Raw genomic sequence first — 288,358 nt, forward strand, 5'->3', positions numbered from 1 at the left:
AGAGCCAGCTCCGGATGGGTGAGTGGATGAACACAGAGACAATTGCTCAGGCCTCATCAGCAGTGGAGACAGAGCTGAGCCGGAGCCCCTGGAACAGTGGTGCATTCTCTGCTGGTCCTTGAAGCACACATACTAGATGGCCAGAGGGTAGGTCAGTGGGGCCACCGTCACCACGACGTTAGGACCTTCTTCTCAGGGAATCCTGCTGAAGGTGCCGCACCCTTTCCCTGGTCTGGTGGGAGTTAAGTTCTCAGGCCTGGTTTTCCTCATATGATTTAACACATCCACAAGTTTATGTGATTCCAATTTTTTAAAATAAATTTGTGGGATGGCACCCATTTTACTCTTAGTGGTAACCTATCAGTCTGTGTCTTCTGGCTTGTGCAGGACAGTCAGTGCTATTTCCATGCCCCTCATGGGACAGAATCATCCTGTTTCTGTGTTTACCACACTCAAAATGGAGTCAAAGGTTTCTCACAAAGTGGAGTAGCTCAGGGCAGCCTGAAGGACACTGGTTTACCCAACATTGAGCAACTTGGAGCACAGCCTAGTCTGGTCTGTTTTGTTTTGTTTCCCTTTTCAAAACAGGGTTTCTCTATGTAGCCCTGGCTGTCCTGGGACTTGCTCTGTAGATCAAGTTGTCCTCGAACTCACAGAGATCCACCTGCCTCTGCTTGTCCACTCTTAATTATTTATTTATTGGTTTAGTTTTTTTTTCATAGTCTAGTCTCCATACAAGGACAGAGAACTGATTTTGAAGAAGAACACAGATCAGGCCTCAGGACTCCAGATCTGCAGGCCAAAGAACACACAGTCACAGAACTCTGAAGAGTCTAGGGACCTTTACCCCAACACCTACGTAACTTCAAACCTTTCCTTTGGAAAATGAGGGGAAACTTTCTTTGAGATGACAGTCTAACACATTCCCCTAAGCCTTGATGGGAATGAAGCTCCAATGGCCGTAGACTGTTGATATAGACGAGGTATAGGGATCTGATCCTCCAAGGCGACCTCACAAGCTGCTGACTGTTAGGACAAAGTCCGTCCTCATCACCTTGAGGTTCTGGTACCCCGCTAGCGACTCAGCAGTTAGGCAAATGAACCGCTTCTTCAGAACCCTGGCCTTCCTTCCTGCAGTGATGGATGCTGCCGGTTGACACAGATGAACTTTAGAAAGCATTTATCTGGTAGAGATTATCCAAGGGAGTTCACTCATATTTAACACACTTTCAGTGCCCGGGTAGTCACATGGTAGCCTCGGGTTCTTTGGAAGCACTTCATATTGACAATTCAGCCTAAAATAACATCCTATGGGCCATGTTAAAAGTCAGACATTGGCCAGAGTTCCTATATTCCCTTTGATTAAGGGGATATTTAAATTAGAATCTCCTTCTGTAGGATTATTTTCATTCATTTATCGAACGTCTTTAAAGCCAGGCAGGTTCATTGCTACAGAGGGAGTATGAGGCCCTATACATGAATAAGTAAAGAGAAACGCATGTTGGACACGCTGGCAAATGGCGCTTAGACAGCTGCTGGGGAGAATGAGGAAGGAGCTGGGGCAGCCTAGCAAGACTTTGCCCTCCACAACAGCAAGAGCAAAAAGAAACAAAGGATGCGCTTTAGTCAAGCATCCAAAGTAGCATCTATTCAACATACAATTATATAAAAATTATTAGCGGAGGACTAATATGCATGGGGAGGATGGAAGGAAAAAAGGAGGGAGAGAGGAAGAAGCAAATGGATCGGGCAAAATTGCTCAAGAAACGCTGCAATTTGCTGACAGAAGTGTGTCTCCATAAATATAATCCTCTCTGTTCTTAACGAGCACTGTTCTCATGGATAACACACACTCACTCACATGCCACAAGAGTAAATAAGAATCAAGCTTCCCCCAGGGCAGTGCTTCTCAGCCTTCCTAATGCTGTGACCTTTAACACAGTTCCTCGTGGGATGGTGACTCCCAACCATAAAATTATTTTTATTGCTAGTTCATAACTGTAATTTTGTTACTGTTAGGAATCGATGTATGTATCAATCAATATTTACAATGATGTAAATATATGATACGCAGGGTACCCATATGCATTCCCCTAAGGGGTTGAGACCCACCCCGGGTTGAGAACCACTACTCTATGGTGTCAGATGCTTTCCCCTGGCCTTGGTTATGTTCCTGACCTAGGCACGGAGCCCCACTTACTTCCTGCACCTGTATTAACTGTTCCCTACCATGGCCTGTTCTCTACTGCTGACTTTTCCAGGACCCTCTACACACTATAGACTATCTTGCCATCTTCTGGTCCCCAAACCGTAGTTTCCTCTAGTGCCATCTAGTTAACCCTCCACCCGTCTCCTAACAAACTTGTGGCAGGGGAGGAGTACACTGGAACTGTTTTCAAAGCAAGGCCTTCTTCAAACACAGCGATCATGGAGATTTCCCTTAGGGAACCTGCTCGTAGCTACATAGGGATGTCTGAGCATGCTCACTTAGACAGTCCAGGCTATACTTGCACCATCAAGTCTCAGCTGGAAATAAATGCAAGGATACTTTGAAAGTGCAGTAGTCTAAGAATCTGCCCTAAGGTGCCTGCCTCACTCAGCATTTCACATACACCAGGTCTTCCAGCTCTTTGGGAGGTTAAGGTAGAGGGGTCATTTGAGCCCAGGAGTCAGGAGACCAGCAGGGGTAAAGCTGCAAGACCTCACTATAAAAACAAATGTAAGGAAGGAGAGATAAACTGAATACTCGGGACTTCTCCTACGCCATGGTGAGAGGTATTAGGAAGGCCAAGATGGCAAAGTCCTCTACTTTTCCTCCAGCTCCCATCCCATCCACACAGCTCATCATCTCTTACATGCCCAGCTCTTCCTTCCTCCAGACAACAGCCTAGGAACCTCCCTCCCCCTCCACAAGAACCATCATCAGCCATCCGTGTCGTTTCTTCTTTCCGGACATGTCCCCATGCCACTCGCGGTGGACTAGCTCAGCACCCTACCAACTGCCTCCTCTTTTGCTTAGTTGGGGTCTCTCCAGCACACAGCAGGCCCAGGGACCCTTTCATGTCCTTCTCCTACTCAAAGACCCCAGCAAGTTTCCTAACACATCTAAGAATGAGCTTCCTAATGCACCAAGATCCTTACTGTGGCCTTTGAGACCACAGAGAAGAAGCCTTTCTCCATCACCCAGACCTGCTAGCTTTCCTGACCTCTTCTCCATCACTCTCACTAGACCTGGCCCTGTCCTTTCCCCAAACACACGCTGTTTCTCCACTCGGAATCTAGACACATCCTCCCTCTGCCTGCTGCACTCTTCCTCCAGATAGTTCTAGAAATACCTCCTTCCCATTTCTACTCAAATGCCCTGTCCTGAGAGATTTTTCTTTTCTTCTATTGTAATTTAGAGACTTTTTTTATTTCTGCAATCTTTTTACCCCTAACACACCACACCCCAGTTGTTCTCTAGGTTCATCCCGTTTTATTTTCACCATGGCCTGTGAGACCCCATAGCATTTATCCATATGTCTATCTGTCTATTGTGCGTATAATTTTATACTTAAATGGAGGCTTCAAGAGAACGAGGACAGAGACCATCATAGCTCATGGTAAGAGTTCTACGTGGAATTCCCTTCCTGATCCCTGGCTGTGGAGACTCACGGAGGTCATCCTCAGGCACCTCAGAGGTTTTCTAGCTGCTGTCTTGGTTTCTTCTCTTTCCACAGCAGGGTACCCAAGGCACAACAAATGTCTATGATCATAGGACAAGACCTGCGCTCAGACCCTCTAGGGACACCTGAAAGTGAAGACTCCTGTGCCCAGCGCTGAATCCGGCTGACATGCTCCAGAGAGCAAGCCCAAGTTCCTGGCTTTTTCCTCGCTTTCAAGAATTTCTTTTGCTGGTTCCCAGAGGTGGGCCTCCACCCCTTGTTTCTACCTATCCCCAAGGTTGGCTGATCCTGCCTCCCAAACAGCTTCTGAATCTGGGGCTCTGTAGGCATTTGCAGTCTCGTACCTGCGCCAGCTCTAAGACTTCATCTGCAGCAGCTACGGAGCTAAATCTGTGCTTTCTGCTCTGCCTGGGCAACCCCATCACAGCTACCCCACACCCTACCCCACACCATGTCTCCTTCCTACAATCATCCAGCTCTTTCTTTTCCTTCCCCTCCAGAGCAGCCTCTCATCACTTCCTAGATCTTGACTCTCTTCCTCTAGATGTAGATCATATGCCAACTTCTCTGGAATCTTCTCTTTCTCAGCTGAACCTGTATCTATCCCCCTGGATGCCCAAAGCACTCTGTCATCTCTTAAGGCATTTGTTCAATTTACATTTATTATAGTTATTTATTCTTCTGGCTTATTTCCTCAAATCCATAACTTCCATGAATGCAGAAATTGTGATTTATTCCCCATCACACCCTTCAAAGCACTTAGCCCAATGGCTGATACTCGACCAAGGTTTATTGAATAAATGATTGAGCTCACATTTCGTTCCAAATCCACCTTATCATCCTCGGTCTTTCTTCTTGTTGTAGTTAAGACAGAAACCCCAAAGATATTCATTTTAAAATGTTAGTTTATTCAATTCTACCAAAGTAAAATACTGACAGCCAAGCACCAACATCTTTTGGGGATAATGATCAATTTAGATATTATAATGAGTTTCAGAAACAGATTTATTGTAATCAGGGAACATAAAACCATCTACTAATCATGACTAAGGACAAAACAAATCCTTTGAGTCCTCAGTCATGGTCTCAAAGCATTCCAAATAAATGCAGAGACAAGTAGCTTCTTGTGAATAATCAATTTATAGCACATTTGAAACAGGGATGGGGAGAGCTGGCTTGTAGAACTCCATCTTCTAAAGTGATTCTTCCTTGTTCTTCAGTTTGATTAAACTTTGTCTCTTTATGGAGATGCAAACTTTGGTGAACAGCACGTGGCTGCAAGCCATCTGATTAGATCTCTGACCACAAACATCACCACAAGCATGTCAGCTTCTACTTCTGGTCTGAGGGAGATAGATCCACAGCCGCAAAGGGGATGGGAAATAGATTTCTATCAAGACATTATCAATTAATCTAACGTGTGTAAAGATTGAACATTTGAATGATTCTTTAATAATTAGGGTAAAATGGGCTCTTGGAATCTAGCCGGATAACCTAGCCTTGTATCCCTTGAAGGTTTAAGTAAACACATCTTTTAATTCCAGCTCACAGAGAGCCAAATCCAGGAAACTGGTTTTCTTTCTGCTGCTGTGATAGACACCATGCCCAAAATCAGCTTGTGGAGGAGAGGGTTTATTATACCAGCTTACAACTCTCAAGTCACACCCTGTCACCGAGGGAAGTCAGGGCAAGAACTCACGGCCGGAACCCAAAGGCGAGAACTGAAGCAGAGACCATGGAGGAACACAGCTTACTGGCTTGCTCTCCATGGCTTCTTATGTGACTTTCATATACAACCCAGGACCACCCACACATGGTGGGCATCATTAATCAAGAAAATGCCCTATTTGCTGATATGATGGAGGCACTTTTCTCAGCAGGCATTTCCTCTTTCCAGATAGCTCTAGCTTGCGGCAAGTTGGCAAAGAAGCTCACAGCACAACTTCCACGCTGGACACACTTAGCATCTGGAGAGGGTTTCTCCTTTCCCTGTTTGGTCCTGCTGGCCTTCCAAAGCAGCTGTCAGGACTGTGACCTCTGTCCTGAAGGATGAAAGAGACCATTTTGCTGGGCCGTTTTGAGAAAAGTGAGATGACGAACATTCTAAAACTTCAGAGATAAGCTTTGAGATTTCTCTTTAAGCTCTGTTACTATGCTGCTCTATTTATTTGTGGGGGAAAAAAACCCTCAACTTGTTTCTCCCATAATTCATCTGAAATTGTTCTCATCTTTCTAGAAACCATAAACTTTATAGAGTTGGAAAAGCCCTTGGAGAGCTTCTGGTCCAAAGCCCTGTTTCACCTACAAACAATAAAATTGCTTCAGCTTTGTCTTTGTCATACAATCTATATGTAACCGGCATCCTGAAAGTTCCCCGTGGGTTCTGAATGCTGCCTGTTGAGTTCTGTATTGAACCAGCGCCATGTATAGACAGGTTTACGGGCTGCTTAGAAATTCCTCCTAGGAGGAATTAACATCGGCACCTCTTTGGACAACATGAGGAAGAAAACAGTGTCTATAATGCGGTGATCTGGAAATCACAAACCAAGCCCTGTTGGTGTGGGGTATTTTGCTCATACTCTGTCACTCCTGAGATTGCCAATAAAGTTAAACCTTGAATCAGGAGGCAGAGCCAATGACAAGCTGACCAGAATTGGCCATAGAGAAGCTGGCAATTTGGATAGAGAAGATGCACAGGAAGAAAAGGGTAGGGGCTTGAGCTTGGCGTTTCTTTTGGTTCTTGGACAAGGGAAGAAACAAGGTCAGCTAGTTGCTGCTCAGCCTTTGTGAGCTAGCAGGTTGTCACCCCAGTCTTTGACTCCTGAGTCTTACTGATAAATACAGACTTAGTTTAAACCTCCATATCAATAGGAAGCCCCACCAGGCATGGTTTGAGTGGCTGATGGGGCCCTGACTGTCCGGCTGTGGTCGGCAGATGATGATTAGAATATCAGTCAGTTCATGTGCAGTCACTAAGCCGACAGAAAAACAGCAAACCCAATTTTTAAGTGACTCTCCATGTGGGGACAACACTCGGGGAAGAGCTGAGACAGCTGCTTCCCTCCCTCAGAACCTGGGAGGCAGACTGAGCCTTGCACGGAACGTTTTTGGAAAATAGCTTCGTAAATTCTGCATAGAGTTCTCTTTTTAAAGACTGTCCATCTCTGTGGTTAGAGATCTTTGTCCATAAACTTCTTTTTGCAGGAATAGGAATTTCTTATAACACAGGAAAGCTGAGAACAGAGGCACGTGGTCACATAGGAATGTTGTTTGGCCGGCTAGCTTGTAACAATAGAGGAGGTGGCAGGCAGTTTGAACTGGGAGAGGGGATGGGAGGCCTGACTGGAGGGCAGAGAAGATGACAGAGGAGGTGGCAGAAAAGAAAATCCCTCATTAGCATGGAACAGATGGGAAAAATGGCATGAATTAGGAAGACAAAATAGCCAGCATCGAAGGCACTTAATTTGTTTTATAACTAGGTTGGTTCCATCATTATTTGAGAATGCCCTTAGAGGCCTGCTGCTCTGTGAACCATACTGATCTCCAGGCTTAGAAAGAAGAGTGAGTCACACTTTCTGCTCCCTGTTTTCTCTTCAGTCACGTAGCAGAGACAACAGGAGCTTCAGGACTCAGACAAAGGGACAATTAGGTTAGCTGAAAGAGCCAAATAGAGAACAGGAGGCAATATCTGAACCCTGAACAGGTATGGAATTTACCAGGTAGACCCAGTTGAAGGGACAAGGGACAGATGTGACTGTCATGGCTGATGTGATGATGCTGGCTGAAGCCACAGTGTTAGTAATGTGGAGAGGAAGGTCACAACTTTGTGCCTCAAGTCAGGTCTGGCTACCCAACCTCAATAATCCAATTTAAAGAGCCAAATAAAAGGAAGAAAGCAGAAAAATGAGGTTTATTTAGTTGGGAAGAAGAACATAGTGACCAGGCTGACTCCCCAAGTCTGCCTGAAGTCAAAGGTTAAGTGGAAGGCTCAGGGCACGCACATATAAACAATCCCATCAAGGTGTGGTCCTGCCCACCCCTGACTCATCATTGTCTGTCGTTTAGACACATCCTGTAAGATGTCTGACAAGTTGTGAGAACTGTGTGAAATTGCTTTTTAGAAGATAATTCCCCTGTTTGCTGAAGCCTTTTTCTTCTCCCAACACAAAATTCTTGGGGCTTGGAAATTCCTATCTGTGGAGTCCATTGTTTCAGCAGTTTGATTGTCAGATGGAGAAAGACAAGGTGTCCCTCTAGAACATCCATTTCCGTGCAGGTTACAGAGGGTCTGCTAGCGGTGCCCTAGAAAGGCATGATGGAATCAGGCTAGGCATGAGTCAGAGAGCATCAAGTTAAGTCATCACTGTGCATGAGAGAATTCTTGTAAAAGGAAAAAAAAAGAAAGGATCAGCTCTAAGTTTTAAATGTCTAACTGTGGGGATGATATGGAGAGAAGGAAGAGGAGACTCCGGCTGTAGGATCTGGACCGAGTGTGAGGAGAGCATGATGGGAGTCTGGGCTATGCAGGTCTGAGCGGAAAACAGACGTCATGGAAGAAATGCTGGAAGTAACATTGATTGGATCAGGTTCTAAAGTGAGGGCACACAGTGAGGGCAACATGACTACCCATGATATGATTAAGGCTTTTAATGGAGATATGAGAGAAAGCAGACAGAAAAAGACATTGACTGAACATGACCTGCAGATTGGCCATGGCCAGGGCTAAGGAAGAAGAACAATGGGTGCCTTAGTTAGGGTTTCTATTGCTGTGAAGAGGCACCATAACCATGGCAACTCTTATTTAAAAAACATTTAATTGGGAGCTAGCTTACAGTTTCAGAGGTTTAGTCCATTATCATTACTGTGTCCTGCCTTTCAGGCTCATTGAAATAGTGAAAACTAGTACTCTTACAGAAAATGTCTGCTTCAATATTGTTTTCTTTTTCTTTCTTTCTTCTTCTTTATTTTATTTTATTTTTGGTTTTTCAAGACAGGGTTTCTCTATAGCTTTGGAGCCTGTCCTAGAACCAGGCTGCCCTCGAACTCACAGAGATCCACCTGCCTCCACCTCCCAAGTGCTGGGTGGGATTAAAGGCATGCGCCACCACCGCCTGTGTACCAATATTAGTTTCATCTTCCAAATTTCTTTACTTTTCCTGTGTTGGCTGCTATCTCAGTGACTTACTCAGTTTCAACTTCCCTGTTTTTTTTTTTTTAACAGATCAATAAAACAGAATAAAAAATTTAGAAGTGGACTCAAAAACCTAGAGACTCCTGGCACGGGCTACACATGCCTTCTCAAGTCAGTGGGGAAAATGATCAGGTATTCAATAAACAGTGCGGGAAGAATGGTGGGGGAAAAGAAAAAATATGGATCAATTATCAAATAGAGCCGGCATGAATCAAGAATAGGAAGGATTTCTCTAAGAATACCACAGCTATAAGGAACAAAGGAAGAGAGTGTAGGATAAAATTCCTACAATCCCTGCTTGGCAGAACCTAATCCAGCAAAGGCAAGCGAAAAGTGGCCTCAGAGTACAACTCAATTCACAGACCAAGTTAATGTCTTTAACATCTTAGGGAACTCTGCAGGTCAAGGAAGACGCCACTTTCAAGCAGCAAACTGATAAGGGGTGTTGAGTTTGCAGGGAAGGAAAGCTAAGCCGCTCTTGCGGAGGAAGAGTCAGTCATACACAAATGCAGGCTTTAGGCATCGTGCCGTTAAATTAGCAAATACGTAGCCAAAATGCATACCTGTGGCATGGAAGGGGAATGGATGCTGGCGTGGGTGGCTTTGTGCCACCTGTGTGTGGGCAATTAATGTCAGTTCGGTTATTCATTCTGTTGTATCAGGAATTCAGCAGCCACCTGAATGCCAGTCGGTGGGGAATTGTTAGCCCATGGCACATTCAAACAAGGGAATGCTGCGTGGTTGTAAGATATGATTAGAGTACTTCTTGTGGAATTGGTATGGAAAGATAGCCAAATTAGGCATGGAAGTGGGAAAAAAAGGAGATGTGGACAATAACTACAGTGAGCTGTATTTTTTTATATAGAAAGAATTCAAACTGCAGCACTTTTGTAGTTTAAATGTATGGGAAATGTTTCACAGCTACTAGCTTGAGAAGGCAAGAACTAAACACAAGGAAAACAAAGGAAAAAGCATAAAATATGTAAAGTGCATAAACATTAAATTAATTTTGCATCATAGAATATATTATTTACCTTAAATACTAAGCTCTCTATCTGCCTTATGTCATGACTGGGAAATGGTCTCCTCCGCCCAAGTGCTCCATAGGAGCAGAGTTGTTGTTTAAGTTTCTTAGATTATTTTTATTATTTTATGTTTATGAGCACTATTGCCTGCATGTATGTCTGTGCAAGTTCCACTGGAACTTGGAGAGGTAGTGAGCCTCCATGTGGGGCTGAGGAATCAAACCCAGGTCCTCTGCGACAGCAAGTGTTCTTACCCACCAAGTCAACTCTCCAGTTCCAGGAACCAGACTTTGACCTTTGCCCTGCTCTAGAATGCTTCTTCCAGAGCTCCAGGTTCCTCAGAACAGAGCTCTGAAGAGTGTAGGGGACACACAGGAGGAGAAACATTTGTTGGGTCTGGCGCTCTTAACGGCTGAGCCATCTATCCAGCCCCCCACCCCAGAATGTCATGAGGTACATTCCTTGTCTCAGTTGCTTGGTGGTCTATGCTTCCTCTGGTCACGCCATCAAGGATCATATGGCCAGCACTATCTTTAGTTTAAACACGCTTCTCTTTAAGTATGCTGTCTGCTCCATCTATCAGGCTGCTGCCTCTTCTTCCTGCAGGGTGTTTCTCCTTACCTCCCGTGGAGAGATGTTTATGTGTGGATACACTCTGAACTCATCTGTGCATGAAGAAACCAGCCCCAACTGCCAGGAAGTCACATTCAATTTACACAACAGCAGCGAGTCTATTCATTCCCCCAGCAACCACAAAAATGTAATTTAAGCACATGGACAAATTTCACATGCCTGTAAAACTAATCCTGAGGTTGTATTTTAAGATGAAGGGCAGGGGAAGGAAAGCTGCTGTGTTCTCTTCATTCCAGAGTGACAAAAGTCCTCCTTATTCTAAAGTCACGGTGCTGGCACAGGTGTGTTCAGTTCTCTGCATTGGTTTAACTATTCAAGAGTATTTGTGGTTTGTAGACCTTGCTTTAGGCCATCTAGAGGTGTGACTCGGTAGGCAGAAGGCATGCTTAGCTTGCAGGAGACTCTGGGCTCAATTCCCAGTGCAGAAAAAAAAAAAGGAAAGAAAGGAGATGGTGAAGGTGGGAAGAAGAGATGAAGAAAGGAAAAATCTATTAAGCTGACAAAAAAACCCTATCTATTACATATAAAGCTCCTACTGTGTGACACTCTATCCTGTGCCAAGGATACAGATTAGCACCTAGTTCTTCCGTTTCAGGACTTTCCTCTGTGCATAGAGTTCGTTCAGTTCTTGGGGACAGAGCTGACTGGGGCCTGCAGACATCTTGCCCATATCTCCAATTCCCATAAATCATTTCACAAGCTGCCAAGCCAGGAAAGACGTCAGTAGATGGTTGTGGCTGAACTCACCACACCCTTGTTATTGTTCCGGGTAAAAGGCAGGCAAGGGAGGAGGCAGAGAAATGGGAGATGACTCTTTTTTTAATTTGCTAGCAGTTAATTCTTCCACTTGCTTGAAATTAAAATGTTCAGCTCTTCCACATGCATGCATGTGGAAGACAGAGGTCAGTTTCAGGTGTCATTCCTCAGGAGTCATATGCCTTGTAGTTTCAGTGGGACCTGAGTCCCACTGATGTGGCTGAATTGGCTAACCAGCCAGCTCCTGAGATCCTCTTGTTTTGGGATAACAGGCATACACTACACATTCAGCATTTATCTGGATCCTGGGAAGTCCTGGTAGGTTTTTATTGTCAGCTTGATACAAGCTAGTGCTACCTAGGAAGATGATCCTTCATTGATTGCATGTCTGTAGGGTATCTTCTCGATTAATGATAGATGCAGGAGAGACAGTGCCACCCCTGGGCAAGGGTCTAGGGATGTTTAGGAAAGCAGGCTGAGCAAACTACAAGAAGCACCCAGTAAGCAGCTTCCTTCATGGCCTCTGCTTTCGGGTTGTTTGGCTTACAGGTTACAGTCTAGCATGAAGGGAAGTTAAGTTAGGAACCATGCCTTAAGTTGCTTTTGGTTATGGTGTTTCAGCAGAGCAGTGGAAATGCAAAATAAGACATGGGGATCAAATTGAGGTCTTCACGTGTGAAAGCAAGCACTCTGCTGCCCGAGTCAGCTCCCCGGGCTTTAGAATCTGCATTCTAAGATGTTATGTGTATGCATATTAAGATCTAAGACACACACTTTAGGAGACACACGCTGCCCACGAACAGTCTGGAATGTCAGGTGGCCCCAGAATAAGGCCGGGTTCTATAAAAATCAATCCAGGAAGCTCAGTCAGGTCCACTTAGCTCCCATTAAAAATAAGGTTCTCTCTTTTAATCCTTATGTGCATCCCCCAAAGCTTGGGAGGTACCAGGAAGTCATGAATGAGTTCAAGTTTTCATACAAGCAAGTGAACTATAAAGATCAATTTCCCATACTATTTTGCTAAAGCGAAAAATCAAGAGTATTCTAAGAAACCAGAATATGAACCCAGAAATGATGGCAGATTCAGGGAAATCTTGAGGCTCACGGTAGTGTAAAAGAACATACTGGAAAAATACATCATGAAGACTTTTTCTTGGACCTAGGCCTGATCTCTTGTTTTGATTTGTTTTAGATCAGTCCTATGGATAACTATTTATTTTCCTGATTGCTCTAATTGGATAAACAGGTTCATTTTTTTCTGTGGCAAGACGTCTGCTCTAGAAGATGGATGGAGAGCCTGCACAGCAATGTCATCTCTGTGGGGTTTCTGAGAGCACTGAATAATTGTGTCATTTTCCCGTCTACAGTTCCCAGAGACAGGTCTGGGCTGTGGGTTTCACTCTGACAATAAATGTTTTCAGCAGTTCCTCTTATGGCATCCAAATAAATGGCCAGGCCCTGATCTGACCCCTGGATTGATGAAAAGGAAAGTCTGGCATTCAAAGTGGCTGCAGTAATCCAAGCCAACTGCTCCATACTGGGCTGGGTCCATAACTTGCAGCTGCTGGGAACCTGAGCCTAACAGGGTTGCTTGCTTGTCTATTCCCTCTCTCTCCCATCATCCACATCTAGAAGATCCACTATTGTGAAAACTGACTTGCAAGCAATGGCATCGCAGAATCTTGGAACCAACCACAGCATCCACTTTTATCTCTCAAAGATACAGAGGGGGGGGGGGACTCAATGTGGCTCATACAGGTAGCTTGCTGCAGACCCTGAAGCAAAATCCCAGGTCTCTGGCCACTTCCCAGCACCTTTCATGCCATCCCTTTGTCCTGATATTCCCCTTATAGAAGAACTGACTTTGGAAATAGCCAAGAAGTTTCTGCAGCAATCAACAGCGTAGCCTTATGTTTTCTGCTCCGAACACCTAGCCCAGGATCCTGCTTCTCAGTCTGTTCAAGAGAGAGAACACATTCAGCACCCAAATATCACGGCTAAAGAGTCCAAACAGCCAGATTGGGCATTTGGGAGCATGAGGGGGTATGGCAGGGTGTGGACAGAAACAGACTACTATGCTGGATTCTATTGCACACGAGAGTGCAACGCTTCCGTCAGGGAAGCTGATGCCTTCAGAAGACAGGAGAATTTGAGGACTCGAGGTTGTTGGACACATCTATTTATAAAAGATGGTAGAATTTTGTATATGTATTGATATAGGAAACCCTTTATTTACTTTAAATAAACATTGCTAGGCTAAACAAAATCCAAACAGCACCTGCAGTATTGGGATAGGAGAAGGTGAACACGAAAAGCAAGCACACTAGCTTGAGCCCTAGCTTAGTCCCCCTCTCTCTCTCGACTTTTGCAAGGCAGACATGCTGTGTAGTTTTTATTGTCAATTTGACACAACCTAAAATTACCTCGGATGAGAGCCTCAATGAGGAATGATCTAGATCCGGTCAGGTTGACCTATAAGCATGTCACTGGGAGACTGCCTTGATTGTTAATTGATGTAGGAAGATGCAGCCCATGTGGGCATTGCCATTCCCTAGGGAGAAGGCCCTGGGATGTTTGAGACAAGGAAAAGCCAGGTGAGAGCCAGCAGGCAACATGCATGCATTTGTTTCTCTCTCCCCTCGATGGTGGGTGTAATGGGACTAGCTGCTTGGAGTCCCTGCCTTGACTTCACCTCGGTAAAGGACTGTGACCTGGAGTTACATGCCAAAGCACCTTCTCCTGTCCTATGTTGCTTTTTGGAAGGGTGTTTTGTCATGATCACAGAAAATCCAATAGGCTCCAAACCCTCCGCATAAAGGTTCTTATGCACAGAGTTCTTGGGAGGAAATGAGACAATGTAGGGAGTGGGATGGCTAAGCTTGGCGGTCAACTCAGCTGCATTTGGAATTAGCCTAGAATGGAGTAGCACACCTGTGAGGGATTTGCGCTTAATCTGAAATGGAAAGATCTACTTCTAATCCAGATCTTTGAAGTAGGAAGACATACCTTTAATCTGGATCTTTTGAGCTCCGAAAACTCACATAGTGGGCCACATCTTTGGCTGGAAGCCTATATGAGGACATGGAAGAAGGTCTTTTGCTCTTTTCCTGTTGTTCTTGTTTCTCTAGAAAGCCTATTTCTTCACTGGCATTAGAGCCTACTTCAGGATTCCGGTGTATACTGAAGACCAGCTAAGACAGCAAGCCTCATGGACTGAACAGCTACTGGATTCTCGAACCTTCTGTTCATAGGTAGCCATTGTTGAATTAGCTGGACCATAGCCTCCAAATCATTCTAATAAATCCCCTTTCTGTATATATAGAGATTCATTCTATAAGTTCTGTTTCTCTAGGGAACCCCAACTAATACAGGTAGTAAAGCACTTACCTTGTCCCCAACATATTAAAGCAAAACGCATCAATAAAAACAGTGCCATTAATATAACTCTGAACCACAAAGACATGTGTGACTTTCATCAGACAACCAGACAGAAAAGCTCTCTGGGGCAAAGCCAGAATCCACAGCTAGAAGTCCATCACCTTTCTCAGACAGGTGATGAACTGGGGTCCTCTATGGCTGGTCAGTCAGTGTTAAGGGAACACAGCGCAAGGAACGCAGTTAGTCCCCCGTGGTCTACCTCCAGGGGATGTATAACTGGATAGAACCAGACACAGCACAGGATGCTCAACTAGGGACCCTTGGATGATGCAAGGACACACACAGAGGCAAGCAAGAGCTCAGGCAGGAGACACTTGGGTCACTTAGTCTGAAAGACACGCGTCCTTCCAGGAGAGGCTCAAATCATTTGATATAAAAACGCAACCTCTGACCCAGGATGCTCTTTCTCAGTCAGGCAGGCAAAAGTGGCATGAGAGTGAGGTTGGGATAGGGCCTGGAGGGACTGATGGGGACTTAGGGGCTGGCTGTGGGTGAATACCTTAGAACGCTGCATACTGAGTGTCTGGGGAGTAGGACTTAGGTTCTCAGCCAGGGTGGAGAGAAGCTGAGATTCAGGAACTGCTTGGGCTTGGGCACCTCCCTGGGAATGCCCGCAAATGTGACCCCTCTCACCACAGAGTCACCGGTAGATTTCTGCAGTGGGTCCCACGGCTGCTAGGCAAGCAGAGTTTCACAAGGCAGAGCTCACAGTGGGTGTGCCAGGACACAGGAGCCTGCTCAGGGCATGATGTACGGAAGCCCTGATACCCGCCCCCCTTCTTCCCTTCATTCCCTTACCAATATCCTTTTTCTGTCTTAGGATCTTGTGTAACCCAGCCTTGAATTTCCCACACAGATGAGGATGACCTTGAACTTCTGATGGCTTTTGATCCCCCTTTTGAGCATAGGATTGGAGGTGTGCCCCCCCACCATGTCTGCTTTGTGTGTTACTGAAGACTGAACCCAGGGCTAGGCAAGCATTCTTATTCAACTGCACCCCCAGCTCCTGGGATTACCACTATTTTGACAGACTTTTAAAAGGAAGGGCGTTAGATTATCTTTCTTAACTACACCTTAAACCAAAGAGAGGGTTGATCAGATTCCCATCGCTGCGACAAAGCATCCGCGGAAAACAGCTGAAAGGAGAAATCGTTCTGTGGCTCACAGCTTCAGATGCTCTGGTCATCGGCTGCTGGCTTGGCTGCTCTTAGCTCTGGGACATAGTGGGAATTCATGCCGGAGAGTGCGGGTAAGCTGGTCCCTTCATGAGGACCGAGAAAGCAAACAGAGAAAGGAAGGCACCTCATGAGCAATCTCTTTCCTCCAGACAGGCCCCACTTCCTGATGTCTCAAGATCTTCCAGTGAAATTATGGTTCCATAATGAATGGATTAATTCATTTATGATGACAGAGCCCTCAAGATCCAATCATCACCAAACTGCCCACCTTAGAATACTGCTGCCTTGAGGATGTGAGTTCTGGGGGTGTGGCGGGGTGGGGACACTTAAGTTAAACCATAGCAGACAGCGTTGACGTTTATGAATAGTCCCTTGCATCAGACAACATAAAAGGCTTATTTTCAAGATGCACTTTTTGGGTCAGGTGTAGAGACACACATCTGTAATCCTAGCACTGGGGGGCTGGGGCGTAGAGACACACATCTGTAATCCTAGCACTGGGGAGGCTGGGGCGCTGGGATCCTGAGTTTGAGGCCAGCTGAGCTGCATAATAAGTTCAAGTCTAGCCTTGGTTACATAGAAAAACCTCAAAAATAAAAGAAATAGAACTGTTATGTTGCCTCAGCTGGAAAGGGTTCCTGCCACCAAGGCTTTTGACCGCAATTCTATCCTCTGAACCCACATGATTGAAGGAAGGAACCGGCTCCGACAATAGTCCTCTGACTTCCGCTTGCGCTCTGTCATACACACACATACACACTTGCACACACATACATACAAACATATATACATATACTTGCACACAAACACACATGCGCACTTGCATACATGTGTACACACACACGAAATTTAGCATGCACACATACACTTACTCACATACACATGCACACTCATGCACAGACACACATACATATGCTCACATTTACGCTCACAGATATACACACTCTCATACACATACACAATATCACAATACACACTCATACACATATATACAAATACATATACGCATATATACACTCACACATACACACTTGCACACACACATACATACACACATATACACATGCATATACACACATAGACACAATACACACTTGCATACACACATACATACACATATACTTGTATATACACTTATACATACATACATAAACACACATGCACATCACATTAAAAATACACACGTATACACATACACACTCATGCACACGTGTACCTACATATATATACTCACATACATATTCGCAGATACACACACTCTCACACATACATACTATCTCTCATACACACACACACACACACACACATACTATCTCATATACACACACACACACACCATCCTGGGCAGATCCGGTTCTCAGTGCTGCAGAAGATCGTTCCCTAGAAGCTAGGGAAGTGTGTGGCTGTAGCCCAGTTTCAGAGGTGCTGCCTGGTTGTTAATTAGCCTCCCTCCCCCTTGAAGTCAGGCAGAACTAGGTTTCAAATCTCACTCCACCACTTCCTAGATGGGAGTCTGGGCAAATTACTTAACCTTTCTCAGCTTAGATTCCCACAGCTATAAAATAAAGCCTATAATAGTGTCTCTCTCAGGAGGCTGTGCTGGGAGTTCAACGACACAAAGGACAGAAGCTATTAAGCAAGACCTGGCACACACTGAGTGCCAAATTAATAATAGGGGTGGTTACAGTCTCTCTTCTTTTAACTCTTCATTAAAAGTCCACTTTTCTTTTTCAGGACTGGTGTTTCCTTAAGCGATATTATCTATACTCGAGACATACAGAAATTTCTGGTGAAGGAATCGTGAAGAAACAATCTGCCCCTGTGCCCACTGCTCACATTGCTGTTGGGGTCTAGCCTCAATCACGGCTGCGCAGTCTCAATGCTGGCTTTGCTGTCAGAAGCCCGGGACTATGGCCTTCAGTTTCTAAAGTAGAGCCAACTCTCTCGTGGCAAATGAGAATTAAAAACCAGAGGTTAATTCTGCCTGTTGAAAACAAAAGGCATCAGGCAAGCGTGGTGATGCATGCTTGGAAGTCCGGTACCTGGGAGACAGAGGCGGGCAGATCTCTGTGAGGTCCAGGCCAGCCTGGTCTACAGAGTGAGCTTCAGCAAAGTCAGGGCTACACAGAAAGATCCTGTCTCAAACACCAAAAAATTAAAAAATAAAATAAGATAATGCATATGTTTACAAATGTATATACATATATATATGTGTGTGTGTGTTATTTTTCAGATGTTTTCCTACCTTTTGCAAATGCACCAAAAATTGGAAAAAGGCAAAATAAGCCATGTCCAGATCAATAATTTGAGGCTTTTAACTGGCTTACCAGAAGGTCTGAGAAAGAAGGAAGGGATACGTTACTCACAATCTAGTTTCCTTGTGAGGTGGTGACAGGGACAAAGAAAGCTGAGAAAATAACCAGTTGACTGACATCTGGTTACTTTGGGAGGATGTAGAGCAGGGGGTCCTTCATTGTCAGGCCAATGAGATCATAGGATCCGGGCGCAATCTCTCCTGCTTTCTCAGGTTTTGTAGAGTTTCATTTTGACTTGGAACACGAGTGACTCCATTCTGATTTCGGTCTATCTTGGCGCTAGTGTACGAACTTAGTCCCGGGCGATGGTTTTCTATAATCCTTATTTCTCAACCTTTTGCCAGTCCCATGACTCAGAAATATTTCCTCAGGACTCAGCTGTCTTTGAAGAGGACCCGTTCTCTGATATTGTCCCTTTTCCTATAGCCTCTGTGGAAGGATAAAAATCTGACGGCTCCAAAATTGAACTCCTGGAAACTAGACTGTTCCAGGCCCAGATACGCATCCTGATCACCCTGAGCTTGTTATTTTGAGAAGCTAAAAACTGAAAGTGTTGCTTGCTGGCAACAAAAATTCTTATCTAGAAAAGAAATTCCTAATTGTAAGTGTGGCTCCCGTCCCGTGACCAAAAGAAACTTTCCAGCAATGAAGACAGCATTGACTTCAATCTGCATGGCAAGAGACGTGAGAAGCCTCTTTCTCCCCCAGATGAGCTCCACAGATGTGGTCCCCCTAACTGCCAAGGAGACATTCGTGAAACCCAGGATGCTTCTCTCTCTCACTGGGGAACTAGATGGTTCTCATAGGTCAGGTCTGGAAACATGAGCATGGAGCTGGATTTGTTTGGCCCTGCGAGAGGTAAAATTCCTTTCTGTCTTCTGAAGCTCTTAGGTTCGGAGCTTTCCTGTGATATGCATCACATTCTGGTTTAATATTTATTCAGTTTCTCACTTTATACTTTTGGAGAGGTTTTCTAGTTTGGGTACAACTTTCTCCTCACGGGTCTCCAATGACAGCAAGTCCCTCCCAATCAGCCACAAGCGTGGGCCACCCTGACCATCTGGAAACATCCGCCAACAGCACCGCATTGAAGGGGCAGCCACGTCGGGTCACAGGCACTGCGCTTGGACCTACCACTTCGTTCTGGGTAACCGCACTGGCAGCCCAAACTGCTCCCCGTGTTAGCCGCTAAATGAGGCAGGCACCTTCCTGGGCAGACTCCTGTGTCCCTGTACTTCCAATGTATCCTTTCCTTTATTTTCAGCTAAAACTTTATGCTGGAAGTCGAGCAAGCCCCGAGGTATTCCTGTCCATCATTTTACTCTCCACGAACATAAACCGAGCCTGCGTGGGACTACTTCTTAACCGAGCATGCTTAGGAATGGGCTACCGCTATGTGAATAGGCCTGAACACGGCCCCTCGTCTCCATCGCCCTAGGATTCCAGAGCATTGCTTTGGAAATTACTCAGGTCCTAGCCTTGCCTGTTATAAGTAATAAATGTCTGCCCACTCTTTTATGGATTGGCTGTGCTGATTATTGCTTCACATTCACCAAGATGCACGCCTGCTACATTCGGTTATACGGGCATTTCACAAACCGCCAGTTTCCTCCCCCACTTGCAGAGGACTCTTGAACGGTGATGTGACCTCTGACTACCCATGCTCGTCTCTCATGTAGTCTAAAGTTAGAGGCAGGGACATAGAATCTCGTGGGTCTCCTACCACACAGCCAAGGTTATATAATGACATTGCTTTTTACTTCTCTTTTTGCTGCCTAACCAGATGCTATGATGCCAAACCCGGGCACTGCTTTGGGGCTTGGTTCATGGAGAATACTTTCTCAGGGCTCAGTGGTCCCCTTGGGAACATCATGGAGTTCTCGGGTGTTTTCCATTCCCCGGCCCCAGTGCTAGGACTAAGGTTGGGTAAGTTCTCTAGCGCTGCAACAGTTGGATATACAAAAATTCACTATATATGTTTTCTTTTTCATTTTTAAAATATTAATGAGTGTTTTGTCTGCATACATGTCTGTGCACCATATGCATGCCTGGTACCTGATGAGGCCAGAAGAGGGAGTCAAATTCCCTGGAACTAGAGTCACATGAGGTTGTGAGTCATATGTGGGCACCGGGAATCGAACCTGGGTCCTCTACAAGAACAGCCAGTGCTCTTAACTGCTAAGCCAGTATCACTCCAGCCCCCGAAAAGATCGTCTGGCTCATACAACTATGGGCCAAAGCCCAATCCACTGCCTTCAGGCTCATGGCTGAGATACACCAGGGATTTAGTTTTAGTCTAAGACCAGGAACAGAAGTTCTGCCACCTGAGAACAGAAGGTCGTTGTCCAAATTCAGATGCAGAGCAAAATCAGCCTTTCTTTCCTGCCTTGTTCTCAATCAGACCCTCCAAGCCATCATGGCAGGATGCCCATTGTTGGTTCAAGATGGCCGCTCGTTTCCTGATTCAGTCTCTCCTAGGAACATCTTCACAGACACTGCCAAGGATACATTTTTACCAGCTCTCTGTCATCCCTCAGCCCAGTCAGGCTGACATAGAAAATTAGCCTTCACAGAGGTCACAAACCACTGTCAACCACACTAAAAACGAGGAACTGGAAGTTCCTGCTAGAGTACTCGTTATGCCTTGGTCTTCACGGCTCTCCCTTAGGAACCTGGCTAGCTAAGTGGATACACAGTCAGCACTAGGGGCATCCACGAGTCAGTTCCATAGTCTACGGCGAATCATGCACACAGCCAAAATGGGGACATATCTGGTGACAGAACATTTCTCAGCGGGAGGGCAGGTGTGTGATTTCTGGCTCTAGTCAATGTCATTTCCTCGCCCCTAGAAGGGCTTCACAAACATCTTCTTTGTCCCCACTTCACGTTCAACCCATCTTTGGGGGTATATCATTTTCTCCTTTTCTACAATCAAGAAAAGGTCCTGGAACCATTAGGGCCCCGGGGCCAGCGATTCTTTGATTGTCTCTTCAAACAATTTCAGACAGATGGAATTCATGACAAGAAGCTCGACACAGGTCACGGAAAAACATTTTATACTGAACAAAGTTACAATCTATAATAAATATCTAACAGCTGGAAACATCTATGTGACAGTAATAAAGTATTTTGAAAACACAAGAAAAATGCTTAAAACACGATATTTATGGAGACTTTTAAATGCATCTCTCTCAACCTTTGACAGCTTAAATAAAATAAACAGCTAAAATAAAAATCATCAAGAAGCAGAAACCTAAATCACAGAATATTTTTTTCATTAGAAAGAGAAAATATGGCATCACTTTAAGCTCTGGCAGAACATTTACAAAAAAAAGGATTATAAATAGGACACAAAAATAAACCCAATAAGTTTCAAATCATAAAAATTTATATGAACCATTTTCTCATCTCACAAAGTAATAAAACTGGAAATTAAACAAACACATAAACCACCCACTTCAAGGTAGAGGGCAAACTCCCAAATAGTTATTATGTCAAGATAAAATAAAGGTCACAGGCATAGTCTACTTCAAAAATAATGAAAATGAGAACATTTTTCAGACACGCTATGCTATTGGCCACGTGTAGAGAAAGCAAAACAGGTGAGGAGAGGGAGAGTATGCTCCACCGACTGGGGAGACCTCACTGAGATGCCTTTCCGTGGAGCTCTGAGCACCAAGAACTCCCCTCTGAAGATCTGTATGAAAAGAGCAAGCTCCAGCAGACTGCAGCCTTCCTGGTGCATCTGAGTTAGAGCAGCAAATGCGAAACCCGACAGCTCTGCATTTCCTAACTTATGGAAGAAGAGAATTGAGTCATCAATTTAAGAAGTTAGAACGGAGATAAAGGGGTTTGTGAAAAAGAGGAAAAAATACCGAAGATAGCAAGAGGTGTGCCGATGAAAATAACAGTAACAGCCAGGACTGAGAAGCATCTCCAAGACTTAAGCTTTTTAAAAGATTTATTTCTTTTATTTTGTGTGGATGAGTGTTTTGCCTGCATGTGTGTGTATAAGTGCTAGGAGAGCCCTAATATTAATCTGGCCGAAAAGGAAAAGAATGAAAGAAGAGAAAAGGATAATGTATTTCACAGCAATTCTATTTATTCATCTGGAATCAGAAACCAATTAAACCAAATCTACATTAAATGCACCATGCTTTATAACTAAGAAATTCGTTCCCAGTATGCAAAGCAATGGAACCAGAAAAAAAGTTAATATTATATAACATGACATATCATTTCTTCCCAGTGGATAAGACTTTGCTTACAATTACTATGGATGAATAATAATCTTTTGAAAAAATTCAAAACCGCAGGCTGGGGATGTGGTTCAGTGATAGAGTGTTTGCCTGGCGTGCACAGGGGTCTCTGGGTTTAATCCCCAGCATTGCAAAACCTAACCAAAACAATACATTTTTTTTTCTGCTTGAGTTACTCTGTCAACTTGGAAGAATAAATAAATCCACTGGCACCTCTGACTACATTCACCATGGAGAAGTGGTAGATGATATATGATATAAACAATGAAAAGAATAGCTAGGTTCCAAAGGAAAAAATAGGAGCTTCTATGGCATTGAGCAAGGCTTTGGGGGAAGGAGTATCAGGCCTTATAGCATAGTAGCTCTACAGCTAAACTCAGCATTTCCTGTCCTTTAGGAGGTAAGACATACGTGGTTTGGGATCTAAAACTGGAAGGCTACAACTAATAGAATTAGGATCTTGACATGTACCCTAGTCAACTAGACACAAGAACCACACATCCCTGGCCCAGAAAGCTTATAGGAAAAATTGAAACTGCAAAATTGTCTGATCAGAAGAAAAGGTCCTCATGTAGAGATCCAACCTGAATCTACTCTACCAGAGTGTAGAAAACATAGCCAGGTGCTCTGAGTATTCTGAACCAGCAAATCAGCAGAGGAAAGTGTACAGCCTAAGAGTTGAAGCTGCCCTAGGAGGTTCAGGCCTGATTTAGTATGATTTGGGTGTTTAGTGTGGTTGTGTGTGTGCGTATGCGCATACGTGTGTGCACAAAAGAAAGAGATTGTTTACAAATGACAGTGGGGACTTAGAGAGATGACTCAGTGATTTCCAAACAATCATGAGGACCAGAACTCAGATCCCAGGAACCATGAACAAGCTGAGTGTCCTGCAAAAATATCTGTAACTGTAGTCAACACTTTCTTCTGGTTCCCACACTCATAGGCACAGGCACTCACACAAGCACACACACACACACTCGCACACAAACATACACACTCATAAATCTTTTAAAAAAATAATTTTTTATGTGCATTCTTTATGAGGGTGTTGAATTACCTGAACGGGTGTTACAAACAGTTTGTGAAATGCCTTATGGGTTCTGGGAATTGAACTCAGGACCCCTGAAAGACCAGTCAGTGCTCTTAACAGCTGAGCCATCTCTTCAGCCTCCACAACATGAATGTTTATAAGAGATTTAAGAGACAGAAACTGTACACAGGTGCAGTGCCTAACACTCGTTACCCACCTGAAGTCTCTGAATGAGAGGGGAAAGCAAGCTCAAAGAGGAAAATATCTCAATTGAAGATCAGATTGGGATGGCTGCATTTGTGCACACCTGTAATCCTGGTCCTGGGGAGCTGCTGCTGCTGCTGCTGCTGCTGCCTCAGGTCTGTTCCCTTTCTAACTTGGCGGCCCAGTTTCTGAACTTCCCTGCCAGCTCCTTCATGATAATCCCTGTTGTTTCCATTTCCTCTGGAAGCTGGCAAATGCATAAAAGTCTGAGGTAATGGTTTCTGCTGGAGATGGGCCTATTCAGAAAAGACATTTGAGCTGTGTGTGGACCACCCTGTCAAAGGACGATCTTTTCCAAGGGGAACCTCCAGCCTCAGTGTTCCTGTTTATTCCCAAATTACTTAGGGATTTCACGTGCCATCTCAGATCCTCTGCTTCCCTCTTCTGGTCAACTGAGAGGAATCTTTTATAGCTGGTGACAACATTGGGGTGGGAATTAATAGGATGAGACTTAGTCCTGACAATGACTTTCCAGTTCCTAAGAAAGTGACACCAGAAAGCGAGGTAAATAAACATAGCATCGTCATGGTTTAATATGCTCACAGCAGGACCATCAGGGCATCTATTTGGCATGCAAACCGAAGGGAAATTGTTAACCCAGCCTGCCCTTAAATGCATCATTAAAATCATTTAGTTTTCCAGAAAGGGCTATATGGTTAAATACACTTTTGTAAAACCACAGGGTGAAGAAAATCACACAAACTTCTTTACTGAAAGAAAATCCTGAGGTTCTAAATAGCATTGTGAAGTTTTTCGAGGGAGACAGAGCCTTGTAGTTCCAGATCAGTGGATTCTTCTTTTAAAGAGTAGTATCCCAAGGGCTAACATGCCACTCTGCAAAAGCACTCCAGGGAGCAATGAAACTGTAGACACCGGGGGATGAGCTCAAAAAGTAGAAGTAGAAATGCCAACAGCCTGAAGGAAGTGAGTGGCCACCCACACCTTCTCAGTTGATGACATTTAATTTTGATGACATAGTTTAGAGCTGGAAAGGATTTTGTAGGCCCTAAAGCAGCGGTTCTCAACCTGGGGGTCAAGACCCCTTGGGATCACATTATCAGATATTTACATTATAATTCATAGAAGGAGCAAGATGACCGTAATGAAGCAGCCACCACATGATTTCATGGAGTCACAGCACTTGGAAGGATAGGAACTTCCGCCCTAAAGTTTCCTAGGGTTCAGCCTCCTGTTTCGTGGTTGAGAGAACGGAGACTGAGAGCCACAAAGAAACTGCAGGCCACAGAAGCGATGGAACAGCATTCAGCTGTGAAGAAAAATGAACCCAACATGGGGGGGGGGGGGATGGATGCAACTGACATCATTATGTTTAGTAAAATAAGACATACGCAGAATGTCTCACACTCATACTTTAGAGTTATGTCAATTTGCCCACTGTACGAAGTGTGTGTGTGTGCCCGAGCAATGAAAGTTTAAAGGGGACCATTCAAGAAAAGAAGAAATGTTAAGGGTTTAAGGAGGAGAGACATGAACGCAGAAGTATTACAGGGTGTGGGGGGAGGGAGCCAGCAAGGGGGGGAGGGCAGAGGAGGGAGGGCAGGAGGTGAGTGCAAAGCGCAGTGATGTAAGGATGCGGATGCATGAAAATGCTATAGTTAAACCCGTTACTTCGGATGCTAACATAAACAGGAATGAGAAAAGCAAAAGCAACTGGGATGATATTCAGAAAGGACGACTCCTGGGGGTGCTGGAGAAGAATCTAACAGCACAGAGAGCTGCTCAGCTCAGCAAGGAGGAAGCCTGCTGTCTGCTCTTGGTGTTGAGGGCAGTGTGATTCAATCAGAACCATGTATTCTCTATTCCACAAGAAAGTGCCCCTTAAAGAGTTAAAGGCCACGTGTAGGGTTTCCTGGTACTCTGCTGGAAACTGTGGGTGGCATTTTGGAGACGTTTAGTGTAAGCATGGCCTGTGCTATTCTGTGGATTCTGTGGGTTAAATCCACTGAGGGAGAGGTGAGATAAACGTATGAGCTCCGTAGAGTTCAGCCCCTCACGTGCACATACTCACCCACAAGAGGACAGTTGAAAGGTTGCTCCTTGCATGTGACTTCCGGCTATTTTGCTAGTAATGATTTGGGGAAAAAAATTCCAAAAGAAAAAAAAGAGAATAAATTTTATGTGTATTTGTGGGAGTCAAGGATTCATGGCCAAAGCACCTGCACTTTAACATACGGGGTAAACGGGTTAAAAGACAAACAGCTTAGTTCAGAAGAGGAGGTACAGGGTGTCTCGTTCCCTCAAAGGAGGTTCCTAAGATGCTGCAGTGTTTGACAGAGGAAGATCTGAATGACGCATTTACAAGACCACCAAGGCGCTTCTATGTCAGCCATCATTCTCATTCACACACACACATCAAACACAGTCAGGAAAACGGAGTCTGTATTAAACTCCCAAGCGCCTTGATGCTTCTCATACTTGTTGGCATCTTTGGGAGACAGCACCATCTTCCATATCAGCTAAGACTATTCTGACAGGTATAAGAAGTCTGTTTAGGAGGAGAGGCGATGACTCAGTGGCAAGGCATTTTCTGGTGCATTCTGGGCCCTGGGTTCCACCCCCAGTGCAGGGGAGGGGCAACTCAGCTTGACCTGGCCTAGGCAGAATAAAAAGTGAGCGGAGACTGTTGATTGGAAAGCATATGTAAAACAAGAAATGTGGTGGCCTGGTGAAGGAGTCACCAAGATCCCTTTATTCCTGGGCTTTATCCCTGGGCTTCTTCCCATCAAGACAGGTTCTGCTGCTAACAGTTCCTCATGATGTGCCGAGGCCATTGGCTCGGGCATCCCATCTTCCTCACTAGAAAGGAACAGTCTTCCCACCAGTCCAGAAGCAGCCCTCTGATTGGCCTTACTTGTTGGGGATGTTTCTTTCTGTGATGAGGAATTTAGAGTCTGCAGAAAGGCAGAGAAGATGGTGGATAAAGTCTGGACTTTGAAGAGAAACTGCTTGAGTTCAAACACTGGCTCCCCTTCCTAGTAGCTGATCCAAATGTTTCTTAAGCTCGCCTACCTCTCCTTGGTATATTGGTCATTTTACTCTCTATGGCTTTTGTGAGAATTCCATTCTGATTAGCTTCAAAATCGTCCCCATCATCAGTTCAAGTGTCTATCGGCAGATAGATAAAGATGGATAAAGAAAATGTGGTTACTATATACAGTGAGGTATTATTTGGCCATAAAAAGAATGAAATCCTAATTTGAAAACATTGCTTTGAGGTTGGAGAAATGCCTCAGAGGTTAAGACCATGTATTGATCATTGTAAAGAATCCGAGTTTGGTTCTCAGCACCTAGATTGGGAGACCCACAACCACCTGTCAGTCTTGCTCCTGAGCAGTGACTCTCAATCTTTCTAACGCTGTGACCCTTTAATACAGTCCCTCATGTTGTGATGACCCCCAAACATAAAATTGTCTTCATTGCTACTTCCTAACTGTATTTTTGCTACTGTTACGAATTTTCATATAAATCTCTGTGTTTTCCAGTGGTCTTAGGCAACCCCCCTAAAGGGGTTGTGACCCACAGGTTGAGAACCACTGCTCCAGAGGATCCAATGTTTTCCTCTGGCCTCTGTGAGTTACCTGTGCTCATGTGCACATTCCTCCACACAGATAAATAATTTAAAAGCATAAAAATCAATCTTTGAGAAAACAGCACGAGCTCTAGCAGGAGGAACGTGACTTTGTGGAAGTAAGAGCAATGCGCAATTGTGATCGACTTTTAACAGTTCCCAGAGTCTGGGTAGAGGGCACATGCATAAAGATGTCCTACAGCAGGAAGAAAACTCTGATGGATGGCAATTCATTGCACAGTTAAAACTTACGAGCAGGGAGGATACTAAACACTCGAAACCAAAAAAGTATTTGAGATAGGATAGTGACCTTGCTGTAAGCATTCTACATTGTATACACACATTGAAAGGTCACTCGTGTGTGTGTGTGTGTGTGTGTGTGTGTGTGTGTGTCTATGTGTGTGTAGATGTAGACAGATAATGTGGCCATTAAAAACAAGCAGCAGCAAAAAAGCATTTAAAATTAGTCCCAAGACATTGTGAATGAGGAGAGAAGACAAACAGACAAGTTCCCAGCACCTAACAGAGGCAACTAGCTTTACAAAATTTAGACCAAGAAACAGACCTTAAATGCTGTTTTCAAAATGGTTATTTTAAAGAGTTTTACCCCCAGCCTCTTGTCTTCAGCTCTTCAGGATATCCTAGCAGCATATACAAGAACCGCCAGAAGACCTGGGTTCAGTTCCTGGCATCTGTCAGGTGACTCATAATCTCATCTAAGTCCAGCTCCAGGGGATCCAACATCCTCTTCTGGCCTCTTTGATGGGTACTCACACACACACACACACGGCAGACATCCACAGAGACACACATGCTCATAAGTAAAAATAAAGTAAATCTGAGTTACATGCCTTGATTCCAGCACTCAGGAGGGAGAGGCAGGTGGATCTCTGGGAGTTCCAGACTGGCCTGGTCTATGTGTAGCACATTCCAGACCAAATAGGGCTATGTACTAAGACCTTGTTTCAAACTCATCATCATCATCAACTTCCTTAAAGTGTGAGGGGAAGGGTTGGAGAGGTTGCTCCATAGTGAAAAACACTGACTGTCCTTCAGAGGATCTGGGTTCAAGCCCTAGCGACCACAAGGTGGCTTACAACTGTCTGCAACTCCAGTTCCAGATCTGATGCTGTCTTCTGGCTTCTGCAGGCACTAGGCACACATGTGGTACATAGACATACATGCAGGCAAAAACATCAGACATACAAAATAAAAATCTTTGTTAAAACAAACAAACAATACAGGATCTATTCTGTATGATCTAATTTATATACAAATTTATATATAAACAGTTTGGGAACTAACACTGAAAAGTAAGGAATTAATACTATAAAAATCAAAAGAGCATTTACTTTTCTAGGAAAAGCAAGACTAAACTCTGGAAAGGACTTTGGAAACTGCTGTAATGTTTCCTTTCTCGCCACTGCAGGCTATAGAGGGGTTTGTTTTACAAGTCCTTAGATCACATACTTACTTGCAAAAGCTTTTTGTGTGTCTGCTGTATCTCACGCACACCCCCACAAGTCATATCTTCCACCCAGAGACGGGAGCTCATGCAACTTGAGAAAGAATAGGGCTGCTTAAACTTAAAGTTACACAGCCCAGAGCTGGAGGGAAGGCTCAGTGATTAAGAACGAATATTGTGCTTGTGAAGTCCTGGAATTCAGGTCCCAACACCCGCCTAAGGCGGCTCCCAACCAGCTCCGACTCCAGGGGAATTGGTGCCTCTGGCTTCTCATACACACACCCACACAATATACACATAATTAAAATTAAATATGAAAGCTATTTTTTACAAAGTTAGAAAGCCCTGGAAAAGAGAGATAGGTATGTGGGGGGAGGGGGGGGAAGGAGAGACAGGGAGGGAAAGGGAAAGGGGGTGGGATTGAGGGCCATCTGTAGAAAGGAGATCTCCAATCTAAAACAAGACTTGGTATAACTTTTTGCTAAATGGGACAAGTGGTGTCCTGAAGAACATTATTCATTCTTGGCATAAATTGTCAAAACAGATTTCGTTAGAAAAATACTAGATTTTCTAGTCTCATACCATTGCTGTGATAAAACACTCTGACAGAAAGCAACTTGGGGAAGAAAGGGATCATTTCACCTCATGACCCCCAGGTCACAATCCATCCCTGAGGGAAGCTGGGGCAGGAACTGAAGCAGAAACCCTGGAGGAACACTGCTTGCTGCCTTGCTTACCAGGTTCCTGCTTGGCTAGCTTTCTTACATAATCCAGGCCTACCTGCTTGGGGACAGTGGCACCCACAGTGGCCTGGGGCCTCCTACACCCATCATCAATTAAGACAATCTCTTGCAGACATGGCTACAGGTAAATCGGATCTGAACAATTTCTCTATTGAGGTTCTCTCTTCCCAGGTGACTTGAGGTTGTACCAAGGTGACAATAAAAATGAACTAGCCCAGACAGCAAACATTAAGTCTATAGGTTAAGATCATCATGGCTTAACGACATCCCAGAAGCCCTCTCAAGATATGTCACTGGAGGGAAGTCCTAAAGTAATTGTGGGGAGTGCCAGCTATGGGAGCCTCCACCCCCATGGTTGCTCTCTAGTCCGCCCTTCTTTTGTGGGCAGATGACTTATTCCCAGACAGCTTGCCCTCACAGGAGCTCCCGGTCTAGGAAGGACCTGCACAGCCCACCGCTTCCAGGCCTTTTGACAATGCCATTCAGACATCTCCATCCTCCTGGCCAGGTGCTGCCAAGAGATTTGTCTCATTGCTTGGTTTGGCTCTGATAAAAGTTTCCATCTTAAGTGTGCTCCCCATACTTCTCCATAATATGATGTTAGTGTCTCTCTGTTTCACACTCATGCTGGCCTTCCCACCCTCCCCAGCGTCAGCAGCCAGGGCCCTTTTATTGCCAGGCGAACTCTGCAGCAGCATCCATGAAACTGGAGCACCATCCCAAGAGAGAAATGAAGTGATTCATGCTCAGGACAAGCACTCCTGTGTTATTGGATATCCAGACTTTCTCATTCTAGCTGACAAATATCATGGGTAATAATAGTTGTTAAAGCAAAATGGAAAAATCTCACATTTACCGTTGTTCAATTTAACTACATTCATTTCAGCTAATTACTACAACCTGTCAAGAGCTTTTCTCAAATTTTTTCTTTGCTATCTAATATGCTTGTGCGGTTCTCAGACTTGATGAGTCATTTAAGCCTTTACAATGACAGACACAAGGAGGCCCTTGCAGAGGTACCAAAAAATTATGTACTAGAATATTCAAGCCGCATCTATGATTATTTCCAAACGAGTAAGAATCTAAATGTTCATTAGTCACATTTACAGAATGGAATTCTAGGTAAAAATGGAAAGGAATGAGGTGAAGGTAGACTGGACAAAGCGCACAAACATTAAGCAAAACAATATGTGCTCTATGATGCCGTTGTTTTATAATATTGGAAAACAGACAAAACTCACATATAAAGTGAGGTTACACCTAAGAAAGGAGGGAGGGAAAAGCACACAAGGCAGGCCTTTGGAAGGCTGAGTGAAGTTCTGTTTCTAGATCGGGATGATGGCTCGATTAATTCATCGACCTGTTCAGCTATTATTTGTGACTTGTATTTTACCTTCAATAAAAATTACTTTAATAACAGTGAGGATATTGAACGTTCATAATTGTGCCAGTAATAGCAATAAAGAATTTATATACATAATCAGCATGCTAATTAATGGGTCCAATAATATGGTATATATAAAATACAAGTTATGTGTAAATCAATAAAAATGACAAAAGCAGAAGATCGGAGATCACTTAGCATGATAGCAAGTCAGTTTGCTTAGGTTAAAATGGAAGTGCTGGGGGCTGGAGAGGTGGCTTAGCGTTTAAGATACTGTTAAGCGGTTAAGGCTGTTCCTCCAAAAGACCTAGGTTCAGTTTCCAGCACCCACATGACAGCTCACAACTGTTTGTAACTCCAATTCCAGGGGACCCAATACCCATGCAAAACGCTAATGTGCATAAAATTAAAAATAAAAACTTTAAGAAAATGAAAGCAGAAATGTTCAGCAAACAGCTGAATAAAAAGGTTAGGGATTTGGAGAACTGGGCTGCAGATGAATATTTGGGACTCACCAGGGTTCTGATATGACAGTAGTTGATCACAGAAGTGAATGAGATGATCTGCAGACTAGAGAAAACCTGCAGAAGAGAGCATTGAGGGACTAACGAGATTCATAGGAAGAAAACACACGAGTAAGAAGAAAAGCAAGCATCGCAAGGGATGGAGGAAGTGAAAGACCCTACAGACCCCCTCCTCAAAACCCGCAGCTAGCATGCTCCCGGGTAGGGGTGGGGGGACGTCCTGTTTGCTTTAAAAAAATTCTCCGGATCAGCAGCCAGCCTGCTCTCGTAAGAACATCCCACGTGCTTGAGAGAGCAGGATATCTATGAGATAGGAAGACTGCAGGGCAGGATGTCAATAAGATAGGAACAGTCATGCCCCCCCCCCCGCCTCATTCCGATAACCACGCTTTTGCTTCTGTAAACTTGCTTTTTGCTCTTCCCTATAAAAAGCCCGCTCTCCAGTTGGCAGGCGCTCAAGTCCTCCGAAAGACTTGCTGCCCGCAGGTACCTATGTTTACTCAATAAACCTCTTGCTAATTGCATCCTGTGGTCTGGACTCGGAGCGTCCTGGTTCTGGGGTCTTCCTCAGAGAAGAAAGGTCCTCTCTGAGGGTCTTTCAGAAGCAATAGAGGGCAGGTGATGAGACTTTCATGGGTGGCATAGCCAACAGGGTCAAATGCCAGAGATACAGGAAGGAGGATAAAGACCGAAAAGACTCGTGGATTTAATAACTAAATTATAGGTGAGTTGGATGAGAAGAGAATCAGCGGTGTCACGGATTCTCACATGGGTGGTGCATACGAACATCACCTAAGAATATGGCAGAGTTTTACTAGAGAGAAAGAGCTTGCTATTTTGATGGGGTGGATGGGAAGAAGTGCAGCTTGAATTCAGGAATGTAGAGCAGCGATGATTTTAAAGCAGCCTGGAGCCCTAGGGGAATATTGGTCAACCACCATCCTCAGTAAACGTGACTTGAGACTTCTTAATTTCTGCTCAGGAGACTACAGGAATTCAGTGTGTGTCAAAGGGAAAAGGCCTTCCTTCAGATTGGAAGGTGGAAAAAGCTTTATGTGCGGTGACTGCCAGAGTCTTTTTAGCATAGAAGGTAATTACCCTTGAAACTCAAGAGCAGACAATAGTCCTCCCTGCTTGGCCCCACAAGCCTTTGTCCTGAAGTCTGAATGGCTGTCTTTGTTAACAAAACACTATCTTCAGTTGATACTATTCTCCTGTCCTCCTCTGCCTGATAAGCTTCCCTGACCCCAGTTATCGGTAACTCTGCAGTTTTGTTCAGTCTTAATCTTCTGAATTAACACAGCTTCTTTCTTCCACACCAACCTTCAGAGTCTTCTCAGAAATGCTACCTACCAATGGCAAAGCCAGTTCATCCTCCCAAGAGAGTCTAAGGTGTGTTCTATTGACTTGAAACATTTCAATTACACAGAAAAGCCTGAAGATCTACAAGCTGTGTTAGGCTGTAAAGAAACATTGAAGTTCATGATTGGTCCTAGACAAGTAACCTGAATGTTCAGTAGCTGATTTTAGTCCTGTCCTGCCCCACAGTGTTGTTGTGATCCACGGCTATCACGTAAGAATGAGTTAGGAAATGAGAAGGAACATGAACCATTGTTCTAGTTCATTTCCCTGAAGCTTTGCTCTCACCCTCTACCTTCTGAGTTAAAGAAAAAGAGCCCTAACTGCTGCCCAACATATCTGTTGATTAGCTACCTCATTCCCTGTCTGTTTCTCCTTTCGGGGGTTCTAGTAGTAGGTGGAGGAAGCTAGAGTGGCAATTTAGTGAGGCAGACTTTAGGAAAAGCCTCAGACATTAAACAAATGGTTGTTTTCCTACTGGTTGGGGAATCCAGCATGAGACACCTGTTTAATGAATTTACACAGCGTTACCTTTCGAAGTTCTGGAGCTCCTTCCAATAAAAGTTAGATTCAATTGAAGAAGTGTTAATACAAATCCACCTATGTGCATAGCGTTATAAGAAATGTCTGTGTAAGAGAAATGTTTTTAATAGAATGAATAGCATTCCCCGAAGAGATCAGGGCCTAATCCCTAGAACCTGGGATGTAATCTTACTTAGAATAAGATCTTTGGAGATATTAAATTGTTTATCTTAAAATGAGAAGACTGTTCTGAATTGTCTGGTTAGATCCCAGATACCATTACATGTATCTTCATGATGGGGAGGCAGAGGAAGAGTACACATACACAGGATAGACAGACTAGCATAAAGATGTATCAGGATTATTGACAATGCTCACATTTAAGCCTATAGCAACGGGGTCAAGAAGCCAAGGATTTCCAGTAGCCACCAAAAGCTTGAGGATAAAAGGGATGCTATGGTTACCTTCAGTTGTCAACTGTGGGGTATTTTCTTCAAAACAAGATATTCCATGGGAAAACCAGATTTAACCAATACCTAACCACAAACCCAACGCTACACAAAGTACTAGAATGAAAACTCTAACCCAAGAAAGTTGACTAAATCAACAAAAACACAGAGAACTGATGGTCTCACAGCAGCAAATCCAAAGAAGGAAAAAAACCCACAAAATAGCATCACCAACAATGAAAACTAAATTAACAGGAGAGAGCAATCACTGATCATTAATATCCCTTAATATAAATGGACTCAACTCACCTATAAAAAGGCACAGGCTAACAGATTGGATACAAAAACAGAATCCATCCTTCTGCTGCATACAAGAAACACATTTCAACCTCAAAGACAGACATCATCTCAGAGTAAAGGGTTGGGAAAAAAGTTTCCAATCAAATGGAGCTAAGAAACAAGCTGGTGTAGCTATTCTAGTATCTAAATAAAAAAACAGACTTCAAACTAAAATGAATCAAAAGAGAAAAAGAAGGACATTTCATATTAGTCACAGGAAAAGTATATCAAGAGGAAATCTCAATACCAAACATCTATGCCCCAAATACAAGGGCACCCTCATATGTAAAAGGAACACTTCTAAAGCTTAAATCATACATCAAACCCCACACACTAATAATGGAAGACTTCAACACTCCAATCTCACCACTGGACAGGTCAGTCAGACAAAAAAATTAACAGAGAAATAAGGGAACTAACAGATATTATGACTCAAATGGACTTAATAGACATCTATAGAACATTCCATCCAAACATAAAGAATATACCTTCTCAGACCTCAAAATTTGATCACATATTCGGTAATAAAACAAACTTCAACAAATAAAAACAAACTTGGAATAACCCCATGTATCTTGTCGGATCATCATGGCTTAAAACTAGAAGTCAACAGCAACACTAATTCCAAAAAGCCCACAAACACATGGAAATTATACAATGCTCACCCGAAGCATCAATGAATCAAGGAATAAATAAAAAGAGAGATTAAAGACTTCCTAAAATTCAATTAAAATGACCACACAACGTACCCATATTTATGGGGCACAATGAAAGCAGTTAAGAGGAAAATTAATAGCACTAAATGCCTACATAAAGAAGCTGGGAAAATCCCACACTAGTAAAATAACAAAACATTTGAAAACTTTAGAACAAAAAGAAGCAAACTCACCCAAGAGAACTACATGGCAGGAAATAATCAAACTGAGAGCTGAAATCAACGAAATAGAAAGAAAGAAAACAATACAAAGAATCAATGAAACAAAGAGTTTGTTTTTTGAGAAAATCAACAAAATAGACAAGCCTTTATCCAAACTAACCAAAAGGCAGAAAGAGAATATACAAATTAACAAAATCAGAAATGAAAATAGGGACATAACAACAGACACGGAGGAAATCCTGAGAATGATCAGGTCACATTTCGAAAACTTGTACCCCACAAAATTGGAAAGCTTAAAGGAAATGGACAACTTTCTGGATAAATATCACTTACCAAAATTAAATCAAGACCAGATAAGCAAATTAAACAGACCTATAACTGCTGAAGAAATAGAAACAGTCACCAAAAGTATCCCAACCCAAAAGCCCAGGACCAGATGGTTTCAGCTCAGGATTCTACAAGATTTTCAAAGAAGAACTAATACTAATACTACTCAATTATTCCACACAATAAAAACGAAAGGAACATTGCCAAACTCTTTATATGAGGTTACAATTACCCTGATTCCCCAAACCACATAAAGACATGACTAAGAAAGAGAATTGCAGACAAATCCTCACTCATGAACTGTGATGCAGAAACACTAAATAAAATACTGGCAAACTGAATCCAATAACACATCAGAACCATCATCTACCATGATCAAGCTGGCTTCATCCTAGAGATGCAGGCATAGTTCAACATACAAAAATCTGTCAACATAATCAGCCATATAAACAAACTGAAAAATAAAAACCACATTAGATGTTGAAAAAGCTTTTTGACAAAATACACCATCCCTTCATGATAAAGGTCTTGGAGAGAGCAGGGATACAAGGAACATATTTAAACATAATAAAGGCAATATACAGCAAGCCAACAGCCAACATCAAACTAAATGGAGAGAAACGCCCACCAATTCCACTGATATCAGGAACAAGGCAAGGTTGTCCATATCTATTCAATACAGTTCTTGAGGTCCTAGCTAGAGCAATAAGACACCAAAAGGAGGAGATCAAGGGGATACAAATTGGAAAAGAAGTCAAACTCTCACTATCTGCTGATGAGATGATAGTTTACATAAGCGACCCCAAAAATTCTACCTAGGAACTTCTACAACTTATAAACACTTTCAGTAATGTAGCAGGATGCAAGATTAACTAAAAAAAAAGTAGTTCTTCTGAACACAGATGATAAAAGGGCTGAGGAAGAAATCAGAGCGAGGGGCAGGGGCCTATGCTCCCAACTTGACACTCAACAGAGGAATCTAAAATGGTTGAAAGACACTTAAGGAAATGCTCAACATCCTTAGTCATTAGAGAAATGCAAGTCAAAACAACTCTGAGATTTCATCTTATACCTGTAAGAATGGCCAAGATCAAAAACACTGATGGCAACTTATGCTGGAGAGGTTGTGGGGAAAAGGGAAACACTCCTGTATTGCTGGTCCGAGTGCAAGCTGGTATAGCCCCTTTGGATATCAATATGGCAATTTCTCAGAAAATTAGAAAACAACCTTCCTCAAGACCCAGCAATACCACTTTTGGATATATATCCAAAGGATGCTCAATTGTATTACCAGGACATGTGTTCAACTATGTTTATAGCAGCTTTGTTTTCATAGCCAGAACCTGGAAACAACCTAAATGCTCCTCGACTGAAGAATGCCTAAGGAAAATATGATACATTTACACAATGGAGTACTACACAGCAGAAAAAAATAATGACATCTTTAAATTTGCAGGCAAATGGACGGAGCTAGGAAACATCATATTGAGTGAGAATAGACCTCACTCAATAGGCCCAGAAGACAATTATCATATGTACTCACTCATAAGTGGTTTAAGTGGTTTTTAAACACAAAGCAAAGAAAACCAGCCTTAAAAAAAAATCACAATCCCAGAGAATCTAGACAACAATGAGGACTCTAAGAGAAACATACATAGATCTAATCTACATGGGAGGCAGAAAAAGACAAGATCTCCTGAGTAAATTGGGAGCATGGAGACCATGGGAGAGGGTTGAAGAGAAGGGGAGAGGCAGGGAGGAGAGCAGATAAAAATGTATAGCTCAATAAAATCAATAAAAATAAATAAATTGCTGCTGCTTCGTGTCATCAAATATAAGGTCATCTGTTATCTCATCCATGGGGGGAAAACTGTCTTAGTCAGTGTTATATTACTGTAAAGAGACATCATGACCACAACAACTCTTAAAAGGGAAAGCAATCAATTGAGGCTGGCTTACAGTTCAGAGGTTTATTCCACTGTTACCAGGGCAGGAAGTGTGATAGCATGCAGGGGGGCATGGGAATGAGAGAGAGTTAGACACCAGATCCACAGGCAGTGAGAAGAGAGACACTGGGCCTAGCTTAAGCTCTTGAAACCTCAAAGCCTATGCCCAGTGACATACTTTCTCCAACAAGGCCACACTACTCCAACAAGACCATCCTAAGCCTTTCAAATAGTGTCACTGTATGAGTCTATGGGGCGGGGGCATTTTCATTCAAACCATCATAAAAACTTGCAGGAAAAGAGATGAAGGTGGGTATGCCAACTCTCTCTCTCTCTCTCTCTCTCTCTCTCTCTCTCTCTCTCTCTCTCTCTCTCACACACACACACACACACACACACACACACACACACAGAGAGAGAGAGAGAGAGAGAGAGAGAGAGAGAGAGAGAGAGAGAGAGAGAATGCTATGATAAATACTATGAAGTCCACATTGTCACACCACTTAATGCTGTAGGTGTCTCAGTTCATGCAGAATGGCTGGTAGTCCTTCAGTGCCTTTCAGTAAGCAGGCATGTCCATAGAGGCCCATCTTACATACGGTACCACCCATTGGACGCCCTGCCCTGGACCAAGCAGAAGCTAAGATAAAAAAAGATGAGTTGTATTGGGATTCTGGGAAGGACACTGTTCTCTGAGGTCTTGTCAGGGCTGGAGCTTTGTCAGGACTAAGCACAAAAGGAATGACATCTGCTTTGAAGATTCAAGCAGGACAAAGCGCGAGTCCTATTACCAGAGTCTCATTGGTTTGCTGGCCTTGGGTGGAACTTGAGGAATGTCAGCCAGGGAGAAGCAAAGAGGACTCCTGGGGAACAACCTGGAAACCCAGGAGTCCTACGAGACGCTGATGGGCAGGAAACTTTAGGTTGGAGCTCTTTGGTTAACATCAGAGCCCTAAAGAGTGGATGTGAGGTTTGGGTTTGTTTGTTTTTTTTGTTGTTGTTGTTGGTTTTGGTTTGGGTTTTTGGTTTTTGAGACAGAGCTTCTCTATGGCTTTGGAGCCTGTCCTGGAACTAGCTCTTGTAGACCAGGCTGGCCTCGAACTCACAGAGATCCACCTGCTTCTGCTTTCCGAGTGCTAGGATTAAAGGCGTGCACCACCACTGCCTGGCTGTTTTTTGTGGGAGTTTTTTGGCTTGTTTTGGTTTTTAGTTTTCCAAGACAAAGTAACAGTTCTGGTTGTCCTAGAAGTTGTTTTGTAGACCAGGCTGGCCTTGAACTTATAGAGATCCACCTGCCCCTGCCTTCCCAGTGTTAGGATTAAAGGTAAGCACCACCATGCCTAGTTGATGTATTTTAGTTTTAAAAGGTAAGCAGTATTTCATCTCAGATAGTAAAGACTTCATATGACTTTCCCCCACCCAGGACAGTAAGAATGTGAGGGACATCACTTTAGTCATGAGACTGCCCCCCTTCTGGCCTGCCAAATATCACCTATAGGATGACAGACACGTATGGAGGTCTGTGGGTATACATTCCCAAAAGGGCAGGGATAGGGACATTTCCCTGTGACTGCTTCCAGCTCCTCCAAAGCATGACCTGTCAATGTCATTAGTCATAAAATCTTTAGGGCAAGAACTTTGTGTAATATGTTTTCTGCTCTGATCCTAAAAAAGGCAACAAACCCATTCATAGTTTGAGTGGTCATGGTACTTACCAGGTAGTCCCAGGTGGAGGTGGCTACCAGCACAAGCCTTGTCTCAAGTGACTTATGTCCTGTTACCCTCCGCTGTTGAGAACAACATGTGAGCCTGTCCCCATGACCAGTATGCTATATATCATGCCCCTTCTGATTGTGACTGCACAGCCTGAATGAACCTCCCTGGGATTTAGAGGTGACAGCCCTGAGTTTCATTATAGATATGGGCCTCCCTGCTCTCGTCCGCTGAGGCTCCAGGATTCACTTGGAAGGGTATTATAATTATATGCAGATTGCTCTCCTATCATTTGATTGAATTTTCTGGAAGAAAGAAGGTCATTAAAGCAACTTCTTCCTCAATGTCTCATTTTAGGGAATGTGGAAACAGAGCCACACATAATTCAGCCCGGCGAGCCCCTCTCAAGAGAAAGCATACATGCATCCCAGAGGCACTGGAATGGATGATCACCACCAAGCCAGAGCGACTCTCGAAGGACCATTTCTCTTAGAAATAAGTTGGCCAAGTGGATCTGGATTTATAGCTGCCACTCTAGGTCTGTGTCTCTGAATCTGGTTTTGGTGAATTGGCTTGCTCTATCACCTGCCCAAGGCTGTAGAGTAAGCCTTTCTCCAGCTCATGGCTGGGGCTGGGGGAGGGGGCATAGCAGGGTGATGTCATACACCACTCTGGAGCTTTCTTCAGAGAGGGAGCTCCAAGCTACATATTATCCAATGCACTGTCCATGTCATTGTCCTACCCCCGACCCATTCAACGTTAGCCATTATCAACAAAGTGAAAGTATTGATGGCAAGAGGCTTGACAGGTCACAATGCCCTGGCTTCCAGTTTACGGTAAAGAGCCCAAAGTGGACACAGCATTGTGATTTTATTCATTCTTCTTGCTTAGCCGATGCACCAAGGGGTGTCTACGGAGGCTATGGAAGAGGAAAAGTAGTGTGAAACCAGAAAGAAGCTAAACATTCAGCAAGAACAACCTGAATAAGCCGGGAGGACGTCGCTGTGATTGGGTTTCTCATAATTACCTAGTAAAGAAAAGGAGCCCCTTCAGGGCCTAGAGGTTCACACCTTCCCAGCACTGGGGAGGCAGAGGCAAGTAGATCTCTGTGAGTTCAAGACCAGCCAGGTCTACATAGCGAGTGCCAGGCTAGCCAGGGCTACAAAGTGAGACTTTATCTCAACAACTGTAGTGGTATTTCATTTGTATTTTAATAAATAAAGCTTGCCTGAAGATCAGAGAGTACAACAGCCCCAGTGGTCAGTCTTACAGATCAGGCAATGGTAACAGACACCTTTAATCCCAGTAGCCACATTAGTTGCTATAGAAACCGGGCAGTACATGCCTTTAATCCCAGTGGTGTACTCCTTTAATCCCAACTCTAGACATTGGGATTATAAAATGGGAGAAGACAGCTCTCAGACTCAGTCTCATTCTGTGATTTCTGGAGGCCATTTTTCAGATTGAGGTCAAGGTAAGAGTCAGTGGCTGGCTGCTTTTCTTTTCTGGTCTTTAGGTTGACCCCCAACATCTAAGACTGTGTTTTTATTAATTGTGCTTCAAAAACAAACAAAAAAAACAAATATTTTAAAAAGTAAGCAGGATATATCATATCCATATAAGTGGATATGAAAATGAAATGCTTCAAAATTTATTAAGTAAAAGTTGGAAATGTGGCTCAGTAGTAGAGTCCTTGTCTAGCGTGCAAGAGGCCCTCTGTTCAATCACCAGCACTACAGAAACAAACACATGTTATAAGAAAAGAAAGGTGCCCAAAGTATGGTGAACCAGGGCTGGTAGAACAGATCAGTGGTAGACTGTGGAAGGCCCAGAGTTTGGGCCAAACTATTACTAAAACTGTCTTTTAAAGTATGCACAACAGAAATTTACTTGAATATATTTAGTATATAGTAAACAAATACAAAATTATTTGCTATCACTATAAATACTGTATATAAATGTTATGCTATACTTTCAGCCTGACCTATTAAACAATTGCTTGGGAGAGAAAGTTTTGTGCCAACTCAACTTGACACAGGCTGATGTCATCTCCGAGGAGGGAGTCTCTATTGGGAAAATTCCTCCCTACTGTAGGCAAGCCTGTAGAGAATTTTCTTAAATAGTAATTGATGGGAGAGAGCCCAGTCCATTGTGGGTGGGGCCATCCCTGGGCTAGTGCTCCTGGGTTCTATAAGAAAGCAGGCTGAGCAAACCATGGGGAGCAAGCCAGTAAGCAGCAGCCTTCCATGGCTTCTGCATCAGGTCCTGCCTCCAGGTTCCTGCCCTGCTTGAGGTCCTGTTCCTTCAGTGATGAATAGTGATATGGAAGTATAAGCCAAATAAACCCTCCCCTCCCCGTGTTGGTTTGTGGCTGTGGTGTTTCCTCACAGCCATGAAAACCTTAACTGAGAATATTTCTTCTTATGTGTTTTCAATACTTGTACATAATGTTCCAAATTTTGTTTTCTTAACATTTTCCTAAAGTTCTCACATGTTCTCTCAGATGATCTTCCCAGGCTCCAACCTTTGACCCCAGGCCACTTCCCAGAACTGTACAGGCTGTATCCTGAGCACCAGTAAGCAGCCCAATGACCAAGTGGGGTCAGACATCCTGCTTGAAGCACCGTTGTCTCTACCTCAGGCCCTGCCACAGAGCTGTGGCCCTCCAGAGGTGCCTCGCTGTCTAACACCCGAGAAGCAGTTGGATGGGCCAGCAGCTGGCCAGCTTGCCTGTGCCCTTTCACTGCCAACCACACCCTTGGCACCACGCTTTGGTTGAGTTCTTGCTCTGACTTTTCCAGAGAAACCCTCACGCCCCGACTCCCTAGCGTGGATCACATTCCAGGCCAGTCTACCAGGCCCTGCCTCGGCTTGAAACTCAAGCCCGCCCTTCCGAGTTTTATCAGATACGTCTGTGAAGCCAGCAGACATATTCATGTTGCCCCAACTTCTGCATATTGCCCATGCCAATATTGATCATGTGTTGTCTGTGGACAGGCAGTTCTCGATTGCCCACTCAAATGGCAGTGCGCATTGGCACGCAACATTTTAAAACAGCAGATGATCACGAAAGACGGCTTTGGGGAGCTGTCCTTGGAATGCAGTTGGCAGTTCCTGTTAATATAGATTTCTTCCACCACAGATTGACTTGAATGAAAGTTGGCTTGGAGTCTGTGTCTCCTGTCTACTGAATATAGAAAGACTGGCACATGCTGGGGAGACTCCAGCAGGGATTAAATCAACTGGAGAAGGGAGATTTGTTTTAAATAATCTGTATGGTGGAGATGGGACTGAGTTAGTTGCCTTCAGAAACATGTTTAGGTTTCTCTTTCTGTTTTAACAGAGTCATTTTCCAAAAAAAAAAAACCAAAATTCAGCCTAAGGCTTTTTTCACACTGTTTTCTTATCTATAAAAAGGGGTGTGTATGTGTGTGTGTGTGTGTGTGTGTGTGTGTGTGTGTGTGTAAGAGAGGGAGAGATAGAGACAGAGACAGTGATGGAGAGAGAAAGAGATACTTAGAGAAAGTACCCTAACTTCTTATTTCAGGAGTACCTACTGATACACTGGCCCAGTATTCAAAGGGAAACAACACCAATACTTATTAGTAGTAGTCAGTACTATCAATAAATTAGTATTGTTACAACCACAAGCATAGATGAAACTCTTAAATTTGTTCCTAAAGATTTAGTATGTTTTTCTTTGCGCATGTGTGTTTTCTCTGGGTGTGTGTAGGTGTACATCTGTAGAGAAAGATGTCTCCTCCCCATGGACCTAAAGTTACAGGCAGTTGTGAGCCACCCGACAAGGATGCTGGAAACCGAACTGCAGTCTTCTGGGAGAGCAAGCAGCATGCTCCGCTGCTGAGCCATCTTCAGCATCGACTTCACAGTTTGATGGTGGACTTATCAGTGTAGGTTACCAGGAGAAGGGGTTTCATTTTTTAGATTCAGATTTGTTTCATTTTAAACTATGGATACGAGGGGGTACATGTGAATAAACAGAGGTGCCCGTGACAGTGAGAGGCTTCTGACCCCCTGGAGCTGGAGTTACAGTCAGTTTTGAGTCACCTGACCTGGGAGGAGGAGGGATCCAAACTCCCAATCCACTACAAGTGTGTGTGTGTGTTCTCTTAACTGCTGAGCCGTCACTCGAGCTCTGATTGATTCTGTTTGATTGCAGTGGTGAGGATGGAGCCCAAGGCCCTGTATATGCCAGGGATACACTCTGCAGCTGTATCACCAGCCCCTGGGAACAAGGTTTGGAGATATTGTGTTCATTAGGCACAATAGCATGAGTGTGTGTGTGTGTGTGTGTGTGTGTGTGTACTGTGCTTGTGTGTGCATGTGTGTGTGTATGTGTGCATGTGTTATTGTCACAGCTGACATAGGAACCTGGTACATTCTATCTGAGTAATTTTATTAGTCAGAGTTTAATGAACTATACACATATAATTTATTAAATTGGCTTGCATTAAAATAGTGACAATGTTGTCTCACACCTGAGAGGCTGAGAACGCAGTCCTTGAGGCTGGATACCTCAGTCAGATTAGTTTCAGAGTGGCAGTCTCACGACAAGAGGCTGACAGCCTGGGAGTTTTTCAGTCCACATGGCTGAATCCCTAGGCCATAAGTACTGATCTGGTCCCCCAAACCTGGAAGGTTGATGGAGGTCCACTTGTCCTTAGTGCCTGAAGGAAGCTGGAAACACTGGTTCTGTTAGCAGCAGCAGGGTAGATCAGCTCTGCAGCCGAAGGGAAAGCCAGCGAGAACAATCACAAAAGGCGTTAATCCCCTCTGCCAGGCCATTTCAATTGGGGCTGTTACCCGGTGGGGGCTGCCCACTGTCAGGGTGGTTTTTCACATTAATTAATGAAGTCAAACAATTCTTCGGATGAGTACCCAACCTCAGGAGATTCGAATTTGTAGCAAAATTGACATTAAGACCAAGCATCCCAAACCACCCTTGTGTACCACACACACACACACTTCACTTTACAAACCAGAGCATGCAGGCATGCATACTTACACATAAATGAATAAATAAATCTTAAAAGCCATAACCTTGCCCTTTATGTTTCGTGTTTATTTCATAATATAACCAGTTCAAGTGACCTCCCTACCAATCTTTAGAAATCTCTTAGCAGTAATCTCCTATGGACATCAAAAACATGTCACACACTTTCTTACTCCAAAGGGAAAAAACAGGTTGATGGCTGTTCTTGGATGTCAACTTGACTCCATCTGGTACTAAAACCCAACAACGGAGAGCACACTTGTGAGGGAATTTTTACTTAATTTGAATTGGGGAGGTCGTTTCTAATCCGGATCTGTGAGCTAGGAAGACACAGCTTTGGTCTGGATCTTGAGGGTGGAAGGCGCACTTTAATCTGGGCCACGCCTTCTGCGGGAAGCATGTACACTGACTTGGGAGGAGAGAGCTTTTGCTTTTGCCTGCTTGCCCTGGCCTTACAAGTGCATCCCTTCCTTCACAGGCAGTAGGGCCTCGTTCTCTAGGAGTCCAGCACATCCTGAAGACCAGCCGAGACATGCAGCCTCGTTGACTGAGCAGCTACTGGATTCTCGGGCTTTCCTCCTACAGTCCACCATTGTTGAACTAGCTGAAGGGCTGCCTCAAAGTCACGCTAATAAATCTTTCTCTCTGTAGAAGAGAGAACTTTATATGCTGTGGGTTCTGTTACTCTAGAACAGTGATTCTCAACCTGTGGGCCATGACCCCTTTGGGTGGTCATATATCAGATATCCTGCATACTAGATATTTACAATTCATAGCAGTAGAAAAACTACAGTTGCCAAGTAACAATGAAATCATTTTATGGCTAGGGTCACCAGAACATGAGAAACTGTATTAAAAGGTCACAGCATTAGGAAGGTTGAGAACCACCGCCCCAGCTTCTAGAAAACCCTAACTAATACACGAGGGCATAAAAGAAATCACACTTGGGCCAAAGTAAAGCCCCTCAATGTAAAAAGTCCAGTGTTGAGGACTGGCCATGGTCGCACACATCTTTAGTCCTAGCACTGGGGAGGCAGAGTCAGGTGGATCTCTTTGAGTTTGAGGTCAGTCTGGTCTACAGAGCAAGTTCCAAGGCTACATACTGAGGACCTTGTCACAAAAGAAACAGACAGACAGACAAACAAACACACATACCTTAATGTAGATTGTCTGAGACTCACGATCTTCTGGAAGCAAAGGATCTTGGTAAGTGCCACCTCCTTGACTCTGCCATCCTTGTCACCTCCAAGCTTGTCTTGTAGGCTCAAGCCAGCTCCACCCTCACCCGCTGCTGTCCTTGGCAGATAAGGCATGGTTCTGGTGTCCCCTATCCTGTGGTCTTCACTGCAACTGAGGCTACACTTTCACCAATGGCCTCGCCTGGCCTTTCTTCAGGGGCCCCAGCCCTGCACACAGTGTGACCGTTCAGCGACTCTCCTGACTCCTTCATGTGTCCACGAGGGAGACTCTTGCATATTTGCCTCGTTCTGCTGGGAGCTTGATGTCCATCCACCCTTGGCCCCCTGGACCACAACTTCTGGGCTCTGACCTTGAGGAAGTTCCTCTCAGAAGACTTTGCCTCAGCCATGCTTTTATTAATCACAGATGAGTGTTCAGCCCCAGCTCATCAGCAACGCATCTTACTTCCAAGGATTCTTAATTGAAAATATATCACACAACCATCCCTGATAGAGTTTGTGAGGGAATTCTCAAATGTCACGAGCCAGGCCTCCATCACGTGCCTTCTCTTCATCACCTTCCAAGTCTGTACAGAATGGCTCTCTAACCTCCAAAATTTTCCAGATCCAAATTCCAAATAGATCCACAATTCTCACCAAAACCACAGCAACCTCCGTACTCTCCAGTACCTCACAGATTTGGAGGACAATAATCCTCATAGGACAAGCGTTAGTTCACATATCCAGGAGTGGGATTATCCCCGTGGCCCCTCCTCTAAGAACCATACCATAGATTGGTAGATTCTAGATCACCAGAGCCCGATGGAAAGTGATTTTTGTTCCCTGTTTTCATTTTCATGCAGTCTCTACTGTCCCCACACCTAGAGGCCAGCAGCTTGCTTGTAGGGGTTGGAGCACAACTCTCCTCCCTGCCCCAGAGTTGGTGCAGGACACACCCAGACGCCAAAGGAGATTTATCACCCCAAAGGGGCAAGCAGGGGCAGCGGTGGGGGCTGCCTCTGGATTGGGCAAAAGTTGATAGCAAGCAGCAGCCGGAGCAGCAGGTATTTCTTACAGGAGTGGGTTTTTAAGAAGGGTGGGGTCTGTGCTAGAGTGAGCTGGTAAATCCTGATTGGACAAGATGGCCAAATAATGAGTTTTGATTGTTGAACATTGCTGTTTTGTTGCAGGATTGAGTCAGTGGCCAAACAAGGGACTAGAGCTTGGAGCTAGCTTTAGGAATGTGATCTAACGGGTTTTTAGTAGGCAAGAAAGGGTAAAGGGCAAAACCTGTTGGCGCCATGTTTGCCATGCTTGGACCTGTTAGAGAACCCTTCCCTCATGACCCCAGAGTTCACGGCTGAGGAAGGGAGAGGAGACAACTCAAACAGCAGCTTGTGGCTCCTGAGAGGCTTGCCAGGATGGAAATGCCAGGTTGAGCGGGTGTCTTTTCTGTTTTGATACTTTAATTTTGGTTGTCTAAGAGTAGGAGTGTTAGCGAGAGCTTTAAACCCAACAGAGAAGGAATCGGGAGGCACCTACACTAGCCCAGGATGAGAATGACACTTAATAATTATCCCGAAACAGATGCTTCTCCATCCTTCATGGCAAATACTGTAAAATGCACTGATGACAGCCCCGGCTGCTAACAGCAGTGCCGTGCAGAGGCAGCCAGAGTTGTCTTGTGAACAGAGGAGGTTGGCTTTAACCAGCCTATTGACCCACAGTTCAGAGAAGGAGTGGTTGAAGCAGTTGGGCTGGCTTCAGTGTTGGGACCTACCACTGATTAGCTATGGGATCTACAGGAGGCCCTCTTCTTTCCCTATAAAACAGAACTTATAAGAGTGCCATCTGTCTAATAAACTGATAAAGTAGAATGTAGGTTATGAATATGCAAATTCATTTAGCTAGGGTGTAGCACATAGTATGTGCTCAATATAAGTTTGTCTTTCTACTTAAGTGTTTGAAAACAGTTTATGTTGTTTAAAATTATTTTATTTTTATTTGTGTGTGTGTGTGTGTGTGTGTCTGTGACGGAACTCAGGCCATCAAGCTTGGCAGCAAGAGCCCTTACTCAACGACCTGTCTCACTGACCCACAGTTTACCTCCTTAACTAGGCTAATCCTCTTAAAATACTTTTCACCAAATTCTCTCTTCACAGACCAAGCCAATTCTGATCAAGGCTCCACAAAATCATCATAAATTCCATGTCGTTGGGGTGCCTAAACAGATGATCTATCACCTGTGGTCGTGATGTTCTTCTCCGTCCTGACAGATAATGGCGAGAGGAGGTGGCTTAAACAAGATGCAAACGTTGAAATGCCCAAGTGGAACTGTATCTGAGGTGTGATGCCGGCTAGGGAATGGCCTGCCAGATAGCTCTGTCCTCACATCACATCCCTTGTTCCTAGGGGCGCCTTCAAGCCGTCCCGACAGACCGGCCTGCCCTCCTGCAGACCCAGGATTCTATTCGCCTCACACGTCCCCAACACAACTGCCAGCTGAGTTCTAATTGCAGAATCTTCATTACCAGGGATGATTGAAACTATAAAAAGATCCCAGCTGAATTTCTCCGCATCCTGCTGGGCGAGCACAGGGCTGGTTCTCCGTCCCTGCCCTCCTTCCCCAGGCAATTATTCGCGTAGGGGGCAGGGCTGGCTTCAGTAGGAACCGGTAAGCAACTGATAGACATTGTCTCCTTTCTCCTCCAAACCTCCCTCCCCAGGAGGCCAACTGAAGACGGTGACAAATACCTCTGCCCTTCCTGGAAGCTAAGAGGCAGGAGGTTCATTTGTTTTTCACCTCCTCACCTATCCCCAAAGTCACCTAGAAGAGACAGTAGAGAGATAGTAGATCTTTCTTCTAGCCTCCCAGGCTTTTGTGAAAGTTATTAGAAGCCATCTGCAAATGAGCCTTTTCTGTTCCATCCTTCCCATCGCCTGCTGAGCACTGAGTTAATTGCAGTAAAGGGAGTTTCCAGAAGGCAAGAGCACCAAGCAATCCCAAGTACAGCTGGAAGGCGCAGCCACTCAGGACCACTCCTGGTTCTGCAGCTAATAATCGAGGCAGGTGGGTAGCACACACCTCTAAACTCAGCACTTGGGAGGCTGAGGCAGGAGCGTGAATTAAAGGTCAGCCTGGACTACATAATGAACCCTCTCTAGAAGAGAGTGACATATGCTAGTTTTATATAAGATGTAGGCAATGCTTTTTAAAAAACAAAACAAAACAAAACCCTATGTTGAGGGGCAAATATGTTTATGCCTAGAAAGGAAAAGAAAAATGTCTGCAATAATACGCATCAGTGAAGGTAGGGAAGCCAGCCCCAGAGGCTATGACAAATGACTGAGCAGGTGCTCTCACAGAGACACACTGTCCCTTAGAGGCACCATATTTTGCCTCAAGCTTTTCTTTTCTATGGCTTGGAATATAAAGTGCATGCTTAGCAGGTCCTGGATTTGATCACAACGCTTCAGGGGGGAGAAGGCTTCGTCTTCTTAGCTGGACAATGGAATGGAATAGTAACCGCTGCATCAGGCTGCTGTGGGGATGAAGTAGGATACTAGCTAATCAGCACGCTCATCAAGGCTGGGCCTGGGGATACCAGTGACCCACGAATGTAATTGTTCCTAGCCGATGAGATGTTAGAGGAGGAAAGGCATGGGTGCAGAGGGAAGACAAGACCTGCACTGTCCCTGGCAGATGGAAAGTTTGGGTAGTCAGGAAGGTCAAGGGCATTCTGGATCAAGTCTGATGCAATGGGAGAGGTGATAGGAGCCTCTACCGTTCTCTAGGAAGAAAGGGTATACATAGAGGGACACACAGGCTATACGCAAAGGGGGCATAATCAGGTCCCTGAGGAGTTCAGACATCTCCTGTATATCTTCAACCGCATGCTCAGCTTCTTTTGTATCAACGCCCACATCAGCTTGGAGCATTCATTTCAGGGAAGTACGCGAGTCTTTATGATCCATCATTATCATGGCACAACCTGAGCCGATGGTTTGCTCTGGGTGCTGGGCAGTCTGTGGGTTTAGAAACAAATGTATGATGATTTGCACTTACTGCTTTGTTCGTTTGTTTCTGGTTTTGTTTTGAATTTCTTTGACTCCCCTCAATGAGCAGAGACACAGACAGGAAGTTAGTAAAAAGAAAAAAAAATCATCAACAGGTAACATTGGCAAGGCAACCAGGGATTAAGGCATTGATCAACCAGCAAACTTCAAAAGATCAAAGAATGGCCTAGCCTCTAAATCACATTGCCGTAGTGGCAATTGCAACTCACTGGACAGAAACAGAGGAAGAGAGTATGGTGCAGAGGTTGAGAAAATCCAGACGTTGCTAATTCACCCCCAACTTTAAAAGGAGGCAAGTCTACGGGGGTGGCGGACTGAACAGACCCAACTGAGACAAGGTTCCAAAGGACAGTTGGGCTTGGCAAGATATTGATTCCCTTTCAGATGAGAGTCAAATTACAGAATGTTTTTGCCTATAGAAAAATGTCCCCAACAGCTCCAATCGTCTCCAAGAGGCAGGCAGGAAACTTGAACTCAAGGCCGGTACAGGCGTCTCAGAGTAACACTGTGACTGATTCTAAAACTACTGTGAGGAGTGAATGGACAAGACGGGAGCAAAGGCTCCTGGGTATCTTCCTGTCTACTATGTCAAATGCCTTCACGGTATTGTAATCCTTCCTGTGTTGCCATGATCAAATACCTGACAGAAAACAGCTAAGGGGGGAATGGTTTGCTATAGTTCACTGTTTCAGCGAGATGTAGTTTATCATGACAGAGTGGTCCCAGGGGACAGGGGTGTGTAGGCGCTCCTTAAAAAGTAGCCCTACCAAGAGGAAAAGAATGACAGGAAGGAGCCAGGGATAACGATACCCCCAAGGACCTGCCCCCAATGACCTACTTCCTCTAACAGGCCCTGCCTCCTACAGCTGTCTACAGGTAGGGCACTTGTAACATTCCAACACAGCATCCTCCAAACCCTCCCCAGTGCCCAGGTCAGAGATGGGGACCCAGCTTGTGAGGATGGCAGGGTTGAGCTCTAATGAGGCAGGGCCTCATTAGGATGGTTACCCATGCTCTGGCCCGTCTAGTTCTGGTCCTAGAGTATTTGCACAGTCTCCATAAAGTCAGCAAAACCAACACAAATAAATCAGCTTAGGTTTCTCCCCTCTGAAATTACAGGAAAAAAAATACCAGTTAAACAAAGAAAGATAATAAACTTAATTGCCCATATTAGAAAGAACAGATTCTAAAAATCAAATTAAGCATAACATACACTATAAAAGAGAGGGTAGGATATTGTTAATGCTAAGTAAATACAATAAAAATGTAAAAGACCAAGTAAAAATAACAGTTTATTTAAAGAACATAATTGAAGAGAGAAATTACAGAATGGGTATAAATTTGAATTTGTAAACAAATGATAAGGCCGAGGGACTATCTTCAAGGGCATCAGACAGAAAAAAAAATAAGAACATCAGAAAATTTAGCATCTGTATAACAGAAGATTCAGGAGGAAAGGAGGAGGAAGATGTGACAGACTGTAGCTCTGGGTCCCCAGGACTCATATATGACAAGGACACAATCTGTCCCCTCACACTGACACCAAACTGTACCATTCACCCAATTCTGATTCATGGGAAAAGAACAAACTTACTGTGATCAACAGATGTGTTACACACATGTGCCTTGGGCCAGAGAGATGGCTCAGCCATTAGGAACACTGGCTGCTCTTCTAGAGAATCCAGGTTCAATTCCTAACACCCAACATGGTGGCTTGCAACCATCTGCAAGCCCACTTTCAGGGGATCTGACACCCTTTTCTCCGCTTTCTTGGGTACCAGACATACATGCAGGCAAAATATCCATACACATAAAATAAATTTAAAAAGAAAGAAGGTACTTTCTCCCTCTTTTCCCCCATTTTTATATTTTCTTAGATAAATTTAATTAAAATACAGTTACATCACTTCCTCCTTTCCCTTTCTTCCAACTTCTCTAGTGTTCAGAGAAAATAAATAGAATAAATGTCTAGGTTCAAAAAAAAAAAAGCAAGGAGTGAGAAAAGGAATAGGAGAGGAGGACACCAGGGGCCAGACACAACTACACAACCAGAGTAAGAAGGGAAGAAAGACATATATATTAAAGGTAAAATGCCCAGAGGCAAAATGTATTTAAAGAGAAACGGTTAATTTAAGTTAGAAAAACTGGTTAGAAACAAGCCAAGCTAAGGCCAACCATTCATAAGAAAGAATAAGTAGTACCCGTGTATTTATTTGGGGACTGAGCGGAAGGCCAAAGAGAAAAGAAAGAAAGAAAGAAAGAAAGAAAGAAAGAAAGAAAGAGAGAGAAAGAAAGAAAGTAAGAAAGAGAAACAAAACCAAAAAACAAACAAGCAAAAAACAACTACAAAGGTTCTTTAAAAAGATTGTGTGCCTTTGAGATGATGAAAAACGGTCACATGATTTACCTTAACCTATTAGTGAATTTGACACCAGCATATATGACACAAATATGTACTTAGTAAGCACTTGTGCCAAGCACAGATCTGACCATGTGAAGCCTAGTCCAGCCAGCTTGAGGAAGAAAGACCTTGCAGGAAGAAACACAGTCCCCCTGTGCAGATGAGGCCAGCTCCAGGACACCCCTGAGCTGAAACAGCCACACGAGTGTGCCTCTGCTAAATTAGTCTACAACCAACAGACACAACCACAAGGGACAACTGCTGTCCTTTTCGATTTCAGGGAAATGCATGAAATGCGTTGCAATCGAGACGGGAAATAATGAGTCTCTACTGTCCAGTTGACATCTTCTTCTGGCACCTCTGTCTGCACAGGTGTGTGTGTGCACACACATACAGGCACACACGCACACAGAACCTTCTATAAACACACATATACTTTTTCAAGTAAAATTTATCTAAGTTTCAAGGAAGGAATAATAACTATCATCTCACAGCTATTTCAGAAACATTTAAAATACTGGTTGCTTCGTAAAACTCCTTTTATGTTTAAATCAGGTTCAGACTTGGAAGACTACAAGAGAGCATCCTCTGTGTCAGCAAAAGAAGCTGAAAAAAATGTAAGTCAGGATATTGCTTTCCATAGCAACAAAGAAATAAGGTATCTAACAGTTAACCTGAGGAGGGGGGACTTCATAGAGAAAAGCTTCAAACTTTGTTGAGAGATATAAATGACTACAGATAAAAAGATATACCATGTTCTTGGATGAGAGGATTAAAAGTTATTACAAAGGTATTTCTTCTCCAAATTACTCTGATTGTGTGATTGTGTGTGTGTGTATATATATATATATGCAGATGAAACCTCAGCTGAACGCAGCACAGCTAGTGAGGGCTGGACACTACCTTGGTGCAACAGCCACAGGAGCAGCAGCACAGGGGTGGCTAGAAAGTGTCCTTTATTAAAAAAAGCACGAGGGATTTCTGATAGCATAGATGGAAGTGCTGGGGAAAATGGGACACCAGGCAGTGTGGCTGAAGATGCGGCTGATGAGACAGACTGGGGATAGACTGAGCAGGGCCTTTGTTTGAAATTAACCCTATGAAAGTTAGGCTGGAGAGGCATCGCAGAGAATGAATCCAGAGAGAAAGAGGCCGATCGGGCCAAGAGAAGAAACACACACATCTTCTGCAGTTGCTGGGCAGAGTACGAAGGGAAGGAATGAACTAAGGCTGCAAGGTTTGGGGTGTGAAGGGGAAGACAGAAACAGAAGATAATAAAAACATCTCATCAGAATGACTTGTTGCTGGATGTGGGGGTGATCTGGCTACAACTTCTGCTACCCCACTGACTGCCAGGGTTGATTCTCCTGGTCTGTCTGGCTTGTCCTTCTTCCCTCATGGCTCCCTGTCTGTCTTTCCCAAAACTACAACCTTCCAGGAAAAGAGGAGGCTCCATTTCCTATCTTCAACCAAAGGTATAAAAGTCGCTGTCTTCTCCAGCTAGAACCTCCAAACAAGCTCTCAAGAATGGTTTGGTGGAGTTGAAGTGGATACAGAAGGAGAAGTGTAGTAATAGGAGTGGCGGGGCTGCGTCCCCAGCACCCACTCTGTAGTAATAGGAGCAGCGGGGCTGTGTCCCCAGCACCCAGGCCACCTGCTAGCTTATGCCCCGAAATAATTACACGGAAACTGTATTCTTTTAAACACTGCTTGGCCCAGTAGCTCTAGCCTCTTACGGGCTAATTCTCATATTTTGCCTAACCCATTTCTAATAATCTGCATAGCACCACTAGGTGCGCTTACCAGGAAATATTCAGCATGTCTGACCTGGCGGCTTGCTCCATCGCGTCTGCTTCAGAGAGCAGAGCTATAGCGTCTGCCCAGGGAAGAGGGGAGCATGGAGTCTCTGAGCTCACTTCCTCTTCCTCCCAGCATTCTGTTCTGTTTACTCCACCCACCTATGTTCTAACCTATCAGGGCAAGCAGTTTCTTTATTTAATTAACCAATGACCTTACTCCATCAGAGAAGGATTCGAGAAAACTCAGCTTCCTCCATGTTTTAGGAGTTAGTGATAGTAGTGGACCCTAAGAGAGAGCATTCTGAGAGGACTGTTTCAGACAGGCATTGATCTAATTTCAAATTTGGTTACTTGGATCATGGTTTATGTGTCAAAAGAAATGAAGTTCTTGGCTTGAGCTCTGTTTGAGCTAAGAATGTGGAGTTAATACTCTAGCCAGAGTTTAGGGACGGTGTTGAAGTTGTAGCATATTTCGCTGGAGGTGCATATGGGAACGACTTCCAGGGAATGAAGCTCCCCAGGAACCTGCAGTCCAAAGGGAGAATCCAGGCCTTGTTTTGAGAGGTACAAGGAGTGCTGGGGGAAACAAGACTCACTTTTGGCAGCTGTCAGATCACATCTGCTGCCTGTGGCATGGCTTCCTTACTGACTGACAATATGAACACATAAATACACGTGACACATCAAACAGACAAACCTACTCGCACAGATCTGCCTAAATATTTAGACACAGCCAGGCAGTGACAGAAATTATTAAGAAATTGAGATTCCGATCACTAAAGGCGAACGGTGAAAGAGAGCCGAGCTCGTTCCGACCCAACTCATCAGCCCCGTGGTTAGCGAGTCACTTCTAGAATGAGAAATGAGTCATTTAGCCCTTGTGGAAGATTCTCTGCCTGGTGGATGGCGAGTAGGTGCCAGCCTTCCTTTCCCTTTCCCGGGTTTTGCTCTCACATTTGACCATCGTGAGGGTGGACTGGGGGCATGAGCCAAGTGAGGTGCAGAGGTGAAGTTAAGAGATCATCAAACCCGATATTTAACACTGGGCTGGATTCAAGTCCTAAAAACCGCTGGCTCTCACCTGTGAGACACAGCATCTCAGAACCTATCCTTTTCTACAAAAATACTAGTTCTGAGCAGGGCGGTGGTGGCACTTGAGAGGCAGAGGCAGGTGGATCTCTGTGAGTTCGAGGCTAGTTTGGTCTACAAGACCTAGTTCCAGACAGGTTCCAAAGCTACAGAGAAACTGTGTCTCAAAAAACAAAAACAAAATACTAGTTCTGACCTACCTACCTCACTACAAGCATGTAGGAGACCCAGTGTGTCAATGGGGTTTGGGCTGTGCTGTTGAGGATCGCACACTTCCCTGGCGGTCCCTTGAGAGGTGTGGCTTACAAGGGCAATGAAGGTAAGACTCTCTCTAAGCAATACCTGGGCTTCCAGTGTCTGTTGTAGCAGTTGCCTTTAAATCTGGTTTATAAACTGGCATTCCAGGGAGACTTTCCTTCTCTATCTGTTGCCAACAATGTGCTTAAAAAGAAATCCTGTTATATATGAAAGATCCATGGGTAAAAATGAATTGTTGTCCTCAGCACTAAATCAGAGGCTGAAGAGTTGGTTCAGCAGCGAAGAGCAGTTGCCATTCTTCCAGGAGACACTGGTCTTTACCACCCACATGGTGACTCACAAACACTCCGGTTCCAGGGAATCTGATGCCCTCTTCTGGCCTCTGTGGCATGCAAGTGGTACATAGACATGTAAGCAGACAAAATACCTATACATACAAAATTTAAAAAAAATTATTTTGGCTTTTTGAGACAGGGTTTCTTTGTGTAACAGCCATGGCTGTTCTGGAACTCACTTTGTAGACCAGGCTGGCCTCAAACTCACAGAGATCCGTCTGCCTCTGCCTCTGCCTCTGCCTCCAGAGTCCTGGGATTAAAGGCGTGCATCAACACTTCCCAAATTAAATTTTTTTAAAGGAATAAGTCCATTGCCTTAGATGAACATTGGATACAAATGAACATATATCTGAATGAGTTTGGGATTGCCTGTGTATTGTAGATTGGTGGTATGCCCTCTTGACTCTTATTAGAAGACAATTAAGGGCAAATTGCTCATGGATTTTCATGATAGGAATTTTCACTTAGCGTCTGCTGCTCTTTCAAATGGCTTACCCTCCCACAGCATCACAGACTTAGGTTGGTTACCCCTGGGGACTGGGTGCTGAGTGAGGACTGCCACCACCCTCCACCCCATCTCCTTCCTTTATGATTCCCCATCCTGTAGCCCAGAAACTTGCTGAGAAGAAGCAAATTCTCCAGCTGTTCCCCACCATAGAGATGCCACTCAGGAGGCCCAAGAGCCCCTCCACTGAGAGTGTCTGTGGGAGAACGCAATTCCTCGTAAAGTTTCAATACATTGTCTCATAGCATTAGACCAAGCTCCCTCCCAGAAGAGGACTGTGAGGGGATGAGAAGTGGAGATGAAGGTTTCATTAATGACTTTGCTTCCATGTGACTTAGCAGGGTTCCCAAGCGCTCAAGACGTAGTCAGTCTGCAGCGATCATCTGCCGTGTAACAGGAACGGGTTGGCAGAGGAAAACCTTCAGATCTGCTTTGAAAATTCAAAAGGTTACACCAGTGCTGATCAGGTATGGAGACCACTGGAGCTCAGTGATTACCATTTGTGCATCAGAGTATCTTAAGTTACTCACGAGTCTCTCTGGTGCATGAGAGTATCTTAAGTTACTCGTTGAGTCTCTCCCTTTCAGCAAATGACACCCAACAAATGCCAGCCAGAGAGGAAGGGAACATTTCGTCTACAGAAGTGCTCACATCCTTAATTATCTTGGCCTCTGTAGACTGCAGAGCTTTTAATCAGCTGCTCTCCAGGCAGACGCTTCTGAGTCAACCACTTTTTTTCCAAGGTCTGTTCCTCCCCTTCCTTGGGGATGCTTGCCTCTCCTCAAGTGTTGCTTTCTTTAACACCACTATGTCATTAAGCCAGGACACCCAGGAGCAAGCAACGTGGGAAAGAGAGCTGGAATAGATGCCCACTTTTCAATTGGTTACATTTGTCTATTGACCATTTCATGCATATACAAAGAGCATCTTGATTCTCTTACCAAGTCCTCTTTTCTCTCCTTCCCACCTCTCTCACCCCCTCCTCCTCCCTGCAGATCCCTTTCTTCCATCCATACCTTTCTATTTCATTTGGTGATTCTGATATAACCAGACTGTGACTGTTGGGTCAGAACTATCCACAGGAGCCCGATGAGCTAACCATCAGATACACAACTGAGAACAATGATTCTCCCTTCCCCCTCCCCCATATTCCATCGGTTGCCAAGCATTCATCGGGGAATGATAGGGACCCTGAGCCCTCTCTAAGGAGGAAACTCAGGCCCAGAGAGAATGCCACGTGTACTCTCTCACATGTGAACTCAGTTGTTACCTTAATGTGTTTAACTCAACGCAGTGTTGAAGTCAGGCAATCAGTATTAAGAGGAATGTCTTTAGGGAGGGGAGTTAGTGGAACATAGGAAATGTGAAAAGAAAGAGGGGAACACGGGATGGGAAGGTTCAAGCAGGAACAGAGGTGGAGGATGGGACAGACCAAGCACCAAGGGTGAAGAAAAGCCGCATGGAGACCATTGCTTCAGAATAGTGATTCTTAATGTATTCAAGATCTCAGCAGCCTGCGTAGGTCAGCATCTTCTGAAGGCACTGAAGGGAAATTCCAGAATCCTTTATTCGTCTTCTTCTAGAGCGGGAAATAGACAAAGTCATGCAGGCACCTAGGAGAGTAAAGGGTCCCACCTTCCATGGCTTGTGTCACAGAGATGTGGAATAAGGGCAGAGTCTGCTGGAGGTGGGACAGCTGAGCAGGGTCTCCACCGTCAGACCTCACAAACTTCTGGATTCCTGGCAGGAGCTCAGTCTGCTATCTCACTCAGATAGTTAAGGAACACAGAAATTGCCACATGACCCCAAACATGGTCCTTCTAGCCTAGACATTCTCATGAAAACTCGAGATGCATTTAAGGGAGTATGCTGCTCCAAAGAGACATCAACCCAAATACAGAAGGTAAAGTCTCCGTATTTTGAAAGAGCAATTCTGCAGTGTGAGCTGAGGAGGAGGAAGTGCAGGAGATAGGGGGTAAATTAGTATCTCTGTCAAATCTATTTGTACATGACCCTGTGACGGTTACTTTCACAATGAGGACTTTTAAAGCTCCCAGCAAGGGTATGAATTAGTTATTATTGCTTTCCATTTTTCTAAATGAGAAAACTGGGAATTCACAAGACCAGGCACTGCGCTCGAGGCCACACTATGAGTTAGAGGTGGAATTAAGCATGGTTTTTTTTTTTTTTGCTTTTGGCCATTGTGTTCAATTAACTAAATGCTAAGTTACCTTGGTTCTGCCACTTAATCTTCAAATCACTCTTCTCATGGCCAGCCTTGTCTCCGTGAACCTAGGATAGGTCTTCATGTTGTGCTTTCCGCCTTATCAGGTTGTCTTGACAAAAATCCTTTTTCTTTTTGAGGTCTCAACTTGGAACATCACCCCGTCTGCGAAATCTGCCTGCCATCCTGGATGGTACTCCTCATAATCAAGGCCTTAGCAGTAATTACATTACATCATAACTAGATCTGGGTCTTTATGAGTGTTTATATTGTCACAGGAGCTAAGCTTTTTGTGAATGGGAACCAAGTGTCCATTCATTCATCTAGCTCTTGGATGTACACTGTCTTGCTCATGGTAGGCCGTCAGGAAGAACTTGTCCCGAATAAATGGATGAATGAACAGATAAATGAATGAGTGAAAAATGAAATTACATTGAATTAAAGAAATGGATAAAGTGTTACATAATAGTTATCTTTGATGCAAGAATGATACTAATAAAAGAATCCTGAATCAGAAGACAAAATTCTCTTGTAAACACAAAAGGAACAAGAAGAGTAATTATAGATTGTACGTGATATGTAAATTTCAATTTTGAAACAGAAACTAATACTATTACCTTGATCTTGCAAAACGTATGTACAGCTATGACACATTTTATTTTGTGTCATTTGGTAATTTTCAGAAGGTGCTTGCAGACTGTTTCATTTGAACCCAGCAAAAGGCATGTGGGATAAGGTGGGGGAGGTGTTAATGATCCCATTTTCAGAAAAGAAAGTTAAGGGTCATGTAGAAGGAGCTGTGGGCTGTGTTCCTGCCGCCTGGCTCCCAGCCGCCTGGCTAGCTTATGCCCCAAAATAACAACACACCAATTGTATTCTTTTAAACACTGCCTGGCCCATTAGCTCTAGCCTCTTCTTGGCTAACTCTCATATCTTACTTAACCCATATTTAGTAATCTGTGTAGCACCACGAGGTGGTGTCTTACGGGGAAAGATTCAGCATGTCTGACCTGGAGGCTTGCTCCATTGCATCTGACCAGAGAGGAGAGGCGTGGTGTCTGGCTCACTTCCCTTCTAGCCAGCATTCTATTCTGTCTACTCCACCCACCTAAGGGCTGGCCTATCAAATGGGCCAAGGCAGTTTCTTTATCAACCAATGAAATCACATACATCAGGGTCAGAACCTGCAGAGGTGGTGGTTGTTGTTGCCACAGGGCCTTACGTAGCTGACAATGACCTTGAACATCTGGTCCTCCTGCTTGTACCTCCCAAGTGCTGGGATTATAGGCATGTACTACCATGCCCAATGTCATGTCATACTGGGGTTGAACCCAGGGCTTCTTGCATGTCAAGAAAACCTCTTCCATCCCAGCTACAGCCTCAGCCCAGAACCAAGAGCTCTCTGAGTGCAGCGATCTTTGCTGTCCCCTAGGTGACCTCTGAAGCAACCTCTTTGTTTGCTTTTGTTTTTCCAAGAAGGGCTTCTCTGTGTAACCCTGGTTATCCTGGAACTAACTCTGCAGACCAGGTTGGCCTCAAACTCAGAGATCCTCCTGCCTCTGCCTCCTGAGTGCTAGGATTAAAGGCGAGTGCCACCATGTCGGGCTTCTGCACCAGATTTTGACCTTCCCAGGGATAGTGCAAACACGTGACTTTCTAGTCTAGCTCTCAGACCTCAGCTCACCCTTTCTGATGACCAGCAGCGGGACCCCAGGGAGGCCAGTTCTGTCATCAAGCAACCCTACACTGGCAATGTCTCAATTTCCCAGGCAAACACTTGACAGTAGGATACAGCCCCACCCCCACGCCGTGCAGACTCACCTTTCTGTTGACTGTGACCGATGAGGGTGGGTGGGGAGATTACAGAACAAGTGAGGATAGAATGGAGACAGAGACATGTGAGTTCACATTGCAGCTCTGCCTACTTTTCCATAGCAGTCTCCCAGTGTTCCAAGTTACTTGTCGACACACCGTTGCCTTGGTTGAAAATCTTTGGATGGTCTGCATAACTAGTCAACTCTGTTATTCTTTTCCAATGGGTTGTTTCTTCTCAGGCATTCTGCCCTACAGTGTACTGTTACAGGAAGTCTTGAAGCCAGGGGGTTGAACTCCTCCCATTTTGCTTTTTTTTTCCGAATATCTGTGAAGTTCTATAATGTCTGCATATAAGTGAAAATCTGTTGGTGAATTTCTATGAAAGTCCCAGGCTGGTGATGGTCTTAATTAGAATTACTCTAATCGATATAGAGAGAATTGATAGCTTTCCAATATTGAAACATGTAATCCATACATATAATGAATTTGTCCATTTATCTGGGTCTTTTAAGTTTCCCTTGACAACGACTGGGTGTAGAGATTTTTGTTACTCTTTTATTAGATTTATTCCTTATAATTATATGGGGTTGCCGTTATGAAAAATGCCTTGATAGGCTTAAATTTTTTTCCCAATTTTTATTCTACCTAAATAAGATTCATATTTCAGAGGCTTTCCTTTCAAATGCCCTTTGCAGAACCTTCTGAGGTAACCTAGAGGTGTTCTCATCATTGTTTATTTTTCTTAAGAAAGGGTTCCACGTTGTAAACATTCTAGACCCCATAAAACTTAAACCCCTTTTTTGTCTGACTGTGGTGTTCTTGCTCTCTTCCCCCAGAGCCCCAGGCTTCTTGTCCATAGAGTTTAGATCATGACATCTGCCTCTGGGGTAGTTTGACTAAGAAATGTCCTCATAGGCTCACGTATTTGGACATTTGGTCCTAACCAGTGATGCTGTTAGGGGAGGCTATGGACCCTTTAGGCAGCAGAGCCCTGTTGGAGGAACTACATCACTGGGGGTGGTTTGAGAGTACAAAGTCTTGCCTCACTTCCAGTTCACACACTCTGCTTTATATTTGTAGTTGAAGATGTCACCAGTCAATTCCACGCTCTGGCTGCCATGCTTGCCTGTTGCCATGGTTTCCTCGCCATTAGAGACTCCCCCTCAGTGCCCATAAGCCAAAATGCACTCTTTGGTTTGGTTACGGTATCTTTATCACAGTCACAGAAAACAAACTAGAACACACATCATTTGTTTTTATGCCTGAATAATATCCTGTTGCAATCAACCATGTTTTGTTTAGCTGTCTACCTTTGGCTACTATGAATAGCGCTGCTGTGAATATGGACGTGTGTGTGTGTGTGTGTGTTGAGACACCTGCTTCTAGTTCTTTTCAATATATACTCGTGAATGAAACTGAAGGGTCACGTGCTAAATTGCTGTTTAATTTCTTGAGGGAAACACCAAACTGTTGTCTTTCCTAGGAATATTTTGAGCATTCACTGAGCCAACATATTTGCTAAGCTTTTGGCATGGTATCTGGCACATAGCAGGAATCCAATAAATCACTGCTAAAAGATGGAATTCCACACACGTTACTAGTAGCATGGTGCATCTGTTGCAACTTGTGTCGTATGTTGGAGGGGACAATTAGTTTTCAGGCCCCACTTTCTGTGGGGAGATGTGTCCGTTGGGATACTATTCGACATCTCCTACCCATCCTCTCACTTTTTCCTAGAAAAAGAGGTGTGACTTAGCATCTAAAAGATCAAATAAGGCAAGCTCCTGTGGGCTGGGGGTCCATAGCACAGTTTCCTTGGGTTCTGCATCGATGTAGGGAGCAGTCATTCTATCCCCCCGTGCTGTACCTGTCCATGCCACTAAGCTATGTGTGTGTGCACACGTGTGTGAGTGTGCACACCCCATGTGTGAGTGCTCACATGCATATTTATAGGTGCATGTGGGGGCAGAGGTCAGTCTCAGACACTGACCATCCTGTTTTTGGAGACAGAGTCTCTCACGGTCTTGGAACTCCACAAGCAGCTTAGGATGCCTGGCCCGTAAACGGAATGATCCACCTGCCTCTGCCTCCCCAGAGCTGGGATTACAAGCATGTGCCTTCACGCCCACATGTTTTTAAAGGTGGGTTTGGGTATCAAACTCATGTCCTCGTGCTGGTGATGTAAGTACTTTATTGAACTATTTCCCAGGTCCTATGCCATGATGGTTGTATATACCTATTACAGAGGGCTGAGGCTGTTCAGCTTAGCTCAGGCTAGAATTGCAGAATAGTGTCTAAAATTAGCCTGAAATATAAACTAAAGGAACTGAACCAGCCCCTACCCCACTCTTTGAGACTGGGTCTTTTTGTGTAGCCCTGGCTGTCCTGGATCTCGATCTGTAGACAAGGCTGGCCTCAAACTCAGAGATTCACCTGCCTCTGCTTCTCAAGTGCTGGGATTAAAGGCAAGGGCCACCGCCGCCTGACTTGAGCAACCTTCTTTAAATACTCTTTATATGTGTAGTAAAGATTTGTGATTTATATCTGTCTGACCCCTATGCTTATTACAGAGTTGATTCAACAGTAAGGAAAGAATGGGCAGTATATACTGTGACCACACCTCCCCCACCTATTTAACCCCCCCAACACACACACACACACACACACACACACACACACACACACACACACACACACACAAACCCTGAATATATATAGAAAAATCAGTAAATTGACTTCTAATTTCCAAGTTCTTCTACTTCAGGCCTTGTAGTTTAGGAAACAAACTGCAACTTGAGACCAAATATAACTAGTAGCTATTTACCTTTTTCTGCCTTTTTTCTTTTGTTCTGGGAGGGGGGTGGATGGCGCTAGAATAGAACGGCTTAGGATGGTCGCGGTGAGGCTGCAGGAAGCCTTGAGAGCAACAGTGCTCTGCAAGCCATTCTCCATCACAGAGCGGCTCCGCTGCAGAGTCCCCCACGCCCAGGCCACCAACCTTGAAGTGGCATTTGTTTTCATTTTTGCACCTAGCCGAGCATAACCTCATATTCATCCTCTCGTCCCCTGGGATGAGTGTGGAACCCATAAGAAGTGAAACTGTCTTCTTTTTAATTCTCTCCGATAAGCATGTATTGGGCACCTGCCATGTGCCAGGCCTTCGAGGGGGAGGGGAGACCAAGGTTGGTAACCTTCAGCTTCGTGCGGACGGTGCTCTTAGTGCGGTGCAAATGAAGGATGAGACGCCTGTAAACAAACAGAAGGCGGATTGTAGCTGGCCTGGCTTTAAATGAGTTTCAGGCATTTGGTTTAGACGATTAAAATCTAATACATCTCACCAAAGGGAATTGGATTCAGAATTTTATTTCATTACTATTCCCGTACTGGTTTGCCTCCCTTCTGTCAGCCCGAGTACCTCTCTCCCTCTGGAAGATGGCATATTTTTATAGTTGCGAGCACATGCAACTAGTTTATTAGTTCATTTCATATTTATGAAGCCGCGGTTTAAGTGGGCTTGGCTATTATAGCTGCTCTTCTATGCCTATTTTTCCAGACAGATAGCAGGCAGCCTAACGAATGAGCAATTAATGAAAAAAAATAGAATTCCAAAATAAGACACAGGAAAAAAAAAACCCTGTATTTTAATTTCATCTTGGATGTATCCTTTGGAAATTCTTGCCTTCGAAGCCGGTTGCCGGGATCCTGGATTGGACTATCTGAACTTCTGTTAGGAAGATTGGATGGAGTAGAGACCAATGCGAGTCAAAGAACCTGTGTCGGGGCACACTGGGATATGAATATCCCCTCGTTGACAGGCATAAAGAGGCAGCTGCAGGAAAAGGCCTGAGACTGGGCTGTAAAGCCAGACTGCTCAGCCTTGGATGCTCTTTTTCCTACTCGCTGTGTGTCCTTGGGTAAACAAGGTAACTTGTTCCCTCATCTGTAAGATGAGAATAAACCCTAGGCTTGCTTCATAGGCTTTTTGTGGGGAGTAAGAGCGAATTAGCGCTTGCAAGGGTGCTTGGACGGGTGTCTGGCACAGGTAAGGACTCTGGCACGTTAGTTGAAATGTAGTCGTGAAGGTAGAACACAGAAGAGGGGTGAAAACGGCCCTCGCAGGAAACACAAGAGGAGAAATAGGGTGAAATGAAAAAAAAGGGGGGGGGGATAAGATGAAGAGAACGTCGTAAGACAGAAAAGAATGCAGGACCAGTTCGCGGCAACCTAGCTACAGAACGGGGGAAGGACCAATCCCTGCTACTTCCCATTCCGTGACCTTGTGCCACTCATTTGTCCTCCTGTACTTCTCATTCCTCCCTGCCAAACAAACTCAGGGACCCGGAGAACAGTAGCGAAATACCTGCCTAGCCACTAACCAGCTAACCAAGTAACTGGGCAATTTACACAGTCCCTGAACTCCAGTCTCTACTGTTCCAGAAAGACCCTAATAGTTCATAGCGTACAGGTCACTGGGGTGCCCATGTCTAACTTGAGAGTTCTGAGCTTATATGACCTTCAGACTTACTTGCTGTATTTTCACTTAGATAAATGTCCTAGCCTAAACAATCTCTTCCTGCCTTTGTCCAACTGAAATTTTGATATTAACTGTGAATCTCAGTCAACAGAGAGATTTCATAGCTTCCCCCTCGCCTCTCTCCGTGGGCTGACTTCTTAGTTAATTCTCTCCCTCTGAATAGCTGTAAAAGCAAAAACTACTGCCAGGACAGCTCTTATCAAAATATTTTAGCACTTCTGCATCTGGTCCTGGCCATAAAATAGAAGTGAAGAAACACTTATGTAAAGCTTTCAGAGCTGTGAAGAAAAAGAGGGCTCTCATTTTATTGGCTGTAGTTCATATATCTCCAGGACAGCAAGGGGGGGGGGGACAACAACTTAGAGATTTAAACCGAAAAGACACTCCGTGTAAGAAAAAGATTTGACGTGAGCAGCAGCAACAAGAGAAACATGAGAGGTAAAGAATGAATGCCATTGGGTGAATGACATCACCCCTGGGCTGTTCTGCTCTCAGTACAAGAAAATCAAAGGGTTGGGCCAGTGGGAGGAGTCACTGATGTGTATGCAAATCAGGCCGCCATTGGACCCTCCCTACCCTGTTCAACTGCTATGCAGCCAACAGCATCTGCATCAGTGAGCTTCTCAGTCCCAAATCTCTTCATCCAATTTTATTCTACAGCCTGAGTTCCTCTGTCTCCCCAGAAGGCCCGCCTATTCGCTCCTGCACAGTTATTGGCCATTTAACTCTTTATTAAGCCAACCAGAAGGCACCTCAGGCAGAGACACATCTTCAGTGCACAAATATCCCACAACACAAAACCAGCCAGCAAATATAAACAGCCTTCCTCGTGATTATATAGGAAAATATTAAAGGTTGCTACTTAACATTTACTGAATCCCTACTGTGGTCCAGATATTGGATCAGCACCTGGGGAATACAGAGCAATAAGACCAAGGTCCCGAAGTCACTTTCTCTGGGTGAGTGAGGGACAACTGCGACAGGAAGCTCCAAGGTCTAAGGGTGCGAAACACACATCCTTGATTTCACAAGTAGGCTGGGGTGTCTACTTTCCAAGGAGGCGAAAGAGAAAAAACTTTACCACAGCGTTACTTATATCAAGCCATTTCCTATCATCTTCATGACATCACTTGTGATTGTTTTAAATCATATTATAGATTAAAAGGCTTCGCCTCAATGAAATTAAGCAATTTACTTCAAGTCACAGCGATCTAAATCCACCCTCCAGCCTTTGCTCTTTCTAGTAACCTTGCTGTACTGACATTAGTCAGGATGACAATGGATAGAGCCTGTAGAAAACCCTGGGTGAAACCAAGGGCAATGCCACGGCAGAGAGGAGTAGTAACTGGGAAAACAGGGAGGGGTAGAAGAGAGGCAGGGGAGTGGTGGGCCGATACTGCATTTCCAGGGTTACCGTCAGCAGTTGGTACAGCCTTGGCAGTTTCATCAACGATGGTGGGGGTATTGATAGGAGAAACACTGGCAAATGTTCTGAATCAGGATTTTCTCCTGGAGAGCCATTAAATCAGCGCACACCCAGGGGCAAGGCCTAGGGAAACGGCTTGAATGCTTCTTAAAGCATTTACAGTGGTAAATTTCGAAGGGGAATTGAGTAGGAGGGAGGCTAACGTCTCAAGTCAGGCGTATTCCTGCATCCCTGTGTTTGTATCTAAAGGTTAAAGATGCGTGTTGTCTGGAGACCCTGGTACGTAACTTGCATTGCCTTTTGCTTGCTGTCTTTTGTGTCCTGGTGAAGGCTGAGAGGTTAGAGTGAGCAGAATAAACAGGGAAAAGTTAGCTGGATAGACCCAAAAGATATCCCCTCTATTACCCATGCTTCCTCAACCCCCCACAAGGTAGGGTTTCTCTGCAGCTTTGGAGCCTGTCCTGGAACTCCTGTCTCTGACTCCCAAGTGCTGGGATTAAAGGCATGCACCACCACCGCCCGGCTTCCATGCTTCTTTTCAAAAGCATCCAGTTTCTTTTACTCTTTGACAATTTTCTACATATGCATAATGTATTTTGATCATATCCAACCTCCCCTTACCCTCTTTCATCCCCGCCCCTCTACTCCGTCTTGACACCTTCCCAACCAAACACTGCTCCTGTTTTTCTTTATTTGTTGGTTGGCTTTGTGTTGAGGGATATTTGTACACTGTGAAGATGTGTCTCTGTGTAAGGTGCCTCCTGATTGATTTAATAAAGAGCAGAATGGTCAATATCTAGGCAGGAGAGAATAGGCAGGACTTCCAGGGAAAACAGAACTCAGGAAGAATTTGAGGCGCGAGGGATTGAGCCAGTGAGACATGGAGGAGTAGGTGCACAGTATGGAGAAAAGGTAACGGGCCACGTGGAAGAATGTAGATTAACATAAATGAATTAGTTTTGGTTATAAGAGCTAGTTATGAACAAGCCCAAGCTAAGGCCAAGCTTTTATAATTAATAATACATCGCTGTGTCTTTATTTAGGGGGCTGGTGGTCCAAAGAAAGTCTGATGAGAAAACTTGCCACAGTTTTGCTTTGCTTTTTGTGACCGGCTGAGCTCAGAGTTGCTTAGATGGGAGGCTACATCCACGTGCGTGGGTAGCACTGAAGAAATTGAACTCCCCTCCCCCAGCCGCCATTAACTGCCCGTGAAGAAGCAGATTTTAAAGGCGCTGTGAATGAGGAAGGAACACAATGATTAGATGTCAGGGTTATTATCTATCAAAGTTGATTTCTTTCGCAAGAAGTCCAAAAGTCTTTGTCAAGCCCTAGGCCGCCTGGCTCCATGCACCTGTATTGTATCTCCCGCCTCCTCTGCTCTCATTCCCTCAACCACATCTTCTCTTCCTGTTGGCCCATGGGGCTGCCTGGATGATCAATCCCCAGACATCCGCACCATTGGTTTCTTCTCCAAAGTCGTCTCAAATGTCACCTTTCAGAAAGCCATCCCTTAATTCCTTCCCGTGAACTAGCCTCCTCTGCTTCGCGCCCAGCAACTTCGCGGCGCTTTTCCTTAACAGTTACAACTGTGCTTTCTGAGTGACTCGTTCCTTTATTACGGACTGTCTCTCTTTCCTAAAAGATAAGCTCAACCGGCACCGGAGCCATTCCCGCCTTACTCACAGATGTGCTCCAGATCCGGAGTAGACTGCCTCCTGCCATTTGGCGTGCATTTACGCTGCTGGAGAGACTCAGGCTTTATGTACTAGTAATCCTTGATATATCTCTCCATATTCTATCATTCTGCTGTTTTAAGTTGCTCCAAAGTAAATAATGATTACCTTCTGGATAAATCTACTACTATTTGGTTCATCTTGTCTTGGTATTTATGTGGTGCCAATAGCTACCTGTCAGCTACTCATGCCATTTCTGTCTTTCTAGTTTAAAGGTCAATGATTCCGGAATCTTTGCCTTCCCCTCCCTTCCTCCTCTGCTCCTCCTTTTTGTCTCATTAGCTAGTCCTACCTCTTCTCATGTATCCTGGACATCTATCAAGATGGCTGTTTTATTTGTGTTGTGTATTTATCATTAATTTGTGAACACAGAGTACCCTCAGAGAAACTTCTAGAAAGCTACACCGGAACAAGATCATAATGAAATTGAGTAGGGATCAGAAACCGCCTGTGATATTTACACAAGCCTGAGGTGATCTGAGTTCTGGCTAGTTTTTATGTCAACTTGACGCAAGCTCGAGTCGTTTGGGAAGAAGGAACCTCAGCTGAGAAAATGCTCCCACCAGATTGGCCTGTGGGGCATTTTCTTCAGTGATGGTTGATGTGGGAGGGTCCAGGCTTTGTGGGCAGTGTAGACCCTCTCTGGGCTGGTGGTCCTGGGTGCCACAAAAAAGCAGTCTGAGCAAGGTCTGGGGACCAGGTCAGTAGCGACACTCCTCCTTGGCTTCTGCTTTAGTTCCTGCTTTGAGTTCCTGCCCTGACTCCCCTCTGTGATGGGCGTGACCTAAGAGTGGTAAGCTGAAATCAGCCTCCTTCTCCCCATGTTCCCTTTGGTCTTGGTGTTTATCACTGCAGCAGAAAGCAATCTAAGACAGAAATTGGCAGTAATAGGCAGAGATTTAGGAGATTTATCAAGAAAGCTATTAGTCTATTCACAAAATCTAACAGAAGACATGACTTAATGCAAAAAGGGAAAATCAAAGATGAATATTTATGTCTAAAGTTCTTCATTACTTCTTACTCATAATAATAAACCATTTGTGAGAAGAAAAAAGCTAGTATTCAATAAAAAGGCAATAAGATGCTCAGAAAATTCATGGTTAGTTAAAATATTTGATGTGTGGGAAAATAATGATACATTGCTGAGTGAAAAATGGAAGACATATAAAATCCAAATATTCTATATATATTCTGTATTTGAAAAGAAGAGTTTTTTCAATCATGCTATTAGACATTTGTAAATCTTTAAGTATGTCCCAAGCTGTTTACAGTAATCAAGTGCATAAATTGATATGTGTAGTGTATGTGCATATATATTTGCTTGTTTAGTGTGTGTGTGTGTGTGTGTGTGTGTGTGTGTGTACACATGTAGAGGGCAGAAATTGATATAGGATGTCTTCCTTCATCACTTTTCACCTTAGTTTTTGAGATGATAGGAGATGCGGTGGTTTGAAAGAAAATGGCCCCCAAAGGGAGTGACACTATTAGGAGGTGTGGTCTTGTCGGAGGAAGTGTGTGAAGGCAGGCTTTGATGTCTCATATATGCTCAAACTATGCCCAGTGAGTTAGACCACTTCTTGTTGCCTGCAATTCAAGATGTAGGAATCTCGGCTCCATCTCCAGCACCATGTCTGCCTGCATGTCATCATGTCACAACTCGATGACAATGGACTAAACCTCTGAAAATATAAGCCACCCCTTTCTCCTTTCTAAGAGCTTCTGTGGTCATGGAGACTCTTCACAGCTATAGAAACTCTAACTAAGCCAGGATCCCTCACGGAACCTGGATCTCACTAACTGGCCAGAGAGCTTCAGGGATCTGCCTGATCCTGCCCTGGAACTGGGGGTACAGGCATGCACTGCTACACGCCTGATCCTGCCCTGGAGCTAGGACTACAGGCATGCACTGCTACATGTGCCTTTTATGTGGGTGCTGGGGACCCAAACTCAGGTCCTAATGCTTCTGCAGCAAGCATTTCATCTACAGAGCCATTTCCCCAAGCCAAGCAAGTATGATTTCATCGCACTAATTTCTCAAAAGAAATTAGGGGGATTTTTTGTAAGTATTTTCAGTTTTCTTGGGACGTATGATATATGTCACACTGTAATCTTCAGTTGCAAAACTATTGTTTTTCCTTTTCTGTTTTTGAAAAGACATATCCATATATAAGGTTCTGTAGAACTATACCTACCTCAGAGGTCAGGGGTGACAGTCCCCAAGCAGTCAGGGGCAGTGACGCAGCTACACTATAGAGCTGTCTGTTTGCAGCCCAGGGCAGGAGGAGGGAGCATGAAGTCGGCAATCAGGAAGGCACGGAGGTATTTAACTAGAGAAGGAGATTGTTTGTCAATAGTGGTTTCCCGAGTTTTACAGGCAAGCCTCAGGATGAGAAAACAGCTGAAATCACAAATGATAAGATGGACATTTAGTAGATACGAAGAGCTGATCTGTAGAAAATGAGATGCTGATCCATGAGCTAAATACATAATTCAATTATTAGAGATAATCGGTAAATCTTTAACCCGCTAATGGAATCAAATACAAATTACCTAGTCAGCACAACCCAAGGTTTATAAGCTATGGGGAGATTGCAAGACAGTCAAGAACAGCAGCGAAGTTAATTGGCCATTTCCATCTTTATTAATTAGGGAACTAGGTGACAATCATGTACATCGAAGAGAACTGCATTTGGTGGAAAATAATGTAGCTATTTCAGACGCTGTTTTCCTATCACGTTATCTTTCAGTATTTTAATACTAAAGCAGACAGGATCCCTTGGTCTTAATTCTTTGTGGAGTAAGAATGATGGGTTTGGGGTTGTGGGTTAGGCGACTGTAACCCCACAGGTGTTCTGTTGCTTAAGTAGACACATCTTGGGGTGTGCCCATGAAGGAGTTTTCAGAGAGGAGAGACTGAGGTGAGAAGCCCCACCCTGAAGGTGGGTGGCCCCGGTTCAAGGATGGGTTCAGCACTAATAAAGAAGGTCAGCTCTAGATAAGCACCCAGGTCCATCTCTACTGCTCCCGACTACGCACACAATGTGACCCTCTGCCTCACACTCCTGGGGCTGTCCCCTCCCTGCCACTACGGACTGTACAACTCTAACAGCAGGGGACAAGATAAGCCTTCCTTCAGGTCGCTTTTGTGAGGTGCTTTGTCCAGGCAGCAAATAAAGTAACCAACACAACAGAGCATAAGAATTTTACAAGTGTCTTTCTTAATCTCTTTTTGAACCAATTCAGAATAAGACTGTAATTACTATACATATTCCTGTATTACAAATTTTGTTAATAAAATAGGTTGGTTGATCTTATTAGTAAACCTTCTAGTAAATGTGATATATTTCAACTAATACGTTTACTCAAGTGGGCTTTTTTTGTTTGATTTTTTTGTTTTGTTTTGACAGGGTCTCACTTTGTAGCTCTGGCTGGCCTTGAACTCACAGAGATCCATGTGCTTCTGCCGCCTGACTGATGGGACTAAAGGTGTACAGTACAACGCCTGGCTCCAACGTGTGTTAAAATTAGATTCTGTTGAGGGAAATATGGTGTTACTTGTTTAAGCAACAGCAAAGCTTATGCTAGAGAAGTCCCAAGGTTGCTCCCAGCACTCAGACACACAGCACCCATAAGCAGTATTACACTCAGTTCTTTCCTGAAGCAGCCTGTCACCTTGAAAGAACACTTTTGAAGAACCAGGGCCCATTCTCCCTAACTACTTTTGACTTTTGAAAAGCCACTCAAAGGATCTAATGGTCTCTTTGCACTTTAGAAACTGCCCCATGAAGGAAGATATTCATGCCATATCATTAAATGAAAAAGGCAGGCCGCGGGGAAGTACAGATATGCCCTGCCTATCTTATGAAAATGCATAGCCGAGTCTTGCTGGGTAAGGTACGGGTCATGTTACTGGCAGGCCCGCTTAGAAGCACGCTGTGTACGTTAACTCACACTTTACCCGTGATCACCCTGTGAGGAGGATGTTACCGTGGTCATATTTATTTAGCGGGTAAGAATGCCGATGCACAGCTGTGAATTATGAATATGCAGAGAAAGTTCTGGAAGTTATGAAACCACAAGTAATGGTACCAAAAAGCATTTACATTATTTACTTATTTAACGAAATTAATTTATGTGAGTCAGTTCTCACTATGTAGTTCTGTTTGGCTTAGAACTTGTCATGCAGGCTAGATGGTTCTTGTGCTACAGAGATATGCCCGCCTATGTCTCTTGAGTCCTGGGATTAAAGGCGTGCACCGTCATACTCGACCTGGATTTATATTATTTATGTAACCAAGTTAAGGGAAGCTGGAGACCTCACACTTGTTTTCTCCTATTCTCATTTGAAGTCTAAGAGTAGTGTGAGCCGAGGACCACAGACCCAGCCCTGCTTGGGAAGGAGATGGTGATCTGCTAAGATTTGGGAGGGCTCACCTGCTCTGCAGATCGTGGAATGGTCAGCAGGAAGAAGCGATTGTATTAATCACCTTGCTAAGAAACCATCCGCCAGGCTGCTCTACTAGACTGGAACATAGTCAACACCAAGGCCCGGCTAATCCAGGCTTGTGGAACTGTGTTCACCTGCCCGGCTCCATGAGAATCAGATCTGGCCTTCCACATGTTCCCCTGTACTGTTTATTTTTGATTTGTATTATTAATCTATGTCTCTGTTTAATTTACCCAGCAAGGCTGTAAACTCTTGGACAGCAGTGGTGCTTTGGGGAAGTAGCTCATTCTTCCCAGGAAGCATAAACACAGAGAGTGTTTGGTAAAGAGGAGTTGAGTGGATAGGGATCAAATAAACGTGTCATGGTAGAACTGGGCGGTGTGGAGCGTTTGCTTTCTGTTTTAGACTAGGGCGAGCGGCATACTGAGAAGGAAGTCCATCACTTCAAGAGGGTATTTTATTCAAAACAGATGACTTAGGTACGCGTTCTAAAATACAACAGAAAGCCCCCATTATGTCCAGTCACGCTGTGGTACTGTGACTACCATAGAAAATCTAATCCATCCTGCAAAGGTTGAATCCAATGGATCACGTCCAGCAAAGGCTGGAGGAATCCTCCCTTCCTTCCCCTTCTCTTTCCTTTCCTCTTCCCTTCCCCACCCTCTTCAACCTTTTTGTACCATGCAGCCCTAAATCCCGTATATGGAGCAAAGCACAGCACACCTGTGTTCAGGTGGGTAGCCTCGTATGAGATGTTGGAACTTTCTCCATTGCTGCAATAGAAGAGCTGAGGAAGAAAAGGCTGATCTGGGTTTACAGTTGGGGTTACAGCCTGTTATGGTGGGGAAGTCACCCCACGGTGGAAAGATCGGGAAAAGGCTGGTCACACTACCGTGCAGTCATGAAGCAGAGAGTGAGGAATGTTGGCTTTCAGCTCACTATAAAAGGCACCGTTCACATTTAGGCTGGGGCTCCTCACCTTGACAGACCTAATCTAGATAATCTCTCATAGGTATGTTCAAAGATTTGTTGTCATGGTGATTCTACATCCATCAAATTGACAATCAGGATTAACTAACTCAGAAGTCAAACAAGATGAAGAATGTGTTGGGAAAGGGGGACAGGATCAGCGATGGGAGATTGGCTGTAGAGAGGAAATTGAGCTAGTAGATAAATTCACTAAAAATGATGAAAGCTAAGTTTCTCATTGCTGTAGAAGAGAGAAATAAACTAGGAGAAATGTTAGGGTGAACCGTGTGGTGATGAGCTGATATTGGGACTATCAGTATACACTCAAGAACTTCAATAAACACAGATAAGGAGATAGATATCTCTGTGTATCTACGTGGACATACATTTATGTAAACATACAATCCTTACCAACTTTCCTAACTTTGTTATATTTTTAACTATAAATTGCATTAGCGTTTAAATTAATCACTTTTAAATTTATCTGGGATTTGTGTGTGTATATGTGTGTGTGTGAGAGAGAGAGTTTGTGAGTGTGTGCATATGTGCATGTAGAAAGAGAATGGTTGGCACTTTTGTATTTTTTATCAACTTGCCAGCCAATTTCCCCAACACTATTTATTGAATAATTTATCTCTTCCCATTGATCTGAGACACTTTCATTATCATATATTATGCTGACTGCAAACATACTAGAAGAGCAACCTTGATGCTTAATGATGGAGCGATGCTGACACATCTCTCTCTTTCTCTTCTGCTCTGCTATCGAGCACAGGGGCTAGTTTCACATCTCTGTGTGTGTGTGTGCGCGCGCGCGTGTGTGTGTGTGTGTGCGTGCGTGCATGCATGTGTGTAGATCAGAAGTCAAGAGGTGTCTTTCTCAGTTCCTCTCTGTCTTATTTTTTGATGCAGGGCCTCTCACGGAAAGCACAGCTCTCCAACAGGATAGCCTACCTGACTAATGAGCTCCAGGGAACTGCCTGTTTCTTACCTCATTACTCCCAGTGCTTGGGTTACAGATGCATGCAACTCTCTTTGCTGGCCTGTGTGTGGGGGCTACGGATCCAAATCCAGATCCTCTGGCTTGTGTGGCAGGCCCTTAACCAACTGAGCCATCTCCCCAGACCCTGAAGGATATTTTAAGCTCAGTAGACACTGCCTGTGTGAACTCTTGCCTCAGCAAACATCACTGTCAGTTTAACTGCTCAACTGTATCTCAACTATTTCTACCACTGCCTACTCGGCTCAGAGTCTGTCCTTTTTCCCCTTTTCTCGGCAGCTCCTTCAGTTGGGCCATCGGGAGCTTTCCCCCGTGTTATTACAACAGCCTTAAATTCTTCAGCTCCATCCTTCTCGAAACACACACACACACACACACACACACACACACACACACACACACACACACAAATCAATAAGTAAGCATAATAAGGGTATGTCCCTCTGACTCTGCAATTCCAAAGTCTTCAGGTCTGCTCACTGTCTTAAGCAGTGCCGGATTATGGAGGCCACTGACTGACCTTCCAGCAGTTCCTCTTCCACCCGCCTTGTAAATATTCTACACCTTTTTTTTTTCAGAGCTAGATTTGAGCCTCTGATGTCAGCCCTGATCTTTGTTCTTTCCAAACTCTACCTAAAATGAGCGATTTTGGTCCTATTTGACAAAGTACCTGAAAATGACGTTGCTCCCCCAACCCAACTCCTTCCACACCGATTTAGTAATGACACCAGTCTAGTAACTTAGGATGTTGTCATTAAGGAGACAAAGTCCTTGTCCTCAGGGAGTTTACATTCCAGGAGGATTTTTGTTTGATCCCATCAGGAACCTGGTGACAGGAAAGCAATTATTCCCTCCCCAGTCTTTATTCTTTGTTAGGGACAGAATGGGAGTTCAGACTCCAGTCTGCTCTGAGTCACTGTCCTGAGCACCGTGCTTCACTGAAGATTTGTGAGGTGAAAAGAACTTTGGTTCCTCAAGAGGATTAATTAGGGCACTGCTGGGGCTAAACAATTTCGTGGCAATGTTGAAAAAGCCATGACCCCTTTGCTGCCTCAAGTCACTCAAGAAGCAAATATAGGCATCAAGTCTTTTCTGTTTTTGTTTGTTTAGTTGGCTTTTCAAGACAGGGTTTCTCTGTAGCTTTGAAGCCTGTCCTGGAAACTAGCTCTTGTAGAGCAGGCTGGCCTCGAACTCACAGAGATCCGCCTGCCTCCCTCCCTAGTGCTGGGATTAAAAGGTGTGTGCCACCACTGCCTGGCTAGGCATCAAGTCTTATATTAAAGCTGGATCTTTGATTTTGAGGACTACTTTGATTGCTTGACATAGAAACCTGAAAGAAAGAAAGAAAGAAAGGAGAAAAAAGAAAGAGGTAAGTGCATTTAGGTAGATTGAAATAAAACCATGCCTGAGGTAGGCCATCTCTCAACTACCAAAGTTCCTTTTTGTGTTTAGTGAGACCCCTGTCTAAAAACATCCTAAGTAGCTGGGATTAACAGGCCTGTGTCACCAGACCCAACTCAATTCATTCATTTATTTTTAATATTCACAAGAACAATGCAAAACTGATATTATGGTTTTCATTTGAACAGGTGGAAAAAGACAGACTCAAGAGGGTTAAATACATGCCCATCATGCCAAGGCTCTTCTGGCATTAGGTTTGCAATAGGAATTTTACAGACTGCACACAGAACTGGGCAGAAGTGGAGTCACTTTGAAAACAAGCAGAGACCAGTTGCTATTTAGAGAACTTGTAAATGGGCTAGGGGTGGGGCTCAGGGAAGAGCGCTTGTGAAGAGAGCGCCTAGGAGAGATAGGTTAATTCAGTAAATAATAATGGAGGATTGCTGGCGTGCTATTGTGAGCTTAAAGAAAGAAAAAAAATAAAGACGGAGAGAGTGCAAATGAGTGGGAGAAATAGCTCGTAACATTCTGCAGCACAGTGGATGGTGGCTGATAACAATTCATTGACTGTTTTAAAATAGCCCGTAGAGCGGATTTTTGAATGTTCTCAACATCAAAAAATGATAACCGAGGTAATAGATAAGCCAGCAGCTCTTTTCATTATCTGTTATATACGTGCACTGAAATACCACACTCTAGCCTATAAATGCATACAATTACTATGTGTCCAGGCAAAACACAAATATAGGTTTAAAGAACTAAATTCTAACCTTGCTTCTTTAAAAAAAGATTTAATATAATTTTAAATTGTATGCTTGCATATGTGTGTGTATGTGTGCACAGGTGTGTGTGGATGCCAGAAGATTCCTCCTGGAGTTGAAGTTACAGGCAGTTGGGTCACCCAATGTGGGTACTGGAAATGGAAGTCAGACCCTCTCGAATGTACGTCTTTTGCAAGAATAGCATGTGCCATTAACCACTGAGCCATCTTACCAGCCCCTCTTATCTTGCTTCTTAAGTCAACATAATACTAGATACTTCAACGATTTACATGTAAAACAGGAAATCACCAATATCTCAGAAGAATATACATGGGTGCATGTTTTAATAAATCTGGAATGAGCAGAACTTTAAGAAAATATAACACAAAATGCAGAAGTTATAAAGGAAAAGATTAGTAAATCTGATTATGAAATCTAGAGTTTGGGAACTGAAGAGATGGCTCAGTGGGTAGAGGGCTTGCTGTGCAAACATGAAGACCTGGGTTTGGATCCCATCACCCATGTAAAAAGCCTGGCTGGCCACATACCTGTAACTCCAGTGCTATGAGAGGCAGGAACGGAAGCATCGCTATCTTAGGTCCTGCCAGCTGACCCCTAGGGTTGGTTCAGTGAGGGAAACAAGGCAAAGAGTACTGGAGCAGGACACTTGACATTCCCTGGCTTCCAAACTCTTGAACAGGTGTGCACATGCACATTTACACACGTAGGTGTGCATGCAACCCGCCACACACATACACACACAGCCCACAAAAAAATATTTTGTTGGGTTCTAAATCTCAGTGTTGGCCTTTGTAGTGAAATCCCTGATGTGGTGTTGGACTGTATGATCTGCCCGACTTCTACACAGAGATCTTGCTTGACAAGCTCGACCGAATGATCACAGGCATTCAGTCAGGAACAGAGTGAAGATATGTAGTCTCTGTCCTGGGCTGTACCACTTTGTACTTGGGAACTTAACATGGCCAGCTGTCTGAAGTTTCAACAACAGAGAGAATGGACGTAGGGGTCTAACACACTTGGCATGATTGACAAGGCTGAGCTGATGAGCCTCATTGGCCAGATCCCCAGAGCTCCCTGTCAATCCTTCCTCGGTTGTTTCAAGACAAGGTCTAACTGGGCAACCCAGGCTCTGATTTGACACACTCCCGTCCGTCAGCCTCCCCAGTGCCAGGCTGATCCGTCTGCACCGCTGTTCCTAACACGTCTTCTTGAAGCTGGGCTGAGGCACAGAAGACAGGAAAAGCAAGCAGGAAAGGACAAGTGCAAGCTATTTGCATCCTTGATGGAACTAAATTCTCCTGCGGAAGGTACTGCTTTCCTGTTGTAAGAGCTGTTTAGCTGAAAGGAAGCTATAACGGAGTTTATATGGCTTTCCTTAACAAAATTGGGGAATGTATCAATTTGGAAAACATTAGGGACTGACTTACAGGGCTGTAGGGGAACTGCTGTGTAGCTGCTTATACTTTGTCATTTGTAAAGTGCATGTCCTCTATTAAGCACTGTCTCTGGGTGACAAACACGCACTAGCAGGGGATGAGCAATGGGTAATTTTTACAATTTTGCTTTTAGTCTCTTCGGTTGCTTAAATTACAGCATTTTAAAATGAGACTTTTGAATAACACCGACGCTTTCCAAGAGGAAGGTTTGATGTGTGGTGTGTGTATGAGGGTGCGTGTGCGTGGGGGTGAGCACGTGGGGGTGTGCACATGTATGTGTGTGCTATGCGTGTGTGCGTGTGTATGAGTGTGGGGGATACGTGCATGAGTGTGTGTACGTGTGGAGGTGTTTGAGTATGGGGTGTACATATGAGTGTGTGTACTCGTGAAGGTGTATAAGAGTGTGGGGGGTGTGCAGGAGTGTAGATATGCATGAGGGTAAGCATGTGGGGGTGTGCATGTTTACGTGTGCGTATGGGTGTGGTTTGTGCATCAGTGTGTGTGTGTGTGCATGTGTGTGGGGTGTGCGTATGACTGTGTGTGGATGTGTATGAGTGTGCATGTGTGTGGGAATGTGCATGTATAGATGTGTGTGTATATATGTGTATATAAGTGTGTAGGAATGTAGGAATGAGTATGTGGTTGTTCTCTTCTTCCTGTCTGTTTTTGTTTTCCTGAGAGAGGATTTCACTACGTAGCCCAGGCTAGCTCGGAACACATTATCCTCCTGCTGTGGTATCTAGAATGCCAAGATTCCAGGGTGAGCACAGGCTCTGTGTATGTGTGTTTATGTGGGTAAAAACAAGAGGAAGAGTTGAAAGTAACAGCATGACCAAAGAGTTACAACAGAGCTGTGGCTGGAGGTATAGGAAAGGCCCTGCCTGCAGTCCTAACACAGTAAAAACATCATCAACAACAACAGGAGCAGGCGAGGCTTAGCCATGAAAGAGCGGACATTGCTCTTGTAGAGGATCCAAGTTTGGTTCCCAGCACCCACATCAGGCAGCACACACCGCCTACAACTCCAGCTCCAGGGGATCTGACACCCTCTTCTGATCTCCTCCATAAGTACCTCAGGTGCACACCCCTACACTAACAGACATAATTAAAAATTTAAGAATAAACCTTAAAGAGGGATCAACAAACACAGCAACAATACTTTAGGCTGTGGGTAGTTCCTTCATATCCTTGTGGAGTAAGTGTGGTTCTGGAAAGCTGGCCTTCTCATTCCAGGAAACTTACCAAGCTGTCGTAGCGTAAGAAGGCAACAAGAACCTGGGTGTTAGGCTCTGTGACTCCAGCCATTAGGAGGCTGAGGCAGGAAGGTCACAAGTTTGAGGCCATTCGGACTATGGAGTGTGAGCCTGTCTAAAACAGAAAGAGGGGAGGGCAAGGGAGAACAATTTCCGGTATAGTTTATCAAGGTGGGCAGTTGGTTAGTGAGAGCAAGGCAGACTAGGTGTGCGAAGGGACCCATGGAGAGAGTGAAACAGCGAAATGCAGGGGTTCAATTCTCTACACCCCCAGAGCAGCTCACAGCCGCCAGTAATTCCAGTTCCAGGGCACCCTAAGCCTTCTTCTGGCCTCTGCAATTATCAGGTACTAGGTGTACATGTGGTTCACATACACACAGGCAAAATGACCATACCCAGAAAACAAATACAAATCTTATAAAAAAGAAAAGAGAAGTGAAACGCAGGAAAGACCATGCTTTGGAAAAACCAGGACACGCAAAGAGGACAAAGCTGTTACAATGTGGGGACAAATGCCCTCGGTGCCCTGTAAGCTACTGCGCCTGTGCACTGGCACCTTCTAGGGCTCCTTCCAGAGTTTTAGTGACTCCTAAGTGTTATCTAGCACATCTGCAGCAAAGACGACTGTGAATTATATAGTCAGTGGATAGGAAACGACAGTGATCTCGTGTGAGCGCTAATGCATGGAAATGGAGATGCATTCTCGGTTCGTGCAGGCGAGGAGTGGAGAGCCTGAAATGAGACAAAACTGACATCTGCCTTCAAGATCCTGTAGAGGGATGCAGCAGTGGGCAGGCCTTTCTGAAAGGAAGAAGGAAATGCAGCTTTGCAGGCTTAATTGTTTGGTACCCCCTGGGGGAGTAGAAAGATGGTCTACCCAGCATCCCTCTCTCTACCTTGACTGCAGAATTTCTGTACAATCGGAACCTCTTTCCAGATCAAGACAGGCAGTGAGCTCCAGACAAGACCAGAACTCTTCGGGGAGAGATCTCTTCAGGGACTTGAGTCTAGACAGGTGTGCAGAAAGGAGAACAGCAGAAATCCGGCCAGGAACAAGAGCTGTGGATGTGCTTCAAGAGTTTCATCACAGGCCAACTATGAAGACAGCCAGACTGCCAAGGGACCACCCTGACGCTGACAAAACAGCAGACATCAGAAACAAAACTCCAAGAAGCCTGAACATAGTCTCAACAATGGCCCGCACTTACCGATTGTGTACCAAGCATGGTGCAGACTGTTTTACGGGATTATCTCAATTAGGAAATTGAAGGAGGTGGGTGAAGATCGTACCCAGGTTTAACAGCTGAGGTGGTAACCCAAAGCACATGATATTTCAGTAAGAGTAGCTAAGAGTGTCTTGAGGACTTTTGAGCAAGTAATCAGAGTGGAATCAATTATAGGACCACACATAAAATTGTGAAGTTAGAAAGGGAAAAGGACCCCATCATGGAAGAAAGTGGAGAAGAAGGCACGGATCCAGCTTTCTGTGAAGAAGCAGTGGCTGGGCATGGCGGCACATCAATCAAAGCTCCAGCTGCCAGCCCCAGAGCAGGCTCCTAATTTCTTCCAGCTGCTAAGATTAGGGGTGAGCAGCAGGAAATGTCTATCCAAATCGCAGAGGAGACACTAGGACCAACTGGGACAGTCACTAAACTCTAAGAAGACAAAGGCCCAACCTCAGGCCTCAGTCTTCTGAGAAGGCCTGTGGGTGGCCTCTTGCCAGCCACAGGGTCAGTCAAGCCAGAAACAAACACAGAGAAAGGGTATCTATAAAACTGCTGAACAGGACTGTCCCTCAGGAGGCACTGTAGAGGACACCACTATCTGCACAAAGAGTGTGTTCAAGAAGAAAGCCTGTCCATGGTGTCCCCGAGGTAATCCAGCATCATAGTGAGATGGGCTGGACAGACGTAAGGGTGAAGTGACTAGAAGATGGTGTTACTGCAGAACTGTATTGTAGCAGGGCATTGGCTGATCACTCAAGCAGGAAAGATATAAGACCATTCCACAAGGGCTGGGACTCTCCTGGCCAGCCTATCTGACTACTAACTGTCACTTGCTCCATTCTAATGGCATCTCTGTACCACCAGCCTTGACTCTTCCCATCATGCACTTGTTATGACATGTCTAACCCCACCCCCACCCCCGTATCGGGGTTCAGAAAGAAAGGAAATAAAGACTATTCTGGGAAAATCTTGATCCACCGCTAGAACTCACCTCCGCCCTTGCCTTAACCTCACTTTGATCTAAGTAAACTCTTTGCTGAGAAGCCCACACTCCCTTGAAGGTATGCTCTGCTCTGTGATAAAAACTTCCTTCTGCTTCTGTACTTCATCTTGTCTCTGAATTCTTTCTCTGACTGTGACAAGAACCTAGAAACACTGATTGAGGCCTCACTTTTCCTATTCCTGAGACTCTATGGCCCACAATGATAGGCTCTGATATAGCACAGGACACAGCCTGCTCCCGTCATAATAGTAGGCTAGAGGCACGCTGAGAGCTGAGGGTGCCTGAGAGAGGTGGGAAAGGAACAAGGAGGCTATGTGTTTAAACAGCGCAGGGAAGTGGATTGCAAGCTGTTATTACTTTTCCATCCTGCTGTGACCTATTCCTAACATTCTCGTTTTCACAAGAATCGGGTGAGTTTTGCTGTTTTAGCATGAACGATAAACCACTTACCTACTTTGGAACTATGAAAGCTTGAGTTTTCTTGGAAAATGCAAGAGGTGAATGTAGTTGGTAGTGGGTTGTGTTTGAAATGAGATTATAGGACCAAAGAGAAGCTGCAACAGTGAGAACCTGCTCTCTACCCTAAGGCCTATTTCCATACTGTGGACGGTTGGGTGGCAATCACAGACACCTGAATATCAACTTCCCATAACCTCTCTAGACTGACATCTGCAGAAGACAAGACTGGGAAGGAGCCAAATGCAACTGCCTCTGAGGACATCCCAACTAGATCCTGGAGAATGAACTTAGGAATCTTAGAGAGTTCTATTGCTAAGTGAAAAGCGGTCAAGGAGAGTCATTTCCTGAGATAAATGCTCCCTTGGTGTAAATGGGACTGAATAGTCTGCAGGGGAAACAGCAGAAAGCTTTGCAGCATATAACCCTTTTCCCTTCAGGAAAAGGTGTGCAAAGATTTCATTACTTGGGATTAATGAGATCATCTTGAAAAATTCATAATAAATACAGGTCAAAGTCTTGATGTCCTGTGGGCTATATATGTCTTCATAATAATGATAGTAGTGGCAGTGTGTGTGTGTGTGTGTGTGTGTGTGTGTGTGTGTGTGTGTGTTAAAAGTAGATGGAGAATTAAACCAGATTGATTACCTTACAGAATGCTGTCTCCCAGAATCTCTTCTGGAAGATCATTAGTTGGTTCCGGGGAGGTTTTGTTTGTTTGTTTGTTTGTTTTGTCAACCTGACACAAGATTGAGTCATTTGAAAAGAGGGAACCTCATCTGAGAAAATGCTTCCACCAGAGTGGCCTGTACGGAAATGTGTGGGGGCATTTTCTTAATATTAATCAAGATTGATGTGGGAGAGCCCAGTCAACTGTGGCCAGTGCGATCCCCCGCAGGTAGGTCTAGGTTGTATAATAAAGCAGGATGACGAGGTGATAAAGAGCAAACCAGCAAGCAACATTCCCCAGGGTCTCTGCTTCAGTTCCTTCCTTGAGTGCAGCACGAATAATAAAAGCCCAGTGATAGATATTGGGGCTCAAACTGAAGATCAGAGAAGCAAAGCAGCCAAGTCACTAGAAAGTTCTTACCTTTATCCTTAACGTGACTGCAGACTGCAATGCTCTCCACCTCAGACTGCAGACTGAGCCCTGAGCTTCTTCTCCTCCCATCTTATATCCCTCTCCCTTGCCGGTGAACTACAAGATGTAAGACAAAATAAACCCTTTTCTCTCCAAGTAACTGTTGGTCAGATTGTTTATCTGCAATAGGTAGCAGATTAAGAAAATCATTATCAGTCTGTAATCGAAGAAAAGGCTGTCAAAACCCTGTAACTGAGAGGAATAGAGACCATGAAACTATGCCTAATTTCAGTGGGAGGAATCATAATGGAATAGCTTTTCTCTAGGTGTAGATGCCTTAACGAACAACAGCAAAAAATGCCATAGAAGAAGAAAAAAACAACAAAAATTGATTAAGTGATTCTAGGCTGTTAGCTTTCAAACTTCCGTCACTCCAGGAACGCTACCTTGAGCATCCATTCCTAACCTTGTACTTAGTATTTCCCTTTACGGTGGTGCACATCTTAAATTTACATACGCTTTTCAAAGAAGAAACATTATATCAGGACTATAAAAAGGAAACCAATATCACTTGCCATAAATAGGAGGTAACAATAAAAACAAGCGCTCTTATGTAATAAAAACCAAAACAACGTTATACAACCCTAGCTAGATACTATTACACATGTCAAAGGCTTTCAGCCTCGGGCCTGCTCTCTTTTCAAAGGGAAGATTGGCAAGTGATAGCTACACAAGGACCAAATGGAAAGTTTCTCCTTGAAATGATAGACAAGGGCTGGGAGAGAATGAGGAGGGAGCATCCCTTTTCTTGTGTAATTTGATGTCAGCGTCTGGGTAACATGGAGAGCGACTCTTATGACCCTGTAGCCCAAACCATGATTTGAATTCGTGGATAGGCAAGAGTGGGGAACACAGCTTGTGATCCCCCACCCCAAACGAAGTAGAAATAAGATGGGAAGTCAGAGAAAGAAGACTTTGTTTTTTATTTAGTTTTAATTCTAAACACACACACATTAACAAACAGGAGCAGGAGGCACACAAACACAAGCCAAATCAGAAGAAACCAGGAGGGTGAGCTTACACTTGAAAGGGATCAAAGGCAGCTTATAAAATAGAGAAGCTGGTAGAAGTCCAACCGGCTCCAAGTGATACCGTGCTCTATCAGACGCCTTGTCTGTCGGAAGGGAAGAGCAGAGAGATACCCAAATGAGTACAAAGGTCAAGGCTATAGGTAGGATTACGTGGACCTCTGTTCCTGCGGGGGGGGGGGGACAGAGGGGGTGTGGGAGAGGCAGCTGACACCTCTCTAGAGCCCAGTGAGATCACTGTATGACTTACTGAGCTGGCAGAAGTAACAGGACCAACTGGCACGTCAGGTATTCCAGCTTCTTCCTTTTTCCCTGGTGGGGGAGGGATGGGAATTCGTCCAGCTGAATTTTACCTCTCGGAGAGCTGTTTTGCATGTAGACTTTGAATTGCCCGTCCCTTAATTTGTTTTTCTAGGAGGTAATGAAAAATGTAATTTATAACTGGCGGGTTCAGTGACCAGAGAGAGCGATAAGATTCCAAAGTCAGAGCATTGCTATTCGGTACCTTTAGCAATTCTGCTATATAATCGGGTTTACAGCAAGGCAAAGATGGGCCACTTGGGGCTACTGGAGTCGCCATTTATACCTCAGAAAATAGTGCCTAATGATTGGGGAAGGGTAAGTAAATAGAAGACCAATAAAGCGCAAAGTAAAATCCAAACAGATCACCCCAGAAGTCACGCAGATGCTATCCAACATAAAACTGTTATGTCTCCTCAAAAATTGTACCCTCTGACTTACGATTGTGACTCAGACATAAGAAGCCTAAACCCTTTATATTAGAACTAGCATAAAATGTAAATATTTTTAATAATTTACTTTTATAGTATTTAACATATTATGTCTCCCCCTTTTAAAAGACAGAACGCAGCTATGTATCCCAGGCTGACCTCAAACTCACGTATATAGTCCAGGTTGGTCTCAAAGTCATGATTCTCCTGCCTCAGTATTCCTAGTACTGGGATTACAGCTGTGTGCTACTGCACCCAGCCTTTCTCTGTTTTATCTTTTTAAGATGCAAAACAACATCTCTAAAGAACTAGACCAAATACAGCTTTCTAATTTTTATCTTTTCTTTCAGTTGTTTTCTGTTTTGTTTTTTTTTTTGTTGTTGTTGTTGTTGTTGTTCTCACATTGATGTATTGAAGGAGGGAGCCATATTTCCAAAATTTTCTCTATTTTACTATACAATTGAAAATTGTACTTTAGGGCTGGAGAGATGTCCAGCCCTGACTGCTCTTCCAGAGGACCCAGGTTCAATTCCCAGCACCCACATGGCAGCTCATAACCATCCCTTGGTAACTCAAGTCCCAAGGGATCTGATGCCCTCTCCTGGCCTCCTTTGGGGATTGCACACATGTGCTGTATCGACATAGATTCTGGCAAAACATATACATAAAATAAAACTAAATAAAATTTCAGAAAAAACTAAAAGCTGAATATTATATTTGTATGATATATTACTGTCTTCTCACACATCTTCCCCATGACCCACGAAGGCAAGGAGACTTTACAGAGGAATAGCGGACAAGGCTAAATGCTTGCTACATTGCTGCATGCACTCAACCTGTGGATGCTGGTGACATTTGAAATGAGCCTCACTTGAAGGTGGTGTTCTGCCTGGGGAGGAGAGACTGTCTCCTCAGATCTCACAGGTGGCCTTATTTCATTAAGATACCTTGGTCATAGGTGGTGGCTAATGTGTGAGAGACGTTTCCTGAGGAGATGTAACACATGTCTACTCCCTCTAGAAAGGAAGGGAACTCACAACAGTACAAAGCCATTAGTGCACCGAAGTCCAACTTGTGAACCAGGGAGTTGGGGCTCCCACCAGGAGTATGGGCAAATGGTTACTTACAGAAGCAGGGATGACTCCAAAGGAGCTGTGTCTTGGAAAGCCCGCCAAAACAGAAGTGATGCCTCCCCAAAGGAACCCTAGAGGGTTCTGCACAACTGCCAGGCAGCAGTGATCTCTTTGCAGTGTGCCTGGTCTGTCTCCCAGCAGGTGGGTACTGGGTCTATAAAACGGAGGAACTGGTCTTTCAGAACCCCGTAAGTTCCACCTTTCCCAGTCATGGGATGTTTGTTTGTCACCTGGGTCTCAAAAGCCTTCCGTCTACCTCTTCGAGGGACCGTTCCAATTCCCATACATAGCAGGGGCTGCTCCTGGCTTGCCCCGGACCTGGTTCTCAGTGTGACGTGAATGACGCTACCTAACACAGCCGAGAACGGAGGTGGTTTATGTATTGGGAGAACCAGTGTGACTTCACAGACCAGTCAGATCCGGTCTCTGGGATAGCCAGTGTGTACTGTCCCTGCTAGCAGGATTATGTATGATGACAAACCACATCATGAGACTGAATGACGGGCAGGATGGGAGGAAGGTGGCAGATGTTGAGTAGGGGACGAAGAGAAATGGCATGTATTGATGCTTGCAATGTGCCTTTCATCCCTGTGGTCACCACATTATCAGCAGTACCTACTGCCATCCTCGGTCCCGGGCTAGAAGGGAGGAGATGGAGACCCAAGAATAACTACCTTGCCCAAGCATGGGTTTGATTTTATTTGTAGGTATTGCGTCTTGAGGTGTTGTCACCCTCAAGTCGGGGGACTTCTGATGTCAGCAATAGAGAGCTATCTCCTGGAGGACTAGGCTTGAAGGTGACACGTCTGTCTGTAGATAGAAAACCTCATGTTGGCACTTGGAAGGTAGAGGCAGACAGACGACGACTTCAGGGCCATCCTGTGCTACGTCGGATTTTATCACCAATGAAACAAAACACCCACGTTAAGGACCAAGTTGGTTTGATTTGCTTTGAGTCTTGGCTCCTTTGGCAACATCAGCTGTTTGTGTTATAAATTCACTTCCGTGATCCCCACCCCACCCCCAACACGTGGCCCTCTGTCCTGGCTGCCTTACGTAATGAGGCTAGCCAAGGCATGGCTCATGCCTTGAATTTAAAGTTTTCAAGAAACTTTTTGGAATTCTTTACTTAAGAGTGACATACATACCCTATGACTAATATTTAATTTGATGAGCAGCAGTCGGGGACCCTTATCCTTTCTCCTTTTGCAGTTTTATCACTTCACATTAACTTTTAGAGGTTTAAATATGTCATCTCGTCACGACTCTGTAAGTTTTAATTATCAAAGCAGCCACATCAGTTTTTTACCAAAAGCAGAGTGACCTTATTTTATGGCTGAAACAAAACCCAAGGCTCGGTCCCAGCAGCAAGGCACTTAATAGGTCATTCCATAAAGATTTATCTATACTTAGTGGACAGAGGAGAATTTCAAACAGGGTCAAACCAGGTACGCACTTACCCTTAATCGCTTAAGGCACGACAGGATTTTCTTCCATTAAAGGCAACATCTTGGTTAAATGATGTTTGTTTTTATGACGACTCAAAAAATAAAAAAACCCAAGAAACCCCCCCCAAAAAACTAAAGCAAAACAACAACAAAATTCCTGCACTCAATAATTCAGAGGACAGAAAATTCAGCAACCAATTTTAATATAACCGCAGGGAAAACAGAACCAACAAGCTAGTTTTCTTTGATTTCAGCAGAAGGAAGCTTCTCTATGGGACCGGAGAAGCAGGCAGTGTTTCGTAACTGTATTTATACACCTGGCATAAGAAACGAGTCCTCCAGAATGAAAGCAAAAATCTAGGGCAGAAATAGCTGGGTGTTGGAGGGAGGTGGGCATGCGTGTAGGAGAGGGGGTGAGGGACACTCGTCTCCTGTCTCTTAGATTTAGAAGTATCAGTTTCGACCTGTCTTCTTGCTTACTTTGCCGCTGCGCAACTCTTTGAAGAGGCATGATGAAATCCCTCAGCCTCTGCGCCCCCATTCCCACTCCCACCATCCCCTTCCCTAGCAAAATCTGTTGCCGGCGCCTATTCTGTGGTCCTTTCTTGTGTGGGTTTTCTCTGCGGACTAACAGCTAAATCAGGAAAAGGTCTTGGCTACAGCTCACTGCTTCAGCGACTCCTCTGAGGCCAGCTGGGGACTGACAGCCTCAGACCCCCCCCCCCCAACCACTTGCCACACAGAGGCAATCGCTTTGAAAGGCAGATGCTTTCCTCTGTTAACCTCAGGTAGAAAAATGAAAACCGGAATTACGCTGATCGTTCATGCAGTTGCCCGCTGCTCATTCTAGGAACCAGAACCAAAGAAATGTTCGGTCGGAGCGAGACGTGGCTTTTCTTAACAAATAAACATTCCACGTGCAGAGTCAATACCGAATGTGGTTTGCAGAATTCTCTGAAGAAAAAAACAACCAAATGGCCCTACTTTTTTTTTTTTAATCTTCCTATCAGTGAGGAACTGTGGTAGTGGTGGTGCGGAGGCCGGAAGGTAAATGCTTGGTATTTAGAGGATAGGCCTCATTTTCTTGATTTTATAAAATATCGTTAAAACGGACATAAGGCTTTATAAATTATAATTTTTGTCATTACAGATAAAAAGCATCCTTTCAAGCGTGTTTTGGATGAGGTCTGAGGAAAGGGATTGTTTGAGATATCTTACTTGGCTGCTGGAATTTTCTGTAGTGCAGAATGTCATTTGTTTGTTTTCTCAAGCCCAGCTTTCCACCAGGGCAGAGATTAAAGGCTGCCTGTCCACTGGAGAACTGTACAAGCCACAGAAGCAGCAACTGACTACCAAACGGAATCCACATCCCGTAGCCCTGACGGGTGCACGCCCTCATAGCCTGCCTCATTCCGGCTCGTTCCCTGTAAGCTCGGTTAGTAGCCTCTCGGGCCTGCCTGCGTGGATGGTACCGCTCAGTGAGGGAGCTTGCTTGCTAGGACCTGCACGCCTAAAAGAGCTGAGACAGGCGAGCCCTCCCACCCGTAATCGTGCCAGGTCATCCCAGCATTCCCTGCACCATAGGAACGCAGAGAGCCTGCTTTCTGTGATCCAGATGTCACATGACCTTCTCCTCCAGATTGCTCAGGCCCAGAGAGACCTGTAGCTTAACTAAGGACCAGAGGAGGTTAGTCTCACAAACCAGACTCAGAATGACAATCAAATGGCAGAGGGCAGGTAGGTGGATGGGGAGGTGTCCTCGAGTCCAGGATGCATAGGCAGATAGTCGGGCCTCCTGCTAATTTACAGGGCTATCTAGTCCCTCCGTTGTTTCAATGGCAGTCCCAGGTCTTCTCGTCTCTTAAATGGAAATAATTAGGTCCTTAGAAGCAAATGTGAGAGCCAAAGTTAATTGCTTGGTATATCGTTAATGCTCCACAAATACAAACTACTATCAGTAGAGACAAACAGACATGAGGTTTTCAAATGCCACATGGCAGCCGGGCATGGTGGCCCACGCCTTTAATCCCAGCACTTGGAAGGCAGAGGCAGGCAAATCTCTGTGAGTTGTAGGCCAGCCTGGACTGCAAAGCAAGTTCTAGAACAACCAAGGCTGTTACATAGAGAAACCTGTCTCAAAAAAGATTTAAAAAAATAAATAAAATGCCACATGATTCTGGTGTCGTTGAACCCATTTCTTGAATGGGCAAGTGGTGGGCATGTTTAACTTAGCTTTAAAATACACCTTTTACGTCAGTTCTGCAAACGCTGGTTTTGTGTGTGTTGGCTTCAGGGCAGAGAAGCGGGCACGAAGGCAAGCTCTCCCGGCTGAGCATTTTTGCTTTATGCTACGCCCCGCCTCTACAACTTATCTAATGAATATTTATGAATCAGTACTAATACATGTCTACCTCAGAGAATTGCAGCCCGGTATCCTCTGACCTTTCTTCCTGTCTCCCCTGTTGTCTGGGGTCTTGATACCGACAATTATGGTTGTAACATCTATTTTTATTAAACGAGAAAGGGACAAAATTAGGAAAATGAAAGGCTTGGGTGCGCTTGGCTCTGTTGCTTTTTAAAATGCGTATTAACTATTAACGTTAACTTTGTTCTGGGCATTCTGCCAGCTGCTTTTCTCATTGCTCTGTCTTTTAGTCATTTCAAGAACATAAAAGGAAGTTATTTCAGCTGAGGCTCTGAAAAGTTGTGCAGTCTGTTCTAAGCTAAACAGCCTGAAGTGGCAGAGACCTCAGCCACCAATAGCTAGAAATATCTAGTTCTCGTTTCTCAAATAGTTTTGGGGGGCCCACTATGTGCTATTCACTTTACGAGGGGGTAAGGATGCGGCGGCCGACAGTAGATAGGCCATTGCAATTCAGTATCACAGTGTGGAGGGTTAGGTCTTGCATGCAGAGAGCACGGGGCTTGCAAGGCTCAGGGGTAGAAACAAGTAAGGGACTTGTGAGGTTTTGCAAGGAGTTTATTTCAGTCCTCAGTACGTTATAATCAAGGCATGGGCAGAGCACCGCGGGCTCCCAGGAGGGGGCCACTTCCTCTGCCTGGGTAAGTCAGAACAAGCGTGAGTTTCCTTGAAAGTACTGTGCCAGCCGCTAAGGCTTTTGGGATGTTTCACAAAGTAGTAATAATGGGCTCTGGGGTGATTATGTTCATTTCTATGATTAAAGTTTTTCAAAATGAAATGAAAGTTAAAGACTCTCTTCAATTGTTCCTTTTTCTTGGCCCCCAATCATGAGCTGAAGGGCAGCCTTGCCTGGGTCAGAGCATACAGAATAAGGTATAGTGGTGTGTGTACATGTTCATGTGTGTGTACGTGTTTGTGTATGTATTGTGTGTGCGTGCATGTGTGTGTGTCTATAATGCATGTGGGAAGCAGTGTAAGATCTTGATGTGTGTTATGGGCACAAATCTCTCCTAATAATACCAGTTGACCTTCTATATCTAATAGTTGTCTCAGGCTGTGTCCTTGAGCTACACAGGTTTTAAGAGCTCATTGAGGCTCCTTAGAACCCTAGGAAGCAGGATCAGCTATGTCTAGTGCTTCCCATGAGGAAATTGAGGCAGAGATATATTAAGAGATATGTATTCACGCAAGACGAGTCGGCAGCAGAGTTCAATATTTAAAGCCGGGACAGGGTGGCCTCGAGCGGCTACTCTTGACAGCTGATAGCGTAAAGGAACTGGACGATGTTCATGACATCACTTGCGTCAATTAAATGTAAGTCCTGGGTCTCCGGCTTGCTGTTTATTTATGGGCAGTCCCATGGGTAGCCCGTCCAGTGTTAGCTTTTATCCCAGATGTTAGAGCTTGTGATTGCCATTAGCAGAAAAGCAAGGTGCCCATTCTACCCTTGTGAGCTATTACGGAGGGGAGGCCTGCCTGTGACTTGGTGGCACTTTTCACGCAACTCTGAAAGAAAGCAAAGTTAACTTCTCCTCAGAGACCTTCATGATGTTCAGCCGAAGATGGGTGGTGCTGACCCCGGCAGTCGTGTGTTTCTAATGAAGCACTTTCGGGCTCATTACGTGACCAAGTTCCACCCCAAATTCTAATGTAAGGGCTTAGAGTAGGGACTGGAATGTCAAGATCTAAAACCAAGACAAACTCCATATGTGAATATGACATATGGGGAAGCAGATATGGTATAAGGATAAGAGAATATGATATACAGATAAGAGGTCCTTAATGTGCCTTGTTAATAGAGAACAATGAAGAATTACTGATATCATCCATGATGATAATGATAACAAATTAAGGTAGTTGAATCAAAGACTATCCACACTTCCATGAAAACTTGTGACTTAAATGCCCCCACCCCTTTATGAGTTTGGTTCTCTTGTAGTATAGGTTAGACTTGAATTCTCTTTGCAGCCAAGGTTGACCTTGAACTTCTGATTGTTCTGCCTCTGCCTCCTGAGTACTGGGATTACATTTGCACACCACGGAGCTTAGTTTTATGTGGTGCTGGGAATCGAACACACGGGGCAAGCATTCTACCAACTGAGCTGCAGCTGTAGCCCCCTATTCTGCGATCTCACTGGAAACGTGTTTGAAGGTCTATCGCCTTTGTTATCCCAGTGTTGAGATCCTTGGGGGCGTTTTGTTTGTTTGCTTCTTTGTTTGCTTGGTTTTGTTTTGTATTTTAGACAGGATCTCACTGTGTGACCCACACTGGTACCAAATTCAAATCCTCCTAAAGCCGAGCAATCCTTTATAGAAAATGATCATTTCTCCCCGTGTTTCTCATATAAAACCAACTCCCAGATCCGCATCCTCTGGTCTGTCCTCCCTGCATATTCTTTTCTTAGTGTGTGTGTGTGAGTGTTCACATGTGTGTAGGAGTACCTGAGTGAGCACACGTGCTCTTGGGCATGGAGCCAGAAGCTGCATTGACTTTATTTACTAAGGCAGGGTCTCTCTCTCTGAGCTGAGCCCACAGCTTGTCAGTTCATCTCGCCTGCTCTCCAGGCTCCCATGCCATCCCACTCCTGAGCCTGGGATTACAGAGCTCTACCACACGCACTCAGCACTTATATGAATGCCGAGGATTGGAAAGCTGGTCATTAGTCTTGTATAGGCAAGTCCTTTCTCTACTGAACCATCTCCCCTGCCATTTTCCTGCATGTGCTATTCAGAGCAGTCCCCAGAGTTCCCAGTTGTTAAATTTAACCAGCCCTGAGTTTTCATGGTTACCTTGATATCCCCAGCTCTGCCCTTACATCTGTCATGAGTTTTCTTACTGTTCCGTTAGCAGATGTGACCTTGCCTTTCAGGTGCGGCTCCCACCCCTTCACCAGCTGCCTGCGGGTATCTCCAGTAGGAGAGGAGAGAGTGAGAGGTTCAGAAAACCAGCCTTGATTAGATAGCCAGACATCTGAAAAGTCTTCATTTCCCCCAAACGCAGAGACGTAAGATAGCCATTGTCTTGTGGTGACACTGGGTAACTTTGCTGAAAAATGAGAGAAAACCCTCAGAAGTCTTCCCTACTTCCTGGCTACTATGTTATTATAACGGCGAAAACGCTGCTGCAGACGTGAGATGGAACATTATGTTTCTCGTAGGCTGCTAATTCTATCTCTAAGCTTGGTGAACCTTCCTGGTAGCGTGGGTCAATCCTAAGAAGTGTTCACATTTGCTCGTGTATTACTTTGTCCGTTTTCCCTTCCATCTGTCTGTCGTTTTGCCCATCTGCCTCTCCTTTCTTCCTTCATGAATACACATTTCCAGGAAACACAAAAGCTAGAAGGAAGTTTCACCCACCACTAAGACAAAGCAAAAAGAATACAGCTTTATTAAGCTTTTGTGATAACCAAGAAATATAATTTTATTCTTATACTCTTTTCTTCCTCCATGCTGTTTGAAATCAGTACATTAAGATAATTTTTGGGAAAAAAGCAGAAGAATGTAACACTTGCATCCTGTAATATTCATCGTGCTGAAGATGAACAGTAAGGCATTTTGGCGGCAGGAGCTCTGGGTTTTCAGCATTTCTTCTTGACTGAGAGTTCTATACTGCAGCTTAAATCTCATCATGCTGGAGGCTGAGCAACACCACACAGTGACTGGCTGCACAGAAAGACTCTTTCTGAAGGATACGAGTCCACTATCGCTTTGCTTTGCACTGTCTCAGATAAGAAAGGGCTGCACTTCTAAAAAGTACGTGCTCTTCATGAGGTGGGCAGCGGCTTATACAACAGACTCCCTAAGAGGAGCCAACGTAATATTAGATTTCAACTAAGTGCTAATTTAAAAAATCCCGACTATTTACTGTTTTCTCAGGACACATCCTTGTCATCATGTAAGGGACAACATTAAGCTTAGCATGGTGGTGTATGCCTAACATCCTAGCACATGAGTTCATGCCTGCCTTACATAGGAAGTACGGGACTGCCAGAACTGCACATCAGGCCCTGACTTAGCACTAGAGTCACACACCTCGTTAGGACTCTACTACTGTCCAGAAACTCCCCGGTCTGCAGACTCCCGAGAAAATTCCCCTCAGTGGTTGCAGAAGGTCTCATGCCTATTTGGGCAGTCATTACAGGCTCAAAGTTTCTTCACAGTTTTAGTAGATTAGGCTGAAATTGCATAGCACATTTGGAACATTAAAAATCTACACCTCATTTGCATTTGGGAATTACTATAAAGTAAATACACAGCCTTACAATTCATAATTGGAAATCTGTAAATTCTCTCAGCCCTTTTCATGCTTGAAGCCGCCAAGTTAAATGCCTTTGGAATAATAGCTCCTAATGTCCAGTGTTTTATACCCCAGTTTGGATGTATAATATGTGCTTGTCCCCATCCCCCTTCCCATCCCAGACACTGCAAAACCATTGTTCTCTGAAGAATAATTACCACTTGTAAATGCAAACATTAGTTTAAGGTAATTAATAGCAGCCAGTAAAAAGAAAGGGATTTATGCACCATGAAATGTATGCGTAAGAATTCTGTCTTTCTTTTCCTTTGGTGCTGGGGACTACCCTCAGGCCCTAACATGTCCACTCTGTTTACCAATTATAATCCTTGTCTTGGAGTTTTCTAAGATTTATTCTCTCTCTCTCTCTCTCTCTCTCTCTCTCTCTCTCTCTCTCTCTCTCTCTGTGCATGTGTGCGTGTGCCTGAGAAGTTTATATGTGCCATGTGCATGCAGGTGTCTATGGAGGCAGGAAGAGGATGTCACATGTCCTGGAACTGGAGTTAGAGGTGGTTCCATGTGAGTGTGGGGAACAGAACCCAAATTCTCTGGAAGAGCTATAAGGACTCTCAGTGACTGAGCCGTCTTGTAGACCCAATTTACCTCTTTGTAATAGCAGTTGTATGGTTCAAAAACTCGGGGTTGCTTTATTACTTCAGGAGTTAAGCATATAAATATTCCTTTCATCACGCATCATTATTATATGAAAAAATGACTATTGTTTCACAAACAATTTTCTTGCATTGGCAAAATGTGATGTCCCCCAGTTTATTGAAGCATCTCTACACATGACTTTTGAGGGTGGCAGTTACAGGTCAGTAGGTAAAGCACTTGCTTAGCATGCATGAGACTCCTAAATTCAGTCCTGGTATCGCATACAAAAGAGTGCTTTTTGGCAAATTTTTTTTTTAAATTGATGTACTTACTTTTTATGTATTGAATATAATTTAACTTTTCTGTGAACAATTTGAATGTCAAAATTAAGGGAGAAGAGTTCTAAGTACCGGGGCCGGAGAGATGGCTCAGTGGTTAAGAGCACTGGCTGCTCTTCCAGAGGTCCTGAGTTCAATTCCCAGCATCCACATGGTGGCTCGCAACCATCTGTACTGAGATCTGGCGCCCTCATCTGGCGTGCAGGCATACATCGAGGCAGAATGTTGTATACATAATAAATAAATCTTTAAAAAAGAAAAGAGTTTTAAGTACCGTAACTAGAGCAAGGAAACAGTATCCACTCCCTCTCCCCACCCATCACAACCCTCAACACAAGCAACTCTGCCTTCCCCGCAGTGCCATGCTGCAACGTTGTCTGCAAGGATATGGATGCTGTCCTCATCCCTGCCATCCAATCGGACATGCTACCTGCATACTTCCTTAAAAGCCTGTCCATCTTCGCCAGGGATTCTCCTATGATTCCGGCCGTCACGGTCTTTCTGTTAGATGGCAGCGTTTGCTAGCTCCTCTGTCTGTTGTGGTCTAACCACCCTGAAGTCCATTCTCCATTTTCTAGTCAGAGTGACCCTTCTAAAAACGGATCTGTGATCTAATCACGCCTCTGCTTACAACTTTTTAATGGCTTCCTGGTGCTTTCAGAATAAAGGCTTCCAACTTTAACGTGGCCTCCCTCAAGGCCCTTCATGACTCAGTCCCTGTTACTTGTGATTTTTTTTTCTGTCTGCTTGATTTAGCTGTTTCTGATTGTTAAAAATGCCCAGCCATATGGGGAGCTTGTCAATTTCTCTTTGCAACTTTGCTCATTCTTCTTTCTATAATTGAAAGCCATGTTGTTGGGTACATTAGGTTTCTTGGTAAAGACTTTTATTATTATACTACATATTTGGTTTAAAGGATTATTGTCTGATAGTTATCGTTTTATCAGCTGCCTTCTTGGTTACTGTTTTAACATATATCCTGTTGTAGCACCTTTCTATAGTTTACTTCTGTGTGTCTCACCCTAACACCATTTATTTGAATACTGCTTTTATTTGTTTTTGTTAAATTTAAACCAATATGATGTTCTGTGTCTTTATAAAAAGTAATTTCATTATGTTTATTATACTCACTGCTATCTGTTTGGATTTAATTCTGTTTTGTGCTTTTTGTGGCTATATTGTGTTTATTTTGCTTCCTGCTGTATTATTAGTTTTCTATATTAGCTCTCTTCAATTCTTTGCTACACAGTCTTTCTGCTGATTGAGAACTCTGGGTTTTCACTGATATAAAACATGCAGAATACAGACGGATCCGACTAGTGGCATAGTAGCTATCGGGGAGGCTGAACTGGGAGGATCATTTGAGCCCAGGAGTGGGAAACGTGTTTGGACTACATAGTGAGACCCCGTCTTAACGGAAAAATGAACTTCAGAGAGACTCATTATTCCTGCTTTTCCCAAACATGACAAAGGCCTCAGAGCTCTTCGACTATCCATTTTGTTTGCCCTCATGCATTTATCTTTTCGGTTGCTTTGTTTTGTTTCTTCCTTTGAGTCAGACTTAGTTTCGGCCGCCTGAGTACTGGGATAGCAGGTGTTACCATACCTAATGTTCTTGTGTATTTAAAAAAAAACCCAAACACAAAGGTAGGAATTATTTAATCCTACTTTATATTTTATAATTAATTCCTCCCCTCACCAGTATCTCTTCTCTCTTAAGCTTTCTCCTAATGGTTTTTTTGTTTTGCTTTGTTTTTGGTTGGTTGACTTTGCTCTAACAGGTCTTTGGGTATAGAACTATGATCTGTAAACTCCCCTAGGTTTTACGAATGAAAGGGACTGTTTCACTGTCTTCCTTAAACGACGGTTTGTCTGGAACCCAAACTCTAAGTTGGTAGTTTTCCTTCCACATATTCCATTGTCTCCTTGGAGAATCTAGCTATAGTTCCTCTGCAGACAACCAATATTTTCCCTCCAGTAACTTATCTCTACTCTCCACCCTCTTGACCTGTGACTTCACAATCTTGTGGCAAATGGCTGTCCTTATCGTCTCATGAAGTTCCGATGTTGTCATTAGAAAACTCTGAGCCTGCTCACACCCCCTTTAATTATAGCTTCTCTAGTCTTCTTGGCAGTTTTTCTTATTGGGATTCCAATGAAATGTAAGTCAGAATAACCCAGCGTTAGCTCCCATCTAGTTTGCAGGCCTCTTCATTTTCCTTGGCTCTATTCTGGATGAGTTTTTGGTGCATTCCATTGATGTAGTCCTTTTTCTCTGTCTTCTGTTAGCTACAGAGAAATTTTTCCCACTTTAATAACCATGTTTTATTTTGTAAGATTTCGATCAGTTCTTTTTCATTTTTGCCTGATTTTTATTCATGCTTTCCACAATTTCTTGTCCTTTTCAGAGCGATTCTGTACCTTCACTTATTAACTTGAAAATGCAAATGTACTTCATTTTAAAGATCTTTGTCTGGGGCCAGAGAGATGACTTGCTGTCTAAGAGCACTTAACTGCTCTTGCAGAAGACCTGAGTTCAGTTCCCAGCACCCACGTTAGGCAGCTCACAAACTGCCTCTAATTTCAACATTGGGTAACCTAATGCCTTCATCTGGCCCCCAGGGCATCCATGCTCACATGTGCACACACGTGTGTATGCACACATACACATACATTTACAAAATAAATAAAGCTTAGTCTTTAGGGCACCTGCCTTCATATCCACATATCCACACAGACAAATAATTTAGAATTACATTTAAAGGTCTCTTAAAGAGTATGGAAATCATGACAGGTGTGGTGGTGTATTCCTTTAACGCAGCACTCAGGAGAAACAGGAAGGTCTCTACGAGGTCAAGGGCAGCCTGGTCTATAGCCAGGGCTACTGAGTCAGTCAGTCTCTCTCTTTCTCTCTCTCTCTCTCTCTCTCTCTCTCTCTCTCTCTCTCTCTCTGTTATGCATATGTGCACGCTTGCGCTTTTCAAGACAGGATTTCTCTGTGTAACCTTGGCTGTTCTAGAACTAGCTCTGTAGACCAGGCTGGCCTAGAACTCACAGAGATCTGCCTGCCTCTGACTTGTAAGTGCTGGATGGTGTGGTGGGGTCCTTCTGTCTATGTGTTGCCTTTATTGGTTAATAAATAAACTGTCTTGGCTTGTGATAGGGCAAAAGAACAGAGCTAGGTGGGGGAAACTAAAGTGAATGCTGGGAGAAAGGAGGCAGGGTCAGAGACAAGCCACGTAGCCCCACTGGAGACAGACACCGGAACTTTAGTGGGTAAGCCACAGCCACATGGCGATACACAGATGAATAGAAATGGCTTAAATTAATATGTAAGAGTTAGCCAATAAGAAGCTAAAGCTAATGGGCCAAGCAGTGATTTAATTATAATACAGTTTCTGTGTGATTATTTGGGTTGGGGGGTCCAGCCGGGACAAATAAATAGGCTCCTCCAACAGCTGGGATTAAAGGTGTGCACCATCATGGATGGCAGAGACCCTGTCTTAAAATAAATAAATAAATGAATCTTTAAAAATCTCTTTCAGTCTGTAGAGTTAGTTTCATCTGGAGGACACTCGTGGTGCTAGACATTCTTATTTATTTAGAACCTGGCAGTTAAGGTCACGTTGAGGAGGGCATTTCTACTTGCTTGTGTTTCTCTGGTTTGTGTCAGCATCTTTTTTCTCCCCTGCTGTGTGTCTTCCTCCAAAGTTAGTCATTTTTGCCTCCATTTGCCTCCCTGGCCTCAGATCTGGAACCCAAGTTTAAAGTTAGTATCTTGATGTTCCCACTTCATCCACTGATGTTGGGGATACCACAGACCCAGTTGTGTGGCTTGTTTCCTGGTTCCAAGGCAGGCTTTGTCCTTTGCTCTCGTGGGGTGGGGTGGCAGCGATATTTTCAGACTCTGTTCTTTGGCTCATGTGCTCAGTCTGGCTCCTGTCCTCTCTAGTCTGAAGTTTGTTTTGTTTCTGCTGCCCTACAGGAAACAAAAATCTTGGCTTTGCGGCCTAGACCCCAGTGGGCTCTTGACTGTAGACTGCCAAATGTTTTCTGTTTCAGTTCCATTTCTGTTTCATGAATGTTTACTTTGTTTCTGAGCCTGATTGTGTCTTTTTGGTTTTCTCTTTCTATATTTTAGTCTTATTACCTTTTCTTAGGGAAAAAAAAAAGGATTTTTCTTTATTGAGTGTATGTGTGTTTTGCCTGCATGTATGTATGTGCACCTTGTGTATGTAGTGTCCGTGGAAGCCAGAGGAGGGCACTGGATTCCTCTGGAATAGGCAGTTGCCAACTGTCACGTGAGTCATACAGACGGAATTCAGGTCTGCTGGACCACCTCTCCAGCCCCCATCTTCACTATCTTTATGTAGGAGAAGGAATGGTTAAAACCTGACCTTGCTGTACCAGCTTGGGCAAATATATTCCCATGTGTGCCTCTTCCTCTTTTCTCTAGTCTTCCACTAGAAGCTCTGCTCTAAAGGAAAAACAAAACAAAACAAAAACAAAACTGCTTTTACTTTCCACATGGTCAACAAATCACCTGTCCTTCTCTGGAACACTGAGTTAGGATGATAGAAACCATAGAAGACAGTGTAGATAAAACAAACAAACAAACAAGCACCATTATTACATACAAAGCAAGAAACCACTAGTTTCTAGACCTGTAACCCAAAAGGCATTGTTACGAGTCTTTGATGACCCTTAACCCCTACAAAATCTGGCCTCGGAAAGCCACCAAAGAAAAAGGATCTGCAGGGCAGACATGCTTATCTGGGATTACTGTGTGTATGTCAGGAGGCAGGAGAGGAAAATGTGAACGAACTGAGTTCTTGCTAGATAAGAACCATGGGCTGATAATGTAATATATGCACTCACTCGTGCAACAAGATCAGAATGCAGAGAATGCTTTAAAGAGCCGTGAGTGGTCCTTCAGTAGAGTGGTCCTCTGTCTCCTCAGGACACCCTTCAAGGCTTTCCAAGGCTTTCCCCACCTCCTTTGTCCCAGCAACCCCCATTCATCCTGGTGCCCAGGATAAAACACTCATTGATGTTTACTACATCCCAACCATAGAGGAAGCAACACACTTATCTGTTTAACTCTATGAAGCTTGCAATCTTTAAATTGAGGCTTTTTTTTTTCACTTTTAATATTGTGGATGAAAAAAATCAAGAGCAGGGAACATGTTAAAAAAAAAAAAAACCAGGTAAATGTGAATAGCAAGTCAGGCTGGAGTTCCCAGCACCAGAGCTGCATTCTTGGTCGTGTGTAGGCTCCCTTACATATTTGTCATCTCTGATGGCTACAACACAGTATGGTACCAGAGTACATAAATCAACAAAATATATTCCCAAGCTAGCTGCCCAGAGCAGACTCGAAGTAACTTTAACATAAGGATTTATAAAGACCGCTTAACCTCTTTTGGCATCAGAGTCCTCTTTATAAATATGGATATGAACATCCCATTTTGAAGGTGTCTGTGGAGGCTGCTGAATACAACAGTTCTCCATTGTCACTTCTGCACAGCCCATTCAGCTTGCATCTTCTTTCCCTGGCTGCCGAAGGGGACAGCTGTTCTCTTCCGTCCACCCTCCTGCCCCTGTGCAAGCCTGTTTGGTTCCAGGGAGAATGGATTCCTTTCGGTTCCTGATCTCTTACACTTCTGAAGTGAATGAAGTTTCGCCTACTAGGGGCAGCCACAGTGCCTCTACGTTAAGACATGCTAGGTATTGCTCAATACTTGGTCGCAAGCCACAGAAGCTAATTCCAAGAGAAAAATAAACGACTGCGCTTGTGAAATTACGTTAGTAGCTTCCTGTCAACTGTAACGCATGCTTGAGTTAGTCAAGCTAGCGAGAGAAAAGGTTTATCATGTTTGAGGCCCTGGTTCACGGCCCCACAAACCCACTGCCTTTAGTTCTCTGGCAGGGGTGCCAGATGACAATGGCAAGGGACACGAGGCGAAATGAAAGTGCTCACCTCATAGCCAGGGAGCAACATAGAAACAGAACAAGAGCCAAGGTCTCCAATGACTTTAAGGGTGCACCTGTAACCATCAGGTCTCTCACTAGGCTCTCATCTCAGGGTTTCATGCCTGCCTTTTTTATATGCATCCCGAGGATCTCTGAAACCACGGAGCCACTTCTCAGATCACAAGCTTTATAAACAACAACTTACTTGATCCATACAAACAAGAGCTTTACAAACAAGAATTTACTTGACCTTAAACAGTTCTAATAATAGGCAATGCTTATTATGGTTTTATAAATAAGCAAGTTCAGTAAAGGCGGAGGTTGGATGTAAATATACGTACTTGAGCTGCTGGCTCAGTACTCTGCAGTCCGTGGTCCCACACATTTGTCTGAGTAGCTCCATTTTATCAATAGATCCAAAGAGAAACACCGTTTACCTGAAACCACAGAACATTGCCTGTGTAGCCAAGGCGGTCACCTAAGTCTTCTGACTGTGCAAAGATGATGCTGATATGCACTGGCCATTGTGAGTCCACTTAACCTGTAGTGCGGTCAACAGCATCACTTCACCAACCTTAACTTTCTCAGCTCAAGGACATGGCGGGACCAGAGTCAGGCAAACTATTGGAAGAGGGCTGTGATTCTGTGTGTTCTGAATGCTAGGCTGGAACCGACCCCTGCTTGTTAGCTGGAGGTTCAGTTTAGGTGATAAGTGACCCATGCCTCCCACCTTTCCTCACTGAGGTGCCCTGAGTTCTCCTAAAAAGCTCTCTCTTTATCCCACTGTCTTGTAGCCACTTGCCACCTTTTCTCCCACACAACTGCAGGCTCACTGCAGATTCCTATCGCTCTACTCGTAGGACTTGGTAGATTCGTCACGCAGTAGGTCCTCAACATATTCCTCCTTTATAAGCAAATAAACTATCCATCCTTAGGCCCAGAGAGTTGGCCTAGGCTTGTTTGGGGTTGCTGACTCTCATGAAGATAGTCTGAAAATTTCATAGCTTTAAACTACACATTATCCAGGATCTTCAAGGAAAATGCTTTTTAGCCGCAAAGAGGAGTGGAGGAGCAAGGCAGGAGCCTAGTCATTTCCCCACGCGTTGAGTGCCAGCACCCGGTCATTTCTCACCTGGCGTCCTTTCTTGGACAAGTTGGAAGCCAGTTAAAACAAGGAAGAGTCGGGCGAAGTAAACCAAACCCCATCTTTATGCATGACTCCCCACCTAGATGATGATACTCGGAAGCCTGGACCGGGTCAAAATTGTTATTTTATTTTAACAATGGAAGAGTCAACGTAAGGTTAAACAAACACAAGGAGCTTCAATATTGCAATGCATGAGTGGATTCCAGGGATGGTCCTCATCAGCCTGAAATCTGGAGGGATAAATTTTATTTTGTTAAAATTTAATTTAAATTCTAATCTCCTAAAATACAAATTAACTTATATGGATTTGTAAAAGGGAAATTACCATTTTATCTGGCACTTAGGGACCTTGTCTACACCTGTGATCAAAGCCTGACTATGCTTTGAAAATGAAATATTCTCTTTAGGCGTCTGGAATGAAATTCCTCTTTGTTGCGGACTCACACACACCCCCCAGCTCACATTCTCTGCCCTCTGCAGACTGCCCTCCGATGGACCAGTCTGCGTTCACCTTGATATGACTGACTCCATCTCCTGAAATCTGACCTTAACTTTCTCAAGTACCAGTCTTTATAAATTTTTAATTTAATTAATTATAAATGTAATACAAACAGAACACATGGGGAAAATTATACATAATACCAATGTCTTAAGAGCTATAATCTTGTCTGAATGTTCCCTTTTACTGTATTTATATGCATATTCTTACACACTTGCAATCACAATGAATAAGTTTGCAACACGCTTTTAAAAAAACTACTGATTCTTATAACTCTGTCTTCTTGTAAGAGAAGATGGAAGGGGAGATGGAGCGGGAGAAGCCAGAGGGTGAGTTGGGGAGGTAGAGGTGGGATGAGGGAAAGGAGGGGAGGAAGAGAGAACTGCTAATGGCTTGAAGGCTGGTGTAGGAGTATAACAAAATAGTTCACTGCATTTGAATATCTGCAAAATTCTGTAAAATTAACTCTCTTATCTCATGGGGGGAAAATAAGCAAGGTCAAGAAAGAGGGCTAGGCATGTACAAGACTCCTCACCAGCTGTAAGCCTGGAATTGCCAAAGTCCCATTTGTAGACCAGGGTATGGCAGATTCCCTACGGTTGCTGTTTCCTATGGCTAACAGTTTGGAGTCAAGCTAGGTAATATTTACTTTTCAAGATTTAGACAACTTGCTCTTTCGTTCAGAGGTCAGTATTTATTTCCCTTAACCCTCTCATGGAAAAGAACGACCTCAAGGGTCGGAAAGCAGAGTTCCTCTTCCTCTGGCTCTCAGGGCCTCAACATTAGTGAGCATCGAAACTGACACATAGTATAAACACCCATGGGGAGGCAGGAATTTCTCACATCCATCCCCAGGGTCCCACACCTACCTCGCTCACTTTGGATCCAGCACCCTGAGCGATGGCCCCTAACATTTTTTTTTTGTCTTGTGATTTTTTTTTTTTTAAATTTTGTAAAGCAAAGACTTCTTTTGTTCTGTGGTAGGAAGTTAGGTATGCAGAGCCTCCTCTAGAAAGTTCTACTGAAATGCAGTTCTGAATCCTGCCAAGGAACATTAAGTTTTCTCGGGCTGACTTCCCACCCCTGTCATTTATAGCTCTCCTCACCAATTACCAGCCACCAGTTAGGATGTGCACAAGGAGCAAAAAGCAAATACTGAAAGAAAAAAAATAAGCGGAAATCAAATGAGATGCAAGAATACACATGCATTGCTAAGAAACCCATTATACTTAGTCACAACCTGGTTCTCCTCTATATTGTAGATATCAGAATTGACTCAGATTGTTTTTAAGCCTCAACTTCAACAATTTTGTCTTTTGGGGTTTTAACACCTGCTCATTCATCTTTGTTACCTTTTGGGGGAGGGTGAAGATGACTAGAGTGTGTCCTAGGGACTGAACCATGAGGACTCTCATGTCCTACACAGTTTGCTGCATTCCTTAGGATGGGACCCAGTTGAAAGGGCAAGGCTGCCATTTTAACAGGGAACCGGCACGTGGCCGGTGCCACCTCCTTCATCCAGCCTCGCGTGCCCAAGAACGCGTGGAAGTTTGGGACTCTGCAGTTGAACCCCGGGCCCGAGTCTGTGTTATCGAGGCAGGCGCCAGCCTTGGTTCCCCGGAATCCGTCAGTTCCGGGATCCCCGGATTCCAGCTCCGCGTTTCAGACCCGGGCGCTCGGTCCCCCTCGCCTGGCCGCCGGGGTTTCCGGGGGCTCGGGGCTCCCGGCGGCTGCGGCCAGGCCCGAGCGGCCCGGCGGGCGGGGGAGGGGCGCGGCGGCCGGGAGCGTGCGCGCGCACCTCACACTCCGCCGCCCGGGGACGCCCACTCGCGAGTCGGCAGACCGGCCCGCGCCCCCCGCAGCCGCTCGGCTCCGCTTGACCCAACCGGTGTCGGCCCCGCAGCCGCTCGGCGCTCCTCGGGCCTCCGGAGGCCAGGGACCAGCCCCGGGCCGCGGTGCCGCGCCGCCGCCGGCCTGAGCGTGCGAGCCACCCGAGACCGGGCCCAGCCGGAGCCGCCCTGCGCCCGCCCGAGGCGCGGCTGCTCGCCCCCGCCCGCTCGCCCGCCTCTCCCCGGCGGTGCGAGGAATGAGCCGGCGCCGGCCCCGGGCTGTCGGTCCGAGGGCCGAGGCCCGGTTACCTCGCACGCAGCCGAGGCGCGGGGACTCGGCTCCCGCGGCTGGGCTCGGCCGGGAAGCGGGCGGCGGGGCTCGCTGAGGAGGAGGAGGAGGGAGGAGGAGGAGGAGGAGCCGGGCGGGGGCGGCCGCTCGGCAGAGGAGGAAGTTCCGCTCCTGACAGAGCGCGCGGCGGCGCGGGCGCTGAGGTGTTCGGGACGCCGTCGTCCTCGCGGCCCCGGCTGAGCCTCTCGCTGCTACTCCGCCCGGCGCCGCTGCTCGGAAACCGCGGAGAGATTGAGGAGCGGCGGAGCGGAGGCTCCGGACGCGATCGAGTGGACCGACCTGCTGCAAGTCAGCGTGTCGCCGGGCGCCCGCTGGGACGGCCGGCCGCCTCCGAGCATCGAACCGGGCGCGGGCATGGCAGAACCCACCTTGCAGCTTCTCTGCAGTGTGGCTCGCCCGATCCATTCCCGGGAATGAAGAGGAGACTCGCGATCACCCGGTGAGGCACTGAGAGCCAGATGGCGAGAGGATCTTACCGGACAGAAACCAGCGATCACTTGGGAGGTCACCCGGGCTTCTGGATGTAATCGGAGAGCGTGAAAGAGGTGGCCTCGTAAAAAAAAAAAAAGAAAAAGAAAAAAAGAAAAAGAAAGAAAAAAAGAAAAAGAAAAAAAAGCACAACAATCCTTTGAGAGGAGGGGGAATTGAATTTATCCGTTTTTGCCAACGTTTTGATAAACGGTTCGATGTCTTGTACGTTTGATATAAGATGAGAACTTTCTAAAGTATTCCGTCCAAGAGCCTAAGGATGACTACCCCAGCGCTGCTGCCCCTGTCTGGTCGTAGGATACCGCCTCTGAACCTGGGGCCGCCCTCCTTCCCACACCACAGGGCTACCTTGAGACTCTCCGAGAAGTTTATCCTTCTCCTTATTCTTAGTGCCTTCATCACCCTGTGTTTTGGGGCATTCTTCTTCCTTCCAGACTCTTCAAAACACAAACGCTTTGATCTGGGCTTAGAAGATGTGTTAATTCCTCACGTAGATGCCGGCAAAGGGGCTAAAAACCCCGGAGCCTTCCTGATCCATGGACCCGACGAACACAGACACAGGTTCGTTTGTTTCTCAAATTCTGGTACTTTCAAATTTAGCCTCTCTCTTTGGGTAGAGTAAGGGACAGTTCACGGCTTTTTTTTTCTCTCTTCCCCCTCCTCCTCCCCCAGTAAAATTGTCAGTGTTAAACGTTGCAGGTTCAGGGCTAGCTGCGTGGAGAAGCCTGGAAGGGCTGCTAGAAAGCCTTAGTTTTCAGACTTGGCTGCTGTGCACAGCTGGGAGAACTGGGCAGGCAGCGTGCGCACATTGGGAACGTGTTGCGTTCGGTCTCTGCCACCCTGTGAAGTCACTGACTCTTGACAGCTGCTAGACTTTGCTCACCCAACACGTCCCAGTCCCTGGCTTGTGCTCTGATCTTTCTATCTCTGACTACTATAATTTGGTCAGTTAACCCGAACTGAGCTCTTGGGAGGTATACTCAGGACGAAGTGGAAGCTCTGCTTGCAGCTTTCAAGTCGTTACTGATTTTTTTTTTTTTTAGCCTAAAAGGAGACTTTGGAGGCAATTCATTTTTCCAAACGTGTCTCTTCTCCCATAAGCTAGTCCTTGAATAGGCGAGGAAGAATTATGTATTTCAAGTGAGACCACCGGAATGATTGAACCCCTGTAGAAAACTGGTAGTGGTTTTAACTTAAGCGTGAGGATTTTGAAAAGCCGAGGTTCAAATGTGAGCCTAAGTTAAATAATTGGCACAGTACAGTGTTGTGATGAGGGCTTTCTCCGTTTGTCAGCGCAGTTAATAATTGCTTGCTTGGTGGGTCATTGACTCTTGGTTTTACCTTATGGAGTACTTCTAATATAGTTTCATACCATTTTTCTATAATTTGGGATTTTTTGGTACTTCAACGCAGGTACATTTAGGTTTTTTAAAAAATTTTTCCCCTTTGCTTTTGTAACTGAGAAAACTCTTATTTGGGAAAAAGCTGCTGGAAAAATAAAGTGTTTTTTCTGTACAACCTTATTTCCCATGATATATATATATATATATATATATATGAATGATGTGACGAGCATTTGAGAAAAAAATGTATTTAAGACTGGTGTCGGAGTTCTTAGAAGGCAGTGATACATTAATGTCAATTAGCTATTATGGTCAACTGTCATGTACTAATAAGTAGCTTCCTTTATATTTGTAAATTTGTAAATGAGTAAAATTGTTAATTTTTAGTTTAATGAATTTCTATTTAGAGAAGAAAAATTCTCAATTGAAGTTAAAATACAAGTTTGAATGAAAATGCAGATATGTGCATTTTACTGCACAATTTTAAAAGGTCTATTTAAGTTTTGTAAATAACAATCCTTAAACTTTATAGCTCATGAATATATGTATGTTTATTGTTATTGTTGAGAACACCTGGTTCCTGAGTTTGGTGTGAGAAAGTTATGATGGCTGAAGACTGGTTAGGAAAAGTCAAGGTAGCAAATGATACACATGGGTTGGGTTTGCTTTGATTACTGAGTGGAACATTAGAATTCATGAAGCAAGAGTTCAAGTAGTGAAGGACGTCTGTATTGTCTCTATCTCCACAGTGTTAACAGTTGGTACGTCTCTTCACTTTGTTCCTATCAAAAGGAGCACTTTTCAACTACATTAGTTTATGACTGAATTGTTAGTTAGCAATAAATACTGTTTAGACTGCCAATCAGAGTTAGTGGACCTTCCCTAGGTGGTTTTGTTTTGGGAGCTAGAAAGTTGTCAGAGCAATCAGAATTTATAGGAGTGACTGCCTAGCATTTGGAGTGCAGGTGGCGCGCCATGAGAATAGGAAGGTTCCAGGGAGGGAGGAGGGGGCTCTGATGAAACTGTGGAGTGAAAGAAAGCTAAATGAAGTGTGGGATGGGAGGACGGGAGGCTGCACCGAGCATCCTAGTGGAAATGGTGTGGCATCCTCAGAGATGCAAGAAATGTCCCAGTGACTGATGCAGTAGACAGTGTAGTTGTGTGGCTGGTGAGGAGAAGAGATGGCGGTGTGGCTTCAGTTTCTGGTTGTCACAGGTTATTAGCATGCACAGAGTGGGAGCTTCGTGTGAAAGGCTGCATTTCTGACTTTTCCTGAGAGAGCCTGAGGCTAGAGCAACACTCCAGTTGAGGTCTGGCCTCCTCGGGCCGCTCTTGACAGGCTTGTGATGTCCGTTTTATGTCACCTACTTAAGGTGTCAAATAAGTGATATAATAAATCAGTACTTGGCCTGCTGGTGGTTAAGTGTGTGTCTCGAGGCTGGATTCAAGGGTCTGTTCTAAGTGTTTTGATCTTCTGCGTAGCTTATGGGAGGTCCACTGAACCAAAGGAACACCATCATTTTGAATTTAAAAACAAAACCAACTACTTTAGTATAGGAGGACAGCCAAGGTTTGAGAGTCTAAGAACAGACCATAGTAGTGATATTAGGGAAGAAGAGAAATTAGTAGAGAAATGAAATTGAGTTAAGTTTTTGATGCCCATGGTTGGCTGAATATAGAGGCTAAGTAAGGTAGGAGGAGGGAGTCTAGGGTAGAGGAGGGAGTCCAGGGTAGGAGGAGGAGTCTAGGGTAGAGGAGGGAGTCCAGGGTAGAGGAGGGAGTCCAGGGTAGAGGAGGGAGTCTAGGGTAGAGGAGGGAGTCCAGGGTAGAGGAGGAGTCCAGGGTAGAGGAGGGAGTCCAGGGTAGAGGAGGAGTCCAGGGTAGGAGGAGGGAGTCCAGGGTAGAGGAGGGAGTCCAGGGTAGAGGAGGGAGTCCAGGGTAGAGGAGGGAGTCTAGGGTAGAGGAGGGAGTCCAGGGTAGAGGAGGGAGTCCAGGGTAGGAGGAGGAGTCCAGGGTAGGAGGAGTCCAGGGTAGAGGAGGGAGTCCAGGGTAGAGGAAGAGTCTAGGGTAGAGGAGGGAGTCCAGGGTAGGAGGAGGAGTCCAGGGTAGGAGGAGGAGTCCAGGGTAGAGGAGGGAGTCCAGGGTAGGAGGAGGGAGTCCAGGGTAGGAAGAGGAGTCTAGGGTAGAGGAGGGAGTCCAGGGTACAGGAGGGAGTCCAGGGTAGGAGGAGGAGTCCAGGGTAGGAGGAGGAGTCCAGGGTAGAGGAGGGAGTCCAGGGTAGAGGAGGGAGTCCAGGGTAGAGGAGGGAGTCCAGGGTAGGAGGAGGAGTCCAGGGTAGAGGAGGGAGTCCAGGGTAGGAGGAGGAGTCCAGGGTAGAGGAGGGAGTCCAGGGTAGGAGGAGGAGTCTAGGGTAGAGGAGGGAGTCCAGGGTAGGAGGAGGAGTCTAGGGTAGAGGAGGGAGTCCAGGGTAGGAGGAGGAGTCCAGGGTAGAGGAAGGAGTCCAGGGTAGAGGAGGGAGTCAAGGGAGGAGGGAGTCCAGGGTAGGAGGAGGAGTCCAGGGTAGAGGAGGGAGTCAAGGGAGGAGGGAGTCCAGGGTAGGAGGAGCTAGTTCAGTGTAGGAGAAGGGAGTCCAGGGTAATTTCTGAGTTTCTGGTTTACATGGTCTTGGATTAGTACAAAAGTTTTTTTTCTATTATTTATTTTTTTTAAATTTATTTTTAAATTGTCTTTGCCTTTATATAATTGATATTTGTGAAAATAATTTATTTGCTTAGCATGTTCCCTTTTGTTAAGTAATTTATAAATTTCTGATAAGCTTTTTATATGATTATTAAGCATGTTTATAAAAATGTTTATAAAGTCTTTCAGAGTGCCAGTCAACTGTCAAGGTGATACAAGCACAAACAATATGTTGGGTAATATTTTAAAGTGTGTTGCTTTTGTTTATGCTGCATTTGTTTAACTCTGTGAAGCTATGATTTTTTTTGTCTGTCTAAAATGCCTGATGGTCTAGTAAAGAACTGAACAGCCAATAGCGAGGCAGGAGCAAGGATAGGTGGGGCTGGCAGGGAGAGAGGATAAGTAGAAGAAAAAACAGAAAAAAAGAACAAGGGGAGGAAGACTTCAGGGGCCAGCCAGCCATGGAGTAAGAGTGAAAGTAAGACATACAGAAGTAAGAAAAGGAGAAAGCCCAGAAGCAAAAGGTAGTCAGGATAATTTAAGAAAAACTGACAAGAAACAAGCCAAACTAAGGCTTAGCGATTATAAGAAAGAATAAGACTCTGTGTGTCATTTATTTGGGAGCTGAATGGTTGGCCCCTCAAAAGAGCCCAAAAGGGTAAAACAATAACACACAGCAACAATACCAGTAGTTTAAAATTACATTTGTGATTTTAAATCACCATAAATAGGAATTTTTACAGTGTGCATTAATGTTATTATAACATGCACTGATTTATGTAAAGTGTCATTTTTCTAGTTTGTGTATGTTAAGGCAGTTTCAGTTCACTTGCCAGTCTTTCATTTTGAAACTGACATTTACTTATGTAAATGATAAACAAATGAGCTTGAGCCCCTCCACTTCCATGCGTGCATGTGTGTTTGAAACATTGAACATATTTGCAAATTATCCTTTAGTCAGGATCATGTTAATTTGAATTAAATACTTCAGAGTCATGTGTGTTTATTTCTTAAAGGGGAAAAATGTAGGTTTTAGAGTAGAAGGATCTAAAGTGAAACTGTGGTTTTTATTTGGTGGCTATATGACAGTGTCCTAGATGTAATCATTTTGAACCTGTAGTGGCCATTGTTAGTTAGTTACATCAGACAAAATGTATACTTTAGCTGGATGTAGAGATGACTTAATAAGGCACTCTGGAAGCAGAGGAAGATAGATCTATGTTGAGCCTGGTCTACCTAGTGAGGTTCAGACTACCCATGGCTATATGGTGGGATGATGTCTCAAAAACAAAACACAAACTCAAACATAAATACAACCTCACAAAAAGTGCTGCAATGAGAGATTCTTGAATTCTCTCCTTTTTTAGATTTATTTTTAGTTAATGTGTCTTTCTGTGTGTATGCCATGTTTGTGCAGGTACATGCAAAGGCCGACAGAGGCGTTAGATCCCCAGTAGCTGGCGTTTTATAGGCCACTGTGAGCTGTTGGATGTGGGTCCTGGGGTTTGAACCTGTGTGCTCTTATCCACTGAACCATCTCTCCAGTCCTTTGCAGTCTATATTCATATCATGTTTGCTGTTTTTTGCTTATGAATCATTATTGCTTTTTAGTGTATATATTGGTTATTTTTATAGTCACTGTGACTAAATGCTCGACAAGAAGTAGCTTAAAGGCAGAAGGGTTTATTTTGCCTCACAGTTGAGGAACACAGCTCATTGCATGACAGTGGGAGCAGCTTGGTGTGGAGTGCTGAGGAAGCAGAGAGAGGCATTCTGGTGTGTGTCTGGCTTTCTCCTTTTTCTCTTTTTATTTAGACCTTGATCTAGTCCATGGGATGGTACTCCCCAACTTTAGCTGGGTATTTTTTTTTCTCAGTTAAATGTTTCTGGGAAATTCTGGAAATGTTCTGGAACACCCTGGACAGACATACCTGAAGGTGTGCCTTGTATGGAGTTGAGGAAGCCCAGGGTGAGAGAAGCTCTTAGTGAATGTTTATTGTTGGGATGGACACAGTCTTGCCAAGGACTCTAAGAAGACCCAAGTGAAATGGGCAAACTTGTTCCCCATATGGGTCAGGCTCAGAAGGTTTGAGTGTTAACTGGTAAGCGGTCAGGCTGTATAAAAGCTAGCAACTGTAGCTCTCTCTCCATGTTTACCGCTGGAGATTGTTTGCCTCCAGAGCCCCTGCCGAAACTAGCCAACTCCTTCTCTTATGCTGTGCGTGAGCTTACTGAGGGTTTGGATTGCAGAGATGTGGTGGCGGCCATTCCATCAGAATGTGTTCACTCCCACCTGACCCCAGCTGTTCTGAACATGTGTCTTGTGTAAGTCCTTTCTTCGTTTCCTCACTGCGCCCGTCAGGACCCAAGCCATGCAGCACGTGGCAGTGCCTCGTTAATGGGCTAGGTTTTTCAGCTGAGTTGACAGTTGAAATTTACCATCACAACTCCCCCTGCTTGTCAGTTTGCCCAAACACATTACTCTAGTCTTTATTCTCCCTCCATCCCCTGTAGGCTTATGGCTGATTCATAATGCAAAATACATTCATTCCAGCTTCTGAAGTCTTCAGAGTCTTAACACTTTCAACACGATTCACCATCTAAGGTCTCTTTTGAGACTCAAGGTAAATCTCTTAACCATGAGTCTCTCATCCAATAAAACCTAAAACAAAACAAAGCAAGTTATATATTTTCATTTACAATGGCACAGAATAAACATCCCTACTCTGTAGTGATATTTTGTTTGGAATCGAACAAATAAAACTTTACCGAAGATCAGAGTGCCGAGTTAAGTCATTCCTTAGCCATAGAGGTCAGGGAGTGGTGGCACACACCTTTAATCCCAACATTTGGGAGACAGGGAGACAGAGGCAGAGGGATCTCTGTGAGTTCAAGGCCACCCTGGGCTACCCTATTATTGATTGATTGATTTATCTATCTATCTATCTATCTATCTATCTATCTATCTATCTATCTATCTATCTATCTATCTATCTATCCATCCATCCATCCATCCATCCATTCATTCATTCAGGCTTATTCAGTCTCAAATATCCTGGAGGGAGAGGTTGGCTTACACCTTTAATCCCAGCACCAGGGAGGTGGAGACAGGAAGTGATATAGCTGGGTGGAGAGCGGAACATAGGCAGAAGGAGACAGGAACTCAGATGCAGTTTGAGGATTTGTGGAGACAGGATCGGCCCTTCAGTCTGAGGATTCAGTAGAGGTAAAAGGTCTCTCCAGTGGCTGGCTGCATTGCTTCTCTGATCTCTCAGCCTTCACCCCCTGATATCTGATTCTGGTTTTTTATTTAAGACCAATTAGAATTTGTGCTCCACCACTCCTAAAGTTAGTAATAAGAGCATAGCAAAGAAAGATAGGGCCAAAGCAAGACTGAAATCAGACAGGACATATGCCAAATCCTATAGCTATATGTCTGCTATCCAGTGTTCGTAGGGGTTCTTTAGGAGCTCCAACAGCCTTGGGTAGTCATTTCCTCCCAGTTCTGTTGCCTACAATACAGCACGCCTAACCTCTCTCTTAGACTGGCCCCATTCCTTCCCTGCAGCATTTTTGGTTCTAGCATTTCCAACTTTCTGTGGTCTCTATTGCAACTTAGATTTCACTTTTATAACTTTATGCAGGGGTCTCTTTAGGGGCCCCCTTACAGGGAATCTGACATTGTAGTTCCTGTCTTACATGGTTTTCTGGAACCTTGATACAATCCTCCATCACTCTATAATTCTGTGAAACTAACACTTTACGTATAACTCAGCCAAGTTTTGCTACCAGCTCACAATGTAGTCTGGTGCCCTGTTCCACATGACCTCCGTGTGCATTGGCAGTTGAGAAGACACTTCCCTTGGCAGTTGTTTTCCAGCAAGAAACTCCTTCAGCAACATTCTGAGTGCACTCTCTTTTCATCTTACAAACTAAGTTGTCAGTGGGTGTGGTCTTGTCCTAAAAGGGTGTACATATGCCATGGTACATGTGTGGAGCTTAGAGAACAAATTAGTTTTTTTAATACCATGTTGGTTCCAGAAATTGAACTCAGGTTATAAGGCTTGGCAGCAAGTGTTTTTGCCCAGTGACCCATCTCTTTGGCCCCCAAAGGAATCATTTTTGTTTTCCTAGAACAAAATGATTTCTCTTTAATTGCCTTAATCTCTCAACCTCCCCCTTAAAGAAAAATGTTTTTTAGATTATTTAATTATATGTGTATATGTTTGTGCACATAAGTGCAAGTACCCAAGGAAGCCAGAAGAAGGTATTGGGTCCCCTGGGTCTGGAGTTACAGATAGCTGCAAGCCTTCTGATATGGGTGCTAAGAGTTAAACCCTGTAAAGGTCCTCTGCAAGAGCAGCGCATCCTCTTAACTGCCGAGCTTTAATTTACTAATAACTGAGATTCTTTGCTTATGTCTGCCATGTTTACAACTTAAGCTTACTCATGTTCCTTTCCTTGCTAAGCTGAATATTTTCCCTTTTTTCCCCCTCTCTCTCTCATTATTAACCTGGGCAGGAGGAGTGAGTAGTAACCATGCCCCAGGCTCAGTGCTCTGCTATAGTGAAATTTCCTCTGCTAAACACATTAGTTCATTACTTTTGAATTCAGCTCTGCTCAAGTTGTCTAGACACAGGCAGAACACAGCCATATTCTTTGCTAGAATGTAGTTTGAATGCCCTCTAGTCCAGTTTCCAGCCGAGTATTTCTGTCTGAGGCCTTGTGAACTGTGACTTCACTGTCTGCATTTTTATTGGCTCTTTGGTCCTCTGTGCTCCCACCATAATGACCTGTTAAGTTCCATAGGGTATCACTCAAGAACTTAAACACTTGCCATTTTTGACTCCTGTTTCCCAAATACATAGCAAAAAGTTATATGCACATATATATTAGGTATAGACATAAAGTATTTATTTGTAGAAAGTCAGATTTAAAATTATTTAAAAACTGTTCTTTGGTTTTCATATAACCTTACCATTTATTAAGCACAAAAACAAGTTTGTATATTAATGATATGTATGTGTTTATTTTTACATAAAGAATTAAATTTGTGGCTACTTTAAAAAAAAGAAATCTTAACTGAATATTTAATATTGCAGTAGATAGAACATCTTCATTTTTTAGAGTTGATTAGTATTTTAATTTTATAATCATCAGTGTTGAGAATGCTGCTTCACATAAATTAGTGTGAAATAGCAAATGTACAAGAATATCTTTGTATATTTTCCATGCACTTATTTCTTTGTTTATTTAGTATGTGCATCTGAGCATGCACATGCCTCAGGGCTCCTGTGGAAGCCGTGTGGATGTCAGGACAGCTGTGGGAGTTGGTTTTCTCTCACCACCATGTGGAGGATTGAACTCATGTCATCAGGCTTGATGGCAGGTGCATTTATCCAACTGGCCCACAGAGAGCACGTTTAAAGTCTTTACAGAAATGGCTGGAAATTGTGCCATAATCCCAAGCCAAAATTCAGTTAGTGATTTTTAAAATAAAATTCGTCAGCACCTGAAATAGCATCTCGAAAAATCAAACTTTTTTTTTTTCCTTTGGTTTTTTTTGGACAGGGTTTCTCTGTGTAACAGCCCTGGCTATCCTGGAACTTACTTTGTAGACCAGGCTGGTCTTGAACTCTCCTGCCTCTGCCTCCCGAGTGCTGGGATTGAAGTGTGCGCTATCACTGTCCAACAAAATCAAACATTTTAGCATTTTATACAAAGATAAACTAATACATACTGATTAAAATATTAGAAGACTTTGTTTTTCATAATTGAATTATTTTCCCGTTTAAGTAAAAATATGTGGTGCTATGGATGGGGTATAGTGTTTGTGTTGTGTGTTCAGAGTCACGGTTGCAGTGAAGTCATGTGATGCAATTTAGTGAGCATCGCTAGAAACTCCCCAGATTCAGTATGTTTGTTGTTGAATGTGTCTTTGGTTATTGCATATTTATTGTTGCCATATTTTCATGCCCCCTACATTCAGTTACATGTTTCCGTCTGTGGTTGTGACCCACATTTTAAGAAGCTGAGTTACACTCGCAGATCCAAAGTCTTGCAAATTTCTCCTGTAAACCAGTTCTAAAGGACTATAAACTACGTAGACAGGCTGTCACAGCAGTGGCAGACCTACTTCTTGCTTCCAGCTGTCTGTGTTAGTTACTTCTTGTGTGCTGTGACCAGGAAGCAGGGTAGAGTGTTTATTTTGGCTTTTAGCTTAGAGTGCAGTGGTAGGGAAGGCAAGATGGGAGGAGTTTGGCTCATGGTCCTGGCCAAGATGTGGAAGAAGGGAATGTCAGTGTTCATCTGGAGTTTTCCTTTCTCCGTTGTTGTTTTAGTTCCTGACCCCAGCCAGTGGAATGGTACTCCCCAACTTCAGGGTGGGTTCCTCCATCTAGCTGACCCTCTTCGGAAATCATACAGACACACTCAATAGAGTGCCTTATTAATACCCTCAGTGTTTCTTATTCCAAACAAGTTCATAATTAAAATGAAACATTGTAGTACGAGAGTTAGAGGCTGTAAATATCAGTATTGCAATTTTAATTTTTTAATTGTACTCCTAACATGTTTATTTTATTTTTTGAGACAAGGTCTTGCTATATAGCTCAGACTTTCCTGTCTCAGTCTCCCAGGGTGTCAGAATAAGAGTTACTTATACATAAAGCGTTTTGGTCCTTTTGCAGGTTTGCTGTTTTGTCTTCTAGTAAGTCTGTTGGATGTTCCATGACCTTTGTAATGTATTCCCCACTTAGCTCTTAGTTGTTTGTCTTGCTTCTCTTTACTTAGATGTGAATTATATACAGTCTGTGTATACTTTATACTTCTGAACAACATACTAGAGTAGGTGTCTTTATTATTATTGTTCTTTGGCTAAGAATATTGACTGAATACCCTTTTCAGCTCTGTAATTGGAGAGCAGTAGTCTGTCTTCATAGACTTAACTGTTCATGGCTGTAGGTTTTATGCAGTAGGTTTTATGCAGTTCTCAGATTAAGAATACAGTTGGCGGTATGGATAGACTCTATGATTCCTTCTTCACTCAGAGTGTAGTTCTTCCTGGTTCCTCTGCACAGCTCCTCCAGTAGTTGCTCTCAGATGGAATGACGGTGATTGGAAGATGATGTAAGAGATGTGAAGAGCTCTGTATAAGTATTATATATATATATATATATATATATATATATATATATATATATATATATATATTGTGTGGAGGTTCTGACCAGTCTCAGGCAGACTATTGGCCCTTCACTGAGATTTGGAGCACTTGCTAGGGAAGTAGATTGAGTATTAAGGAAGTCCTGGTTGTTTTAAATCCACGTATGGTTATAGATTAGTGAAGAGTTCTTCTAGATCCTGATGCCAACTTTTTGGTGGCTGGTTTGTTGTTTTTGTTTTATGATGATCTGAGTTTTTCATTTGTTCTCTGCTTTAAATCATTTCTAGTTTTTTTTTTCCCCCACAAGTGTAGTCTGGGAGATGCTATACTGTAAGCTATTCACTCACAGGGAAGCATTTTGTATATGCTTATTTAAAGCCTAATTTTGATCTGAAACAAAAATGCCTGTAAATTTGCTTTATTAGTTTTGAAACCACAGAATTTTTTATTCTTGTATTGGATATTATAAGAGATGACTATTAAATACCATAATAAGTAGACAGTATTTATTGGTGGACAGCATTTTATTGTTGTTGTTGTTATAACATATAGCCAGCCAGCCAGTGATGGTGCACACCTTTAATCCCAGAACTTGGGAGGCAGAGGCAGGTGGATCTCTGAGTTCTGGGCTAGCCTGGATACAGGATAGCCAAAGCTACAGAAACCCTGTCTTAAAAAACCAAAAGACAAACAAACAAACAAAACATATAAATGGTTTAAGGAAATAATGTTTGCTTCAACTCTACTTTATTTCCTCCAAAAACTAGCTTTTTACAAAATTTACTTTGGCTTTCTTTTTTTTTTTTTCTTTTTTTTCTTTTTTTTATTTATTTATTTATTAAAGATTTCTGTCTCTTCCCCGCCGCCGCCTCCCATTTCCCTCCCCCTCCCCCAATTAAGTCTCCCCCCAGCCCGAAAAGCAATCAGGGTTCCCTGTCCTGTGGGAAGTCCAAGGAACCCCCACCTCCATCCAGGTCTAGTAAGTTGAGCATCCAACCTGCCTAGGCTCCCACAAAGCCAGTGCGTGCAGTAGGATCAGAAACCCATTGCCATTGTTCTTGAGTTCTCAGTAGTCCTCATTGTCCGCTATGTTCAGAGAGTCCGGTTTTATCCCAGGCTTTTCCAGACCCAGGCCAGCTACAATGTTCATAGCAGCATTGTTTGTGATAGCCAGAACCTGGAAACAACCTAGATGCCCTTCAATGGAAGAATGGATGAAGAAAGTATGGAATTTATACATATTAGAGTACTACTCAGCAATAAAAAACAAGGACTTCATGAATTTTGCATACAAATGGATGGAAATAGAAAACACTATCCTGAGTGAGGTAAGCCAGACCCAAAAAGAGGAACATGGGATGTACTCACTCATATTTGGTTTCTAGCCATAAACCAAGGACATTGAGCTTATAATTAGTGATCCTAGAGAAGCTAAATAAGGAGAACCCAAAGAAAAACATATAGGCATCCTCCTGAATACTTTGGCTTTCTTAAAAAGAGTTCTAGGGCTAGGAAATGTTTGTTTGTTTGTTTGTTTTCTTACCATCTCTTCTTTTAGACTTCCTTATTAAAACATCAAATTCATGATCTCTGGATATTCTTTCCAAAATATTGACGTTGATTTAGTTAGTGTAGATTAAGGTTGTCTTTTTAAAAATCTTTAACATTGCTACCGATTCTTTATTAGCAAAGGAAATGGAGTTTACCTCTGTGTTCATGCCCAGGTAGCTTTTCTGGTCAGACAGGTAGAATAGCTATAATCCAGGAGGACAGTCTGTGTAACAGTCATTTCAGTCAGCACTGGACTGTGGGTCTTGTAACGTCACACTGGAGCTAAAAAATGCCATCACTTGACGAATGCATAGCTGAACAAGAGGTAAGGGGAAGAAACTGTGGAAGGGCAGGTCTGGGAAGGACTCCGAACCCGTGGTAGGCTTTAGCGCAAGCAGGCTTTAAGGAGCTCCTTTGAACATGGAAAGTGTGGCCCCCAACTCTAAAAGGTTTTACTTAGCAGAGAGGAATGATCATCGTACATTATCTGTTTATAAGCAAAATATTATTTTCTATCATGGCTATTTTAATCTGTGTTTTTAAAATACTTTTTTTTGGGGGGGGGTTCGAGAGACAGGGTTTCACTGTAGTTTTAGAGTCTGTCTTGGAACTAGCTCTTGTAGACCAGGCTGACCTCGAACTTACAGAGATCCCCTGCCTCTGCCTCCCGAGTGCTGGTTTTAAAATACTTTGAGATTTTTTTTTAAAATACTTTTTCTAATGATGACCTTTAAAAAAAGTTCTCAAGAGTTCTTGTTACTACTTTGTCCTTTATTAATAGCTTGACTTACTCCTTTAGCTCCTCTGCTATTAGACTGTCTTTAAAGCTTTCTTAGTCTTTTTATTATTATGGTATATTCAAAGGATTGTATAATCATTACTTCCTGATCTGTCTTTCCAAATAGTCCTTAAGGACAGACAACTATATTTTTCTTTCTTTTTCCAATACAGAAAGGCCTGCTGTTAAAAAATGACAAAAACATTAGAAATAATTTATATTTGCCCAATATAGAACAAACTTATTCCTGAAATTGTGTCTAATAATACTCAATGCCCCTGCATTGAATTTCCATTTTTTTTTTAGGAAAAAAAATAAAAGAAATAGAACTATGTGCTGAGTGTTTTCATGTGTTTAATGCTCTCTAGTTTTCTCATCAGATCTGTAAGTGGTTTTTAGTAATCTCATTTTGATACTCTAACATTGAAATCATGCCCAAATTCTGAACGTTTCTCCCAGAAGCTATGTATCTACCCAAAATCATCCATTGATTTTTTTAAAAATGTATTTCCTCTTGATTGAAAATGACAAAAATACACAATCTAAGTCTGTATATTTCTTGACAATGAAAATGATTTAGTTACTTTTCGTTTTTCTCTTTGGGCAAATTCTGCCAGAAATGTTTATTTGCTGTTGAGCTTTTGTTGAAACTTTTTTTTTGTTAGAATATTGTTAGAAATACAATTTCTGGTGGAGATCGTTTATTCAGATTGTGTTTGAAGCCTTCTTCTAAGGACATTCTTTGTAATACTTGTCTTACTCATATGGTCCAGAGGAAGACATCCTTGTATGTTTAAAGTAATATTGGACTCAAAGATAAAGGAGGCTCTAGTTTTGGCCTGGCCTTTAGTATTGAAGTCTATTAAGGTAAGCTATTTATTTCTTTATGCTTTTGCCTAGATGTCCTTATTAATGAAATGAAGGAATTGACTGAATCATGTTTTGCTCATGAACATTATCTAAAAGAAACTTATGCAACAGGGAACCGACAAGTGTGTGGGTACACAGCACAAAGACTGAAGATATATTCTATTTAATGGAAATTGCTGTCATTTTTATATATAACATTACAAATTTTAAAATTTTGGTTTTTTTTGGTTTTGTTTTTGAGATAGTTTTTTTTTTTTTGCCTTGGCTATCTTGGAACTACTTCTGTAGACCAGATTGGTCTTGAACTCACAGAGAGCCGCCTGCCACTGCCTCCCCAGTGCTGGGATTAAAGCCACGCACCGCTACCACCTGGCTATAGCATAATTTTTTAAAAGTAACTAAAATTTATTTATAATATTGTTATACAGTACATGCAGATTTAATAAATGGTGGCTAAGGAGATGGCCCATGGGGTAAGAGTGGTTGGGGCATATGTGTAAGAACCAGAGTTTAGATCCCCAAGACCTATGTAAACACTGGGTGTAGTCATGGATCTTTCAGCACTCTAGGGAATGGAGACAGAACACTTGCTGGGGCTGGCTGGCAAGCCAGCCTAGCCAAAAAATGAAATAAAAGAAAGACCTCTAGGTTCTGGGCGAGACCCTGTTTCAAAGGTGAAGAGGAATAGAGCAGGGCCCCGACATTGTCTTCTTGCTGCTACCATCATACACTCATACACACATTTACCTCACATACACACACGTAAGTAAAACACTGAAACAAGTGAAATGACTTCTGTATATTATTCTTGCTCATTAGTGTAAAACAGTAATTTATTGAGTGTATGTGACACCTTGAAGGAAGAGTTCAGTATATTTGCAAAAATGTTTCTAATTGCCAATTTTTGGAGTTGGGTACAGTCACACTGATTTACCATCTAAGCTGTGAGAATAGATTTTGGGAAAAGCAGAGTCCTTGAGTAACTGAGCCCTTTAAGAGTTTTCACTGCTACTGAGGCACAAATTACCTTTGGCTTAAGATATCATTTTCTAGCCTTAATATTGAGAGATGTTCCTGAAGAGATCTGCTCTCTTTTGTTCTGCAAATCTTACAAGTTAGGCACTATATATTTTTTTTTTTTAAAAAAAGGGAATAGGGTAATCTGGAAACAGTATGGGTTATTGTTTTGCCTTTTGTATTTTGACATTTACATATTTACAAAATCCTCCTTTATTTTTGTAACTCTCTTGGTTTCTCCTTTATTTATTCCGCAAGTATTTTAAGTTTTTATTATGTATCAAGTAATATGCAACATATTGGGAATTATTGTAGAATAACTTTTAATTTTTGACAGTAGACACTACTGAAATCCAAATTTTAGATTCAAATCTTACTGTCATTCTTAATGCATTCACCTCTGTGAGAGGTTCTGCTTTGATATTTGGATCACTAGTATTATTTGTGTTTAGGCTAGTCATTGCTTTTGCTTTTCATTTTGTTTTCTCTGATGTATTTTATGTCATTAACTTGTGTATTTTGATTATGGACTGAGCTATTTGGAAATAAGTGGCAGATATGCCTAAGGTTCCTTCCTTCCTTCCTTCCTTCCTTCCTTCCTTCCTTCCTTCCTTCCTTCCTTCCTTCCTTCCTTTCTGATTAGTAATGGATCCTAACATTTGAAAAAAAAAAGAGGCCAAGCATAGACATAAATTTTTGTACTTTAAACTGTTTGTAACTTACGTATAGACTTTTTGAGTGTGCATGCACTTTCCCAGTGGTAAGGCGAGCATGATGAAGAGTTTGTGTTTGGTCTGCTAATGTGTCTATTCCAAATGTGAGGCGTTTTTCTATTATTTTCTGATGCTCCAATCCTTTTCATGACCTGGATTTTTCCTCTGGTTATAAAGCTGGTGGCGGTACAGCAGGGAGCTGTAACCTCCAGTGCTGGCTCTCTTGCAAACTCACTGAAAATGTAAATTGATTGAAACTTCAGAAGAACATTTAGCTATCCTGACCGATTTACATGTGTATTTCTTGTTTCTGCAAGTCTAGAAAATTATCTTAGGGAAAACCTTGCAACACTATACAAAGAAAGGTTGAAGAATGTTCCTTGAAGCTGTAACATGACAGGATTAATGATCCAAATGTTTGTCAGTGAGTATTAGTTAATAAATTCTAATGACTTCATGTATGCAGAGGTCTTATACTTTTATAGCTTCTATAGATCTTCCTAGTTACAACCAATGAAATCACAGTTTTCATAGTTTTAGTGTATTTAGTATCTCAAGTGCCCCCCTCCATAACAGTCTTGTTTTTGATGAAGTTAAGAGCATACATAACATTAACAGTGAATGCCAGGCATGCATAGAGTTCTTTGCATTTTTTCATTTCAGCTGAAGATTTATCTTTGAAGTCAGATTTTGGCCTGACACTGTCATTTTAAGTACTTATATGTTCATAATATGTTTCACACATTTTCAACATTATTATGATTTGAATATATTGGCATTTTGGGGTTCTGTTTCAATTATATTATCCACTTAGATACTCTGTTGTGTAGTTAGCTCAGAAGTTATATGCTTCTCAGTTGATAGATTTTTAGAAAAGATTCATTCTGTAGAAGCATTTGGCGTGTATTACTAGGTGCCTCTATTTTTCTTCAAGATTAAAATGTGTAATTACTGGGTTGCAGTGTTGTTTCAGTAACCTGTGACATTCAGAGCTCTGGGTTGACACTTCAACTTGTGTGTTTATAAACCCTGGTACTACTCCACTAAAGATCAGTTTTACTTTGTGTTTTCCTTGATTATTTCTAAAGTGAGAATATTTGTGAACACATTTCCTGGTTGTTTAGGTTTTATATGCTATGAGACTTTCTCTCTCCTGTTTTGTGTTTGAAAACTTCTGGGCCAAGGGACCTTTTAGCTTCAGCCTCCCGAGTATTCCTGGGGTGACATATGTGTGCTACTACACCAGCTATGTTGATTTCCTCTTTGGGGTTTTGGCCTTTTTCTTTCACATTTGTAGAAATTACACTTTCTACGTGAGCCCTTTTGTTAAGTGTATTAGGGTTTCTTCTTGCTATGGAGTCTATGCTGCTTAATTTTGTGAACTCAACCCAAACTAGAGTCATCTGGGAAGAGGAATTCCCTGCATTGGATTGGCTTGTGGTCATTGCTAGTTGACGTATGAGGGTCAGTTCACTGAGGGGTGTCATGATGCTGGGCAGGTGGACCTGTACTGTATAGAGGTAGCCAGACTGACTGATGGAGCAACAAGTCAATGACCAGCATTCCATGGTCTCTGCGTCTGTTCCTGCCTTGGCTTCCCTCAGTAGTGGGCTGTACCCTGTCAGAGTGATGAACCTGGCCTCTCTCAGGTTGCAAGAGAGGGCAGGTACTTTGCTTTTGTGTTCTGTAGCTTTAGTTTTGCATACGTTTAACATTTTAATGGGATTTGAAATGGTTAGCATTTTCTTTTATGGTCTTACTTATGGGTTTTTTATTAGAAAGTTTTCCTGAAGTTACAACCAACACTTTCCATTCTGGCGGTTTTAAATTTTGCTCTTCATTTCTAAGCATTTAATTACTGGTCTTGATTTTTGTATATGATAAATAGTGCGGAACTGGTATGTTTTCATGTCACCCATATGTTTTCCATAGGAGTATCTACTTGTCTCTGTTTCACTTAGTGGGAGTCCTTCCTATAGATTTATGATACTATTCATACTGTATGAAGTTTCATAGACTTGTAGATTTCTTTATGAGTTTTGTTTTCTTGGACCTATTATATATTAGCACTGGGATAATGTAGTTTAGATGAGGGTAGATTAGATAAAGTGTGTTCTTCAAAACTTCTCACATTAATAATTTCAAGATCTTATGTACTTTGTTTCAGATAAAATTCACCTAACATGAAACTAACCATTTTAAAGTGATGACTTACTTAATGGCATTTGTAGACGAAATATTATTCAACTACCATTCCTAATTTGAAAACAGTTTCAACACATCAAAAGGAAACACTATTTCCTGTGAAGATAGACTTTCTTGTTTTTGTAGCCGTCTGTCAGAATTTTGATAAGAGATTACTGTAAATCTGAGGGTTGCTTTGGATACTATTACCGTCCTAACAGTGTATGATACCTCTCTGTTACTTAGGTCTCCCATACTTTGTTTCTTTCTTTCTTAGTTTGTTGTTTTCAGTCTGCTTTCTGCACTTTAAAGTCATTGCAGGTATTGTTCATTTTCTCTTTAGATGTTATTAGAAATATGATTGCATTCTTGGAAGGACATGGTGGTGCATGTCTTTAGTCCCAGCACTCAGGAGCAGTGACAGGTGGATCTCTGTGAGCTTAAGGTTAGCCTGGTGTACGTGAGTTCTAGGACAGCCTGAGCAACATGGAGAGACTCTGTCAAACAAATATGTGGTCTCCAGTTTTATTTATTTACTACTTTTATTTGATTTTGGAGTTTAGGTAATAATGGTCTCATAGAATGAGTTAAGTTTTTTTTTTTTTTTTAGTTTCCCAAAAACTTCTGTGGAGCTGATATTAATTTATATTAAGTCCTTGGTAGAATTCTCAAGTGAAGTCTTCTTCACTGAGGTGTGGGGTGTGTGTGTGTGTGTTTGTGTTATATTTATAAGATTGCTGTTGTGCCTTCTTATTTCTGGATATTGGAAATTTGTTACAATTTCAATACCTTTTGTTCAGTAACCAATAAGAGAAGTGGAAGGAAAATCAGTAGGGACATAAAATCAACTTGACATTTATAAAACACTACCCAACAACAGCAAAATATACATTCTGTTAAGACCATTTTCTTGGCCATAATAAAAGGATTCAGGTCATATGAAGTATATGCTTAGCGTCAGCGAAATTAAAACACATTGCTAAGGTAAAGATAGTGGATAATCTCCAAATGTCTGGAAATGGACACCTCTCTGAATCATGAGTTACAGAGGACATAAAAAGTACAGTTGGATGAGCAGTAGGTTTACAATGGACTGAACGCTTGAGCTGTGAGTTGTTTGCTCTGAATGAAACCATCTTTACCCACGTTCTAGACTGCATTGTCTGATACTGCTGTAACTGCTTTCACTTAGAGTTTTTTGTTTGTTTGTTTGTTTGTTTTGTTTTAATGAAGAAACCGTCCTGACATGTATTTGCTTGCTTTTGAGATAGGGTCTTAGCATACAGCTTAGGCTGACCTAGAGTTCACTGTGTAGCCCAGGCTGGCCTCAAACACACAGTCTTCTTGCCTCTGCTTCTTAGGTGCTGAGACTGTAGGCATACATGATTATGCCTAGTTATTGAAGTATACTTTACAAAATATAAAGTGTACCCATTTAAATTTGTTACTTAGCTTTCTGATCACTGACAGAATGCCCGGACTTAATCTAGAGGAGAAGGGGTTGTTTACAGCTATAGAAGTGTTAGTCCATTGTGTGGAGGACATGGTGAGGCAGAGCCTTCTATATCATGGTGATGAGGCAGGAAGGGAGCAGGGAAAAGGTACTCACAAGAGCCTGTTCCACTGACCTACTTTCTGCAGTTAGGGATTACTACCTAAAAACTCCAGAAGCTCCCAAAATAGTGCCACTAGCTGAGGACCTGTGTTTTATTATGTAAGATTGGATGCTTGTCTGTGAGGAGTCATTTCATATTAAGGCAGTAATATTCATGTAGAGTTAGGTGGGAGCTTGAACTGCCTCTTTAGGACAGATGATTTTCAAGTCCAGTTATCTACCCTTAGGTAGCTGAATATCTGTGCTTTGTTGACATTTGACTTAGCATGTCTAAAGTCATACTATTCATCTTTCTCACCCTTTCCTTATCTGTTTCCTTCTTGTGTATATGTTCATGTTTTTTATGAATGTGAGTTTTTTTATAACACATGTGTTTGTGTGTGCATGTGGAGGCCAGAAGTTGATGCCTTCTGTTGCCCACCACACTTACCTGTCTACCTGTCTGTCTGTTTATTTTGAGACAGAATCTTTCACTGAACCTGGAACTGACTGATTTGGGAAGACTTGCTGGCCAGGAAGCTCCAGGGTTCCTTTTGTCTCCACTCTCCTAGAATTGGCATTAGAGGCAGGCACAGAGATTTGCCAAGAATACAGGCATGCACCATGGCATCTAAGTTTCTGTGTGAGTTGGGATCTGAACTCAGGTCTTCATTACTTGTATGGCAAGCACCTCACGGACTGAGTCATTTTTCCAACATTCCCTTTCCTTCTTTATTCTTTACATTAATTAATGATATTCCTTTTTTACAAGTCAGTATAGAAAATATTTTTAACTCCCTTTCCTTTCTATATTGATTTACCCAAATTTATTGATTCTGCTTTTTTAAGATTGAAAAAAAAAATGTGTGTCTGTGTGTGGGTAGGAGCCTCTGTGTGTGAAGAGAGCTAGAGTTACAGATAGCACTGAGGGGGCTGGGATTTGAACTTGAGTTTTTTGGAAGAGCAGCAAGTTCTCTTAACCACTGAGACATCTCTCCAGCCTCTTGGTTCTGCCCTTCTAAAAATCTCTAATATTCTGACCTTTATCTTCTTATCTAATTTTGTTTGTGTGTGTGTGTGTGTGTGTTTGTGTGTGTGTGTGCGCGTGTGCGTGTGCGTGTATGCGTGTGTGTTTTCCCAGGGTCTATTTAGTACTCCTTACCTTTGGGAAATACTGTCTGGTGTGCGTGTGCGTGTATGCGTGTGTGTTTTCTCAGAATCTGTTTAGTACTCCTTACCTTTGGGAAATACTGTCTGGTTGTTATGGAATTCAGTGACTGATAACTATTCATTTGACCTAAAGTTACTAATGAGATAAAATCTATTAGGCTCAAGTTAGACTGATCATTTAGTGCTCAGGATATAAGCAGAAAAGAATTAACAGTCAAACTGTTGATCTGTACCTAAAGAAAGACTGAGCTTGTGCTGACGGTCACAGGCTGCACCATTATGTGGCAGTGCTTTGGAGCCTGCGGAGCCTGGTGACAGATTGGCTTTGGCATTGGTGCTTGAGGCTCAGTAGATTTCTCAGTGCTTGGCTTTGAATCTCTCTTGAGCCTTTTTCATGTGACTGATGCATTACTTGCACTGATACAGAATTAGGCTTCTCTGTTAACATGTCTGAAGAGGAGAGTTCACTCTTAGGGAATGGGGAGTTCCAGTGTTACAGTTTGTACTGATTCTTAACATAATCAGTATACTAAAAGTGCATGATTTGGCCTACTATAATAGTATACAGAAAGTTCTTTGTTGTTTATGTGAGGGTGCTATTCTGTGTAGATAGAGTACATTCATTTGCTACTGAGAATCATCTTAGACTGAATTGTGAATAACTCCCTTATAATAGTTGGCACCATATTATCTCCTGGCCACCTCCAAGTTTGAGCGGTCTTCTGTCATGGCCTTGAAGGTGAGGAATTTCTTTTTAGAAGTTCTTAATTTTCTTTAGTCACATTTTACTAAGTTGTAAAGAATTTCGGTTGTGTTGTTTCACTATTTTCTTTACCAGCTGCTGATTGTCCTATAGTCATTTACTAAAACTGTGCTTGGTCTATATTGTACATCAGCAGCAATTTACCTGACTTCATCAGTTATTTTTTAATTTGTCTCCTACATTCTATGAAATTTCCCTTTAATATTATTAAAATAGGATGGTTGAAAGGGTTGTTTCATAGCTATTTGTAAATTTTTGGATAGGCTGTCAATCTTAGCAAGGGAACAATAGACGTGACCAAGCTCACTGTTGTAAACATGGTATTGCCATAGAAGAGGCCGAAAGTAAAAGTTGGGAGGCTTAGAGTCTAGACAGGTGGGGCCGCAGGGTGAGGAGGAGAGTGTGTGCTGAGCACTGCTGCCCTCTCCCTTCCTCACTGCACTATTACCGCAATGGCGTGTAGTTCCTATGGGCTTCTGCCTGTGGTGGAGACTGTTTATAAGTCCTATCTGTCTGTTTTATTCTTTCTTTCATTACTTGTTTAGTTTTGCTATTGGAGTCAAGTAGAAACTGTGATAGCATCCTGTATTTTTGGTTTTTCAAGACAGGGTTTTTCTATAACTTTGAAGCCTGCCCTGGCACTCGCTCTGTAGACCAGGCTGAGCTCGAACTCCCAGAGATCCGCCTGCCTCTGCCTCCCAAGTGCTGGGATTAAAGGTGTGCGCCACCACTGCCTGGCTGTGGTAGCATCTTGTTTACTCACCTTGAAGGGAATTGCTTTTGTAGTTTAGGAATTGGGTGATAAGAACATTTACCTTTGGAAAGTATTTTATTTGGTTGTTTTCTCTTTTTCTCCTTTGCCGTGAGATATAGAAATCAGAAATGGATATTGACTTTTATTATCTTTTTGCTTCCAATGAAGATTTTATTATTTTTCTTTATTAGTAGACAAATTTTATTGGTAAAATTTTCTAAAGCTTATAAAGCTTTTAATATTTTGGAGAGAAATCCAATTATGTATTATCTTTTTTAGTGCTTTTTTTCTAAAACACTAAAATTCAAGGAGTTCAAGTTTTATTTTTAAAATTAATTATTAAAATTAATTGTAAATTGTTGGTTCACACATGCTGCTTTCAAATGTACTTCACTTGTGGCTGAGCAATTAAGTCTAGCATTTAGCTAATAAAGTAAAATGTTAGGAGCCTTTACACGACACTATTATTAACAGCTAGATGTTCTATTACTACCACATGAGTTTTAACTTGGGTTTGAGGGTGAATTTGACAAGTTGCTTACTTTAAAGACAATTGTTATTATAGCTCTTTTGGCTGTATCTCAGCACTTCGGGTAGGAGTTGAAACCTGCTTGCCTTTGAATCTTTTTTGAGCCTCTGTTACCTGCCTGTTGAGCTAAGCTTCCCATGATAGATCTGAACAAACCCCCCAAACTTTGGACTTACTAGCTTTTATTTTATTAAGAAAGATATTTAATCACACTATCACATATGATGGTGTTATGAAAGAAAGGATTATGATGCCGCAAGACTGTCTTAAGAGAAACTTCCTCTAAGTAATTCCAGGAATTACTTGAAGAAATTATAATTGACCTGTGGCTTGAAGGTAGAGAGTTTGAGCATGTTTTAAGTAGAGGGGATAACATACATAGTCTGTGGAAAGAGGTGTTTTGGGTACTGCAGGGAGAGTGGCTGTGCACAAAGGATGCACGTGCCAGACTAAGCTGCAGAGATGGAGAGAGGTGCATGTGTAAGTCCCCACAGTAGGGTTCCTCAGTATAAGGAGGGAGTAAATGAAGTCTTCTAATGACACAGTTTATATGATGTCAGAAAGCTTTTTGTTCTGCCATGTAGCTGGAGAAGGGCTTTCAGTGGAACTACAGTGGATGGATGAAGGCTATTGGGAGGTTGTTACAGCTACAGTGGTTGTTTGGATCACACGTAGAAACACTGCAGAAGCCGGGCAGTGGTGGCACACACCTTTAATCCCAGCACTTGGGAGGTAGAGGCAGGTGGATCTCTGTGAGTTCGAGCCCAGCCTGGTCTACTAGAGCTAGTTCCAGGACAGGCTCCAAAGCTACAGAGAAGCCTTGACTCGAAAAACCAAAACCAAAACCAAAACCAAAAAAGAAACACTGGAGAAAACAGTGTTCAGAAATATTTAGGGGGCAAAATGAGAGCAGTTTCTGTTGAGTTTCAATTAGACGACAAGAGAAGTTGATATTTACTAGAATAAAGAATGAAAAAAGGTGAGTTTTAGGGACAGAACCCACTATTCTAATTTGGATTGTTGGTGGAGACTTCGGTAAACAGTTACAAACACTATTTGGGGGTTTGGGTTAGAAATAAGAATTTTCCATTTTCCAAGTGAATTATGCTAATTTTATTTTTACATACTATCTTTGACTTTGTATCACATGTGTTTTATATAAGTCAGTCACATTTTCTGAAAGGCATTTTGATTTTTGTAGATCTTGTAAAGCTGTTTTTTGGTCTATGAAAGAAAACTGTGATTCATGAATTTTATTCTCTTTCCTTCTGCCCTGTGGCTCAGGCCTTGAAGGAGATTTACCTGGAGGCCTGCTCAGCTGCTGTTCTGGGAGAGACTGTGGGCTTTTGTTTGGGTTTTGGATTTTGATTTTTTGAGACAGGGTTTTTCCATGTAGCCCTGGCTGCAATTTTTTGAGACAGGATTTCTCTGTATAGCCCTGGCTGTCCTGGAACTCACTCCTGTAGAGCAGGCTGGCCTCAAATTCAGTGGCCCACCTGTCCCTTGGTTAAAGGTGTGCACACCTCTCCTCTACCCCCACCCCCAGCTGAGGTGCCAGTGGTTAGAGAGAAAACTAATGAGGCCACAGCGAAGTAGTTGAATTGGTGTAAGCTCTGGTGTAGTGTCCTGGGAGTTTGAAGTTGATGCTTCTATTTCGGGAGGCTTCTGTGTCAAGTAGTTTTCAGGCCGTCTAGAAGCAAACACAGGTGGTGTGCATATAGCGTGCCCTAATATCCACTTCTTCAGGGACCCACTTGGACTAAGAACTACTGCTTCCAGGGATTTTTAGATACCACAGAATTACGGAATTATAATCTTTAATGGTGACCTTAGAAATAGAAGTTGGTGTAACTGTGAGTGCTATTGTAGACACATAGACAAAGGCAGTATTGGCACTGGTCTAGAGAGGAGAGAGAAAGCACAGTTTCCCACCAGTTTTGCCTTTAAAGATAAAGGCGTTGTCTTATGGTTTGCTGCCTTCTACATTTTTGCAGATTTTCCCCCAAGTTGCTATTATTGTCCTGTTTAGGGAAGCTGAAAAGGTATAAGAATGCAGGTCCTGGTCCCAAAGGACAATGATCATATAGCCTGAGTCATCAATTAGCTGTGTCTCTGGCTGTGTGTGGGGAGTGGGTGGTAATGAGAAAGGCAGAACAACTCAAAGAAAATGAAGGAACCCAATTCAGAACTTTGCTGGACTCTAGCCTAGGGTTCTCTCACCCATTCTTCTAGGAATCACGTGTGTTTGGCAGAAGCTTTCTGTCATATGAGAAAAGGAGGCTCAGAGAGGTGATTTATGTTTAATGTCACCTACCTAGTGAAGATACCACATGGCTTATGGAGAGATATCCTAGCTCAGTGTATTCTGTCTTGCTGAAAGGGCTATGGAGAATAAGGAGACTATGACTAAGTAATTTTTGGAAATACTGTGTTAGGCATTTCTGTCACAGAGCTCAGGCCCTGTGAAATGGTCATGTTTCGTTAAGAAGCTATGAAAAGATAGGTGGGATATTGTGGCCTGTATGTACCCTTGCCATCCACTTCGGGGCTGGCTGTAGATGGTAGTATATAATGCCTGTTTGCAGGGCTTCAGTGCTGGGGAGGATGCTTTACAGTTGTGCCTTGAGCTTTTGCAAACATGGTGGGCTTTGAATGTTACTGAGCAGTTAGGTGAGGCAGCACAGCTCTGGAAGCTGTTACTGTACTTAGTGATTGCATACTGTGCCCAACAGGTTTGGCCACCCATCCTTTACAAGCCAACTAAAAGCCAATTTGATAATGAAAAGCAGAAAAAGGGAATTTATTCAGTGTGGCCACATTACAAAGGTTGGACTTGAGGGCAGTTGTCACTGAATCTTTGTCCTCCTCTCAATCGGCTCTTTTAATTGGCTTGCTGAGGACAGGTGGCTTGTTGGAGCATGGGCTGTTAGCCCCTAGCTTCCTCCCGGAGACTCCGCTACTTGTCATGAAGACAGAAACTTCCCTTGAAAGAGCTAGCTCTCCTGTGTGACTGTCCTTGGGGTTCCTTGGGGAACAGTCCTAGGCCCTCCACTTTTCTGAACCTGTGTGTAGCCCATGCTTGCATAGAGTAAGTTGGGGAGACTTGGCTGAAAGTGACAGAGCACCCACCTGGCAGACCCTCCACAGGCTCTGAAAACTGGGGCACACAGTTGAGGGCTCCAGCAGAATCTCCCTTTCTCATCTGTTTTGCTCCATGCTGGGAGGTTGTCCTCATGCTGATTGTCTCATGGCTGTAGCTGTTACGACATTATGGAAGAGAGTAAGTAGTTTGGTCAGTTTGGACTTTGTAGCCAAAAGGCTGTTTTCTCAGTTGACTTTGTCCGTTTCTTAATCCACAGAGAGAAATATTTTCTTGGTAGTTTCTTGTTTATTAAATTAGGGTTATGTGGTTAACCCCTGGCTTTGGATAGGTGGGAAAGATTTGGTTGGCATAGATGGATTATGGTGTGTTCTATTGGGCACACTATTCTATTTTTGGTAAGCTAGCTTTGTATTTTGCGTGCATGCGTGTGTCTGTCTTCTATTTAACCATCTATTGAAGGACATCTGGATTTTTCTAGCTTGTGCCTATTATGAGTAAAGCTAATATGAATGTTTATATAGACTTTTCTTCCAGTTTAAGAATTACGATAAAGTATATATAATTGATCACATTAGCCTTCTTGAAGTAAAATGGCATTAGGTACATTTGTATTGTTTCATAGCCACGAGGCTCCTTCATCTCTAGACCTCTTTTATCTTGGAAACAAACTCTGCATCAATAAAACAATGACCCCTACTCCACTCCCTGGATAGAACTGTTCTGCTTGCAGCTCCGTAGCTTCACCATCACTACACAGCTCACATGAGTGGAAAAATATTTGCCTTTCTATGACAGGAGAGCATTGTAGGTTTTTGTGTGAACATAACCTTTCATTTCTGAGATAAATGTACAAGAGTACGCTTGCCGAAATCTGTTGACAGTTGCATGTTTAGGGTTTTTTTTTTCTTTTTTGCTTTTTTTAAAAAATTTTATTTAAAGAAATCACCAAACCAGCTGGGCTGTGGTGGCACAGGCCTTTAATCCCAGCACTTGGTGAGTTCGAGGCCAGCCTGGTCTACAAAGCAAGTTGTAGGACAGCCAGGGCTGTTATACAGAGAAACCTTGTTTCAGGGGAGTATATATCACCGAACTTTCCCTAGAGTGGCAGATCCATTTTACATTCTGTCCAGCATTATTTAGGTCAGTTTCTACGGAGGTGACTCTGGCCATCATGGCATGTCATGCCAGTTTCTTTGGAAAGTAATGGCTCTAGCAAGTCTCCAACTCGACTGTGTTCATGTGCATGGAAACATCATGACTCTGAAGAGAAGATTGAGATCTCTCACAAAAGTAGAGCTGGGGAGAAAATGCAGTTGTTGAGAATGTGGCATTGCTAGTAAAAAAGTGAAATTGCGCTGCCACCCTGGAAAAGGGTTTTCTTAAGAAAATGAAGCATGGTATCCCTCATGGAGCAGCGGTTATACTCTGGGCAGTCCCAACCCAGTGTGTCCACTAAATCGAGTAGAAGGCTCAGTTGGGAATTGTTGCGTTATTTAGTCTTGGCCATTTGCAAAGCAGCCTCAGCAGCATCTGCTGCACTAAATAAATGAAAGTTTCCTGTCTCTAATTTCCCGTCTCTTCCCTTTGTCCTGGGTTCATGCGCTTGTTCCCTCTGCTCTTTAAACCCACTGATGTCCTCTCCCCCTCCCACTGGTCCTCTCGGACCTTCCTGCCCCCATCCTTGCTCTCATTCCGTGGATCTCTTCAAGTTACTGCTGTAGTTTTCTTTGCTCTCTCTCATGGAATTAGAACTTTCTTCTAGGTGTACAACATTTACTCAGCATCTAGAATACATTTTCCTTCTCATTCCACCTTATATTTATCCTGCTCTTTGGGCAGATATGGGTTCCTGTCGCTAGTAATTCTTATCTTTTAATGGGGGGCATTAGAATTTAGAGGGAGAATTTTAAGGTTTGGTGTACTACTTTTTCTTCCCATTTTTTTTTAAATTTAAATTTATTTTTATTTATTTTTTACTCATAGGGAAGAAGAAGAGCGTCTGAGAAATAAGATCAGAGCTGATCATGAGAAGGCCCTGGAAGAAGCAAAAGAAAAATTAAGAAAGTCAAGAGAGGAAATCCATGCAGAAATTCAAACAGAGAAAAGTAAAGTAGCCCAAGCAATGAAGATAAAGGAGACCAGGGTACTGCCACCTGTCCCTGTCCCACAGCGTGTAGGGGTCAGTGGTGGAGACCCAGAAGACACTGAGATAAGGAAGAAAAGAGAAAAAATTAAAGAGGTAATAAGCCGAGAGTGGTGATTTGGCGTGCTTGCAGATACGTATCTGACTGAATATTATGTAGTGTTACACACTCATTGTGTTTGTTCTTCGGTAATTGTAATTCAGTGCCCAGGCTGATAACAGGGATTGGAGTGCTGTCTTTTTCTTATTGATCATAATCTAAGTTTTTGAAATAAAAAATTTAATTCAAGTTTGTTTAGATGGTTCCTTTACCTTCACTGTGTTAGAGCTCTTTTGAAACACAGGCCTTTCTAATGAGTAGAATGTAGAATCTGTGTATACGTTCTGTTTATTGAAAAGCAATTTCAAACATTCAGTTTGAAGGAGCTGTACCAGATACTGTGCAGATCCTGTCACAGACAAGACTGTAAACAACTGGTGCTGTAGGAGCCCTGTTTGAGGGACTGTGCTATTAGGACCATGCTCCTTCCAGAGATTCTTTATGGACTGAAGGATAGAACAAGATTAATTTCAAAATTCTTTAAATTTTTTAGCCTCAGAAGTCTTTCAAGTTCTAATTCTAGATTTACCAATTAAGAATTACTGATTAAGATAGTACAAGCTCTAGTGAATTTGAGTTAAACTGTATTAACTGGGGCTCCTGATAATTGTGAGTATAGTTTACCATTATACTGCTTGAGAAGAAGCTTCACCAGGTGTACCTCTAGAATAAATTTAATTTATACAGTCAAGTATCTCTCTTTATGTATATATATATTAAACTTGGTCTGGCAGTGTTTCTCACTGCTTTAACATGATATTTGACAGTAGCTACAAAAAGAAGGGAGGGAGGGAGGGATGGAGGGGAGGTAGGGGTATTTTGGCTCACAGTTTGAGAGGACCTTGCTGTGTCAGGGATGGTGAGATGGGTAGTCAGTCGTATCTGAAGTCGGGAAGCGAGAGAGATGAATCCTGAACTCAGCTGGCTTTTTCCCTCCCCCACTCCTTCCCAGCTTTGAACCAAGTGGAAGGGATGGTGGTGCCACTCACTTTTAGCTTGGGTCACTGGAAACACCCTCACAGACATAGCCAGAGTTGTTTCTAAGTGGTTTCTTATTCCTATCCTTTGAACAAGGGCATTAGGCACGGCTGATTCTAAGTCTGTAATATGCATTTGTCTCTGTCTCTTTCCTTTTGTTGCTTAGTTTTGTTAAGAGAGTTAGCCACTTAGGATTAAATTATATTACATAAACTTTGAGATCATATAATGAGATAGATAATCTCCTTACTCTTAATGACTATGAATATGAATACAAAGGACTTGATTAGCCTACTTGATCCATATACCTTTCCAGTCACTGTGATTAGAGCAAGGATTGGCAAATTACAACCTGTGGGGTAAATTTCTTTCACTTGCTTCTTTTTGAGAAATCAATTTTAGTTAGAATATACACATGGAAATTTGGTTACATATTACCTAGGATTGGCCTTGTGCTTCTGCAACACCAAATCTTCTGGCTTAAAGGTAAGAGATTGTGTAATCAGGCTGAATTAGTTGGTGGTGGAAGCAAAGCCCCTTGACTGACAACCTGGTCATTATCACAGTGAAGATGGAAGAGCTGTTTTCCAAAGTATTAGCAGTTTACAAAAGGAAAGAATACCAAATAGCTACCTTTCTTCCCTCAAATAACTTTTTGATTACATCTAACTTTTTTGTTGTGTAGATTGTAATTAAATGTAGGTGTTAGGGTTTCTGTTGCTGCGACGAAACACCATGACCAAAAGGCAAGTTGGGGGGGGGGGGGAAGGGTTTATTTGGCTTACACTTTCATATTGCTCTTCATCATTGAAGGAAGTCAGGACCGGAACTCAAACAGGGCAGTATCCTGGGGACAGGAGCTGATGCAGAGGCCATGGAGGGATGCTGCTAACTGACTTACTTCCCCTAGCTTGCTCAGTCTGCTTTCTTAGAGAATTCAGGACCTTCAGTCCAGGGATGGCATCATCTACCATGGATTGGGCCCTCATCTATCAATTGCTAATTAATAAAATGCCCTACTGCTGGGGAATCATTTTCTCAATTGAGGGTCCCTCCTTTCAGATAACTCTGGCTTGTGTCAGGTTGACATAAGAGTAGCCAGCACAGTAGGTATCGGAAACAAGTGGTAATTGAATAATATGCTAGTGCAGGAAACATGGCAGCATGGATAAAGATAGAATAACCCAACTCTACACTGTATGAAGTAAAATAGTCCATGGATAGCTTCAAATTGTGTATTCCAATTTTTCTCCTCTCAGATGATGAAGCATGCCTGGGATAATTACAGAACATACGGATGGGGACATAATGAGCTCAGACCTATTGCAAGGAAAGGGCACTCCACTAACATATTTGGTAAGGCAACTTTTTCGAATTACTGTTTTTTCTTTATTTTTGAAAATGAGACCTGTTTTTTTAAAGTTCGCTCCAAGATCTCTATTTCTGTGCGATGATAATTTGAACTTTTTGTTGATGAGGTGAGGGAATTATTAGGAACATATGAACAAAATGGTATATAGCTTATGTACAAAGCTAAAAATATATTTGTATATATAACTTAAGCCATTGAAGGAAAAAATTAGTCTTACTCCCATGCCCAAAAGAGAGAGAAAGAGGAAGAAAGAAATGAAAGACTAGTAGGTTGTCCTGTGTGTTCAGTTGGGTTTGCTTTGTGCAGTTCATTTCAAAATCAGGATTATTTGTTAAAGGTGATGGTGTCTTGTATTTTGGTTTTCTCTGTGTGTATTTTATTTAATGGCTTCCTTTTTCTCTACCTGTTTTTTATTATTAAAGAACATTAACACTTTACTATGCTTAGCGTTATCTAACCTTATAAATTATATATATCCCCTCTTGTTTGAGTTTGAACCGGAATGCTCATGCTGTGACTTAACTTGTCATCTTGAATGGCTGTCCTCTTTCCCTGAATCCTTCCCACCTACATTTTTCATACCTTACTTAAGTATATATTTATCTACTGTTAGTTTTTATTTTTTTATTAGCTCCCAAAATTTTGTCTTTTATAAACTAGATCAAACTGTTTCTATTACCTGGTCTAATAGAAAAGTGAGCAATGACATTCTTTTTTGATCATTATAATGCTTGATTAACTTTTAATATATACAAAACTAAAAATTGACCTCCTAAGAAGGGGATGTTTTTAACAACAGCTATGTTTTCCTCTTAAATATAGGAAGCTCACAGATGGGTGCCACCATAGTGGATGCGTTGGATACCCTTTATATCATGGGACTTCATGATGAATTCATGGATGGGCAAAGATGGATTGAAGACAACCTTGATTTCAGTGTGGTGTGTATACTTTGGCAGTTCATCTAATTTCTTAAATTAATGATGAAAGGACAGTTTTGATGCTCTGGTATGAATATTTGTGTTCTCCCAAATTCTTGTTGAAATCTAGTCACTAATGTGTTGGAATTAGAAAGGGTATTTGGGAAGTGATGAGTTAGTTCATCAGGACAGAGTCATTATGGACATAATTAGTTCCTGTATAGCATAGTTCTCAGAACTACTTTGCTCATGCATGAGAGGTCACATAAGCACCATTATGAACCAGTTGAATGGCTCTCATCAATCACTGAGTCTGCTGGGACTGTTTACCCTGGACTTCCTAGATCTCAGGAAGGTGAGGAATATATTTCCAGAAGTTGTCAGTTACATATGGTACGTGGTGCTTGAGAATAGCAGGTCTCATTGTTTGTAGGTATCAGTTCTGCTCTGAGCATGTTCTCAGCAGCTTGTTGAACCCATGTTAAGTCCTCATTCTTCTTTTGGGGATTATCATTTGTTTTGTTATTTTTGTGTAAATACTCATCCTTTCTCACTATCTTTTCATATTTCTTGCAATTATCATTTAAGACAGTGTCTTAGCCAGCTAAGGACATAGCAGGGAGAGGCAATGAACTAAAGTCTAACAAACTGGTAACTGCTTTATTAATACTTATTTTATAGCATTTATAGTAATAGTGGTAGAATAGTAGATGACATCTGATTAGAGTAAGTAGTGGTGGAGTATTGCTAACTATTGAGGACTTCCTTATTAATGTGACATTTCTGAGAAGATAGTCCAGGAAAGCCATGTACATGTGGCTGTAAGGCTTACTGTTAATAGATAGAATTAGAGGTTTGAGATTATATTCTCTTGCCTTTTAAAAGCATATGCCTATCATCTTGCTTGTTATGCTGTGTTGAAATGTCTATTAGTCTCGTTGTTAAAAGGTGATCTGCCTTTCCCTCTTACTTCCCCACAGTGCTCTCTAATTCCATTAGCACATGAACTGTTGTTCAAAGACTCAAAATGAGGGTTTTTATTTTCATTAACTTTGTAAAATTCTGTCATTACTTTTTTTTTTTTTTTCGAGACAGGGTTTCTCTGTGGCTTTGGAGCCTGTCCTGGAACTAGCGCTGTAGACCAGGCTGGCCTCGAACTCACAGAGATCCTCCTGCCTCTGCCTCCCGAGTGCTGGGATTAAAGGCGTGCGCCACCACTGCCCGGCTTTCTGTCATTACTTTACCTCTCTGCTTGGTCCCTGTTTCTTCTTTCTCTCCATTTAGAATTTTTCTTACTGTCTCTCTCTAGTGAGAGAAGACAAGAATTTTACAAATAACTATACAGCAATAAATGATGTAAATATTACTTGTAATATAATGTGGGGTAAAAGCTATTACTGATGACTGACTGCTATTTTAAATCCAGTAGCCAGAATACACTCTGCTAGGTGATATTTTTGTTCAGAGGTCTGTAAGAGGTGATAGAATGATTCACACAGTGAGATGAGGGAATGCTGTCAGCTAAGGGAGTTGTAAGGATAAAGTGACATCAGGCCTCAAGTCTGTCATCCTGGGACTAGCAAGCAGGCCCATGTGATCATGTCAAACAAAAGAATCTTAAATTAGGTGGCAGAAAAAGTGTGAGGGATCTGAACATAATGGATCTTTGTGGGCATTTTACTCAAAGAGCAACAAGAGGCTGTTGGAAGAGGTTGAACAGAGTAGACTTCTAAACTGCTTAGACTATAGGGCACTGAATATGATGTTGAGTTTTGGGCCATAAGACTTAAGTATAGTTTTAGGCTGCCTTTTTTTTTTTTTTTTTTTTTGCCTTAAGGGTCTTGGGTAAGACAGAGACAGACTGAGAATTTTTCTCTCTTGAGTTATGGCCAAAAGTGTAATTAAAATAAAACAAAAACCCTAACTTATAGAGCCCCATTAAACATGCAATATAGAGAGGAGGGTATGTATGAAAGTGAAAGCAGAGAAGTGAGTATGAAGGCTATCGTTACCATTGCTGTTTACTGAATGTCTACTGCATGACCTATTGTTTGCTATATATTGGAAATACATGAATTGATCTTAAGCACTGCTTGCAGGGGTAGTGGTAGAATGAAGGATGCCTCAAGACTAACATGGAGCACTATCATGGAGTCCCTCAGTTTCCTATTGACTCTTGCTCAGCTCTATGTGTCTCCTTGCTATTCTTCTGAGAGGGTCAAGCATTGCTTGAGGCAGGCATCCTGACCTCTAATGTATAAGAGAGGATTTATCTCAACTCCACACATTCCATGACTCCTTTGACTTCATTTGAAATGTTGCAGCCAATGTGACCACCTGGGTGGCTGGGTGTTTACATTAGGGCTGCATGTGGAGATGTGGAGGCCAGCACACATCTTCCTTGATTGCTTAGTGCTCTCTACCTTAAATAATGTGTTAAGGTCTCTTCACTTGAACCCACAGCTTACCTATTCAGCCAGTCTAGCTAGCTCTCCCATCTCTGCCTCCTGTTTGCTGGGATTTCATGGAGGACTGCCATACCTGTTTGGCATTTATGGGAGAGCTGGGGATCTGAACTGCAGTCCATATGCTTTCATGATGATTTACCTGATGAACCATCTTCCTAGCCCCAGAAATTTCTCAATATCTAAGCCTATATATAGCATATTGATTCTTTTATATGGAATGTTTATCTATACCGGGCATCGGATCCTCTGGGCCTCGAGCTATAGACACTTCTGAGCTTCCATATGGGTGCTGGAAATTGAACCAGGTCCTCTGAAAGAGGTTTTTGTCTATTGCTATTTATTATAAAAACTTTTTTACATTTATATATGTATGCATGATTCATTGTGAAAGTAGAGATCATTGGATAGCTAGTAAGAGTCTGTTCTCTCCTTCCACCTTAAAATTCTACAAAATTGTTTGTATATTACATAGGTAAATATTTGTGATAAATTTGCTTCAGTTTGTTTGTCTTTTAGTTTTAGGATCTTTTGTTTATGATAATTTGCATTTTAGGGAAATTTATAATTCATAACTGATTTATTACAAAATTTTGATTTTATTCTTACACATTATTTGCTTAAGTTTGCAAGTTGTCACATTTTCTTCTACTTCTGTATTTTAATTTTAAATTTCTAAACATTTGTTTTTCCTTTTGGTATATATATGCTGTGAACATCAACTTTGGTTTCTGACAGGAGCTGGTTTTCAGGAGTATTGGTTCATTAACCATAATTCTCCTGGTTTTTGTCCTCTCTTTTAATAATTGTTATGTTATTAGGCACTAGAAAAATATTTAGTATTCATGAGAAGAAATAGAAATAGAGTTTGTGATATAATAATTAAAAATAATGGAATCATTAGAGAAGTTTCTTTTTTTAGGATTCATGATCCATTATTTAGGAAGTGGAGGCCTTCAGAAGGGCCAAAGGTAGCCAGTGGTAATAGTAAGGCAATAAGTTTACAGTACTGTGTAGGGTCCATCTAAAGGGTCCATTGATTTTGGCACTTAGGAAGCTGTGGTGACAGACATAGAGGAACTTTGCTGAACTAACAAAAGATGTTGCGTGGCTTGAGAAATGAAAATACAGAATATTAAGACATTTTTTGTGTACAATTGAAGTACTAAAAACATTTGAAAATTGTAATGTATTTTGTTTATTTACTTTGTCTCCCTAGAATTCAGAGGTGTCTGTGTTTGAAGTTAACATTCGGTTTATCGGAGGTCTCCTCGCCGCGTATTACCTGTCAGGAGAGGAGGTGAGTAGTCAAGAAAACACCTGTGCATTTGGCCGAGTAGGGCCACTACTGGCAGTGAAATGGAGCACTTGCCTAGCGGCGCTGTTTTCTAGTTTAAATGTTACTAAACTAACCTAGGATTTTCTATTAGGACGAATTTTAGAATCTGCTTCGCTAGTTTTTTACAAAATGAAAATGCAGACATTAAGGTTAGGGGATAGTTTGGAGGAGATCTGTTCTTTCCTTCTACCATGTAGGTTCTGGGGATTGAAGTCAGATAATTAATTACCCTGGTGGCAAACATCTTTATCTCACATGTATACCTGAGGAGGACTGAAATTAGTGTTGAGTATTGTCTTATTCTTTCCACCTTATATATCAAGGTGGCGTCTCTCACTTGAGCTCAGAATCTGTAGATTTGGGTAGTCTAATGAGCCAGGCTGCCCCAGGGAATACTATACAAACATTGGTATTAGATGGGCTGTCATGCCCACCTTGTTTTTTCTTTTCTTTTTTTTTTTCTTTTTTTTTTTGGTTTTTCAAGACAGGGTTTCTCTTTGTAGCCCTGGTTGTGCTGGAACTCATTCTATAGACCAGACTGGCCCCATCAGACGTGCCTGCCCCTGCCTGCCCCTGCCTCCCCAGTGCTGGTATTAAAGGTGTGTCACCACTGCCTGAGCCCACCTTGCTTTTTAAGTGGTTTCTGAGAATCTAGACTCTAGCCTTCACACTTGTACAACAAATGTTTTGCCCTCTGAGCCATCTCCTAGCCTCCATTTTTTAATTTTTGTGTTAATCAGTTTGTGTATTTTGCATAAATAATGCTGGCTTCTTAAAATGAATTGCACTCTTCTTTTCCTCTGGTAAAGTTTGTATAAACTTGATTCTTTTACTTAAAAAGTAGAATTTCCTTATGAGGCAACTTAAGCTTTGATTCTCCCTACCCTCACATTTTTTAATATGCTCAATTTATCTGGCAGATATATAACATGGTTGAAAATGAAATGTGTTTTATCTTTACACAAAACAGTATATGATTCTCTGTACTTACACAGTGATGCCCCATCAGACATGCCCAATATTGGTCTCATTTCATCGCTGGAAAATTGGCAGTTTTGAGTAGAACAGCTTAAGGAGGTTGCTTTAAACAATGTTGTGAGGGGGAAGTTTGGGGTCAAGTAGAGGTGGGCAGAATATCCAAGACTGGGCATTTTGTTTTTTAACTGCCTGGGGGAAATCTAGTTCCCACAAGCTTTCTGAAGAAGACAACCTCTCTTGACCTGGGAAGAAGAGTTCAGACATCCTGGTTGGCTGTAGGCTGAGTCAGAGGATGGAGTTGAGTAGCAAAAATTGTAGATTCGGTCCAGAAGACTAAAAACATGTTTGGTGACCTTAGGGGACTAAAGCGTGAGCTGTAAACACCAAACTTTCCAACTCTGAGTGAAAAATTCTTTGCAAGATTAAAATGGAAGTCTAGATTTAGAGCCTGGCTTTGTTCCAGGACTCAGAGAGAAAGCACTAATACTAGCCCCTCTGGTAGTCAAAAGGGAAAGCTAGAATTGTAGACCAAGAGATCCATAGGCCATAGTGACCACACTCACACCACTCTTGAAGCCCTGTGCCAAAGTCATGGTCTAAAATGAAGTGGTAACTATAATACAGAGTTTTGTAAGTTCTGCTTGATAACATTTAAATCACTGTTTTTCTATTTTGTCCTTTTCCTATGGAACTGTTCCCAGTCTGTTTCAGGGTGAAGGGCAGGGCAGAAATAATCAGAGAGAATGCTGAGGGCAGTAAGTGGGACAACAGCTGAGACTGGATCTAACTACCCACCCTCACTTATTCTATAGAAAGAGTTCCTTTCCTCTCCCTTTGCTGGACCTCGGGATAAAGGCCAGGCAGAAGCAAAATGAAGAAACAGCACAGCACATTCCATTTTTCATGCTTAAACCTTTTCCAACAAAGAACAAGGAAGTTGAGAAGACTGTATGTAGGAAGAGAACAGCCTGGGCATGTGAACTAATTCAAGAGGAAGAGGCTGTCTCTTGTCCTACATGCAAATCTGTGATAACTGTCTCTGAAGGCATGAGAGAGAAAAAAGAATGGGAAACGTAGTGGAATGTAGGAAAGGCACCCACAACTGGTGGATAGAGCTTTAAGGATCCTTTGGGAGTGTGAGTGTCCATTGGGAACTGGCTTGAAACATGACGAGAAATCATGGCTTATGTGTGGAGTTTTGAGGTCTTCCCTGAAGGAGTGACTACTTTTTGCGATACTCGGCTGATTGACTATAGTAGCTAAGATTCTGTAGCATAGGGCTACCTCTCTCGTACTACATTTGGGGATTTTCTCCATGACTGCTTTCATCTATACTTTTATATACAACCAAGAAAAGCCCCTACGTGTTTGCAGCAGAGCTTGCTTAGCTACATCTTTCTTTAGCATTGACCCAGTAAAGTGAAGAGGCAGTATAGACTGAGCCACAAGCCTCAGCTTGTTTCCATGGTAGCTTCTAGACACAGGGAAATATATATCCATAGTGCCTTGTTTTCTTAGACTTAATAAAATCATTTTTGTGTATTTGTGTGTGGGTATGTGCACGTATGCTGGTGCCCATGTAAGCCATAGAGTTGGATTTCCTGGAGCTGGAGTTACAGGCCAGCATGAGCCACCTGACGTGGGAATTGAACTGGGGTCTGTGGAAGAACAATGCATTCCATCTCTGCAGCCCTTTACTGCCTTTCTTATAAACCTTAAGATTTCCTATATATTCCACCAAGTTTTGTATTTCTTTTTTAGTATATTTTAAAAATAAGTTTTAAAACTATGCCCACTTTTTAAATACATTTTTGTAATATTTTATCTCCATAATTGACTTATCATTTGTACTGTGTGTTTATGTGTTTAATGCTGTATTAGAGACTACATCCAAGGCCTCTTGTGCTAGACAGTTTACCTATGAGCTATACACCCCTTTCAGATTTATTTATTCTATGTTTTGCCTGCATGTATGTATGTGTATGAACCATGTACCTGCATGCCTGGTACCAAGGAAGTAACAAGAAGGTATTAGATCTTGTAGAACTGGAGTTACTCTGATTGTTAGCCATCATGTGGGTGATGGGAATGGAGCCCAGGTCCTCTGCCAGAGCAATAAGTACTCTTAATGGCTCGGCCATCTTTCCAAACGCATACACCAGCTCCTTTAAAAATGTTGGGACAAGTCTCACAAAGTTGCTGAAGAGACTAAAGTTTCCATCTCTTGCCTTAGCCTTTTGAGTGGCTGGACACGCAGGTGTGTGCTGTCATCTAGCCTAGCTTAAGGGCTTTGTTGGGGGCATTTTGGAAATAGCTGCTCCTTGTTCTTACACACAAGTGTTTAATTTATTCTCTTCCAGTGCCTGGCTCTAGACCTAACTGAATCGTATGGGAGAACTTTGTAATGTTATCCTCTCAATTCTTTCTTTTTTGTTAGGTCTTTTAAGTCTTATGCTAAAATCCATAATATGTTGCTATAATTTTTTACTTTCGATGTCAACTACATTGTAGAGCTATTCAGTGTAAAGGGAGACACTTTTTATTGACCTAAATTTTAGTGAGTTTTGTTAGTCTTTATTTTTGTTTATTGATTCTGTATTTTATCCTTTTGTGTAATGAGCCTCCTAGAGCATTTTAAAAGTCAATCTGCTACTAGTGAATTCTTCTGTTTTTGTTAATCTTGGTCTTTATTTCTTCCTTATTTTTTATTTTATTTTATGTTTTAAACATAATTTTTATTGATCCTTTTCCCAGTTCCTCTGTATCCATCATTCACTCCTGTAGTGGCCTCCTCACCAGAAAAATTTTAAAAGAAATAATAAAAATATAATAAAAATAAAAAATACAAATAAGAATATAGTTAAAAAACAAAAAAGCAAAAACACAGCAAGCAAACAAAAAACAAGAAAAACCACTTTGCTCCTCTATCTTTCCCTCCTCTCCATGACTTCTTCATTTGTTTTAGTGGCACTGGGAGCTGCTTCGTATCATGCAGTGGACTCTTGTCCAAACGGCTTCACTTGCCAGTGTTCACTGTGTCGAGTATTGTCAATCAAGTTCAAGGCCTCTGACTTCTGGTATACCGTCAATGCTGGACCCTCACCAAATCTCCTCTCAGATATCATACTATTGCCCCAAATCTTAGAGCTCCTGCGCCTATGGTTCCGCAAGGCCGATCCCTTCATGTGCTCCAGCCCGTCATAGACGGGATAGATGTTGAGAGTTGTCAACTCAAAAAAACCCTCAATGTGTGCCTGGGTGGTAGTTGAGTAGGCCGTATTAGGCTGCTGGGACCACCCCCCTCAGGTGAAGGGTGGAGCCAGCTATTCCAAGTGCAGGGGACTAGTTCTCCTATGAGGGCGAGAGCAGGATAAGCTCTCTCTGAGCCAGTGAGGGTCAGGACCAGCTCAGCATAGCCATCATATTTCAACACATGGTTCTACCTATTATTCAACATATGGTTTGAATGGGTCCCTGTGGTAAGATGGCAATGGACATCAACACAGACCCCAGCTGCACCAGGACCACAGGCTCAGACATGGTCAGCAACAGTAGCAGCTTGGTCCAGGTTGTCATCATTTGGGAGCTGGTTGGTGGCCTAAAAGAAAAACCCTGGTAAACACTCACACACTCAAAGTGACTTGCTTTGGGTTGGAGAGGAGAAACTACAGGCCAGCCCTGTGCCTTGTAGCTCCAGGCTGTCAGGTGCCACTGTGGTGAGCCAGTGTATGGTGTGGTATGGGAGAGAGAGGCAGAATGGCTCATTTCCTGTGGACAGACACAGATAAAATAGGAGAAGGTGGTGATGAAGGGGCTGAGGTGGGAGGCCTACTTGCTATCCAGGCTGGGCTGCTGCCAAGGCCTTACTGCAGGTGGACAGTCTGTGCTGATGTCTGTGGCCCACGTTGCCACCAAAAGCCACAAGAATGCCCAGATTCTGGACTGCCACCTATGGCCATGTTGGGATCTGAGGGATGTGTGCTGAGAGGGGATTTGTTGATCTGAGGTGCTGCCATGGGGGTCAGGCTCATTTCTGGCTAGCTCTTTTACCTTAAATTAACCTGTTTGGGTACTGGAGAGATAGCTCAGAGGTTAAGAACACTGGCTGCTCTTCCAGAGGTCCTGAGTTCAATTTCCAGTAACCACATGGTGGCTCACAACCACCCCTAATGACATCTGGTGCCTTCCTCTGGCCTGCAGGCTTATATGCAGGCAGAACACTGTATCTATAATACATAAATCTTAAAAAAATAGAAAAATGTTAACCTGTTTCTCTTTATCTACCTTTTGCCTTGGTCTTATTACATTTTCTGCATATCTTACTTTCACTGCTTCTCTATATCTGTCTGTCTGGTGGCTCTCTGACTTCTGGCCCCATTCATCTCTCTTGTTCTCTTCTTTCTCTCTCCTTTCTTTTTTAGTCTAGATTTCTCCTATGTATTCTTTCTGCCTCTACCCCTGCCTATCCTTTCTCTGCCTAGCTATTAACTATTTAGACTAATCAGGTACCTTAGGTAGGCAGAGTGAAACATATGCAACATATCTTTACAGAGCTAAACACACACCCTTACATTGTTAAACAAATGTAGCATTAATAAAAGTAACACACGTTTACACAGTTAAAGTAGTATTCTGCAGCATAAACAAATGTAACACATCTTTACCTGGTTAAAATAATATTTCACATTTTTTCCTTTGTCTAAATGAAAAAGAAGGGTTTTTACCTTTACATAGTAAAGCTATATACAACAAGAACAATTATTAAGTAAGGATTATAGTCACAATATTCAGTCCGTTTGTATTTGGCAAATTCAGAGAAAATACTCCATTATTTATTGTATTTTGGTGAGTCCAAAGTTTTGTACCTAATATACCTTCTATCATAACTAAGGAACATTATAACTGTCTAGTCTTGAACTCCAAAGACCCAGGAAGGATATAATATTATCTGAGTAAACAGGAAGTGAAGTGCAAGCCACTTCCAAACTTATAGAAATGACAAACATTTGGCTGCCTGGACAGTCACCCAAAGTTCCTCTGCAATATTGGGGCCTCCATCTTGGACCTACAGGCCTAGTTTCTATGAAGCAGGAATTTTGAAGGACTATCCCACCTTAACTTGGCAAAATTCGACAGTCTTTTTCCATTGTATCCTATTTGTCCAGTTTGCACAGCATATTGCCCACAGTTGAGACAAGGAGAGTTTTTGTTTTGTTTTGTTTTGTTTTTTGCTCAAATGGCTAGCTTTGCCATAATGAAAGCAAACTCCATATGGAGTTTCTTTGATATTCATCATCTTCTCAGAAGTAAGTTGATGTTGCCAGGTGCAGTCGTGTCTCACTGTCATAAAAAGCTTTAGGTTATTAAACATTTTAAATGCCATATTCTGTAGGTCTTTGAAGTGTTTGAAGACTATCTAAATACATGTTTAACCTTGAAAACATACCTAATAAGACTACAGGTTTGATTATTATAGATAACTAAGTTCTAACCTGCATTTCTTAGTTATACATTACATTTTAAATAAGCTGCCTAAGCACAATACCTTAAACAAAAGTAGAAACATACATTCAGCATAACAAAAATAACTTTAGATTTGTATCATTATACCAAAATCCATACTAATGTAAAACATTTGAGGTCAGTAGTTGGCTTTTTATCTTATATTCCTATATTCCTCTTAAACAATGGCAAACATTCATAACCTACCAAATGACCAAAAACCACCCACTCCACCTCTTGGGAATGTGGATGCTGTGTTCTCTGGACTGCTTCCTGATGTTTAAGGCATTTTCAGGGACCCTGAGAAAATTGAAACAATGGTCAAGTCCTGGGAAAATCAGTTGTAACATTTGTTGTCTTGATGAGTTCCTGATAGAACATCCCCATTGTCTCAGTGTGTGGGTGCACCCCTCGCGGTCCTGAGTTCCTTGCTCGTGCTCTCTCTCCTTCTGCTCCTGATTTGGACCTTGAGATTTCAGTCCGGTGATCCAATGTGGGTCTCTGTCTCTGTCTCCTTTCATCGCCTGATGAAGGTTAATATACAAGAGGGTGCCTATATGTTTTTCTTTGGGTTCACCTTCTTATTTAGTTTCTCTAGGATCGCGAATTATAGGCTCAATGTCCTTTATTTATGGCTAGAAACCAAATATGAGTGAGTACATCCCATGTTCCTCTTTTTGGGTCTGGCTTACCTCACTCAGGATAGTGTTTTCTATTTCCATCCATTTGTATGCAAACTTCAAGCTTCTGTAAAGCAAAGGGTACTGTCACTAAGACAAAAAGGCAACCCACTTACTGGGAGAAGATCTTCACCAACCCCGCAACTGACAAAGGTCTGATCTCCAAAATATATAAAGAACTCAAGAAACTAGACCGTAAAAGGCTAATCAATCCAATTAAAAAATGGGGCACTGAGCTGAACAGAGAATTCTCAACAGAAGAAGTTCAAATGGCCAAAAGACACTCATGCTCAACTTCCTTAGCGATCAGGGAAATGCAAATCAAGACAACTTTAAGATACCATCTTACACCTGTCAGAATGGCTAAAATAAAAAACACCAATGATAGCCTTTGCTGGAGAGGATGTGGAGAAAGGGGTACACTCATCCATTGCTGGTGGGAATGCAAACTTGTGCAACCACTCTGGAAAGCAGTGTGGCGGTTTCTCAGGAAATTTGGGATCAACCTACCCCTGGACCCAGCAATACCACTCTTGGGAATATACCCAAGAGAGGCCCTATCATACAACAAAAGTATATGCTCAACTATGTTCATAGCAGCATTGTTTGTAATAGCCAGAACCTGGAAACAACCTAGATGTCCTTTAATGGAAGAATGGATGAAGAAAGTATGGAATATATACATATCAGAGTACTACTCAGCAGTAAAAAAACAAGGATTTCTTGAATTTTGCATACAAAATCTAATCACTGTTAACCTTGAATGAATCCACAGCCTTTCAAAAGCATAACCTCATTTCCAAAGCAATACATTTTTTGACTTCCATATTAAAGCTAAGGCATTCTTAAATTATCTATGCTGGTTTAATTCAGCAGTTCCTGTTATAGTACCATTTCTCTCTGCAGCTATTGTTAGCCCATCAGCAATCAGAAAAATTCAAAGACAACACTCTTAACATACAGGATCCAGACTCCCTGTGTATTTCCCATCTCTACATAGTTTATTCTTTTTTAAATTATATTTTACTTCTCTTTTTAAAGGCCTTATTATTAAACTATTTTTTCTATGACTGTCTATATTCATTTTCTTTTCTTAAGACTACACACATTTTTAAACACGCTGTAACCTGTTTAGAGGTTTATTCCTTCTGAACCTGCTTTACAGTGTATCTCTAGCTTTTTTTGTCTGTTTGTGCAAAACAAACTGCTAAGGTTGCTTTGGTGACTGGCTCCACCCATTTCCCAGGTCTGCAAGAGCTAAGCCTAAAGTTCACGGGCCTAGTGGGACCAGAGCTGCATTCAACTCTCCAGCTATGGAATGCTGGTACTGCAGGTCTCCCTACCCAGCCCACTGTTTCTACTTAAAGTACTGGCTTTTTCTCTCCTTCTCTCCTCCTTTTTCCTCTCTGCTTTCTCGGGCCCTATGTGGAAATATAGGCCCTATTTGGGGTGCCAGAATATACCAGACTTTTTCTTCTGGGCCCCAACCAGCTCCCAAATCATGTTTCAGACTTACTGTTAATTTTGAATGCTCGGCTTAGATTAGGCTTGTTGCTGATTTGCTCCTTTACCATAAATTATTCCATTTCTCTTTTGCCTTGGGCTTATTACCTTTTTTACTTCTGTATGTCTTACTTTCACTGCTTCTCTGTCTGACTGGCAGCTCCATGCCTATCCTTTTCTGCCTGGCTATTAGCTGTTCAACTCTTTATTTAGACCAATCAGGTGCGTTAGGCAGGCAAGGTAAAACAGATGCAACACATCTTTATATAGTTAAACACACTTCTTTACAAATGCAGCATAAACATTTACACAGTTAAAGTAATATTCTGCTGAATAAACAAATGTAACACATATTTGCCTAGTTAAAATAATATTTTACAAGTGTCCTTCCCTCCTTATTTTTAGTAGATTTTCTTTGGGCATAGAATTTAGGTTTATGCAGTTCTCCTTAGCACAGTACTTCTCAACCTATGGGTGGTGACCCCTTTGGGGGCTGAATGACCCTTTCACAGGAGTTGCATATCCGATATTTATGTTACAATTAATAACATTAGCAAAATTATGGTTATGAAGTAGCCATGAAATAATTTATGGTTGAGGGTCACCACAACATGAAGAACTATATTAGAGGGCTGCAGAGTGTTAGGGAGGTTTAGAACCACTGATTTAGTACTTTAAGGATAGCACTGAATCATCTTATGAAGGCTGGATTATGATGAGAAAGCTGCTTTAGTCTTTATCTTCCTGTATATGGTGTTTTTCTCTTTAGCTACCATTAGGATTTTTCTATTAATGTTTCGTTTTGTATGAAGAATTTGAATTGCTTTACTTTCTCTTAGGGGTAGTGTAGGATTTCTTTATGTTGCTTGATGCCTTCTGAATCTCAGATGTATCTTTAACCACTTTGAAAACTTCCTAATTACTATTTTATTCTGCCTTTGCTTCTTTCTCTCTGGTATTTCATTCCTACACAGATTATACTATCTAGTATTGGTTCTCTTGTACTAATTATTCTTTTTTATCCCACCTAAAAATAAGATTTTTTTCAAGCGTAGTTTAAAGAGTACTTTCATGCAAAGATGAGGGGAAAGTACAAGGATTTCTCATATATCCCCTGACCCTAACCTTCTCCCTTACTGCTGTCTTCCATAGTGGTTTATTTGTTACAGTTGATGATTTTACATTGTCAGATAGTCATATAATAAGCAGTTTACAGTGTGACTCAAACTGTGTGGTACATTCTGTGGGTTTGAAAAAATGAATAATGACATTTACTCCCCATTATAATATTATGTATAGCAATGCCCCTGATATTCTGATGTTCTAGTTACAGTGGTTTTTTTTTGTTTTGTTTTTTGTAGACAGAGTTTCTCTGTAGCTTTGGAGCCTGTCCTGGAATTAGCTCTGTAGATCAGGCTGGCCTCGAACTCACAGAGATCCACCTGCCTCTGCCTCCTTAGTGCTGGGATTAAAGGCGTGTGCCACTAGTTATAATCTTACGTATAACGATGCCCCTGCTGTTCTAGCTAGTTTTCTGTTGCTTTGATAAAGAACGTGATGACTAAGAGCAACTTGAGGAGGAAAGAGCTTGTTTTAGTTTACAGTTTTAGGACACCTAAAGGGAATCCAGGGCAAAAACTCAAGACCGAACTGAAGTAGAAGTTCATGGAGGAACACTCTTTACTGACTTGCTTTTCATGGCTTGCTTAGCCTGCTTTCTTCTGTCACCTACTAATGATGTGGGAGTGTCATATATCAATTGATTTCATTGGCTAAGCAATAAAGGAACTGCCTCGGCCCATTTCATTGGTTAGAAGATAGGTGGGAGGAGTAGACAGAACAGAATGCCGGGAGGAAGAGGAAGTGAGGTCAGACTCGACAGCTCTCCTCTCCAGAGCAGACGCCTTCAGAGAGACGCCATGCTACCCGCTCCAGGGAAGACGCACGCCATGCCCCAGCTCCGACCCAGGATGGACTTAGGCTAGAATCTTCCCGGTAAGCGCACCTAGGGGCGCTACACAGATGATTAGAAATGGGCCAGAGCAGTGTTTAAAAGAATACAGTGTCCGTGTAATTATTTGGGGCATAAGCTAGCCGGGCAGAGCCGGCGGCTGGGGTGTTGGGGGACGCAGCCCCGCCGCTCCTATTACTACAAATGACGCCCAGACGTGTGGCTAACTGAGTCCACAAAAAACTTGAGAAGGCTTAAAAATAAGGGAGAGAGAGTTTAACACAGATTTTTGCTGTTTGTTGGTGGCGTGCTGTAGAGAGATTTCCTGATTCGGCAACAGCAGCAGAAAAAAACGCTGTGTCATTTTAAAGCACAGCTCCCTGGGGCTGTGCTGCCAGTGCAAACTCTGGCTTTATGTTGTGTTCCCACTTGGGATCGGAAGGAGAGTGCTCTGAGACCGTGCTGATGGCACTCAGAGCTCCCCGCCTGCTCCTGGGCAGAAGGCAGAATCAGGCTTAGGCAGGCGGAAGAGCATGGCGGATTCCTGCCGCCATACAGAGACGTGTTTTCAGACTGCACAGTGCTCTGCGTGTCAGATTTGGATGTAACTTGGATGAAAAGAATTTCTGTGCTACACGCTCAGTCTCAGAATTAAAGTGCTGAGTGCCGCTCCTACCTGGTAGCCCCAAGAGGCTTCCTGACTCAGCTTTAGCTGCAAAACCCTGCGGCTCATTAAGAGGTCCTGCCACAAAACACTTAAACAGTGTTGATGAAAAGCAGAACACATGCTTTTCGGTTTTCAGCCGTAGCAGGAAAAAAGCTGTGCCGTTTAAAAATGCCGGCTTTCTGGGCTTTCCTGCCATGGCAAACTCTGACTGAGGCAGGAGGGCCGGCTACAGAGAGAGGACTTGAGTGTTGTCTGTTGTAGTTCGCTGGCTGGCAGGGACCTTGAAATGCTATAAACATGGCTACAGCCAGTACCTCAGCCATGAGGCTGAAAAGCTAAGGAATGGGCTACATCTAGCCGTCAAAGCCACGCCTTTAGTCCTACTGAGTGAGATTGCTTGGTAAACTAAAGACTCATGTGGTCAAAAAAAAGAGAGAGATATACAGTAAAGAGAGATTCAAAGACAGAGAAAATTTCTGAATGGTTTAAAGTGTGTTAGAAAAATATGCAAGCTGAAAGTTGAAGTTCTTAAAGCAAAAAACAAAAAAAGGAAGAGAGTTGTTGTGTGTCTTAGTACACACCTTTAATCCCAACACTTGGGAGGCAGAGGGAGATAGACCTCTGTGACTTCAAGGTGTGGTAGCACACGCCTTTAATCCCAGTGCCTAAAAGGCAGAGACAAACAGATCTCTGTGAGTTCAAGGTGTAGTAGCAAACACCTTTAATCCCAATGCCTGGGAGGCAGAGACAGGAGGATCTCTGAGAGTTCAAAGACAGCCTGGTCTAAAGATGTACGCTCAAAAAGCAAAAAGTTAACTTAGGAATGTCACAGCTTAGATTCTTAAGCGCCTAGTGATTTAAAGGCGCAAATCAAAAGTGCTCCTGGATAGTAAAAAATTGCAGATTCACAATAGGACAGATTCAGACCGCTAAATGAGTCACACTGTTGGATGAATGTACGTAGGCTTGGGAGAGAGAAGAAAAAGAATATAGAAAATAAAGTTAATGTTAAAAAAAAAAAGGTAAAGTCTTTAAAGAGACAGAGTACAGATAGTTAAGAGATTAAAAGAAATAAAGAAAAATAAGCCGCGTAAAAATGAAAAATTCACAGAGAGTCTGGATTCTTTGTATTATTGTGTTTTCTTTAAAATTTTTGACTGTGAAGGAGCTAAGTACAGAGAGACATTTCATTACATGGGCTGCCAAGCTAAACCAGAATGGATATAAGGGTATTACGATTTCAGAATTTGGGTCTAAGGATATGATGCTTTGGAGAGAGTCTTCTTTTATTTTCACAGAGGATGAGACTCTATGGATTTCTTCTATTCCGATTTGGTATGATGGACCACGTCCTCCTGAAGGGTTGCTGTGAACATCTTCAGAAAATTGCTTTGCTCAACTGCCAACTGAGATAAACCTGGCACACAGGTTACACCCTAAATAATCTGATTAACGACGCCCCCATTCAGCAGGAAGCAGTTTGGAGAGAAAAAACTGCGCCCATGTTCCCAAATATAGTTTATAAATGTTCTTTTACATTTAAAGGGGGAAATGATATAGGTATGAATAATTTGCATTGGTATGGATTTTAAGGTCAATTTTGTTATATGTATAAATGTTTCTGATGTAACTTTTACTTGATAACTGTTTTGTTATATGTAATTTTGCTATGTTAAGGTTAAAGCCTTCCTTTTTTTGTTTAAACAGAAAAAGGGGAAGTGATGTGGGAGTGTCATATATCAATTGATTTCATTGGCTAAGCAATAAAGGAACTGCCTCGGCCCATTTCATTGGTTAGAAGATAGGTGGGAGGAGTAGACAGAACAGAATGCCGGGAGGAAGAGGAAGTGAGGTCAGACTCGACAGCTCTCCTCTCCAGAGCAGACGCCTTCAGAGAGACGCCATGCTACCCGCTCCAGGGAAGACGCACGCCATGCCCCAGCTCCGACCCAGGATGGACTTAGGCTAGAATCTTCCCGGTAAGCGCACCTAGGGGCGCTACACAGATGATTAGAAATGGGCCAGAGCAGTGTTTAAAAGAATACAGTGTCCGTGTAATTATTTGGGGCATAAGCTAGCCGGGCAGAGCCGGCGGCTGGGGTGTTGGGGGACGCAGCCCCGCCGCTCCTATTACTACATACTAACACTTGCCTAGGGGTGACACCACCCATAAAGGCTGGTTCCTTTTTCACCAATTGGCAACCAGGAAAATGCCCTACAGACTTTTGTCTACAGGGTATCCTGATAGAGGTATCAGTGTGAGGAAGAACACAGGACTGTTTGAAGACTTTGAGTTCAGATCCCCCCCCCCAGGTTATTATTATTTATCTGGAAGTAATATTTTCTGTGCATTTGATGTGATTGGTTTAGTTTTCATCTCAGTAGCAATGAGAGCCAGAATTAATTTGAGACAACATATGAAAAGGAAGTTTCAGCCTTGACTCTTCTGTAGTAGGCTCTCAGCAGAAGAGTTGAAGCAAAGAGAGGGTTTCCTTTAGTTAATGCTTGTGGAAATTTTAGTCCATCTCAGCACGAAGGGCGTGGTGGACTAGAGAAGGAAGCTGTGGAAAGGAGTGCAGGACTGAGCCAGGGCAAAGTAGGGCAGCCAAGTACATGTGCCCTGTGACCGACTTCCTCCATCCAGGCCTGACTTTTGCCCTTCACTACTAGTGTGTCAGCATATGAAGGCCCTTCATCAGATCAGGCTATTACTATGTAGTTGTTCCTGGAAGCACTTCACAGCTGTGCACAGGGCGTGCGTGTTTCTTTTTCTCGGTGTGCCTTAATAGAATCAGCTTGGTAACGCTGACTAGCAATTTGTGGTAATATTGACTAGCCATTTGTGAGGGTAGTGAAGAATTTTACTTAGTTTTAACTAAATAACAAATGAATTGTTAAGAAACTCTCCACTCAAGGGTGGACATGCTTTTCTTTCCCGACTTTTTCCTTCAGTAGAACTGCGTTAGTGTATTTGTAATCATTTGATTTTGAAGGTATGACCATACCCTTTTTTTGACTCAAGCAGTAAATCTGAGATGTGCTAAAAACAAATGCATTTTAGAAAAATAGTTTGAATTTGGTATTACCTGATGCTGGATAAATAGGAAGTAGGTTCCTTTCATCCAAACCAGAATTGACGATAATTTATAATGTAGCAAAGTGCTTTTGTTGTGTTAGAAGTATAGCTAGAATAAGGAATGTTTTACCTGTACCCCATTTTCTGGTGTGGGAAGACATATGAAGATTACATGTTGTCCTGTGTTGCTTTTTCCTGCTGATTTGTTACTATCATAAATGTGAAGCGTTATTCTTCTCAGAAAAATGCCATTTCTATTAAATATTCACACGTTAAAAACTTTTGATGATTTATATTATGTTTATTTGATACAGATATATGGCTTTTCTTTAACAAGGTGGTCTCTCCATTTATTCACGATACCAAAGTACCTTTCTAGCTAGAAAGTATAATTTATATGGGCAATGGTACCTGGTATCTGTCAGATAAAATAGAGAAATTGTTAGATGGAGTTTAATACACACTCACAGATAATAAAAACAAAAGAAATAACAGCAATAAAATCTGTCTTTACCAAAATATAAATATACTAGGTCAGTTCTCAGGGCTATTTTCTAGGACAAATGAATAGCTTTTAAACCTAAAGCACTGTTAAGTAAAGTCATAAATAAAGAAAAAGAAATGTAAGCATTAATGGTTTCTGGTTTAAATATCAAGTTATTTTGGAAAAAGTGATCTTGCTCCAAAAATTGCTACAATTTCTATTGAAAATTTGACGTTGTTGTTGCCTACAAACGTCCTGGTAATTGGGCAGACTATTCTCCAAGCTTTGCCGACTGTGCTAGTTCACCTTTGCTGCTGTGGTCGACACCACAGCCAAAAGCACCTTCCTGCTCATCAGGAGGGGAAGTCAGAGCAGGAACTCGGGGCAGGATCTGAAGCAGAGTCTGTGGAGGGGCACTGACTTGCTCCTTCTAGGTTACTCAGCTACCTTCCTTATATGTTTCAGGCCCCCTTGCTCAGGAGTGGCATTGCCCTGCATGGGCGAGATCCTTCTCCTCCAATCATTAAGAAAATGTCCCACAGACTTGCCTACAAGACAGTCTGATGTAGGTTTTTTTTTTCTCTGAGGTTTCCTCTTCATAGAAGATCTTAACTATCATTAAGTTGACCCCCCCAAAAAAAGTAGTACACTGATATAATATCTTTAAATATATTCTTTATTATTTTCCTTTTCATTGTGTTAGGTCATTATGCGTCTGTACACAGTCTTGGATGCTTGGAAGTTTATAGTGTGTATAGTTGATTATGTTCCTGCTTATGGATTTGATGGCTGAGAAGACTGAGTTTGTAGCTATTTGTAGCAGGGAGAAATTTACAGGTAAAATTTATCAGAGGAGAGTGATTTAGAGGAAAAGTTCCAGATGCTGTACTTGATTGGCTGACTCCTAAAAGTAGGCATGTGTGGAACACACATCAAACTTCCTAGATGTTGCTCTTGATCTTAAACATGCCTGCTCCAGCTCCTGTCTGCTATAGGAAAGATGGTTGGATTTTGAGTTTAATTACGTGCTTCAGAAAGCAGTCCTCAGAGGATAGAACTGTATTGAAAGTCTCAATGCAGTTTACAGTGACCAGGCTTCAGTTCCTATCACTAATGCCTGAGGAAAAAACGGAAAATGTTATCTCTACTCTCGTCTCCTCCCCTCCCCTCCCCTCCCCTCCCTTTCTCTCCCTTTCCCCTCCTGTCTCTGTCTCTCTCGGTTTTATTGTAATTTTTTTATGGCTTTGCTCAGTGACATCAAAAAAATATTCTTGAAGTTAATTGTATAGATAAAAATCTTAGTAAAAATTAGGTCAGATAAAGAACAACTTTGAAAAGTCTAGAAATGAAGTATATGGTAACTAATTTTTTTTTTTTTACTGTTTACACCTGTCATTGAAAATAACATCACTAGACTTGAAGATAGAGCAAATTAAATTATTTAGCATAAAGAAAGATAATAAAATTGGAAAGGAGAAAAAAGGGCAAGTGCTAATGTTAAAAGGTCCAATGTACATGTGCTTTGAATGGTGGTTGTTCAAAAACAACAGCTATATTGTTTTGTTTTGGTGCAGACCTGAAATTGAAAACATGTTTTCTTCATGTATATCTTAGTTAGGGTTTATGTTGCTGTGATACAACACTATGACTAAAAGCAACTTGGGGAGGAAAGGATTTATTTCAGCTTACAGTTAGTTGTCTATCAGGAAGGGAAATCAGGGCAGGAACTCAGAAGCAGAAATTGAAGGAGAGGCCATAGAGGAAGAGTGCTTCCTCACTGGTTTGCTCTCTATGTCTTGCTCAGCTACCCTCTTATATGTCACAGAACCACCTATAGTAGGCTGGGCCTTAGTCGTTAATCAAGGAACCCACAACAGTCTTGCTTATAGGCTAATCTGATGGAGACATTTTCTCAAGGCTCCCGCTTCCCAGATGACCCGACTGTGTCAAGCTGACAGAAACCTTAACTAGGGCATCATGACTAAGTTCACTTAGTCATCTAGCTAGACACCAGATATAGAAAGAAAAATTTGGAAGCCCTGAGTGAAAAATGACACTATGGAAAACTATAAATAATTGAAACCATGAGATTATTTTTCATTTAATACTTAAAATGATGCATTTACTTCAAACAAACAATAAAACCAATCCAGAATATTTTATTGCAGTATTTAACTGTAATGCATATCAGTTATGAAACAAGATAGAGTGATTGAGAAAATGACCTACATAATTGGAAGCTTTTACATTTTATAGGAACTTGTGCAATATAACTGATAGTCTGAAAAGTTAAGGATTTTACCCTATGAAAATTTAAAAATAATCAAGAGATGTGTGCCTCTAAATGATTGGCAGAAAAAAAAATCATTTAAGTGAAAAAAGAAAAAAGACAATCAGGAAGGCCTAGAGGGACCCCTCGAAAGTCTGGAGGTGATAGACAGAAAACAAAAAGAGTAGGGTGTATAGCTCAGCTGTAGAGCATGTGCTTGGCATGTTTGACATCCTGGGTTGCATGTTCATCATCAGGGACAAAAGCAGGAGTTCACTGTTCACTGTCTTTAAGCCATAATTTATACAGAGAGCTTGATCATAAATGGATGGGAGAAGGTACAGGGTACAAATAGCAAACCTAAAATGCATGCTTAATTAAGAAAGTAGATTTCACAATAAAAATTCCCCCGAGATGAAGGATACTTTGTGACAAAGGATACTACATTAGGAAGATATAACAATCCCAACATTAAAGCAATAACTTACTCTATTTTGGGCACCTCATAACAAAGCTACAAATGCACAAAACAAAAGTGGGTAGAATTCATTTTTCTTTTGAATTATTAAAGTAAAAAGGCAATTCCAAAGGAACTGTTGGATCCTTCAGTGTTTTTTTGCAAAATTGATAGGACAGAGAGACAGAAAATTAGTAATGATGTCCAAGTCCTTAGCGACAATAACAACTCTGTTAAATGAATTGATGTTTATAGAACACTCAGCAACTACAGAATACGTAGTCTTTTCTAGTACACAGGATGTTTATATCCCGGACAACAAGGCAAGTTTTAATCAAACTATAAAAAAAGTTAAAAGAGCTCTTGGTACATGGTGGCTCACTATAATCCCAGTACTTCTGGAGGCTGAACTGCAAAGTTCAACCTCTTGAACTAATAAACACATCAAATAAAGAATTGCAAGGGAAATTGAAAACATTATAAAGTTGGCTCCTGGAAAGTACCAATAAAATTGAATATATACATATATGTATATATGTGTATGTATGTATGTGTGTATATATATATATATATATATATATATATATATATCAAAAGCTTTTGTATATATAAGAAGGAAGTAATAGAAGATGGCTTACCAAATCTGGAATGAATGCTATTTTCATGATTAGGCTATCATCCCAGACATTATAGACATTGTTGCGAGTACAAAGGTCCTTGGGCTCAAGGGGAAAGCAGGATTATTAAGCAATTAGGATTGTCTGTTTAATAAAAAGAAGTATAAAGTATAACCTGTTTTTCACCAAGAAAGTTGGGAATGGGGGTGGTCAATAGCCTGGTGATCTGTACTATGTGTAAGCAGGATAACCAGGGGCTCCCGTAAGCTCCCCCAACCAGGACCATAGATGGCTAATAGCGCAGATGACCAGATTCTCCCCAGGGCCTTAAGATAATGCATGTAGCCTATCTCTAGATCCCATCTTCTTGGAAGAAGCTGCATGTACTTTGAGACGTATGCCTCCTTGTGCAGAGGGGATTGTATTATACTAGGAAGCTTTTTTCCAAATTGTACTGTACTTAAATATGCTTGCAATAAACTGCCTGTTGTCAAACTCTGGAAGTGTGAACCAACACCAGCTAACTAGCCATGTTGAACTGGATTCCTTCTTGTCTCAGTGATCAATATTCTGCTGCCCTAGTGTTTACAGAGACCCCCACAAGACATTAAAAACATAATAGTAGGATGTCCCAAATATTATTTTGTAAACAAAGATTTAAGGTAAAATGGAAAAGTTCTCTGAAAAGGATCTGTTAAAATTGATTCTTGAAAAAGAAAAAACCATGAATAATCTTGTATATAACATTAGTATTAATTCCAAGGTAAATTGTTTGATTGATTAGTCTTACCAGATATGGAAGGCAAGAAAATTCAGTCTAATACAGTTCTTTTTAAATGAATAGTTTAGAAGTCACTTATTTACTAACTTTCTATTTTTCTGCCTTAGGCTGTAAATGGTGGGGAGTGGTGCTAGCCCCTGGGGTCCTTTCAGGCCCTCATAGAAGTGTTTGTCCAGGTGGAGGTGGAGTATACTGGCCTGGTTCTCATGCAGTATTTCTCTCTTGGGCTTTCTGCTTCTCCTCCTTTATTTTTAGTTAGTGTTCATTAATTGCACAAAATAGTGGCTTTCGTTGTGCCGTTTTTGACATGTGTGTAATATACTTCGATCACACGAATACTTACCTTGCATCTTTTTGCCCTCATCTCCAGTAGTTTCCTGCCCACCTTCCCAGTAGTAGCTCCCTTCCTTTTCTCAGATAGTCTACTTTCATGGCTTTGGTTTGAATTTGGATTCCACATGTAAATGAAAACAGACTAGATTTGTTTTTCTGAGTCTGGGTTAGTTTGCTTAACATGAAGAGGATTCCTTCCATTTCCCTGAAAATGACATAATTTTTGTTCCTTTTCTACATGTATGTATATAAAAAACTTAATTATGCATATTGATCCAATTATCTGTTGATGTGCAGCACCTTGGCAGTTTACATAATTTGGCCATTGTCCTTCAGAAGTCCTGAAAGAAAGTCTTGTGTGAGTGTTAATGATTGACTGAGGTCCTGTAAACTCTGCACTCCACAGGGAGTACCTTCCCATTCTTCTGAGGCCATAGAGACACTGATGTCAAAGCCAAAACAACAAAGCAAAAAGAACATTACAGATTTGTAGACTCTGTGAGCATATAAGAAAAAATACTGAACAAAAAATTAGTAAAGCTCAGCCAAGCTGTTGTTGTTAAGAATATGGAAAAAAGTCCCACGTATAAGTTTATACCCAGAAAACAAAGATGATTTAAGATCAAAACAGTTGATATAATTTGCCATGTTAATTAACAAAGTAAAGAAGAAAAATAATGAACTATTTGTATAATTCAGCAAAACAAATATTATTTTGATGGAAAATATTATTAGAAATAGTGCAGTCATATTATGTTTCACATTTTACTAGCATTGCAGCTTTAACACAAAATAAAGATTATATTATATTGTATATTTTTCTTCTTTAGATGCCTTCAAGTTTTTGAGATGTCCAGTTATATTGTCTTCAAATTTTACTTTTTAAATTTTGCTTCCTAATATTACATAACCAGAAACACACATGTTCTGCCTCCCCAAAATAACTAAATCAGATAGAAACATATTTACAGCAACTCAGGGGGCATCTATCCAAACTATATTACAGCTTTCTGTTGCTGTTGTTGTTAAATATCTGAAATAAGCTTGCATGTTGATGAAGATTTCATAGCCTCGTTGTCTCCTCTTAGATTTTGTTTCTCTGTTTTTTTGTGTGTGTATGCAAATGTGTGTGGGTGTACATGTTTGAGTACATGTGGAAGCCTGAATTTTCTTGTGTGCTCGTGTGTGTGTTCAGGAGGTACACATCTGTGCAGGTACATATGTGGCCTAGGGTTAAGGGCTGGAAGTCATCCTGGATTGCTTGTCTACCTTAAAGAAGCAGGGGTTTTCAGTCAAACCCAGAGCTCTCCGATATGGCTTGTTAGACAGCTCGCTCTGGGGATTCCCTGTCTTCAGCTTTAGTTTCTCGATTTAAGATGGACTGCCCTGTCCACTCAGCACTTATGTGAATTTTTGGAGGTTTGAACACTAACCTTGATTTCTTCATGTCACATGCTTTAGCCGCTGATCCGTCTTCCCCAGCCCTCTCTTAGATTTCTTTTGGGGGGGGGAGCAGGTAAAAATACAAATGACATGAACCCCAAAACTATGTCCTTTCTTTCCAATGATGTGGATTGAGGATTTTGCATACTGGCGAACCTTCCTCAGTATCTACTTTGCAGATATCCAGTCTAGATACTGTACAGGAAGAGTGACATGTAGCCCTTACTGCAAGGCTTCCATGTCACTTGTACATTGTTGTCAGAGATGGCAACAAGCAGTATTTACCTATAACTTATAATTTGATTATTCATGTTTTTATCTCAGATATTCAAGACTAAAGCAGTGCAGTTGGCTGAGAAGCTCCTTCCTGCCTTTAACACACCTACTGGCATTCCCTGGGCAATGGTCAATCTGAAAAGGTAAACTCTACTTTATTTGATTATGTATGCTCCAAATTAATTAACTGAACTTTGATATTTTTATTCATGGATATCTTCAGTTATCTACTTCCACTATGTTTTTCAAAGTTTATTTTTCACTGTATATGTAGTTGAAAATCAAAACCTTTTTTTATTTTTAACCTGTGTCCTTTTCTTTGAGACAGGTCATTCCAGTTTTGAATATTCGTCTCCAGTTCTGTTTAGTACTGTATTCAAAGTATTTTTCTCCCCTTTTCTTCTTATATGCTGCATACCATTCTTCTAAGGCAAGATAGAAAGTAGCCTAGAAATCAGGACTGTCTGTTGTTGACGCCATACTAAGGACAATGATAAGAGCTTCCAGTATAGTGTCTAGGCTCAAGGCTGAGTACGAATCCTTAAAATAATCATCTATTATACTTGGAAATGGATAAAATGCTTTCTCTGTATTACTTTATGTAAGTCATACAAAAGTTTGGATGATGTCAATTTTTTAAATTTGTATTTGCATCCTTTATGCTGACTGAAATATTGCTGTTTAGGTTTTCTTCAGGTAGTATTTGTTATTCATCATGTCTACATTTCTAAACCACAGGAAAATGGGCCTGGTGGTTTTCTTGCACCCAGGTATCTTAGGACAAGTTGGGCGCATTTCTCCTTCTGTAGGTGTGAGCATATGACACTCTAGATTGTAAGCCCTTGTTGTAACTAAGTTTGCAAATATTTTCTCCTGTCCCAAGAACTGGCCTTCATGTGCTGGCTGTTGCCTTTGCTGTGTGTTAGTATTTATGTAACTCCTGATAGTTCTCCGGTTTCTTTCTTTCTTATCCCCTAATTGCCTTTGAATTGATAGAGTACAGTTTGGAACTCAAGTTCATTTTTACTGTTTTTATTTACCTCACTATCTTTATTAAACAGCTGCTATAGGCATCCCACTTGCACAACCGTCTTTTCAGTGAGATTACACTTGGTATTGTACGGCTTAGTGTAAAAGACAGAAGCATTGTGGCCACACCTGTTCATTTCTCCCTCTTCCTATCAATTTCCTGTGTTTTAAAATGAATTACACCTGATGCATTTTAATCACAAAATAACAGTTAAAATATTTTTTAAACTGCCATATATATTTCAGTGACAGTACGAGACATAGCAGTGGTCTCCAAATGTTAATATCTAAAACTTTTATTTAAAGTTTTCTTTTTTACATTTAAAAAATATTTGTGTGTTGGGCCAGGAGGTGGTGGCACACGCCTTTAATCCCAGCACTTGGGATGCAGGGGCAGGTGAATCTCTGTGAGTTTGAGGCCAGCCTGGTCTACAAGAGCTAGTTCCAGGACAACTAGGACTGTTACACAGAGAAACCCTGTCTCAGAAAACAAAACTAAACTAAACAAAAAAAAAATTGTGTGTGTGTGTGTTGTGCATATATGCATGCATCTTCATGGGTGTTATGGAATACACATGGCGGTCAGAGGACAGCTTAAGGGAATTTATTTTCTCTTTTTACCATGTGGGTTCTAGGAATCAAATTCAGTTGGTCAGGCTTGGTGGTGAAAGAAACCTTTACCCACTGAGCCATCTTTCCAGACTTCATTTCTTTTAATTGTAAACTTTTAAAAGATTTGTTTTTATGCTTACTTCTGTGTGGTTCTGTGTGCATGTGAGTGTAAAGCCAGCTCTCCTGACTTTCATGGGTCTGGATCTCCTAGAGTTTAAGTGACCAGCAGTCGAGAGACACTTGATGTGGGTGCTGGGACCCCACAAAGGCTTTCCACTGCTAAACCAGCCTCTGGTTCCTGGCCTTCATGTCTATTTCAAGATCTAAAGTTTATTCACATCAGCCTGAAGAGGTTTATCTTACAGAACTAGTGTTTTGGAATGGACATATCAAAGATTTCCCTCATCTAGGAAGCCTTTTGTTTTACTTTTATTCTTTTCTTTCTTTGATTATTTTATTGATAATTTATTTGATTATGTGTGAATATTTTGTCTGTATGTGTGTATGTGTACCACGTGCATGCTCTGATGCCCAAGGAAGTCAGAAGAGAACATTGAGTTCTCTGGGACTGGAGTTAAGGCTGTGTAGGTGCTGGATCTGGAAAGAAACTTGGATCCTCTGTAAGTGCAACAAGAACTCCTAACTTCTGAATCACCTTCCAGCCCCAGTCTGATTTTTTTTAAAACAGGAAAGGTGTACATTGTCATCATGGGGAAAGCATCAGCCTTGTGACGCAGATCTGCCTCTGAAGTTACATAGAGACGTGGGCAGGTCTTTAGGCTTTGTGTATGTCGTAGGCTATCTTGAATAGGCCATAATCTAGTGAATTACTGTCTTAAAACTGGATTTCTCTTCTAGCATTTGAAGTTTTTTTGTTTTAAAAATTAATTATTTAAGATTGCATTTACCAAATAGGTTTTATTATGGCATCTTTACATACCTTTATGTATCATATTTTCTGTTCATTCCTCCCATTTTCTCACCGACTTCCCACTTCCTTCTCCTAATAGTCCTACTTCTGTTTTCATATCACATCTATTCTATCACTCTTTTCTATTCTCTTTCCTTAAGATCTCTTTCTCTTCTCTCATTATCCTCTTTCTAGTTTCGAGATCTATACACACATGTTTGCACACATATACATATGTGTAGGTACAAATATAATTATTTAATATAATAATTTCTAGTTCCTTTCATTCCCCATAGATATCATTTTGTTTCATTTATCTTTATGGCTAAATAAAATTTCACTGTGTACATGTACTGGATTTTCTTTATCCATTCATCTGTTTGTGAATATCTAGGCTGGTCCCATTGCTTGGAGTTTGTGAATAACACCCAACACACACGAATGTGCAAGTATCTCTCTATATATATTGACTTAGAGTTCTTCAAGTATATAACCCAAAAGTGGTATGACTGAGTCATATAGTAGTTTATTTTTCACTTTTAAAAAATGTGTGTATGTGTTTGGGATAGAGTGCAAGTATGTATAAATGTGTGGCCATAGTGTACAGACCATGTTAGCCTAAAGTATGCATAAATGTGTGCACATAGTATGCAGACCATGTTAGCCTAAAGTATGCATAAATGTGTGCACATAGTATGCAGACCATGTTAGCCTAAAGTGTCATTCCCTATTCAGACAGGATTTCTCTCTGGCCTGGGCTCGCTTATACTGGAGTGGTTGGCCAGTAAGCCTCACCTATCCCTGTCTACCCAGCACTGGCATTACAAACATTGCCACTGTGCCTGATTTTTGTTATTGTTGTTGTTTTGGTTTTCCACATGGGTTCCGGCATCAAACTCAGATCCTCATGCTTGCATGGCATTGCACTTTAATGTCCCCAGCCCTATATTAGCTTTTTGAGAAACCTCTACTGATTTTCACAGTGTCTGTACAATTTACATTCCCGATAGTTCCCCATCTACTCACCGCTCTGTCTGTCTGTCTGTCTGTCTGTCTGTCTGTCTGTCTGTCTGTCTGTCTGTCTGTCTGTCTTTTTCCCCCTATATGGTAGCCACTCTAACTGGGGTACAATGTAATCTCAAAGTAGTTTCAATTTATGTTTCCCTGATTGCTAAGGATTCCAAATACGTTTCCCAGTTATTTATTGAACATTCTTTTGAGAGCTTTTGAAAATTGGCTTCATTATTAGCACATTTATTGATGATTTTTTTCCTTCGGCATGTAATTTTCACAGTTCTTTGTGTATTCTAGCTATTAAAATTCCCTGCCTGATGTGTAGTTGGAGAAGATTTTTTTTTTATTCTGTAGATTATCTGTTCATTCTGGTGACTGTTTCTTTTGCTATGAAGAAGTCTTTTAATTTCATGTAATCTCATTTGTCAATTCTTAGAATTATATTCTTTGCTGTTGGAGTCATTGTTTATATCCTGAAGTGTTTTACCTATGTTTGCTTCTAGTGATTCTATACTTCCATGTTTATGTTAAGGTCTTTGATTAATTTTGAATTGATTTTTTTTCCTTTGGTACAGAGTGAGAGATAGGGATCTAATTTTATTCTTCTGCATGCTTGTAGAGGTTTTCCTGGCACCACTGTTACCAAGGTTATCCTTCCCCAAATTTATACTTTTGACACCTTTGTCAAAATCAGGCAGCTGTAGCTCTGTGGGTTTGTTTCTGTGTCTTCTGTTTTTTTGGTTTATATAGTGATATTTCTTTTGTATTTTAATAAATAAAGCTTGCCTGAAGACCAGACTGCAGAACAGCCACACCAGTCAGCCATACAGGCCAGGCAGTGGTGGCACACACCTTTAATCCCAGCAGCCACACTAGTTAGCCATAGAGGCAGAGCGGTGGTGGTGCACGCCTTTAATCTCAGCACTAGAGAGGAATATAAGGTTGGATGGGACAGGAACTAGCTCTTCAGTCTGAAGATTTCATAGAGGAAAGAGCTCTCTAGTGGCTGCTTCTCTGATCTTCAGCTGGAACCCCAGTGTCTGTCTTTGGGTATTCATGCTACAGGTTTACATGTCTGTTTTTGTACCAGTACCATTCTGTTTTGCTACTAAGGCTTTGTAATAGAACTTGAGGCCAGATTTTGTTATCTCCAGCATTGTTCTTTCTAAGAATGCTTCAGCTACTCAGGGTCATTGGTGTTTTCATATAAACCTTAGGATTTTTACTTCTAGTTCTGTGTAGAATGATATTGGGATTTTAATGGGGAATGTGTTGTCTATGTAGATAGCATTAGGGAATATTTGTATTTCACAATATTAGTTCTGCCAGTTTATGAGCAAGTAGGGTCTTCACCTTCTGATGTCTTCTTTGGTTTTTCATGATTATCTTAAAGGTTAGGTTGTAAATGTCTGTCACCTTCTTGCTTGGGTTTATTCCTGGATTATTTCTGAAGGTATTATAAATGAGATTTTTCCAATTTTTAAACCAAATTGATATGTTATATAGAAAACTACTAAATATTGTATATTTATTTTGTATCCTGCTTCTTGGCTGAAAACATTTATCAGTTATAAGTATTGGTGGAGTCTTCTGAGTCTTTTAAATTTAGATCCATGTTCTATGTGAACAGGGATAATCTGACTTTTTCCTTTCCTATTTGTGTCCCTTTGGTTTCTTTTTCCTGATACATTGCATACGACGTTGAGTAGTATATTGAAGTTGACACCTGTATCTTTCCAGATATCAGAGGAAATGCTCCCAGTTTTCCTGCATTTACTATAGTGTCTGTAGTCTTGTATGTGGTCTTTATTATGTTGAGATATGTTCCTTCTATTCCTAGTATCTTGTTGGCTTTTGTCTTTGATGGGGTTTGAACTTTGTCAAAGGCCTTTCTGCATTGATTAGGTTTGTGTGTGATTTCTGTCTTTAGGTTTATTTGTATGCTGTTACACTTGTTGGTTTCCATGTGTTAAACCAACTCTGCATCCCTGTAATGACATGAACTTAGTCATGGTCTTTCTAATATACTTTTAAATCTGATTAGCAGGAAATCTTTTAGAATATTTATGCCTATATTCATCAGGGATATAAATCTATAGTTTTTTTTTTTTGTTGTTGTCTTTATCCAGTTTTGTTAGTAGGGTGATATTGGCTTTATAAAGAAGTGTTCTTTTCCTTACTGTTTTATGAAACAGTTTGAGGAGCATTGATATTAGCTGTTGTTTAAAAGTTTGCTGGAATTGGACATTGGATCCATTTAGTTCTGGGCTTTTGTTTATTGAGAAACTTATTACTATTCCTTTAATCTCAGTGGTTATAATGAGCCAGCATGGGGACACACACACACATGCACGCATGCACAAAGTCTCTTAGCAGGATTACGTTCTCATCATTTTGCTGACAGCCAGAGGGGTGAGAGGTGTGTGTGATATGTGGGGTGTGTGTATCCTTTTGATGTAGTTTTGGTAGGTTGTATGTGTCTAAGAATTTATTTGTGCTTTACAGATATTTCACTAGTTTTATGTTAAAGATTTTGATGTATTCATTTTTTTCCATTTATTAGGACTTCACTAGAGTCTATAGTAACTGTTTTTAATCTCTAATTTGAATTAATTTGAGTTTTCTCTCCCCTTGGATTAATTTGTCCAGTTGTCAATCTGGTTTGTTTTCAGAGAGCCAGTTCTTTGCTTGATTTTATGTATATTTCTTTCAGTTATTTATTTAATTAGTTTCTGTTTTGATCTTCATTATTTATGATATTTGTTTTTAAGTTCTCTCTCTCTCTCTCCCTCCCTCCCTCCCTCTCTCCCTTTCTTCTCTCTCTCTCTTTGTATGTATTAAATGTTGAGTTGTATCGCTAGGTTATTTGAGCTTTTATTGATTTATTTTTATTTTCTGTATATTTTTGTTATTTAATGTAAGTACTCATATATCTAAAGTTCCCCTTTAGAACTACCTTCACTGTGGCCCAAACCTTTTGATAAATTGTACATCCATTTTCATTTGCTTCTAGAAATTTAAATTTCCTTTCTGCCTTCTTTAATGACTCACTGGTCTTTAGTCTCCATGTATTTGTAGTTTCTTGTTTTTTTTTTGCTATTGATTTCTCGTTTTATTGAACTGTAGTCTGATGAGATACAAGAGATGTTTGGTTCTTTTTGTTTGGTCTGTATGTCCTTATTGGTGAATTGAGGTCATTATTATTAAGAGGGGTTTATGAGTTCCTGTAATTTTGTTGTTCTTCTGTTTGGAGTATAGTAATTATTGTTATTATTATTATCTTACTTTCTTGTCTATTAGTATCAGGGGTTTGCTTGTTTACTGCATTGGACATAATGGATTCCTCCCTAACTCTCCTTTGTTTGATTACCGTTTTTCCTCTCAGGAAATTTATTCTTTCTGGTGTTCTTAGGAATAAGGCTGACTTTCTTCTTCCTCTGTGCACACTGTTCCTTTGAGTATTTTCTGCAGTGCGGGCCTAGTGGTCATGGCCTACTTAGTGTATGCTTTTCTTTCTTTCTTTCTTCCTTCCTTCCTTCCTTCCTTCCTTCCTTCCTTCCTTCTTTTTTTTTTTTTTTTTTTTTGATTTTCGAGAGAGGGTTTCTCCGTAGCTTTTGGTTCCTGTCCTGGAACTAGCTCTTGTAGACCAGGCTGGCCTCGAACTCACAGAGATCCACCTGCCTCTGCCTCCGGAGTATTGGGATTAAAGGCGTGCGCCACCACCGCCCGGTTTATGCTTTTCTTAAAATGTTCTTATTTCCCTACCAATTTTGAGGTAACTGTCCTGATATAGCTTAGTGAATAGATATTTACCTTAAGTGTTGTAAACGTATTCCATGTTTTCTGGCTTTTAGGTTTGCTGATAAAAGAGATGATGGTAATTCTGATGTCCTTGCCTTTTTTTACATGTATTAGCCCTTTTCTCTTATTGGTTTTATTGTTTCTTTGTGGTTTTGACAACTTGAGTATAATATGTCATCGACAAGTTCTCTGATCATTTCTTTTTGGGTTCTAAATGCCTCTTGTCTTTTTCTCCCTTCTAGCTTTAGGAAATATTCTGCTATGTGGTTTCATGCATGGAGTGAGGCAGTAGCATTTCAGCTTGTGGGCAGTTTAAAAATCTGTGATTTATGCTGTTAGGGTGTTTGTGTTGGACTTGTGTCTTATGTCCTCCAGACTAACCTTCACCTTGGTGGTTTTCCCTCTTTGCACAACACTGCCCTCTCCTGGTCACTCTTAGCAAACATTACAGTCTGTGGACTTTTAGTCTTTCACCATTGGGCTTTTCCAGAGGGATGGCTAATGTTTTAGCTGGGCTATCCCTAAAGTGCACCAAGAGTGTAGAAGACTACAGCACTGAGCAAGTAGAGGCAGAGGAGCTATCATTGTACCAGAGTACTTTGTAGAGTTCCTGAGTATTAATGACCTCTCTGGAAGGGATGCAGCTGTGGCTCTCTTGTATACCCTGACTTAGTTTCTTCAACAGTGTCCAGTAGGTACATGGTTCTAGAGGTAGGTATACCCCTGGCCTCAGGATGAATGCTGTCTTAGTACAGGCTATTTCCAGTTATTGAGGTTTGCTTCTAGCCACCATGTGTAGCCTGTCTTTACTTATGTATTCACTTACCTATCTGAGTTGAGCTTCCTGCTGCCTTTACCTTTAGATTTCTCATTGCCTGGCAGTCTTGTTTTCTGCCACAGCCTCCCTGGTCCTTACCTTTATTCAGAAGCAAAATTGAGAAATTTCTGACCTTGGCTGTTCTCTGTTATGAGGCCTGCAGGGTAGCTCAGTTTTTAAACAATATTTCTGAAGATGATGGACTGTGCTGCCCTTTGTTCGTATGGAACAGGAAATTCCCCTTCACTGCTGAGCCATCCCTTGGTCTTGAGAGGGCTGCGGGCTCGTCCTCAGGGCAGGACTGGCTCACCTTGTGGAAGTGGTTTGTGCTTTGCTTCACTTGCAAGCAGCTGGGATGAAGCTGTTGTCACTTCTTACCTACACACGTCCCGTCTGCCGGTGACGGCTGGGCGTCCTCCACTTACATTGTTATTTCTGAAGTTCTCCTTTCCTGTTCTTTTTTGGAACAGAATCTGCCTCCTCTTCTCCCCTTATTCAGACTTCTTCACACACTCACATGGAGTTAGCTTTGGAAATCTTTAAGTGCAAGTTCAGAGGCTAGTTTCAGTTTATGTAAATTCTAGCATAATGTTAATTTCCCGTTAAAGAGGTTGTTTCTCTCTCGATCGCCCTGCATTGTTTTTAGTAAGGATTTGAGTTGTTACTGTGCAGCCCTCGAGTTTCCCCTGACTTTCCCTTTCATATTTGCTTTCTAGCTTGTTTTAAAATGTGCTCTAATTTCTTTTTTCCTGACTCTTGATTTCCTTCTGAAATTTAAATTAATTGCACTTAAGAGCTGTTCTACAAGCCACATAATTCTTTTTGTTTAATAATTTGTTTCCCATCTGTCTTCATATATTATTTTTCCTTCTATGTAGTTTCTGAATTTCTTAGGCTCTCAAAAATGTATATTTATTTTCTAATTAAAAATACTAATAGGAAATATGCTAGATGCTTTTGCTTATTTAATCTAGGACTAAAAGACTCCAAATGTGACATAGTGCATGGAGTTCCACAGCCTTTATTAAAGCAGCAATTTAGTTTTCTTTCTCCCACTTTTGATTTTTATATATTTATTTTTTATTGTAAATAGATTTTTTTTTCACACAATGTATTATGATTGCATGGTATCCTCCCCCCTGCTCTTCCCAGTTCCTCTCCATCTTCCCTCCCTTCTGGATCCATAGCCATTCTGTCTCTCTTTAGAAAACAAACAGGCATTTAAAGAATGATAGTAAAATACAACACAGTAAGATAAAACAAAAACAAACAAATTGGAATAGGACAAAACAACCAAACAAGAAAAAGGAAGAGCAAAGGAAAACACGCATAAGAAATGCATATAGTTGAGACACATACATTTGTGTTCACAGCAGTCCCATAAAAACACAATACTGAAAGGCATAATACATACACAAAGGACTTGTAAAATTTAAAAAATGCCCTGACTTAACCTTGTGAGACACAGAGCCTCCAGAGATGCCATCGAGGTTGTCTACTGCTGGGCACGGGGCCTGCCCTCAGTAGTGGTTTCTTTCCCCAGTGAGACGCCCTTGGAGAAAACCAAATTTCCATTTACAAGTGCCTATCAATTGGAGATAGAGTCTGGGTTAGAGGTGGGGGCATGTGTCTGTTTTCATCTCTAGGACCCCATCTGGTACAGACCCATGCGGGGCCTGGACATGCTGCCACATTCTCTGTGAATTCATATATATATGCTGCCTGTTTAGTCTAGAAGGCCTTGATTCCCTTGGTGTCCTCCATCCCCTCTGGCTCTTACACTGTATCCGCCCCCTCTTCCAAAGAGTTCCTTAAGTCCCAAGGAAAGGGATTTGATGGACACTGAGTGTTCCAAAGGCTTTCACCCTCTGCATATTGTCTGTTTGTGGGGCTCTGTGTTTGTTCATATCTGCTGTAGGAAAAAGGTGCTCTGATGATGTTTAAGCAAGGCATGGATCTATGAGTATAGCAGAATGCCATTAGGAATCATTTCATTGCTGTGTTCTTTTAACAGAGCAGTAGTATTTGGTTTTCCCCTATGTCCCTGGCCTATTTAGTCTCAGGTTCTTGGTCACCCAGATGGCATTAGGTATGGGTTCTAGCTCATGCAATGGGCCTTTGCTCAAATAAAATATTGGCTGATTACTTCCACAGGCTTTGTGCCACTATTGGGCCAGTGTATCTTGCAGGCAGGTAATCATTGTAGATCAAAGTGTCTGTAGCTGGGTTGTTGGTATTTATCTTTCTGCTTTGGTAGTGTTCAGAGTACCTTCCAGTACCATGTAAACTAATTCACAGGGGTAAAAGCGCTAGATAGGCACTAGCTTGACTTCTCCATGTACAATGACTTGTTTAGGTGCTGTCTTCAGCAATACGACCTTACTTTCAGTTTGTGGAGAGCCATCTGGACAGTAGCTTGAGTTGTTTAGGGGTTCCCATGGGACATCTCTGGCCAAGAACTCATTAGATGTAACCCATTTCTGGTACTCAGAACTTATTTGGTGACAAGAAATATCCAGTTGGGGTTCTGTCTCCCCTGTTACTTGGTGATTTCATTTAGATTACCTTCTTATATGTATATATATTTAGGACTTATTTCTGTGTCTTTAATTCTATTCTTTTGATCCAGCATATCAAACCAACAATTTAATATGTTAGACACACCTCATTACAATCAACAACAAGGTACTGCTTAACTTTTTTCTGGAAGTATTAATAAGTAAAAGATAGGAATGAGGAATAAAAATAATAGACTACACACAAGATTATAGTTAATTATATATCATATGACTAATACATATATGACTGCTTAATTTAAAGATAATTTGAAAATGCAATCATTTAAAAGATAATGGGTAACTAGTTAAAAGATAAGAAACAAGTTTGGATTTGTAGAATAATTGCTCGAAGAGTCACACAGTAGGAAGAGCTCAGTCTGCCACAAAGAAGGCATTTGTGAGAAGCCTCACAGCAACTTTCAGACCAAAGAACTATGCCATCCAGAGGACATCCCTGCCTGTCACAAGGACATTGAACATGTCTTCAAGAATGAAAATGAAACTGTTATTAACAACATAGTGCTTTGTTACCCAGAATCCAACTAAAATTTGCTAGTCATGTATGAAACAGGAGAATGCTACTGTAATCACAAGTGAAATCTGTCAGGAGAAACGGGCAGAGAAATAGTAATAGAGATGACCTCTAAAGCCTTGGAACAGGCTTTGTAAGTGTGCTCAAGTATTTAAAGGAAAATGGCACCAATGAGAAGAGTGACCTTTAAAGGGACCAAAGTGGAGCTCCGAAAACTGCATATATATATCATGTTAAGTTTATCACTTGACAAACTTAACAGTTGTTCTCCACACCTTGAAGATCTGTGAGCCTGGAAGTAAGTACTAGAAACCACTAAAGAAAATCATAAAAGGAAAACTAAAGGATGCAGGTACGAGGAAGAAGCCACCTAATGGCCTGTTGGGCAGTATGGGATGGCTTAGCACACAAGAAGAACAAGGGAGTGGGAACAGAGGCAGAGACACAGGTTCAAAGAAATAATGTCTAACTAGGGAGCCTGCATGGAACTGACCTTGGCATTCTGCATATATGTTACAGTTGTGTGGCTTCCTCTTTTGAAACTCCTAACAGTGGGACCAGGGACTGTCTCTGACTCTTACTGCCTTTTGAAACCCTACTCCCCATACTGGGTGGCCTTGCCCAGCCTTAATGCATGGGGATGTGCTTAGTCTTCTAGCAACTCTATATGCCATGTTTTGTCAATACTCATAGGAGACCTGCCCATTCCAAACAGAAATGGAGGAGTGGGATCAGAGGGGGAATGGAGGGAGGAACCTGGAAGAGAGAAGGAGGGGAAACTGAGGCTAGGATATAAGTAAGTAAGTAAATAAGTAAAATTATTTTAAAAAGAAGAAATAATGTCTAAAACCTTCTCACATTTGTTGAACAATTATTAAGTCCACAGATCCTGGTATTTTATGAAACTTGTCAAGAGAGATAATTTGTTAGAAAAATCAGCTTTTAAAAGGTGCCTTATCGCCTCTCCTCCATTCTCTTCCTATCACCATCCCGCTCCATGAAGTTAAGACAGTCCTAGGCAGTTAGAAAGCTTACAGAATTTGTTATCCGTAGTCCTCTATTACTAGAAGCAGAAAGGAAAATTCTAGTGATGCCAGTAGAAAAGACAGATCTATACAAAGCAAGTGAAGAACAGTGAAAATATATTTGAGTCAACACTAAAGGTTTATTTTTCTGCTTTTTAAATTACTTTAAAAGTTTTTCCTGAGTTTGATTTTTTCTCAAGAAATTGACTATTCAAAGCAAAAATTGCAACTTGCATTGTAGAGTCTATAACACACATAGAAGAAAACACGTGGTCACAGCAGCACAAACTGTAGATCTATACATAGGTGCTTCTATGTATAGAGTGATGTATAGGGCGGCTGGGATGAACAAGCGGACCTTCCTGCAACAGTGTTGTACACTGAAAATTGCCTAAGTTCAAAGCATACTTAATGTAACTCCTGAACAGCGTAGCGGAACAGCATAGTACATAGTGTGTTTTATTTATCTTTGTGGCTGTGTAGCTGATTGAGAACTGTAGCTTGCTGCCACTCCCAGCCTCTCTTGAGGTTATGCGACACATATCCTTAGTGCAGGCAAAGGTCAGAGCTCAAAATTGGAAGTATGGGTTCTACTGAATTCATACTGCTTATATACTGTCCAAGAGTCAAAAGCCTCATCATCATTTTTGGTAATATAACCATTTTTGCAATGTCAATTTTACTATGCCATGAAAATGGAAGGTTTTTCTATTTTGAAGTATTTTCAGTTTCTTTCTTCAGTGGTGTCATATTATCATTGGATATTTATTTACTTTTTGTTAGGCTTATTTTAGTTTCCTTTTTCCTTTTTTATGATTGTGAATTGTGGTGCTCTCCTGATTTTCTCGTCATGTTATATATTAGAAATCTACTAATGTGCACCTGTTAATTTAATATCCTGCTACTTTGCTGAAAGTGTTTGTCAGTGCTAAGAGTGCTGTAGTGGAGTCATTAGAGCTTTTATGTATAGGATCATCTTGTCTGTGAACATGCGTAAATCGACTTCTTTGTTTCTGTTTGTATCTCTCATTTCTCTCATCATATTTCTCTAACCAAGATGTCACTGATATATTAAAAAGGAGGGGAGAAAGTAGACACCCTTGTCTCACTCCAGATTTTAGTGGAAATGCTTTCTTTGTTTAATTGTACCATTGTGTGTTGGTTTGTTCCATATGGCCTTTATCTAATATAATCCTTTATTGGATTCTATTAAATACCTGTTCTACATTGAGATGATCATGTTGTCCATATCCTTAAGACTATTAATAGGTAATATTTATTGATTTGCATATGCCAACGTATCTTTTTATCCTTGGAATGAAGCCCATTTTGGGCTAGCATAGGTGCAACCTAGCATGGGGTGCAGCATTGGCCACTTCTGGACCACAAGCTCTGTGTGCTGATCCTGAGGAAACTTCCAGAAGATTTTGACTCAATTAGCTATTCTCTTCTTAATCACAGCTGATTCTTTAGTTCCAACTGACTAGAACCACAGATTATTAATACAGAATAATACATAAACAACCTTGATAGATTTCCTCTTTCTAAAACTTCACAAGTCAGGCCTCCATCGTCTGCACTGCTTTCAGCATTATTGTCTAAGTTCCCACAGTGGCTTATTTGAGCTTTGAACAGTCTAGCCCAAAATATCAAAATCTTGCACAATTCTCATCAAAGTGCAATCAGGTCTGTCATCATTTCACACAAACCTGGTACCAGCCTGAGTCTTAGGGTTTTTATTGCTGTGATAAAATATCATGACCAAACAATTAGGAGAAGAGTGTATTTTAGTTTATAGCTTTAATCCTCCTTCATGGGCAGTCAGGGCAGGAGCTTCAGGCCGAAACTGCTGATGCAGTGGTGGAGGAATGCTGCTTATTGGCTTGCTCCTCATGGCTTTCTTAGCCTGCTTCCTTACATAATTCAGGACTACCTGCCTAGGGGTGGAACCACCTGTGGTGAACTGGTTCCTCCCATATCACTTACTGATCAAGAAAATGCTCTACAGACTTGTCTCCAGGCCTATTTTGTGGAGGTGTCTTCTTTGTTCTGTTCTCTCTTCTCAGATGGATGGTTTTGTTGGCTGAAACCAGCTAGTGCATCTCTTCTGTCGGATTTCAGTGACACTGCATCTGCTTACTTTCTAGTCCCTTTCCTTGCTGCTGTTTCTGGTCTTGCTAGTAAGATGTGTTTCTTGAAGGCAGAGAGCTGTTATTAAGTACAGTCCACTAGCATGTGACTTGAGGGGAACTGATAACAGTAGCACTCAGAGACATTGTGCAAGGTGTGTGTTGTTCCTGTCATTTGTTGTTTTTGAGTGTTTGGTGCTCTGCTGTTCTAGTGTAGGTTTTTCTTTCAGTGACCTTGTAGATTTCTTTTTAATTAAAAAATGTTTGCTTCCGTGCTTTTTAAAACAATTTAATAATTAAAATACTAGTATTTATGTGTAGAAACATTTTGTCTATGCATCCATATGTGTACCACGTGTGTACCTGGTGCCTACAGTGCCAGAAAAAGGCATCGTATAACCTGAAACTGAAGTTACAGACGGTTGTGAGCTGCCACATAGATGCTGGGAACCAAATCTGGATCCTGCTGAGCCATTTCCCAACCCCAATTTAAAATCTTTAAATAATATGTTGTGAAATGATCTTAAAACTATTTTCAAAATAAAGTTATTTCAAGAAAGTTAAAGAAACATTTATCCACATTTGAAATTGTTAATATTCTCACTGATTCTTATCTAAGCTTGAAAAATATTGTATATATCGTTGTTTTAGAACAAATTCTGCTTAAATATAGTATATTCCTACTTTAAAATTTTTGCATATAATAATGTTTAGCTATTTAATATATCTGAGTGAAAGTTGGAGCTTCATTAAATGCTTATTTCTATTGGCCAGGATTCTGAGTTTAAATTTGTACATTGTGCAAGTTTCATTTATTTAATTTCTTGGATTTTGATGTGATAAATATGAACATCAGTTGTTGGCAAAGCTTTGTTCTTAAAATTGCCATTCATAAGAAGCGTTGTTCTTTAAATACATAGACTAAAGGTTTTGTTTGGACTTTGAGCAAAACACAAATTGTAGGTGATTCATTATCAGAACAATTCAAAGTAATTATAGGACCTTAAATTGATTACTATTTAACCATCAAAAGTTTGCCAGACATTTTTAGTGTCTTGTAGCTGATGTTTAGCCTAGCGGAGAGAGAAGTCGTGTTGTTTTTAATTGTTTTGTCTATTAGTATTCACTGCACATTTTTGTTACTCTTGTTCTCTGATTATACATGGAAGCATGTTAATGGTTCCCTTTGATCAGCTGAAAAAGAATAACATTTGTAGGAAAAGGTTTGATGGTATTAGTGTGGGGGAATATGTCTTTTGTTTTAAGTTGGGTTAGTCTTCAGTAGTTTTATTTGGAGTGGTTTTTGTTTGTTTGTTTGTTTTTGTTTTTTTGATTTTCAAGATAGGTTTCTCTAGTTCTAGCGGTCTTCGAAATCACTCTGTAGACCAGGCTGGCCTTGAACTCGCTGAGATTCACCAGTTTCTGCTTCCAAGTTCTGGGTTAAAGCCTGGTTGGAGTTTTCTTTTGAGTTAGAATATATATGAGTCAAATTTTATATTTTAGAATGCTGTCTATGAAATAAAAGATAAAAACCTTATTTAGAATTTAATATTTTGAAAAGTGTTTGCATGTACTCTGAATAATGTTTTCCTTTGTTGCTTTTACCTGGTAAGTTTCTACATAGTGAACTGTGGACTTGACTGGGTTTTGTGTCATCGTTAACAACAGAATAAGTAATTCATTAGTTAGCTGAAAGCCAGCTGATGTCTAAATATCATGCTTTGCTCCTAAAATGTCTACTGTATTCCTTAAATTTTCTTTTGTCTTTCTATCACAGTAAAATGAAATTTTACATGGTCTTACAGCATCTTTGCTTGCCTTCCTTCGGTGATTGCTAGCTCTCCAATTGCATCCTGTAGCATCGACTTTCTAAACTCTAGCCACAGCCAGGCCCTTCACTTCCCTCCAGGCCATTGCATTTGTTGTTCCCTTACTGGGAATTTTCTTCTTGGAGGTCTATTCATCATAGACTTTCGTGTGGTTAGGGTTCATCACTTCAGAAACACTTTATCAGGTTATAATATAAAAAGAGCCTTTCTTCTGGTGTGTTTTCCATCCTTAGTATTCAGTATCCTATTTCTCAACTTGAGTTTCTTCATAGCAGTTTTCCCCATTTCAGTGGCCTTATTTATTACAAGACCAAGTATGTTATATGCCATGTTTATGGATATCTGTCCTTCAGTATAGCAAATTTTTACTGTTTGTAAAAATGAATGTCTGTCTTACATAGTTACTATGTCCACATTTCCTTTTTGATTCTCACTTCTAGCTATAAAAGAAAAATCTGATAGTTGTATTTGCCTCTAATAATTTCAATGAAAAAATAGTTTTGTATAATGAAGGAACTATAAAAGGTAGAGCTATGTGTGTCCTAATGTAGATTTTGGTGTGTTCTTAATTCAGATCATTAAAAGTATAGCATATTAAATTGGCAGCATAGAAGATCAGAGTAATATGCAAGTGTATAAGAGAACCATTAATTACATGGAATTCTCTACAGCTATTAAAACCCCATGAAAAAACTGCTCTTTATGAACTGATATGGAAAGACTAATAAAGAATAGTACAAGACTGTAGTGCCCAGTCAGAGCAGTTCGTGCATTTTGTTTATGCTGTGCTACTAAGAGAAAATAACAATGGATTCCTTATGTATTTATTAAAGCTCTGAGTGTGTAAAAAGCTAGTGAAAAGTGATTATAGATCTAGGTGATGTAAAGGGAGTGAGGATGGATAAAATATATGGTGGATACTTTCTATGTTGTCTTGATTTTTACAACCTGGCTGTATTATTGATTCAAAATTTTTAACAAAAATAAAAGTAGAAACTATTATGTTAGATATAGTAATTTCTAAGATCTATTTAAGATTCATGTGTTCATTTAAAAAAGTTTTGCTCTTTCCCCAATCCTGTCTCTTTTTATCCCCCTCTTACTCAGTGGAGTAGGTCGGAACTGGGGCTGGGCGTCTGCAGGTAGCAGCATTCTGGCTGAATTTGGCACACTGCATATGGAGTTTGTCCACCTCAGCTACCTGACTGGTGACTTGATTTACTACAAAAAGGTTAGTTATCAAAGACTCTTACAAATTTCCCAAAACATCGTAATACTTTAACAATTTTTTAGAACTTTTGTTTTTATTGCTTTCTCTTTCAGTTTTTTAAAATCCCTTTCTACTTAGAATATATTTAAAAAAGTATTTATTCAGAAGTTATAACCACTATTTATATTAAAATATATATTCCCTTTTATACTCATGGTTCTGAACTCCCTGGCCCACATGTTAAGACAAGATAATAAAAGTTTGATAATTACAAAGGAAGAGAGAAAATACTGCTTATTCATAGAGTATATGATTATTCTACTGAATCTTTTAAGACAGTCTTGCGGGGGATTGTTTTTTGTTTGTTTGTTTGAAAAGAGGGTTTTTTTTTTTTCTCATTTCCTTTTTGGTGAAGTAGATCTTCGCCCAGGGTCTTGCACACGCTGTTTATTAACTCTCCTACTGAGCTATACCTAAGTGTTAGGACACTGACTATTAAAATCCAAATGACTACTGTGAATGCAAAACTCAGCTCAGAATATCTAAGAGGTGTTTATTCTAGAACCAAATATGAACAGCCTTAGCCCGTAGGAACTCAGATTCAGGTTATTGCTGCTTCAACATAGTAACAGTTTCGTGAAATTTTTATAATAACAGAGCACAATAAAACATGAGTGAAAACCTCTGTTAAAATACTTTGGGAACATCAGGCATATGAGTTACAGCTAAATGGGGAGATGTCTTTCTCAGATGCTAATTGATAGCACTCTTAGCCTTTGGGCTGGTGGAAGCCAGGGTCTGTCAGGACATTGCAGAAGGACCTAATAGTCACAAGGATGTTAGGCTACACACAGAGGGAAGCAAGGAATGGCTGTTAAGATGGTTTAGTTCTAAACCCAGAACATTCCAGCACTCTAATTAGGATGTTTTAACTAGTTAATCATCCTTATAGAATCTTTAACATGGGCAGGACTATGTTTTTCTTCCTAAGTTCACATTAGAAACAAACATTTAATTTGGGGGACTATAAAATATCAGTGTAGATTTAAAATCCTTAGCATCAGTCTTTATCAGCTGTACAGGGTAAGAAAGTGTCATTTTATAAAGATGGTATGTATGATAAGAACAAACTTGTGTTTAGCACAAATTTAAAATCTGTGGAGGTAAGTTCATGGTGCGGATAGGGTGGCAGGTGCGGATAGGTGAGTGCTTTCAGACTAGAGGGAAGTAGTGTGCTAAGGCGCTAGGAAAGGAAGCTTGCAGCAGTTCACAGTGCCAGCTTCAGTGAGGGAAGAAGTGACACGTGTCCCTGTGGCAGACAGTGCTAGCCTCCCATCTCAGTTGGCCAGGGAGAAGCAGGGGCTGGAAACCACACTTAGAGTTGTGTTCAACCTCAATCTTTTATGTCAAAGCTTTCTTGTGAATTTTTGGGTCAGGAAAACAGAGGAGAGTCAGTATGGTTGTATAGAACTATAATCCTGGCATTCGTAATATTAAGGCACATTAATCTGTTTATACCAGTGTGGACTGCATGCCGAGTTTAAGAGTCCTTACTCTCCCCCACAAAGGGAGGAAGTTGATGAATGATGACGAATAATTCTTGTAAAAGGCATAAGTACAGAATTTATAAGAGATTTATCAGAACAAATGGGGAAGGCCATGGAATGTGATAAACAGTAGACCAAAACAATAAATAAATAAAAATCCTGACCAGATATCACCATAAGAAAAGCATGGATTCCCTCATGCCCCAGCCTGTGTAGAGTAAGAATAGAAATGAGATAAAATGGTAGAGTAAGATGTGATATCAGTGCAAGAGCCGAAGAAAGCATTTCCACCCAAGAGAAGACCAAAGCGGAAGCAACACAGGAAAGATGGGGCTTGAAATATGGAGGGAGGGACTTAGAAGACAGAGGAACTAAAAACAGTGAGCGTGAAATAGTGCACTGAGAAACACAGAGTTAATATTATCCATCATTTCAGATGTCAAAAAGCAAGTTTCTCATCTTTCCTAACATCATTTAGAAGTGTCTAAAAGCACTTGTGCGTGATGGTGACATTGTATATGAAAGCATTCTTGAGTTCCTCAGTACCATGCCAAAGCCAGCTAAAGAGAACATGATGAGAAGCTTTGTGGTAAAACTATTGATGTTCTCAAGTTCAGAAAGCTAAAGTATATATACACGCTTGTGAGAAAGAATGTATTCTAAGTCACTTATACCGTCCTGGTCATCAGTCATATGTAAGGCAGCATGGCTACGTTACTTACTCAAAATTTGAGTGATCAAAACTTTAGGTATCAATAACTTTTCAAAGAACTAAGAATACAAGAAGTCGAATACCTTTCCTGCTGCACTGGCTGCTCCCCATGCCTGAGAGTGCCTGTCAGATCTGACTGGCCTGCAGACAGCTTGAAGGCAGCCTTTGGGAAAATCATCAGCTTCCAAGTATAGTTTGTTATTGTTTTTCCTCCCTTAACTTCAGGGAGATCTCTAAGAATTTACATAAAATTGATGTTTCTCATGGTCATATCTGTATAATAGACTGAGAATGTAAAATATTTTGTGAGCTTTTTTATTTCATTACTTTTATTGTTTGTTTTTTGTTTTTTTGTTTTTTGAGACAGGGTTTCTCTGTAGCTTTGGAGCCTGTCCTAGAACTAGCTCTTGTAGACCAGATTGGCCTTGAACTCACAGAGATCTGCCTGCCTCTGCCTCCAGAGTGCTGGGATTAAAGGTGTGCACCACCACCACCCAGCCTATTGTTTGGTTTTTAAATACTGATATGTCATCTAATAAAATTAATGAATCATTTAAGAGTTACTTTTATTATTGTTTGGTTATTTAAATAATAATAATAATATGTCCTCTAATAAAACCAATGAATTGTTTAAGAAACAGAAACCCTCCTGTCCACCACACATGTCAAGGTAGAAGGTGGGTGTAGGTTCCATATGATAGAAAAATCACAGGGCATAGGCTAATAGAAAGCCTTGATGACATCTGTTTCTCTTAATTACATTCTTATTTCATTTTGATTAGGTCATGCACATTCGGAAACTACTCCAGAAAATGGAACGCCCAAATGGTCTTTATCCAAATTATTTAAACCCACGTACAGGGCGCTGGGGTCAGTGTAAGTATTTCTAGCGCAATTGCTGACTTGCTAAAAGGTTGTTTGAAAAGTCTTTGCTTGATGTGGTGAAAGGTGCACATGTGGAATTCAAACCCCGAGTCCAGGCCCGATCCTGCCAGTGCTGCTTCCGTCCCTTAGTTTCTGATCCTTTGAAGCTACTTGAGTTTTATTTGTAAAAAGGAAGCATTGGTAAAGTGTCTCACAAGGATATTTTCTTTTATGTATTGTAAGTGCTTTGCTGAATAAGTTATGATGGATATTACATAGTAATTAGTCTTACAAGTAAGAACACTATGAGGAGTTCAGAATAGATGTAACTATTTAAATTACTGGAAAAGAGGACAGTTGCCATTGGATAGACTAGGCCTATTTGTTCATTTAAAAAAAAGGTATCACACATTAGTTATTGTATGAGACTAAAGATAGAAAAAGAATGAGTGTTTGGTCTGCTTTGGGGGAGTTCCCAAGCTAGCAGGGTAGGTAGAAACACAAAGTGATTGGACTATAATGTGGCAAATGTAACAAAGAAGTGTACTCGTTATATGAAACTGCCAGAAATGCCTGCTCTGCCTGCTGGAGAAAGGTTTTGCTTGCAGAGGTTAACAGTATCGGGGCTTTAGAATTCATCTTTGAAGGTTTTGAATCTTAAACAGTAAATGTTCATGCGGAAATGTTGAACTTAAAATTTTAGTAATTAAAGTTTTATAAATGCTATTTTCTTAAAGTAAAGAAACTAAAATAAATACAAGTAAAAACTTTGTTCCTTATAAGTCGGTGTCTGGGGTAATTTTGAAAATAATAATAGTGCAATGAAGTAGTAAATGAGAGACAATGGTAACGATCATTTAAGTACTGGAAGCACTGCTAGCTCTGCCAGTGGAAACCATGCGAGTCTGAATACCGGAGCTGGAAGGTGTTTGCCACGGATTGTCTTGCAGGCTCCTTTTCGGGAAATTGCTTATGGACCCTGGTCTTGTATTTTCCCTTCTCCGTTCTCTTTACTTTGAAGAAAATAGAAGAGCTAATGTTCATACTGAAAGGATATTTTTGAAAAATCAAAACGTTGAGACCTGTGTTTATAAAACAAAATGTAGTTTTCTTAATGCTATATATGAGTGACTGGATTGGATGCCTACTTAGTAATTTCAGTGAATCAGATTGTAGAATTACAGTGCCAGACATGAATTCCTTCCTGTTGAGCAAGCTTTAAATCCAATTAGACAGCTATCTGGTTATTCCCAAGGTCAAAGTTCCGCCTTCATACCATTGTGGCTCTCTTGTGGGTCTGGTCATTGTGTGGTTCATTGACATTACAGCTGGGTAGATCTGCCAGTTTTTTCTCTACCACTGTCCAATGCTGTGAGAGCCATTCCCCAGGGAGGAGGCTTCCCCGTTGGTTCCTGCTTGATTCCTTTAAGTCCTTTGAAGAGTGTGGTGTCTTCAGTAATTTCTGGAAGAAAACAGAAATTGCATTGGTTTAGGAACTTGACAGTAAAAGGTTCTTTTAGAGAAGCATCTGTGCTTACCACTGTAATACCGACATGCTTTTTCGTTAATAAGTGATAAAGAAAAAAAACGTGATAAGCACTTGAAAAACTCTTGTATCATTTATGAAACTGATTTTAAAATGGATTTTAAAAATACAACCAAATTTAAGAGCCTGAACTACAATACCCTTAGATGAATATCCGGGCCTATAGATTCCTCAATATGATACCAGTACCATAGGAAAGTAAGTTAGACTTAAATAGAAATTAAAACTTTTGTGCATTGAAGGACTCTATTGTGATTTAGAGATAACCTACCAAGCAAGAGTAACATATATAGTGGGGATATGTTTCTATAATATATTAACTCCTACAGGTCAACAAGAAGGCAACATAATTGAAAAATAGACCAAGTTATTTGGATAGTTATTTTTCCCAAGAAGATATGCAGATGGGAAAGAAGTAAATGAAAACGGTTTGTGTCTTTATGGAAATGCAAATTAAAACCACTGTGAGATACCTGCCATTTCACAGCTTCTCGGGTGGCTGTATTCAGAAGTAAGCCTTGGCAAATGTGGAGAAATTAGAGCACTTGTCGTTTCTGGTGGGAACAGAAAACCTTGCAGCCAGGGTAAAACCGGGGCAGTTTCCAAAAAGGCAGTCCGAATATCCTAATGAGTAGCCACCAAATGCACTGAAAATAGACTCAGGTGCTTATGTCCAAGTGTTCCTAGAGCCAGGAGCTGTGCTCTGCTAGAGGTTCAGTTGCTGGAGGCTCTGGCACAAAGGTGATGTAGTGGAGCATTTAGGAAGTGAAAAGCTTCCAGGGATGGGTAGTGAGTGTAACTACTGTCATTGACTGGAACACTTTCAGTGGTACACGGGCACAAGGTCATTGAGTCGTTGGATCCCAGTCTCCAGGTCGTGTGGAAGAGGTAGCTTTTTTTTTTTTTTTTTTTTTTTTTTTGAAAATTCTTCCTTGTCATTTTATTCAGGTTTCATATCTTCCCCAGACAGCACCAACAGCCGGGGACCAAGTGCTTAGATACATGAGCTTATGAAGGCAAAGGGCATTTCTCATTCAAACCACCACAACCACATTTAACCCTTCTCCCCATGTGTTTGTAACCAACAACCTAGGACATGCATATGACAGAGAACATGTAGTTTTTGTCTTCTTGCTTGGGTTACTTCCAGGTTACTTGGAAACCTGGAAAACCATGGTACCTCATGAATCAGGTATTTGCACTTGGCACTGTATTTTTGGAAGCTTTATTCATTTTGTTTGAGATATGGAAATCTACTAGCTAATGCATAAACAGGAGGAAATAAGAATGCCAAGAGGCAAAGGGAAAGCAATTCAGTTCAAAGAGGCTGAGCCCCCTGTAGCCTTCTCTTGGCATTTCCAGGTTTCCTCTTAACCAAGTTTTGCATTGACTTTGTATTCATAGGAAACTCTCAGACAAGATTCACATGGGCAACAAAAGGTATCTGTAACACAAAGGATAGAATAGGGGCTGGGTGCTAACTGCAGAGCTAGGCCAGGTATACCCAGCCAAGAGCTCAGGCTTATTTTTTAACTTGCTCTTTTTATGAGGATGGGTTGTTGCAGAGTAAACCCGCCCCTATCTACCAGCTCCCAGAGGATTGCTTGCTAAGTTGTAGTATAGTCAGATTGCCTTCACCAAAGTTGAATAGATGCTGACACCATGATCTTGAATCTCTAAAATTGTGAACTAAATAAACCTCTTTTCTTTATTAGTCCTAGCTTTACGTATTTTTTTTTACAGAAGCAGAAAATGGGTGTAATCCAAGTGGCTTAATAGTGAATGAATAAACAAAATATGGTATAAGCATACAGTGTAATATTATTACTCAGTAATTTTTAAAAAGAAATGATACATGCTACAATATATGTGACCCCATTGAAAACATTATGCTAAATGAATAGAGACAGCCACACAACACAAACTCACATATATCATATCAATATGTGTGTGTGTGTGTTTGCACTTATGCCAGTCTCAGATTCGTAGAGATAGAATGCAGGTGGAGGCAAGCAGAAGCTTTAGTGACAGAGAAGTAGAACTAGATTACATCTGTAACCCAGCAGTCCAGGAGCAGAGGCAGGAGGACTTTGAGCTACAGAGTGAGTCTTAGTACAGTCAGGGCTTTATGTGAAACCATGTCTCAAAACAAAACCAAATTGAAGGTCTAGGAAAAGGAAAGACAAGAGAAGGAACAACTTGAAGATGGTCCAGGCCCCCCTTATTTTATATTTTTGCAGGGAGTGGGGAGGGTGGTGAGATAAGGTGTCTCTGAGAATCAGAGCCTTGTCTGCTTAGACGCTGGGGTAAGTAGAGGGCAAGTGCAAGGGTTGAAGAGTTTTCTTTCTTTCTTTCTTTCTTTCTTTCTTTCTTTCTTTCTTTCTTTCTTTCTTTCTTTCTTTTTTTTTTGGTTTGCAGTTGGCTGTTACTGGTGGTAACCAGTGAGCAGTCAGTTAAAGGTTAGGCCATCTCTAAGTACTTCTCCTGACTGGCCATTACCAGGTCCACAAGGAGGGCAGTTGAGAATCTAGAGAAACAGGTTTCTTTACTCCTAATTGCCATATTCCTGTAGTTCCTGGAATTGTCATAGTTCGACCAAAAGAGGTTTTACATGACAGCTCAATACAGTGGATGAAGAGAATGGAGAGGAGTTTGCAGGGTTTTCGGCCTGGTGATGCAGTTTCAGGAACAGGTAGTGCTCACGTCACCCACTGGCCGCAGCCAACATCACTGACTAGCACACTTCCAGTGGTGCCAGCGGCACCGTTGGTGCCACGCATAGACCACCACGGTAAAAGCCCTAACAAAAAGAACTCATTTGCCACTGTTTTTCTCCACAAAGTAAATTGAAATTACTTTACAATATATTCATCGTCAGCAGTTATTAATTTTGAGAATGCTACAGAAAGCACTGTTCACCGGGTGTTTTGGCAGACAGATTTTAAAACCTTAGCAAACTGGCCTCATATTCCGCTAGCAGCTGCATTCCCTACTAAATTGTCTGATTTGTTCTTTCTTGTGTTTTTGTATGTTTTATATCAGCTCTGGAAAGTATCAAATTCCATAATTATCTTTGAGCAGTATACATCTGTCATATCTATAAATAGGCTGCAAAACAAACATTTAATTGAACTGAAAGTTAACCATTCAGCTTTGGCTAACTGTATTATAATTAGAGTGATGATAATGTCTGATATGCACATAGCAATCAGAGAGTAATTGCTAGTAATTATTCTCAGGATAAGGACTTGGCAACAGATTTAAAAGAATATCGCAAGGAACCTAAATTTATAGGCAAATCATTGGTTCTCTTCCCTTTTTATTTCAGTTCTCTCATTTTTAAAGTACAATGATTAGCCTAGGGCATTTAATGATTTCAAGTGAAACCAATCTAGGAAACCAGTCACTACCAGTTCATTAAGTTTTATATTACTAACTTTAAAATTGTGGAAAGATTAGAATGGGTATAACGTTAGCAGTTACAATACAAACCCTGGCTTTTTTGCATAACAGTTTCAATAAGGGGTTGAACTCCTGTGCCTCTACTCTTTCTCCTGGAGAGTTCTTTAGTCTGAAGCACGTGTGGGTCATATTTGTGAGGCACTATATTTGAAAGTGCTTCACACTAGTTTGTATTCTAGAATTCTGGTTGGAGCTGCTTCTAGAAAGAGCTTCTGTTAGGAACATCCCCCGCCCCCAGACTGCCAGGCCTGCTGAGATGGCTGTGTAAGCCACTGGTGTGATTTAAAATTCATCCTCAGTTTCCAGGTATCAGAAGACTCTTGTAGTGCATGCTTCATCAGATCTGCCACATAGGCAGTCCCAAGTCAGTGCTTCAAGTCAAGAAGCCAGACCATTGAGTGATGTTATACTTTTAGATCTTAGGTAGACCTTGAATCTTCAGCTCCTACACTTTTCTCCCTGGCTGTATCTGGGAGAACTTGAGTGGACCTGTAAGAAGACTGAGACCATTTCCCATGAATTAAGTAATTTGTTACATCAGTAAACCCTGACAGGAGTTCATAGAGAGAAAACCACATTTCCTGTCCCATAGAGCTAAATAAAGACTTGCATCCTCTCCCTTCTGTTTTATTTCCTTTAATACTATCTGTGAATTCTTAGATTTCCCTCCCTTGGTAATCCTTTCTTATATCTATAACAAATCCAGAAATTGGCACATGATGCCAAAGTGCAAAAGCCTTTTTTTTTAAAAAAAAATATTACTTTAAAATAGTTACTGGGGCTGGAGTGATGGCTTAGTGGTTAAGAGCACTGGGTACTCATCCAGAGAGCCTGGGCTCAATTCCCAGCAACCACGTGGATGCTCACATCCATTTGTAACTCATGTCCCAGGAGATCTAACACCTTCTGAACTCTGCAGGAACTGTACGCATGTGGTTCATAGACACAAATGCAGACAAAACACCCATACACATAAAATAAAATTTTAAAAATGGAAAAACAATAACAGACAAAGCCTCTGACTGCTTGCCGTGATGCGGAGCTTACTTGTTTTCCACTTTACTACTTCTTTACCATTAATAAATCTTTCCTGATGGCAACACTAGCTCTGAAGTGTACTCCTTTGTAACTTTGTACTGTGATACATTACCATTCCACAGTGTTATTTTTCACCAAAATATTGTTTTCTTGAATTTGTCTTCAGCACATTTCTTTGACTGTCTGAGCTCAGTCCCTAGAACTCACTGTGAAAGGAGAGAACCAGCTCCTGGAGCTTGTCCTCAGTCATATGTTCATACCATAACCTCACACCCACACTGATAATGATAATCAGAACTGAAATTGAAAGAAAGGTATGTTCTGTTTTGAACTGTTGAGTACACTATCCAGATATATGATGTCTTAGAAAAATTTTGAATTTCATCACAATGGTCATAGTTGCTGGGAAAACTAAGATCCTCAGCATCTGTTTATTTTCTTGAAAAACTTGCTTTCTAGGCCATTCTTTTGCTTTTCTTTTAGTCTCACTTAGCTGTACTCAAGTCTTTGTGAATTTGTTCTTTATCCCTGATTTTCTTTGCTGTCTTCACAGTGCTGTGGTATGAAATACCATCTACATTCTGACTGTTGGGCGACACTATTTCTGAGGAGATAAATACTATCTTACCCTAGGTAGGGGACCAAGGACAGACTAAAATAAGGATACCACTGAAGGTGAATTTTATTGTGATTACCTAGAGAAAAATGGGTGAGGGGCAGAAATGACTCAAAGACAGCTGCATCACCAAAAGCCTACCGCAGCATGGTAAGAACTCATGGGAACTTCAAGGGTATTTTACAACTTGCAGGTAACTCAAAAGCTTGGAGACTTTTTCATTGAGGCAACACAGGTGGTCTGAGCCTCTTCCAAGCATCTCTGCTTTCTCCAGGCAGCTCTGCTTTAGAGTAGTATATTATTTGTATTTTGATAAATAAAACTTGCCTGAAGATCAGAATGCGAAACAGCCACAGTAACCAGGCATACAGGCCAGGCAGTGATGACACACAGCTTTAATCCCACCACCCACACTAGTGAGGCATAGAGGCCAGGCAGTGGTGGTGCCTGCCTTTAATCCCAACACTAGAGAAGAATATAAGCCAGGAGGAGACAACTCTCAGTATCAGTCTGAGGATTCGTGTAGGTAGTATCATTAGTTTCCGTCTGAGGTATAAGTAAAAGCTCGTGGCTGGTCACTTTGCTTTTCTGGTCTTCATGTTGAACCCCAGTATCTGTCTCTGGGTTTTTATTATTTGTGCTACACTGCTTGCCTGCTTCTAGGGAGCTTCGCCGGTCTCTGTTTCTTCTAGGTGGCCCAGCCTGAACCTCTTCTAAGAAATTCAGCTTGTCTGAGAGTGTCTCTCAGCAGTTCTGCCTGCTTATACATGCTTGGAGAATGAGAGTGCTAATAAATCTGGTCAGTTTTAGGGATTTCCTGAAGTCTGTAAGTTGCTTACTTCCTGAGCTTATTAAGGAGCTTTTCTATAAGATGGAATGTTTCACCTCCTTTTAGAATATCCTTTGTTTTAACTCCTCCCAGAATAAGACGGTTTTGTTTGTGAGGAAATTGCCACATTAACACTGACAAATCTCAGATTTAGAGGGCCAGTCTTCTGTTATCCTTGACCTCCGGTTATTGAAATGTCCAATGACCACTTCAAGTGTACGTGAATATCATAACCCAGTTCTTTATAGTTCTTGATGTCACCAGCTGTTTCTTTAGTTCTTCGGTTTCAGTTAATGACTTTTCTGTTCTTATTTATACCTTAAATCTTAGTGCTATTTTTTATTTCATTGTCTTACACCCAACCTCCAGTTCTTCAGCAAATTATTTTCTGTTTACTTTTGAAATGTACTTGGAATCTAGGTACTGTTTACCCTGAGCTGAGTTACTCCCTTTTATTTATATTTTCGTGACTGTACTTTTTATGGATTAGTTACAAACAATGCTCTTTAAAATGACTCCTATGCTAAAGTCTTGGTTACCAGCAAATGTGTTTGTGTGAAAAGAGTGTATCCCAAGGGCTCTGACCTATCTTATTGATAAAGCCCTTGTGTAGACAGTGCAGCATTACTGGGAGGTGGACAGAAGTAGGCACAGGACTTAATTGGAGGGAGGAGATCACAGCAGGCGTTCCTTGGAAAGATCTACCCTGTGTCTGGCCCCATTTTCTTCTCTGATGTCCATGAGGTCAGCAGTAGGGTTCAGCTACAGGCTTCCTGCCCTGGTCTTTTCGCCACAGTACAGAAACTGTGGAGTCAGTGACCATGAGCTGTAATCTCTGACACTGTAAAAATAAGTCTTCCTTTAAAGCTGTTTCTTTAAGTATTGGTAATAGTGATGATAAACTAACAGCAACTCCTAATTGGTCTTCCTGAGACTGCCTTCAATCTATTCTAATATAAGAGCCAGTAATTTTTTATTTTACAAATTGTGCTACATTGTATGATTCTATGGTGACTTTATTTATTACTATCCAGAGTATAAGCTAAAGTCCTCATAGCCTTCTTTGACCTCTCTCCTATTTTTTGTGGTCCACCTTCATTGACAACTCCCTTTGGTTCTTGAGTCTAGCAAGCAAGTTTTTATCACAGAGCCATTGTTCCTACCACTTGTGCTTAGGCCAATCTTCCCAAAGATACTCATATGGCTCACCCTCTCACTTTCTGATGTGGGAGTGATTTCTTATTAATAAAGAAACTGCCTAGACCCATTTGATAGGCCAACCCTTAGGTAGGTGGAGAAAACAGAACAGAATGCTGGGAGAAAGAAGCTGAATCAGAGAGTAGCCATGATTCTCCCACTCCAGACAGATGCAGGTTAAGATCTTTCCTGGTAAGCCAGCTCGTGGAGCTACACAGATTATTAGAAATGGATTAGATCGATATGTAAGAGCTAGCCAATTATAGGCTGGAACTAATGGGTCAGGCAGTGTTTAAAAGAATACAGTTTCCGTGTAATTATTTCGGGTAAAGCTAGCCAGGTGGCGGACGCAGCCCAGCCCGCCAATCTTATTACAACAACTTTCTACAGATGGTTTTATTTAAGTTACCTTAGAGATAAGAGTCTTTCCTGCTTACCTCATCTAAAATGTTACTCTTAGCCTGACTACCAGATCCATAGGTTGTACACTCCTTTGTTCCTGGATAATTACTGAGAACACAGAATTTGAGCAGAATAGCTGGGTTTGACTCATGTCTGCTACATTCTAGCTTTGTAACCTGATTGATTACTTAACTACTTTGCATCTGAGTTTCCTCCTCTGTACAATGTGGACAGTAGCAGTGTAATACACTTTATGGTATTATTGTAAGGATGAATTGGCTTATTATGTATAAAGTACTTGAAATAGTATCTGATACATAGTAGTCCTTATTGTTTGCTCTTTTATCTTACTTATTTTTTTTTATCTCTCAACATAATACAAGATCCATAAGGCAGAGTGTTTTGTAAGTTTTATTCGCTGTTTATCCTGAGTGCCTAGGACAAGGCTTGCTACATTGAGGCCATTCAGGAAATGTATAGTGAGAGAGTGAAGAGAAATTTTAGTTATCATCTCACTTTCAGACTTGCCTCTCTCATGTTTGCCTAATGAACAGCTCATAGTTCTGAATAGTCCATGCTGATTCATTGATTGATCTGCAACTTAGATAAACTCATGAGGTAAATGCTCTTTTTCTTTTCCTGTCTGTTGGTGGAGAAAATAAAATGCGGAGAAAATCACGTCCTTTACACAAGGTGATGCAGGTAGTGAGCACAGAGCAGAGCGGGGTTAGCAAAGCAGACTGATAGCTGCAGAGGTCATGCTCTTACTGTTCTGTGTGTGCCACCTTCCAGGACATTGCACCATGCCTCATTTTTTTTTTGCTCGTGCTTGCTGATCTGCAATGTCTGTTGTGACCTCCCCTGTCCCCTATTCTTTAAATGTTCGTATTATCTCCATAGTAGCAGTGTCTGTTAGTAGGTATGCCTGAGATTAACTTGTGTCGCCCAATTTAGCTTTTCCCTGGATTTCCTTTTACCTGATTGCATTTTTTGTTAGCTCCATTTAGATATGTAATAGCATCCCAAAATTCAGCAGACTAGTTGTAATCCCTTCCCTTTCAGCCATTTCCTTCAGTATTTCTAGGTTCAGTGAGGAACACCGTTTATCACTCCACTGCAGTTGGAAAGTTGGCATCACTCAGAATTTTTCCCTTTTAGTGAGCACACCTAATAGGTAGCACACAGGAGTGTAATAGTCAAGAAAGATTGATAAATTATTTTAAGAAATCCATGTGTATCAAATGCTAAGAGGCAGGCACAATTGGAAGGTAAAAGTTATAAATAAGTAGGGAGATCCCTCATGGGAAGAGGCTGCTGAGGTCAGGGTTCCGGCCAGAGGACTGCCGTAGAGAAGAGGTGCTCCGTCCTCTTAGCAGTTGAAAGGATAAGGGAGAGTGCAGACAATGAAGGACTTGTCTTCTTCCTGCCTTCAGTTTTCTCTGTTTTCTCCCTGGCTGTTGGGGGAGATAAGGTAGAACAATGGGGACTTAGGTTTCAGAACTCTGCTTTAGGTTCAGGAAAGAACACTTAATCAAGTAGTCATGAAGAAGATGATAGGCAGAGGCAGGTGGATCTCTGTGAGTTTGAGGCCAGCCTGGTCTACAGAGCCAGTTCAAGGACAGCCAAGGCTACACAACTCTTTTTCAGTGACCTATACCATTATGGCACAAAAAGTAATCTCCTATGTGGCCTTTAGCCCCCAAAGACAAAATACTAGTTGTCTGCTGCTAAGTAGCAAATCACCGTAGAACTCCTTGGCCTTAAACTTTACCTGGATCTGGATAATGTGAGAGAGAACTGTGGAGAGTGGAGATAATCGCTGAGAATAACAGAAAATAATTATCCCAGAACTGGAAAATAACCAATCTTTAGTTTGAATAGTGCCTGGAATACCAGGGTGTGATACTTAAATGTAGCTAGTGTTAAAATGAAGACTCTAAAAATTTGAAAAGTGAAGTTGAATGCGAGAAAATGGGAATACACTGAAGCTGCAAAATGGCGACAGGTTTTGTATAGGAGGGTGGCACTTTCAGGACACGGAGGGGAAATTGCTTCTGTCTTTGGACTTAACACTCATACACTATAAAATGTACTGGGCATATAGTGAAAGCATTCCAGACAGCAAGGTATTTTGTGTGGCATAATGTTTCTAGGAGTTTATTTAAGAATGTTCTTCAGAAAATCCTATGTAGACTAAGATGTAGGATTGAAGATATAATAGGTCTAACTATGGAGAGCAAGAAAAAAGAGATCTTCCAGTTAGTCACAGCTATGGAGGGTGCCTTGGTGCGGGAGAATTGTATGTATTCTGTCAATCATGTCTTAAATAAAAGCTGATTGGCCAGGCAGGAAGTGTAGGCGGGAAAACCAGACAGAAAGTAAAAATGATGCAATGAGAACAGAATTCTGGGAAGGAGAAAGTTGATTCCTCCCAGTCCTGTGCAGACCACCGAGGAAGCAGGATGTGACCTGCCAGCTGAAAAAGGTACTGAGCCATATGGCAAAAATAGATCAGAATAATGGGTTAATATAAGCTACAAGAGCTAATAAGTACCCCTAGCTAATGGGCCAATCAGTCTTATAACTTATGGAGATCTCTGTGTGATTTTCTTTGGGGCTTGCTGGCTGTGGGGTACCAGGTGGGACAGAAACCCCAACAAGCAGGCCCCATCCATGTAACAGTGCCTAGAGCTGATCAGGCTGGAAGGGCAATGATATATGCCATGGTTGAGAAGCTAGACAGTAATGAGCATTAAAGATGATAAACACTAGGATGGTGACCAGAAAATCAAAAGAAAACCAAGAGCTGTGGAGGAAAGCAACAATTAAGCAGATAAACCTCATGATACTTAAGTTTTTTGGTGGAGTGTGAGACAAGATGAGGGAGAGGGAAGATGCAGCAGTTCTGTACGAATCAAAGAAATTCTGACATAGGGGCTGGAGAGATGGCTCAGACGTTAAGAGCACTGGCTGCTCTTCCATAGGTCCTGAGTTAAATTCCCAGCAACCACATGGTGGTGACTCACAACCATCTATAAGGAGATCTAGTGCTCTCTTCGGGCAAGCAGGCAAACATACAGGCAGAACACTGTGTACATAATAAATCTTTAAAAAAAGAAATTCTGACATAACTGTAAAATTGATAGCAGTATTGTGCCTGCGTTTTGACCCATTTGTTTCAGAATAGCTCCTCGCCAGATGGAGCACGGCTGTGTCTACGCTTTGTACTAAACAGTGCCCATTGTGCACATCCGTTGCAACTCTTCTCTCCACTCATTCATTTCTGTATTGTTTAAGTATTTATATTCTTAGACTGTTATGGCTTTTGTGATCATAAAATATTAATGTTAGGAGTTTTTTAGCAAAAAAAGTATAATTTACCATATAGCCCATCATTGTTTGACCACCATAAGATTCTTTTTTTTAAATATTTATTTATTTATGCATGCATGCAACATTCTCTGTGTGTGTGTGCCTGAAGGCCAGAAGAGGGCACCAGACCTCATTACAGATGGTTGTGAGCCACCATGTGGTTGCTGGGAATTGAACTCAGGACCTTTGGAAGAGCAGGCAATGCTCTTAACCGCTGAGCCATCTTTCCAGCCCCGACCACCATAAGATTCTTAAATGTGGACATACATGTTCTATATTGTTACCTATTAGAAATGTAGTCGCAGATGTATTCAGTGTAAAATTGAGTGAGCTATCATTTTATAAGCCTGTCTTTTCCTCCAACCATCTTCTATGATACTCAGTTAACTTTAAGACTCTCAAGCAAAGGAACTTTCCTTTACATATTTAGGTAGAAAGCAAGAGAACAGTTCTTAGCAGCATTAAGTTAATAGATCTTAGTTAAAGGTGATGGACATTTTATATTCAAGAACTTAGAAAGTGTAGCTCTAGAGATCAGAGAAGTGGTTCTCGTTAGGGACTGATGTGAACTCTGTTAGGCTGCTGTAAAGTTCTGTATTTAACTGTGTGGTTTTAGTGGTGTACATTGTGCTAAAAATTATCAACACATTTGCTTATGAGTTCAGGAAAAACAATGAAATAAAATGGCGTTTAAGGTATATGTGATGTATAGGAACATTCAATGTATTGCTTACGGTGTAAATGATAGCCCTTCCACCCATTTGTTTTCTACAGTAGAAGTTGATTTTGAGTTACATGAAATTACATGTGCTCAGGTAGTATATTTATGGATATGAAGTTAAAACTCAAAGCCTTTGCCCAGAGATAATCGTTAGTAATTCTTTTCAAAGACTTTGTACCCTAACATTCTTTAATATATAATTTTTAGCAATGTCAGACTATAAATATTATCCTGAGCCTGCTCCTTTTTCACACTTAGCAGTGTAAAAATAGATACCCTTCAGTGTGAGATTACAGACATGTGGTTCTTTTTAATTATCATGTACTGTACTATATTTATACTCATTTTCTTTATCAACTTCCCTAGATAGTTCAGGCTATGTTTAACTTTCTACAAGTGCAAACAATTCTATAGTGGATGTTTTAACACCTGTATTTATGCTTTTTAGGTCATATTATAGACTAATTCCAGAACTAGAGTCATATATTAAGTTTTGATATCTACCTCCAGTCCTAACAGTTATGAATTATATTGTAAGCATTGGATAGTGTGCCTTTTAAAATGCTTGAGACAGCTGAGGATATAGTACAGTGGTAGAATGTTTACCCTGCATATTGAAGGTCCCGGGTTCAATCGTTAGCAACACGGATGAATGGAAGATAGGTAGGTAGGTAGGTAGGTAGGTAGGTAGGTAGGTAGGTAGGTAGCAACACGGATGAATGGAAGATAGATAGATAGATAGATAGATAGATAGATAGATAGATAGATAGATAGATAGATGATTCTCTTTCCTCCCCCCCCCCCCACGCTTCTCTTTGTCTTTCACTCACTCACTTGTTGGGCTGTCAAGATGGCTCAGCAGCTAAGGGCACTTGCTGTGAATCCTGAAGATTGATCTTGATTGACCCATTGGTGTAAGGAGAGAATCACCCCATAATCACATGCTGTGGTATATATGTTCATTTATATACAAATAATGTAATAAAATCTAAACATATTATTGGGGACTTGGCAGATAGTAGTGGAATCTTGTTATTTTACTTGGCTTTTCTCTGGATGCTGGAGTTGAGTGTGTTTTCTTAGGTAGTGACTGAGTCTTGTTTCTTTTCTTTTGTTAATTTTTGAGTTCTTCTTTCGTTTGCCTTATTTTTTTTTGCCAGATGTCTTTACGTAGGGCATTGCCCTGTTTTCATGCCGTACATTCTGCGGTTACATTCTACTCAGTTTCTTCCTTTCAGGTTTATTTCTCTTGAGTTTAGTTTGTGTCCTAGGAAATTAAAACTTTTCCTTTATGACTCTTTCATTTTGTATTTAAGCGCATCTGCCTAGGAAATCCAGAAGTGTTCTTTATATTCTCTTCTGCTTTACTTACAGTTTTGTATCGTTAATAGTTCACAGGTATATTCTATGATCTGAAAAGATAAATTCTAGCATGCCATTTCCTGAAGCCAAATTGCAAGTTTTCCTTATAAGCTTCTGATTAGCATCCTCCCCTTCCTGTGGTATACTGTCTGCCTGGCTGAAAGTTTATACATGGTGGTGTGTTTTTCTTTATGTACAGGGACAATGGGATTTTTGTGATTAAAATCCCACAATGTACAGCAAAACTGTACATTTACAAAAAAAGTGAGGTATCACAGTGTGTTTGCCTTGGTACTCTAGTTTAAAAGTGTGAGTGATAGGTAAGAATATACCTATGAAAAAGCAATGTGTACTAATATGTGAAAAATATCAATGACAGAACTCAAAAGCTAATTATAACTAGAAAATATATTGCAAAGTGATTCTTACTTTCCAAACAGGACTTTCTACTAGATGTTGTTGTGTAGATGTTTAGGAGTGAGTGTCTTTTGTTTAGTAGCAAATATAAATGTCATTTAATGATGGCTGTGTATTTAAAGTCATTATTGTATAAAAGATAATTATTTTACTTCTACAGAAGTCTGGGGCAGGGAAACAGTGTATAAACTGTATAATTTAAAATATCACTTACAGAGAAGAAAAGGATTTCCTAGAAAATTAGACACATATAGGGAAGCCTAATGTGCTTCTACTTGACTAAGCAGAATATATTGGAAGTAGGCATGGCAGTATGATTAATTAATCTGTTAAATATTATTGAAAACTATTATTTTAATTGTCTTTATCTTCCCTTCTCCCACCCATGTCCTCTTTTCTCTTTTGCTACAGATCACACATCGGTTGGTGGTTTGGGAGATAGCTTTTATGAGTACTTACTGAAAGCATGGCTGATGTCAGATAAGACAGACCATGAGGCAAGAAGGATGTATGACGATGCTGTGGAGGTGATTATTGCTTGAATATTTTCAGATAGTGACTGTATGTATTGAATATTACATAGTGATGAACAAATTAATGGTTTTATTGTAGGCATTTAGAAAATATATGTAATATACATAAACATGTTCATTCACCAAAGTTTGTTAGTATTTTAATAGACTATATTTACTTTAATTCTTATTTGTGACATTTTAATGAAAATTGAAGAGTGTAGTGAGTGTATATATAAAACATTGTTTAATTACAGTTAGTCAAACTACTGACTTTATTCTTACCTGCGAACATTTCTTCTTTAAAGTGACGGCTTAAGAGATATAGAGATATATCTCTCTCTACGGTGAGAGTCTTTGAGCAAAGACTTGTGATGGTGCTCACTGTGTGGTGTTCTGACCCACTTACATAGATGACTCCATTAGGTTATTGTCGTCACTTAAGACACAGTGCTCAAGTGCCTTGCTGAGGATCCCAGAGCTGAGAGTCTGGAACTGAGCCTGTCCTCTTCATCACTCTTTATATTGTTTGGTAAATCTATGACAGCTTAAAGGCCTGGAGTTAGTTCTACGAAATTTTACAAAAAAAAATTATATGATAGAGAAATTTTAATCATTTTAATAAGTTACTGACTTTCTGATCTATTGGAAATCTGAATATTTTTGATGATCTTAATATAACACAGTCCTTCTGATATAGTGATCTATTTTCAGCATTGTAGTTTTGTAAGTTTAAAGATCAAACCAAAGATCTTTATTACCCATTTTACATCCTTTACTTTGTTGGCAGCTGATTTCCTGCCGTTGTTTTGAGTGTGCTCTAATGTGGGGTGAACCGTGATGCACAGTTCCTTGTTCACCAGCCCCGAGTTAAAGTTTACATTAAACATGCGATTTCTAAAATTTTCTTTGGAGCCTTAAATTTGGAAAACTGCAAAATTTTATTTTCTCTGTGAAAATTTAAGCCTAGAAAAGTTATGATCTAAGAATTTTCTAAACTATTTTAGAATCATAGTGATGTTTGAAAATAGCTCTTAATCAGTTTTCCCAGCTTCTTAAAGAATAGAGAGTAATTTATCAGTGTCTGTACCCAGTACAAATAGTCCAAATATAATAGGTACTGTAGACACTTGAATGAATGTATTTTTGCAAAATTATGGCATTTATCACATATTAAATCATTTTTATTTTTTCTTATTCTTAACCTAAAATGGTTTTTTACCTTTATTTTCAAAAGAAAAAAATATTTTTATTATTTTGAATTATCACTTTTAAAATAGTTTATGTTTTATATACTCATTACTTGTAATAGGTATGATTGTTTTGGAAGTTAATCATAAATATAAAAATATTTTCCATTACCATATACTATATGTACACAACTTTATGTATTTGTTTTCTCCATCCTATTTTTATTAGTTTTTTACATTTAGAATGGGTTCTTACTATTTTTTAAATAATAATTGATCAAATTTCATTTCAAAATATGATCTCATCTATACAATTTTTGCGCTTTGTTATCTTCAGCAATACTCCTGTTAAGAGAATGTTTTGAACTGTAAAATAACATTGAGTTCATAGAAGAAATAGGATTGGCTGAGTGTTTTAAGATTGCAATCTGAGTTCTATGTCACTTCTCAGATATTATGTTTAAAATGCTTCCATTCCCATCCTGCTCTTCTCTCTTCTACAGATTCCTGTAATCCTGATTTCTTCATCTTAGTGTTGTTATAGGTTTTAGATCAAATTTACATTCAGTCTTTTCATTTTTTAAGATAGTGTATTAAATATACATTTTAAAGGCCCTTTGGCATCCAGGCAACTATTGTAATACTAGTGGAAATGTGTAAACGTGATATAATTATCCCTAACTGCCATTCAACGGTTAGCATTTTATGTAAGACATTGTTATATTCTTTAGAGAGAAGAGTGCAGTAAAGTCGATCTCAGTCACCCTGAAGGTAGTTAAGGATGCAAAGCCCTGTCTTCACCTGCCCTTCCTTTAGTCCTAGTAAGTTCATAAGCATGTTTGGCTGTCTTATAGCATAGTAAGATTTGTGTTGTAAAGACCAGAAATGACAAAAACAATGTAAACATTATGCAAAAAGTTAAAACTCTCCAAATATGGTGGTATACACTCTTAACCCCAGTTTCCAGGAGGAGGCAGAGGCAGGAAGATGTCTATGAGTTTGAGGCTAGCCTATGCTTCATAAGACCCTGTCTCAAAAGCAAGCAAGCAAAAAAAAAATTACAGCCAACTCTTTAGGCAATTATTGTGTGTGTTGAAGCTGTGTAAATATCACTTGACTCGTAAAGATAAGAATCTTAGCCTCTCCATTCAAAAGACTGATCTTTTAAATATATACATTTGGGAATATCATGGTTAAAAAATAACAACAGAAAAAACCTTGCAATCTGGTGGTCATCCATATCATTTGATTATCAGCTTCTTATCATTGTGTTTATCAACCAGATCTAATTAGCTAAGAGCACCATCATTTATAAAATTATTTATTGAGTATGTGGAACATTATAACAGGCTTTCTGGGACATACAGTGATGAAGGCATAATCCCTACATTTCTGTAAAATACATTGTCATTACAGAGAATATAAGGTGTATTTTTTCCAGAGCTGCATGTTATTGAACATGTCAGAAAACAGCCTAAAACCAAAATGTAAATCAATCCTTGAAGAAGTACATATCTTTTTTCAGAAAGAAAAGCTTGACCCTCTTAACAGTCTAAGGACATGGTCTAGGGGAGCAAAGCTCATAAAATTCTCATTATTAAAATGAAATGTGATTGTTATGCTCTACTTTTCTTGTATTTAAGTTTAGTGTAAAATATTTCCTTTGCTATCCCCATTATCTCTTTAGTAAAACTGACATTCTAGGAGAGTATCCTGATTTTGAGATTATCTCCTTTTATCCGTGACAAAACATCCAAATCAAATGACCTAACTTTGAGAAACCAGTTTTCTAAGGAGTTAAGGGATGTATATATTAAGTTTCAACTAGTTTTGAAAGCTTTCCCATGTGCAAGGTATATTATGCTTTTTAAAATTACTTTGCTAAGTGGCATAGCTACATGAAAAATTAACAATTTTAACTATTTACTAAAACCTTATTTTATCTTTACTTATTCAATCTTCTGTTCGGTTTTTGTTGTTTGGAATAGAAAATGAATTGATAGAACCTTTTGGATTATAACTTCTTAGGATGACCTCTGTTGATTAATTATTATGACTCTCATTTACCCCAAGAAGACAAGCTATATAAGTAATATCACACAGAGAAGCACTCAGAGGCCATACATATCTCTCCTCTCCCTTTTTGATTACAGTCGTGATTAGGATGTTGTTTCAGGTTTTATACGCTTTGATAACTCATTAAAATTTTACTTACAAACTGGGTTTGCAGTTTGTAAAAGTTACTCCTTTATAAAGTATCATAATACCAAGACTTCGTGTTGGCCAAAAAGTCCAGACAGACACTGTCCAGACACTGTCCAGACACTCCAAGTTTGTGTTCTAGTTTCATTTCTGTTGTGGTGACATTATCCTACCAAAAATAACACAGGGAGGAGGAAATTTATTTGACTTACAATCCTATGTTACAGCCCGTTGTTGTGTATGGGCAGGAACCTAAAGTATACTGCCAAGAGCAGAGTGGGCCCTTCCTAATGCCTGTGTGCTTTTGCTCAGCCAGCTCTCTTCTCTCTTCCACAGTCCAGGGCCAGCCTGTGAAAAGGTCCCCCATAGGCATAGACGAGACATGGCCTCAGACCAACCTGGATGATTCCTCACTAAGACTATCCCCTTTGGTGACTCTAGGTTATGTCAAGTTGACAGTTAAAGCTAAGCAGAACAGTCTGTGTGTAAATTGTTTATCTTTTTCTCGAAGGCTATAGAAAAACATCTTATCAAGAAATCCCGAGGAGGTCTTGTCTTCATTGGAGAATGGAAGAATGGACACTTGGAAAGGAAGATGGGGCACTTGGCCTGCTTTGCTGGGGGAATGTTTGCACTTGGGGCAGATGGTTCCAGGAAGGACAAAGCTGGCCACTATCTAGAACTAGGGGCAGAAATTGCACGAACATGTCATGAGTCATATGACAGAACTGGTAAGAATATTAATAAGGCTATTTTAGTAACTTAGTCTAAAATAACCTCAGTTAAACATGTTTCCAGAAATTAGAAGGAAAATGTAATATACTTGTACTGTTCACTTCAAAATACTGCACACTAAAATAGCAGATAATTTTTTTCAACTTTTGTTTTAATTCCAGGAATAGGTTTCATTTTTAAAATTTCTGAATTCTTGGGAGATTTTTGTTTGTTTTATTCTTTAATATTTAGAAACTAATTGTTGTAAGTACAAAAGATATTTTTCTAATAAAATCCAAAACTGTTAGTTTTTATCACTGTGCCTGTACTCTTAAGAAAATAAAAGGAAGCTGGACGGTGGTAATGCACGCCTTTAATCCCAGCACTCAGGAGGCAGAGGCAGGCGATCTTTGTGAGTTCAAGACCAGCCTGGCCTACAAGAGCTAGTTCTCAGACAGGCTCCAAAGCTACAGAGAAACCCTGTTTCGGGGAAAGAAATGAAATAGAAAATAAAAGGAACCAAAATAGATTCCTCATCACCTCCAAAGTCCAGTTATTGTTTGACTGTCAGACAGTTTGTCTTGGTTCACTAGTAATACTTATGTTTGCTTAAGAAAATACTCCAGCTGGGCGGTGGTGGCGCACGCCTTTAATCCCAGCACTCGGGAGGCAGAGGCAGGCGGATCTCTGTGAGTTCGAGACCAGCCTGGTCTACAAGAGCTAGTTCCAGGACAGGAACCAAAAAGCTACGGAGAAACCCTGTCTCGAAAAAAAAAAAAAAAAAAAAAAAAGAAAGGAAGAAAATCCTCCAGCATTGCTTTGGGAAAATATATAATATCTTTTGATCTTCTGTGTTTTAGAGGTCAAGATGGTTTTATTGTTGACAAAAATTGATTCAAAACACAGATACTGTATACATTCACGGATGGCTATTCACTATGTAGAAGGGCCTTTTATGGGTACAGTAGTGAAAGGGCGGGGGGGCTGCAGAGCACTGGGTGAGACTTGCAGTTTAGTTTGGCTTTCCAAACATGTTTTTCATTTTATTTTTCTCTCTGAGACAGGGTTTTTCTGTAGCTTTGGAGCCAGTCCTGGAACTAGTTCTTGTAGACCAGGCTGGCCTTGAACTCACAGAAATCCGCTTGTCTCTGCCTCCAGAGTGGTTACAAACACGTTTTCCTATGTGAAATAATTAGTGACCTGGAATCCTACAAACTTGTAATGCCTCTTTGTGGTTTTAGAAGTTGAATCGTTGCTTTTCTATAGTAAATGAATTTCTGTTTCAGAGTTAATTTGTCATTAAGTACCATGATGCAGATATTGTAGGCTTGAATTTTGTCCTTGTTCATAAGTCTGTTGAGTTATTTTTATATAGTAAGGGGTGGAATTTAAGGTGAAATTGACCCTTTAATTCTCTAATTATCCAAATAAGTGGTTTTACTTTTTTTTTAAAAAAAAATGTAGCTCAAAAGAATATTAACATGTTATTCCCATGTAGTTTAATGATGGTATTAAGACAGTTAGTGACCTGATTTACAAATTGAATTATCACAATGATAATATGGAGTGTGAGTTATACACTTAAAATGTAGTTAACAGCTGAGTAAAGTTGTATTGTGCATCTGTGCCACATTTTATTTCCCTTTCAGCTGTTGGTGGACATCTCAGCTAGTTCCAGTTCCCTGTGGTTGTGAGAGAACAGCAGTGAACATGGATGTAGAAATATCCTGTAGTACGATAGAGAACCCTTTTGGTATACCAGGAGGAGTAGAGCTGGCTCATACAGTTGTTCTGCTTTTAATTTTTTGAGGAACCACCTGTTGGTTAGTGGTTAGTTTTAATTATCAGTTTGACACAATCTAGAATCACCTGGAGAGAAAGTCTCAATGAAGACTTGTCTAGATTAGGTCGGCCTGTAGGCATGTCTTTGGAAGATTGTCTTGACCTATTCTAAAAGTTGGAAGCACCGTTTCCTGGGTTTGAACCCTGGATTATATAAAAGAAGAAAACAAGCTAGATGCATGCATACATGGGCTTAAGGGTTCCTCTTCCCATAACCCCATAAGGTTCGTTCTTCCCTCCCTCCCTCCCTCCCTCCCTCCCTCCCTCCCTCCCTCCCTCCCTCCCTCCCTCCCCTCCCTCTCTCCCTCCCATTCTTGTTTATTTTTGAGATTGACATTTAATTACATTTCACCCTTCCCTTTCCTCCCTCCAGACCCTCCACATGTGTCCCTCCCAACTCGCCTTCAAATTCATGGCCTCTTTTTTTAATCAATTGTTAATTTATACACATATGTATATTATACATATATATTCCTAAATATAACTTGTTCAGTCAATATAATGTTACTTGTTTATGTGTTTTTAGGGTTGACTGGCACTGGACATCCAGATGGTGTACCATCCCTAGGGAGGGCCACCTCTCCTGCTCCCAGCTTTACTCAGTTGCCTATAGTTTTTAGTGCAGGGTTGAGACCTCACGGGCTTTTCCCCATCCAGTTTGGCATGTCTGTTGGTGTCAGACTTGTTCAGCTCTCGCTTGGGCAGTCATGTTGATGTGACTTTACAGGTGTAGCTTCTGATGCTACTAGGAGACACAATCTAACAGCTCCCCAGTCCTCTAGCTCTTACAGACTTCTGCCTCCTCTTTCTCAGTGAGCCCCAGATATGAGAGTACTTTGTAGATGTATCCATTGGGAATGGGCTCCATGACTCTGCATTTTGATTGGCTGTGGTTTTCTGTAGTGGTTTCTGTACAAACAGAGGTTTCCTTGATGAGGGGTGAAGACTACATTTACCTGTGGGTATAAGGACAGATGTTTACAGATTGTTGTTAGGGATTATACTGGTTGAGTAAATTAGTGGTTGTAGATTCTCCTCCAGTAACCATGATTTCAGTAGCACCTAGTGGTTGGCTAGGTTTCCAGTACAAGAAGGCATGGTACCCCTCTTGTTGAGTGGAGCTTAAGTCCAATTGGAGAGCATGTATTATGACCAGGGTATTCGTGCTTTTCCTCACGTGTAGTGTCACTGTGCCATGCTGCTTGTGTTTTCTTAGTCATAACTATTCTGGCTAGGGTGAGACAGAGTCCCAAAGTGATGTCCTTAATTTCCATTTCCTTAATGGCTAAAAAATATTTGGCCATGTATGTGCTTTCTTTTGAGATGTGTCTGCTCATTTTATTAGCCCATTTATCAATTATCAGTTTTATGGTTTGGGCTTTGTAGTTCTTTATATATGCTAGTTGTCAACCTCCTAGCTGAGGTATTACTGGCAGAGATTTTTCTCCCATTCTGTTTGCTCTACTGATAGTTTGCCTTGCTGTGCAGAAACTTCTTAGTTTCATGTAGTCCTGTTTGTTTCCTCTTGGGACTATCCCCTGTTCAGAAAGTTCTTGTTTCTGTACTTGAAACTTCACATATATTCCCTGCTTTTCCACCAGCAATTTCAGGGGTTCAGGTTTGGAGTTAACACCTTTGGTGTTCTGGGATAAGTGAAAGCTGGGCTAAAGTTTATTTTTCTCTGGGTAGACATTCAGTTTTGCCAGCAGTGTTTGCTGTAATTTTCAGGAAAATGGTGGATCTGGAAAGTAAGGTGACCCAGTCTCAGAAATATGAAAATCACATATTTTTGCTCATATGCAGATATAACTTTTAATGTTTGCATGTATGTAAGTAAGGGGTTGTGAGAGTGGGGAGAGATTAGGAAACTAGGTAGACAGGAGGGGAACAGGTGGTGTTGAGGGGTGGGTCATGTGACATTTGTGACATGAATGTGGGATGGAGGGTACAAGGCAGGGAATATGAAAGAGGGTGGAATAGGGAAAAAATGTGGTAGAGAAACAACAAATTTTGTTTGAAAACACCATAATGGAACCCAATTTTTTTGTAAGCTAATAAAAATGTAAAAGTGAAACTAATATTAGTGAGACATTGAGGACTAGCATAAATGTTTGCCAATGGGCAGTTGAGCTTTTGTCATGAAGATTTTGACTACAAATGGTTAGGTCTAAACACCAAATTTATTGTAGCAAGTATACTAAGAATAAGGCATGCCATAATTACTAGAAATACTTATTCCCTTAAGCAGGGGCACCTTATATGCAGACTGCTATGCTAGATGTGTGCAGGTTAAATAGAGTATCACGGCTCTGCCTTTGAGACTCCCATGGAATTCCAGAGGACTGGCAGGAACCTTTGTATTCCTGACAGTCGTGTTTCTGATAGCACTGTTGAGCAGTCTCATATTTTGAGTGTCAGTTTTATTTGGCAAGTTGAACCTGTGGCCCTCTTTGTCATGGTATCCCCAGAAGCTCACTGTTTGATTTGTGCCTTGTACTTTTAAGTCTTTCACTGGTTTTAATTATCTTTGTTGTCAGCTTAGATCCTTGGATTAGAAAGTACAATTCTAGTTTTCATATATTTCAAGCTGGCTCGTTATTCTATACTCTACTGCATTTTCTTATGGCTCTAAGTTTCATTTAAAAATTTCATCTCAATGCTTATGGTGTTGGACTTTTAAAAAATAGTTTTGTTTATTTATTCTTAACAGAGTTTCATTATATACCAAGAATGGCCTTGAATTCAGAGTCTGTTCCATATAGTACTAGAAATTACTAGCAAGAATAGTCAGACAAGAAAAAGAAATGAAAGGCATTCAGATCAGACAGGAAGAAGAAAAATCATCCTGATTTCCACATGGGGTGATATGTAAGTAGGAAATCCTAATGAAAACTGCACATACACACACACAAAACTGCTAGAATGACTTAATCCAGTGCAGTGATAGGATACACATCAATGTACAAAAATCAGTTTTATTCTTTATGCTAATCAGTCTGTTGGAGGGAGCAATCAGGAAAAGAACCCTCTTTATGATAATGTAAAATGATAAAATAATTGGAGCTGGGGATAGAGAGCTCTTTATTGTCCAGTCTTGAGGATCAGAGTTTCTAGCACCCACTTAAAAGCCAGACCTGGGCCTGGGTGTTTCTTTAACCCCAAGACTGACAAGTAGAGACAGAAGGATGACTGGGGCCTGGTGAAAGCAAGCCTTGCTGAAACACTGCAAGAGTCTACTTCAGAGGAACTCAACAAGGAGTGATGGAAGGGGATGCGTAATGCCTTCCTCTCCTTGCCTTTCACGTGCAGTGTCTGCACACTCACACCTGTGTGCATACGCCTCCATGCCCCCCACAATAATAACAATACTTTATGAATTGATTTAACCAAAGAGAAAAATTGTATGCTGAAAATTACAAAATATTGATGAAATGACTGAAGACACAAGTAAAGGGACAGGTAGTATCCGTGTTCATGGATTGCATTTGTTTCTAGGTACTGCTTAGCTCTTGATAGAATCAGAGATGCATATTGCTCTGAGAGACACTTCGTGCCAGAGCATACAAATATTTATAATTCTGTTAGAAGGAAAATGTGGTTCTTTTGAAACCAGTTCTTTTGAAACCACTTTTGTAAAACAGTAACAATAAAAATAACCAAAATTACTTCAGGACTGGGGTGTAGCTCAGCCTAATATGTGAGAGACTCTGGGTGCTGTGGGATAATGCTTTTGTCCGAGGTAAAGATTTGTCACTCATATTAGTTTAATAAAATGCTGATTGACCAATAGCCAGGCAAGAAGTATAGGTGTGACGACCAGACTAGGATAATTTTGGGAAGAGGAAAGGCTCAGTTTGCAGTCACTACCCAGATGCAGAGGAAGTGAGATGAAAATGCTACACTGAGGAAAGGTACTAAGCCACATGGCTAAACATAGATAAGAATTATGAGTTAGTTTAGGTTTTAAGAGCTAGTTAATAATAAGCCTGAGTTAACAGGCCAAACAGTTTATAAGTAATATAAATCTCTGTGTGTTTCTTTGGTACTGAATGGCTGCTGGACCAGGCAAGATAGAAATGTCCATCTATATCTGTGTTTTTAATACCAAATAAATAAATAAAAATTAAAACAGTAGGAAGCAAAAAACCCCCCACAAAGGATAAAGATTACTTCATACTTCTTCCTTTTAGAGAGAACAGTAGGTATTCTTTAAAACACACACATTATGTCGCCTTTTTTTTTTGACACATTACAGCGTTAAAACTAGGTCCTGAGTCCTTCAAGTTTGATGGTGCAGTAGAAGCTGTGGCTGTGCGGCAAGCTGAGAAGTATTACATCCTCCGTCCAGAAGTAATCGAAACCTATTGGTATCTGTGGCGTTTCACCCACGACCCAAGATACAGGCAGTGGGGCTGGGAAGCAGCACTGGTAAGTACACTTACTTCTGTTGTCTCAGCTGATTGGGCAGGGCTGCCCCTGAACCATGTTATCCTCATCCCGGTTACTTGGTTTCAAGAAACGTACGTTTTCCTTTCTCTGGGGAAGAAACTGTTCTCAGTTTGTTTGTTAAGCAGTTTAAACGAGCCTTAGACTCCTGTCTGCTCTCTATCAGTATTTTCATAGCAGCATTCACTCGCTATTCTAGTAAGGAACTATCAGGTGTTATTTAAAAGGCAGTCTCCCAATGCTGTTACAGAATAAGCAATATTATTTTTATTATATCTTTTTAATGTTTAACCACTGAGGAAAAAAGCATTGTCATATTAACCCAGATTCATAGCCTGGGAAGATGATTCTTTTTCATTTTACCTTGCATTCTAATAATTCTTGTGTGGACCAGTAAATTGCTTTTAGAAATAGGTTAAAAGACAAAAATGTGGCATACACACATAGAAGGAGAGAGAGAGAGTATTCAGAAGCAGGAATTTGTTATGGTTAGTAGTAAAGGAAGCAGTCCATTTACTCTTCAGTAGTCAACATTCACATTGAGTGTGGTAGTACCTGCTTTTATAATCCTAACCTTTAGAAGGCTAAGGTAGGAGCTGTCATAAGTATGAAACTAGACTAGGCTGCTAAGTGAGCCCAAAGCTTGCCTGGGCCTAAAATGTTCTGATATGACGATGAGCTAGTCTTTAAAACAAACAAAAACATTTATTTATTATTTGTATATATCCCATGAGTGTGCGTTCCTCTGGAGGGCAGAAGAGGTGGCGGATCCTCTGGAACTGGAATTACAAGTGATTCTGGGCCCTCTGATGTAGGTGCTGGGAACAAAACAAAACAAAACAAAAAAAACAAAAAAGAAGAAGAAAAGAAAAAAGGGAAAGAACTTGGTTAAGCACTTTTTGTTGTTAGCTAGCTTTCTGGTAGAAAAGAAGGCAGGAGAGTAGGGCAGGCAGCAAGAGCAGGAAGACGCCGCAGCAGGGGTGAGTGAAGTACTGCGCCTTCATTGCACAGTGCTCCGTGTTAGGCAGAGCAGCTGAAGAAAGAGCCTCCAGTGCTTTTGGCTTTTCCTGAAGTGTGCCATCTGCACCAGCAAGATATTCGGTGGCTTTGACTTAAAAGTAGAGTTGTAAGTAGATTGTTTTTGATTTAATACATTTGATTTATGCATGTTCAAGGACACACGAAAAAATATACAATAAGTATTTTAAATTCTAGTCAAGTATTAGAACACAGTAGTTAAGAGAGAACGAATTGCTCAGCTCAATTTCTCCATCTGAAAAGTAGAGCTGTTAACCTCCTAGGATTATGAAATTTAAATGCCAGAGCATATGAAGCTCTTCGAATGGCCTTCAGCAGATTGTTGACTCCTAAATAGTAGCCATTATTGTCTAGGCTTGTAGGTGTGCATTTCCTGCTACTTCTCACTACCTATGGTGCCTAACTAATTAGACTTGGGGATACAGTGTCTCAGAATAGAGTATGGTTACAATAAATATCTCCTGTTACCACTATTGTTTAAAGCTCCTAAATTTTTAGGATATTTGAATTAGTATTTGTTATTAGAAGTGGTCATTGAAATTTATTGTGTGTGTGTGTGTGTGTGTGTGTGTGTGTGTGTGTGTACTCATGTGTATGTGGAGTTCAGATATGTACCATTGCACTCTGCTTTTTTCATGAATTCTGGAGAGCTGAATTCAGGTCCTCACTTTCCAGGACAAGTGCTTTATTAGCCATTTCCTCTACCCCTATTACAAGCTAGCTTCTATCTTTGTGCCAGACAACTCCCTAATTCAGAAAGAATAGGTCAAATTTGACATTTAAGTCAGGAAAACAAGCTTATTGTAGAGAGATTATAGTATTAGGGAAAGACATCCCATTGCAAATTGTTTTTCCAGTATGAGAATATTTCTATTCAATAACACTATGCTTAGACTTAATATATTATCAGTTTGATCAATTTTCTTACAGATTTATATAAGCGTTTGTTTTTCTTTTTGATAGAGACAGGGTCTCACTATATAGCCCTGACTGTCCTAGAACTCACTTTGTAGAAGACCAGGCTGGCTTCGAACTCCCAGAGGTCCATCTGTCTGCTTCCCAGCAAGGCCATTATGCCTATCCTTTCTATGAACTTTTGAATGCAATCTTTCAATTTGTCCTTCAGAATTGAATTCCACAGAGTTAATTGTCCTCTCGGCTTTCCTTCACAGGCTATTGAAAAGTATTGCCGAGTCAGTGGTGGGTTTTCCGGAGTCAAGGATGTGTACTCCCTCACTCCGACGCACGATGACGTGCAGCAGAGCTTCTTTCTTGCTGAGACATTAAAGTAAGCAAAAGTGTTTTTAAGTAAGATATAAGGAGATAAAAACTGTTTCTATTACTATAATGTTGCTATTCAGGAATATATTGGGTAATGTTGAAATTAAATTAATCATATCATTCAACTCAAATAATTAGTTCTTTATGGTGACAACTTTTAAAATCCTGTCTTTCTGAAATGTAGTGTTCTCTGTAATCACGCTTTAGCAGTGCACACCAGAGCCACTTCGTCCCCATGTGACTGTAGCTTAGTCTTCATTGGTCCTCTGCCCCTTCCTCTTCCTCTCTAGGCTCTGGTTGCTACTGTTATCCCCCTATTTGGTCACCCTTCTTACATTTCACATATGAACGAGATCATACAGTTACTTGTTTTTCTGTGCCGGCATCTTTCCCTGGACATAATAATTTTTAGATCCACCCAGGCTGATAGAAATGACAAATTTTCATCATTTTTAATGGATGAATAATATTCCACTGTAGATATGTGCCACATATTTATCTGTTCATTAACACTTTTGTAGAGTAGTGTTGCTGTATAATTGCTAAATAATCAAATTGTGACTATATGTTACATGTAGTTTTTATGTAGTTGGGTTGGTAAATATTAAGCCCTGTCTTTAAGAATGACTGTAAGGTATTTTATAGCTATTTTATCAAATAAATGTTCTCTTCTGGTGGTGCAGATCTCTAATCCTAAAACTCTAGAGATAAGATGTAACAGGCTTTTTCTTTTGAGCTACCAACCAGCTCATGACTTCTTATTAGTTATGAATACTCAGCCTGGCTTAGGCTTTTTTCTGGCTAGCTCTCTTTAACTTAAACTAACCTGTTTCTCTCTATCTACCTTCTGCCTCTGGGCTTTTTAGCTTTCTTTCCTTCTATATATCATGCTTTCATTGCTTCTCACATCTGGCTGGTAGCTGCCTGGAATCTGGCTCTAGCCATGTCCCTCTTTTTCCCTCCTTCTCTCCTTCTCTCTTCTCTCCTTTCTCCTACTTATTCTCTCTGCCCACCAGCCTGTCTATCCTCCCTCTCCTGCCTAGCAATTGTCCATTCAGCTTTTTATTGGACCAGTCAGGTACCTTAGGCAAACAAGGTGAAACAAATGCAGCACATTTTTACAGAATTAAACAAATGCAGTACAAACAAATATAACACATCTTAACATTGTTGTTAACAAAGGCAGCAAAAACAAATGTAACTCATCTTTGCCTAGTTAAATTAATATTCTACAATAAGAAGACCTGAGCATTGCCAACCCTGGGCCATCCTGAGCTATATACGCATGTAACATATATAGCAAGACTCTGGCTCAAAAAATAATAATAATAAATCAGAGGATGGGGTGGTTAGTATCTTTATGTGAGATATTGTGCTCCTGTCCTTTTATGTACTTTATAATCACTTAAAGCATAGATACAATGGTCCATAACTACAAAGTTTTTGTAGGCTGAGGTAGAGCCAGGCAGTATGATGGTCTTCTTTGGACCCAGCTGAGTTCAGAATACATCTCTTAGGAATGATCATATATGTTTCAATGGTACCAAATGATAATGTAGCTATCATCAGCCATTCTTCCCATAAGGTTTTATATAAAGATACATGTAAACAAAAAAAGACAGTTTGGAGCTTATACTCAAAAGCCCAGGTGGAGCTCTGTAAATAGGCCTGGAGTGGGGGTAGGGGGTTATTAATTACATATGCGTGCTTTCTTAAAGGCATGCAAAACAATTATGTCTTTATATCACCAGTAGTTAAATTTCATGTTTATGTTTCTTGTATATTACACATGGATGACTTGAAAACACGTCATTTGCCTAGCACATGTTTACTGCCCGTCACCACTCAGCCACAGGGATGCACAAAGGACATGTGTCCTGCTGTACTCTGATGTAAACAGGGTTCACTTACGTCTGGTACGTTAGAGCGGAACAGTGGGTTATCATATTCATCCATATTGAATTTTTCTTTTATGAATACTAGTCTTAATGTTTTCCAATGTTTTTTAGTCTCTAAGTTAGTGCTGTTTCTGCTTTTCCTTTTAATACATCAGTATGCTGTGTGCTTCTCTTTTCTTGTTGCTTCATTCTACTCCTTTCCACGTCTTCATTATTCTAGATAGCTCATAACATCTGCTCTGGCCATGAGTTTCCCACCTCTGGGTCTTCCTTGTGTCTGCGTGTCCTATGTACTTAGGCCTGCATCTGTATCAAATAGTTGTAAGAGCACTGGACCTTAAGACAGAGTGACAGCTTTAGTTATTCAGTGCTGTATCCTAGCTCAATGAACATTCACAGTAAATTTTTGTGCTTTACATGTAAAGCTGTGGAATTTGACACGGGTTGTGGTAGAGCTTCCCTTTCTCCCTAGCTCCTACATGACACACACACACACACACACACACACACACACACACACACTACTGGGTATCAAATCCAGAGCCTTGTTAGCACAGGTTTGGCAAACATTCGACTTCTGATCTATATCCTCAGCCCTTTGCCCCTTGTTTCTCTTGCTACCTCTCATCAAAGCCGTCTAGGTTTGCCTTTCCGTATTCACATACATACACGTAGTTTTCCTCAGTTAAAAACAACACTGTTCTCTGGATAATTTGAGGGTTAGTTACCAGCATTTGGTATTTCAGCATGGCTTTCAGGAATGGATGAATCTGGATATGAGGGAGGTAGGGAGGAACTGGTAGGAGTGGAGGGAGGGGAAACTGTAATTAGAGTATATTATGTGATGGGAAATTTTTTTCAATAAAAACGGAAAAATATTTAAATAAGAAGAAAAGGGTATTCTACATGGTCACAATTCAGTTTTCATATTCAGAAGATTTAACAGTCATACAGTTCTATGGTATGACATATATTCCATCTAAATTTTTCCTCTATTATTTCAAAATAAAAAAAATATATATATTTTTTTAAAATACCAGTTTAAGATACAGTTTTACTGTATTTAGTTCTCATTTCTTTCTCTTTTTGTTTTGTTTTCTTTGTTTCTAGAGACGGGGTTTCCCTATAGCTTTGAAGCCTGTCCTGGAACTTGCTCTGTAGACCAGGCTGGCCTTGAACTCATAGAGATCCGCCTGCCTCTGCCTCTGCCTCCTGAGCACTGGGATTAAGGGCATGTGCCACAACCACCACTGGGCTAGTTTTCATATCTTTTTAGTCACCTTTAATGTGTGTGTGTGTGTGTGTGTGTGTGTGTATATATATATATATATATATATATATATATATATATATATATATATATATATATACACACCTTTCCAGACAGATTTTAGTCTTTTGCAAAATTAACACTTTTTTAAGTATTTGGATTAGTTTCTATGAAGATTATTCCTCAATTATATTCCAGATTGTTTTCTAATTGTTGGGTTTCACTTAAGTATCTTTTTGATTAATATTATAAATGATGTTTGTTCCTCATCCTGCTCTGTAAAGAGGCCATGATAGCAATTCAGTTATCATTGGTGCTTTGGGGTTAGCACATAGGTTAGGTTGGTCCTAAGATTGTATAATAATAAGCTGTCTGAGGAGAGATCTTTTTGCAGCAGTCTTTCTAGGCTTATCAGCATCCTTTGCCTGAATCAGATGTGACAATAGAGACAATAGAAGATGCTAGTCGTAGCTTCCTTTCTGCTTCTCAGAAGCTACAATGGCCTTCTCTCTCTTTTGCTTCAGCTCTCATCCTTGCTGGTGGGAATGCAAATTTTTGCAACCACTTTGGAAATCAGTGTGGCAGTTTCTCAGGAAACTGGGAGTCAACCTACCTCAGAATCCAGCAATTCCACTCTTGGGAATATACCTAAGAGTTGCCCAATCATATCACAAAGGCATTTGTTCAACTATGTTCATAGCAGCACTATTTGTAATAGCCAGAACCTGGAAACAACCTAGGTGTCCCTCAATGGAAGAATGTATAAAGAAGGTGTGGCACATATACACATTAGAATTCTACTCAGCTGTAAAAACAATGACATCTTGAATTTTGCATGCAAATGGATGGAAATAGAAAACACTTTACTGAGTGAGATAACCCAGACCCAAAAAGATGAATATGGTATGTACTCACTCATTAGTGGATTCTGGCCATAAACAAAGGACATTGAGCCTGTAGTTCACGATACTAGAGAAGCTAAATAAGAAGGTGAACCCAAAGAAAAACATATATTTATCCTCCTGGATATTGGAAGTAGACAAGATCGCTGGGCAAAAGTTGGGAGCACGGGGGTTGGGGTGGGGGGAAGAGGAGATAGGGAGAGAGAAGGGAGAAGGGGAGGATTGGGGGGAGCTTGGGGGAATGGGATGGTTGAGATGGAGGAAGGGTGGATATGGGAGCAGGGAAGAAGATAGCAGTTAGTGTTTTAATTACTACAGGTGGCAACTGATTGACATGGCAGTGACACAGTGGATTAAGGGCCATTTTACCTTTCGTATTTCCCCATGGAAGCTGTCCTGTGAATTAACTTGTGATGGCTTTTTTCCCTGAAAATTCAAAGGGCTCTATGCTGTTTTGTTTTCTTCAGTAGTCCTACGTTATTTATTATGTGTGTTGATGGTTTAACAGAAGACTGTATAACCATCAGTATCATCAGTTAAAGTCAGTAGATCCTTTAATACTTCTTTTCTTAAAATTCTCATACTCTATGAATATAAATTACATTCAGTATGTCAATAAACCCCATTTATTAATTTTTATAAGAGAGCCATTAACAAAATAAAGTCTTTTGGAGGAAAAATAGTTGTTTAACTTGAAAACCATGAAGGAGCTGTAATGGAAGTGGGGTATTTTAACTAGAGTTGATGCTAAAATCAGATGAATTGATGTTTGGGATCAGCCATAAAATTGTACATGGAGGTTTCTCTCCCTCTTGCCAGTTCCTGAATAACCACTCAGAGGCTTAATATTACTTACAAATGTTGGCCAGTGGCTCAGATTTATTACTAGCTAGCTCTTACATTAAATTAACCCATTTCTATTAATCTATGTATTGCCACATGGCCGTGGTATTACCTTATTTTCTACATGGCTTGCTTCCTAAGCAGCTGACTGGCATCTCCCAGACTCTGCCCTTCTTCACCTCTATCTCTGCTTGGATTTCCCGCCTTCCTTGCCATAGGTCAAAGCAGCTTTACTTATCAACCAATGAGGACAACACATATTTACAGTTTACAGGATTCCACAGCACGAAGCTGATGGTGGAATATCGTGCTGGGATTACCAGCTCAGGTATTGAGTGGTTCAGTGCAAGGAGATTCAGTAAGAAGGGAAAATAAAAGATAGCATTAACATTCCCAGTGTGGGTAATTATGAGGATTGTGATAAGAGTTTAAGAAGAAATACATTTTCAGAAAAAATAATTATTTTTAATAAATATTTTGAAGAGGCAGTTCAAAACAGAATTTTCAAAGACTGAGAATAAAGAGTAAAGAAGGCATCTGTATAATCCTTTAAAGTTGTCTCTATACCTAATAAGTTATTTCATTTCAGTTTGGCCAACTAAACACAATTCATTTATTTATACTTTCTTGAAAGCCATTAAAATGACTAAATGACTGTAGAACACTAGCTAGTGAGGTAATAGAGGGCAGAGACAACTTCTGACAATACATGTTTAAAAGACAGAGCAGAGCAGAGAAAGCTAACTGTATTGGGGGAGTAAATTTGAACAAGCTGAATTGATAAATGATGGGCACTTTCAAAAATTGAAAGAGGGGGTAGGGAATGTTTATGTGGGAATATTAGACTCTTATTTCCACCCTGCCTAATCTTTGTCCATCTGAATAGAAGAAGATTTCTGATGAGAGAAACCTCAACTATAGAGGCTGTGGACTTTGAGGTAACAGGCACCGCTAAAAAGACTTTCTTTGGGGAATTTCGTTAGCTCATAGAAAGAAAAAAAAAACCTTGATACTGACACATGAGATTCCTCATCAAGACAAAATAACAATGTCCTCACCCACTGCCCAGAGTCAAAGTCCTAGTAAACACCAACCTGCCTACTGCTTCTAATCAGCCTTTCAGTGTCTTGCTTTCAAGTGTTAATTAGCAGCTCTGGTTTAGGAATATTTGTCATACTATGAGACTGTGTGTGTCTTTTCTCAATCCTTTATTCTGCGGTAATGTCTGTCTTTGAAGCTGAGATGTTTTTCCTGTATGCAGCAGAAGGATGGATCTCGTTTTCGTATCTGTTCTGTTAGCCTTTGTCTTTTTATAGGCAAATTGAGAACATTGATATTAAGAGATATTAATGACCAGTGATTGTTAGTTCCTGTTATTTTTTGGTTTTGTTGGTGGTGATGAGTTAGGCTTTCATTGAATTGCAGCTCAGTTAATATTTATTTGGACAGTTGATAGAAAAAACATACCCATTGAGGTTACCTCTCAAGTACTTTTTCTGAGTTCATATATATCTAGCATCAAGGAGCTAAGAGAAATCAGAGGTTAGTGGGAAAATATCTTCTTACTAAATTTATTGTTAAAGGAAGCAAGGCAGCAAAGTTACTGGCAAATTTGCTCTATTGTGTCTGCTACCACTGATAATAAAGTCAGTCTCTGGGGCAACAAGTTTGTCTGTAAGTCTCCATGTCTAAAAGTCAGTCTTCTAGTATTTGAAACTCAAGTGCTTTAAATAAATTCACCAGAATGAATCATTTAACTTTTTCCTAGAGGTTAAGAGTACAGGTTACAATGCTAATTAAAGTTACTGGGAAACACTGGGGTGACACTCTTTCCCCACCCTTTAAATTGTTGCTCCCTGCTGGGGCCATTGCTTTCACTTCTTTGCTCTTGAATTAGATTTTCACTCTGGGTTTGTTTCTTTTTTTTTTAAGTCTAAATCATCAAAGTATAGAAAAGATGTAAAATGTGAAGCACTTCATCTAACAGGTACTTATTGCTAAGTGCCTGGTCTATGTTGGCTGTTGTTTCCATGCAGCAGTGTGTCAAAGTCAGTGCCGTGAGAGTAGTCCTCTAGTCCTTTTACCCTAACGTCTCTCCTCCACTCTTCCCTAACTTACAGTTGCTGTGTTGATAGCCTGCTTATGAAGACATGCCATGCGTGCCATCTGTATCCCGTCATTTGCTTTCCTACCTCTGCTCTGTCTTATTTGCAGTGTTTCTTCATAATACAGATATGTTGACTTTATCTGGTTCTACCAGCAGAATTAAGTTTCACAACCAAGAGTCTCCTAAATTCCTCTCTTCTAAAGTCTACCACATGGCACTCAGCAAAACGAGTGTTGAATCTGTTCAATAAGGCTGTGCTCTGTTATGTGAGGTAGGAGTTGAGTGTTTGCATCTCTGGTCACTTACATGATTTTTAAAAAGATTCATTCCTTTGTTTGTTTATGTGCATTGGTGGTTTGCCTGTGTGTATGTCTGTGTGAAAGTACTGGATTCCCTGGAACTGGAGTTAAAGACAGTTGTTAGCTGCCATCTTTTTGCAGAGGACCCAGGTTTTGGGAATTGAACTTGGGTCCTCTGGAAGAGCAGCCAATAGTCTTAACCACTGAGCCATCTCTCCAGCCCCCAGTTACATAATTTTTAATTGTGTGATTTTATCACTTCCAATTATACTTTTAAGACATTATCTGATTATTCTATCTCCTATTTTAAGTTCTTCCATACCCTTTTTTAACCCACTTTTCTCTATAGTACCTGCCTTTTAACATAACATATTTTCTTTTTTGTTGTTTTGTTTTTTAAAAGAGGGGTTCTTTATGTGCCCTTAACTGTCCTAGGACTTGCTCTGTAGACTAGACTGACCTCAAACCAAAAAAAGCATTCTCCTGCTTCTGCCTCCCGAGTGCTGGGATTTAAGACATGCATATGCCACCACACACAGCTTATAAAATAATTTTCTAAACATTATCAAATTAGAATATAAATTCTTTGGAATAGATAAGATTTTTCTATATTTTGTTTATTATTTTAAACACTGAGGCTTGCACATACAGCTTTAATATTTAATCTATTCCAGATGAAGACCTGAGTCACTTGACTTCCAGGGGACAGCTGAAAACAATGTCAGTTATTGTTATAAGGTTTTATAAAAACAGGAGTAGCATTAAGAGGACAGTAGTCATGTCTTTCCCTTGTTGTAGGGAGAGGGCCCACTTGTTTGTTCTGGCCGCCCAGCTAGATTAGCCCCAAAATAACCACATAGAAACTGCATTCATTAAAACACTGCTTGGCCCTTTAGCTCTAGTTTCTTATTGGCTTATTCTTTGATTTAACCCATTTCTATTAATCTGTGTATTGCCACGTGGCTGTGGCTTACCGGGAAAGATTCTAACCTGCGTCCGTCTCAGGCGGATGATCCATGGCATCTCTGACTCTGCTTTCTTCCACCCAGCATTCAGTTCTGTCTCCCCAACTACCTAAGTTCTGCCCTATCACCAGGCCCAAAGCAGGTTCTTTATTCATTAACCAATGTAAACAACACATAGAAAGAAGGTCCTCCTACACCATTTCCCCTTTTCTGTTTAAACAAAAAGGAAGGCTTTGATAACAAAATAGGTATCAAGCAAGAACTACAGTTACCATATTTATATCTACTTTATCTTTTATCATCACTGAGGAAAACTATTCTTCAACTCCATCAAAGACTCCAGAAGGATATATTACCTAAGTAAACAGTAAGTGCATTGTAAGCCACTTCTGAAACTCTAGAGATGACAGAGACATCTCACTGCCTGGACAGTCACCCAGAGTTTCTCTGTACTGTTGGGGCATCCATCTTCAGCCTACAGGCCGGTAGTATCCAGCAGACCTTTCCATGAAGCAGGAAATTTCAAAGACAGTTCAGTCACTTTCTTCTGTGTCCTGCAGAATGTCTCGCAGACTTTTCATGAAGCAGGAACCCCGAAGGATCATCTCACCTTTAGGCAAGTTCAGCAGTCATTTCTCTGTGGGTCCTGCATGTCTAATCAAGCAGTCCAGGCAAGAGCAGTTTCTTGCCCAAATGGCTAACCAGCTCCATAAGAAGCCTCTTCAATGCCCATCTTCCTCTTGAAGTAGCTGGTGCTGCCAGGAGCAGATATGTCTCACTGTCGTGAAAAGTCCTAAATTTTTAAAACATTTAAATGCCATATTCTGACGGTCTCTGAAAGATTTGAAGAATACCTATCTAACTGAAATGTATCTCTATACATCTAGAAAATCTAACTAACATGACTACAAGCTTGACTATTATAGGTGATTATTTATTAACAATCTATATTTCTTAATTATACATTCCATTTTTTAAATGAACTACACAAACACTACACCTTAATCGAAGGCAGAAATATACATATAACAAGATTGACCTTAAATTTTTATTAATAAACCAAGATCCATACCAATGTAAATTATTCATATCTATACCATATCTCCGTTTAAATGTAAGTAAACATTTATAGACAATATTTCAGAATATGGGCGTAGTTTTTTTCTCCAAACTGTTTCCTGCTGTATGGGGGTGCTGTTAATCAGGTCTTTCATAGTGTATCCTGTTTGCTAAGTTTATCTCAGTCACCAGTTGGGCAAAGTAATTTTTTGAGGGCGTTCATGGCAACCTTTCAGGAGGCCTTGGTCCATGAAACCATTTTGGTGTAGAAGAAATACACAGGTTCTCATCTTCTGTGAAAACAAAAGAAGAACCTCTTTTCCAAAGGACCATATCCTTAGACCCAAATTCTGAAGTCAAGATACCTTTATAATATACATGCTGGTTTAGCTTAGCAGCCCATACAATGAAATGTCTCTCTGTACTTAGCTTCTTCACAGTCAAAAAAATTAAATAAAACACAATAATATACAGAATCCAGATTCTCTGTGATTTTCCATTTTTATGTGGCTTATTTTATTCCTTTTAATCTGTGTCTGTACTTTGTCTCTTTAAAGACTTTTTTAAACAATTTACCTTTTAACTCTCTATACTCTTTTTCTTCTCTCTCCGAAGCCTACGTACATTTATCCAACACTGACCCATTTATAGATTTTTTTTTGTTTGAATCTGGCCTACTATGTATCTGTAATTTTTTTTTTTTTGATCAGAAGCGTTTCTTAAAATGCTAAGCAGCTTGGTCTCACTGACCCTGGGTGCTGGCTCTGCCTCTCTCAGGTTTTAAATACCGTTCACCTCAGCTCTAGGACTGCTGGGTGGGAGCCATCCTCACCACCTAAACTCTGGGTAACACCATGCAGCATATAAACACCCCCTTTATTTCGAGTGACAGCTAAATCTGCCACGCAGAGCACTGCGCAGCCTAGAAACATCTCTGTATATGGCGGCGGGAATCCACCATGCTCTCCAGCCTTTGCAAGCCTAGTAGACCTGATCCTGATGCCCCGCCCTGGCAGGGAGTGCTGAACCGTGGACATGATCTCAGCTACTTTCCTCCTGACCCTAAGTGGACACATAAGTGGACCTGAGCCCACAGATGCCATGGAAATGCTCCATAGCCTGAGTTCATGCTGGCGGCATGGCCCACCAGGAAGCCACTGCTATTGCTGAATCAGGAAAATCTCTCTTAAAGGAGCTATGGCACACCACCAGTAAACAGTAAAAAGCTGTGTTAAACTCTTTTTTTTTTTTCTAGAATTCCTTTTTCAAGCCCTCTCAGGTTTTATGTGGATTTAGTTGACCACTTTGGAGCGCCAATTGTTGTAGGGCCCGCTTGTTTGTTCTGACTGTTTGGCTAGCTTAGCCCCGAAATAACCACTCAGAAACTATATTCATTACCTGAAGCTTATAATTACCCACCTACTGGGGTGTGGCCTCTTATACTATATGCACGGATGCAGAACCTGTGTCCATCCCTTTTTCTCCTTCCCCTTGTTTTTTTTTTTTTTTTTTTTTTTTTTTTTTTTGCCAACTGCTCATTCGGATTATTTGGATTTGATCTCCATCCACCGTTCAACAGAGAATCCTCATTTGTGAATTTACTCCTAAATAAATAACTATCTATTTCTCAAAAGGGGGGCATTGGATGGGATAATAAATTGGTATGAGCTTACTCACACTAATAATAATAGTAACAGAGTGAATACTTGTGAGTTACTATTTATAGACAATTAATTTGTATAGATTCTTGTATATTGATACAAAGTTAAATTATATTGAATATTTTATGCATGCATGCTTCTACCTCTGTTTAAACATTTTTTATATATTGATATATATTTGTCATATTGCAATGTACATTTCTACCTTTGATCAAGATACTTATACATTGTTTACATTTTGAGGTTATTGATCTCATTTATTGCAGTTGTTTATTGTCTTAGTCTTTAAGTTATATAGGTATTAAGAATTATAGATCAATAGTCATCTATGTTTGACTATAGTTAGACTAATCAGGTTCTTTAGTGATATAGAGATTATATTCTGCATAGATAGATAATCTTCAACCACCTCAAAGAGCTGTAGAAAATGACATTTATATAACTTAGAGTTCTGTTGAAGTGAGACACAATTGCTCCTGGCAACACTGATCTATTCCCTAGAGAATGTTGAGCACCGAAGACACTCCACTTGTTGCTTATTTTCTTTTTGGCAAACTGGCCTGTAGGCAAAGAAATGCCCATGCCTCAACCACTGACAAAATACATAATATCTGGAAATGGATAAGCAGCACTGTCAAATCTTGCCAAGACAGGGTAAGATGGTTCTGAAAAATTTCTTGCCTTTGAAAATGGTCTGTCGGTTATTCTAGGCCTTAGCCAAAGTTGGTTGCTTCAACATTGCAAATGAGACTTTGGGTGATTGCCCAGGTAGCCAGTTGTTTCTGTCATTAGTTGCACATTTTGGAAGTGGCTTGATTGCACTTCCTACTTACTAAGTAATATTATTTCCCTTCTCGGATCTTTGATGGGGTTACTTTCCTCTCATGACTTGGCCAAGTTATTTATTATACAAGACTTAAGCTAGTTAGAATGGGATATTTGTTTTTATTGTATTTAATTTTGTATTAGGCTTAGAACTTTCTTATTTAAACAAAAGGGGGAGGTGCTGTAGAAAGACCTGAAGCTTGTAATTACCTGCCTACTGGGGTGTGGCCTCTTATACTATATATACAGACGCAGAACCTGCATCAGTCCCTTTTCTCCTTCCCCTTACTCCTTTTCGCCAACTCCTTGTTCGGATTGTTTGGATTTGATCTCCATCCACCGTTCAAGCAGAGAATCCTGATTTGTGAGTTTACTCCTAAATAAATAACTAGCTCAGTTCTGAGCTAGTGTGGGATTTCTTTTAAGCATCCGTTCATCACTTGTCCGGTCACACTCCCTGGCTGTGGCTTATTGCTGGATTTAAAACCAGTGCTCGCAGTGACTAATAATCAGTAGAAGAATTGATAAAACTGGAGGCGGGATCAGCTGTGAAAATCAGGGAGTCACCTGTGGGGCTGTTTTCAGTAGAGTTGAAGGTTCAGACGAGCTGAAGAGGGAGCACTAAAATAATATAACTCTTGTTAGAAGTTAAACATGTAGGGGACCTACAGAAGTGGCTCTAAAGCGGGAGCATGAGTCTAAGTTGTCTCAAACGATTCATCACCAGGACTTCTTACTAATAGGTCTAGAGTGGAGCTTAAGAGTTTGCAGTGCTAGCAAGGCGATTCTCACAGCTGCTGGTCTCTAGGGATCACTTTGATAAACCACTGATGCCCGTGCTCTGTTAAAGCATTGGTGGAAGCAATTAAGAATCAAGGAACTACCTGCTGACAGAACAGCTGCCACACCATGATATCAGGTGACAAAACCATCACTTAACTGCTGTATCCATGTAGGTTAGTCTCCAGTCTCTGGAGTACTGGAACCGTGGTTTTCAGTCGTCGATCCTTCTAGCACATGTTACAGTGTTAGATATATTCACTCAAAATTATGTACTTCAAAATACCTTGCCAGTCTCTTTTGCTACAGCAGAGGGAGCTATAACACAGATTGTACTAGGTGGCATCAACAAAATCTTTGCCTTTAAATTTTGTCAGTTTTTATTGAAGTATTTTCAGTGAGTGGTTCATTGGCATTTTATTAGATTCTTGAGACTGGATAATCACTATCATGTTTAATCTAGTCATGTTCTCTGTAATGATGTTTTTTGGTCAGTTATAAACCACATACTCCACAGTGGTCCCATGAAATTCTATCATCTGCTGACCATTTTAGTTTGTATTAGTCCTCTGTAATGCTCACACACTGAGGGGAGCACCTGACAGTGTATTTCTCCAAACCCAGCCCCAGGGATATGTGAGACCCAAGAGTAGAGAATACATTTCCACCTTGGTTTTGCAGTCACTTCTAGCCACACCCAAACAGCTCTGCTTTCTGTCACTGTGCATTGCCTGTTTTAGAAACTGATTATTTTGAATCATATGGTATGGGGGTATTTTTATTTGGCATTTTATCAGAGTGGTTCACGTTACAGTTATCAGCGATTCACTCCTTCCCAGTGGTGCTACTTAGTATCCTGCTAGGATATGCACATTGTTTATCTCTTTATTTTTAATGGTCTATTAGATGGTTTTAAAATGAATAGGGAAAATGAGTGTTCACCACTTGATTATAGTAATGTCTTTACACTTACCTTTTTTTAATTTAAAATTTTGTCCATAAACTAATTTTATATAATATGCTATTATCAATATATTATCAAGTTGTTTACTATTATTAAATAAAATTTGAAGTGGTTTTAAATGTAAATCCTGGGGTAATGAAGGAAAGAAACTGAAATAATGCTAACTGGTATGTAAGATGTTAATAGGTTGCATAAATTAGAAATCAGTTTTGTAAAATAAGGGCCAGGTTGAGAAATAAATACCTGGAATAGAAGAAAACTTCCTCAGCTTGATAAATGAACACATAAGAAAAAACAATTAACATCATATTGAAAAAGGTATTTGGTTCCCCCTAAGATCAATAACAAGACAAAAACATCTGTTTTCTTCATTTCTATTTAGCATTGTACCAGAGATGCTAGTCAGTGCTGTCAGGCAAGAAAAAAGAAACAAAAAGACACCCAGACTAGAAAGGAAGAAATAAGACAGTTTTAAAGAGAGAATGAGATAATCCATATAGAAAATCCTATAGCTCTTACTAAAGAATAACTAAAACTAATGAATGAATTTAGCAAGGTTGAAGATACAGGCTCAGTGTGTTCAAATTAATTGTATGTATTAGCAGTGAGCCATAAGAAGTTAAAAATTAATACCACCTATAAATAGCATAAAGATATAGAATATTAATGGGCAAACATTGGTAAAATATTAAAGAACCACACACTGAAAATTTTAATCTTTGCTGAAGGAAGACCTAAATGAATGTCCAAGGTTTTGGAAACTTGATATTTATTCTCCTCAAACTTAATGTGTTGATTATATGAAACTCTAGTCAAAATTCTAATAGCCTTTTTGTAAAAAATAGAAATTGACGTTCGAGGCCAGCCTGGTCTACAAGAGCTAGTTCCAGGACAGGAACTAAAAAAAAGCTACAGAGAAACCCTGTCTCGAAAATCAAAAAAAAAAAAAAAAGAAAAAGAAAAAAGGAAAAATAGAAAATGACAGGCTGTTTATGATTACAATGATATAAAAAAAAACCCAAGAAAAGTTTGAAAGAAAATGAGATTAGAAGTGTAACAGTACTTTTTTATTGGGATAGCCAACACACAAATAGTGACATGGACACTTATTATTAATTAGGAAAGCGTGGCTATAGCTTAGACTTTTCCCCAACTAACTCTTATAACTTTACTAACCCATTTTAAAAATGTATGTTTTGCCATGTGGCTCGGTTACCTCTTCTTATTACAGCATACCCAACTTGCTCTGAGTCTGCTGGTGAAATCGTGTCTAGATTTTTCCTCCCAGTTTCTCTCTCTGCCCAGAAGTCCTGCTGTTGTAATAAGGAGTGCGGTGGGCCACTTCCCACAGCCTGGCCGCCTGGCTAGTTTATACCTGAAATAATTACATGGAAACTGTATTTGTTTAAACAGTGCCTGGCCCATTAGCTCTAGCCTCTTACTTGCTAACTCTACATCTTGAAGCATTGTGGCATCCGTCTTTGGCCTACCGGTTAGAATATCTGACAGACTTTTCTGTGATGCAAGACTTTTGAAGGACTGTCCTACCTTGTCTTGGCAAAGTTTGGCAGTTGCCTTTTCTTGTGTCTTGTTTGTCAAAACTGTCAAGCTGTCAGCAGTCAAGGCAAGGTCAGTTTCTTGTCCAGATGGCTAGCTTTATCATATTGAAAGCAAACTAAGGTTATTTGATGCCCATTGTCCTTTTTTGAAGTAAATTGGTGCTGCCAGGTGCAGACATGTCTCACTGTCACGAAAATCCTTATGATATTAAAAACACCTTAAATGTCATATTCTGTAGGTCTCTGAAGCGTTTGAAGACCACCTATCTATCTAAAATATATATATATATATATATATATATATGTTTAATCTTGGAGACATACCCAACATGATTATAAGTTTGATTGTTATGGATAACTAACTACTAACCTGCATTTCTTATTTATTCTAAATAGTTTATAATAATAGCATTTAAGGACTAGAACTATACATTATATTTTAAAATGAACTGCATAGGTACAATACCTTAAACAAGAATATAAAAATATATACAATATAACAAAAATAACCTTAAATTTGAATCAATTTACAAAAAATATCTTAAACAAGAGTAGAAACACATATAGAGTATGTTTTAATATAACCTTAAATTTGTATCAATATACTATAGTCCCTCTTTTTTCTTTTCAGACAGAGACCCTTGAATTCAACCTCCCTTGCTTAGTTTCTTCCCTTACCTTAACAAGTAACAATTTACAACCAATTCTCCTAAATGATGACAAACATCCATAACCCACCAAATGACCAAAAGCCAACCACCTCTGATGGGGGAGTGTCATATATCAATCTGTTGATTTCATTTGGTTAAGCAATAAAGAAACTGCTAGGCCCATTTGATAGGCCCACCCTTAGGTGGGAGGAGTAAACAGAACAGAACGCTGGGAGGAAGAGGAAGTGAGGTCAGACTCGACAGCTCTTCTCTCCAGAGCAGATGCCTTCAGAGAGACACCATGCTGCCCGCTCCAGGGAAGACACACGCGATGAAGCTCTAAACTAGAATCTTCCCGGTAAGACCAGTGCTCACAGATTGTTAGAGAAGGGTTGATTGGGATATCAGAATTAGCCAGTAAGGGCTAGAGCTAAGGGCCAAGCAGTGATTAAAAGAATACAGTGTCTGTGTAATTATTTCGGGTAAAGCTAGCCGGGCAGGCGGCTGGGGTATTGGGGACTCAGCCCCGCCGCACTCTTATTACTACACACCTCATCTGTTGGGAATTTGGGCATCATGTTCTCTAGCCTACTTTCTGTTCTCTGGGAGCAACGGCATCTTTAGAGAACCCTAAGAAAAATTGAGATAATGGTCAAGTCCTGGGAAAGCTAGCTGTATTATTTTTTGTTTAGTCTTTGTGTGATGGGAATGTGTAGAGCTTATCTGAAGTCATGGCTGGAGTAGTGTATGAGGCTGGACCATCTTAGCTAGCAGTTTTGAAGTTGTTTTGTATATAGACTATAGAATTTGAGAAAACTGCAACAGAAGCATTTTGAGAGGCTGGATCACCTGGGATTGTTTTCACTGGTGTCTGGTCCTTTTTTTTCTGAAAGCACACAAACTTTTAAAGGTAACGTTTATGCTTGCATTAATACAGGTATGGAATGTACAGTGTGCATAAGTTGTTTTATGTTTGAGCAGGTAAAAGGTATCTGCTAACTTTATAAGTTCGTCTTGACTGCATTACCAAGCTATAGTATAAGTCTCTACCCATGCCATATGAAAGTCATGAGGACTCTGTAGTCAATGAGATTTATCATGTCTAATTCAGTCTCAGAGCTGTTCCCATGCAGAGGGATTAGCTTATACATCACTTGTCTTGTAGTTTTTCTTGGTTTTCCTTCTTCATGTCTCTAGTCAGTATTTTCAGTAGGTCTCCCCCAATCAAATCTGGTCTTCATTAATTTTGAAGTAATTTATAGCTTTTTATTTCTTAAGCAAAACCTCTCCCCTGATGTCACATATTTTCTGACTTCCATTTTGAAGTTAAGACATTCTTATAAAGCTTGTTTTAATTTAGCATTTTTATAACCCAGTGTTTCTCAGCAGCTACTATTTTTTGTTATGAGCATTTAAAAAAATTCAAACTCAACAAAACACCATAGAGAATCCAGACACCCTGTGTATTTTTCATCTTTACATGTCTTAATTCCTTTTATATTACTTTACTCTCTCCTGACTTTATTTTTAAACTATATATTTGTTTTTCTATGACTTTTTATACCCATTTATCTTTTTTTTTCCCTTTAGCACGTAAGCATATTCAAACATATTGTATCTGTTTAGAGGTTTTCTCAGTTTGAACCTGACTTTTTGCATGTCTGTAGCCTTCTCTGATAGTATAAGTCAAAACATAAAGTGCTAGGCTACCCCCTCATGGTTCTGCTGACTGCCTTTGTTCCCCTCAGTTCCCCGAGAGCCTAGGCTCATGCTGAAGGTATTACCAGGAGCTGCATTTACCGCCCTAGCTCTCGGCTCTCAGGAACTTCCTGAAACCATTTTCCAGAATCCCGCAAGCGAAAAGGCCCAGATGACAACTGCAGCAGTACCAGCTGGCATGACATCTCAATTCTTGGTGCGTAGCATTGGCGTGCCAAATGTAGCAAGCTTTCTTGTTGGATGATCTTTGTATCACCATCCCCCAAACAACAACTTGGGGACTTACTATTAATTATGAAATCTTGGCCTTAGCTTAGCCACCTTTTCAACTAACTCTTAAAACAAAGTTAGCCCATATTTTTAAATCTGTGTTCTGCCATGTGGCTCTATCTCCTCCCTGTACTGCACCTTCTGCTCTCTGAGTTCCTGGCAAAATGTGCCTAGATTCCTCCTCCCACTTTCTCTCTCTCTGCCTGGAAGTCCCTGAGTTGGTTTTTTTTTTTTTCTGTTTTTACTCTCTACTCTTTGGGGGCCCACCACCCAGGACCTAAATAATACATATAGAGGCTTATTCTTACTTATAAACGCCCAGCCTTAGCTTGACTGATAAGCCATCTCACCAGCTTTCCTTAACTTAAATTATTCTGTCTACTTTTTGCCTCTGCTTTCTCTTGCTTCTGAATATCTTACTTTTACTCTTACTCTATGGCTGGCTGAGTGGCTGGCCTCTGATGTCTTTCTCTCCTTGCTCCTTTTTTTTTCTTGTCATTTCCCCTTCTATTTATATTTTTTGCCTGCAAGCCCTGCCTATCCTTTCTCCTAACTTGCTATTGACTGTTCAACTCTTTATTAGACCATCAGGTGTTTTATACAGGCAAAGAATCATAGTTTCACAGAGTTAAACAACTGTAACATAAATAAAAGCAATGCATCTTTATATCATTAAACATGTTCCAGAACATAACCAAATGTAGCAGTTCTTAATATAATATTCTACAAGTCCCACCTATTCTCTCCTGCCTAGCTATTGGCCATTTAGCTCTTTATCAAACCAATCAGAAAATACCTGACTAGTAGACACATCTTTACAGATAAACAAATATTCTGCAACATAGAAGCCTATAATAGCTTACTTGAAAACATTAAAGTTACAGTGTTGAAAATGGTGGATATCAGTGTATTCTATAGATTCATTGATGTACAGAATAGAGAGCTCATGGATGGCAGTGTGTGTAAATGGAGACCTGATTGTCACAAAGGTAGTCATGAGAAAGGGTGGTATTGACTGTAGATTGCACTGAAAAAATTGGATTTCTTAATTCATATACATAAATGAATTTATAGTGGGTCATGTCCTAAATTTAAATCCTAAAAAGTACATTTTAAAAAGAAAAAACTGGGGGGAAAATCTTTGTAACCTGAAGTTAGGCAAAGATTCCTTATATATGACAGCAGAAGCAAAATCATTAAAATAGTCTCAAAATTGAAAGCAGTTATTTTTGGAAAGATACTGTTAAGGACATGAAGAAAAGCCTGGGTATAGTGGCACATACACGCCTTTAATGCCAGCACTTGGGAAGCAGAGCCAGGCAGGTCTCTGCTGTTGGATAATGGTCTTGTACCTGTAAAGATTTGTTATTTGTATTTTATTAAAATGCTGATTGGCCAGTAGCCAGGCAGGAAGTATAGGCAGGACCACCAGAATAGGAGAAGAATTCTGGGAAGAGGAAAGGTTCAGTCTGCATTTGTAACCCAGATGCATATAAAACAAGATGAGAATGCCTTGCTGATAAAAGGTACCAAGCCACATGACTAACATAGACAAGAATAATGGGCTGATTTAAGATGTAAGAATTAATTAATAAGAGGCCTGAGCTAATAGGCCAACCAGTTTATTATTAATGTAGGACTCTGTGTGTTTCTTTGGGGCTGAGCGGCTGTGGGCCTGGACAGGACAGAAACCTTCTGTCAGCAGGTCTCTGTGAGTTTGAGACCAGCCAGAGGTATTAGAGAGACTCTGTCTCAAAGTGGGGGGCGGGGTGAAGAAAAGGTACACACTAGGATGATAATCTTTATAAAGCAAACAACTGATAATAGACTACTGTTTACAGCATGAGGAATTCTGGGAACTTAGCGAGAGAACAGGCATTCCAGCTAAAAATTGGGTGAAATTTTAAAATCGGTATCTCACCAAAGAAGATGTCAAGATGACAAAGTGCACAGAATGATGCACTACCTTTGCCCCGTCTTCAGATGATCTTCTTCCTTGCATGTCTAGTCCAATTCTCCCTTTCCTTTCACTTGTAATGCTGTACCAGGGACACGGGAGCCCCACACATGGAAAAGCTGGACAGAGCCCCCTGCTGTGTCCAGCCAGGTGTGTTGCAGCTTCTCTGTTGACCTGATGAGTCTAGCAGGTCTAGAGATGGAGGACCAAGAGTGAGATAGAAAGTGTGTTCCAGCTTCTTAGTGTGTAAGGCAATATGTCATCCCTTTACCTGAACTATATTTTTGCTGTCATCTAGAACTGTAATAGTAACTTAGAGTGAGCAATGTACTTAAAAAAAAATCACTGGGGCTTTGTAAAGTGATGCCAGTCACTAGCAGCAAGAGGTAGATCCCAGGTTTTCTTACTTTGTGAAGTATGTGTCTGTCTTTCTATGTGTTTATGGTGCAACAAATGGAACCCAAGGCATTGCTCGTGCTAGGCAGGTGTTATATAACTGAGATATACCCCAATCCCTGACCCTATAGATTTTATGTATACTTTGATGACCTTTAATAGGATTCAAATTGGAATTTTCCTGACCATATTGAAGGTAAGAATCATTGTGGTACACCAGGTGATGGTGGCACTCACCTTTAATCGCAGCACTCGTGAGGCAGAGGCAGGTGGATCTCTGTGAGTTCAAGGACAGCCTGATCTATGGAGCTAATTCTAGGACAGCCAAGGAGGCCACCCTAGTCTACAGAGATAGTTTCATAACAGCCAGGGCTACACTGAGAATCTCTGTCTTGAAAAAACAAACAAGCAAACCAAAAAATTGTTATTGATTCCTGTTTGGTGTCCAGGTGACTCGTGGCGTGGAGTCACAGAGCCCTTGGGCTCCTATTGGCCTTCAGACTCCTTATCAATAGGCAGTGCTTCTGAGACTTAGTTAATAGTTGTCCATTCCAAGAGCTGTAATGTTACAGCTGCTAGCTTTCCTCAGTATTTGCTAATAAATAGGAATCTTTAGATCTCTTATGAGTCTCTGAGTTTCCAAAACTTACAGTTGATATTATGTGTGCTTTTTAAAAGAATATCTGAAATATATGAAGTTGTTTGTCTTATGCTGTTCTTAAAGCTTTGGACAGGTATGTGAGATTTTTTAAGAAACTTATTTCAGAAGTCAAATTGTGCATCTTCATCAGCACCGCTCAGAATCAGCTCCTGGCTTTCTCTACAGTCACCAGTGAGCCCACTTGAGTTCTTGCTGAGTTCTGACTGACGTTCTCTCCTCTCCTTTTTGTTTTAGATACTTGTACCTACTGTTCTCTGGCGATGACCTTCTACCTTTAGACCACTGGGTGTTTAACACAGAGGCTCACCCTCTGCCCGTGTTACGTTTAGCCAACAGCACTCTTTCAGGTAATCCTGCTGTTCGATGAACAGCTCCAGAAGGACCATTCTTACCTGTGTTTTGTTTACATGGACCACTACAGTCGTTGTCTGGAGAGGCGGCTTTGAAAACCTGGACCTCTACGTCACCATGCCGGATGAAACTCTCCCCTTCAAGACTTTTCACTTGTAGATACATCAACTTTGAAATTATTCCATTTTATACCTGACCAAAACATGTTCTGGTACATGTAGGACAGAGGCCTGATGTGCTTTGACTCTTAATGAGATGGCCACATGAGAAACAATGTCTTATTCTGTATCGTTAGTGCAAGCCAAGAACATAGAACACCTTCCAGGAGTTAGAGATGGCTTTTGGAACCAATTATACCTTTCTTTCCTCCCACCGTGGAGCAGCTTTCAAATCAAATATTACACATTGCTTAACCCCTTTCCTCCACTTTAGTAAATAATGGGACACACTGGAGTGAACAAGAACAAAGGAACAGTGTAATTACATCGGTAGAAGAAGACTTGGAGAAGAAACAGATACTGTCCCTGTCTGAATAGTCAAGCTCCCCATTGGATTTTTACTGGACTGGTAACCATTTCATTCCCAACATAGTTCATTGAAATCTGTTTAGATTTAGTTTTTCTCTGGGGGGCATAACCTCATGAAGAATACTTTTCAAGTCTCTTGTCTCCATATGGTATGCTGAAACTGGTATTTATCATAACTGCTGCTTATGAGCCCGAGTGTGGGAGTGTGCATGTAGCTCACGCTAGTATGGGTAGCATGCAGAAGGTGGGGAAGGTGCCAGTTTGTTGCCTTGGAACCTGTTCTCAAGAATCCTTGATTTTGTTGGTAGGAAATTACTCTTCTGAACCAGCAAGTCTATCAAGCAAAGAAACCTGCTTTAATCACTTACCGCAGTTAGTAGAGTTGTTCACCTCACAGCTTCCTGTGACTTGGCAGAATTCACTCTGACTGTCATGCACTCTGCCTTTGCTAGAACAAGCTGAGTCGCTTTCACAGCGCACTAAAGCAGAAGCAGACATCTCAACTTCCCTCAATTACCTCACATGTGTGAGCTACTCACAAAGATTTTATGTTTTTAAGTTTCTCCAAGATTATTATATATCCAAAGAACTAATAGAATAGTTTCAAAATAATCTCCAGTGGCAAATGTGTGATATAATTAATCATACTCACTAAAACTGGCATAAACCTAAGGAACTTACAGATATTGTGGGGTTTTTTTTGTTGTTATTGCTTAATACTTTGGCAAAAAAAGTAAAATTTTATCAAAAACTATAAGGTAAATATTAATGCTTATAAAATTTTTGTCCCCTGAATTTCTATGACAATACAAGACACTCTCCCTTTTTTTCATTTAGTACAGACATTATTTTTTGATAATAGAACTTGAGAACACTATAATCTAATATTTGCTCTGATTTTGAATATTTGATGGAACAGTTTGTTCATGAGCTCTGCTTTGGAATTTTGAAAGCTTATTTCCTTGGTTGGTAGCTTTTCTTTTTAGCTCTCTACTAGCATATAGCAGACTGAAGTTGTGGGAAAAGTCAATATAATCAAACATATAAGGTTGGGCCGTCTTACACTGTAAGTCATCTGGTCGTCAGAGTTCAGCCAGTGCTGCATACGCTTGCCCCCTCACACCTGTTCAGTATTCATAGAGGACAACATGGAGAAAGCGAGTTCTAGCACATTTCAAAATTGTGATATCTTTTCCTGCTTGAAATTTTTAAAGTGTAAATGAGAAAGGTAGATCGCCATTACTCTAAAGAGAAAGAGAAGGTTTTGGTTCTCAGAAGAGAAAAAAGTGAGCCTTCTGAAAACAGCACAAGTCCACTCACAAGTCAAGATAAAGTGAAAAGCTGAAGGTGGCAGAGACCAGAGCAGCAAGCAGGGCACCAACCATCTTTCACTTTGTTCACGTCAGTGCAGTGAAGGCACCATCTTGGTTCCCCAGGAATTCTCAGAGGAGACAAAACAGCATCTCCCACCCCTACCCAGTGCTCTTGTCGTTCACATGAGCCTAGAGCATAAGAGAAGGCGTGGGTGTGAGCAGGGCATGGTTCGTGTGAAGATCTGAAGACTGTCATTTTAACACCCCGACTTTGTGATGAGAACTCGAGCTTACAACAATGCTTTTTCTTCTCTGAATACCAAAGGCATTAAAGTCAGGTGTAAATGACTTGCCAGTGTCATGTTGTATTTTGTTAATAGATTTTAAAGATATTTTTCCAAAATCTAGCATTATCCCATATTTTGCTTACTTTCTTGCTTTTTAAACGTGTGTCTTCTTCCATCCTTCATATCCTTGACATTTTGTAGACCTCAATACTCAGGCCCCATACTCATTGTGTTTATAAAATTGGAAAGGAATCCAGCAATGCTTACTCACTAGTGCCTCGATGCTTCACCCTCTGCTTTGGGCACGATCGTGCAGAATAGACAATACATAACAATGGGGATTGTTGAACACCTCTAACTTCCATATTTATTGCTCATTTTAGAATCACATCTTTTGATTCAAAGCAGATTTTTAGAAAATTAATGAGCCACTGTGAAGTTATTAAAACTGAGAATGAGCCCTTGAAAAAGCCTCGGTACAGACAAGTCCTGAGCTGGAGGCGCTGTCTCTCAGGTGGGCTGTGCACCTTGAGCTCCTCTAAGCACCAGTTCCTGTCTTTTGGCTGGTGTGTGGGTGTGAAGAAAGCCTGGGTATCGAAGGAGTGCACTGTTTCTGCAGAATATTGGCCCTGATGTCCTCTAGGACACCAAGGCTTCCCTTGGCAGGTTTCAATCAAGCAGTTTGAAATCTTGATTCCCAGCTTCTCCTCTTTTCCACTCTTCATCGCCAAGGTCTTTGTCAGACTCCAGATTTATTGATAAAAGCTTGCGCTTGCCCTACTGGTTATGATGCAGACTCCCCGTAAGCCAGAGTCTCTGAATGAGTGCATGCATGAGAGAGTGAGTGGTCAGACAGCTGTGGAACATTGCATCCATGCCAAGCTCTGTGCCTGGCACCATTCAAGCCTTAGAACACGACACGTGATTCCAATGGCATTTTCTGTATGACAGTGGTTCATATCATTTTAAGTGTTTTCCAAAATGGATCATGTTAAGAAATTCTTAATTTTATATTTCATTTAAATTAAAGAGAAAGATAAAGGTTTATAATATATTTTAAACACTGTTACTATATAATACTAACAACTATAATTGTAGTTAATAACTAAAGTCTCTTGGAAATGTCAAAGAAATATTTGATTTCTGATGCATCTTTGACTAAAATATTTACTTCAGAAATAAAAACAGTCTTATTTTGTTATCACTTTAATTACATTATTAAAGTCAATATTTTATAGACGTGCGCGTTATTTTATATTTAAAAAAAAATTGTTCCCTAATCCATGGGTTTAGCCTGCAGTGGTAAATTGTCTTTTCTCTAGCACACTTCCTACTAGGGTAGCACCTGTATTTCTTACCTATAAAGTAAAACCTATTAAAATGTCTCAAATGCCAGTTACTAGAGGCTAATAGTTGTAGCTTCAGGTTCCTCCTGTTCTCTGGGTTCTTTACCCTGGAATTGGCCAGTCCTGCCTTGTGTAGTCCGCATAACTATGTGTATACACAGTTATACACAGACCCAGAATGCTATCTGCCCACTGGAGGCAGCTGATGACTGCTTTAGGCCACACAACTTGCAGAGGATGGAAGGAATCCCATCTGACTATTGTGATTGACTCGTGGTTTAGGGACCCTGGAAAGCATGCTTCCGTTCTTCAGCTCATTCCAACCCTCACAGAGGTGGTCTTCTCACTCTTCCTGGATCAGACAGAGTAAGCTTCTTAAGGACTGCGCCATCTAGCTCTCTTACTATTCACTCCTGCTCTTACAGCTGTAGATAGTATGCAGACAAACAGGTGGAGCCATGATGCAGTAGGCCTTCATTTAAAAAACTAGATGGAGGTCTGGATTTGACCTGAATGTCACAGCTGCTGACCTGATCCCAAGTTTATTTTGTATAAGACCCTCTAACTTTTAACCTACACCTTTTCTCCGTTTTTTTTTATTTGTTTAATTCACTTTAAAGCAGAAAGATGTATGTATGTACAATTGTATGTATCTCTGTTACCTAAAGGTGTATATTTTGTTATCTTGAAAGTAGATATATTTTTCAGGGTCTCTTTGGGTTTTAGGATAATGATTGTCATGAAAGAGGTAAAATGGAAGGGTTAGGCTCTTGTTTCCTGTCTTCATTCAGTGTCGTAATTGCAGACTGCTCATGAAAAAAATCTGTATGGCATCAAAATATTGCTTTCTAACTTTACGGCAACTGACCCTTGGACCACGACCCTGGGATGTTGGGGCATAGCTGCTCTGTTCTCTTAGAGCTTTCAGATGAGAACATAATAGGATTCTGGATCTTGGTGCTGCAGAAAGCAATCTTGAAGAACTATGAACAACACAGAATGGGTTGTGTGCCCAGTTCACCCCTTGGCACAGCTGCTGCTAGTCTGTAGGGTACTTATACTGTCGCCCCTAGAACAGCTTAAGTCTGAGTGAAGATACATACCCAGAGGCATGTCCCTTCCTCCTTCGTTTCATAGCTCTCCACATACCCTCACAAGTATGTCAGTGTGCATCGTTTGCCAATCCAAGCATCCTTCATCTTCAGCTTTACACTGGCACTGTTACCACCTCAGCTGTAGGCCGCCTGAAACTTAGGCGGTATCATCTTGCTAGCATATATGTTGCAGTGTACCAGTTCTGACAGGCAGTACACTTTTCATGATGTTTATCAAGCATGCCACTATTTTTGGAAATGAAACCTGTGTTCAGAACAAAGGGACAGAGAGAGCTCTTTCTTGGCACGAATGAACTGCCTTTCTAGGCCCTGCCTCCTCAGAGGTCACTTCCGCTTAGTGTGCACCTAAGCTTTGGTTCTCCAAGTATATCAGAGCACATGTACAGAGGAACATGTGAGGCGAACACCTTGCAATGACTTGCATGCTTACAGAATTCTGCACATTGCGCATCAGAAAACCATGAAAAGCAGAGCTCTTTATTGACAGAAACACTCGTTTTTGCTGGGTTAACGGACTACAGTGTCCCCAAGTATAATTATGTTGGTTTGGAAGATGAAACGCCATTCCTTACCCTCACTGACCTCAAATACACTGATGGTTTTCCCCTAAACTAAGAAGTGGGTAAGTATAGCCTATGTTGTTACCCACTGGCTGCTCCTGAACTGGTTTCCAGTCCTGTCCTCCATAATGTGATATTTTTTTTATATAAATCAAAGGTAATATTGTATATTGGAGATCAAATAAAGATGTTCTTTAAGTGAAAAGTTTTTCTCTTTTTTTAACCCCCTTTTCACCCAACGGCGACCAACAGTTCAGTTTCTTCATGTGTGCAGAAGAGCAACTTTAGCTTTGTTTACAGGAACTGGGAGTTCTTGGTTTCCAGTATTCAAGGCATTTCTTTTGACTCCACCCATTTTCACATTTCCTGATTTGACAGCAAGATAAAAAGCTAGCTGAGAGAATGAATTTTTATGCACTGATTTGAAGAAAAACTCTGGAGCTGTATTTCTTCCTTCATGTCCCCTTGTGCATGTATCCCAGAACAGCCTCTCGTTGCTAAAGCGTATGCAGGTCCGGCAGTAGTTTTAGACACATGAATATTTACATACAAACTTTTGGGTGGGCATGTTTGCATTTCTCTTGGTGTGTGTAGATCTGGAGAGAACACTGCAGAGTTGTGCTGGCTTGTTTTATGCAGCTGCCACAGTCTCGGGTGACTTCTCTCATGTGCTTGCTAGTAGTGTATGAGTCAGGTTGCCAGCGTTCATCGCCACCGCTTCCTTCTAACAGGAGGCTGAGACCATTGTAGAGACTGTTTTTCAGTTTAAATTGTGCATTTGGACATGCACAGGCCACAGTGCTCATGGGGAGGGCAGAGGGCACTTGTGGGAGTAGTTTCTTTCCTTCCATGGCTCTGGACGCTGGAGCTCAACTGGGGGGGAGGGCGGGGGGTGGTGGTTAGTGGAAGTGTTGCTGAGCCAGCTCCCAGCACTGTTGCGGTTCCGGTTCCCTAATCTCTGACAGCTACTCCTTTCTTCAGCTCAGCTTTGCATATGCTCTGCTCATTGTCACCTCTTTCTAAATTGTGAGTTCTGAATGCACTCTGCTGTTCTCTGATATTGATGTGCCTTCTGTTTCATGGTCTCCTTGAAGTGCAGAAGACTTTAGTGGTGAAGTACAGTATCAGTGTGTCCCCTGATGACTTCTTGCCTCGTTTAGTGTCACCAAGAGTTTTTATCTAAAAGTTAAACTGTTTTAGCTCTTGCCTGTTATCTGTTCTGAGTTCCTCTCTGCACACATGGCAGAGACCTATGGCATTTTTGTGTCTGTTGAAGAGCGGCCCTTTCCCTTGGCATTGCTCTGCCACCTTTGTGAAACGGCCGTTGATGGCTGCTGTAAGGTTTTGTTTCTAGGCTCATCCTGTCCCGCTGACATGTCCTCTCTAGTCCAGGGCTGCGGGGGTGTTGGCGAGCTGGATGTGTTTTTCAGGCAGCAGTGGGATTCGCACCCCTCTCTTAGCTGGCTGTGTTCATGCATTTGAAAGTAGACTGACTGTAATTGGCATCTCATGGGATACAAGACAGGGAGGGACAGGGACAGTTTTAAGTCATTTAGTCTTTTTTTTTTTCTGAAAATAGGTTCTTCATGTATCCTTTTGTGTTTTATAATTTTTTAATAAAACACAACAAAAAGCCTGGTTAAATCGTTATTGGAACAACTGGATTCTGATTTTATCGGATCTCCCCGCCCACGGAAATAGTTTATTTTGTCGTTTGTTGCTGTTTGTCTGCTCTTTTTCTCTAATGATTGCTGGATGAGTTCTGTCTTGCCCCACAGTGTTCAACCACAATGTCTGCTCACTTTGCCACATCTTTGTTGAACCTGGATTCTTGGGAGTCAGCCCTGTATCGGGTCATCTCGGTGGTTAGCCAGTGTTTGTCAGAGACAGATCTTTATTTAACACACACACACAGTGCAGTCCTACGGTTCAGCATTACTTTAGCCTAGACATTCTCCTGTTTTCTGCCTATAGCCAAGGCTTCTGGCCTAGGCAGGAATGTAGCCAGGGCTTCCCCTGCTCTCTCCTAAATACGTGCTCAAACTCATTCCTCTGGTTAGCTGTTGTGCTGTAGGTCAGCCAGTCCGCTGCTTGTCCAACCGGAACCAAGACTTAAGGTTACCTGTATCAGCTTTTCCTGTTTGTTTGCTGTTGGCATTGGATTTTCTTCTCTCTTCCTTCTTCCTCCTCCCCTCCTCATACCCCCATCCCCACCCCTGGGATCAGGCCCAGGGCCTTGCTCGTGCTACACAAGTGTTCTACTGAGTTTCTTCCTCAGGAACGATGCCTGGGTGCAGAGCCTTTCTATACTGTGGTTAGAGCCAGCCCTCCCAACACAGCTGCCCGACCCCAGTAGACCTGCTGCTCTACAGGGAGGAGACTTCAGTGGGCTCAGGTCGCATGGCCTCATTGTTCTGTCTTGAGACTCAGATTTCCCTGAACAAATAGTTACTAATGTTTTGTATCTATAGTCAGTCTCTAGAATCCTAAATAATTTGATTATGTTCTTTTTTTAAAAATTACCTCTTTAGGAGAAAGCAAGTTGTTTTTCTAAAAACAAGTTCATTTTTTCTTACTTCAGCGTAACTAAACCTTTAGTTTCAATACTGTGTCATTGGCTACTCGGAGGTCACGGCCATTGGTTTCTCAGGCAAGCCTGTTGCACCAAGAGCTGCTGGAGCTGCTCGTGGTCCCATTGGGACCAATTCAATGATGAAACATATTTCAAACATGGAAGATAGTGGCTAAAAAACTTTTGCCCCTACCCCAAACATAACTACCCTGCCTTAAGACTTTAAGATAACAGTAAGAGTTACTAGAGAAAAACTTCATAATTGCAACAGAAGGTAGGCTGAGAAAAGTTCTCATGTAAACACAACAAAGGTAGGTCATAGGTCAGGGTGCTCTCGTGTGTGTGTGTGTGTGTGTGTGTGTGATGGATAGCAAGTACAGTGGTCAGAGGTGCTTTGATCACTGAACTGCTCCGTAGCCCATGAAATTGCGTATGTAATGGAAAGATGTAATTGCTCACAGCGTTTGTTGCATTGCAACTGCTTGAATCCGTTGGCAGCTGTTTGTTTGAACATTTAGTGAACATCTGCTGCGTGACAAGAGCTGCAGTGCTCTGCTAAGCCAGCCCTACCACGTACCTTCTGGAGCTCTGGCTTAAACAGAAACGGCAAAATTTGTTTTATGAATAAAGGTATTTCACCAAAGGCACGACAGCATAGAGAGGAGCGTGTGATGACCACGTAATAACCAATGATGAGCTCAGGAGCAACTTTCCCTTCTTAGGATGAGAGAGAGGAAGTGAGTTGTCTAAGAATGGGTAGCTGGGGCACCTGGAATGGAGCCTCATGGGGAGGGCAACTTAGCCGATGTGAAGGGTAGAGGATGCAAACCACCATTGCGATCCTCAGAAAGAGAGGATTTGCTCTAGGCTAAAACCTGACAGGTGAGACTCCTAGTGCATGTGGTGGGAACCCTGTTGCAAGAGAAGCAAGAAACAGACCCTTTAAGAAGAAGAAACATGTCAGGCCCTGGGGCGATGAAGTTTACAAAAAGGAGCCCTTCCAGGCAAGGTCAAAGCAGTTAGCACGAGGTTCTCACAGAACAGCAGGACTGGGGCAGATTGAGCCAGAGCAGAGTAGGGAGCAAGGACACAGAGGTACAACCAGCTAGTCACTGAAGACTCACTGTCTCTTCTGAAGACCGATTCTAACCTTGAGCAAGATAAAAGCCCCAGGAATGAGTTGAGCTCCTGTTTTCAGGAGCTGACTTTGGTTTCTGTGCATAGCTGGAGAAAAGAGACCAGGTTTTGGGGAGCTGGGTGTCACTGAAATGAGGTGCAGGAATGACCCAGAGCAGCGGTGGAGGAGGCCAAGGATTGACAAAGATGGCGTATAAGCACAGATGAGAAAGCAGTCAGGTTTCACTCCATAGCTTTTGACCAGAGCACAACCATTGAAGAGGGTGTTGTTAGCATTTACTGAGTAGGAAGTTTAGGAATCATCTAACTGGACAATGAGTAGAAGGTGCTGACAAGCCTGGAGTTCAGGGGAGGTCCGGGACCCGGAGACTTGTCCAGTTAACTCGGGGTGGTCAGGACAACCAAGAGAGACAGAAATTACTCAACAGCTCTTTCTGGTTTGGCCTCTTAATGTGGTAAAAGTGACTAAAAGCAACCTGGGGAGGAAAGAATTTATTTGACTTCACTTCTAGATCACAGTACATCACTGAAGGAATTCAGGACAGGAATTCAAGCAGAAACCAGGGAGGAATGCTGCTTACCGGCTGATTCCTCTAGTTTTCTCCAACAGCCCAGGCCCTCCTGCCTAGGGATTGTCCGCTAGTTTTCTCCAACAGCCCAGGCCCTCCTGCCTAGGGATTGTTAATCCCAGCAGCAGAGAATAAGACCACTCCCATAATTTAAAGCCAAATTTGAAGCAGGCTTTAATTAAATACTGGCCAGGTTGATGGACTCCCCAGCCAGGTTCATCTCTGGGTTCCCAGAAAATGACCATGAGTCTCGCCCCGCAGAGACTTTTCAAAGGCAGCCCGCAAGGCCACCGTATTTCCCATCAGGTCCAATCAGGTGCAAGCACATATCCTGATGTATTTCCTGCCTATGTACCTCCCATCCATATCCAATCAGGGGAAAGCATACATCCTGACATTTTTCCTGCCCACATACCTGCCATCCACATGTGAGCAAGCATATCCGGGGAAGATGGCTCAAACAAACATAGATAACAAACAGGAACTTATTCTTAACTGCAAGCAACTCTTAACTTGCAAGGTATATTTGTCCTGATTTGGTCTCCCATTAACCTGCAAAGTGTATTGTTATCGGTCCTGTTTTGCTCCCACAGGATGGCACCACCCACAGTGGGCTGGGCTCTTCTACTTCAGTTAGCCATCCAGACAATGCCCCCCATAGGCACGCTCATAGGCCAGTTCAGTGGAGGTAATTCTTCAGTTGTATCCTCTTCCCAGTTACTCCACATTGTGTCTAGTTGACCAGGACAGGCTGAGATCCAAGTGCCAGTGATCACAGGTCATATGGGGAGAGGAGGAACAAGGATCCTGAAGAACGGCTGGGAAGAGGAGAACCTAGTAGCCAAGGTGTGGGGTGTGAGCCGTGGCCATTGTCAGAGCTACTCTGAAATGAGTCTCGAGAAGCAGGCTAGGTTTGTTACCATGAGATGATAGGGGACCGTGGGCACAGCGCCCCATTAGAGAAGGGTTGAAGGAAACAGAAATACAAACAGACTTATGCATGTATTTGCTTCAGTCGAGAAGCATAGAGCTGAGAGGGAAACAGGGCTCAGAGACAAGGAATAGAGGAAAGCTTTTTCTTTAGTGTGGCTAAGGACACCTGCCTTAAGGAGGGAGAGGCCATGACCTCCCTGGAATTGGTACAGTAGCCTGTTGTAACCAGGAGACCTGCAATACAAAGAGAGACGCTGGTGAGGGTAGCGGAGAGGTGCGTGGGAGCTCCCAAAGGCCTTTCTTCCTCACTGAAGTAGGGAATTATTGAGAGGGGATGCGAGAGGCAGTGTCAAGGCTTCAGGAGAAAGGGACAAAAAAATGGCTTCAAAGGAACATGGAATTCTACAGGACAAGGGAAGCCGCCTCAGTTCCACTGTCTGTCCCAAAACGGCTTTCCGCCAATTCTCCCATCACAGACAACTCAAAAAGCCAAAGGAAATTCTGGAAAAAAGAAAGCAGGTGTTGGGAAGCTCCACCTAGGCCCACTCCTTCCATTCCAGACCCCACCCCTGAGACAGCAGCTCCTCCCACGGAACTGCTCAAGGCCGCCTGCAAGCTTTTTAAGACTATCTAGACCTGCTCTGCACCTGGAGTGCCCTGAGCCCCTGCATCTCAGCTGCTCCCTGGACCCTGTCCTTGCTGCTCACCTGCACCTCCGAATACTTAGAGCTCACCCAGAAATGAGGAGGACTCTGCTGTCTGGGGGGGGGGGGGGGGGGCAGGCTGCCCGAAGGCCCGTATGTGAACACCTGCTTGTGACTGGAAAGGGGGTCATTTTGTTTAGGGTCACCCACCTTGGGAACAGGAAGACCTCAGACAAAGAAGAACCTAATGAGGAAGGAAAAGAAAGGTGGGCTCAGGGTGGGAGTGGCGTAAGGTCTTCAGAGCCTCCGGACATGGCCACGCTAGCCTCTCAACACCCAGGGTTCAGTCGGTCATGGTGCCAGCCTGTCCTTCAGAGGCCGTTTGCCCTCACAGGGCAGTGTGTGGCTTTCCAGGATAACACACCAGCCCCATCCCCCAGCTCCGGCAAAGTCCTCTCATTTTTTCTGCTTAGCGGCTCGAACTGCCCACGGTCTGAGCACTAAAGTAGGCAACTCCGGTGGCTGATGGAGAAGGGAACTAAGCAGAGCCACCTGGGGCGAGCTGGACAGGAAGTGTGCATGCAGGAGTGAGTGAGCGTGCAGGGGGCTGCGGGGGCGCTGCGGGGCCGGCGTTGCACAAGTGAGTCTACAGGCATATGTGGGGGCGTGTTTCACTCCGTGCGGCCAGTGAGGGTTGGCTATAGTGGCGTGGAAGTCAAGAAGTGTCACCGTTCCACTATCACTGAGCTGTTTGGTTGGAAGTGTCACCACAGCCCCCCAGGACCCCTATACCCAAAGAGTCTGGAATGTTTGGGTTAAGGCTTCCCCTCAGCCCCCGGCCTCCATATATCCCAAGAGTCTGGAATGTTTGGGTGGAAAGTTCCATCCCTAGCACCCTCCTGGGAGTTGCCTCAGTCCAGACTCCACCTCCTCCGAGAAAGTCCACCAAACGGTGACCCCTCCCCAGAGAGACTCAAGACCACTCCCAATGGGGTATTTAAACTGCTCCACAGAGACCAAACACGTAGTTTTCCAGTCTTCCTTCCCGTTTCCTTCCCTGGGGGACTGGAAGGCCACCCGGGAGTCTTAGTATCCATTAAGCCTGGACTTTTTCTAATTCAGTTTGATTTGGTCTGATTCGGATTATTGCATCGGTGGAGAGGTTTATTGGGACACAAAAACTTTTCAAACTCACCTCATGGAGGCAAGCAGTCTGCCTTATCCTTCTGCACTTAGCCAGCAACGAAGGGCAGGGCCGAAGGTAGCTAACCCAGTGAGCTTAGCTTCCAGTAGAATCCAGTGCCACAGCACCTCTTCCCAGAAAGAGGCCACATCTCCTGGGAGGCTTAGTCTATATCTGTGGTTTCCTTCAGCGAACGGAGCAGAAACCAACTGTTGGCTACTTACGCCTAAGACTGAGAAGAGCTCCATCTTCAGAAATCTGGGTTAGAGGGTTGATACACAGCAGGGGGTCAGAAAGCTGGGCCCACAGAACCCCAGGCAGTAGTCCCTTTGTCAAGCAAATGATATTTGTGCGCTTGCTTCCTCGAGCCACAGCTGATCTGTGGGACGGTCCAGTTGCTTACCTTGACCAGTAGAGGGAGCTTTCCACACACTGAGACTCGGAGAAAGGAGCATTGTCAAAACCCCCAGGGCCACTAAGGGGGCTGTGGGTAGCTGGGACCGTCGCAAGGACATCCTGTCTGCTAAGTCAGACATCTGAGTTTGAGTCCTGGGCCAGTCGCATCTTCTTTCTGCGAGCCTGACCCACACATAGGACATCTATCTCAGCTTCAGTGTCTTTTGTGTCACTAAACTGCGATTAATATTACGAACCTGCTCAGAGCGGTGTGGAGATTAACGATTACTTCACGTGGCATCACAAGGCCCTGCCAGCTGAGGCTCAACCTCTCATCCTTGAATTTTCATCACCTGTGCTGACAGACACAGAAGGGTTCAGGACTTCACCCAGGGATTTACCTGACACCTCCCGTGGTTGCTAAGTAGAAGGTAGCTGTGTGCAATCCCCTGAAGGCTATAAAATCCTCGGCCATGAGGCACGTGCCATCCGGCAGTGGAATGCAAGGTCTTTGTAGTCCGGACTTTTCTGAGAGGCCCGACATTCTGCTAATCACATCAGGAACTGGTCTCATCATCACAAACCATGGACTTGGTCCTAGCGTCTCTCCTGTTTTCAGATGAGGGACTGGGCCTTAGTCTCGAAAGTAGCTTGGCCTCTGTTTGAAACAGTAAGACTCTGCCCACCAGGCACTTCGGTCGCCTGCAAGGGCCCACTGAGTCCTGGAAACCTTCTCTGAAAGCCAATGCCACTGGACGAGCCACAGGAGTACGGGAGTCCTGCCCTTCCTCCATATCTGGGGCTGTTCTTCTACATCTCCGCAGCCTGACCAGAGCCTGTGGCCAGGCGTGGGTGAGTCCATCTGGAGCTGGGACTGCCCCCCTGACTCTACCCCTGGAGGACTTTCCTCTCCCTGACTAACGGGAGGCGACTATGGATGCCAGCTTTGTGGTAAGAGGAGTCATGGCCCTGAGGTTACTCTCACCAAGACTGGGGGCCGCAGACGGGGCTGCGACTTTCAGCAGTTCTGTGAACCTGTCCCTGGACCATCCTTTAAGACCACAGATGAAGAACGGGGCGGGTGACTGCTGGAAGCCTCCCAGGCCCGGTAAGGATGTTCTCAAAGGGCACCTGCTTGACGCAAGTGCGTAGTTCCCGCTAGGCGAGCAGGGGCGCAAACTTCAGACCAATTCCCCGGAAATGGTCGCCTGTTTGCGAAGAGCACCCGGAAGCTGTGCACACCTGGCTCAGGCAAGGACCAGCCCAATGCGTTGTAGTCCTTGGACAGAATGTTTCTAAGAAGCACTAACTGAAACACTCTGAAGGCTGGTATTTTTCCACTTGGCAAATATCTATGATTTATAAGCACAGAGTGCTCCTGGCTCACTCTATTCCGGTCCTTCCTCCAACGACATTCTGTCAGCTCGGTTGGGGCACAAAGCCTAAGAAATCACTGAGTGTGTATGGCTGTGGGCAGAGGAATGGCCTGGGTAGGGTCTTCAGCCACCCGGACCTCAGAGAGCAGCCAAGTGTCTCTAGAAGCAATGAACAGAGCTCCCCAGAGCCCCAATCAGTGCCACCAGATTCCGAAGCCTCACTAGGCTTGCTCTCGAGACATTTCTGTGTGGAAGAGCACGGGGCATAGCCCCTTCATCTAGTCTCTTTGCGCCATAGTTCATTAGCGTCCGCTCTTTCTTGCCGTTATCTGCTTCCATTGGCTTTCTTCAGAAATGTTTATTCTTTAACTTAGAGATGTCCCTACTTAATTTCCAGCTTCTGTGCATGTATTCTATACGTGTATTTAAGACCATGAAGATGCTGACTATCACACATGCTGTGGTCTATCTCACTGCCATTCAGTCCTTGCGTGCATACAGGTCCAAGTGTGCTGTTCTTCCTAGTGCTAGCATTTCATAGTGAGTGGGTTACTGATCTGCCTCCTGCCTCACCTCACACAAGCATGTAACTGCCGAGAGAAGCTTACTTCAGAAAAACCAACGGCAGAGAGATCGAATAACAAATGGGAATTTCAAGAATAAAACCACTGAATTGTAAATCATGGGCAAAGAATTAAAAAAAAAAGTCAGACATATTTGTTATCATTCATAAAGACATAGTGAGGGACCAGTCCCATGAGGGTCAGCGGCTGGTCACCCAAGGCCTCGGTGTGTCCCCTGGCAGGTGGCCTGAGGCCTCAGTAGGAGACAGACATATATACCATGCCAGAGAGCTGGGGTATAGATTTTATTTAGTGGGTTATGGAAGGGGAAGCTGACTGTCATAAAATCTGCTTCTCTACCACTTTGCTCCTATTTCTGCCCCCTCCCATAGCCTTGGCAGTTCGATCCCCAATAAATCTTTCTTTCTACCCACAGAGTGGTCTAATTGGGTAGTTTCTGTGCCATTGCTTATACCTGGGACTCACATGGTGGAAGGGGAGAATTCCCTTGCAGGTTGTCCTCTGACCTCACATACTTTCTCTCTCTCTCTCTCTCTCTCTCTCTCTCTATCTCTCTCTCTCTCTCTCTCTCTCTCTCTCTCTCTCCTTCATACACACATACACACTAAATAAATAAATATTAAAATAAAGAAAGAAAAAAGGAAGGAAAGAAAGAAACAAAATAAGATACAATTCAAAGAAGACAGCAATGCTAAGAGCATTTATCATGCACTAGGGAAAATGGCAAGCCAATACAGAGTAACAATACCAGTTGTTATGGTTTAGATAAAATGCTGCAGGTCCCCAAGTGGTGGCAGTGGGCAGCAGGCCATGAGACCATGCTGCAGGTCCCCGAGTGATGGCAGGCAGCAGGCCATGAGGGCCAGCAGGTCCTAGGCAGGGAGCTTGTGGCTGGTGAGAGACTGAGACGGATAGGCATGCCATGCAGAGTGTGGTTGGATATTTATTTAGTGGGTTATGGAAAGGAAGGGGAGAGGAAGGGAGAAGAGGGATGGAGAGAGAGAGGGGGGGGGGAGAGGAGCCACAGCTACCTCTTTGGGAGAGAGTCTGAAAGGGAAAGACCCAGACTGGAAGCAGAAAGAAAATCAGCCTGCCTTGGTGGTGGACTGGAAGGCAGGGCTTGTCTCTTAAAGGGACAGGACAGACCATTACACCAGTAGCCCAAGCATTTCTTTGCCAGGTAAAAATTTCAGAACTAAAATACTCTAATTCAGCTGGGTGAGGCACATACCTTTAATACTAGCACTCGGGAGGCAAAGGCAGGTGGGTCTCTGTGAGTTTGAGGCCAGGTCTACAGAGCAAGTTCCAGGACAGCCAGAGCTACACAGAGAAACCCTGTCTCAAATAATAATAATAATAATAATGATAGTAATGAAAAATATTGAAATTCATACTGTGAGTTCAGAGGTGAGTAGGGTGAAGAGGAATGAAAAGTCTGTATTAATTTAACACTGTCCATACACATTGGTAAAGCTTGACTCTAACCTCTAAAATCATAAAACTAGCATGAAAACTCCCCCAAATATAGAGAGGGGGAAATGAAGTAAAGGAAATCATGGCAATTAAAAAAATATTTATTTTAGTTATTTTAATCATGTATTTGTGTGTATCTGTGTGGTGGATGTGCACATGAATATAGCTGCCCCTGGAGGCCAGAAGAGAGTGTCAGATCCCCTGGAGCTGACATTTCAGACAGCTGAGAACTTAACTCAGGTTCCCTGGAAGAGCAGCCAGTGCTCTTAACTGCTGAGCCAGCTCCTATCAAGTCCTCCTCCCAATGAAGTAAAAAAAAATAAATTTTTATAGAAGACAAAATAGAGAAAGAAAATTTTGGATCAGAATAAAACAGTGTTGTGCTAGTTATGCAAGGTATAACTAGATGATAATGGCACAGGAAAACTAAGGGCCCCACCCCTACAGAGGGGTTTGATACACTAAAGCTGGCTGAAGTTGAGGAAGGGCAGGGCTCAGTGGTAGAAGCCCTGGCTCCATCCCCATGACCAAACCAAAATAAGAGTAAAAATTATAATTAGGATGCTTCATCAGGGTGTGGGCTAGACAGCCAAGAGCCTGAGCAAGGCTGAGGCAGTGATAGGGATGGACAAGGTGGACGGGGAGGCGACACAGCCCTCTGTCTTCCTAGATCAAGACAAGAGATCTTTATGCCCTTAATGCCTCAGGTTCTCAAGCCGGAAATGTTAAGTTCTTGACCCCGAACCAGGTCTGAATTGTCAACCAAGGTCAAGGGCTTGGGGGGGTGGTGGTGTGTGTGAATCTGATCTCCATCCACTTCCAAGTGACATCAGCAGTGCTCCAGGTGCTGATCTGTTGACAGAAGCAGTTGCCAAGATGTCACATTGAGTGTGCGTCTCTGCAATGCTTATCTGAGGCTCTGACCCATCTACAAGGAGAGGAAGAGACATCCTGAACTCCAGCAGCCCCCGTTGCTGCAATGACAATCCTGCCTCCAGGAGCCCTTCCCACCTCACCAGGTGAGAGCTGGCACTCTTCGGCTAGGTGGGCAGATGGCATTTCTCTCATTCCTTTTGATTGACAAGAAGTAGGGACAGAGAGTTGGTGTGTCTTGCCCTAGATCATAATGAACAAAGAAACCTGAGAGAGGAAACCAGTGGTGGGGCCAGTTTGCTTTGTCGCCAATTAGTGCCAGTCCAGAAACTATCCAGCTCCAGCTGAGTTTCCAGCAGCTCAGCTCACCTACGTAGCTTTCTCATTTTTATGCAGAGGTATTTGTTTGGTTGGGTTTGGATTTTTTTTTTTTGGTTGCTGTTTACAGTCAAATAAAAAAAAAACTGAGGCAAATTTACAAGCTTGTTTTCACATCATTAACAATACATTTGTCAAGTTCCCATTGGATGAGATTCTGTGATGGCGAAAGAAATTCCATTTTATGTTAGGCATCCATCTTGGTACCTACCAGCCATTTGTCTATGACTCCAGTCCCTGGAAGATAAGTTCCCAGTAACCCGACAGACCCAAAACTGTCCAGCTGTGACCACCTACTTGACTATCTATGGTATTACTAACTGCTGTCTTGGCTTCTGTAACTTACTTGTGCAGACACCCAAAGATTGTTTTGGGGCACGTAACTCGGCAGAACAGACAGACAGTTTTGCTTGTTTGTGTAGAGCCTGGTGGTCTTCTTGTGGTTTTTTTTTCCCTTGAAAAATCCTTCCCTCACCCCACTTCTCAGGGCAATCTCAAATTTGGTTCAGAGATTGTTTGTCATGCTAGCAACTAATCAATAAACCTTTTAATTATAATTGGATTGAGTCTACGATCTTTTCCCAAGGGTCACAAACTCCATAACAATTCCCAAGAAGACTGATATCTAAAACTAATATAATTGCCAAACGAGAAAATAAAGATACAAACAAAAATAAAAGGTATTAAAATTTCCCAGAACAGAAGACAAACAAACCTGAATCGACCCATTGAAAGGATGTGGAGCACTGGCTGAGGTTGGGGGTGGGGATGGGGGTGTCAGAAACAGTTCCTGCTGCAGTGGTGAGAGGCGGAACCTGCAGGCAGGCGATGAGACTGGGAGGGCTGTCCCCAGTATAAAAGTGAGCAAGATCCTTCTGGCTTCTTGTTTTCCCACGCATGCTCTCTTGCAGCAGAAAAGCCCTCACTAAATGCTGGCCTCTTGACCATGGATTTCCCAGGCTCCAGAGCTGTAGGAAATAAACTTAATTTTCCTTATAAATCACTGAGTGGACGATAGTTTGCAATAGCAGAAAAAGACAGACAATTGGAGAGAGAAAAGCACCTGAAATGCTCCCAGAGCATATGGGGTGCGGGTGGGGGCTTTATATAGAAAAAAATCAGGAGTTAGGATAGAGTTGGTTTTCTTAAAAACCAATCCTGAAAGCTAGAACATGGGCTTTCAACATGATGTGGAGAGATTACTTCTTAACCAAAATTTCATATGTAGTCAAATGATCAAGCAATTACATTAAATATACACTAAATGCTACAATATAAAAAGCCAAGGTTGCCATTAGTCTCTTTTAAGACTTACGCATATTGTGTTTATAAAACAGTCTGTTGGAATAGAAGTCTGTTGGATCCAAAAAGTTAAAGGTAACATGTTATGTGACATAAAAGCTGAAAAGAAGCAGGGAGGTGCACTCGGGAGGCAGAGGTAGGAGGATCTCTGTGAGTTCAAAGCCAGCCTGGACTACAGAGTGAGTTCTGGAACAGCCAGGGCTACACAGAGAAACCCCGTCTCGAAAAGCAAACAAAGAGAAAATGCTGAGAAAAGGCCACGGTATGGGCGTTGAAGGATATGAGGAAAGAGTATGGGGGAGAAGGGAGGCAGAGTGTCAACAGGATAGCTTACATTTCAGAGTGCCATAATGTTCCCTAACACTTTGCATGCTAATTTATAACAATAAATAAATAACAAAAAGTAATGTAATAGAATTAGAATGAAGCATATCACGAAAACACTAGCCAGAAGAAAACCTGTGTACCTTCATCAGCTAGAACTGTTACTCCTAATAACCTTTGCTGCAGAGCAAAGTAGATTTCCAAATGTCATTAACCTGGAAACCCCAGCTTGACCCGCTCCCAAGTGTCCGTCATCTTTACTGAAAATTGACCACACTTTATGGAACCTCCTTCAACAAGTTGCTTGTTTATAGCTTTAGCTTCCAACAACTCAAACCCATGAGGAATTCCATTAAAGAATTCTTGTGATATCTGCTACCTTGATAGCCAGTGAGAAGAAAATGTTGGTTTTTTTTTTTTACATAATTTTTCCTAAAAATTTTCCTGTGTTCTTTATACCTTTATAGTTTCTGGACTAAAGATGATTTATCATGAATGAGACTATACATGGCTTTGAGGTTTTTCTTCTTCTTCTCAGCTATACTGACTGGAATAAGTACTTTTCCGCAAGCCATGACAGGTTTTTGTAGAATACCTTTAGCCAAAAATGATGATAGCGTCATGCATTGCTTGTCATAAGACTGTTCCAGACCATACGGTTTTGGATTTTGTTGCGTCTTGTTTTGGTTTTGCCCATATCCCAGGCTAGCTGGCCCATGAGTTTCTGCTGTTCCTCCTGTCTCCACTGCCTGCCCTGCCATCCGAGTGCCGGGATTACAGCCGTGTGCCTCTGCTTCTGGATTTTTCACGTGTGTTCTAGGGATGGATCTCGGGTCATCAGGCTCGTGCTGCAGGTGTTTGCCTGCGGAGCCGTGTCCCTGGCCCCACGTTTTTTCTGTTCTTAGAAGAAGGTCTTGTATGCGGTCCAGGCTGACCTTAGCTGACTTCACTGTCCTAAGCAGTTTACAGGTGAGCGCCTCCACAGCTCGTATCTGTTACAGCCTTACGGGCCTCCCACTGTATGCTCAGTCCACCAGCGACGGAAATAGTGGGACATGACTGTAAATAAGAAATGTTGAATATAACTTTAAGACTGTTTTGTTCATTTCGTGTCAATGATGAAACAATGCTATGGTGGTCTGAATTAGGACCTGTCTAATCTAGACTATTCCACAGCTTCTCTTCCCTTAGGTTCTTACAACATTTAGTTTTCTATTTACATGTGTTTGCCTTAGAAAGGAGGTCAAATGCTTTCTCTAGCTAACTACCTACCCCTCTCTCTGTCTTAACCTGTCTCAATCTTAACTAACATTCTGTCCCCTACTCAGCTATTTGGATGTTTTCAACATGTGCTTTCTTGTGTAAAATGTCTCATTAATTATCACAACATTCCAATGTTTATATATTACAAATATTCGGTAGACCTCATACTTACAAAGCACGTGAGGAGATTTTCACTCCGAAGTGTTTACAGCACTTTCATTTGATGGCGAATGTTCTCACACTAGCAATAACTTGAGTGTTGGAGCTAATTCGAATTGCTGACATACCAGCTAGTTATAGCAGCAATGTTCGAGGTCATGCCATTTCTCACTGGCACAAACCATGCTTACATTTCATTTGGCTTTGGCTTTTGTTAATATTTAATTATTTTATTATATGTGTACGGATATTTTTGCCTGTGTGTGTGTATGTACGTTATGTCCACACATGGTGCCTGGGCAGGCCATAAGACGGTGTCATATCTCCTAGATCTGAAGTTACAGGTGGTTGTGAGCTGACATAGGTGGTGGGCATGGAACACGTGGAATGTGGGTCCTATGCACCAGCTGGACTTCTTCGTGTTCAGGGAGTTGCAATGGTCATGTCTTTCTTCAGGAGTGGGACCATACCATCGGTTTGTGGAGAGCAACCAATACCCTTGGCAATAGCTTCTGTTGTTTGGGGTTTCCATGAAGACCCTTTGACGAGCTACTCAAAGATGCAATCTATTCCCAGCACTGACTTTTCATTTGGAGACTTGTCCCTACACCCAATTATTTGGTGACTCTGTTTAGATTTCTTTCATATATGTATATATTTTAAGAAGCTTCTACTCTATTGGGTTTCCACATGACCCCTCAAGTGACCCTTATTTTTAGCTGTTCCTTACCCTCTTTTTCTTTCCCTGTCCCTATGTAATCCTCCCATTCCAGCACAGCCCCCCATCCATCCATAACTATCTATTCTATTTCCCTTCTTAGGGGAATCCTTCTCTCCACCTAGTCCCTTACTCGCTATCTAACCTCTATGGTTATATGGTTGTATGTTGTTTATCAATAACTTAACAGCTAATATCCACATATAAGTGAGTCCATACTATACTTGTCTTTGGGGGTCTGAGATACCTCAATCAGGATATTTTTTTCTAGCTCCATCCATTTACCTGCAAATTTCATGATTTCTCTTTTTAACTGTCGAATAATATTCCATTGTGCGAATGTACTATGTTTTCTTTATCTATTCATCTATTGACAAATATCTATGTTGTTTGACTTTCTGGCTATTATGAATAGAGCAGCAGTGAACACTGTTGAACAGGTGTCTCTGTGGTGGGATGCAGAGTCGTTGGGATAAAGGATGAACAAGAGTGCTGTAGCTGGATCTTGAGGTAGATCTAGTCCCATCTTTCTGAGGGACCACCACCTGATTTTGCACTCCCACCAGCAACGGATGAGTGTCCCCTTTACGTCACATCCTTCCAGCATGAGCTGTTGTTTGTTTTATTGATCTTGGCCATCTGACTGGGGCAAGATGAAATCTCAGAGTAGTTTGGGTTTGCGTTTCCCTGATGATTAAGTACGTTGGAAAATGTTTTGAGTGCTTTCAGCCATTTCTATTTTTTTATTTGAGAACTATATTTTGATCAGTACCTCATTTTTAACTGTTATTTGTTTTATTGATGCCCAGTGGGTTTTTTTAAAGTTCTTTACATGTTTTAGATATTAGCCTTCTATCGATTGTAGAGTTGGTAAAAATCTTTTCCCATTCCATAGTCAAGTTTCTCCAGGTGATGGTGCCCTTCTCAGTGCCATGAGGTCCCATTTATTAATTGTTGATCTTGGTGTCTGTGCTAATGGTGTTCTGCTCAGAAAGTTTTCTCCTGTGTCAGTAAGTTCAGGCCTATTTTTCCCCACTTTCTCTCCTCTCAGATTTAGTGCGTCTGCAGCCAGCATCCTTCACCACTGAGCCACCTCTCCAGCCTCTGCGTTTGACCTTCATAATAAGTCTGACACTTAATTCTAAGGCCAGACTGAATTTTGTTTCACGCTGCAGACTATGTCCCATTTCTTAGGAAGTTGTCTGCCAGAGCAAACGTATAAGCCAAGAAAGAAGAAAATTAAAAATTCAAAGGTCAGGAGACAAAACAAGAACACCTGTGTTAATGATAGCAGTGTACCACAGAGAGCCCAGAGCAACAGATTTCCCCGTGAGTCTCAGATAAAGCACAGGTGTTGGGGTGGACAGGTGACAGTTAGGGTCCCATCGGAAAACACAGATATTTGCATTATGATTCACAATAGTGCCACAATTATAGTTATGAAGAGTAGCAGCAAAAATGATCTTATGGTTGGGGGTCACCACAACTTGAGGAACTGTATGAAAGGGTTGTGGCATTAGCAAGATTGAGAACCACTGCTCCAAGGGAAGACGGAGGCAAGGCTTATCCTTCAGGCTCACAGGCCTGCCGCACAGACAGCAGAGCATCCTTTAGTGGCAGCCAGAGGCGGTGGCACGTCACTTCTCCCAAGGAAAGCGTAAGCATGCTGATTTTTGCCCCAGACTCCCCTTTTAAGAGGAACTGAGCTAAGACGAAAACGTCACTAAACACTAACCAAGAAGTGATCTTCCTTTCTTCACTGCTGAGGTTTGAACATTCAGACTGAAAAATTGAAAGGCTGCTAAAAACAGTATTAAGAGATGGTACTATGGAAGATTAAGCTGTGGGCATACCACCATCAGGAATGGACCAATGATAGTGTTAAGAGATGGTACTATGGAAGATTAAGCTATGGGCATACCACCATCAGGAATGGACCAATGGTGGGTTAGTCACTCAGGAGAGGATCTGAAGATGTTCTGTCCCCTCTTGACTGCCCTGTCTGTATGTCAAATGCTCCTTTGCTTTCCCTGCTATGCTATCAATAGAAAGCCTTCCTCTTCCCCATATAGTTTTCTAGGGCTTCCCTGACTCCAAGACTGTAAAAAGGAAAATAAGAAAAGATTTTAAAGAACAATTTACCCAGTCAATAGTATATTGTTACAGTAGCACTCTGTAAAGGCAAACCAACACACCAGCATGTCCGTGTTCTGCCCTGAATAATACATGACACAGACTCTACAGTATTAAACAGTAGCCTGGGGGCTCCATCATTATGACCTCACGGTTTCTGTGGGCCTGGCGCCCAGCAACAGCTTGGCCTGTTGCTCCATCCAGGGTCTCATTGGACTGAATCCAGATATGGGCTTCGTCCTGTCCAGAACTTGGGGACTCTTCTCAGCTCCGTGGTGGTCGGCAGGATTCAGCTGTATTTGTGAGATTGGGTCCCATTTTCTTGCTGGCTGTCAGCGGCTTGGTTTCAGAAGAAGCCTTGGTAGCTCTTCACCACACAACCATCTTCTGGGGGCCTCCCCACAACCCGCGAGGGGCCTCGAGCAGTATGGTCACCCTAGGAGTGACTGCCATCCTTTTGCCGCCTCTATTATCAATAGCTACAGATAACCCACAGGTCCTGCCCATGTGCAGAAGTTGTGCTGGAGCAGAGCCAACGCAGAGACCTAAAGAATGTGTAGAATTCTGCCTGAGTACTTATCCTATTTGCTCATAGACCCAGAAATACACACATACACGCCACTCATGCACGCACACACACACACACACGCAACACACATGCACTCATGCATGCACGCACACACACACCACTCATTCACTCACACACACATACACACGCACTTATCCATGCACGCACACACACACATGCACTCACACACACACACACGCACTCATGCATGTGCACGCACACACACACAGCCACTCATGCATGCATGCACACACAGCCACTCATGCACGCACACACACATGCACACACGCACACACACATGCACACTCACACACACATGCACTCATGCATGCATGCACACACGCCCCAAAAGAAATAAAAATACAGCCACAGAGGATGCGAAAGCAAATGGTCATAGTAGCTTTTCAAACGCTTCCAAACCAGCAACAGCGGGGACGTCCATCCTCAGCAAGTGACCACTGTGACACCGGAGAATGACTGTTCAGCATTAGGGGCGAACAGACCTCCCTGTAGACGAACCCAACAGTGTGCTGAGCTGAAACTGGACGCACAGCTACTCCTTATTATAGGAACCCAGTTGTGGAAAGCTGCAGAGGTAAACCAACTCTCCGTGGCAGGGATCAGATTAGCGGAGGCTTTACAAGGCAGAATTGAGCAGCAGGGCGCCAGGCAGCTTCCTGGAGTGACTGAAATGTCCTGAGTCTTGATGTACATTCATTAAAAACTGATAAGTTTGGGGTTTACTGTCGGCAAATCATACCCCCAGTTAAAAGAAACTCAGACTCTTTCAGAGTAGAAAGTATTGTACCTGGAATTTTGGCAGTGGACCCTAAACGTCAAAACAAGTGGCAGGATCTGCTGAGGAGAGCGGCTTCACCCCAAAACTTCCAGAGTGCAGGTGGGGTGTGCTGTGGTTCCAGGCAGGGACCTTCATGTTTAATGCGATTATTCTGAGACTCTGTTTTCTGGGAGAAATCCCCACATTGGCTTGGTTGGAGCCCTGCCTCAGATTCATTCATTGGTTTTCACTAGGGCTTCTCCTAGTAATTACACAAAGACTAGGCATAGGAAGCATAGACCCAATCAATCTCCAGCGTGGTAGTGGATAGAACGTGTCCCTCCTGTGCTTGATCCCAGGAGGATCCAGGTACCACCTGTCTGCCCACCACTGTTTTAGTATTCAGTAGAAATCTCATAGCTGGGGGTGGGGATAACGTAGTAGAGTTACCTAGCATGCATGAGGCATTGGTTTGATATCCATAAAACAGGTAGTGAAGGGTGCAGAGGGAGGGGGCGCATGCCTGTAATCCCAACACTTGGGAAGTGGAGGAAGAAAGGTCAAAAGTTAAGACTGGAAAAAAATGCACGCCTTTAATCCCAGCTTTCGGGAGGCAGAGACAGGCAGATCTCTGTGAGTTTGAGGCCAGCCTGGTCTACCCACAGGGTTCCAGGACAGCCAGGGCTACCCAGAGAAACCCTGTCTTGACAAATCAAAAACAAAAAAAGTTTAAGGTTGGAGCAGTGAGGTGGCTCAGTAAAGGCTTGCCTGGTGACCCAAATCTTATCTCCTCCAGCATCCTAGGAAGCAGGAGAGAACTGACTCTTACAAGTTGACCTCTGACCTCCATACAAGTATACCAAATTAATACACAGAAGTGAAAAGAAAAAAAAAAGCAGATGTTTAGTCGTGGCTAAATAGCCACGTCCAAGGCCACCTAAGATATATAAGACCTACTTAATTAAATTATTTAATTAAAAAGTAAATAGAAGTGTATCTCAAGCAAAGCCCTTCGGGGTACCAGAAACAAAAAACCAAACAATCCAGTTACTCCTTCTTGGGCTGGAATACAGACAGATTGAGGGAGGAGCATCAGTGACCTCCCTATTGCTTATAGCCAACCCATGTGCTTGGTACTGGCTGCCTCGAGAGACAGGGCCAGCAGGTCTCGGGGTGGAGTTCTCCGAATACGTCATCTGAGGAACTGCAGGGTGTCCCAAGGTCCATGTCTACCCTCTTGGCTCAACCTGATGTTATGGCATGTGAGGCTTTTCTCTCTTCTCCCTTCTCAGAGGTACAGCCCTCTCTGTAGAACTACAAAGCACACGGCAATGAAGGGACAGGGCCACAGACCCCAGCTCCCCAGTAGTCATGAAACCGGGTGTGTTAGTGAGCCCCAGGCTGTCACTGCGAGCCCATGAGGCAGATCTAGCGCACCCCTCACCTGGAGAACCCTCTAGGCAACAAATGCAAGGCTGCCCCGAGGCTCCGAGAGGTGAAGTAACTGGTCCAACATCACACTGAAATAGTAGGGGACTCAAGGTCCATTTACTTTGGGAACTCCATGTCTCCCCACCCCCATACCCCATGGGCCTTCTTACCAGAGACAAGCTGCGGGAAGCAGGGCAGTGGATGGCTCTGCCTTGCACCCTCAGGTACCCAGTGCTCCGCTGGTGTTGAAAACCAAGCTTGCAGGGCAAAGGTGCCTCATGAAATTGGCCTTTGCCTATGAGAGCTTCCCAGGTACCAGTGGAGTGGACGCATGGTTTCCCAGGCCCAGATTGGTGCTGCGCAGGTGTAGCTCCATGTGCAAAGAGGAATTATGTAATACCAGGAGGTGCCAGCCACAGAGAGGAAAGGATGGATGCCTGCAAAATACATACTACAGGTCAGCTGACCCACTGAGCGCTCTATGTGCTCTATAAACAGCAAAGCAGGGCAAGTCTTCTTCCTTGTAAAGGAGAAAGCGAGGCTCTGAGAGGCGAAGCATCTGGTCCAACATCACACGAAATAAGGGCACTCAAGGTCCATTCACTCTGGGAACTCCATGCCTCCTCACCCACACCCCATGGGCCTTCTTACCAGACACACGCTGCGGGAAGTAGGGCAATAGTGGTTGGTACAGGAGTTTCCTAAAGTGAACAAACTCCACATCCTCCCAGATCCCTGTTTGAGGCTGGCTCTGGAAATCCTCATGGAAAAGGCAGCACCTGGAACATTCTTGAAAGTGTCCCCACTGTGGTCATTACCACCCTCACTGTCATCGGTGTCGTTAGCACACTGCCCAGCTTGACAATGCATGTCACGCATGGGCCTCCTCTCTTTGACTTTAATTTCCAGTGCCTGCCATAGGGCCCTGGCACCTCCTCTCAGGAATGGCCTTGGAGGCTTGGAGCAGGCTGGTGGCCCAGTTGGTGAGGGGATCCTGCCAAGTTATTTGTGGGTGTGTGTCTTCGCCCAGGTGAGGAGGAAGAGGCCAGGCCAAAAGGATTACTGGGCATTTGAACTCAGCCTCAGAACAACAAATATTGACTCAAGAAGCTGCCCAAAGGAGCTGACATTTTTATAGTCAACAAATAAAGTCGAGCCCCCAGCAAAGGCCCTTTCTCTGCTGGGCTCCATTTCTGTAGTTGCATTCGGAAACAGAAGGAAGAACTGGTGGGAAAAGTCCACAGGGGCCTGGATGACGTCACTAAGTCTCCTTAGAGGGAAGTGAGGAGCCCCACGATACAAGAGGGGGGCCTGTAACCTGCCAGCCACACAGCAGGTGTTGGGCAAAGCAGAACTTGTCATCTGAACCCTCAAAGCCAACAGACACAGCTCCCTAGAGTGCAGCTTTCCAGCTTCTGCCTCTGGCCTCTGGCAGTTCGTGGGTCCCCACATTCATGGGTGAGGGGGCCTGGGGCCCCACCAAGAGAGATGGCATGCTAGATAAACAGCCAGAGGAGAGGAGGCCTGCCCAGTTCTTCTGTTCCAAGGCAAAGGAAGGGGGGGGGGGGGGACCTCGTTGGCAAAGCTCCTATGCCTGGAGCCAGAGTACATTGCTACCAAAAAGCAGTCCTTGCCTCGAGGCTCATGATGGGATCTCAAGTCTGGCTCAGTGCCCCTGCCTCCACAGGAGGGCTCCCGGTGCTCCCTTGCCTAGCCTTTCTCCCTTCCCAGGGTTGCATAACACTACCCACTGCCCATCACCCCATTAGCCTGTATCCTTCACAGGAAATAGTCCTAAGCTCCTGCGCATCTCTCTGAAGTCGGAGCAGACAGAAACCACTGTTTCCCTCTCCGCAGATCCGAACACGGGCTTGCCACCTGTCTTGGGGCATCTGTGCCCCATGCGGGTTATTCCTTGACTACTCACCCAGCTGTACTCTGGGCCAAAGCTCCAATCAAAACGCCTCCAACTATTTTGCTTGCTTCAAAGCCGAGAACGACGCTGTGGACTGGGCAGCGGCTCAGGACCTATGACATGAAATTGACGACGTGCCACTCCAGAGCCAGCCTTCCAGATGCACCCTAAGCCTGCAAGCCCCGTACAGGTCCCTCGGCACGAAGGAATGCGTGCTTAGCCTCTGGCCTTTGTTCTTCCTTTATGTATTCTTCCACTTTCTGCCTCTCCATCTAACTCTGCTTGGATTGGGGGGCCGGTAGGGGTGGGGAGTGATGGGGTGCCCGCAGCCCCTTCCCCTGTCTGGGACTTGCTTTCTAAAAGGCTATTTATTGAGATGAGTAAAGAAATAAACTTTGGGCTGTCCCAGCTTGCCGAAGCTCTCGCTCACTGGCTCACTCTGAGCCAGTGTCTGGCTGCCCACAGCCCACAGCCTCTGGGCAAATGGAACGGGGAACCTTCTCTCCCGCCCTTCCATTTTTTAGCTCTAAATGGCCTTGGGCGAGGTTCCTCTTTGAGGTTTCCTCTTCCTTACTATGAAGGAAGGCTTAGTTCAGTTCACCACCGAGCCCCTTTAGCACTGACATTTGACGGCTACGGCTGTGGGTTTATTGTTTCTGGGTTTCAAGTTCCTCATACATAAGACAGAGGTAGAGACAATTCTGACCTCAGAAGATTATTGTGAAATCATCTAGGGTCATGCCTGACATATAAGGAATAATACGCATTTGCTATAACTCCAGTAATACAAGGCCCACTTGTTACTTAGCAAGAACCCAATACACTTCCATTCGACTCTGGCCGAAGCTGGAGTGAGCAGATATTTGGCACAGGAACTATTATATTCTCCCTTCAGTAAACACACATCACTAATCAATCAGGACGGCCGGCCCAGGCCGCCAGAGAGCAGGCTCAAGCCTGCTCTCACCCCAGGACAATCCAGCAGCCCCCATCAGTTAACCCAAGATGGGTGCTCTGTGTTCCCCCTTCTAGGAAGCATTTCTTTGCCACATTCAGCAGCCTACCCACACCCCTTCAAGGGCTCTTCCTGTGCTGTCATGACCCCTCCTTTATTTCTTGGTGCCCCATTTAGACTCTGAGTTCCGCGAGACGGGGGCCACAGTCAGTCTCTCTTCCACCTAGTTCAGTGCCCTGACATGGGGACCTCCAAGACTGCTTAGAGGGGACCCCCTCACCCAAGGTCCAGGTACGAGCATCCCCTGGGGCTCCAGGCTGTGGGATAGCTTCCTGCTTAGCAACTAATGGATGCCGAGAGCTCAGGTACCTGCTCTCTGCTCTTCCACACTGACGCTCATCGTCACCTAGGAGACCAAGTGGAACGTGTGGGTGGAGCAGCGTGGGGGAGGGGCCGCCATCTGTCTGGTCAGCCCAGGCAGAGGCCCACTGCTGGGGTTCAGGCAGGTCAGTGGCCACGCTGTTCCCAGCTGTGTTCCTTGTTCATAGACCTGGCCCAGGCTTGGCGGAGTCAGAGGCGTGGTTTCCAGTGTGCTCATCTCGTGGTGACATGGTGTAGAAAGGCCTCTCTCTATAAAGAACAGTTACCAGAAGGGCTCAGACAGAGAGGCAGTATGTGATACCAGAGCCCTGGGCAGGCTTCTCTGTGCCACGGCCACCCCGTGGGCACCGTAATGTCAGAATGAGGATGAAGCCAGGAAGGTCATCTTGCTAAGTAAATGCCTCTCTTGGCCACCTAGCCTGTTATTGCTGTTTTTATTTTTAATGGGAAAAACAAGAGCTGGGAAGGGTAAGATGGTATAGCTCAGAAAATAGAGCATGTGTCTTCAAAGTACTGGGGTTGTGTCACTGAGCCAAAGGCCTGTTCAGCAAGGACACGCTCCTCTGACCAAGTGTAGATGCCATTCCCCTGCAGCAAACACAAGTCTGTGGACCAGACTCACAGGAGAATAGCTGTTGTTTAAAAAATAGTAAAATGCTTGGTCTGTGAGCTCAGATGATTCACGGGGACACCCCTGCATGGGATGTGAGGAACTGTTATAAGAATAAACCAGCATTACTCTATAAAATCCGCAGGAGACCATGGGTTCACACCATGCTCCCACACCCTCATAGTGTCTCTCACTGAAATTCCTTCCTCCAAGACCAGACAAGGTGTTTATTGACCCAAGAAATAAAGAAAAAAGCTAGGGAGACAATGGCCCAATGTCCAGACAAGCCAGCTTTAGCCTGCATGATAAGGTAATCTCTTCAGTGTTAAGCTCTACAGGGAAAGTAACTTTGAGACGGCCAGTTGCCTTCTGGTCTCCGGCTCGGCTTTCTTTAGCCCTTGTCTATAAAACAAGGCTCTTCTGCTCAGCTCATGAGAACAAAATAGAACATTGTGCTGGTTAGTTTTATGTCAACTTGACACAAGCTAAAGTCATCTGAGAAAAGGGAACCTAAATTAAGAAAATACCTCTACAAGATCAGGCTATAGGCAAGACTGTAGGGCATTTTCTTAATTAGTGGTCAATGGTAGAGGGTCCAGCTCATGGTGGGTGGGGCCACCCTGGGCTGGTGGTCCTGGGTGCTATAAGAAAGCAGGTGGAACAAGCCTTGGGGAGCAAGTAAACAGCACCCCTCCATGACTTCTGCATCAGCTCCTGCCTCCAGGTTCCTATCCTGTTTGAGTTCCTGTTCCGACTTCTGTGATGAACAGTGATGTGGAAGTAGAAGCCAAATGAACCCTTCTCTCCAGTTTGCTTTTGGTCATGATGTTTGACCACAGCAATGGTAACCCTAAGTAAGACAAACAGGTTGCCTGATTCTAGAACCACAAACAGAAAGTAGTTAAAGGTTACGTTTGTTACAATCTTGCGTTTTGGACACCCTGCCCTCCCGGATGCTGGGTCTGGATATGAACTTTTGTTTTGTTTATTGTTTTTGTCTTTTTGAGACAGGGTTTCTCTGTGTAGCTTTGGAGCCTGGCCTAGAACTCACTCTGTAGACCAGGCTGGCTTCGAACTCAGAGATCCACCTTCCTCTGCCTTCTGAGTGCTGGGATTAAAGGCGTGCACCACTACCGCCTGAGTGGAGATGATGGTGGTGGGTTTGATGACATCTCGCCTGGGTTCCTGGATAAACAAGAACCACACAGCACATATCTAATTTGTAGGAAAATGTGTTGGGATGTGGTTGTGGGCTTTCCTCTTAGCTTAATTCCTTAGATGTCTGATACCACCCTCTTCTGGATACGGTCAGAGCCATGAACCGCTCTCCAGAGGACTGGGATTGTCCATCAGGGATACAGAGCAAAGGACACTGTCCTGCAGACATTTTACAGATGTGGTTCTTAGAGCCCCTTTCAGAGATAACTGTGAAAGCCACGGTTTTCAGTTTGCGGATTCAAGGAGGCTAAACCCCAGCTTTGCCAAATCTGTTACTGTATGAAAGCCTGCTTGCATTTGGAAGAGACCATTCTTTGAGTGAGTTTTGGTCTTTACTTGGGCTTGTGATGTGCAATCAGATAGTTTCTCAAGATGCTCAACAGCCATCTAGTGTCAGAGCCCATGATGTGGATCCCTTCCTTCTACCTTGACCAAAGATCAGAGACTTCAGGCCTATTCTTCAAGGAGATTTGAAACAACAGGAGATTTGACCCTGGATGTGGCTGCCGACAGGATGCTTGGCCTAGGGTATGACTGCTGCATGTCCTGCCTAAACAACAGAATGTTTAACTCAGGATGTTTCAGGTATTGAAAAAGTAATCGCTCTGTTTGTTCTTTGTATATTGGTAAAGAAGCCTTTCGCCTCCCCACTCCCCTTTTGGAGTGGGATATATAAAACATATGGAAAATAAATGCAGGCAAATTCGGTTTTCACGCTATTCTGTGTCTCTGTCTTTTTCTGTTGTATCTCTGTTCTTTCTGTCTAATATTTCTAATCTACATGTCCTTTCCCTGGAACATATGAACGTGTCAAGGCTGTACCCCAATAGATAGCCCCTCAGTGTGGGGCTCCCAGCACGACAGCACCTAGTCAGCCCCACACAAGGCAAATGGCACATACTGGGTAGTATTCTACGTTGCTAAGCTGTGGTATTTGCTGGTGCTAAATTGAGTGGTCTGGAATAAAGCTGCCTCCACATGTATTTTAAATTTTGCCTGACGGTTTCTCTGTATGTAGTAAATTGTAACCTCACTTCATATGAAAATAGACTCTAACCTATTTTGTGTAACAAGTTTCTGAGTCGCAGCCAAGTGGCTAACTAAAAACCAAAACAAAACAAGTGGATATGAGCTGGACCCAATCAGGATGTTTCTGTCTCTCACTTCCTTCTTTCAGGCTATGAATATAGACCTGTTTCTTGCAACTGACATGGAACAATCTGAGCCGTTTTTGGTCCAGACTGCTGCCCGATTCTAGAATTCAGAAATAAATCCAGTTGAGGTCTGAGAGAATAGTTGGCTCTAACATTTTTTTTTTCATTTTAATTACCATTTTCAGTGGGTGGTGGGTTTATCTGGGCATTACTCAATCCCAATCGAGGAACATTTCGAATCAGAGGGAGGAAGTTTTAATAAGTCCAGATCCTCCACTCTCATTTAATTGGTATGAACTGAGATCTTACTAATGTCATACACAGTCGGGACACTGTTGTTGTTTAACATGTATTCAGACGAAAGCCGCTTAGGAATTAGTCTTCATTAAGGTTGGGTTTCCCTTGACAAGCAGATCTGAGAGTAGAAGCAAGGTTGAGGTGGGTTAGGTGGAAGGAACAGATGGAGCTCAGTGGTGTCTCCTGGTCCATGGGTCTTCATGAAGAAGAGGACACTACTAGCAAGCTTCCAGGGAATACTACCCAAGGAAAACTGGCATTGTCCCTGGGTTGGCCCAGTAAATCCTGGAGTACCAAGCAGAGGTGGCCTGAGAGATGGCTAATGTCTTCTGACCATGCCAGGCTTCCTCTTAATGACTCAGGACAGTCATAAGCCACCTCTCTCCCGACGTTAGCATCCATTACTATGAGGGACCATCCTTGGATGGGTTGAACAGAAACAGTCCAGATAGTTCCTCTGAGCCATAACAGTACAGAGCACGTGACCAGAAAGGGGCTACCCAGTCTCTCCCTACTGACCTTCCTATGTCAGGTCCACCACCACAGGCTCGTGCTAAGTCAGTGATTCCTTCATTCCCCTTACAGGCAGGAAGTAGAAACGCAAAGATATTGACTGTAGTGATATTTTGTTTGTATTTTAACAACAACAACAAAAGCTTGCCTGAAGATCAGAGTGCGGAGCTAAGCCACTAGAGGCCAGGCAGTGGTGGCACACACCTTTAATCCTAGGACTCAGGAGACAGAGGCAGATGGATCTCTGCGAGTTCAGGGTCATCTTGGGCTACACAAAATTGATCCAGTCTAGAAGAAACAGAGCTCACAGGAAGCTGGGATTACATGCCTTCAACCCCAGCACTAGGGATGATAGTACAGATAGGGGTGATATGGCTAGGCAGAGAGAGGACTATAAGGTGGGAGGAGACAGGAGCTCAGTGAAGTCTGAGGTGCTATGGGACCACAGTCTTGTATTGTTTTAATAAAACACTGATTGACCAGTAGCCAGGCAGGAAGTGTAGGCGGGGTGACCAGGCAGGAAGTAGAGGTGGGGCAATGTGAACAGGAGCATTCTGGGAAGAGGAAAGTTTCAGTCTGCAGTCATCAAAGAGGAAGCCAGACACAGAGGAAACACTATGTGAACACCTCACTGATAAGAGGTACCAAGCCACGTGGCACATAGACAAGAATAATGGCTGATTTTGGATGTAAGAATTAGTTAATAAGAAAAGCCTGAGATACTAGGCCAACCAGTTTATAATTAATGTAGACCTCTGTGTGTTTCTGTGGGATTGAATGGCTGCGGGACCTGGGGGACAGAAACCTCTGCCAACACTGAGGAGCAGTGCAGTCTGAAGCAGTTAGTCTAAGGTCAGGATCACTCACCCCTTTGGTCTAATCACTGGTAGAGGTAAGAACTCTAGGGGTGGCCGCTCTGCTTCTCTGATCCTTCAGCTTTCACCCTGATAGCTGGCTCCAAGTTTTTCTTATTAAGACCAACTACAATTGGGGACTACAATTGGCTGCATTACTCAAGGGCATGAGATACTTACTGTCAAAACTGGGATTCAATTTCAAACCTCACGGGCTCCAGCACTCCACAGCCCTGATGTCACATGTTCTGCTGCCCTGAAAGTCCTTCAGCAGTCTACCAGTGAATGGAAAGGAGAGCTGCTGATGGCAGAACAAAGCTCCTGTCTTCCAGAAAGACAGTGATTCCATCGAAATGGTGTTTGATGGGGGAAGATGTGAGACTATGAATCCCGGTCATCAAAACCCACCTATATGGACAACCATAGCAGAGGCAGGGCTTAGGTCCTGTACATACTCAGAACACTAGAGTCTTGCACTTGGCCATCAGAGCAGGATGTAAGGACCTGGTAGGACACTGATCCTTTATGGTGTGACTGTTCTTTGGCCATACAGAACCCTAGAAGATCAGGGAAATGTCATCTTTGCTGAGATCCTTGGTTGAGGTATTGGAGTCCACACAGGGAGATAAGGTGCAGAAGGAACTTGAGGCAGGCCTAGGCTCTTTACCCTTCCACCGTATGCACCCTGGGCATGCCTGTGGGCCATCCACGGACTTCCCTGTTCTTCTTATGAACTGAGTCTGCTGGGATTCATGTTGACTGTAGAAAGGACTAGACCTGAATTACTTATAAAAATATTTGTCAGAGAATAGTAGTCAGGATATCCATAGCTGCCTTGACAGATTGAAAATCATTCTCCATGCAGAGGAACTCGGCCTGTACCTTATGGTGCTAGGAACAAAAGATGGTTAGGGCTCAGCAGAAAGAAGGTTTGGTTGGGGTTTCCAGCACCCAGGCACCACCCAAGGGCTGCTTGACCCATCAGAATTTAGAGGGTCAAAGGTGAAGTCTACTTGGGTATGGAGGCACATTCCTGTTCAAGGACAATTTCAGCTACAGAGTGACTGAAGGCCAGAATGAGCAATAAGCGATCCAATCTCAAACAAACAAATAAACAAAAAAGTGAACAACATTAAAAAAAGACATCCAACTTCTTGGCATAGTAAAGAGAGGCAACTCTGCCACCCCACTCCTGAGTAAATGCTCCTCAGACACAAACACACAAAACATATGTGTGTGAATGCTCAGGTACGCATTGTTCATGATGGTCAAAAGGCAGATGCAACCCACACGCCCATCAAATGACAAGGAGGGATGTACAAGCAAAGTATCTGCACATTCAGCCCTAGAAAGAGCGAAGTGTTGATTCCTGCTAAATATGAACAACCCTTCGAACATCTAAGTGAAAGAAGCCAGTCTCAGAAGAGCATGTACTACAGTTCCTTTAGTGGGATGTGTCCAGATGAAGCAAAGCTATGGAGACAGATTAGTGATTTCTGGGGGCAGAAGAAGTTGAGGGGAGACAGTCATAACTTCTATGGGGGGAAGAGTTTCACAAGGAGTGATGAGGTGTTCTAGAATTAGATTGTGTGAGCACTGTGGAATTGTGCAAACATGCTGAGTTCACTGGACCTTGCCTTAGAGAGGGGTGACCTTTGCTGGTGGTACACACCTTTGACCCAAACATGCAGGAGGAGGACAAGTTTGACCCAAACATGCAGGGAGGAGGACAAGTTTTCAGCCAGCCAGGATTAGATCCTATTTCAGAAAAGATGGTGGGAGGGCAAAGGCAGGAAGGATATTTCTAAACTTTTTTTTCCGGCATGCATATCTACATCCATACACAGACACGCTCAGACAGTCACACACAGCACACGCAGACACAGGCAGACACATTCACACACACAGACACTTACTTACCCAACTGGGACTCGAACTCGGGTCCTCGGGCACTGCAGGCGGCGCTCCAACCTCTCAGCCATCTCTCCGACCGTTCAGGAAGGATATTTCTGTGGTAGTGAGTAACCTTTCACTATGCTATGAAAATGAGAAGGGTCGGGCTTTGGAAAAGCTGAGTGTTCCCCAACCATATCTCTAGTTAACCCCAGGACCTTGAGCAAGGCCTTTCTGTTAATATCAAGCCTTAGTTTTCTCATGGGAAACCATGACCTGCAAAGCCACTGTGCACTGTGCTGCTCCGGGGTATTTCCGCTCTGCTCTTTGGAAGATATTAAAGCCACAGATGAGACCGTACATCTAGGAGAATGGCTTGCGGAGCTGCAGAGAGGTGGTATGCGCATGGGCATCTGTTTCTGGAAAGTTGGGCACTCTGAACCATGTCTGTCCATGTTGTGCTTCTGTGAGGCCGAGATGAGAGCAGCAGTGTTGTCTGAGAGCCTGCTGGGGATTGGAAGGGAGACAGCATGAGGTATCATCACAGCTGAGGACCGTGGAGGGGAGTGATTCCGGACGATCGATTCCCCACTCATGGCCCACATGAGGCCCCTGCAGTTCTTTCACTTTGAGCTTTATATTCCTGGCCCTTAGTTCAGAGGCACCCATAAGAACCAATAACGGAGAGCAGCCTCTGTGCTCGGTGCTGGGTAGGTGGCCTATATTCTACTAGCCTCAGGGCCTGCCATCCCTCACTTTAGATCCCCAGCCATCATAGGAGGCAGAGGTGGCCCTGTTCTTTCACAGAGGAACAAACAGAGCTCCAGGGCTGAGTGACTTGGGTCCTGGGGCACCTCCGTTCAATATTACATTCACTATGTGTCTTTGAGATTATTAAGGCCATATATCATCATGGAGTGTGGCTCCTCTGTTTCTCTGGAATTTAAAACCTCATCTTATTTTATTTTAAAATATAAACAGTGCTACAATGGACAGAATTATTCAGACAATTCTGCACACCTCTCTGCTTATTTCCTTGAGGGCAGATTCCTGGAAACAGAATTACTAGGTCAAAGGGTATGCACGGGTATATTACTCTGCACATGGGTTGCCAAGTGGCTTTCTAGAAAAGAGGGAATGTGATGCCCAGTGGGTCATGCTGGAGATGCCCGTGGAGGACAGCTGGTGGCCAGTGTGGCTTTGAGCCTATTCTGCAATTACCAGGCAGCTTCCCAAGGGGCCTCCATTGTCAGGCTAGGGGACAAGTTCAGGAGGAGTTGATGGTCTGCTAAGAGCTGCCCGTGTTGACAGCCAGCATGCTGTCTGCTGAGCAGAGATTGCGGAGTGAAGGATGTCCTTGTCATTCAGCCAGCGCTAGCAACACCAGCACTTAGTATCTACTCAGTAAATGGTAAATGCTAATGAAGCAATCTGGGCACTAATCCTCGGCCTTCATTTGGTATGGAATTCAGTAGTGGCATGTCCATTTTAGTAGTGAGAAAGAGGGGACTGAGGCACAGAACGGTTGGGGAACTTGTCTGAGGTCACAAGATTAGTGAGCAGATGATTGCTTAGGATTCAGTTTGGCCCGGGCCTCTGACTCTCTCGGTCAGCTGGCCTCCGGTGTCTGCTGGAGTCCTTTGAGAACAACGCACAACAGGTGCTTCAGCGACCCTGACGACAGTCTAGTGGGAAGCCGGCCTCTTGATGAGGCAGGAGATGTCAAAGAGATGGCAGATTGGGCTTATCCGTGCCGTCTACATTCAGTAACGGATGACATTTCCTTGTGCCTTGTCGGTAGACTGCCAAGAGCAATCAGGACGAAGAGTCTCTGTGGTCGCCGAGATCCTCTGGGACCTGCTCAACCAGCTCCAGCCTACCATCTTCCGTCTTCTCTCTCCCAGCTTTTATCTTCCATCCTCTGCGAAGCTGTGGGGGTGGTGCTGGCTTCTTGGTTGGCTAAGGCAACAAGCACAAGTCTGAGTGCCAGGCTCTGTGTAGGGAACTGCTGCCCTAGCCTCCTGTAGGGGAGTGTCAAGGGCTCTCTCTGCAAGATGGAAAAAGAACAAGGGCTTGATGTGAGGATGTATCAAGAGTTAGATGATCGATAAAGAGTTGCCAGGCATGGTGGCACACACTTTCAGTCCCAGCACTCTTGGGGACGAGGCAGGTGAATCTCTGAGTTCGGGGCAGCCTGGTTCATAAGAGTTCCAGGTCGGCCAGAGCTACACAGGGAAACCATGCCTTGAAAAACTGAGAGTCAAGGGGGAGGGAGGGGTGTTCCCATTCATTCTCCCTGGACTCTAAGCTCTGAATGAAGGGCAGGATCTGCCTGCCTCATTCACAACTTGATGATCGGGGCCTACAGCTTGATGATTGTGCTGGATAACCTTATGTCAACTTGACACAAGCTAAAGTCATCTGAAAGACGGGAACCTCCATTGAAAAAATGCCTCCCTAAGATCACAGACCAGCCTGTAGGGCATTCCTTAATGACTGATAGGGGAGAGCCCACCCCTGGGCTGGTGGTCCTGGGTTCTGTAGGAAAGCAGGCTGAGCAAGCCACGGGAAGCAAGTCAGTAAGCAGCTCCCTCCATCGCCTCTGAATCAGCCCCTGCCTCCAGGTCCCTGCCCTTGTGAGTTCCTGCCCTCTGTGCTTTTGGTGGATGCACTGGTACATGGAACTATGAGTGAAATCAGCCCTCTCCTCCCCAAGTTGCTTTGGTCATAGTGTTTCATCACAGCAATGGCAACCCTAACTCAGACGATGAAACACCGTCAGAGGGGGCCACACGCTGAGAGAACGATGTGGTACGAGTCTCCAACAAATGGATAAGGCCCGCAGTTTGGAGAATTAGGGAAATGGACGCCAGTCTGAGGATACAGGAAAAACAAAACTCGGCAGTGAAAAGGCTAATGAATTGCTGTATTAGTTTTTTTTTTAAACTTTTATCTGTATTTATTTTTCCTTCTATTATTTTTCCTTCTACTCACCCTCCTCTTCTGGCTTTGGAACAATTTGTTCCTGTTCATTGGGGGATGGTCTCTATGTGGCCGGGGTAGTGTATGTCCAGGTTAATCCGGCCATGAGCTCTCTAAGATCATCAGCGACTCAGGTACTTTCTTCACTGGATGTGTTCAATGATTGGAGAACCTACATCTCAATCCTGCCGTTCAGTGTTACTCTGCAATTTTAAGCACGCACAGCAAGAATTCAGTGCTCTCTTTTGGCCACCGACCCTGAGTCCAGCTCCACTTGGTTAGCCTAGGCGTGCCCACCAACTCCACCATTATATGGATGGAGCCATATGCAATGTTTCTGTAAGATGATGTCTTTCAGATACTTGGTGGCTTTTCTGATATGTATTCCCTTGATGGCCTGGGCAGTTTCACAGGTGCTCCTAAAGTAAACAGGAAGATCTGAACCTCTTGATTTGCATGATTTTGCAGGGCTTTCTGGGTCAAGACAGTAGCGAGCCCTCTTCCCAGGTCACCTCGGGCCATTTACAGGAAGAATGTTGTGCTTGGCTTCATTTTTTCTTTTTCTTTTCTTGTTGCTGTGATAAAAATCTCTGACAAAAGCAGCTGATGGGAATAAGGAGGCTTTATTTGGGCTTGTGGTTTGAAGGTACAGACCACAGCAGCAGGAGAGCGAGGCTGCTCCCTCACCTTGCCCCTGCTGTCAGGTAGCAGAGAACCAATGTTTGTGCCCAGCTTCCTTTCTCTGTCTCTCTGGGACCTTTCTCTGTCTCTCTCAGTCATTCCGGGACCTCAACCCCTGGGTTGGTGATATGCCATTCAAGGTGAATCTTCCCTTCTTCAGTCACGCCCACAAATGTGTTTCCACGGTGATTCTGAATGCAGTCAGTTGACAGGGATGAACCATCCCAGATGCCAAGAGTGAAAACTGGGTAGGGATGAGAAAGAGAAACCTGGAGATGGTAGGGTTTTCCTGCTGCCGGGAAGGTAGGAGGATGTGTAGGCTAGAGGAGGCCCACACTTAGTAAAGAGCACGGGCCACCGTGTGTGCTCTTGGTGAGATGAGTTTGGAAATGGTAGAGGCCTGTCTGGAGGCTGTGATGGAGGGGTGTGTCGTAGTCATCTGCCCACCCTACCCTCCTTTAAAATAGACTTCTGGACCTCTCAAAGTTTTTGAGAGTTGACTCTATAGTCCCCGAAGCCTTTAAGCCAGTAAGACAACTTCAAGTTCAGCAGCCTGGCTGGTCCGGCCCCCGGCTCTCCATCCCAGATGGGGCAGTCCTGGATTTTCTGTTGCGTGTCTGTTTTCATGGGAGAGAGGAGGCGTTCTTGAAGGCACACAAGGGATCTGAGACGCCATGCCCAGCATGAAGCAGTGGCAGATACACTGGAGCAGAGGGCCCTCCTTGCTGTTTCAGGTAGCCTGGGTATGGCCCTTTACCCACACTAGCAGTGGGTCAGGCTCGGGGAGAGCAGAAAGCAGGTTTCTGAAACAGAAATTCCCGCATCAGCAGATTCCTGAGAGATGCTTGAATGAGCACCGGCATTCACGCGCTGGGGATGAGAGAACAAAGCCAGAGGCCCAGAAAGGCCAGGCTCCCAAGACACCGGACTCTATGTCTGCCCTTGCCTCCAACTCACTAGGAGACCTGACCATCTGAGGCTGGCACCCTCACATGGGAGGCAGGGAACCTGGCAATGACCCCAAAAAAGTACACTTGACCTCCAGAGGTAGATTCAGTGTCAAGTGGCCGCAGACTAGTGGCCAAGTCTCAGAAACTATAAAGCCGCATGTGTAAAGCCCAAACAGGAAAATTTCCAACTCTGTGGTGTTGATATGTAGATGTATAAAGATGAAACACCTGGGGGGTCCTGATACTGGCACTGGAGGGCCGGGAGAAACTCCCTGTGGAGCAGCTGTGCCTGACCAGCTCCCAGGTTCCAGTTCTGGGTTGATGTCACCACCCTTGAGAAACAGCCTAGAAAACAAGACTGCAAAACCTATAAGGACAGGAAGGCGATGACAGTGCTGGCCGGACTGTTGTGGGATTGATGGGGCGTCCCCGAGGCAGTGGGTGTGACTCACAGATTCTACCCAGTCGGGCCTTCCTTGACTGTGGCTTGTGTGCCCTAGCCTAGGCTCCCTCTTCCTCTCTGGATCCTATTTCCCCAGTCTGCCCCGACTCCAGCCTTCCCTGCAGATGCTGGGGGCTGGGAATCTCATTAGGACAGTAGCTCTCAAGCTTGGGTATATGGAGGTGAGGCCCCGGAGCCTGCATTTCTCTCTGGCTCTGTGCGATCTTTATTTGGAGAGTCCCTGTGTGAGACTTAGATCTTTGTCTTTTGTCAATTCCGTACAGAATGCCAGAGCTAGGGGCTGGAGGGCTGACTCAGCAGTTAAGAGCGAATACCGCTCTGGTGGAGGATTTGAATTTGGTTCCCAACACGCGCACACTGTGTGGTTCACGCTCAGCTGTAGTTCCTTCTGTCCTCAGGGCGCCTTCCACTCACACGCATCCCCACCCAGACACAGAAATACAAACACAATTAAAAATGAATCTTAAAAAAGAACCCAGTCTCTGATGTCAATCAAACTTAGACCTGTTGCATCCGCCAGGGGCTCTGGGGGCTTCTGCTGTCTAGCCACTGCTGTGTGACTCTGTGGTTGCTGGAGTGTGGGCTCTTAGCATCTGTCCCTCCGTAGCAGTTGGTTTCCATCACAGAATTTTGTCCATCAGGTTGTTCCCTTCCATGGCTTCCCCCTTTAGAACTCTTCTTGGGGTAAGTGATAAACCTAAGTACCCTGGGACTTCCTTCCTAACAGAGAGAGTCTCCCAGTCTTTCTCCCTGGCCCTTCACTTACCATTCATCTCCCTCAGCCCTTGAGGCTCTGTGGAGTTTCCTTCCTTAGCCAGGCCTCCCACCCAGGCCTTTCACTTTTGTGTCTCTGAAGCCCCAGCCTCCACATCCAGTTTCGGCTACCCTGAACTTAACCTTGTGTGTCTCTCTGTGTGGCCGTGGCGCCTTAGCTGGAGGGTTCCTCATACCTATGAACCCAACTACAAGGAAGGTCCTGGGGACCAGGACGGCAAGGGCCTGTGGGAAAGGTTTGCTTCTGGCTGGAAAGTACATAGGAAACCATTATTTCACAAAGGGAAAGGCAGCAAAGGAACTCGATCAATATTTGTTGAAAAACAGGAGCACAAAAGATACCCGCTCTGATGCAGACTCAATAGCCCTCCTTAAAAAAAGCCCCGTGAGAGCCATGCAGGAATGCATGGAGAGCTCTTGATCCTTTGGCCCAAAGTGGGGTCACTAGAACCCCAAAGAAGGAAATTTCTAGGTAGGATACTTCCAGTATGCTCCCATGGCAGCTATTATCCCAGCTAACAAGAGCAGTACAACCAAGAAGGGTCCTGGGGATTGTATATTTTGGAAGCACTGGGTGCAGCAATAAAAGCCAGTCCTGTCCCAGGGAATGTCTCTGAGGCCAGAGCAGAAGGAGGCAATGGCCTTAGTTTGAGTGAGTTAGGGGTACAGTGAAGTGGAGATGGCCTTCTTTAAGGTCAGACGCAGGGAAGGAAGAAGCGCGAAAAATACAGTGGGGAAGGCCATATCACAGTCTCCCAACCTCCCTGATGATGGCTGCCCTGGCCCAAGAACCCACCACCTTTGCCAGTAATCATCCAGCATGAAGCCCCTTTGGCTCCCAAATGGTCAGAGAATATGTGGCTGAAGGACCTCTCTTTACCCCACCTTGACTACCTTCTGTGGAGTAGCCCTCACCCATTCCCACCCCTTAGAAACTTTGCCTTTCTTTGTACCCATTTGTCTGGCCACCTACTGAGACAGACCCTCCCCTAGAAAGTTCTCATGTCCAGCCTCTTGGCAATGTCAGCACCCTATGCATACTCCATCCCATGTTGGCAGACAGCCTCCACGCTTTCCAAAGTGGACATATATTGAGGGAAGGTTGGTACCAGCAGGGGTGGAGGTAGTGCCGTGTCCAGGAGTCTGCAGTAGGAAGGTCTAGGTCTTGCTGAGGAAGAAAAGATGCCTCCTCAAACAGGAATGGATAGGATCAGTTGACGGCCTGGCTCTCGTCCACAGCAATGCTGGCCACAGAGGGTCACATTTGTCTAGTAGTAGCCATGCTTCCTGTCCCCCTGGCCTCCTGACGCAGGAAGTCTGATATATCACCATCTCATACCACCCTCTATGGCTTCCTAAGCCTCAGCATCCTGGAAGGTAGTGGTGACACTACCTTACCACAAAGACTGCTACAGAAAATGTTGTCGCTGAATCCTTGTGCAAGCAGGTGACTCACCATGGGGCAGTCTGTAGGTTACCAGGATACAGGCCCAGTAGCCCATGCAGGGCTACTAGGGTGATCCAGCTCCCCAGGACTGATTGATGATGGTCCTGGTTTCCAGGTTTTTATAAAGTAGTTCTAGCAAATGATTATGCTAGAAAAGCTGAGGCTATGTTTAGCTTGTGTCCCCCTCCTGAGAATGCATCCTGAAGGCAACAAGTAAGGTGGGGAAAGGCCACAAACACTTTCTTGTGGTCCCTAAAATCTGGGATTCTGGCATGAGTCTGAGGTCACGAGTGGGACTCACTCACTCCCCTTTGCCTACCAACTTCCCAGTTACTGGGAGTCCAATGGGCACCCAATGTGTTTACTGTAGTCACGGGGGGCGGGGAGAGGGGGGTCTTGGAGTTCCAGTGCCACAGAGATCCTCCAGGAAGGTGTTAGACTGTAATTTCTGAGTATTAACCCTTTAAGAGATGAGCAAATTCCTAGCTCAGCCCATGGAGCAGACCAGGCTTGGGAGGGCCCAGCAAGAGAGATATGCAAAACTCTCTAGGTGGGATTATACCATTTCCAGTAACTGGAATTTTCTGGATGAGTGGAATTTTCAGGCAAAATCTCTTAGTAGGATTAAGTTGCCATCATTTAGCTGACAGCCAGAGGGGTGAGAGGTGTGTGTGTGTGTGTGTGTGTGTGAGACAGAGAGAGAGAGAGAGAGAAAGAGAGAGAGAGAGAGAGAGAGAGAGAGAGAGAGAGAGAGAGAGAGAGAGAGAGAGAGAGGCTTCATGCACACACATGTGCACACAGTGACGCCCTATATGCCCAAAGTTAGGGCAATGAACAGACCCTGAGTAGCGTCTCCTGGGGATAGTGCCCACTTCTCAGCCCCTAAAAAAGAGGTGCTAGGAGAGTCTAGAGCGCCAAGTACCAGGGAACTTAGAGGTGGAACCTCTAGAAAACCCAACCCCTATCTATCTAGTGCCCACCCCAACTCTCTTCCTACAGTGAGGCAGAGGCAGTGCCTGGTCTGGCCTCTCCAGCCTGCCTCACCATGCTTCCTCCACCCCAGGCTTTTCCAGCCACACTCACATACCTCTGCTGCGGGTGTTTGAGCAGGACCTTGAATCCTACTTCTGTTTCCACAGGATCCTTTGCAGGTGCTAGACGCCCACCTTCTAGAATAATCTCCCAGCTTCTTTGGTTCGCTGACACCCACTTCCCTGGACTCTCCCTGATCAAGTCAAGTCCCGCCTCACACACCTCACGCTCTTGTTCTGTGAAGTATTTCTTAAAGTTTGAGTTTGTTTACGGCTTCCCAGCTAACATCTGCTTCCTGAGTAGACTGCAGAATTTCATGATCTATCTATCAAGATGTTATTTACAGTAAAGCTCACCGATTTTTGCATGGCCTCTTACAGGCAAAAATCTCAGCTCCTTTGCAGGCAGACATGGAAGGATCAGAAGTTCAAGGCCAGCCTGAGCTACAGAGTGAGCTCAAGGCATCCTGGGAAACTTAGTGAGACCTTGTCTCAAAATGAAAAATAAAAAGAGGGCTGGGGATGTCGGTCAGTATTGTGCCTGGCATGCAGGAGGCACTGGGTTCAGTTCCCCAGGACTGAAAATTAAATACACTAAGGTTGCACATTTTTTTGAGGCAGGGTCTCACTTGGCTCTGACTGGCTTTGGAACCAGTATATAACCTAGAATAACCTTGAACTTTGAATTCTCCTGCCTCTGATTTCACAGTGCTGACATTATAGGTGTGCACCTCCACATCCAGTTTTACGTGGGCCTGGGAATCAAACATGGGCCTTTGTGTCATGCTAAGCAAGCATTCCACCCACTGAGCTACGTACCCAGCCGAAGTCTTGTCATTTTTAAAAACTGTACATTTTAGCCTGGACGCACACTGACAGTCATGCAATGGCCATCACAGTCAAGATACAGATCATCTCCACCACCTCGAGAAGTTCCTGACGTTCTTCACAGGGTGGGCTTCTCACCTCCTTGGGCCACTCTGCCAGGCTTCATTGCTGTCCCCAGCGCTTTCCACCACCATGGAGGACGGATTGCTGGCTCCAGGCACCCAGAGTTCCAGCGACTTGTCCTTGGTGAATTACTGGAGTGTCCCCAGGGAGTAGGATGCTCATTTCAAAGGAGGTAACCCTTCTCCAGCTCTCTGCAGTCCTAAACTATGTCAGTGGACATCCACCAGAGTTCTACTTCCTGCCACCCCTTTCCATGTTCCTTCTTCGTCTCACAGTCTCCTTTTTTCTTTCGACCCTGTCCTTTTTAGGGCAGCATGGTAGCAAGTGTGAGGTGCTAAAGACATTCCCAGTTACGCAGCAGGGCCTGGAGAGGTGAGGTGCAGGGAACTGTTGACACTTTGGGCCCTTTGTCTTTGAGTGACAAGCCTCTGGTGTGCCAGGGTCAGGGGAAAGATGGGCAAGAGCCATCCTTGCTCATTGTTGGTCAAGAGAGGCTAGTTGGCAACCCCACCCCCACAGGGTCCTGGGCCATGAGAACTGACTGCTGAGAACAAAGCTTAGAAAATGGGCAGAGGAAGTGGGGCTAGCCTAGGAAGGGCCAAAGGCATCCGATGGATACCTGGTCCAAGAGCAGCAAGGGGCTTGGAGTACAGTGTGGAAGGCTGCTTGGCAGCCTGTTCCTTCGCATCCTCTCGGACGTACTTGGCTGAGCCTCTGGTGAAGAGGGTGCCTGTGGTGATATTTTGTTTGTGTTTTAGCAAATGAAGCTTGCCTGAAGGTCAGAGTGCAGAGCTAAGTCACTAGAGGTCAGGCAGAGGTGGCACACTCCTTTTATTCCAGAACTCAGGAGACAGAGGCAGGCGGATCTCTCTTAGTTCAAGGCCACCCTGGGCTACATGATATTGATCCAGTCTAAAAGAAACAGCTCACACAAAGGTGTTCCCAGCAGCTGGGATCACATGCCTTTAAACCCAGCACTAGGGAGGCGGAGACAGGAGTGATATGGCAAAGAGAGGAATATAAGGTTGGAGGAAGCAGGAGCTCAGTGCAGTCTGAGGCAGGCCTGAAGCCGTCAGTCTGTAGAGCTGTCTGAGCATCAGTCAGTCTGAGGATGCAGTCTGAGGATAGCATCGCCCCTTTGGTCTGAGCTTTGGTAGAGGTAAGAACTCCAGTGGCTGCTGCTCTGCTTCTCTGATCCTTCAACTTTCACCCCCTGGTAGCTGACTCTGAGTTTTTATGATTAAGAACAATTAGAATTTGTGTTACAGGAGCCCGTGTGTAGGGGAGGGGATGTAACTCCAAACCACAGGAGAATGGTGTGCTTTGGGTTGTTCCTCCAAACCCTGCTGATGGCTTGTCGGGTGGGATAAGCCTGATGCTTTACTGAAATTCTTCAGATTTATTTGGAGCTTTGTCACAAGGTCATGCTGTGATTGAAACAAGGACTAGCTCTGTCTCCATCCCACCTCCATGATGGAGTTGTGGGCAGGGCTAGGGGCTAGCTCTGTCTCCATCCCACCTCCATGATGGAGTTGTGGGCAGAACTAGGGCGTTGTGCTCTTGTCTTCCTTATTTCAGAGATGGCAAGCAGGTTGAGAGGAAGTCACAGGCTGTGGATAAAGCCAAGGAATTGTCAAGGGTGAAGCGACTAGGAGCTATGTCCCTAACCACTGCGCAGCATAGTCACTGTCCCCAGGGTGCTGAGCTAGCCCTACAGTTCTGCAGCTCCCGGACCTTTCCCTCACTCAGTGCACCCTGCACTGTGGCAGTTTGGTGATGGTTGGGTGAACCCGGCCTCTGCTGTGGGTGGATTAGGAAAATGTGCTGCTGTTCTGAGCTGGGATCATTTTGCCCTCCCTGCTGCGCTGAGCAGAGACCAAAGATCCTGGAGGTTGGGACTTTCCTCCTGGGACTGGGAGGCCACCGGACCTGACTCACTGAGGATATCCTTGAGATTAAGGAACTGAGACCCAGGTTACCTGGTTGTGGTTGAGGCTGTTGGCTCTCTTGGCCAGTCACTAATCCTAGTGAAATACTTGGCATTTCCAGTCATTCCGGCTGGAATTAAACTTAAATCTGTCTAGAAGAGCACAGCCAGGAGAATGTGAGCAAGCCCACTCATGGGACCAGGCATCCGGCCTGCTCTAGCTTCTGAGATGCTGGCCTGCCTCTCAGGAGTTGTGGGCAGAGCCACAGGAGACGGGAGTTTCCTCTGTGCGTCTTAGCTATCTGGACCTTTCCTGCCTATGACTAGGCCAGATCGCATGTGGCTCAGCCAGCAGACAGCCGGGTCCAGAGGTCTGGAATGGAGCTCTCTTTCTGTTGCTAACTTCCTCTGCCTGGGTCACACAAGCACACTTGAGGACAGGGAAGTAGGGCAAGCTAATGAGGAAGACCACCACACTCAACCCAGTGTGCCTGAATCTGACTCTAAAACCCCGCTGAGTGGTTACTAGACAGACACCCCTCTTGTACCTAAGTTTCCTCTTTTGGAATACAAGGACCTTGTATACAAGCACCTTGCTGGGTGTTATATCAAATGGGGTTGTATACACAGAGATCTTAAAATCCACGTGTGGTGGTGTGTTGTAAGCACTATGCGTCAGCTGTTGGCACTCCTCATTTGCAAGAGGGTGTTGGGGTCACTCTTTCTGCTGGTGCTCCACAGCTGAGAGGCTTGGGCAGGCTCCTAAGTGAACAAGACCCTGCTTTTGCAGGACACCTAGCTCCCAGGGGAGGAATTAGCTAAATGGACAGCAATACACAGCCCACAAGCTACATCCCAGTCCAACGGCTGCACATAAGGGCTATGTGAATATGCATTTGCATATATGCACATGCACATATATACACAGGTTTATGTTCATACATATGCTTGCATATATATACATGTGTACATTTTACATGTTTCTTTATATGCATTTGTGTAAGTACATATGTGCAGTTTATGTATATGCATAGATATATGTTCACATGTGTATGAATGTGTGTTCATGAACGTTTCTACATACACATATATGTTCACAGGTATGTGTATACATGTAGGACTGTGCATATACACATGTGTTTATGTGAATGGGGATGTGTGCAAGTAAATGTGTGTGTATCTAGGGGAGAGCACACAGAACCATCAAATTTGGGTTCCGGGTGGGATCCATCTGCATGGGCAGTGGGAGAGACCCAGATCAAGAAAGGGGGACTGAAGCGGGGGGAGACATGCTTGATCATGAGCTGCAGCAGGATTCAGATGGGAGGATTTAATACGTGAAAAGAAAGTCGATGACCGCATGGTGGACACAGGGCGGTAAGTTCTGGGGCTTGCACTACAGTGGAGGAAAGCAAAATCCAGAGAGACTGAAGAATTTGCATCAAGGCGCAGGGGCCGATTGAACCAGGACTGAAGTGTGGGTCTCTTTGACCTCAGTCTGGCCTCCAAAATCTGAGCTGCCTCTGGGGGGAAAGAGATGTGTTGCAGAGTTCAGTCTGTGGTCCTCACTCTATCAAGCTCCACGTACAGGAGGGGCGCCAGTCCTCATGGCAGGGAAGCTACCAGCGTTAGTGTCGGACACTGAAGAGGGTCGCCCTAAGTGCTGGATGGCAAAACCCTAGTTCTGGGGTAGAGAAGTCGCTGAGCAGAGCCTCCGCTGAGGGTCCAAGGTATTTACGTTCTGTTCTACATCCTACGTGAATACATTGTCACCTTTCTGATCATCGATTTTGCATCTGCCAATCACCTGTCCAGGCCGGGATTCCACCTCTTAGGAAAAGGCAGGGTAGCGCTGGGGCTAAGAGTTCTGATGCCAGCCCCGCCCCTGAGTGTGGTACTGGGTGAGCCACTCAGCCTCTTGGTCTCAGTTTTCTCATTTGTGAACATAGAGTTGCTATGAAGAAATACCCCGAGAAAGACACCTAACTCAAAGGGAGGGGCTAACAAAGCGTCGTTCCTATGGGTGTGACTATCACTTCCTGAGTCTGCTGTGAGAACAAAGTGAGCTCGCTCAGCAGAGACTGCTCAACTGCAGGAGGGTGGAGCTTCGAAGAAGGAGCCCGAATAGATTCCTGTTGGCAATTATTCAGGTCCGCTTTCCCTGTGCACGGAACACATCTTCACCCCACTGACCTTGGGCTGGACCAGTCGACAGGCTTCAAGTCCGTGGATAGGAAAGGATGAGGTGGATACTTGGTCTCAGCAGAAGGTGTAACACCAGCATGCTTGCATCTCTCCCTCCGCGAGAATGGGTGCTCCAGGCTGTGGTAGCTCCTGCAGCCTGGGTCACAGGAAGAGAAGGCGTCGTGGGGTAGAGCCACAAGGACCATCACTGGCACCTTCCAGCACAGGTGTCTATGGGAAATGTGCTCATTGTTATGAGCCACTGAGGTTTGGCATTACTGGCTGCCACCGTGAGACCGACATGCGTGGAGAATATGATGAAGAAGGGTCTCACAAAGGGAACGTCTCTTGTCCTTCTGGAGAGAAGTACACATTTATGGCTGTTATAGTCAAGGAGAAGGCTGGCGTAGACAACACACATACGCATGGGCACACACAGATCCACCCATCACACATACACGTATGCTTGTGCATACACACACACACACACACACACATAGACAGGCATACACACACACAGAGAGAAAACAAGATAGCCCATCATGTTGCCTGTGCTTTATGTTAATATGTCAATAAACTGTTGCATCTCTTTAATACTTAGTAGGACCCTGGAGAGAGCTGGTTGCCCTACAGGTTCTCTTTACCAGCTCCCCAGCCCAAGGGTTCCTCCTTTGCTCCTGGCCTGGGTTCCCGGGTTGTCACGTTGAGCAACACCAAGCAACTGGCCTTTGCATTGGTCCTGTCCTGTGTGCTTTTCCTGTACCACCGCGTTGTGAATGAGGAAGCAGGTCAACACCAGCGCCCACGGTAAACCAAGGGAAACAGTCCAGCCTCCGCTTTGGCTGCACTTCCCTTCCCATGGGGTTGCTCTTCAGAGCCAGCTCCATAAACTTAGGAAGCAAATGGCTTGTCGCTATAACCTGCCCAACTTAAGAGAGGTTTGCCTAAGAGGGGGCCCGATAAGCAAGGGCCGAGGGTGATGTTATCCCTGGGGCCAAGTAGTCCTTAAAAGTCTTCCAAGAGGGCCTGGCAAACACCAGCATCCTGCTCTCTGAAAGGGAGTCGGTGGATGGATTCCGCCCTCACTGGGCAGAGCAAGTTTCCACCGGGAGTGATTTCTTGCCAGCAAGCAAAGCAAACATCTGGTTGTGCGGCTCCCTTCCCTTCGCCAGGCAGCCTCCTCAGGGATTCCAGGCATTTCTTCCACCTCGTCTCCACTTTCTTTCCATACCATCTTGGCTTTGGCATCCTCTAGCTTTCCTCCCGTCCAAGGAGCCATTCACAACCTCACTCCTGGCCTAAAAAGAAGTTTTCCTGTGGTGTTCTCTGGTCACAATCCTGTAATTTACCACACTGTGCTTGCAGGCTTTCCTTGCGCTGAAGACTTCTGGTCCGGTGTGGTTGCTCTGAGCATCTCTCACAGTCCTTGGAGGAGGGACCTCCAGAGCCAGCAATACCTAGCCATCACCAGGTCCCGGCAGTGCGAGTTCTGTCTCTGCGTCCCCCATGGACCTGAGGTCTGTTCAGCAGCTACAGGGGCTGCAGGCTGTCTCAGGAGCACGGGGAAGCTCAGGCTGCCTCAAATGGACTAAGATGAATGACGTCTTCGTTCTCCGTCAATCAGCCTCCAGGGACTCCCACCGCCCCAGATGTCAGAACCCGCCATTGCTTGCTGTCCCGTGGTCTTCATCCTTCTTGTGCCTCCATTTTTCTAGCTTGCTGCTTTCGAATTTGTCCCATTAATCCCTCCGTGCTCTTCCCTGTTTCATTTCCCCTTGCTTGTGACATCCAGAGCTCTGTGGTATCATTTCCCATGATCTCTCATGGGGTTGCTCAGCTCTAGCCTACTTTTAACCATTGCTCAACCGTGACTCCTCGTCAGTCACCTCCAGGCAAAACCCCATTTCCTCCACCTGCCACTCAAGCACTCATGTGACCATTCCGAAATTCCTCCTTAGTGTCCACCAGTCAGCCTCTCCTTCGGGGTTCCCAAGGTCCCTGCCAAATGGCATCCTTGCGCATGGTTTGACCCGCTCTGTTTTCCAACTGTCATTTCTGCACAGTGCCTCCATAGACTGTGAGTCATCCACAAGAGGGACCAATGAACAGTGTTCTCTCGCTGTGGTCCAGCCTCTGCAGACACAGAAAACAAGGAGGCGGGAGTGCCATGTCTGGAGAGGAACGCAGTCCGGAAGCCAGGGCCAGCTCAAGGGCAGCAGCACCATTTGTGAAATCAGATCACGGCATGCCTTTGTTCACACCCCACCAGCCTTTCTGTCGGTATCAGGATCCTAGCAGGCTCTCTGTGGCTTGCAAATGCCTGCATCCTTCGGGTCGCCGGCTTCTCTATCCTCTCATTAGATTTCTTCCGGTCCATCCAACTCCATCACTCTAACTTTTAGTTTCTCAAAGACGTCAATCTCTGTCTCTTCATTCAGTCAGCGAGACTCATACAGTAGGAACTGGGCTCTTCCTTTCCAAAGCACTGAAACAGAGTTTCATTGGTGGAGGCATTTGGTTAAGGTCACGTGGCTGAGTGAGCAGTGCAGATGTTGATATAAGTGGGAGTGGGCTTTGCTGTGAATCCTCCGGAGGTTTGTGTGTCTGGTTCCGGTATGGTGGTATTAAGGATGGCAGATCCTTTAAGGGATGGGTGGAGTTTCAAGGGAGGTCACAAGATGACATTTCTCCTTCCTCTCTCCAGTCACGTCATGAGGTTGTTTGATTGTTAACTCCTGTCCTCCCATTCTTGTGCCACCTGCCATGACGTCATGTAGCCAAAGGAGTCCTAGCCAGAGCCTGAGCTAGGTGCTTAGACTTTCCACCTCCAAAACCATACGCTAAGAAAACCTCTTTTCTTAAGTATCCAGTTTGGGAGTATTTTATTATAATAAAGAAAACCGGGCTAATCAAAAGTGAGTAATTGTTAGTTATACGAGAGTCACCAAAACAATGCTGGTGTGGCTAGACTGAGGGATAGAAGGAGGTAGCAGAAGCCCAGGCCACCAAAGGATGTGAGTCAGAGAAGGAGGCTTTGACTGAACCTGAAAACCCATTGTGTGTGTGTGTCTGTCTCTATGTGTGTGTATGTGTGTGTGTATGTGTATGCATGTGTGTTTATGCATGTGTGTATGCATGTTTGTGTGTGTGTATATGTGTGTGTGTATGCATGTGTGTTTATGCATGTGTGTATTCATGTTTGTGTGTGTGTGTGTGTGTGTGTGTGTGTGAGGGAGAGACAGAGAGAGAGACAGCAGGTGCACACATTCCTCATGCCATCCTTGGGTGTCAATCTTTGCCCGTCACCTTAGTTAAGATAGCTTTTTGTTGCTCACTGCTGTGGAGGCCAAACGAGCTGGCCCGCTGGTTCAGGGGAGTCTCCTGCCACAGCCTCCCACATCACCCCAGAAGCACTAGAATTGTAGGTGTGCTACCACCCCTGGCTTCACAAGGGTTCTGGGGATTCAAACTCAGGGCCTCACGGTGCTTCCTAGGGAGGCAGGAGGATGGCAAGAGTCTGGGGCCAAGCTGAATCTGGAACGTGAGCGGTGCTATACGGTAGCCATACTGGCATGGAAAGGGAGACTTCCTCTCCAATAGCCCTGGATCCCTGGCTAGTTCTGTCATTCCCTAGCTTGTTGACTGTCATGGTGTGAGTAAGAATGGCCCCCACAGGCTCATTTATTTGAATGCTTGGCCATTAGGGAATGGCACTGCTTGAGAGGGATTAGGAGGTGTGTTCTTGCTGTAGGATGTGTGTCCCTGGGGGTGGGCGTTGGGGTTTCTTCTGCTGTCCTTGGATCCGGATATAGAACTCTCAGCTATTTCTCAAGCACCAAGTCTGCCTGCATGTCACCCTGCTTCCTGCTGCCGTGATGAGAGTGCACGGAACCTCTGAAACTGTAAGGAAGCCCCAATTCAATATTTTCTTTTATAAGAGTTCCCTTGGCATACCACTTAATGCCTCTTTATTTCAGTCTCCTTGCTACCATATGGGATTAACGATGGTTCTTGTCCTGGTGGTTCCCAAAAACAAGGCAGGTAGAAGGCACAACTTAGCGCTCAGAAGACAGTCTTCAGGTGGCTCTTAGCAGCTCCTTTGCAACCAGTATTATTAGTAAAATGCTAACGTTAAACAAAATGGAAACTAGAACTCAATTAAGGAACAATGGTTCTGGGACTATGAGCTTGGTCTTTGAATACCTGGCCTATGTCTGGGCCTCTATGATATGTGCTAACTTTCTGGCAGGGTCTGAGGCAGTTGAAGCCCACCTTTCCTGCCAGTGTGCCTGGAGGACGGGGACGGACCAAGCCTTGGCAAGCTGAGGTGAGAGAATTGGTGTGAGGTATTGGTTCCTACTGCTGGAAGCCCTGGAACATGGGGAGAGGCAGCCGCCGATGCCGCCGCTCAGTACGGCCTCATGCTTGGCTGGAGATTTTAGCCATCGTGATGCGACACCCACAGGCAAGCGGGACATTGAATCTCCTGGTGGTGGCAGCCATTGCTGGAGAGAGACAGTCTTCAGTCTCACACACAGACAGCATGTCTCATGCCTCTGCCAGGAATCTCTGTGTTGTGGTGAGCTTTAGAATGTGGGCTCATCTCTCTGTGGGTACCAGGTCATCATTACATTGGACTTGTATGACGCCAGAACTTGGAAAGGGAGTCGTCAGTTCTGACTCATAGGGAGCCAGGAATGAGCCCAGACTCTGCTGCTTCAGAACAGTAGGATCCTAAGCTCTGGGCATTTGAACATTTGAAAAACAGTGAGACTTCTCACGAAGTTCTCAGTTTGGAAGTTGAGTAGATGCTAACTCGTTCTTTAAACTCATGACAAGTTGTCACCTATCTTCCTTGTGTTTCACTCTCCCCAGAGAGCTGGGAGACTGGTAAGGTAGTGAGGGAGCCATGCACAGAGAGGTGAAAGGGAGAGCAAGGCTGCCTTCAGCTGATCACCATTGTTGACCCAAAGTCGTCTCCCTACACAGTAGGCTGTACTCTAGCCTGCTGGGTAAGCAAATTGTAATCTTAGCCCCCAGTCTATCTCTGTAACTAAGCAACAGACTCTCAGCCAATCACAGGCTGCCAACAGATCAAACCGTGTCCATACAAGGCCAATTCTAATCACCCAATCGGGTTATTTCCAGAAGCCACTCCCTCTTCTCTGATTATAAATGAAACCTACCGGGTCTTGTGGTGGGGCAGTCAGTGCCTGGCTGGAAAGCTGCCTTCTTCTGGAATCCCTTTCTTACTCAAGTAGGCTTCATAAAGTCTGCTTATGATCTTTCTTTTATCAGTATTGCAGCCGCTAAATGGTACATACCCCTGCCAGGAGCTCCAGCAATCTCTAGCGGCTGGGGATTCTAATTTAGGATGTCTGAGGTGAGACACAAGTTAGCAGATCTGAGGAAGCTTCCAGAGCCGGTTCTAGACTGACAGGAGCGCTGGCCCTGGCCGGGCCTTCAGGACGGAGAGGAATAGAACAGGTTACATGGCCCACAGTCAATATTCTCACAGGAGAGACCTGTGCACCTCAGCACTAAGCTTGCCCAACAGAAATGGAAGGGGCTGTGCCCCAGAGGCCCAGGCGTGTCTAGAGGGGCCTCTGCCCATGTAAAAGTGTGCTTCTCCCATTGAGGCAAGCACTGGAACCCACACGGCCTGGCCTTGAATCCTGACTTCTGGATTTCCTCTCCCTGGGACTCTGGTTTATTCTCTCTTTACATATGAAACCATTGATCTGCTTCCCAGGAAATAGGCCTTGGTATTTTTTCCAGCGCACAGTGAGTGCTTGGTGATTACCAGTTATCGTGGAGAAGGCCACGCACAACTCCTTACATCCCCCCAGTTTATGGCCAGATTTATTCTGAAAGAAATAGGGGCAAGGATAAGTGTGCAGGCGAGGAAAACCCAATCCTAGATTCAGGTTATCACATCCATGGGATATGTCAAGGGACCCCCGGAAGCAGGCCAGATGTAGGGACATTCCATCTTCTTGGGCCGACCCGTACCCTCTGTCTGGTATTGCCACGAGCCTCCTCTGACACAGTGGCCACTAAGAAGCCAGCACTGACCTCCTGGAAGTGAATGTACCCAAGAGCAGGACCAGGGTGGAGGAATGGGCTCAGGCTGCCGCGCTGACCCTCACAGTAATGCTTCTTCTCTATGATGCCAGGTAATTCTGGAATCTGTCAATGCAGTGGCAAGAGATGCAGGCCAGGCCAGGCTGGGCGGTCTGTAGCCATACGAGTGGGTGTGCACGGAGCTGTCCGCTCTGCTGTTCACTGTCCCGGCGTCAGGAAAATGCAGCTCATGTTCTTGATTCTGGAAACTACATCCTCATCTTGGATTTTCTCCATTACCACCAACCCCACTGGGCTTGGCTGACCGCCCTGGGGAATTTGCTTGGTGCAAAACAAATAAAACTGTATTTTATTTTGGATCACTGGGCAGCAGGAGAGGTCCTAACTGCCCCCTAGGCTGCTCAGCTGGAAGTGGAACCAAGTGTCACTTCAGGGAACCACAAAGTTTAATCGTCCACTTGGACATACAGACCATAGAATGGTCAGATCCAGAGGGTAAAGGCTCTCCTGTAGGAATGGAAACACAGAAGCCCAAGCTCAGAACAGAAGCAGCTTGCTCAGGCTCACACAACGAATCAGAGAACCAAGGCAGCACTCAGATCCATCCTCAAAGGGTTTCCAGGGGCTGCAGCTCTTGAACATTTTTTTTTCTGTCTTCATTATCTCTTTTTCTTTTTCTTTTCTGAGACAGGGTTTCTCTGTGTAGCCCTGGCTGTCCTGGAACTTGCTCTGCAGACTACACTGGAAATCAGAGATCCACCTGCCTCTGCCTCCCCAGTGCTGGGATTAAAGGTGTGCATCACCACACCCAGCCTCTTGGCTGTTTTCAAAAGCTTTAGTGTCAGGGAGGAAGAAGCTGGGTGGTTTCTAATAACTGGAAGGAATGTCAAATAACATGATCATCTTTACTGTTAGCAAAGACGGCTGCTTTAGCAGATCTGAAGGTAACTCTAATCTTTGAAGATTAATTCCGTTTAGTGGGGTCTGGGAGTTGCTCAGCATGAAGCAGCCATCTTCCAACATTCACCTGCAGGAAACTGGTCAGATAGTCGACTTGCACTGTCTCTCAGAAGCCTGGGTATGTGACTGCATAGGAGATCCTGTTTCTCCTGCGGCTGGGTGCTGCTTCATAGACCCCAAAGTCTAGAAGCCAATGGGTTGAGAGCTTGTAAAGTTTTCTCATGCGCAAGCTGTACAGCCGCGACATCAATGTGGGGGACAGACTTCCTGCTGACACCTGAAAGGTGGATGCAACCGCCAGGCTTACCGGGCACAGGAACTCAACCGTTTGAAGGAAGTGAGGTCTGAGCATGCCTGAGATGAGCGCATGAGCGCTGACTTGTTATCAGTAAAGACTCTGAATGGGACAGGACAAGCTAGCATTTCTCTGGGACATTACAATTAATGTTGCCTAATCTAGTGGCACCAGCCTGTAGTCCCAGTTGCCTGGGAGGCTGGGGCAAGAGGATTACAAGTTGTCAGGATTAGGTAGAAGGGACAGCATTCGTTCCTACAGAAGCGTCTTTTGATGAGAACAGATGTCACCGACAGTCACCTCTTCATAGCAGCAGTCAGTAACTGCAGTCTCGCAGCTGGTCGCTGCCATTCGTGGACAGAAGCGCCTTGGTTCCATCACTTTTCGCAATGGTCCAAGAGGCACAGAGTAAGGCGCTGGCTAAAGGCAGTGCAGAAAACAAACAACGGAGCTAGACTATGGACCAGGCCCTGCCTTACTGGTTCTCATGTAGCCCTGGCTGGACTTGAACATAGCCAAAGATGACCTTGAACTTCTGGCCTTTTTACTGCTACCTTTCCAGTGTTAGAACCATAGGCCTGCATCTCCATATCTGCTTTAAAGCATTCCTGGGGATCCAACCCAATCTGCACCCGCACCAGACAGCACTCTACCAGCCTAGCTCCATGCCA

At 42.7% G+C, this 288,358-nt stretch overlaps 1 protein-coding gene across 2 annotated transcripts; it reads left to right on the forward strand.

Moving 5' to 3' along the window:
• Nucleotides 1–104,418: 104,418 nt before the first annotated feature.
• Man1a2 (mannosidase alpha class 1A member 2) lies at nt 104,419–233,414 on the forward strand. Of its 2 annotated transcripts, none has more exons than XM_075981792.1 (13): nt 104,419–105,328; nt 132,964–133,219; nt 135,461–135,557; nt 136,396–136,514; nt 140,178–140,258; nt 161,363–161,457; nt 178,678–178,801; nt 181,822–181,915; nt 197,277–197,392; nt 201,281–201,500; nt 207,581–207,753; nt 209,982–210,097; nt 231,110–233,414. In XM_075981792.1, exons 1-13 carry the CDS (start codon nt 105,027–105,029, stop codon nt 231,240–231,242), a joined length of 1,926 nt encoding a protein of 641 aa, XP_075837907.1. In that variant the 5' UTR covers nt 104,419–105,026; the 3' UTR covers nt 231,243–233,414. The 2 variants fall into 2 exon arrangements, with proteins under 2 accessions (XP_075837907.1, XP_075837908.1); XM_075981793.1 differs by lacking the exon at nt 231,110–233,414 and adding an exon at nt 225,854–225,902 and having other exon boundaries at nt 104,880–105,328.
• The last annotated feature ends 54,944 nt before the right edge of the window (nt 233,415–288,358 follow it).

Source organism: Microtus pennsylvanicus, chromosome 7 (genome assembly GCF_037038515.1).
Source record: "Microtus pennsylvanicus isolate mMicPen1 chromosome 7, mMicPen1.hap1, whole genome shotgun sequence".
NCBI lineage: Eukaryota > Metazoa > Chordata > Mammalia > Rodentia > Cricetidae > Microtus > Microtus pennsylvanicus.

Excerpts from the sequence above, each read along its gene's own strand:
- Man1a2 (XM_075981792.1), top strand. The coding sequence starts at position 105,027 with ATGACTACCCCAGCGCTGCTGCCCCTGTCTGGTCGTAGGATACCGCCT. Across the intron at positions 197,393-201,280 it reads TGTATGACGATGCTGTGGAG|GCTATAGAAAAACATCTTAT; the intron begins GTGATTATTGCT and ends TTTTTCTCGAAG. Across the intron at positions 201,501-207,580 it reads TGAGTCATATGACAGAACTG|CGTTAAAACTAGGTCCTGAG; the intron begins GTAAGAATATTA and ends GACACATTACAG.